At 37.8% G+C, this 215,868-nt stretch overlaps 6 protein-coding genes and 1 pseudogene across 9 annotated transcripts; 3 read left to right on the top strand and 4 right to left on the bottom strand.

Moving 5' to 3' along the window:
- The first annotated feature begins 387 nt into the window (after positions 1-387).
- Positions 388-38,464, top strand: stk39 (serine threonine kinase 39). The gene is made up of 18 exons (XM_033987549.2): positions 388-699; positions 2,699-2,811; positions 5,033-5,141; positions 5,933-6,074; positions 6,312-6,367; positions 6,698-6,807; positions 6,890-6,991; positions 7,680-7,813; positions 7,904-7,952; positions 9,771-9,836; positions 14,832-14,954; positions 15,739-15,768; positions 16,004-16,060; positions 18,069-18,130; positions 28,142-28,194; positions 28,366-28,434; positions 30,136-30,200; positions 35,823-38,464. Exons 1-18 carry the CDS (start codon positions 606-608, stop codon positions 35,895-35,897), a joined length of 1,509 nt encoding a protein of 502 aa, XP_033843440.1. The 5' UTR covers positions 388-605; the 3' UTR covers positions 35,898-38,464.
- A 575-nt stretch (positions 38,465-39,039) lies between these two features.
- On the bottom strand, positions 39,040-100,389 carry b3galt1b (UDP-Gal:betaGlcNAc beta 1,3-galactosyltransferase, polypeptide 1b). Its single transcript, XM_055230833.1, has 3 exons — positions 100,337-100,389; positions 69,715-69,824; positions 39,040-41,628 (listed from the first exon to the last, which is right to left on the bottom strand). Exon 3 carries the CDS (start codon positions 41,411-41,413, stop codon positions 40,427-40,429), a length of 987 nt encoding a protein of 328 aa, XP_055086808.1. The 5' UTR covers positions 41,414-41,628; positions 69,715-69,824; positions 100,337-100,389; the 3' UTR covers positions 39,040-40,426.
- Positions 100,390-101,284: 895 nt separating this feature from the next.
- Positions 101,285-115,821, bottom strand: xirp2b (xin actin binding repeat containing 2b). 3 transcript variants are annotated; one of them, XM_033986851.2, is made up of 9 exons: positions 115,680-115,821; positions 114,001-114,154; positions 113,214-113,342; positions 112,671-112,754; positions 112,524-112,581; positions 112,361-112,449; positions 103,091-112,208; positions 102,582-102,712; positions 101,285-102,495 (listed from the first exon to the last, which is right to left on the bottom strand). In XM_033986851.2, the coding sequence occupies exons 2-8, from the start codon at positions 114,043-114,045 to the stop codon at positions 102,621-102,623; spliced, it is 9,615 nt and encodes a 3,204-aa protein (XP_033842742.1). In that variant the 5' UTR covers positions 114,046-114,154; positions 115,680-115,821; the 3' UTR covers positions 101,285-102,495; positions 102,582-102,620. The 3 variants fall into 3 exon arrangements, with proteins under 3 accessions (XP_033842742.1, XP_055086805.1, XP_055086806.1); XM_055230830.1 differs by lacking the exon at positions 113,214-113,342; XM_055230831.1 differs by lacking the exons at positions 113,214-113,342; positions 114,001-114,154 and having other exon boundaries at positions 115,680-115,807.
- Positions 115,822-132,596: 16,775 nt separating this feature from the next.
- csrnp3 (cysteine-serine-rich nuclear protein 3) lies at positions 132,597-169,684 on the top strand. 2 transcript variants are annotated; one of them, XM_055230832.1, is made up of 5 exons: positions 132,597-132,752; positions 157,958-158,138; positions 164,923-165,182; positions 166,156-166,452; positions 168,546-169,684. In XM_055230832.1, exons 2-5 carry the CDS (start codon positions 157,982-157,984, stop codon positions 169,596-169,598), a joined length of 1,767 nt encoding a protein of 588 aa, XP_055086807.1. In that variant the 5' UTR covers positions 132,597-132,752; positions 157,958-157,981; the 3' UTR covers positions 169,599-169,684. The 2 variants fall into 2 exon arrangements, with proteins under 2 accessions (XP_055086807.1, XP_033842854.1); XM_033986963.2 differs by lacking the exon at positions 132,597-132,752 and adding an exon at positions 150,276-150,309.
- Positions 169,685-173,240: 3,556 nt separating this feature from the next.
- On the bottom strand, positions 173,241-193,865 carry galnt3 (UDP-N-acetyl-alpha-D-galactosamine:polypeptide N-acetylgalactosaminyltransferase 3 (GalNAc-T3)). Its single transcript, XM_033987341.2, has 12 exons — positions 193,733-193,865; positions 193,124-193,401; positions 191,068-191,610; positions 188,362-188,534; positions 184,912-185,061; positions 183,473-183,707; positions 182,575-182,692; positions 181,476-181,676; positions 177,881-178,012; positions 177,066-177,167; positions 175,656-175,811; positions 173,241-173,966 (listed from the first exon to the last, which is right to left on the bottom strand). The coding sequence occupies exons 3-12, from the start codon at positions 191,565-191,567 to the stop codon at positions 173,853-173,855; spliced, it is 1,881 nt and encodes a 626-aa protein (XP_033843232.1). The 5' UTR covers positions 191,568-191,610; positions 193,124-193,401; positions 193,733-193,865; the 3' UTR covers positions 173,241-173,852.
- Positions 193,866-194,710: 845 nt separating this feature from the next.
- ttc21b (tetratricopeptide repeat domain 21B) lies at positions 194,711-212,622 on the bottom strand. Its single transcript, XM_033987429.2, has 29 exons — positions 212,546-212,622; positions 212,200-212,326; positions 211,725-211,835; positions 211,477-211,643; positions 211,265-211,387; positions 209,856-210,013; positions 209,268-209,352; positions 209,091-209,189; positions 208,305-208,497; positions 207,444-207,541; positions 207,165-207,365; positions 206,652-206,781; positions 206,421-206,578; positions 205,714-205,938; positions 204,618-204,856; positions 204,370-204,442; positions 203,935-204,045; positions 203,705-203,843; positions 201,977-202,083; positions 200,369-200,557; positions 199,663-199,773; positions 199,483-199,564; positions 199,006-199,156; positions 198,758-198,919; positions 197,839-198,034; positions 197,231-197,455; positions 195,429-195,549; positions 195,263-195,330; positions 194,711-195,163 (listed from the first exon to the last, which is right to left on the bottom strand). The coding sequence occupies exons 1-29, from the start codon at positions 212,567-212,569 to the stop codon at positions 195,086-195,088; spliced, it is 3,951 nt and encodes a 1,316-aa protein (XP_033843320.1). The 5' UTR covers positions 212,570-212,622; the 3' UTR covers positions 194,711-195,085.
- On the top strand, positions 207,673-207,790 carry LOC117389889 (5S ribosomal RNA; annotated as a pseudogene).
- Positions 212,623-215,868: the final 3,246 nt, after the last annotated feature.

Here is a 215,868-nt window from a genome sequence, read left to right as displayed (position 1 = left end):
CAAATTAAAACCTTTCAGCTCTTAACTTTGCATTTCGGCTGTTATTTTTGTAGTGTTGGTTTAAACCATAAGATTTGCAACAACATAGGCAACAAACTAGTACTACTGGGCTACAACTAAGGCTACGACTACGCCTGCTGCTACTGAAGGTGAAGGTTAAACTGAAGGTAAAACTTAACAGCGGCTAAAAAGATACCAGTTATTTAATTAAAATCTTTTCAAAAGTAGCCTAGACAAAGGTTTTTTACTTTCGATGCCTCTGTAGACTCCATAACTATATAGCAAACACAGACTAAATAAAAGTATAAAATAACCCACAGTGAAAAAGCCCAGTCAGACTGTGCGTATCATCAGTGAGCCACAGTCACGCTGGTCCTTTAAGCGCACGAGGCTCTGTGCAGAGCGGAGGCGCGTGCGGATGTGCGCGTCTGCGCGAGCTGCGTGTGCACCGTTATTTTCCGGGTTGTTCTCGCAGACAGCGGCAGTGCTGTGCGGCAGCTGACACTTGTGCTCCGGACTCGGGAGGAGGAGAGGTCACATCGGACAGACTCTCCGTGCCTCCGGCCGCCTCACGCTGCTAACACGCTCAGCGGCATCACACCATCATGGCGGATCAAGGCGAATCTCCAGCCGCTGTCCCCCCGCTGACAACCGGCTGGCCAATTACCAGGGAGTCGTACGAGCTGCAGGAAGTCATAGGTTAGTATCCGCGGTGTGTCGGAGCGTGTAGCGGCTGGAGACAGGTTATCAGCTGGCACTGACGACCAGGGCCTACCGGCGTTTTCACCCAGCGGAGCTATGCGGATGTGACAAGCACATATCCAAAGTACCGGAGCTGTAGCAGATGTGGGGAGCGTGGTGACGAAGCAACTCGGGGCTCTAATGTCATCTCTGCCCTGTCTGAGGCGGGGATGGCTGCCTCTGTGAGAGCCCAGCTGAGCCTGGCTCTGCGCCCGCTCAGAGCTCCTGATGGCACACGTGTGGGACCAGGACTGTTAGCCGAGCCTGCACTGACATTTTGGACACGTTGTTACTGTTTCATCACGATGTTACATAGCCTATAGCTATAACGGTCAGGGTTAGTATATGGATTGTTTTGGCAGTGGCCTACTTGAATGTAGTCTAATACAGGCCTACTGCCAGTAAAACCCCTCTTTGGAGAAGCAAGCAACAAATATAGGAACTAAAATATGTAAAACTCATCATGTGGTCAGCCATTTCAGTAGACAAGAGTAGAGAAAGTAGAAAGTGCTTACAAACTAGCTCAACAAAGTAGTGGAGCCTTATTCCTGCCATAACTGTATAATACATCTGACATCACCACACTGAACATTGATAATGGACAGTGTATCTCAGTGGTCTTGAGTACAGTATTTTTGACAGGGGCTTACACAGAGCAGACGACCTGCCCTATCGCTCTGATACAGCTGTTTGCCTCTGGAGGAGATAATCACACATGGCTCAGCTGCTGCATTTGTGTTTTTAGTTTCTCTTATCTGTTTTTGACACTACCTCAGAGGTGCAAACTGGGCTATTCCAATGTGGGTGGTAACACTCTAACCAGTCACTTTGCACAGTCGTGTTTTGACATTTTCATTTCATTCATTTCTTTCTGTTTTTTTTCTTCTTTTTTTTTCTTTGTATGTTGGTTCGTTTAATTGTCAAGTTGCATTCAAAGTTTCACTTTTCTCAGTCAAATGATATGACAGTTGCAGCGTGGTTAGAATGGAAACAGCATGATTACTAAATATGTATCTAGGGTAATGACTTTACTTTATCTCATGTTAATATGATGATTCCTTTTTAGCCTAATCTAGAGTGAACTTTGAACACCAATCACATCTATCAGAAACACTTAACTCATAATGAACAAATAGTTTAGCTTAGTAATTACTTAACCCTAACTCCTAACCCCTTAATTAGATCATTACTAAGCCTGAAATCGTTCTTAATAATCTATTTGTTATTAATTAAGTCTTTGTTCATGCTTTATTAAGGCTAATTAAGATGTAGTTAGTATAAAATGGTAGCAATCTATCCTATTACCATGCTGTTTGTGCCAGTACAATACCTCTTTTTTGGTACTGGTTCTTGAGTGGTACTTTTTGGTCCATTCCTGTATTAATCACCATCTAGAATGACAGAAGTACACTGCTCATAGTTCATATAATGCCAATAATAGTAGTAGGTTTTATGGTGACACTGCCTTATAACTTTTTATAGTACACACCCAGGACCCACTTAATGTCAAATTTTGTTATTAAAAAAGCTCTAGATTTTGATCCTTATTATAGTAATACAAATGTAGCCAGATAAACACACATTCCAGGGCTGCAAGATTAACCGCAACCAAATTGAAAATCACAGCTTGAATGGACGTCATTAGCAAATCGCAAAGGCTACATTTTTTTTGAAGTACCATGATTTTCTCCACAAACAACAAAATATCTTATTCTACATAAAAACTGCTAAACCTGTAGTTTAGACCTGTACTAACATGTTCTGATTATGATAAATAATTATAAATGATTAGTTTGCAATGCTTGTCAGAGCGAATCACAATTAGGTTTTCGAAAAGAAATCATTCAGCCCTAATCTTAACCCTGCACCTCCAGACAGTAAAAGTTGAATTGTGTGTAAAATCTCCTATTGCTTTTGTTTATTATTTCACATTTTGGGTTGTGTTCTTGCCTTGTAGGGAGCGGGGCTACAGCTGTGGTGCAGGCTGCCCTCTGTACACCCAGGCAGGAGAGAGTGGCCATCAAGAGGATCAACCTGGAGAAGTGCCAGACCAGCATGGACGAGCTGCTGGTGAGACAAATAACCAAACTAATAAGGGCTGTGTTTTCAAGTCTCAGTCCTCAGCTGCTACTATAGGGGGTGGTTTGAAGTGTGACCCAAACACATTCACCCAACACCACACTCTCCCATTTACCGTTGCACTCTGCTGAACCTACAGTGCAGTGTGGAGGGTCAATACAGACGAGATATGTCTCTTATTTTTTGTCCTTTTTAGAATACAACCCAGCTTTGCAACCTGTCATGCTTATGTTTTTAAAAAGAGTAAACAAAGATATACCTAATTTTAAAAGTGCACTATGTAACCTTTCGGGTGGAGGGTTCACCGCCTCCTTGTTTCCATAGAGATGTTATTGCTTTGCTTAGAATATTTCACACTATGGAAATAAACTTATCTATCTTGCATTTACTCAATTACAGGTGTTTTATTACTCTAAAATACCTTGAGTGATAGAAATGTTTAATGCAATACTGTGTAATATTCCAAGCAACACGTCACCACAAATAACCAGGTGGTGGACCCTCTACCAAAAAAAGTGGCACTGTGCTCCTTTAAGTTAACAACATTAAGCTCCTGACGACTATTTCACCCGAATCAAAAAACTCGTTACAGGCGTTAAACACATTTTTGTTCACGTCAGATTCATTTGCCTTTAAAGGATGGATTCTTTTCTTTTTATTAGCTCAGTAACACTTTATGATCCATATTTGATCCCTGTAACACCTAAATGTCTTATTTCTGTCATAAAGTCAATGTATTTCATACTCCAGAAATCACCAAAAGTGAAATATCTTTTGCTTCATGCAGATTTTTTGCCAATGCCTCCCCCCAATGCAAAATGCTTTCAACCACTTACCATATAAGGTTAAATTACGTCATCATTCAAAAATTATGCCAAGATACTAATCCAGAAAATATGTAACAATGAGATATTGAATGCTTGAGGGCAGGTTGAAAAATAGTTATTATAATGAAAGTCAATGGGGATTTCCATGCACTGCTGACCATATAAGGTAAAATGATGTCATCATCCAAACAGTATGTCAGAAAACTACTTTGAAGCTGGATGTTTCAGAAAATATATAGAGCTTGGGCATTGCATGCTTTACACTTAGAACAATGGCAGGTTGAAAAATAGTGATTATAATGGAAGTCAGTGGGTCATTTTTGTGCACAAGCTCCCACAAAGGAGAAGTATTTTCACTAATATAAATTAGCATTGGTTAAAATATAAAAACTGTTGTGAAAATGTTATCACTCTGCCAAAAATCTGCCCATTTGCATCAAAAATGAAGAAGTTATGCAAGAAACAAAAGTCAAAGTGTCATAGAGGGTTAAACCTTTTATTTTTCAATTGATAATTGATTGTTAATGATGTGACAAAGGTATAGTCACTTGCTAGCTTCCCTTGACAATAAACAGTATAGTTACCTATAGTTACCTTTACTAAAAAGGACATAGACTGTACAGGGGATAATACCAACTATAATAGTTATAGTCACTGATTATGAAAAAAAACATAACATATCATAAAGCTAGGTATTTCTTTGGTGCTGTTAAATGCAACCCAAATGGGGTTTTTTTTTGTTTTTTTTGCATTGATAAGAATTTTATTATCTCAAAATATACAAAATTACAAATGTACATTTATGATCAGTTATGGCAACAAGATATAATTTTAAATAATCCTTATGTAGTGAAAAACGTACATAACTTCTAACTTTCTATTACCAGTTATAAGCCATGCACTGTGTCTTACCCCATTGTGTTACACTGACAGTAGACAGACAGGAAGTGTAAAAGACAGGAGCAATGATTCAAGTCAGGAATCGAAGTGGTTGGGGCCTCAGACACAGTGTGTATTGACTGATTATAGAGAATGTATGTTTGTATGTCCATTGTATTCCTGCGCAGGATATTACAAATGAGGGTCAAAGAGCAGCGCATTGATTTTAGCTTGAGCAAAATGTATTCAATAAACATCTGTTTTTGCAAATTCTCTAGCAGATATAGGTTTGGTGGTAATTCTCTACAAATATGAGTGCCTACTCCTGGTTTATGTAGTGCTCGTAGATATAAGCAGGTATAATACATGTGGTTGTATTATAAGCGTTACTTAGTTCGGTTAACATGGAGTTTGATTCTTGGTTTAAAATATGTGTCCATGCTGTCAGTATTTTTATAAACAGTTGCTCAAATTGTAAAATGTTTGTTTTTTTTCTTTTTCAACAGAAAGAAATCCAAGCTATGAGCCAATGCAGCCACCCTAATATAGTCACGTATTACACCTCATTTGTCGTGAAGGATGAACTTTGGTTAGTTATGAAACTTCTAAGTGGAGGTGAGTACTAATACAAATATACTGAAGGCAAAACACAGTATAGTGCTCCCCAGTAGTGCATTACAAATGGATACCTTACCTTATATTAGACTGCATATCCTATGGCATCTAATCACATTTTGTTTATCTTTGTTAATGGAGACATGTAAAACAAAATGGACTTTAAAAGGCACTGTACCTGGTGTTTACCATCATAGTAAAGCTAACGACAACTAGCATGCTAACCACACTCCCTGATTATTGGACAATAAATCCCTTTATAATTAAATGCAGGCAGTTCACGGCAGACTTAGGTTGACCTCAAGAGCTGCTTATATAACATAAGAGTACTAGGGCAAAACAGATTTTGCTCAAATAAACAGAACCTTTAAGAGTTCATAAACATGTTGAAAATGTTTCCCTTCAAAATTTGTATTTAGAGCAATTCATGCATGTTTGTTTTTTTCTTTATTCTCCTGTATTGCGGGACAATCACATCTTTCACAGTGGACTTGTTTTGTTTTCGATCAATATTTATTTAAAGTGTCCAAAATATATAACATAATGATTCACGAGTGTCATATATTCTAACTTTATAGCAGACAAAGGTATAATATGTCTTCTTTAATATGTATTGGTCTTCCTGTCCTATGATAGTTTATAAAATGTAACAATCCAGTAAAGCCTGTAAAAAAATGCATCTCTTGTTTTGCAGTCTGTTGCTGTTGTACTGTAATAATTTTACTCATAAATTTATTTTTTACAATGAGTTTGGTAAAGATTTTTGTATGTTTTTTTTGCTTGTCTTCCAGGATCCATGTTGGACATAATCAAGCACATTAACAAAAACGAAGAAGGCTCGAACCGATCTTTAGACGAGCCCATTATTGCCGCAATATTAAAAGAAGTTCTGGAAGCTCTGGATTACTTGCACAGAAACGGACAGATCCACAGGTAAACTCCTCTAAAAAAATATTATTCAACACATTTTTTCATTGCTTTTTCAACCGTTGGCAACAAGTCTGTATTGGCGATTGGAGTTATTGATGTGTAGTGCCTGTATGAAGGTCAGTGAGCCGGGCCAAAGTGGGACGAACCCCCGTGGGCACAGCTCCAGCTTGTAGTGGGCGGAAGAATCAATGCGCTCCACATGTTATCTGACTGTGTGTGCTTTATGTCTTTATTTCACAGAGATGTCAAAGCTGGAAACATCCTACTAGGAGAGGACGGCTCTGTTCAAATAGCAGGTGTGGAGAATTATGACGCTTTACTAAATTGTTTTCAAGTCTACTCTCACACAGTTACAAGAAGTGTATTATCCAACACTGCTGCACCTAATTTTAAATGTCCAAATATACACAGGTTGTAAAATGTGTTAATGTTAATAATAAAATATAATAAATTATATAAATAATAAAAACAATTAATCAACTGCTCTTGACATTTATGAGGTAATGGTAATAAAATGTTAACAATCTAAAATAAAAAAAAATGAAATGAAAAACAGACATTGCAATCTAAAAAAACTTGCAAATGATTATTGATTTTTAAAAAAGCATTATAATGTTCTTGTTTAGATTTTGGTGTCAGTGCGTTCCTAGCTGCAGGGGGAGATATGACAAGGCATAAAGTAAGAAAAACATTTGTGGGCACGCCGTGTTGGATGGCACCAGAGGTCATGGAGCAGGTATGTAAAGTTGTGTTTTTTATATTCAAGAGAGTTGAACGACTTCATAAACAATGTCTTCTGTGTGCTTTTGTATGTGTAGGTACGAGGCTATGATTTTAAAGCTGATATTTGGAGTTTTGGAATCACAGCCATAGAGTTAGCAACAGGTTCTGCACCTTATCATCGCTACCCTCCCATGAAGGTAAGTCTACTGAATATATTTTGCGTTGGCCTAAACTGGGTCACGCCAGAATGATATATGTAGCACTCTGAAGTGACTAGATTTATCAATCTGGGATGGCTCTTGCTGAAAGTGAACAGGAAAAGGAGGAACGTCATGGTAAATATTTGAATCTGATTAGTCAAAAGGTCACTGCAGCAGAACAGGCCGACAAATGAGTCATTTGTTAAGTGCAATTGAGAGAAAAGCCTCTTTCCCAAATGCTCACAGTGCTTACATTTTTTAGATTTTTAAAACACAAAATAGTTTGTATATCTGCAAAAATAGTCTTAAGTATGTCCATTTGCATCTCCATGTTTGTTTTGGTTGTTTGGGCGTTTCTTCTTTGACTTCTGCCCAAACTACAATGCTGTCCTGTGATTGGTCTGAACCACTGGTGGCCCAAGTCTGAAGCCTGATTGCAACAATGGGAGCCAGGGCCAGATGGATTTTTTAAGAGTTTGAACAAATATCATGAGAATTCATCTTGCTGGCCAGGTTAGCTCTAGCTAGAATGAATGAATACTAAAAACATCATAAAACAACTAATGACTTTTGTATTTTGTAATAAAATTATAATTATAGATTGTTTTTACCAACCAAAAGGATTTTTTTTTTCATATTGTTTAACCCTATTTTTTATTTTAATTTTAATCAAATTGTATTCCAGGTTCTAATGCTGACACTGCAGAACGACCCTCCTACTCTAGAGACTGGTGTGGAGGACAAAGAATTGGTGAAGAAGTACGGCAAATCCTTTAGGAAACTTATCTCCATGTGCCTTCAGAAAGATCCTGCCAAAAGGTGAGAGATCATGTGACATTGTGGCACTGTTCAGATCAATACAAAGGTTTCACTTAATATTCACCATGCTCCGTCTGCCTCTGTGCACAGGCCGACATCTGCAGAGCTACTCAAGTGCAAATTCTTCCAAAAGGCCAAGGTATTCCTCTTATCTCACTCACACTGCATTTCAAAGTGTTTTAGGGCTGTGTTAGGGCAGATTGTGTGATTGACTGTGATTATTAGACCCAACGATTACAAAAATGACGTAATCTAAACTGTGTTCCAGGCTTACGTCAGTGAGTTAATCCATGGTTTGAGCTATCTAAAATGTGTTCATAATCCCCTTTTTGTGCTAGATGTGTCTTCTACTTTCATTTAAGACTTTCTTCTTTTGTTTTTTTCATTTAATCATGCTGTGCAACTTGCAAAAATTGGGGTTTTCAATTATGATTAAAACAATTATTATAATATTTTTCCATAATTGAGTAGCACTGTAATTAAGCTGTTATATAAAAAAGTTAGTTGCTAAAATACTGTGGTACTTTATGTGTTGCCTTAAGGAAAACAAAAAAAAGTTTTCCATCTTGGTTAAGTTAATTTAATGTTAACATCATATAATCAGTGGTGGATGAAGTACTCAGTTTTGTTACTTAAGTAAAAGCACAGATACCGAGGTAAAAAGTTACTCAAATAAAAGTATCACATGAAAAAATATACTTAAGTATTAACGTACCTATTTAAAAACTTACTTTAAGAGTAAAAAGTGAAAGTATTTCACACAGATTTTATACAGATTTTGGTCAACAGTAGTAATACGAATCAATTTCTTAATTTTTCTTATAAATATTGTGTATTTATTGTTGTTTGCTTTGTTGTTGTTGTTTGAACTCAAAACAGACATGGTTTAAAATAACCTCACAAATCATATGAAAAGTACTTTTTATTTTTCAGTTCTGTTAAAAAAAATGTAGTGGAATAGAAAGTACAGATACTGCTCTCAAATGTAGTGAAGTAAAAGTAAGTAAAAAATATCCACTGTAAAATGTACTTAAGTATAGATACATAAACATTCTACTTAAGTACAGTACAGTACACCTTGTTACCTTCCACCACTGCATATAATACAATATTTATTACACACAACAAATATCAAAGGCGTTCTTGTTGACTTGCCTGCATATAGCTACCTGGGCCTTAGCTTGAACATGACGTATAATGGGAAATGAAAACAGTCCCCAGACAGTTAATGGTGGTTTAATTAATTTTGAGAACATCACACACAATCCACAAAGGACAACAAGCCACAAAATATATAGATACTTTCTTTCTTTTGTTTATCTCTATTTATACAGGGGAAAGCCCAATGAGAGCACTTGGACTCTCTTTTTCATGGGCGCCCTGTTTAAAATACAATACAAGCAAAAAAACAAACAAAACAAGTATACAAATCCACATAAAAAAATCAAAACAGGTGTGTGTATAAGTTTTTTTTTTCCAGATTATTAAATTGCAGTTGTATCACTAAAATATCCAGTTTTGCTTTTCCTTGGAATCCATGTTTTACTAATATTTACTGGCCACTTTATAAGTTTTTCATTTTCAAAGAATCTGCCATTTTTTTATTTTTGAATTTTTCCCTTTTTAGCTATTCGATCTTGAATTTTTTTAGTAATTTATTTTCTTGGTCTCAGTTACTCTGATCGGACAATTATCTCAGTCCACAAATATGCCTTATACACATTCTGAAGTCACATGCAGTTGGTACTGTATTTAGTCAACCAAGAAATCATCGTTTCAAACCTAGCTACTATTAAGGAGCAGAATGAAGCCGCGCTGAAATCTTAGTGTCAACAGTACCATAATAAGTCATTCATTTCAGGCCTGCTTCACGTAATACGATTTGCCTCTTCCTCTAACCTTGATTCAATATTCCATTGTTTAACCACCCTCTGACTTGCATTTTCGTCTGCTGCAGAACAAAGAATATCTGGTGGAAAAGCTTTTGAGTCGAGCACCAAAGATATCCCAGAGGTCTAAGAAGGTACGTATATGTGTCCTCAGTCGTAAAAAAACATGCTCCTATTGACTAAACATGACCAGAATGTTGCATTTACTGTCAACACGGACATTCCACTTTCACCACCTCAAACACACTGTGGTGGAGACATAGGGGCCACATTAACCACTGTCATAGTAATGTTAACTATTCCACTTGTTCAGAGAAGGATGTGCATTTTCTGCTTATATTTTGGTCGTATTTAAAGGTGCACTATGTCACTTTTTTTGGCAGATGGCCTACCACCCACTTGTTGTCACATGGTGATGTTGTTGCTTTTATATTTTATATTTTTACCTTAAACCTGATTTATTCCCATAAATGTGAGCAATTGTCTTGTCTCAGATATATTGTATCTGCTCTTGAGGTCAAAATATGTTGATAGTCTGCTGTCTGCATCTAATTATAAATGATTTATCGTCCCATAATCAGGAAGTGCACATTAGCATCTTAGTTAGCTTTATATTATTTACAAAATTCCAAATTTGTATCACTGCACAACATTTAAACTAGTTTTTTCCCCCACATTTTTAAGACAATAAACACCAGGTACTGTACAGCGCCTTGCATTTATTCATCTACAGATTTTAAGGGTCAAAAATAACAAACCAGTTACCAGTTACTTGGCCTGGTGACGTCTCCATGGAGATAGAAAAATATAACAACTCACCACAGAGACAAGCAGATTACAGACCTTAAAGTTACATAGTACATCATTAACTGAATACTAGTTGTTGCAGTTGTAGTAGTTGTAGTAGTTGTAGTAGTTGTTGCAGTTGTAGTAGTTGTAGTAGTTGTTGCAGTTGTAGTAGTTGTAGTAGTTGTTGCAGTTGTAGTAGTTGTAGTAGTTGTAGTAGTTGTTGTATACTGTGAAACAAGGACTAGAGGTGGAAATTTCCTGAAATTGTCCTGATACTTAGAAGCACATGGAGGGCATAGTGGAGGACAGCATGGTGGGTGTCGTGTGTGACGTTAACATTACGCACAAACAGCAGTATGTCAATAGAGAGAGATGTAACAGGAGAAGCAATTGATTTGTTGGTAGATCTTGTTATTTATGCACGTTAAGGTATGTGGATGGAGGTAGATGTCTGTATTGCTACATGTCACTATGTTCAATGTTAACAGACTAGACAAGGCAGAAATTATTTAGGCAGCCATACTGATAAAAATATGTTGGTTTAAATTGACTATTATAAAATATAAAGCATGTTGTAGCTACTACTCAACTTTCATTTTAAACGTGAGATTAGGCATGCAAAATGCTAACAAATTTTGAAGGGCGATATAGATGATAAACGATAATATTGAAACCAAACCATAAAGTAGAATTATTCACAAAAAAGTATTGTAAATGTACAATATTCTTAACTATTGTTGAGCTGTATAAATGGATAACAGAATGCAGCACTTAAGTAATTAGTTTGTCAAATTTTAGTTCATAATTCAACCTTGTACAATTCAAATCTTATCATACAGAAAAAAAAAAAAAAAAAAAATTCTCACTACTACGAAGAAAAAGTACCTACGATAAATATTGATCCCCCAAAATGATTGTTCCATTTATAATATATTGAATGATAAGTCCATATAGTAAATATTGTGACAGGCGTACAAATCTATTTACTTAAAATGTAGTTTGTTATTTGCTATTTTTATTAGATTTAAAATGTACAAAAACTCTGAATCTTTCTTCCTTTCTTTTGCTATGTTAAACAGTAATAGCAGCATTGAATTATTGCACATAAAAAATCCTTCATTTTTTTATTTTTTTACTGTCACCATATATCCATTGTCCATTAATATTGTATGTTTTTACATTTATTTTGTTACATTCTTAGTGCTACATGTAATTGAGATACCAATAACAACCACATAACCAAAGCATGTTGAAACTTGAAACACAATTTTAGAACAAATGAAAACAGAAGTTCAATCATATTATAATATAGTCTTATACTAGTTCTGATATAAAACTATTCAGGAAACTATTCAGGAAACACACACACACATTTAGTACTGCATCCAGCTAGGTAAAGCTTTCTTCAATCCTGTCTTTCCTTACTGTAACCAGAGCCAGTGTCCTTGTCATTTTGTGCTGATTCTCCCTACGGCACTGTCTGCATTCTGCGCTCAGCAAATACACCGCAGAGGGCCTTAGCTGGACAGTGGTAGCATTTCATCTCCGCAGGCTCTGACCTTTTGGATGTGAGGGAGGGGGCGGTGGGGGCTCACTTTGAGAATATATGGGCCACTCCTGCTCACCTCTTTGTACTGTGCCCTCTGTGACCTCTTCTCCGCTCTCATCCTCTCCTGTGGGTGAGTTTTAGCTGCGAGACACTTATGTAAGCCAGAAAAGCCATTCCTGCTGCAGGGGAGAGGAGTTGTACAGGTTCAGTCATGATTTTAAAATATATTTGTAACCTCGGAAGTGAGTTGACAGAATTGAAAACATGTGATGCGTTTGATTAGTGTGTTAAGTAAAAACAACAGCGTTAATATACTTTCTGACGCAGTAAATTAAATTGTCTGGTGGAGAGTACTCCATCTGCTTGTCTCTATGGAGAGCTCATTTTTTTGCCTGGAATAGTCCACAGTATGGCACTAAACTGAGCTATCTTGCTTTGTCAGTTTCATTTTCAGTTACAGGTGTTTTTATGGCTAAAGACATACATTTAAAACATTCATTCTTACTGTGAGTGGGGCATTTTTACACATATTTAAATTTGTCCTTTTGATACCACCTGGAGATAAATATGTTTAATTCGAGTACATGCATAGTGCACCTTTATATTTAAACACAATATAAATGCATTTTGTCAGTTGCGTATTAGATTAAATAGAGTAAACCAGGACCAAAAAGATAAAATCAGCACTAAATAAAAACTTGTATGAAAAATCTTGCTTTTTAATTTCAAGTCCCAACAAAAAGCCCGTATGACCTGTATAAGTCTGTATAAAACTGTTCTGCTTCAGGTGATAATGAACTGTTTCACAAAGGAATTTGAACAAATCCAATCCTCTTTATTTACACTGCACATTTATAAACATACAGCAGTTTCCAAAGTGCTGCACAGTGGTTGCTATGACGAGAAATAATTAACTTTTTGTATCCTCTAAAATGTCCAGCAGAGGGCACTGTAACACACTACAACTCAAAAGCAAACCTCTGTAACGTCAATAGGTGCTGAGGGATCCATTGGAGGACATGAACTGTGCTTATTGAACTATTACATCATAAGAGAGGGAGAAAGAACAAGAGTCAAAAAAAAAATTGAGTAGAGCTCTGGACCGGATCCCACAGTTGGTCTGAAAAAATGCATTGTAATCACAACAAATCAATCGTGTCGTTGGCAGTGATGAATTGATGTTCCTTCAAAGATAATTACAGACGTCACAGCAGTAATAAAGGATTGCATTAGGTAACTTTTCTACTGGTGGGTCTGCCAAATGTTTGTTTTCATAGAGATGTTTTTGTTTTGCCTGAAATGTATGGCATTGTACTATGTCCCACAAGACAGATCAATACAATCCTGTTAAATGTCAGATCTGTGGAGAGGCAACTCTGTTCACCGTAAGAATCCATGTTTTTGTAGGTAATTTTTAGTATTGCAAACATTTGTAAGTAAAAAAAATGCCAAGTACACAAGTTTAATGCCATACTGTGAAGCATTCCTGGCAAAGCAATAATATCTCCATGGAGACAAGCAGGTTTCCATGGAGATATCATTATATACCCTCCACCAGAAAAGTTACATAGTGCACCTTTAAAGTTTTATGTATTGCCTTTAATAATTTATTGGTGTTTTGTGTATTATTCTGCTAAACAGGCAAATCTCTGTGGAAGTATTTATTGAAATCTATAATTTTAAGAACATAGTAAAATCCTATAGGCTAATACAGGCTGTCATTGGTCAAACAGCTCTTGATAATTTGGTTTGTACAGTAATTACATTTAAGCCAAGTATAAAAAGCCTAATTGTGCGATATGAGTGAGTGTTCCTGTGTGTTTTGCTTAAGGAGCAGAGCCACGGTTCTGGTCCTGGTTTGGGCACTAATCCTCACCACACTGGAAGGGTAGAGTTGTGTTCTGAGTATACAGCTGTAGTAATATTGTAGTAACATTGTAGTAACATCGTAGTAACATTGTAGTAATGCGTGCTTTGTGTGTGTGCTCACTGTGCTGTTGTCATTACACTCAAATAATGGCTTAAATAGTTCTATAACTATTTTGCCATAAAGCTTTAGCATTAGCATAAGCGCTTAACATTGACATACTAAAGCTGATATGCTAATTAGCCTATCAGTGGCTTTCACTAGTGTGTTTAACTGTGTGGATGTGAGGTTCAGAAGATTTTATTATTTTTATTTATTTTTTTTATTTTTTATTTTTTTTGCATTGTGCTGAAACTAGGTATTTTAGACCTATTTAGTTATATTGTTTAATCTAATAACATTCTAATAAAGTTATATTATTTAATCTGATATATTTAGTCGCTAATAGCCTAGTATTTAAGTGTATAATTTTATTGGCAATTTCATAGTTTCTTTTTAAAATGTTTTCTGTAAGTAATACATTTGTCAAGCAATAGAACATTTTTCCTACAAGAGATTTCTGCAGCATAAAATGAAGTGTATATGTTTAATAGCATGTAGAAAATAATAAAATGCATTTAATAAAGGTAAATAAACACAAAATATACTATATAGGCAGCCAAATTAGCACTTAGCTTAACAGTATTTAGCATATAATAGCATCAAATAAACTAGTATACCATTTAGAATAGCCCAGCATGGTATGACAAAACAAAGAGTACATTTAAACGAAATAGGCTACTAGTAACACTAACCTAACCTGTTATTATGCTATTGCTAAACTAGCTAACATACAAAGTGAAATTGCTTCTGTTAGTTAAATAAAGCACAATGAATGACACTGACATGTCTCAGTTTAGTGTTGTAATATTGTTTTGTTTTCAGGTGAGGAGGGTCCCTGGCTCCAGTGGACACCTACACAAGACTGAGGACGGGGACTGGGAGTGGAGCGATGACGAGTTAGACGAACGCAGCGAGGAGGGGAAGGCTGCTGTCAACCAGGGAAGAGTGAGTAGAACGAAGCCAAACCAAAGTTATTTGTAGGTCTACCCTCCTCCTCTGCCCCTGTCAGTCCATCCCTGTGTTTGGACAAAGATGGAAGAAGACAATTATCACTTTGGATCTATGATATAAAGAAAGATGTAGCAGGGGTGTTCACCAGTGACCTTACACTGAGTTTACAATGAGCTTCAGTCAACCATGTAATATACTTAACAAGTGCCACGTCAAAACACTACAGAAAAGTACAAGGAATCACAGAGTAACCCACAGTTCAATATGTCATAAATGGCTCACAATAATAATAATAATACTAATAATATCACAGTTTGGACGATACTGTGATAATTTATATATCACTATTTTGTAATCATACATTTTTGATTGCATTTAGAAACTGTTTTTCAAATCAACTTTTTAACAAATTCACTTTTTAACAAATATTTTTCTGATTTAAATGTCACTGTGATCATTACAACGTGGCCTATTCAAGTAATCATAGGATCTTGTTTAGCTGTGTTTTTTTTTTAACTGGCATGCTTTTATTAGTATTATTTTGTAATAAGCTGAACCTGATCTTTTTTGGGGATATTTTTAGAATTTTTTGCATAATTATTTCTCTGTGGATAACAAAAAGAAAAGTCTTAAGAGATTTTTCACTCTGATTAAATATACACACCTATACTTAACAGATAAAGACACAAAGACATTTATTTTCTCCAAATTATTTTTAGGCAAATGTTGCATATACCCTGTTAACACTAAAGGTACTTGTGTTGTGATTTCTCTCTAGTCACGAAGGGTCAGAGAGGAAGCCAAAGACGTAAGTTAGCTATATCGCTCGTGTACCAATCAATCCTCAATTTCACTTTCATTTCATTCTTATTTTTCCATATCTTTTTTTCGACACAATCAGTTCATCGTTCCCCCATATTTTCTTCTGGGTATTTTTTTCCACTCCACTTCTTTTTCTTATCCATTCATTTGTGATCACTGACGATATCTGTCCTGGACGTAATCGCATTTGCACAATTACGCCTGTCATTTTGTTCTACCAGAGTGAGGAGAACGCAAACAATGTCCCCATCGAAGGCTTGTCTCTGCAGCATCCCCAGGTGAGGGACCCATTTGGGGGATAACTGTGGACTCTGATGGCGCACTAATTATCTTGTTCCTGTGTTATCGAGCGTCTAGTCCCGCTCACTCATTTGTGTGTATGGGGCTGCTATGCTTGGCTGTCTGTCTCCTCAGTAGTAATAACTCAAAGCAAATAACGATCAGTGTTAGTTCAGTTGTTAGCTTGCTCTATCCATTTTACTAGCTTATTGCAGTCTCAAATGGAAGCCAATGTTAAAGAACCTGTACCCAATTTTTTTCCACATGTATTTGGGCAAAACTCATCTCTCCCCAGTACAGATATATTGTATAAACAACTCTTGAAGCCAAAATATGTCTGCTGTGTTTGCTGTCTGTGTCAAATTATACACGTTTTATTGTCAGATAATGGGACTTGGATAATAAGAAATGCACGTTAGGTTATTTACAGTGACAGAATTTCACTCTGGTCTCTGAAAGTTGTGAAAAGTGCTTATAAACTCATCATTGTAAGTAATAAGGATGTTCAGAATGCATAAGGTAAGTGAGGATTAACTTTGGACCACTGTAAACTGTTTAAAATGAACTAGTTCTGTTTTTCAACGCGGTAAAAATCTGGTACAGCCTCTTTAATTTGGCAAGTCTTATAGTTCCTGTCAAAAAATTAAATATGGTAGACAATAAAGGTTATTTGTAAGCTCTAATAGTTGCTATTCAAAAAGTAAATTTGTTTTAGTCTACTAATTAAAGTGTTCTCCTCTTCGCCCTGTTCATTCCCACCATCATTTTCCTTGTTTTGACATTTAAAGCCGCATTGGCCAAAACCTTCCTGGAACCAGTTCAGCTCTGCAAAATGTCATTATAGGCTAAATGACAGTAAATGACAGAATAGAAGTAAATATGGACAAGGCGAGAATTAAACCAGGGCAGAAGTGGATCAAACCAGGACCAACCCAAGACATGTGAACGCAGCAATAGTGCATCAAGTTAATGTTAAAGTAAATTTAACATCAACTTCCAGCATCGAGTTTAGCTTTAGACCATTCAAACTCTGCAATTATATCTCACTGAACATTGCAAGTTAATTTCTAAAATAGTTTTTGTTTTTCACACATTTTTTTTCTGTCCAGCTGGATCAGATATTGAGAATTTTGGCACTGTTTTTTGATTGTTTACAAGCCAAAAAGACCAATGGAAATTCCTGTGAGGCAAAACACAAAGATATTGTCTACGGCCAAAGCTTGAAGAAATATTAATGGCAACACTAAAACTAACAGTGTATGCAATATGGGTTAGTAATTCAACTTCGATTAAGAGCTTAAATGGATGAGAATATAGACTGGATAACAAAAGAATTGGCCAATCACAGACAAGAATTAACAACTATATTTACGTTGGCTTATTTAAATGCACATATAGCATAAAAAGAGAATATTTCAGTTAATGCAATACCATATATATAAAGCCACACTGTAACTTTTCTGGTGGAAGGTACACCATGTTGTATGCATGGATTGGATTGCCTGAAATGTTCCACAGCATGGCATTAAAGTTATGTTTCTCCATGAAGACCAGCAGGTAGTATAGCTTTAAAAGTGAAACATTAAGATTAACTACACATCTTGAGTCGGACTTAATAACTATTTAATTAACGTTAGGAATTAGGGTTAGAGTATTAATTAAGTAATTACTAAAGCTTAATACAAGTTCATTTCAGTCCTCATGGTTATGATGGCTAATTAAGGTATTATAAAGTGTTGTCAAATAAATATCTAAAACAACTCTGAGAACACTGTGTAATAGTTATAGCATCAAGTATGTTTCAGTCTACTTTTGTGGGGGTGTAAACACAAAAAGAGCTGTTTTTCTGAATAGTCAGAGGTCACCGGGTGCACAAAACTTTGGCCAGTGCAGCTTTACCATCATCATTACTGCTTATCTGCACACTGGCAAGGCAAACTGCAGAGCCTATACAAACCAAGGTCACTAACGTTTTCTCTCCTCTCCTACATCCCGTATCTCTCACAGGTAGAACCATACAACCACGCATCCAACAACCAAGGAGCGCTCAACATGGTCCTCCGGCTAAGGTAAAATGCCAGCACATTCCTCTTCTACTTAATCTGCCCATTCACAGCACGTTGTAAGCTCAAATATTGATTGATAGCTCCCTCTACTGCCAATTGTCCTTAACTAGAATAAAACGGCATCGCTTTGACACATAGAAAGAAGATAGAGCAGGTATCGATACTAAAAAAGTCACATTCACAGGACAGAATAGCTTTAGAGTGATCTTAAGCTGTATCAGGACAAGCATAACGCCACATAGTCTAGTATACGCCCATGTACCACTATAGAACCTACCTGGAGGACTGAGGGATTACACAGATATAAGACCACATGGTGATATAAAAGAAAGTAAGTGCTATTGCCTAAAGAAAGAGTATTTTATGTATATTTGTCATTGTGGTATCTGCATCAGTATTGACTAGAATCAAGTCTATTCCTTAATATTGAAATTTCTGCACTGTGACACTAGTATTTGTCCTAAAAGTATGATTTTATGTGAGATGCCTTGGGAGATATTTGGCATCACAGTGCGTTCCCTCGCTCTGTGTCTTTTAGCTGGGATCCACAAGGAGGATGTTACGCTGCATTAGCTTTTTGGCTGCAGGCCGTATATACTGGTCATAACAGTTTATTCTGCTCTGGACATCATAGGATTAATATAGTGGTGTTGTGAAGATACTACTAGGGCTAGAAAAATGTGGGAAAAAATAGTTACTTAAAAAATACTGTGATTTTTCTGGCAAGCATTGCGGTTAGATTTGTGATTTATGTTTTAATTATAGGATTCTGTTCAACGTTCACATTTTAAACACGTCCAGAAGAATTGACAAACAAACACAAGAATCACATTTCAGAACATGTTTTTACAGATCAAAACTACAGGGTTTAGCAGTTTTTATGCAGAATGACACAGGATGTTTCGTCGGTTTGTGTGGAGGAAGTGAAAGGTACTTGAAAAATTGCAGCCTTTGTTATTCACTAATTGCGTCTATTCAGATTGTGATTCTGATTTGTTTGCAGCCCTTGGAGATACTATAATTTCCTATATATATTCCTATAACTCAACTTATACTGATCAGGCAAAATTTTCTATAATTGTTTTGTTTGTTTTATTACTTATAAACATTTCTTACATTTTTATTTACCGTTACAAGTGTTATATCTTCAATTATAAGATATTTATTAGTTGATACCATATATAGATCTAAAAAACTACTACAGCTTCAATTGATACTACTACTCCTCCTCCTCCTACTACTACTACTACTACTACTACTACTACTACTACTACTGCTACAACTACTTCCATTTCACCATATTCAATAGCTGTTAGGTCTTAAAGGTGGTTTTGTTTCACCACTTTAAGGTCTCAAGGTCCTCGCTAACCCTTTCATTAGTCAGGAGGGATTACCGTGACCTTCTCTTATCTCATCAGCTTTTTTCTACACGCTAACTTTGTTCTTGTCTGGAGCTCTTAATACCCGTAGGGCTTTGTAAATGTGATCTATACTCTATGGTTACACGGTCTCATAGATGGGCCATAGCTGTATAATAACACATAATTGGAGCTGGCTTTTAAAAAACTATCAAAATACACCAAGGTTAGCATTATTTCTTGTTTACCTAATTCATCCAAAAAAGTCGGTGGTGGAGGGTGCAGTACTTTCTTGTTGCCGTGGAGATGTTATTGCTTTACTTGGAATATTCTGCAGTATAACATTAAACTGATATATCTCACATTTATTCAACTATGGGTGTTTTTATTGCAGAAAAACTTGAAAAATACCGTAAATTTCGGATTATAAGCCGCTACTTTTTTTCCACGCTTTGAACCCTGCGGCTTTTACAGCAGTGCGGCTTATATATGGAATTTTACTGGATAACGACCCCTGGGGGGCGCTCTCTAGCTGTAAACGTAAAAGTGAGACAGACGTGGGGAAAGATTCTGCTCTGAAGAATTCACTAGTTTTGATTTTGAACGATCATTTTGCGCATCATGAAATGGATATGATGCAGTTTTTAAGATAAAGAAACAGAAAGGAAACAGAGCAGGGGTCGGCCTTTTACACGCAAAGAGCCATTTGGACCCACTTTCCACATAAAATAAAACACTGGGAGCCGCAAATACTTTTTGACATCTAAAATGAAGATAACACTGTATAATAACAATAATGTAACGGAATAATGTAGGTTTTACTTTCACGGACAAGCCTTCTACACGTGGCAGATAAATATGGCAAAAACAACTTAAGTGCATTAAAAAAATACAACTCACCAAACCGCTGCATCATGCATCGCGCTGATTATGTGATTATGTCTACTCTACTCCGCAGTTTCTTTAAAAAAACAACAACAAAAAAACTCGTAGCGTATCGTTTAATCCCAGGTGCTTATTCTCCATGTGCCAAAGCAGTTTTGAAGGTTTCATTGCCTTATTTGCTTTTCCCGTATGTTACGCAGAGCGGACTCTGTGCGCGTGAGTCACCTGCAGCGACAAACCCAGATTTTAAGTAGGCATTGTCTGTTAAATTTATCTTTCTTTTTCTTGGAGGTCGTAGTCTCTTCTTCTGGCTCCTCAGTTGTCCTTTTCCCCTTTGTTAAAAAGATCTCCAAAGACTTTTGTTTTGGCTCATTTTCACTCGCTTGTGGGTCTACTTTAATGCGTCGTGTCTGATGTGTTAAACGTGATACGTCACCGCGGAGACAAGAGCAGATAATAAACTTGCTACTACATCAAATAGATTTCTGTGGCGATTTCCAGCAGGATTTTCATGATACATCTACGGACGAGCTTATTAGTGTGTCATTAGGGACGGGCCAAAGTTGCTCCTGACCCCTGTGCGCACAACGTCTCAAAATCAGGGCTCTTTACGCAGGACTGAGCTGTGTCTGTGTTAGTTCCCAAGCCACGCAGAGCCGCAGTATGAGGCGGAAAGAGGCGCATGCGGCTCCGGAGCCGCGAGTTGCCGACCCCTGAAATAGAGCCACTGCACGTAAGCTCGACATCAATGAATCCAACTTGGTCAATGTAAAAAGACGACAAAAGTTTTCAGAGGAAATAAAAGCAGATTTTCCGTGTTGGTGCAGCTTTATTTTCTAAACCTGCAGATGTGTTCATCCCGTGTTGTTGTCGTGTTGGTGCCAATTTTCAGGCACAGTTTAAAAAAAAGCGTGTCGGTGCACCGTCTTTCTGTGTAAATATCTCATGTTACAATATGAAAACCTGCGGCTTTTATTCAGGTGCGGCTTATATATGTACAAAATTGATTTTCTCTTCAAATTTAGCTGGTGCGGCTTATATCAAGGTGCGCTCTGTAGTCCGAAATTTACGGTATGTATTCTTACTGAGCGGGAAGCCTTGACTTGCAACTTTGTGGTCTCACGAGCTTCTCTGCGCAGATGTACATAAGTTAAATGCCATACTGTAAAAAATCCAAGCAAAAAAACTAACATTTCTATGGAGACAGTGACATATTACACGTAGTTATTTTGAATTCTGGCCTTGTTCAGTTCATTTCAATCTGTTGACAGTGGTTCACATGATAGAGTGGCCTTGGGTTAGCTGGAAGATTGGTGGTTCAATTCTAGTCGTTTTGTCCGTGATCATGACACTTCACCCATTTTGCACAAGTATTAATATAGTAATTGGCTGGAGAGGCTGCTGTTTGGCAATCATAGCAGCAACTGTATTCGGTAAGCTCATGAGTGTGTGGAGCGAATGTAAATTACAATGTGACTTTGAGTGCTCTGTTTAAAAAAACATTGTTGATATGTTCATATTTTGTTTTCAAATTTTAAACAAATTTCTCAAATAATAATAATTTGCCTTGATATTTTTGTCTGAAAATGTTTAAATTAGATTCGAGAGTCCAAAAAAGCAACAGCAAGTTCATCTCCTCTTTTAATTAATGAGGGAATTAGCGCCAATCTGCATGTGTTATGGTAATACGAGGCTTCTCAGTATTCCAGACAGCATTCGGGCTATGATTGGGTCTTTGTCAACATTTTGCCTGGAAGTTATTCAATTTTTTTTTCCCTCACAAAGTCACCGAGGTCTCTAAGGGTGCCATTGTCAGCAGTTTTAAAGGGGGAAACTTCAGACTTTTATAATAACACGCCCAGTTGTTGGCGCGTCACCGCTGCTTCGACAGGCAAAGAGGGACCAATGTAAATGAGATTGATTCATTGAGCTGCGAAGAGGAGAGGTCACGTTTGATGTGCTTTTCTGTGTTAATTCAAATCAAAGGAGTGTGGGCTGCATGCATAGCTGACTCTGGTAAGAAAGATTAGTGTTGATTGGGGTTGGCCAATAGATGTCACCAGTGAGAAAAAGGTTGTACATATGCAATACTGGGGGGAAGAAAGTGAATTGTTGTTGTCTATTGAGTGTAGCGGAGTAGGGTATAGAAATAGATGTCAGAAGTTTAGCAAGATTTGGCCTGGTTAAGACACAAGACAAGACATTTCACCCACATTGTTGAATATGAATGCAGGGTGTGCACAAATGTTGATGCTGGTTTGAGTGACTTGGATTGGCAGCCTCACTTCTGTAAGCTTATCCCAGGGCAGCTGTGGCTAGAATAGTAGCTCACCACCACAGAGCATGGAATGAATGATGCATAAAATTGTGAAGCGACTTTGAGTGCCTGGAAAAGCGTTATATATTAGACTGACGCATTATTATTTTAAATAAATTGTACCATTTACTGGAAACTAGGGATATAACACTATATAAAAAATAACATTACAATTTATCGCGCCCCACAATCTTTTTAGGAGTTGTGTACTATTGCTAATCTTCTGCTTCATGCTACTACAACTAAATAATATATTTCGGCCTAGGAGCTTGCAGTCCAATATGTTTTAACTAGAGCTGGCAACTTTACATTTTTATCCCTACCAATACCTAAACAATACCTGGTTTATGCTACTAGGACCTGAATTTGGTATTCTCTTTTAATCAATACCTTCAATCATGAAACAGAATGACGTTTTAAAGTCCATCAAAGACAAATTCTGACCCAATAAGCAAAAAAATAAAATAAAATAAAAATAAATTAAAAAATCACAGAAGTACCTCTCAATAGCATCTAGATCTAGTTCTGTTAGTCACCATATAATTAGTAAATGGCGTATCCCAGTTTGTACAGTGTAGGGATGCGACAACAATACAGTTTTCTCACTTTGATAGGTATCTGAATATATGTTTTAAGCCTCATGGGACCAAAACACATATTTCCTTTATTGTTTTTATGGTAATTATTAATAAACATAACATTTTATTCCATTACACCATCTCGTCTCTGTTCAAATATAGCAGAGTTAGCAGTGGATCATTTATTCTGCTTCAGTTGAGGACATAGAAGAAGTGCTTTTTAATGAAGTCTGCTCTGCGCACTTCACCTGACATGAATAAAAGCCTAGTCACTCTCACAATAATAGTTTGAGCTTTCATACCAGACTCATTTAAAGTGTGCGTCACTTGACAGACAATTCTTAAAGGCGGACTATTGGTGAGAGTCTGCCACCTCCTGATCTCTATAATGATATTGTTGCTTTGCCCAAAGATTTCCACAGTATGGCATTAAACTTATCTCCATGAGGTCACACCACGCCAGGTTGCGGGTCTGATATGTGGAGTGGACAGGTGAATCCACTCCCACGAAGAATAAGTTATTAAAGTTTAAAGGGGGTAGTACACTTCTCTGGGGTATTACCTGCTAACACATTATATACAGTATTTAAATCATCACGTTAGCTTTTATCATTTTGACAATGCTATTCATAGAAAACAACTTATTAAAATGTTTAACAAGTTTCAGTTCTTTCCAATTGAGTCCTTTCTCCCTTTGCTCCCCACGTTAAGTCACTCCTCCTTCAGAGCACTATCACTATCCGCTAATGAAACTACTGCATATCACATCAGTTTTGTAATAGTACTGCATTGTTCGTTCCTGCTTTTGCACAAGCTTGTACTGCTAAACACAAGCAGGTTTAGAACAGTGCCTGGGAGCAGTCGCTAGATTACTCAAACTTGCATGGATAGTGTCTCTTCAGGTATGTTTTTGAACCCTAACCCATTGTAGAAAGCAAAACGTCTATTTTGAATAATACCCCCTAGGTTTAATGCCATAAAGTGGAACATTCAAACAAAGTATTCATTTCTCCATGGACACAAGCAGGTGGCAGACCCTTCACCAGAAAAGCTACTTAATGCACCTTCAATAATTGTAATGATATTGTACAGGTGAACATTAGCCAATAGTATCTGGCATGAGCACATTTCCCATTCACATTCCGTTACATGTTTATTGCAGAGGGATAGAGTTAATAACCTGCCTTATATTTTATTATATTTGATTGGAACACCTGGGGCAAACTAGAATGCATTTTCAACCTCTCGTACTTACACTGCAAAACACAAACCAACCATATTCCGTACATCACCGCAATGTCAGATAAGATTTCTCAGGAGAGTGTGTGTTGCTTGTTAGATGTATACAGAGTGTGATTTTGAAGTGTTCTGACAGGATGCCCTCCGAGTGGTAGTCAGGCAGACTTTGGGCTTGGATCTTTTGGACAGGGTTGCGCTGATCCATGTTGCATATTTGGCACTGACCCCAGACTCTCCTCCTCCTGCCTCTGGGGCCAGACGTGTTTAGATCCATCTGCCACTCTCAAATCCTCAAACCAGTTCAAACGAAATGAATCAAATACAGCACATGTAGGATTGTATTTGTAATTTGATTCTAGTCAGCAAATTGAGTGAATGCAAATAAAACTAAATATATGATTTTTTTGTAATGCTCAAGCTACAAATACACCAAATAGTACATTGATTGAATGAGTCACCACCTATAAATATCTTGGGTTTTGGCTTGAAGAAAACTAATCTTTTAAAAAACATATCTCTGAATAATGCAACAGTTTAATCAAAATTATAATTTTATTACAGAAACAAATCTTGTATCCCATTGAAATACATAAGATAAATTGTTCAAGTAACCTTTTTGTACTGCATCCTGGAGATATAATACACATGCAGACTTTCTACTTTGAAGCCTTTAGATCCACTCTTTCACTTATCCCTTCATTTCATAACAGGTGATGAATTTAAAACCCATCACTGCACACTCTACGAAAAAGTAAATTGGCCATTGCCATCTGTTAGACGAGAACAACACTGTATAAAATATATTTATAAGGAACTACTTCATAGACCGCCTGAATCTCTCACTTGCTTGTTGAACATTGATGTTGGAACATTTAATACAAGATCGCATGATTGAAGTCTAAGCACTGGTCGCACCAGAACTGAAATGGGAAAAAAGGGATTTTGGCTGTTTTGTTTCCCATAAATGGAATATATTTCAAGGCCAAGTAAAATTGGATACTTTGCTGCCACAAATGCAATTTAATAATCTGGTAACAAACTGTTATACTCACACCTGCACCTGTTTTTAATGTTTTAAATGGACTTACTTATTGGATGCACTTAATTTGTTGCCTCAGGTTGCCTCAGTTGTTTGTTATTTTTCTGTATTTGAATCGGACGCCCATGAAAAGGAGAGTCTGAAAATTAGAGTGCTCTCATTGGACTCTCCCTGTATAAATATAGATAAATTAAATTAAAATATCTATGTAATCCTTCAGTCGTCCCGGTATGTTTCATAGTGGTCCATGAGCATGTACTAGTCTATGTGTCTTATACTTATTCTGATACACCTAAAGATCATTGTAAAGCTTTTCAGGAAAGGTTCATTTCTGTCCTGTGAATGTGACTTTTTAAATATTGATACCTGTTCAAATGAGTATCTAGTTTCAATACTAGTACCTGTATCGATTAGTATCTGATAATCTATATTTTTGACAACCCTAGTACTTAACCACATGCAAAACCTGATACTAAACTGAGACTGAACTTGGAACTAAACCTGGACAAGACAAGTGCAGCTCCAGGATTAGAACAGGACATAACAAAGTCCACATTAAGACTGAACTGGGATCAAACCAGGACGAATGTGAAGTAAACATACCCTATATATGGGGTAACTGTGGCTCAGTGATAGCTCATACCAAGTTCCGTTGTTGTGTTCTCAGGCAAGACACCCACATAAAGTTGTATAAAAGTGTGAGTGTTGGTGGTGGCCCATTCCACAGATCAGCAGCCACGCTTCTGTCAGTCTACTCCAGGGCAGCTGTGGCTTTAATGATATGAAATGAATGAGTAATGACTACAGTATAGCGCTTTGTGAGGCTTCGGCAAGTTTGTTAAGTGCATTATTAATATTATATGTGATGTCAGTGGCTAGGCAGAGAAGATAATCAGATGGCTTTTCATTTAAGCTGTCGGGGTGTCCTTCGGCAAGACACTTAACCTACTTTGCCTCTTTTATCTGTGTAAAATCATGAGAGGTTCATTGACGTAAAGTGCTTTGAGTTTCCAGTGGAGTTACAAAACAATATTATGAAAACAATTCGACTGAATATAGTATGATATGAAAAAGATCAGCCTATGGGTCAACTTGCTCGACACGGTAAATATGTCGAGCAAATATGGCTTAGACTTTGTGGCATCAAATAAGTCCTACATAATACTTTTTGAGAAATACCAAACGTGCTTTACATTTTAGTTGTCTATAAAAAATAACAACATACATTTTTATTAGTATATTTTTATTCCAGTGTTGTTATCATTGCATGTGGCAGAATATTTTTCAATAAAAAACAGTTCAGCTGTGTGTGTAAGCTTGTTAAACCTCCAATGAGCCTAAGCGAATTCAATACCACCATAGATTATATTATTGCTTTTGTGTTTCTCTGTATCTATTCGGACCACAGTTACTATAAGCTACATATACAGTGCATCACATTTATTTATATATGAGTCAGTTGAATTATTTAAACAGTCTATAATAAACCCTATACAGTATTCACACCAGGGCGCAGAGTGCTGTGCATGCATCATTATGTAAATAGATAAAATTGTGTTCCCCGCAGCGAGACATATGAGATATTGAACTGTAATGTAATACTAGAGTTAGCATGAATGGAAACTTTGATTCTAAGCTCCAAGATACTATGGTCTTAAGAATATAAATAAAACTATGTCCACATATCCTATTCACATTCTTATAGAGCACTGCATGCGCCTATAGTTAGTAAGGCCAACATTCTATATAGGTAAGTGTTGCAATGTCAGCGACTTCAAACTGGGCTATTTTTCATCCCTGTAATCTGTCCATATGTTTTCACTTTGCGCGGGAGCTACAATTTATAAACTTTTTGCAATTTCAATTCAGTCTCATGCATTTTTCTGCCTGATTTAGCTGTCAGCGAAGTTGTCAAAGCACAATTGGATATAGAGCACCAATCTCCCAAAGTCCATGAACTACATTTTTTCCCATGTGTTTGAGCTAAATTTGTCTTGCCCCAGTACTGATATATTGTATAAGCAGCTCTTAATTTCAAATTAAGTCTGCTGCCTGCTCCCTGCAACTAATTATAAAGAGTTTTATTGTTTGATCTACATGCTAGTTGTTGTTAGCTTTACCATAACTGGAAAACTGTATCTGAAAGTTGTGAAAAACACCTTTAAACTCATTGCGGTGAATAATAAAGATATTCGAGAATCTGATCATGCTGTAAGACAGTAAAAATCAGGTACAGTGCCTTTAAAGTGGGACTAAACACATAAACTCCGCCCAAAACCACAACACAAATAGAGATGCTAAACTGGGCAGTACCTGGAGGACTAAAAGGAGGAGTAGGGGGGAGGAGGGATATGAGGGACAGTGTGGTTGGTCAAACAAGTAAGCACACTTCAAACTCTGCCCCCTACAGCCAGGTGTTTGTAATTAGAAACACCTGGCTGTAATCAGGGCAGCCCTGTGTGATGTCATATAGTGCTTGAAATTGCCAAAAAAGTGACTAGGAACAGTAGATAATGTTATTCAAACACCGTATACACAGTTGAGTAGCAAAAAGTGGATTCAGTGTTTGGTTCCAATTTTTCTCATTTTTTTTTTCAGGAACTCCAAAAAGGAATTGAATGACATCCGTTTTGAGTTCACTCCTGGCCGAGGTAAGCGCATGTCCTGGAATGATCTAATTGTATGTTTTGTTTTGTGCTAGCGTCCTGCTCTTTTGCAAGTAATGGGTAGTGACACTGCAGTATCTAATCCAATATCTAACACAATTACGCCTAAGTGAACACAGCCAAGCCAGTATTTGTCATGTTGTTTTCCTCCATCAGACACAGCGGAGGGCGTTTCACAAGAGCTGGTGTCCGCAGGCCTGGTCAACGGGCAAGATGTGCTAGTAGGTGAGTACAGTAACAAGCTACCTAAACACATTCAGTTACTGTATAGCTGAAATTTCATATTATTTATTATACATTAGTGTTTTTATTATATTGACCTGATTTAAATATTATAGCGTTCTGATGTAACGAAACACATCTTTTCTGGTTTGTTTATTTTCTGAACACAAGGGCTATTGTAGGCTGTAACCCACGCCAAAACAAGAGCAAAACAACAGCGGTCTCCAAAACAGACCAGCAAATGACAAACTGAACTTTCAGATCAACTTGTCGGCATAGTAACCAAATGTCACGTTTAAAAGCAGTTACATAAACAGCTACAAGAATAACTAAAGACATCAGCTCTGAACTGAAAACAAAATATCAGATCATTACAGTATTATTCAAGTTTTAAAGGTGCATTATGTAACTTTTCTGGTGGACGGTCTGGCACTCACTTGTCTCCATGGAGATTTCAGTGGAGACAAGTAGGTGATGCCACAAAGCCAAGTAAAAGTTAAGATCTGTGTAGAGATGAATCACAGTGTTTTTTTGAGAAAACACCTGTAATTTAATAAATGTAAGATAGATAAGTTTAATGCTATGCTGTGGAACATTCCAACCAATGCAATAACATCTTCACTGAGACAAGTAGTTACCAGAAAAGATACAAATTACTCTTACTATTACAAGTGTCATGGTTAATTAAAACACAGACATCAAGCGGCAAAGTTGCTAAGCTACGTAATGGTGGTCACTGAAATAATCAATAAATCAATTCAAATCTGGTAAAGGCCTCTCAGATTACAATTAGCTGACTTATTATGCAGCGTTATTGAAACAATGTTTGCACAAATGTACCAAAACACAACTCCAGGCGTGTTTTAAAGACGGTTGTGTAATCAATCAAGATGCATTCATTATCATCTTCAAGTAAAAGCATGTTTTTAGAGTTCAGACTTTGGAAAAAATGGCAGTGATTAAAAGTTTTAAGACTCATTAAAATCAAATGAAAAAATAAATAAATAAATATATATATATATATATATATATATATATATATATAATATATATATATATATATATATATATATATATATATATATATATATATATATATATATACATACATACATACACACACCCCCCCCACACACACACACACATATAGATATATAGATAGATATGGAGAGAGAGAGAGAAAGCAATAAGAGAAAGATTATTTTGATAAATTTTTGGTCAAAACAGCCAGACATCATTTTAGTTGAGAACATAATTAGCCAGCTGCTTAATAGCAGCTACTTTCATTACATAGTTAAGCCCTATGAAGTATGAAGCAGTTACAGTTTTCCTGAAATGTATAAGGAAATTAAACAAAGTGATCCAACAACTCAACCAGTTGTTTAAGTTGTTTGCTCAGTTCATATACTTATTATGTTAAATAGACATTTGGGAGCTTTCGACTATGCTATAATGTTGTTCCCTCATTAAAAACATGCCTGAAGAGGTTTTATCTGTCATCCATGCATGACTTGAGTAATCTTTTGATCTTTCCTGGCTTTTCGAACCCTCCGTAACATTGTCATATTGAATGTAGTTTGTCATTACTACCCCTGTCCAGCTCACCTCCACGTCACCTCTGACCCCTCCCTCACCCTTTTTCGGTGTTTGTGGAAAACAGAGGAGTGATGTGCCAGTGACGTTATGTTTTTGTTCCCTCTCCAGTTGCTTCTAACCTTCAGAGGATTGTGGACGACCCGGCTACCTACAAAGTGTTGACCTTTAAACTGGTGAGTACCCGGCTGATGGATAGTACCCCCTGATGGAGCTCTGGGGTGACAGTGGCATCCCATAAACAGCGGTGGTGAGAGGTGAAGTGAGGAATGAGAGCGGGGGACTTGTTAAAAGCCATGTAGACAGACAGGAGCTTAGGCACAGTCAAGCAACAGCCCCTGCAATGGTGACGACAGAGTTATTCTTGGATGTCACGTATGTAAAGAGAAAGTGCACACGACATATTAGACTGCACAACTCAGATTTTGACCAAGTTTTCTCTAGTTTGAGCATTTTGGGGAAGTGTATAATTTTACTTCCTGGCTGCAGGCAACAGATATGAAATGCATGCTTTAATTTTCTAAAATGCTGATTCATTTAAGTTAATCTTGCAACCCGGACATTGTTACTACATTAGCAGTTAATAAAGCAATGTTCGAGCTTGACTTTCTGCTTTTGTGTACATATTAGCTCTGTGTACACATTAGCAACTTTAGCATAACAGAGCATAACAAACCATTTATAACTACAGAGGCTCAACAGCTGTACAGGAAAAGGTTCACTGTACAATCAATATTTTGACTGTCAGGTTTTCAGTTTTCACCAGCCATGTTGCATTTTCTAACTCTCTGAAGTTTTCTCCGACTTTCCGAGTAGAAATTCCAAGATTGCAGGCTTTCCAGTTGTTATGCATAAGATGGAACTTGGAACTATCCAACCATACCAATAAGTCATAAAAAAAACATGAAAACCTGTCATGTGAAAACAGTATCAAATGTTTCAAGCTTCATAGTCATATTTTTCAAATGCACATATTTATTGTGGATTCCAATAACTCATGAATTAACTACTAACATACAAACCAATATTGACATTTACTTGCTATTCTTGGTTGAGGGAATTCAATCTCTTGGTTATTTCCAGTTGAGTGAGTGGATCATTCACTTCAGTTAATATTGACATCATTCTCAGACAGAGCTGGGACTTTAAGCACAAATACTAGATAAAATATGTCTTTCAATTTATATTTTAGTTTGGTAATAGATATAGTCTTTTATTAAATTTATGAGTAGTTTCAAAATAGTTTATGGTAGCTGGGAACCGGAGATGGTAAGAGGAATATTTTCATTTCGATAATGGGTTCCTGGCTTCGGAAAATTGTAATAAGCCCTGCTCTGAAATGCTTCTATCCAGTTTTCTCATCACAAAGTTATAAGCAGACAATGTTGCAGATCAGTAGATATATTTACATGCACATACAAAATCTGATCAGGTGAGTAATCTGATTTTTTTCTGACTGTTCACACCGGTGCAGGTTTTGAGATGTGATGTTTTGAATGTGACAAAGACAGAAATGAAGAGAACATGTTTTTTTTTTAAATTAACTGTACTTAATCTTCTAAATATAACAGTTACTCTAAAAATCCATTGATTAGCTGACACATGTCCTCAGGTGTAAACATGTAAAAACACACACCAAAATAATATCTTAAGTAGAGATGCACCGATCCAGCCTTTGTTTTGTTTCAGTGCCAGTTTCGATACTATAGTTCTAAGTATCTGTAATACTCAATATAAACTGATATAACTGGAGAGACTGAAAATATTATTTATTTATTTTAAATAAAACTAAAATAAGACACAACTGATCCAAATGTGTTAAATATTTATGTTTTTTAGTCCTCAAGTTACTACAGGACAACAGTAAAAGCGCAAACACTATGAGACTTTCTGGGTCAAGCAGAGCCAGTAAATTCTCTTATTTGTTCAGATTGCAGATTGGCAGCCTCGCTTCCATCAGTCTGCCCCAGGGCAGTTGGTGATAGAATAGCAGCTTACCACCACCAAGTGTGGAGTGAATGAATAATGCACGAAATTCTACAGCAACTTCGAGCTTCTGGAAAGGTGCTATACAAGAATAATGGATTATTATTATTACTATGTCAGTTCATATGCCAAACCAGGATATTGGCTGAACCAGTATTTGGAAGCCGATATCTGATCCAGCAATTTTTTCAGTATTGGCTCCTATATCTGATACCAGTATCGGATCAGTGCATCCCTTTGAACTGCGCTGTCTTATTTTTCTTGTTATGTGAATTTTATTGGCCCACAATACACACTATAGTTCATAATATTGCCATAACCAGCCTTTACTAACATTTTTTTTCTTATGCACATTATTCATGTATATCACACTCCACTTTCTATGGGAAAAATATTTATATTAGCAGTTGGCACAGAGCTCTGTATAAACACCATATGTGCAGCAGAGCATGGGTCATCTCTCTGCCTCCTCAGCACCTCATGGACAGTTGGGGTTAGCGCACGGAGCTACTGTGGATGTATTCATTTACATATGTTAGCCTGTTAGCTCGGCAGGTGCTATATAATACTCCCTGCCCGTTTAAAGACTTATGAGAACGCACTGAATAATTAGACCTGTCAGGAAAGCGTTTATTATGATTTCATGCAGTCATTTTATGGAGCGGGTGGTGGGTGGGGGGTGGGGGTGCAGCTGGAGGACTAAATTGATCAGGGGGTCGGCGTAGAATCGTGAGTGCACAGAACAGGTTTTTTCGATGGGAGAGATGTTATGTCTCTATCTAGTGGAGCGCACGGGTTTGCTTAGCAATCAAATGTTTATGAATAGTTTATATCAGCTCCTCTATATTCTCTTTGAAGGTTGTGCTTGGAATATAAATATATGATGTGTGAGATACAGAAGCTAGAAAATTAGCAGTACATTTTGTAGTTATTGGCGCCATATAAATTGACTTGTTGTGGTGTAGTCAGTTTTTATGATTGTAGTACCATGTTATAATCCAGATTATGATGACTATTCACGGGTTTCACTTTCATAGGTCACGTTCTGAGGACTTTTCACAATTCAAAAGATTGGATATGTAGTTTTGTTAATTCCCATGGCAGCAGTCCTACTTTTTCATCATTCTAAAGCCTACAGATATGTATTAGTTGAATTACTTTTGCTCAGTAAAAATTTATACTATTTTGCTTTGAACTGTTAATTCCTAAGGCTGCAATGTATCAGTCTAAACTTAACCACTCAACCAAAAAACTTAATCTTGACCATTTCCTTAATCCTAGCTTTACCCTTAACCTGTTTCTTAAATTAAAAAATTACTTTGTGCCTAAACTTCACCATTTCGAATGACCCCTTTTTGGACACTGAAGTTTTCGGCACTTGGTTTAGTCCTGGTTTGAGCCGAGTTTAGTCCTTATGTAGACGTGGTTTAGTCCTGCCTTGGTCTAGTCCAGGTTTAATTCTCGGTCTCGTTCTAGCGTTGTGTTTGAATGCAGCCTTATAGACATCTTACATGACATTACTTACATTCAATTTTGGTAGTAGTGGAAGTCTGCTCCTGCTAACCTCCTTTCACACAGATTCTTACTTGGGTGAAGTGTCTTGTACAAAATTAGTTGGAGCTGGGATCAAACCACCAAACTTTGCAGTTAAAAACTGACCACTCCACCTCAGCCAGATTAATTCATTTTGCAGAAGGAGTTAATAGTTTGGCGATAGGTTTAGTTGAAAAATAAACATAGTATATATCAACATCTTTTTAACATTTCACAGCAGAATGGGCGAAGAGAAGTTTGAAAAGCGAGACTATAAATACATCTGACATTTTGATTCTTCCAACTCATATTTGTCTTAATGTTATGTGCTTCACTGGCAAACAACATTTTGTCTGAGAAAAAAAGTTGCTCTAACATTCACTTGAAAAACTTTAACTATATTTGAATGTGTTGTTGATGTTTTTGCTGCTGGCGGTAGACTATAAGCAACAGTATAGTTTCTCCGATGATCTCGTGTCATTGTAGCGTAGCTGTGGATACAAAACAACCCTGTGTCCTGAAATCACAAAGTCACTTCCTCTGTGTGTATCTGGTGTGCTGTCTCTGGATGTGTTGTGATTGGATTGAGGATGAATTGAATTTGAGGAGACGTATGGCGGCCTGTTCACCCTGTCTCTGTCTATATTTCTCTAACTCCCACTCTTTGTCTCCCACTCTCTCATCTCTCACCTTTCTCTCTATCCCCCTCTCTCTTGCCTGCCTCACTCTCTCACACACATCTGTCTCTCCCGTTCCTCTTACTCTTCCTCCCTCTTATCTCTTTCATTCCTTCGCTTTCTTTCTCTCTCCCTATCTTCTATATTTCTCCCACTCTGTCACCTCTCTTTCTAAACTTTCTCTCTTTCCCTCCCTCTCACCTGTCTTTTTCACTCATTTCTCTCGTTCTCACCTGTCTCTCCTTCTCCCTCTCATCTCTGTCATCTCTCTTCCTCACCTATGTCCCTCTCATCTGTCTCTCCATGCCCCCTCCTCCCTCTCCCACTCCCTCATCTCTCACCTTTCTCTCTATCCCCTTCTTTCTTGCCTGCTTCGCTCTCTCACACACATCTGCCTCTCTCCCGTTCCTTTTTCTCTCCCTCCCTTTATCTCTCTCATTCCTTCCCTCTCACCTGTATTTCTCCCCCTCTGTCACCTCTCTTTCTAAACTTTCTCTTTCCCTCCCTCTCTCACCTGGCTTTCTCGATCATTTCTCTTTCTCACCTGTCTCTCCTCTCTCTCATCTCCCTCTTCCTCACCTATTTCTTTCTCATCTATCTCTCCATGCCCCCTCCTCCCTCTCCCACTCTCTCACCTTTCTCCTCCCTCCCCCCCTCTCTCTTGCCTGCCTCACTCTCTCACACACATCTGTCTCTCTCCGGTCCCTCTTTCGCTCCCTCCATTTATCTCTTTCATTCCTTTGCTTTCGTTCTCTCTCCCTCTGCTGTATTTCTCCCCCGCTGTCTCCTCTCTTTCTAAACTTTCTCTCTTTCCCTCCCTCTCACCTGTCTTTCTCACTCATTTCTCTCATTCTCACCTGTCTCTCCTTCTCCCTCTCATCTCTGTCATCTCTCTCTTCCTTACCTATGTCCCTCTCATCTGTCTCTCTATGCCCCCTCCTCCCTCTCCCACTCCCTCATCTCTCACCTTTCTCTCTATCACCTTCTTTCTTGCCTGCTTCGCTCTCTCACACACATCTGCCTCTCTCCCGTTCCTTTTTCTCTCCCTCCCTTTATCTCTCTCATTCCTTCCCTCTCACCTGTATTTCTCCCCCTCTGTCACCTCTCTTTCTAAACTTTCTCTTTCCCTCCCTCTCTCACCTGGCTTTCTCGATCATTTCTCTTTCTCACCTGTCTCTCCTCTCTCTCATCTCCCTCTTCCTCACCTATTTCTTTCTCATCTATCTCTCCATGCCCCCTCCTCCCTCTCCCACTCTCTCACCTTTCTCCTCCCTCCCCCCCTCTCTCTTGCCTGCCTCACTCTCTCACACACATCTGTCTCTCTCCGGTCCCTCTTTCGCTCCCTCCATTTATCTCTTTCATTCCTTTGCTTTCGTTCTCTCTCCCTCTGCTGTATTTCTCCCCCGCTGTCTCCTCTCTTTCTAAACTTTCTCTCTTTCCCTCCCTCTCACCTGTCTTTCTCGCTCATTTCTCTCGTTGTCACCTGTCTCTCCTCTCTCTCATCTCTGTCATCTCCCTCTCCCTAACCTATGTCCCTCTCATCTGTCTCTCCACGCCCCCTCCTCCCTTTCCCGCTCTCTCCCTCCCTCTCTTCTTTCTCAGGTGTCTGGCTGCGATGACACGGAGACTCCAGATGAGGTCAAGCTGATCGGCTTCGCCCAGCTGAGTGTTAGCTGATGGCTGCTGGACGAGCGGAGCAGGTGGGACGCAGGGACCACACCGATCAGGGCAGAGGGACATTCCACTACTGCACCTCCTCCTCAGCTTTAGTCACTCAAGATTTCAGTCATTCTAGCAACGTCAGGGGGGAGAGTTGCGTATCTGTACTAGTGTTGTTACGATATTAGAATTTAAAGGAATAGACTCGTTACTCAATACCGACAATGATAATAAAAAATACTCTTCCTTTAGACAATAGTGCTACTCTTCAACGTAAATAAAACTGCAATTCTCTAATGGATATTGGCTTGGTGCTTGGTGAGTAATAAGACCAGTGACTTCATAGTTGTTTTTCTTCAACATTTCTTCGAGCAAATGTCAGCACTGCAAGCTAAGTGTTGCCTTTTGTGTATAATAAAACAATTAAAAATATTAAATTACCTCCCCTGGGCTTTGGGCTGAGTTCACATGCAGTTATTTCACATAGCCTCATGAATAGCCTCTGTGGGGGGAATTATGAAAAGAATGTTTCTAAGAATTTATTTAAAATTTTATACTGAGCCCACGAAACAAGCACAACTCATAACCAAGCTCAAGGCAAACGTCCAAAAGGTTACCACTAAGAATGTAAAAGTTTAAAGAATTTTAGCACTCGGTTACATTTGCATAGTAATACTTTTATTTCACTTTTACTCTTACTTGAGTCATATTTTTATTAAAGTAACAGTACTCTTACTTGAATATATTTTAAACAGGCTGTACTGATGTGCACTTAAAAGCCAAGTTGTAATATTAAAAAAAAAATTAAATATTTCAAATCTGATTTTGCTTAAACTTTCCTAACTTGTAAAAGAAAAAGACTTGATGAGGGAGAACTGACTCATAATGATAAAGATACACAAGTACAACATCAATACACAACTCTTATTCCTAAATGTTTTGCTAGAATGACACAATAATCTTCCACTTGCCCCAAAAGCCGCACTGCACCAAACCGTTTCCCCATGCACTGTTCCTAAATGACCCTTGACCTTTGACCCTTTTCCAACATTCCACCGCCAGCACACGTTGCGGATCAGAACGACCCACCGGAAAACTCAGGTGTGAAGGACCACCGTTCACTTGTAGCTTTTTGAATGTTGTACCATTATATTTTTGTTACCTCTTCATAAAATCCATTATTTATTCATAATAAATGAGACACAATTTTCGTTTTACTGATTTGGTTTTCCCACACTGAATTTGCTTTGACACACATCGCATCGACCCGTTTATACATGATGTTTCACCTGAGGTCAGAATGTAATCTCCGGTCATTAAAAACAAAAGCACATTTATTACACAACGAATGTCTTGTAAAAATGATAAAATTCTAGCCACAATTTTTTCAAAAGAAGGGAATTATTTATTATTATTAGTTTGAATGTGCAGTCAAATTGAGACCCGGAAGCTACTGTGTATAATTTGCTGCCGTGGACAGTGTTAAAAATGCTAGAGGTGCCTTGTTCATTTTCTGTGCCTAAGAATGTAGCTAGTGACAATGTATGAAAAAAGCCTATAGAATTCCATGTTAGAAATGTATTACCGCAGCACTGACACCATTCAAGAAATGTAAAACCAAGCTACAATGCACTTTTGGGTTGACGGGCTAATTGCCTTTAGCTCGTTAGCACAGGTTAGCGTGTTTGCTTATGTCTTCAGATGAATTAAGATCATACTCACATAGAGCACACAGAGAACATATACTACTACTATCCCTGATACAACTACTAGTCAACAAACTGTACTGTACGCCAATGCCTCTGAAGCATAGACTGTATATATAAATGGACATAGCTAACCTACTAACTGTTGCATTCCAAATAGGAAGTGAGCATGGACTCGCTTCCGGCTCCATCGACTCTGGCTCCAATTTACTTTCTATTGAAAAACTGTTGCCCTTCTCTCCATAACTGCTGCTGTGAAACTCATGACTTTGGTTGTAAAAAGTTAGTATTAAACATTAATAACAGACAAATCCGGTACCTTCTTTCCCCGAGGTTGCTTCCATTAGTGTTAGCAACAGGTTTGATTGATAGTGTTGTTAAGCACCTGCTCCCTGCTAAATCAGAGGTGCAGACGTGAAGGGGCATTACCTTCAACAACCTCACTCCGGATTGGCTCTTTAGTTTCTATGATACTCAGTCAGAATTCCAAATATGGAACTCAACTCCAAATTTACCCCTGTAACCGCTCCAGCCTCGATGAGCTTCATTTGACCAGAGCCGAACGCTGTGTGTGACGTCGCACTAGTCCACTTCTTTATACAGTCTATGGTCTGAAGACAAAACCAAAAGACAACTAAGAAGTGTGTCATCGAGCCATTTTGTTTGTCCCAAAACAAGTTTAGTAGCTCAATATTGTTTTATTGAAGTAATATATACCGATAATAACTTCTGCTAAATTCTTTATTTTATGATATAATTTATTGTGTTTCCTATGTACAGTACGTGTATCATTTCAGCATATTATTACCTCTGTCCTCTGTAATCAGCTGATGTCAAATTTCCAACAAAGAGCAACACATAAAGAATTGCTATTTCAAACTGTGTTGCGTTTTCTTTTTTGTTTACCCTTTATGGTTGATATTTTTCTTATTGAGAGAACACAAAATTCTGACCATACCAACTTGTAAGTTTCATTATATATAATATAATAAGAATTAATGGGGCAGTTTCAAAATGTGTGAGCAAAAATAAATGCATAAGAGTAGAATAAATAAAAATAAATATAATATATAATAATAAAATAAAAAAACAACAATTTGGCCATCAGACATTAAATTACCTAGATATGAACTAGGGAGTCCTTCAATGCTCTTATCTAGAGCATTTACAATTTACTTAAACAGATGAGTCAGTGGTGTCTTTGCAGCTGTTTCCTGTGCTGACATCCCGTGATCTAAAGCAGCGCTAAAACGATTTCCGTTTAACAACATTCATTCACAAGTCACAACTCAGAACATCTTAAGCTGATACATCTATGTGCAGATGTAACTATAGAGCCGTGGTATACATAGTGAAAAATCCTTTTTGTGACATATATTCGGTTTCAAATAAACAATCAAACCATTTGCAGATGTTTTACTTTAATTATTCAAGTATTCTTTAATATAAAAACATACAATATACAGTGACAGCCCCGTGTGGAATAGATGTTTTCACAGTAAATGTCACATTAGCTTTAGCTTTAAAATAAAACTACAAAATCCATGAAACAAAAGAACAAATACTGTCACATTTGTGAATGACTCAAATGTCCACCATGTTGTCAGCAGTGTTGGTACGTGTGAGGTTACATCCAGGTAGATTAAATATCATGGACAGACTCTGGACATTATAGTGAGACATACATACCTAAACCTCAGTGCAGCTGTAGTCATGAAAAAAGTAAGAAATAACCCAATGCAAACAGTGTTTTTTAAAAAGGCATTTAAATGATATGTAAACAAAATACAGGCAGATTCATGATGCAACTCACTGAGGGCAGGAGGAGGAATGCACAAAGGAAACAGTGGGAAAGTAGATGTGTTATTTTTATTGTTAGAGATATCTGATTCCAAGAGACTTTCTTTATAAAAAAGTGAACGTATCTTCAAAGTGATTCTAATATGCATTTGTTTTACTCTGCAATGGAATTGTATTAACATAAAGTGCTAACCTGGCATGATGTTCTCAATATTGGCCATTAAACGATCTTATAATAAATAACTTCATTGTCTTACTTGAAACTGATGAACTTGATATTGATGCACATCTATTTGTGGTGTACATAATCTTACTCTTTATAATTTATCCAGTCCATGTCAGCAATTACTATCTCTCTGGGTCATTTACTTGTTGGCCTTGATATTACTGCTTATGCTGCACAAGCTGAAAGTATCATTCTTCAAGAAAAGATTTTAGACCTGAGGTCTTTTAGTTTGTTGATTCTAAGCTAAACAACATTAATGTAAAGCACTCCAGAAGATCTTGTTTTCATTGTTGGGGTGAGCTTAAAATTCCAACATCAATAAAAGGGATGCACCAATATATTGTTTAGCCCAGAAAGTCTCAAAATGTTAGATTTTTTAATTTATTTTATTTTTTATTAGTTAATCAGGTATCGACAGATACTTAGAGCATCGTAATCAGTTTCAAAACTGAAAAAGCTGGATTGGTGTGTCCCAGGCTCATACTGTGTTATTGACAATGTAAATAAAATCGTATAAACCATGTGTATTCATATAGTACTCCATACTGTCTGTACAACACAGGAAGTTGATGGAATCAGTGACTGCAGAGCTGTGGGTTTGGTGTCTGGCTCAAGGGCACTTCAATAGGCAACATAAATCAGAAGGCAGGATTGGAATGACAACACCATGTCGTCTACATGGCCTCACATGTTTTCAACAATCATAATGCATCACATTAAACAGAGAATGAATGTGGACAACACTGTCCTGAAGACACAGCAGCAGCCCTCTGTACAATGTTCAGTGACTAAAGAAAAGGCAAAGGGACCCAGTCCTAGCAGCGCAGATGCTTCTTGCTGGACATGTCGTTCCAGATGCGGTGCATCTCCTCTGGGGAGATCTGGTGCACGGTGATGACGCGGCGGTAGCGGCACAGGCTGTAGGCCATCTTCCAGTGGTTGAAGCCACTGTTCTGGTAGGGGTGGATGTTGAGTTTGCGCAGACACAAGCCCACGTACACGTCCTCAAGGTGCAGTAGCCTTGTGTGAAGGGACGTCTTATAGATGAGCTCGGCCACATCTGCAGAGAACACATATCCGGTGCCCGAGCAGAAGGGGGGGTACCGACTGTCCGGGTACAGGTCACGCGGCATGTACCACTTACTGCGCATGTCCCGGATGGGCCCCCCATTTATCACATAGCCTGTAAAGTACCTCCTGCGGGGCTTAGTGTTGGGCTTGAGCAGTTTGTGGATGAGGTTGTCCATATTAACAAAGATGTCACTGTCCGTCTTCATCACATACTGGGCCTTAGGGCAAAAAGTGGCCACCCAGCGCATGCCCATGATGGTCTTCAGAGTCAGGTTGTGGTACGAGTCGATGAAGTTCTCCACCACTATGTCGTGGAAGATCTGGCTCTCCTGCTCCACCATCTGGTTGAGCACGTCGTCAGTGTTCCTGCCCAGGAGGAAGATGGTGAGGATGTGGATGTCTCCATAGGTGCTCTCGTCACCCCAGGTCTCCCTGATGGCCTGCCGAGCATCAAACTCCTTATGAGTGGTGCTGATGAGGATGACCAGGAAGGGGCTGACGCTCTCACACTTCTTGGGCTCATTGATGACAAACTCAAAGGAGTGCGGGTTGAGAGAGCGTGAGCGGATGTTGGTGAAGGTGAAGTTTTTGGGTGTTTTGACAGTCTTGCGTATGGGTATGGACATGTGTCCTTCATAGGAGGACGTAGGCCGAGAGATACTGAGGTACCACAGTGCACTGGCCCAGCACACCACTGTCAGCAGGTACAAGCATGACACTTTGGAAGGCATTATGCTGCATTTGGGATGGTGGAGAGGTATACAATCTTGTCAGGCCTCTCTTCCATTAGAGCAGCTCTACTGAGCCCCACAGCCAGGAGCTGCTTCTGCACACGCCCAAACATGAACTGTCAGGGATGGAGGGCTGGAGGGAGAAGTGGGTCTTTCTCTCTTATGCTGTTTGGGCTTCAAACTCCTCCTGATGGCACTTGCTGCTCTATTTACATCTGAAAGAGATACACAAAAGGAAATAGCACATTAATATTATGAACTTATATTTTATAGTCCTGTGATTGGATTTAATGATGAATAACTCCAACACGAGCATAGCCATTTCACACAATTGAAACTCCACTTTGTGCATAACAAAATATGTAACAAATCAAGATGGATATTGTTTACACTGAGACACTTAGATTAAGTGCCCCATCATCATGTATGTTATAATGTAATGTCTTTAACGTCTCCTCCATTCATCTGTTTGAGACCAGAGAGCAGTGTGTGCCCAAAAACACTTGACTTGATTATGCCCAACAAATGCAGCTGTAATCAAATTATATTAGCACCATAAATATCCCACAGTCGTGCACAGCCTCTGCAGAGGACTAACTTGTGCAGAGAAAATCACAAGTCATCAGATTTCAGACACATCTCCAGGTCTGTGAAACATTCTACTCCAATGGGGGACAATTTGTGTTCCATAACGGTGCATATTAAAGTCACACTCTGGACTTCCATTCGTCTGAGACAGTGACTACCCCATGAGGAGATTCCAAACCTGCGCCACTGTTCTGTTCTAGTGGGTGGATTATATTAAAATGCTGGGACGTTGCCATGGAGCTGCAGCCCCTCTGATGAGAAGACAGTGTTGGTATAAAACGCCCAAAACAAGTGAGTTATTGAGTGTGTATGTCATGATCCGCACCGTCTGTTCCACGTTTTACCTCCTGTCCTGCTCCTTCCCTCCCTCACCTGCCGGAGCGGGGCTGAGCTCCTGGCTCCTCCTTCGCGCACCTGCAGCTCATCAGCGCAATTACCTCCACCTGCTGCGTAGCATAAGAGGAGCTGGGACCAGACACTCGGCGCGAGATCATCTGCGTTTCTTCACCGTGTTCTGTGCCGTCGTTCCATTGTTCCTGCATTCCTGCGTTTCTTCACCCTGTTCTGTGCCGTCGTTCCTTTGTTCCTGCATTCCTGCGTTTCTTCACCCTGTTCTGTGCCGTCGTTCCTTTGTTCCTGCATTCCTGCGTTTCTTCACCCTGTTCTGTGCCGTCGTTCCTTCGTTCCTGCATTCCTGCATTACTGCATTCCTGCGTTGCTTCATCCTGTTCGAGGCCAGAGTGTCCGCATGTCTACATTCCTGCTCCCGCTCATTCCTGCTCCTGCCTCCGCACCCCAGCTCCGGTACAGTCCACCCTTTGTCTTCACCTCCTTATCTCGTCCTGGACTCCGGCTTGCTCCACGACTCCTGCTCCGGCCCCGGTATTGTTCAACTCCTGGTCTTCACCCTCTTGTCTTGCCCCGGACCCTGGCTCACACCCCGCTCCTAGTTCCTTGCTGGGTTGATGAACTCTTGTTAATTATTTCACAATCTGTAAAATAAACACTGCAAGTCTGCACTCTTTGGTCCGCTATACCCACCGTTACGACAGTGTAGTGCCAAGGCAAACTCTGATTTTGCAGAAGCCTTTGACATGGCAGAGAAGTGTGTGCTCTTGTATTACATCAACTACAACAAAGCTACTAATAACTTGTGTTGAGCATCATTTTCTATATTGAACTGAGCTGCTTCAGACTTATGACCATGCAAACTAATATTTTAGTAATTACAGTAATTTATGTCACTTCTGTTGCATGCACTTTACAAAACAAAATAATACTGAACTTGACTATAGTAAAAAATAATTGTACATATACTGTTTTAATTATTTGTATCACTGGAAAAGCACTTGAAATTGCATATATGTAGTACACTCTGTAGTTTCATGAACAGTAATATTAACTAAGGATATTTACACATGGCAGGAAAAGCTACAGGGCCAGTTATAAATTATATATGTATGTGTATGTATGGATGAATAAAACTTGATTACTACTTGATTTGTAAATGATCTAATCCATGTGCACTTAACCCACATGTGAACACAGATAAAACAGACTGTGTAATATCTTCACTTTACTGACTCACTGTAAACAGCTTACGACTGAACTGAGTTGCTTCTGCACCAAGCCTCTAGTTATTCTGAATAATCAAAATAAGTCTGCTGTACACTGTCTGCATCTAATTATGAAGTGTCGCTTGTTTATTGTCCGAGTGTCAGGAAGTGCACGCTAGTCGTAGCATTACAAAAGGCAGGATGCTCGGGACGCATAAGGTAAGTGAGGAATAACTTTCAGAGCACTACAAACAATTTAACACAAACTAGTTTTTCAGACAGTAAAAATCAAATATTTTTAGGCTTACTTATACGGGCTATTACTAATTCATTTACAACATGCACTTCTATCCATAGATTTCAGAGTGATGGAAAATAAGCATCGTAGCCTTTGCCATAGCATTAAAAATATCAATAAGGAGGCAAAGTACTGGAAATATCATCAATCAAAACATTTCCAAATTTGCTGTTTTGACAATTCTTATATTACTTTTCATTCTACACTATACAAAACTTCAAAATTGCCCCCTCTCCTCCCCTCACTCTTTCACTCCTGCAAACCTTTACCAGCTCCAGTCTTTTTGAAGCGCTCAATGAAAAAGTGAGAGCGGGTGGGCGGCTTCACAGCGGCATGACCATGATGCATCACTTCTCCCTCTTCAAAAGCCTGGCCCAGACAGCACACACCAAACAGAAACGACACACGCAGACCCCAAAACCCTTTCTCCGCCTGCTCCTTTACCTCCTCCTGAAAAGAAAACATGAGCCAGCGTTTGTTATGAATCAGATATAACTCAATGGGAATCCGACAGCTGGTCTACTCCACTGTTGGTCTTAGTTTGTGTGTTGTGACATGGTTGTAAATTGCTTTTCTGTTTTCTCGATATCAAACACATTTCTCCACTCCATTGAAACTCCAATCGCAGATCTCATCTCAAATAAAATTGCAGTCTGTGATACCGAATTTACAGAAGCAAACTTCAATTCACTCGCCTATGCAGTTTGAAGAGCAAGGACATACGTAACAAAGCAAAATGTAGTCATATAACGTTTGATTTCAAAATCTACTGCTTCTGATGATTTTTGAAAAGGAAATCTACTCAGGAGTATTGATAGTAATTGATACAGATATACTACTTCTACAGCAAATATTACTACTACTACTACTACAAATAATTTCTACTAATAATAATTCTACTACAACTACCACAACTAATTCTAATTCTACTACTATTATTAATAATAACGATGCATTTGTCTTATATAGGGATTTTCCAGAGCTGCCCCGGGGTAGACGGACAGAAGAGAGGCTGCCAATCTGCGCCATTGCCCCCTCTGACAACCACATTCATACTAAGTCATGTGAGTGAAGTGTCTGTCACCGGCGCCCCACTGTGGCACCTGGGGTTCAAAGCAGTGTCCCATCCAAGTACTAACCAGGACCAACCCTGCTTAGCTTCTGAGATCAGACTTTGACAACGAATTTTCCTGAAAAGATAAAGCTGCTGTGTGCCCGCGCGATTCATTAGCACAAAACAAATTGAACACTGCCGAGTACACAGACTAGACACAATTGAAAGTTTAATACAAACATATTTTCGTTAATTAAAACATCAGAAAGCAAAACTGTTATGTAGAAATACTAGTTTAATTACAACCAATCTCAAGTGTAATTGAAAGTAACAGCTGCACATTTAGTCACTTGCTTATATAAATTAACTTTTGAAGCTTTAAACCAAGAAATCCTTTAGCTACCTCTTCAAAGCTACATCACAAGCACTTCGGTTACACAGGTTTAATTCACTGCTTTGACTGAAATGTTGCACAATATAGCTGCAGCATTAAACTGAACTTACATTTTCTTTCAATTACATGTCATTTTATCACTCAAAATTACCTTGAAACCTTGTGCTGTCAGTGGGGTCGCCTCTCCATAGATCTGAACTGTAATTTGACCTGGATTATCCTTGGAAATAGATACATTTGAAGCCAGACAAAGACGGGTAAGAGTGAAAGATGATTATTCAATACATTTTTGTCAAGAAGTTATGTCTTTATGGAAAAAATACATATCGATATACAGTTTACGCTTGGGAAAACAGTGAAAAAGTGACTCAAGCTTTCACCAATCAGCTTGTAGATCTGTTGTTGGAAGTCTGGTCATATTATTCTGTATAAAAATAAAAAAAATAATTAACCTTCGCATGGAGCATGAATCAGGATAGTAGCTGAAGCAAAAACATCTGAATACCTCTGTCACTGCAAGGCCATTTTATATTACATCTTCATTCGACCAATTCCTGTCTGAAATGAGGAGCCAGGTGCAGCTTCTTCTCCTCATTTCTCCCATCTTAAGAATAGCCTTTAGCTTTGGGCAGATTTATGACCATTGTACCAAATAAGCAGCTTCAGAAACACATATATAGTCATTATACAACTCAATCATGATTTATATGTAGTCCGCGGTGAGGTAAATTAGATCAAACACGAGCATTTACAAGATGACACTGGTAAAGAAAAGACGTATTATTGTCACCGTCGGTATAGTTAGCGTAAATGTTTTGATGTATGACCTTGAGCGTGCCTAAAGACAGCTCTCTAAAGTGTTTTTCCAATGGTTGGCGTGTCTGGGCTAATAGGCTGTGGGATGCAATGAACTGCTGCATACGTTTATAGTGGGAAAAATGGGAACTTAACATATAAAATCGATGCATTAAATTGAATATTGATTGTTAATAATTATAAGGTTGAGTTGTAATTGCAAACTTTAAAACTGTTAAATTTAGTCCTGGTTTAATTCTTACTGAGTCTAGGCTTAGTACTTGACTTTGGGGGATTTTTAGCTCTTTGAACGATCAAGCCATACAAGGCAAATTTGAGGTTTGGACACATGTACAAAGGAGGGATAATGAGTATATCGGCTAGAAGGTTGCAGGATGCCTCGAGAAAAAGAAAAAAAAATAGATGTAGTGAAAGAGGTCGTGAAGTGAGTTGGTCCAAGAGAAGAGGATAAAGAGGAGAGGGTCAGATTGGTGCAGAGAATTAGCCTAGCGTGTTGACAAAGATAGTTAAACAGATGGTCGTACAGCTTTAAATCCTCCAGTGTGTAAACTTCGCTCATTCATTGTCCTTGGAATAAACCCAGACTGTCAGGGTAGATTTATTGTGCCATTAACACCATTTTATCACATTTACTTTAAGTCTTAACTATCAGACAGCTAACAAACCCAATGTAAACTCCAACTGACAATTTAACAAGGAAAATAGGACAGATAAATGAGTGAAGTGTGGTTAATCTCTAACCTTGCATAGCAAATTGAGTCTTACGATACTTGTGAATTCACAAACTCAAGAGTATCCATCTTGGCAGGCTCCTACTGGTGCGATAGGCCCTGCCCGCTGTTTGTGGACCAGTCACAGAGCAGCACTGAGGTTTGCACGAAAGCCAGAGGCGAAGCGCCAAAGCAAACCAAAACAAACATGATGACGCCAACAGACATACTCCACTCTTATTTTAGTGAAAATACAAACTATTTTGCTGCAGAAGGTAGGTGCTTTGTGCATTTCTGGACAAGGAAGATGACTGTGCTTTTCTTGAAACTGGATGCAACAAAAGTTACATTTTTTGGCTTTTTCTGCTGTTGTGGTGCTTCGACCAGTCAGATATCCATTGTCACGTTATGCATTTTCCCAATCGCTTTCAGTGAGAGCTGTGCTAGATTGATAAATATGTACATTCAATTCACTTTGCTACACTAAACTTTTCAAAACTGATTGTGAAGAAGAGGAGATGGAGAGGATGACGTGACAGGGGGTTCTGCTGCTGCGGTGGAGATCAAGCCGATGAGGTACTTGAACTGACAAAATAAACGAGGGGAAAGAGAGTGTATAGAAATAGGTTGAGAAATATTTTTTTTCTTTTCTTCCTTCCCTCCATAAAACAGCAGAAGGCAATTTTCAGTCTCAGAGAAGATTGTAATTACATTTTCCCAAAAATAACAACGCCTCAATTGTCTCTACCGATCATCATTTTCAAATGTAATTTTCCGCAAACCTACTTCATTCAACTCAACTCTACAATAAACAAAGTTATGCATAAAAAAACACAATTATGAAAATGCATATTAATGAACAATTGTGAGTGTGGGTTTTCTAGTATAATTGCTGCCCTTTCGCTCGTCGTCACTCACCGCGTTCAGAAGCGCAGAAAAACATCACGCATCTGCCCGGCTTTGTGTGTTTTGTTTTTTATTAGCGGTTGAAGATACAGAAGCCAGAGTAGACAAAAGAGAGTTTGTGCAAGATGCAAGCACAAACAAAGATCTCACAGTGAATATATGAGGCTGTTTGCAGAGAGGAGAGCTGATTACAATAGCACCAGCATAACAAGCAAATATACTGAAAGGGGAGTTCAGAACAATTGTGCAATACATTTCTACCAACAATGTCTATTCAAACAACTAATTAATTTTGTGTGTATACTTGTTAAGCCAAGAGTAATTTATTTTGCAGTTAAAAGTGAAGTAACTGACTTAAATTTTGGGAATAAAGAGCACATTTTGTTGATCGCAAACCCGGAACAAAGAGTTGTGATACCGAGAGCTGATTGGTTGTGCGTTGGCGGCCCATCATGCTTCACTCGCCTGTTTGAGATAGTCGTTCATAAGCTGTGCACATGCTCAAAAAATCATGCATGTGAATCCTAGTGATGTGTCAAATGGTCTGTGAGAGCTAGGTATGAGATAGATTTGAAAATGGAATGACGCAGCTTTAACTGTGATTAAATGTCAACAACAGCCCGAGTAAAACCATACACATCTAAGAATGTACGACGCAAAAAAATATAAGGAAAGAAAGAAAGTCAAAACTAGTCACATATGTCGGGCAACTATCATAGTAATCTACAGGCCCATCAATAGAAATTTGGGGGCCTGGAGCAAAAAGATGCACATGGGACACCTTTTAATATAAATTCATGGGAGGAGGGTCCAACTCTGGGCCCCTAAGACTCTGGGGACAACAGAGCCCTTTGTCCCCCCCTGTCAACTCCCCTGGTAAACTATAATGTGAATAAAATTAGCCATCACAAAAAAATGTAACATACAGTTCTTTGTAGTGTTAGTATCGCCTAATTTTGAGACGATCGCAACATTTTTTACAATAAATCTTCACATGACATCCATAGTCATGTAGGAGGTAAATATGCTAACTTCTACGGTGCGATTATGCTTTTGGGCAAGGCACGTCACCCACCACGCCTCTATAAATGTGTTTGTATCATTCGTTGGTCATAGAGTTGTCACATGTCTCACCATGCCGCGCTGGGTCAACTGCGGCTTTCAATATAACTCAACAGTCCCACGTATTTGGAAATTAGACTGCATTATACAAATTTACATAGTTGACGCTCTGGGCCTTTTCGAAATGATGTTGCGCTGTTACGGAGAGACAAACAACGGGCTGAATCTATACAGGGCAATTAAAGAGTGAGGCTACATTAGGCACAACAGAACTTTTGACGTATTGGGGAAGTGTCAGGGCTGATGCTCAAAGATAACTCAATCTCACAAGACTCATGAGCTCAGCGGAATGAGAGAGAATCAACATACTCAGGTTTTAGTCAGTTAACCAATCCTGAACTTATTTGAACCAGGTCAATTTACTTAAAGCCAACAAGCAGGATTATACATTTTGATGACTGTAGAATTTGTGGGCATAAAAAAAGCGTCATAAGAAAAGATACGTAAAAATATATATGTTTAAAAATGACAAAAACAAAAAAATGTATGTAGCTATGTTTTTTGTATTTTTTTATTGTCCCCATAGAAAAATTCGTCCTCTCTTTTGTAACGTCACAATACTAAAATTTTAAACCCGACTCAAGAAATAGACTCGACTCTTAATATCAATTCGACATTTACAATGAAAAACATTCTTTATTTAGACTCTACAACATTAAATCATAGCACTTTCTTTTACACTACCATGCGCATGTCGTCTTATATTTGTGTAATCTCTATCGTCCATGTATTTCCCACAGTGGTCCCTGGGCGTATACTCGTCTAAATGGTCTTATACTTGTTCTGATACAGCTCAATATCATTCTAAAGTAACTGCAGTACATTGAATCTGTTGAGCTCAGTTTGTTTACCATCTAGGTTACTTTAGATGTAGAATTTTACCTATTGTACATGTTTTGTGTTAGGCCTGCCAACACGCTTTTGTTTCCAAGCATAGTTTCCAAGTCTGCTTATTTATAGTGACTGACTTTGTGCTTCTTTTTTGGAAAGTTGTTCGCAAACTTTGGAAGTTACGAGTTGTGCATTTTAGCCCCCGAGATGCAACTTCACATCACCAAATAGAGGTTATTTTTTATCTTTCTGGTGCATCTCGTAAAAAAAAATCCTAATAATTCCTAAAATATGGGCTGGTAATGTTTTAAAGTTGTCCGTGATGTTAAATATGTACATCTACTTCTGTACTATCTCTCTTTCTGTACTATCTCTCTTTCTTTTTTGGGATTATAAGATTATTTTTATGAAGTAGAGGTCACTTGTTTTGGCGAGTTTTCCAAAACAATATGACATGCTCTTTTACTGAGAAGGCGCAATAATTTTTATCGATCAAAAGAAGAATTTGTGATGATTTTTTGTGATGAGCTAGTTTTAACACCTGCGATAAACTCTCAGTTCTATGGCTTCAGTATACCAGCGCACTGCTTATGTCAGTTTAGTAGAACAGCAAATACATTACAATCTTAAAACGTGCTACTACAAGTCATGAGAAGATTTTATATGTTTTATTATAATCACAGCTTTTCACAGTTCAAAAAAATTGCAAAATGTGTAATTAATATGTAAAAAAATAAAAAGTCTTGCAGCTCTTACATAACCAAGGTCACACTGGGCGTCAATCAATTCAAGAGACGCCTGTATCCCTATATGGACATTTAATACAATGTTCTAAAAATACTCTATTGTCAATTATAGACGTATCTTTTGAGCTCAGTCACACTTCCTCTATACTGAACCTCCTGGGGGTATTTCCAATAGACTTCTTACATAACCATAAAGGCCAACAAATACTGTTGTGAACATGATCCTCGCAACAATTAATCCTCAAACAAATAGTCAGAGTAATAATGTGGTTCCTAAGAGACAGGCGGAATAAATCAAATCCCACACACTCATTTGTACAGGAATATTTCACTAGTATTTCACAGATACAGCACAAGCACGCTAGGAAATGGACTTTAAAAAAAACATATTATGCAAAATCGTTTATACGCTTTGATATAATAGTGTTCCCTCATCATTGGTGTATTCAAAGTTGTATTTTGATTGATTCAGTCATGGGAAAAAAAAGGAGAAATTTTCTGTGCACCTCAAATCCATGACAGGATTTGAGGTGCACAGAAAATTTCTCCTTTTTTTCCCACCTACACCCCTATCTCCACCCATATCCCCATACTTTTTTGAAATTATTTGAAAAATGGCCAATCGGAGTTATACACATACAGCTCAAAAATGTTTAAAAGTCTTCAAAAATAAACATGAACAAATCTGCTATCACCTGTGGACTTGAAAACTGTGCAGAGTTTTACCTGTGATGCAACAATCCTGGGAAATAGGAATAGAAACAAATGATTTTTGAAAACAACGTGAATGAAGCAGTTTTGCATAATGTGTCCTTTAAAGGTACTCTATGCAACTTTTCTCAAGGATGGTTACGGTACCACCCGCTCGTCTCGGTGGAGATGTTGGTGCTTTGCCAGAAATGTTCCACAGTGTAACATCAAATATATCAATCTCCACGTAGACAAACAGGTGGAGTCACAGGCCAAGAAGATACAGATCAGATCTCAAGCAATAAAAAAAACAAAAAAACAAAAACATGTTATAAGATGCAAGAAGACATGTTTAATGCTACACTGTGGAACTTTCCAAGCAATGCAATATCATCTCCATAGAGACAAGCAGGTGACAGGTCCTCCACCAGAAAAGTTACAAAGTTCACCTTGTATTTTTATGATGTTGTTAAGTAATTATTCAGATTTTTTGTTGATATTGAGTTAATATTTATGCTATTTTTAAATATAAAAATCAGCATCTTAAAATGAGGAAATACATGAACCTTAAATTTGATTCATCTTTATTACACGTTTATTTACACTGCAACAAAGTGCAGTTTAGCATCTAACCGTACATGCCATGAAGAACAGAAACACTATCGGGAATTCAACCCCCAACTGTCAGTTTTATGCACAAACTTTTACCTAAAATAAATTGCATATTATTTTTAATCGTCCTCTACTAAAAAAAAACCCAAGTCACTTCCTCTTTCAGTCCTCACCTCGGGGACAATTTGCCCCCTTCGACCAGCATTTGTTGCAGAGGTAGCAGAGTTTCTGGTCCTCCGCAGCAGCACGTAGGCACATCAGACAGGGACTTGGCCTGACTCCAGCCCCATGCCAGCACTATTTCTCCCCGAACAGATGCTGCCCAGCCCGGCCTCTCTCTGTTCCTGCCCCCAGTGTCGCAGATTCAATGAAACACTTCACCTTGGCTCCAAAACACGACGCAGCATACCTGTTATACTGCCAGTTTCATTCAACTTCTGGTTTGAGCTTTCGAAGTCTTTTAATAGAGTTCTGATGGCTCGTAACAAACAAGACAGGTGAAATTGGGCATCGTTGTAGATTTAAATTGTGTACAATCTCATTTCATCTTTATGGTTTATTGGTAATTGTTTAATGCAGCATGAAGTACAATTATACTTTACACTAGATGCTGTACCTCATTTTTAGTTTCTTAAAATTGTGAAAAAGACAAGTAGTTCATTTTAAACAGTTTGGAGCGGTCCAAACTTATTCCTCACTTTTACACTGCAAATGCCCTAATTATTCACTAGAATGAGCTTTTCACAACTTCCAGAGGATATAGGACTTTTTTCTGAATGGGAAAAAGTCCTCAAAATGTTGCATATAACAGAAAGTGAAAACTCATGAGTAGCTACTTTTTTGCTGCGGATAAATGAAAGTAGTGTCCAAACTTTTCACAAATGGGAATGAAAATGTTAAATTACCAATGCTGAGTCTGACTGTTTATCCATGATAGTCTGATAGTAGGACATTCTAACAACAGCCATAACTTTTTTCAAGCTTGTCAAGGTAAGGGAATGTTTTTATTTTAGCAAAGATTTTTACATTTGTCCAGCTAAGTGTTTCGCCATATATAACTTCAAATATAAAACTTATTTTTGCAGAAAGATACTCAGCTCTAATTTTAAGGAAACACAAACTTACACCGTTGAAACCAGGAGGTAACTAGTGCACAGCAGAGTAAAACATTTTAAAGGAAGGTAAAAGAAGAGATGGTTAGCCTCATTGTGCATGAAATTGAGCACTGAATATTTAAATGAGTTTGGTGAATGAGAATGAACTTTTAAATCACAGAGGAGCACTTATTTGAGTGCATCTGAATGAAAATTAAGCTAAAACTTCTTGTAGGGCTGAAAATGTACCAAAAGTACCTACAAATAAATACTCCTATGCAGAATAAGACAATATTTGTGATTAATCCTACAGCGTTGGGGATGTTTTTGATTAAGATTCTTAACATACAGGGTCAAAATCGATTTAGCACAAAAAAAAAAAAAAAAAAAAAAACACAACAAAAAAAACAAACAAACCAATCATCAATAATTCATACCATCCACTTGAACGTTAACCTTTTGTCTTTATTCCCTAATGAACTCTTGCTAGTCTAACCAAACAACCGGACTACACAACCAGCTTCACAAAAAGGTCAACTTTCTTTGGTGAAAACACATCCGATCTCCGCACAGCTGGATGTCTGTGAAGTCTCCCTACATGCTAACTGTTGCATACCGCTACGCTCATGGAAATTTAATGGCGCGGCAGCTTGCGGTCCACCATGGCAACCATAAATACTCTTCCACTCTTAATTTATAAAGCAGGGCGGAGAATGAAAACGCATTACACGATTTATTAGAGGTAGTTGATTCAATCCCACCTCTGTGCAGGAGAATGCTACAGTTCATTAGCATGGCTCTACTGCGCTTTGTGATTGCGACATTAATCACGATAACTGTTTTCCAAATGTACACTGGATGATCCCTGCCCAGAAACCGGCAAATGGACGATAGAATGGTTCTGGCCTTGGCTATAGTACAGAGGCAGAGTCTGGCTGCTTCACATCCATCTGTAGTGGTGATATAAGGTCAACAAAACAACTCAACGGAAAAGCAAACCATGTGTCTATTGGGGAAAATAGAAATGGGATGAGGTCTAATAAAGTGGCTATTTTCGTTTGGAGTATCTTGGCTTGGAGGTAGGTTTGGAGAAAGAAAAAAGAAATATTAGGTAGAAAATGTGATGCCAATTGCAATGTAAGATAATATGCCAATAATATTTAATTCAGATAGGGGACAGCTAAAAGGAATATTGTTAAAATGCTTTCTGTTGTAACGCAGTGACTTCTTTGGTCTAGTCAATAATAGAAATGTTCACGTTCCTTGGTGCATTTACCATTTGGATATTTTATGGAAAGGTTCAATGCAATCAATAGGGAAAACTGGCTGTTCCGATCTGGGAGCACCGCATTATCATATTCTGGAAGATAAAACAAACCAAAATGTCTGAGTTGATACTTTTCACACAGACCTCTCCCAAGGCAATGCAGCAATGAAAAATATCTGGATTATTGGATCAAGAAATGCAAATAAAAGAGTAAAAGACCATACTTGTGGAGGCAGAAAATTCTTGTAATAAACATATAGATCAAACTGTGCTCACAGCCTATTCAAATATAAAAATGACACTTCCCCAGCATGCTAAATTGAGGCATTAAATTCAAGAGATATCGGAGCAGAGGATCAATGCTGATTCATTTATTCAAACTTTATTTACAAAGCTTTTTAAACACATTCGCTCACAGTCATTACAAACAATCCCACGTGCCCTTCCATCCAACCCCCCCCCCCCCCCCCCACACCTGCCGACCTCACATAATCATACAACCCACACACAGACAAAGGCACAAGCACAGCCTCACATCAGGCTACAGATGAACATGAACATAACACTACCTGCTTTACAAAATATAACACATTTGATTAATTCAGGTGTTGCGGCCACATATCGTCATATCGAAATTGCAGTACCTTTACCAGTGTACTGTAGACTTCTGCTGTCTATACACATCACAAGCAAACTTTTGAGAGCATACTGCAGATATTCATTGCACAAACCTTTTTACAACAATGGCAAATCTATATAGCCTCTAGTTATGTCTGATTTTTGACATGATTTGGTAGCAACAGAATTAAGAACAATTACTACAGACTATAGTAAAATAAAATGGAAGAAAATATCAAAATACTCATAGTCTTGACATTTTGTACGTCACAATAAAATAATATGCACTTGAAAGATAACTCTCATTGTTTTGCTGCCCGAACACAAACTCATCCCCCACTGTTTAATTTCACACTGAGGAGACAAAAGGCAAACAAAATAGCCACCTGCTCAAATGCAAATCAAAACAGCTCATTTTGTAGCTGAAAATCACCACCACAGCGCATGCATAAATTCATATTGTCATTTTTGTGAGCTTATAACTACAATATACTTCATTTTAAGAGGCTGGGTGTACTAGTTGGACTGAATTCTAGTCGGCTATAGTGAGGTCTAGGTGTGGTGTTAAATGTGCCCATGTGATGGATGGAACAGACAGCGGCGTCACAGTCTGTCAGTCACTCGCTCAGGTAGACTCACAGAATACAGCCTCCTCGGACCATATCCTCGTCCACAGCAGCTCTCCTCTCAAATATATGGACTCTACACTGTGTGGGAGCTGCAGTCATCAGAGAACTAGGGTGGAGAGAAACTGTCGACAAAAAACATCATTCTTCTTTCATCTGTTTAATTTGTGTTATCCTCTATTTTTTTATTTGTTTTTTTTTTGTTTTTGCATTTAAGGTGCACCAAGTAACTGGAGGTCTGTCATGTGCTTAATTGTCACCATGGTGTTGTATTTGCTTTGCCTATGATGTTCCACAATATGGCATGAAACTTGTTTACCTTGGATTTATCCAGTTATAGGTGTTTTAATTGATAAATAACACTTTAAGGAGGGGGAAATACAGGGCATATTCATTGCTAACAGCTTTGTTTTTGATGCTATGAGTTCCCCCTCTTTTTACTCTCCACCTTCTGCCATCAAAACACAATCAGCCTGCATCCTGCTAAGGACACTACTGCACATCAAATCAGGTTTGTGAAGTTGTAGTGTCTTGTTTTGTAACATGCTGCTGTATATTTATGGAAAATGGTGCAGAAGCATGTGTGGCATACACTTGAGGGTTGAGTCAGAATTGTACTGTTAACCATGACGCAGGATCGATTGCAAGAGTACTCAAACATGCATGAATGACATAAAACCTCTTCAGGCATGTTCTAACATGGGAGAAACCTCCAAAGAGTCAATTTTACATAATACTCCTCTTTACAAATGCATTCTTGGTCGTTACAGATCAGAGATCTGACCTGTAACTTGTCCTGGTGGCACCACCTGTTTGTGTCCATGGAGTTACAATAATCTCAACATTACAAAAATGCAAGTCAAGTATACAATTTGAATTCAGATTTGTTTTGGGAGAAAACCTGTATTTTTTTCCCCTCCTGCCAATGTCTGTTAAGAAAATAATAATTGAAAACTGGAGTTGTTTTGGCTCATAATTACATGGGTCTAAAACATCTTGTACAATTCAGCTGAACTTACTTTGACAAAATAATTGTTACAATATTCAAAAATACATATTTTATCTTTTCAGAACACAAAATGAACAAAGCCAAGGACAATATTGACAAAAATCTCAGTATGTTTTTGAAGTATCTTGATAATCCGAAGATATTTTGGCACTTGAAATATGTTGAAATGCATCTTTAAAAATGTTAGTTGAGTTTTAAATACCAGGCAAATGACTGTAAAATTGCTCACTAAAGTGCATAAATATTACATTATACTCTTGTTTTGTTTTTTTAATAAAATCAGCTTTCCTGCAGCATTTTCAGATATTTTTTCTTTCCATAATAAAATTCAAATTCTCAGTATTATCAAGAATATATAGGAGCACATGCACTTGGATGATGAAAAAAATAATCAGTTTGTACACATTCATATCAAGTGCTTTACAGAATAAGAGAGATTTCAATACAAACAAATCAAAACATAAATAATCATACATTTTACAAAAGAGAAGAATGCAGACCTTTCACTCGCAGCTAAACAGAACTGTTTTGAGCCTGGATTTAAACATTGTCAAAGTAGAGGCCTGTCTCACATCTTCAGGAAGACTTCCAATTTTTAGCAGCATAAAACTAAACGGCTGATTCCCCATGTTTAGTCCTGACTCTGGGCATCAGCAGGAGGCCAGTCCCTGAAGTCCCCAGAGTGTGAGATGGTTCATATGGAACTAACATGTGGGAGATGTACTTTGGTGCTAGGCCATGGAGAGACTTGTTCACAAGAAGAGCTGCTTTAAAGTCTATGAGCCACAGGAGCCAGTGCAGAGACCTGAGCACAGGGCTTATATGCTCGTACTTTCTGGTTCCAGGCACAATTTTATACGGGGAAGAGTTCAGCACAGTTGATGCCAGAACTCTTGATCATGCTTTTTTCGGTGTGAGGGGAGCCATCTTAATTTCTGATCTGACGATGTTTTCTACATGGTTGGGAGGGGCCATGGGTGACAGTGGGGAGGAGAAGCAGAGTGAAGAGTGCCTCAGGGAGTAGATGTAGCAAAGGGGACCAAAGGCTGGTCTGTGGGCAGAAGAGGTGATGGGGGGGGGGGGGGGGGGGGCTGCTGCTGGGTCTGAAATCTCTGCCGGGGGTGTCACAGACAGGTCCAAGGCCTGTGACGAGGGCCCTAGGGGAAGTGACACTGGTGATGAATCATTCGCTGAGGACGGTGGTGCTGCTGACTCGCTTAGCTGGGGGACGTGGTTGTGGTAGCTGTGGTGCTGCTGGTGGTGCTGACACATTGGCTCGGTCTCTGGCTGGCAGAGCAGGAATGCTTCTTTTATTCTTCTTTTCTCTCACTGGCTCCAGGCCGGTGCTTCAGAGCGTGGAGGAGGTTATCCGTCAGCACTCTCACTCCACCTCTGCTTAGGTGCGGGCCATTTCCCTTGAAAAGGTCCTCTCATTTCCAGAATAGAACAAAGTTTTCATCTTCCTTCTGTCTACGTTAAGAAGAGGTTCACTGATGAATGTCTTAACCTCCACTTTATCAAGCTCCTCAAAAAACTTGTGAAATCCCTTTTCAAAACTTCGGTCTGTTCCATTGGTGTCAACTGTACCCCCGTGCACAATCAGCTGTTTAACTCCTCGGTGTGTTGGCAAAACTTTTGGCAGAAGTTTTGTAATCTAAGAAACAATGTAACTGGGATAGGAGCATGTTTGGATTAATCTGTGGCTCACACCTCTAATCGAATCATATCCTAGCAGCAGTGTATCTCTAACCTTGATGTTTGGCACAGATCACCTGTCTGCCTGCACTCTCTTGCCAGATTTAATGCTCTTGTTTTGTGACAAATATCCATTTTCTGTTTATATGTTAACATCAATCTGTGACAGTGGTAAAAATGTATTTGTAAGCTGTATTTTGGATAATGTACCAATATTAGCATTGTCTTTTGTCACTGGCTGCAATGGCATTTTAGCATGGCATTTTGATCTTTACAAAGTTTTGGAAAAGCCAGTGACACTCAGGTTTAAGTTGAAAATATTTTTTTTCACCCTCTTCTCTGAAAATAACTGTGTGCGCTTAACACTGGAACTCCTTTTTCTGATTCTAAAGCAAATATCCGTGCTTGTAGCTCATTAATTTGTTGATGATAGTTTCAGGAAAAAAATGTAAAAATGGTTTTGGTTTACTTAAAAGAAAATCATAACTAGACAGATGCACTGAAAGAGGTCAAATGATTATAAAACAAAGTAAAGGAGAAAGCAGCAGATTGCATCTGCACTCTTCAGAATCTAAAATAGCTCAAATTTTGTCCTACAAAGCTGAAGACCAAATACATACACTTTTCCTTTGTGTGCTCATTCACGCCTCTATTATCTCCACTAATGATAGCATATCTATAGTACGACTGTCTCTGGCTGAGTGAGCATCCGAGAGTGCCTATACCACCTGACAATAGCACCTTAATGAGAGTCCGCTTTCTCTATGGCGCCCCCATTCAACCGTGTCATATCAGCGCGTGGCCAGGCTTCTTATTAGAGGGACAGATGTGACTCGGGCCTGACCTATTTGAAGATTTTTTTTTTGCCCATCGCGAGCCGTGAGCGATGCAGCCAGTCTCAATAAAGAGCCCAAATGCAAAGTACCCTCCATAACCAATCGGCAGGAGTCCTATGGCTTGAATGCGCGATAATATACTTGTGGTGAAAAGAGGCTAGCGAGCGGAGCATAACAGGGGCTGATAAAAATGACTGCTAGCGAAAGAAGTCGTCAAAATGTCAAGGCGAGATGGAAGGCCTGGCCATTTGCGGTAAACATGAATATTGCATTCTAAAACAGAAATAAACAAGATAATCAGCCAACTGAAAAGTATCGAAGTATAAGCAAAAACAGTATGTGGTGTGGATTTTACACGTATATCGTACATTGATCTGGTGGGTTTAGCAACAGCTCTCAATGCTTAAATTCATGTTTTTAAAGGTGTTATTGGAGCATTTCGGATAGAGGGTATAGAGGATAGATAGATGTTATTGCTTTGCCTGGATTGTTTCAAAGTGTCATTAAATGTATCGATCTCCATGAAGTCAAGCGTGGTGCAATTAGGTCAAGTTAAAGGTCAGATCTGTAAAAAGCTGTCTACATTCTCACTGTGAATGAGGTCTCATTCACAGTGAGAATGTAGACAGCTTTTTCAATTTTTCATTTTTGAGCAATAAAAACACCTGTAATCAAATGAATGCTTGAAATATACAGACAAAGCAATTACATTTCCATGGAGACAAGCTGGTGGCAGACCCAAACCAGAAAAATTGCCTTTAAATTATGACCAAAAAAAAAAAAAACATTGCAAGAAAAAACTATACAGATGAAATCAAAGGTCATAGTTTACAGTAAGGTTAATGCAGCTACAAATTATTATTAGCTGAACAGGTTCATGTAGGTGGATGTATACAGATCAGCCATGCATTTTCTACTGACATGTACTGAGAAGAAGTCAACATTTTGTATTGCCTCTAACTTTCTTGCAGTGACTTCCTAAAACTCCACCGTAAAAGCATATAGAGGGAGTGAGAAAACAAAATCGATTTCATGACACATGCCCCTGTTGAGTTATATCTGGCAACATTTCAACAGAAAACAGCTTTCCGGGTAAGAATAATTGCCAAGGTTAGATGGAAAGAACATGAATCACTGGAACATGGAGCTAAATAACATCAGATGTTATTCAGAGGCCTTCAGATCCACTCATGAAAAGAAATGTATGTAGGAATGTCCCTGTCTTTAATAAACGCAACATTAAGTTAATTGTATAGACAGCTCTACTGATGTGGTACAGTGTAATTTTGTAACATTTCACTTAGTGGCAAATAGTTACCACAGGCAGCAGGACTTTACCATGTGGGACTTTTCTGTGTGTTTCTGTGTTCTCCCAGAGGTACTCTTAGAAGTACTTTGCACAGTACTCTAATACTTTAGCTAGGTACTTCATACTCAAGGTCAGAAGTGTGTCTACGTACTGCACTGCTGTTTCTGATAGTACGTCTAAGTCGTGATAAAGTCATGGTTTCCCAGGTCGTATTAACAAATGAGTCAAATGCAGAGTTACGCTGATATGGCACACACTAATATATTTTATGACCAATTTAATTTTCACCTCATTTTAAAACTAAAATACAAAAGCTATACTTAAGTTACATACTATTTTCTAGTGTGGGTTCAGTCACCTGCTTGTCTCCACACAGATATTACTGTTTTGCCTGGAATGTTCCACACTATGGCATTACACTTATCTGTCTTGCATTTATTCAGCTGCAGATGTTTAATTACTAAATAATACTTTAAACTACCCACATTGCCACAGATCTGGCATGTAACTGGGCATAGTACTGTCACCGTGGAGATAAACAAGTTCAAAATGATACTGTGGAACATTCTAGGCAAAGATTGCATCAGACATATTTTGACATGAGCCAGGACATTGAATAGACACCACATAAGCACATCATAGAGTTGGCGATATACATTATTTTGTATCATTATACCATCCCTAATTATACTGCAATAAACGGTATTATCACCTGTCTCAACTAACTAAATCAAATCTGTCACATTTAGATTTTTCTTTAACAGCACATACACATGTATAAAACGGATAAAATAATGTGCATTTATTAAGGACAATCCAAATCTAGCTGATCTAAATGCAAAATACATAATTAATTGACCAATAAGCCTCACGTCTCTGTCCCTTTCACTCACACGCACCTTACTGCTCCTGCCCCCTGCCACCACTGCTCTACTTTTTGCCTTTTTTACTATTTTAAACTACAATTCATGAGTAAATGTGTGAAACTATGACAGTAAAGAACATTGGAGGTTGTGTCAGCCTCTAATGTCAGCAAATACACACATACTCATTAAATCAAATACAGTGGGATCCTGTGGCTGGACTCCCCTGACTGCATGATCACATTATAACTGAAACTGAGTGCGCACGTGTCCTGGCGAATGGATATATAATTGGTTTGAGCAAAGGAAAACATTCCACTTCTCTCTGTATTTAGGCAGTTTATGACTTTCTTTCACTCACCTGTTAGTCCTGTCCAAGCGACTCCTCCTCTGTTCTTCATAGACATGAAGAAAATAACATCTAAACAGTACATCCAAAGTGAGTGTGTATCAGTGACACACAAGTTCAGAAATTCAGGATATGTCCACATCCTGAGTCCAGCTCCACATTGATCCATACGTCCTGCACATTGCACATTTTCAAAAGTGATATTCTTTTTTCTTTTAGACAGCGCTGTTTGTGCCCTAACAGTTGTTTTGAGGTAGAGGGAGCCATGCGCTGCTGTCATGGTGGTCAGTTCAAGCACACAGCTCAACTTTTCTGTTGCTTAATGTTTTCAGCTTTTACGGACTAGTTATTTAGTCAAATTAAAAGAAAGCTATTTTAACAGCAAAATAGAGGTTTAATATCTGTCAAATGGCTGAAAATATATATTTAATAATATAATATAAACCAGATTTCAGAGGGGATTTTTTTTTTAAAACAGACAGTAATGAAGGTGACGTTACTTCAATACCACGGCAAATTATGTTATTGTCATATCGCCCAACTCTATCACATCATAAAAATCTATCTTAAATTGAATGGAGTTTTTGACATGTTCAGACATTACAGAATACAATTTTCCAACTGCATAAATAACTTCAGCGCAACGCCTTCAAAACAATCCAAAAGTTTTATTCTAAATCCTATAGAACAACAAACCCAGCAGCTTAGATGTGCAGAATGTAGAGTTGTGTGGCTGACATCCAGTGGGAATGCATTCAAAATCCTCTCCATCTCCTTCTTATCCTCTGTGACGCTGCTCCAGCTGTCCCTACATCCAAATATACAAGTATGTATTACACATATGAACTGAGGAATACATGACTTTAAAGTGGGCCTGAACACCTAAACTCCATCCGCAACCACATTTCAAACAGAGCTGCTGAACTGGGTGGTGCTAATGGACTAAAGAGAAAGCAGGAGGGAGCAGCGTGAGAGAACAGTGTGATTGGTCTAACATTTATCTTGTTTGCACTAAAGTTGTCAGAAAGGGAGTCGGGACAGTAGATAATGCTATTAAATCACCATATGCACAGTTTAGAAGAGAAAAAAGTGGATTTAATGTTTAATGCCACCACCTGCATGACTAACCACTCGCAATGTTCAAGTCTGAGCTGCTAATGAAGAAACAGTCCCTTGAGACATGAGCTGTAATCAGTGTAATGTCAAGAGTGGTGATTTTTTTTTCAATTACCAGTAGCTTTTCTAATAGAGCACATTAGTCTGGTAGCTACAAAACCTCCAGAAGCTAAGAAAAAAAAGCTTTTTTGTCCAATAATCAGGAAGAGCGCGTTAGCATTCTAATTGTTGTTAGCATTACCGTGATGGAAAAACTCTGCTTTGGCCTCTGAAACTTGTGAAAAGCACTTATAAACTCATCATGGTGAATAATTAGGATGCTCAGAATGCATAAGGTAACTGAGGACCACTGCAAACTGTTTAAACTGAGCTATTTTTATCTTTGTGCATTACTTTTTTAGATACTACGATAAGATTTTAGATGTAGAGGGTCGAATAACTTACTTCAGTGACTCTGGAATACTAACTTACTGTGTTTTGTCATTTATTTACTTACTGAATCCTGGTGTAATTCTGCTTTAGGGTTGTAGTGTCAGTTGCATAAATTAGTTTCAATATTGTTGCTTGTCTTATAATCTATCTAATATTATATTTTTGTCGCCAATATCACACTTCAAAATGTGATATCGTGACAGGCCTATGGGAGAACACTGGGAATACAGGGGGCAGCAGTAGCTCTAGAGCAAATTTGCCTAGTATGAAAGTGGTGCGGGCATTGGTATTGGTGTTTGGAGGGGTCGAGGGTGCGGAATGACACCCTCACTTCTGTCAGGCTTCCCCAGGACACATGTGGTTACAGTAGTAGTTGACCACCACGAATGAATAATGCATTGTAAAGTGCCATATATGAAGGTCCTGAAAGGTGTTATATAAATCCAGTGCATTATCAATAATCTAATGTGGCCAAACAAATCTAATGTATGAATTATGAATTAGTCAACTACTTATAACTGGTTCTATCGATTACCTCTTCTAAAATGCATGTTTGGTCCCGCACTGAACTAAGTAAACCAAACCAAACATATTCTTGGGTGTGGGTGAGCCGAGGCCGGTAAATGCATGGAATATGAAGCTACGTATTGACATATTGATAGACTAAAAGCTTCTACGGCATAGGCAGAAGCGACCGGAAGCTATTAGGTCGGAGCGTTAAAAGGGATTGGAAGATTTCTCGGGGAGTTAATGTAAATAGCCAGCATGACCCCTTCTCTGCTGTAATAACACGGGCTATAGCGATGAATGATTATGCAGGAGATTGTGGTGTTTAGTCTCATTATCTGGCAGGCTGGGCTCCATGTCAAACCCACACTCCGCTGTCTGAATAGCATTAGCCTGCGTCTGCTTTACGGACCTATGCTAATGAGATGCTAACTGGGAAGCACCTGCATGTCTCCGGACTATAAACCATTATAGATTACATAAAGAAGAAGAATGTAGTTTGTAGTTTTGTTAGTAAAAATAGGAACAGGAATGCACAATTAGTACTAGAGACACCATTTTTCTTTTATCTAGTAACACTTTTAACACTTTTATTCAGTTATTATGCAATAAAACCTTATTGCATAATCTTATTTATCTTATCTTATTTATTTTGTATAATAATTCACTGTGACCGGACATTTTTTTGCCCCAGTACAGATAAGAAACTCTGCCCCAGTACTGTGCCCCAGTCCAGATAAGCAACTCTTAAAATTAATTAAAATATGTCTGCTGCATGCTGTCTGGATCCAATTATATAGTGTTTGATAATCAGGACGTGAGCGTTAGCATGCTTTACTATGATGGTAAAACTAACAACAACAAAAAACTGGTCTGGAATTTGTAAAAACATGAATATTATATTACATAATTAGGAGTTCAGGAATAACTTCACTGCAAACCATTTACAATTAACTATTTCTGTTTTTCATGTTTTAAGACAGTGATGGGGTCTTTAATGACAATCCCTGGATAGGAATTTATAAAGATAATAATAATAATAATAATAATAATAATAATAATAATAATAATAATAATAATAATAATAATAATAATAATAATAATAATAATAATAATAAAATGCCTATCCTTAGAACTGTTTTCCTAAAGTGAGCTTTAAACTAAAAAATATATAACAGAAGAAATATATGAATCTGGTATTTGCTAGACAGACAGACCAAGAAATAAAGAACATACTCATAATGTAATATCTGAAACAAAATGAGGTTGTTTCATTACAAGACTCTGTGCAATGTTATTATGAAAGATCATATACAGCAATAAAGAAAATACATATTACTTTATGGCTGTTTTTGCAAAGGCTTTAAAGTATTCACCTCCTTTCAGATACTATTTTTGTTTCGTCTGTCCCCGCTACTCCTTTAGGCTACCTCTACTCCCCGAACTCCCAAATGCGCTGTCATGAAATATGTATTCACTTTCAATATGTCTGCATCAACGGCCACAGGAGAGGTGAGGGAATAGTCCGCTCTGCTCGTCAAAGCCCAACCATCTGTCATGGTTTTCAATATCTCGCAAACCTGCACCTTAAAAATCAATCAGTAAATGACAACTACAACTACTTATTAGCAAATACATTAAAGAGGCTGTACCATTTATTATAAAGTAAAATGAATCTTGCCCCAGTATAGATATGTTTTAAAAGCTGTTCTTTAAGGGTCGAAATGAGATGTGGTTTGCTGTCTGCATTTAATAATTAGAGATCGACCGATATGGGGTTTTTCATGGCCGATGCTGATAACGATTGCTTACAATCCAGAGCAACGGATAGCCAATAAGCTCTGCCGATATTCTTGGGCTGATATATAGGGCCAGTTTTCATTATTTTCCCCAAATTGTGCCATTTTAACTTACTAAAAACTCACCAACAGCCCATTTTTCACTACAAACATAGAAGACAGTTGCTTCAGAAGTTATATCTTTGCACTTAAGTATTCAAATAAAGCTCTATGGGTATTTTTAGACGGCAGATCTCCCAAAACTAAATATCAGCCTGTGGTGGAGATTTGCAAACAATTTAAAATGAATTTGTTCTGTTAGCAAGTAAACGGAAGATTTAACACGATCGTCCAACACATTTTAAAGATATTTTTGAGTGCGAAAGGTGAAACACTTTGCGCACCAGTAGAATAATTTATCAGTGTTAAAATATGCAAAATAATATGTGCTAGGTTAATGCGTTTTTCCTTGCACTTATTCGGGTATAAAAAGCTGTATTGAGAGATAGTCTGAAATCATTAATAAAGTGCTGATTATAAGTAGATGGAATAAACTGCTGCTCATTTTAACACTGCCAAATTTGACGTTTCTACTGAACTCTACCGAACTTTTGTACATAGCAGTTTTTAAAATGCTCAAGCTAAGTTAAATTTAAATATAAATACTCGATCTTTGTAGCGTTACCTTGAAAATGGGAAAACTTGCCATAAAAAGACGCTTGTTCAAACTGTCTTCATTCACTATGGAGGCGAATTAAAGCCAACGCATGCAATCAGTGGAAAAAACGTACTGTGACACAAGGAAGACATGCAGACTGTATCCAAAGAGATGTGTAGCAATGCCTGTATATAGACTGTATATATAAATGGACATAGCTAACCTGCTGTGTTCCAAATAGGAAGTGATCATGGGCGTACTTCTGGCTCCAATTCAGTTTACATCACCCCTCTCTTCATAACTGCTGCTCTCAGCCTCATCATTTTGTTTTTAAAATGTTCTGATTGACCCGCTTTACATGATCCTGGTCATTTTAATTTATTTATTTTCTTGCTATTGTGTCCGTAACTCAATATATGAACATTAATAAGCGACATATCAGCTGCCTTCTTTCCCCGAGGTCGCTCCCCCTAGTGTTAGCAACAGGTTTGATTGACAGTATTGCTCAGCGCTCGATTCCTGCCAAACCGTTGGTGCAAGCAGGAATTAACACTGCTGGTACCTACAACAACGTCATTCCTGATTGGCTCTTTGGTTATTATGATACTCGAGGTCTTAGGTCAGAATTCCTAATATGGAGCTCCAAATTCGCCCCTATAACTGAAATCCTCGACGACCTTTGCCCTTAGTCCACTTTACACCATCTATGCTGCCTGAGGATCAGACCCACAACCTTATCAGATTTAAAAATCCTACCTTCTCAAACCAAACCAAAAACAATTGATTATTTGACTGCGTTCTGTCTATAAATAGCAATAATCAATTTCTATAGAGTCATAGCAATACATTACTTTCATGACTGTGGGACTAGCTTTGCCAATAAAACCTGCTCAACCTGCTTTTCTCCATGGAAATGTTATTGCTTTGCCTGGAATATTTCACAGTATGGCATTAAACTTACTAATCTTACCTTTATTTAATTGCAGGTGTTTTTATTGCTTGTAAAATCCTTGGAAAATATGCATTCTTACCGAGTGGGCTTTGTAGTCCACAGTTCTGACCCGTAACTTGGCCTGGTGACGTAAGCTGCTTGTTTGATCTATCTAATTATGGAGAAACATGTACGTTTAACATGTTTAATGTCATACTGTGGAACATTCCAGGCAAAGCAAACTCATGTCGTCAGTGACAAGGAGCAAATCTGTCAAACTCTCTGCTCAACTAGGACAATATTTAAGCGTAAATACAGTCTACGGATATTTAGTTAATGTCTCTCCTGCTTTTCACCCCTCTTTCGTGATGCATACCGGCACTCAACTATTTGTCAAATCTTCAGATACCACCTAAGTTCACAGAAACTAAAATGATTATAACTATCAATCTATTTCAGTGTCTTTTATCCATCTGAGCAGTATTCATGGCCACTGCTCAATGACAGTTACAGAAGCAGAAAATGATGAATGGGGAGAGTGGTGAAGGAGGACGTGGCCTTTGAGATACAAGCCTTCAGCTGCTATTCAAATCCACAGGAAGCAAATGCAGTATATCTGGCAGTAACATATTTATGTTGCCACTCAAGTCAGACTGCCTTGTACAAGTAAACCATTTTTAACAATTTCTACATAATATGTTTTCCCCACTGAGGTATTTTTTACGTGCAGCCATAGAGAATGCAGATTTTCAGAGCACTGTAGTTCTGATAGTGGTAAGTAAAGAATATTAAAGTGAAAATAGTAACGTAAAAACAAAGCATATATAAACAGATTTTACAGAAAGCTAACAGCTGTTCACATGCACATTTTCAAGCACATTTTGACCTCTGCAAGGATGTATAGAGAATTTCCATCTGCTAACTCCTACAGTGCAAGCATTTTGATGAAGTTCACAATATATGTTTAAGCAATAGATTTTAGTCTGAAAGAAGTAGCATGACAAAACTGCAAATGGCAACTATGTACAGTGCGTATACCACATGTATACTGTGAGTAATTGGACTGGACAACACGCACACTGCAAAAACACAATATAGGGTCGTAAGATTAAGTCAACCAAAATCACAATTTGAATGAACCATAAACCAGGAACAGGCTGCTGAAGGTCATGCACCGCTGGTTTAGTAATGCTGTGTATCAAACTTGTTGCTAACGCTAGTGGGATCGACCTTGGGAAAAGAAGATGCCTGATCTGTCTGTTTATGTTCATATCCTGATTTATAAACACAATAGCAAGTGACAAGGCTCACTGCAGCACGTACAGAAGGGTGACAGTTTTTTAATGTAAAGTGAATTGGAGTCAGAGTTGAGCGGGGGAGCATGCCCATGCCCACTTTCTGTTTGGAATGTGGCAGCTAGAAGGTTACCTATGTCCATTAATATATACAGTCTATGGAATGAACAATTAGAAAATCGCAAAAGATGTAAAAGATGGTCCCTCGTTTATCGTGGGGGTTACGTTCTAAAAATAACCCGCAATAGGTGAAATCTGTGAAGTAGTCAGCTTTATTTTTTACAATTATTATATATGTTTTAAGGCTGTAAAACCCCTCACCACACACTTTATACACTTTTCTCAGACAGGTATTAAAATTTTCTCACATTTCTCTCTTGTTTGAACACTTTCGTTTAAAAACCTTCGTAGGCGCCTTTGTCGGTGCAGAACATTTCATCGACATTGGGGGCACTTCAGAGTCACACTGCGATCCAACATTTATGTAAATTTGTCTAAACACATTCTGTACTGTACAGGAGACACGGCACGGAGGAGACTGACAATGGTCTACAGTCCCTTAACCAATCAGGACACAGAACACAATGCACGTTCATACACTGTAAAAAAAAAAAAAGCATCCAAAATTGCACCAAAAAAATGTGCAAAACAGCGAGGTTGGGAAAGGTGAACCAAAATATAGTGAGGAACAATTGTAAATTTTAAAGTACCACAATTTCCTCCACAAACAACAATATAGCCTGCTTGAGTATACAACATCAGCCACAAACTTTATAATTCACTGGTCGGAGCTAGAAACTACACAGCTAAGGCAACATGCTAAACAATAATATACATAATTTCAGCTTAATGGTATGTTTATCCGTAGAGATGGGACAAGATCTTATTACCGCAAGCTCACATATGATAAAAAACATATAGATTCAAAAAAACAGTCCTATAATAACAGCAAAAATATTCAATAAAAATAAATCAAGATAATGCAAAGTCAAAATTACATCGATTGCATAATAAAAATGCATTATAAACTCTGCCACACTCTTATCTTGTCACATTCTTGTGGATCCAATCTCGTGTCTTGAGGAAACAGTGTCTCGTCCCACCCCTATTTATCAGTTAACTTCATCTACTAGTAATATTCGATCTGTGATTTAAAATTTGAACGTGAATTGATTCAGTCATAGTCTCAAGAAAACCAAAAGCTAATATTTACTGTCAAAACTCAATATTGTCATAATTGTTATAAAATGCATGCTGCTTTTCTGTTTACGTCACACATGGGAGTAAACCTTATTTATGTGGATGCTTGAAATACGTGAGGAAAATATGCACCCGATTCAAGTGTGGAAATCTATATCCATCACAGCAGGAGAATGTGAATGGTCCACACTTTTCAGAAAGGGGAAACTACAAAGGAGCTGCCAAGACGAATTGCACTCAGAAACCCAACAAACTTCTATTCATCAAATGCCAAAGCTTCAGGTGCAGGGAAGAAGCGGTTTGAATGTTGGATATGGGTTGTATATTGCAGTTTGAAAATTCAATGACTCAGGGGTGACATATGGACAGTAAAATAGTTTGTTTTTGTGAATTACCGTTTCGTTTAGAGCAGTTGGAGTGTCAGTTGGAGAGAATGTGCTGCCCAGGAACGGATAAGGATTTCCGGCAGAACAGTTTCGTGCTACACCCTCTAGAGACGCTGGGGCTGTGAAAGAGAGTAAGAGAGGGGAGAGAACGAAAAAGAGAGAGGGGAGAGAGAGAACATATGGCGGATTAATATAATATTCACTCTAATCTCTAAAGACTGCTCAATGGACGTCATCCAACTACGTCAAGATAACAATTGATAGAGAGAATAAAAAATCTAAAACAATTCAAGTCAAGATTAAACTATTTCTGTTTTTGTGTAATAAAACTTCTCAACATTAAAAAAGTCCACAGTTGTAAAGTATACTCATAAAATCTAAAATGTAATGGGAAATCACTACATGATCTACAAGTGCTTGAGATGCCAAGAAACTGTAAGTAAAAGGAAATGAAAAATATTACAGAAATCTATTGTGCTTTATTTAAAAGATTAAGTCAGACATGGAAGACCAAATTTGGTTTTGCTCTAGCACAGATAAATTGTAAAACTAGCTCTGGGGTCAAAATGAGACCGCTGTGTGCTGTCTGCAACCAATTATAAAGCATTTATTGTATGAGAATCAGGAATTGCGATGTTGGCATACTAATTGTTTTTAATTTTAGAATGAAAACTTCGCTCCAGCTTCAGAAAGTTATGAAAAGTGCTTGTGACTGTTCACAATAGTAAAGTGAGGAATAACAGTTTTTTTTTTTTTTAAAGAACACATATTATACTAAATCAACTTTTTTAGCTCTTGGATACTTTTCCTTGGTGTAAAGGGTCTGTATTAACTCAGACAAGCTCAATTTAAACCATCCAGTAGCTGCAAAGATATCTTTATATAGTTTTATACACCTTTCAATTAAGGTTTAGATACATCCTATTGGTTTTCAGTGACTTTTTACAGTTTCTCAATCTGTTTTGTCACTAAATTTCAGAGGAAATTGTGGACAATATATAAATGTAATATTGCTTACTTTCTTACAATGGTGTAAAATGTTCTGTTTTCCATGCAGCAGTGGCCATATATCATCCCACTCTGGGTAAAATAGAACACTGATGCAATCACATTATTTGACTTCCTGATCTAAAGAACGATCCCTGTGCCTCTGCACCTGTTCTTCATGCAACAGAACAGAAACCAACAAAATCTCCATACAAGGCGATGCAAGTTCAGTACCTTCCATTTAATTGCTCTCCGAGTCCGCCATCTTGTTTTTGGTTTATAGTCCAAGCTCAACATGTGCACAAGAAAGTGCGCCAGTTGCAGAGCCTCTGAGAACTACTTGGATAACTTTTATTTTTCAGGAAATGTGCCTACAAACATGCTCAAGATGCTTTTTGTATGTGCCAACCAATTCAAAGAGGAATGCTTCTCAAATCTGCTCCAATATAGTGAAGGATTTGCTGAACGGTTCCATTTAATAGAGGGATCATTTCCTTCTATCTATCCAATTGATGAGGTTAATCAAAAATTACACCATTGAAAATAATGACAAATAGTGCACATATAGAGGCAGAGAGAAGCTCCAAAGTTTTGATCGTGATCTGTTGATCATTTGATTTTTGGCACAGCCCTACGAGTAAGTCATTGGCCCATTTATCACAAATACTCAGAGTGAACCAACCTATAGTCGTATACCTCCTGCACAGGTACTGAAATGTATTTATGGAACAAAGTTTTTTCTACTTTCAAAATACAGCAATGCACCAAGTAGATCTGTTCATACTCATTACTCACTCTAGCTAGCTTGGTCCAATATTGTGAGAGTATTAGCAGTTAAAAAATCTACTACAACTACAACACACTTCATCATATGTTAACTAAAGGTTAGAGGGTTAAATTTGTTAATCATTGCAAATTGTATCGCTGAGACATACAACGAACAATTTGGCAAGAAAGTTCGCTGCGAATTAAAAATAACTGCGGCAGACTTGGGACAATGGGAAGGCGCCAGTTCTGTGCGGATTTTAATTAATGCCTCGTTTGGAATGTGTCCAAATGAGAAGTCTGTTTCCATACAGATCCTTTAGTCAATACAGTCTGCTCATCTAGAAGAACTGGTCCGCTGAGGATTCTAGCAAGTGTGGAGGGAATTTGCATATTTAAACTTAGTGTCCAGACAGAATGACCAAAGAGAGCATGACTAACTCAGTACTACAAATTCTGAAAATATTTATCCTTGTCAAAATAATGGTGTAGTCAAGCAAAGATAGGACAATGTACAATTCATTATAGTTAAATATTACCTTTGTGCTTTGTGTAGGTTTAGACTAGATTTTGACTTGACTGTATAGCATGAAGAAGAGGTGAAGAGAGGGAGAGACATTCAGAAAATTGTCTGACCCAGAAATTCACACAACATTCTCACAACACAGTGGCCAGCAGAGAGCCTGGAATATGTGCTGCAGCTCAGACCATTGAATACTGACCAGCACTTGATAAACATGAACCTTGAACCATAGAGTTTGCAAGGTCAATTGTTTGTACATTAAACTGGGAAAGCTTTTTTTTTGTAATAATCTTTTATTTTACTTGGTCTGTATGTGCAGCCATTTGCTACCTCTTCAAATGCATTCACAGAAAACAAATTGAAAAGCAAGAGCAGACTCCTCCTTACTAATACCTCTGGGAACTAGGGGCAGTGATGGTGCAACCCCCTGCTGGAGGGTCAGGAAACTGCAAGAAAGCCCACTGTTTGCTGAATCTACCCTGAGCAAAATTAGATCTATTCCAAAAAATTCTAAAATTACACATTTTGTATCTAAATACACTTATATTTGTACTTTACTTACTTTACTTTACTTTATTGAATATGCTCTTTTGTGGAGGACTTTTGGCAAAAGAACAGAGAAAAAGACAACCCCGGACTGGTTTAAGAGGAAGAAACAGCAACGTGGATCCCTAAAAGTTTGAAGTTTGCTGGAGTTACAACCTGGATTTGTTGTACAGGTCGTGTTTGTTTAAAACTAATGCATCAGGACTAGTTGTCCTTGTTTAGGTGGTGAGAAAAGACGGCCGCGGGACAGGACCACGTGACCCCTCTCTCACAGCGGTGGATTTGGTTTCATCTGAGCAGGACAACATTGCGGTGAGTAAAACTGATGAAGTTACAGGGTGTCGTTCTCGTTTATGGGCTGGTCACAGATGTGCGTAAAGACGTCAGGTGCTGCTTGTGATGTTGTAGAGCAGATTGTGCTGTTGGACATCAGGACATGGATGTATTGGGTTCAGGGAGGTTGCAGATGTGATCAGCAGTGACACACAAATGAGGACAGTGCAGTCAGATTGAGTAAGACCAGGCTACGTGTTCCTACCATAACACTCTTCTGTAACCCTAACCCACTATGCTGATATTTACTTTAACATACGCCCCACTGACCACCATCAAATGTGTGGGGACATTGTTTCTGCGTGACATTATTTCCACATGTAGAGGGCGAGTTTCATAATTTTAGTCTTAGTCTGATGCCTGCTTGCTTGTCGTGCATGTGGCTGAACATGGACCAAATTATATTTTGTGCCTTCACTTTATATTTGTGATGTATTTTTGTGTTGGTGACAAAGGCTGAAAGTCTATTAAGTAAGTGCGCTATTAATGCATGTAAAATGTGCATTCCTTGAAAAACAAACAAACACAAAAACACACTCTGCACCCCTCATCTGTTGGTTTCCTGATAAAACTACTTTTATAGTGTGCCTTCCCTACAGCTGTGAACATGTACACCCCAGGAGCATGCCCAGGTGAAAAACAACAGTGTCTTTGAACATGGCAGCTTTATTCTGAGGGCCTATGGGGTGTTATAGTACAGCAGAGCCCTGAGCCACTGCACTGCCCAATGGGACCACGGGACATTTGATCAGCTGTGACAGGAAGGCGACTCTCTGATGATGAAGGGGGACCCTGCCAAAAGAACCGCTACCTGAACTGCTGCAAGCCATGCTTTTATTCTGGTGTAAAAGCAAAATTCAAAGAGTCAGTGGCATCAGATGAGTTTTACTATAAGATGAAATAGACATAAAGACATAAAGCAAGAAACTGTGAAAAGCAACTTATCCTTTAGCTTTGCCTGGGATCCAGAATACACAATTCTTCAATACTTTATGAAGATCTGAGTCTGGTCACCAGTGAATCTCCCCGTTTTCAGATAGATGTGATTGACTGGTGGATTAGCCAACTAAGGACACGCATGGTCCCCCTCTATCAAAACAAATACCCCTCAGAGGAAAAAAGATTATAAGGAATTCTCACAAGGAACTGAAAAACATTGTGGATTTCTTTAGAATTAATGAGCAAAGCACAAAACTCTGTTAATCTGAGATGAGAGAAATGTGATTTTGTTTGTAAATTTTAGGTGACCAATGAGCTCCTTTCACATGCATCACTGAAAAAAATGAATTTCACTGCATGATTATGTTTTGTGGGCTTGAGACGATAAAGGGCGTGGGGATCAGACTGATACTTATCTGTACACAAAATACAGAGATATCATTCTTGATTTTCAAGTAAAGTAAAAAAAAAAACAGAAGTCCTTTGTTTAGGTAAAATGGTCATGCCAATGCATTTCGACACACAAGCGGTCTTTTCTGGGGCAAACATAAATTAAAAAAGCCCGCCAGAGTCCTTAAATACAAGAACATAGTCACGTGAGGTGGTCATGTGAGGTCAAGAGACCACGCCATCACAAAACACACATAAATACAATACATTACTGCAAAATGATGACCACGGAGAGGAGAAATATACAAGAGAGGACCAATGTAGAAATAGCTAAGTAAAGGACACTTACTGGCCACTCGTACTTGTGTCTGACCATATGACCATCAGTGTGTAAACTAACACAGGTTGGTACCCACACATTAATTGCAAGCAACTCATCAAATTCATATTGGTACATACACAGTACAAAAGGACACCATCTGAAGAGAATGGTGTCAATATCCTCTTTCTGACCTGGGAATTTGTTGCTTGCAGGTTTCAATCCAAAAGATTTCCCTTTGAGACAAAGTTTTTAGTCTGTCCCCACCCCTGATAGTTTTGGGGATGACCTCTAAGGCTGTGACTTTAAGACTTTAAGGTTGATGTTGCAGCCCAAAGATTTGAAATGTTATGTGTTAACATAAAGTGCTATTGGGTAATTGGGGTTTTGTGTCCGGATGGCATTTGTGTTCAGAAAACTGGTCTCTTAATCTCCTTTTAGTTAATCCAACACAGCACACAAACAGCCACGACTGCAGTCCAAGCGATATACTACATGGGTGGAGTTGCAGTCTGCAAAATGACAGCAATGAAATGTCCTTATACCATGAGAATCTTTGAATGTGGTTGCCTGGGTTGATGTGGCGGCAGTAGCTGCAGGAGCCACATTGAAATGCCCTTGGGCAGAGGAAAGAATGCTTGTTTTTTTGGCCAGGTAGGACTGTCAGGGTAGGAGCTCTCCTCACTGTGAAAAAATATATGTTATGTGATAAGTTGTAGCCTTTGTACAGAAAGCCATGAGGCTAATTTACACTTGGCCACTTTAGAATATTAAGCAACATTTCCAAAACATTTCAAATCTTACTAATAACTATTTCTTTGTAGAATCATAAATGTATCAGAATGATTTGACCAATTCTGTCTCAAAACATAAAGGCATGAACAGATTTAAATCAAATGGCTAACTAACAAAGCAGACACAAGCCTGGTAGCCAAATTAACAAGCTAACAAAAAGGGTAAACACAACCTAATCAAATCTAATGAAGCATACAACAGGTTGCTATTGATAAAGAAATACACTCACTTCACTCAGTCAAAAGTTCCTTCCTTTCCTTCCGTCCTTTAGCTAGGCTAATTGCAGTCTGAAAATGTGCATCCATTCCACATGTTTGTCTTTATACTCTGCATTAGCCTAATTATGTATCCATCAGAGGCATATGCATTTTCATAATTGTATTCTGTGAAGTTACATAAAACAGCAAAAACGTTTCTTCAGCCCATGTCTTACGTTACACCGTGCATTGTAGTCTGAACTAAAATCCACATTCACAGGACAGAAATGAACCTTTCCTTAATAGCTTCAGAATGATGTTGAGTTGCACACTAGTACAGACCAATGGACAACAATGGGACATATCTGGACGACTGAAGGATTACACAGATATAACACCACATGGTAATATAAAAGAAAGTACTTTTATTTAATGCTGAAAATCAAATTACATAAAAAAATAAGTATTGAAATCAGGTTTGGAATTTTAATATCATGTCACCACTAACTGTGAAAAAAAATGCAGCTATGTTTACCTTGTGCCAAGAGTACCATTAGTAAGTGTCTCAAAGGCAGCAGAACATGACTTCTATTAACACATAATGAAATGGAAGGTGAGCTTGTGCTGTCTTAATGCAGTTAAAATCAGTGTTGCAGACTAGCAGTGCTTTTTGGTGTTTTGTTGAAGCTAAGTAGCCCGGGTGGCAGGTGGCTCAGGTAATTCTAACACTATATTGAGGTGCTATTAAAGAGACAGAAGGTAAATTGGTCTGTTGGGGACCCAAGGTGTGTTTCTTCCAAGCAATATGTATAAGACTGATACAGGGAAGTTTGGGTAAGCAATTTTTGCATGACTTACATAAATCTGCTACATTTAATGGACCTCCTCAACTTTTGCCTCAAATTAGGGGTGGGTAATATGACTAATCTAAAATATCTAAAATCAAATAAAGATCTGACCCTGACCATATGGTAATCCAGTGTCAGTGTCATTTCTATTTTTTTTGGTCATGACAGGCATACTAAACCAATTGCGGTGAGATGTCAACTTTCAGAAGACACTTCTTTTATAAGCCTATATTCAAAGCAGAATAAATCGTAGAAGGTGGATATAAATTGTGATCAAATAAAGCTGTGATATTACTTTTTGTCATAATGCCAAACCATGGAATTTCTTTCTCACTGTCGCTTACCTCAAGCCTGTCAACATTAGAAATTATGATTGATAATCATTATTATTCAGATCACAATATTATAGAAAAAAATGACTGAGAATCGTCAGGTGTAAAAATAAGTAATTTCACTTCAATTTAAACTGCAAAAAGAGCAGATGTTAAATGCCTTTTTTATGTCACAAAATTGTTACTTTTCCATTGAGAAAGTTTTATTTGATAAAGCTAGTAATGTAATAGATGAGAGGTAATCCATTAGAAATTGATGGAGAGACTTTGTTGCTGCCCAACACGCCAGAAGCTTAATGGGCAGTAAGTAAGTACTCCATTAGAAATAAAGGATTTCACTTCACCGCATGCAATAATCGTGAAAAATTGCTAAATCGTGATATTTCTTCTCACAAAAATGGAAACGCATTTGATACCATGACATTCTGCAGCACAATAAATTAAAATAATTTGGGCTCAGTAGATTTGGGCTCATCTTATTGTCAATATTCCTGTTTTTGGGTTTGAAAAGTAAACATTTTAGATCATCAGACGCAGTTGGCAAAAATCGACAAACTCCTCCAGATAGACGTATTTGAAGGAGTTCGTCGATTTTTGCAGTTTTATGATACATTATGGGGGCAAAGTTCTGCAAAATAAAGTTGTACATGTTGCCAGTTAACTAACAACAACCCAATTCCAAATTTCTTTTTGTTGTGTTTATGGACTGCTACTTTTGTGCCCAAAATCCATCAAATCTCAGCAGTAGTTCTCGGGGATTGCGGTCTTCCTCTCAATCATGTCCTGTGGAGTGTAATGAGCTGTTGATTCAGTTGAAAACACACAAATTTCTAACTCTTTTGTCAGGTTCAACAACAACCTCAATGCTATGGAAACCTTTAAACAAGTCTCAAAATATGTCTAAATATTAACTCGTTTTGTATTACAACTTCATGTTCTGCACAGCAAGTATACATCTGTCTTGAGTGCTCTTTCAGACAAGGGCAATTTTCTGTAGTTTGCCACCATTACTGGAGATGGGAACAGACAAGTTGCAATTGGCTGTACAAGTTAATGCACACATGTCCTTCAAACACAATTACACGGTCACTGAAGAGCTAGCTATTTTGCTTATGTCTTTTTCTGTATTTTATACGGTTGCTTTGTTTTTTTATTCTTGTTAATGCACAGCCGCAAGACATCCAGGGAATTAAAACTCTATATTATTATCACTTCTCCCTTTGATGCACGGTTTGCCTGTGACCAAACATAAGCAGAGTACCATATTGTTAGGAGCTGTTGTCAGGGCTTGTTCCGGTGTACGTGGACTTCCTAATCACGGCTGACAGGGACACGCTGGAGAGAAAGGTTAATCACTCTGTCCCAGCGCTCAAAGACCCAAATCCTGTGTGTGCTCTGCTCTTTGTATTCCACAAGTGTACTTCATCTGCTGCTGTTATTGCAGGACAAAGGACAAAGAGATGAGATGTGTTTTTGCTGTAATGTGAGATCAGCGGGTAATTCTAAGAAGGCTTACTTTTTTAAGACAAAAGATTTTTTTTAGAAAATCACATCACAACAAGAAACAAAAGGTGATTTTGTCAACACTGAACTTGGGACCAGGTCTGCATTGATGGCATGACAAAAAGGTCTCAAGTTTTATCCCTGATGCTGGTGGCCTCGCTGTGACTTGGTGCAGTAATTAAAACCTGCAGAATATAGGCTTACTTTCCGGTAACGCTTTACAATAGGCTTTTACATCTAGTTTTTTATGTGCACAAAACAATTAACTTGAAGACATAGCAGAAATTGAGGACAAAATTAAGTATCACTTCACTTCAAGGACTAAACCAGGACTAAATTTGGACTATACAGGGTCAGAAACATTTCTGAGTACCACAATATAAGAAGTGCTGTTCTATAGCTACCATGAAATCTAACAACGCTGTTTTATCCTTTTAAACTAAAGCAGTACAAAATACAGAGCAGGGTTTGATCAAAGATGACGCTGTTGTGAACAAGAGTGAAATCTGAGTGCTTTTGTTAAGGGCCCTCTCTTTCCTCACCACTGAACTAAATCTGAGAAATCCATCTGTAACCAGGCTTTCCACTCCATGCACACAGACCTGAGTGATGGTAAGCCAGCTTTGACAGCACACTGAGAGGAAATGTATTGCTATGTACATTTATTTGCATCTTTCCGCACTGACACCAAATGGAAAAGCCATTTTGCAGAATGTGTTGGTTCTTGTTGTTTTGACAGCTTTTAGCATGTGCTAACCTTTACAGTTTTACATATGAATGTGTTGAAAATGTTAAAATATGATCTGTCAAAAAATGTCAGTGTCATAGCTTTCATAATTGTTTCTAAATGTTTGGACCATAATTGGACCAAACCATAATTGCCTTTTGCCAACTTATGTCACGCTGGGCAGTCAGTGCAGATATCTGGACATGGGGGCAGTCAGCAGCAGGATCAATCGAAGAGCTTTCCAAGCTTAAAATCACTTCAAAACAGAGGCTTGTTACTGATAATTTGGGTTGTTAATGTGTTATTCCCTTTGAAGTTTATATTTGTTTACAGCGCTTCTAAAAAAAAAAAAAAAAAAAAAAACTTTGACCAATATGGTGTCAGGGCACATGTCTGGCAAAAAAACATTATTGAACATTTTCTCTCTGTTATACAATTAGTAACATAAAACCGAAACCTTAAATGCATTACAATGATGGCAAAACTCTGCTCTGACCTCTGAAAGTTGCGAAAAAGCGCTTATAAACTCATCGAGGTGAATAATTAGGATGGTATAAATGTGTTAATAAAGTTAGGAATAACTTTGGGCCTTTAGAAACCTTAAAATGAACTAGTTATGTTTTTAACATTTACAGTAAACAGTAAGTACAACACCCAGTCTAGTTTTCTTGAGTCCAGCAGGGTGGCACTGGCAAACCCAGAGACCTGACACATCATCGATAAAAGTACATGTTGTGAGCCTTACAAAATCAATGTGCCTGACCTCTCTGTGTGCAGTCTCCCTGGGTTCTCTATGTGTGCTCTGACTTCTATTGTGCAAAGTTTTGCTGCTTGTAAAAGTAAACAACAACATGGTCAGAGGGCACACTATTGATATGACTAGTACAGCGGCTGAAAAGCAAGGAAAAAAGTTACAAAGAAAAGAGTTAGAAATGTAGTTTGTATGCCATGGATGGTCTGTGGGCTCTGTAGTAAAAGTAATCTTAAAGTTTAACAGCACCAACATTTATAATAGGGTTGCAAGATTAACCACAACTGCATTAAAATTCCTTGACAGACCCCACCTGCTAGACTTTAGACCTCTAAAAACGGATTTGAAAAATGTAGTTTAGCAGTTCATCCATCATATACGCTATTTTCTGATCTATGTTTTAATGTTGTTTCCTCATCAAAAACAGACCTGGAGTTGAGTCTTGTTTCATTCACACATGTTTAACAAACCCTGCATATTTAAGCTGTGTTCTTCTCTCAAACATAAAACCCCATCTTGTGATGTCATGTGGTAATACAGGAAGTGCTCCACTGTGTTTTTAAACTCTATACAGCTGCACTACAATCTTTTGGATGATTTCAGCCCTGGAATTTCAGATCGCCACTGAACTAAAGCTAAAAGGAGCTGTTAACTTGAAAACTATCACTACATAACATCACAAAGTGGAACCTAATAAGCATTAGTCAAATATGTGTGAATGAAACAAAACACAGCTCCTGGTATGTTTTAGAGGAGGCAACAGCATTATAACTTAATAAATTCACTGTAATCAATTTTATGTGATATAGGACCTTTAAAGAGGACATATTGTGCTTGTGTTTGCTGTTTAGTTACAATCTATGACACCCATGGATTATTATGTTAGAATTTTGATGTTTTAAATCGCAAAATTGAACGAGAACGGCTTAACAAAAGAAACAAGTTTAACTATTAATCGAAAAAGTGTTCAATTCACTCGCTCTGACCTCACCTAGGACCAGACCGCTAAAGCCAGTCGAGGCCGATGCGCTCTGGTGCATAGAGCTAAATGCAGCGCTCATAACTTTTTGCCTGAGGTTCAGAATACACACTTCTTCAATACTTCCAGAAGATGTGAGTCTGGTCACTAGTGAATCTCCCCATTTTCAGATGGTCGTGATTTACAGGTGGATTGGCCAATCGAGGAAACGCATCGTCCATCCATATCGGAAAGAACAAAGGAAAAAAAAAAATATGACAGGGCTGAAAAATATTGTGGATTTCTGCAGAATCACTGAACGAAGCACTAAACTATGTTAATCTCAGATGAGAAAAACTTGATTTTATTTGCAAATTATAGGTAATCAATGTAGCTGTAGAAACACCTGGCTGTAATCAGGGTAGTGCTGTGTGATGTCACCAACAACTGGAAATTGCAGAAGCCACTGAAGGAAGCATGAAGATTTGGGGATTTTTGACAAGCTGCAAATTTACCTAGTTAGCACAAAAGAATTGTAGATAATGCTATTAGCACACCATATACACAGTTTAGTAGCAAAAATGTGGATTTGGTGTTTAGTTCTACTGTAATATTAGATTCTCCTTGTTTCCTTGTATTTTTACATTGTAGACTCTCATTAAATGCATCAAAACTATGAATGAGCATGTGGAATGTAGTAAACAAAACCTGTGAAATTATTCCAAACACGCTTTAGTTGGCTGGTTCTTCAAAATAGCCTGTACCCTTTGCTTTGATCACAGCTTTGTGCACCCTTAGCATTTCACTAATGAACCATGACAAGGCACAGCTGTGAAGTGAAAACCATTTTAGGCGACTTCATCATGAATCTCGTTGAAAAAAGGCAGAGGGTTTGCACTGCTGTCAACAAAGCAAAGAGTGGCTACTTTGAGGAATCTGAATCTAAAATATAATACATATTTAGAGTTATTTAACATGTTTTGATGGGTTCAGTATGTACCTACACTGCAGAAAGTAGGAAAAAGAAAGACAAAACATTGAATGACGTGGTGTGTCCAGACTTTTTACTGACAGTGTACGTGGCAGAAAAAGTACTGCTGACACATTTGTACTTAAAGGTAAAAGTACACGTTGGCAGGATTTTAGATCACCCTTTTATACAAAACAGTATAAAACTGAGTTTAGTCATTTTAAACCACAATCCATATATTTTCTGAGACCTGGCTAATGAGAGCAGGAGGTGCAGTGCTGTTCTGTGTGTTTGTCAGTTTATAAAGGAGCAGAGTCAATGCTGCATTAGGACAATTGGAACTTGTACAGTACTCTGTAAGTATGATTTAAAATGTAACTCATTACAATTATATGCTAGAATTATGGGCTGCTCATTTACAAATACAAGTAAAGGTTTCAAAATCTACTCCAAAAAAGTACAATTACCCCCCAAAAAATCTACTCAGTCACAGTAATGGGAGTATTCATAATTAGCGAATTTCCACCCCTGTTTTTTAATGTGTGTATATATATATATGTGTGTGTGTGTGGGGTGTGTGGGGGTGTGTGTGTGTGTGTGTGTATATATATATATATATATATATATATATATATATATATATATATATATATATATATATATATATATATATATATATATATATATATATATATATTTTAAGAATCCCATGCGTTTCAGAAAATGCTTGTAGCGATCTAGACTACAGTTTTTTGTAGCATAAGACCCCACAACAAGCAGGAAAATGTAGACATTTAGTCTCTTCATCACTCAGGGCATTCCAATGCAGGACATTCCCCTCAAGGCCCTTATGAAGCTGGCTTACGGCAACCAGGCCCTGTACAACCAGGCCCTGGAGAACCAGACCCTAGACAAACAGTACCTGGACAACCAGGACTTGGAAAACCAGGCCCTGAAGAACAATGCCCTGGACAACCAGGCTATGAACATCCAGACTCTGCAGCATCTTGCTGTGAAGCCCTTCATCAATGAGGGCATTATAATGCAGCGTATTCTCTTCAAGGTCTTTATGAAGCAGGCTCACGACAATGAGGTTTGTGTGCAGGTCCTTCAGTCACAGCCTGGGACTTCAGCCTGGACAACCCTAGACAGCATATTTTTAAATGTGCTGTCAGCACATTAAAAATATCATTCAAAATCTATGCAGATAGATTTTGTACAGTCATTCAATCATGTGTAAATGCAAAGAGGGTAGCTATATACAGAAATTCAAAATGAATTCCTCAAACTCCTCCTCTTAATATAATGCGGGACTGTAAGTAGACACTGTGTGGCAGAGTGTGCTTCTGTCTGTAGATGGGAGCGCAGCTGCTGACTCAGGTGAATCTGACCTTCTCTGTCCTCTGAGAGACAACAGGCCTGGAATAGCAACCTGACCTCCACGTGAAACACATGGGTCATTGTGCACAACTGGTGACAGAGTACCAGATTAGAATATAGTGAAAGGAAATATCTTGAACGGTATCTTTGAAATATAATGAATAATTAGGATGCTGCATGTATTAGGAAAGAGTGGAGAGCTGAAAACAACACAGAATGAACAGTGTTTTTTTATATTTTTAAGAATTTTTAAGCAAAACAAGTACAATACAGTGCATTTAAGTGCTTTGGCAACAGAATATAACTTTCATGGAAGTCTAGTAAAAATGAGAAAACTGCATTTCAGCACATTTTACGAACAGAAAAATGGCAGAAACCCTACGGCTCTTTAAACACAGGTCTATGGCATTGGCTGCAGTCTCCACCAGTCCACACAAGCCCTGCTTCAGTAATTGGTGTGGGCTTTGGAGAGGACTATCACTTCCCCTGTGCGGTACGGGCTAAGTGTCACCTTCGCAGGACGTCCTGGAGCTGTGGTCCTCGGAGGAAGGAGATCGCATCCACCTCATCCTGCTTCGAAAGATAATGGCCCCGGCTCAGGAATAACAAGCTTTGGTCACCTTTTACTCAGTTTGAATGTCAACAAGCAATAGCAACTAGCTGTGCTTATATACACTTCAAAATACACGAGGCTAATAACAAGCCTTGAGTATCAATTAATCGATTTAACGGGGGGCGGCACTGGCAGAAGCTTTCAAAATCTTGTGCAGCAGGTCAGCCAAACAAAATATCTCTCAGTGTTGAAGATGTAAGCCTTTACTCTCAAAAGTCAAAATATTTGTACTACTCCAGATTACTCACTCCATGCATCAATCGATTTATACACTAGAAGACTAAAGAACTACAACTTATAAAGTATTTAGCACTTTAAGTTACTCTGTGTATGAATTGGGATATAGAAATAAACCTATTTTGGCTTTTGAAATACCACCAGGACTAGACATGAACTAAATATGGACCAACCAGGCTTGAAAGTGGACTAAAGCTGAACTAAATAAGAAATAATTAGGACAAGTATAGACCTTAGTACCATTATGTATTCTTTTATCACAGATTTAGAAATGGTCAATTTATCTAGATCATTATCTCACTGCAGCTTTATGTGCAAATTATTACAATTGCCCAATGTATTTTCTTTACTGGCAATTTAAAGAATAGGTTTGTAATTGAAATTCAGCAAATCTGAAATAAAAGGCACATTTAACAAACATTCTCCTTGCTCTGCTGAACAGCTACAAAATGAGATGGCAAATGCTATGCCAGTAAATAGTTCAAGTCACGCTCTGTTGGCTTTGTTGATTTTTCGCTTTAGCATACAAGTCCATAACTGTGCAACTTTAAAAATAAGTGTAGCACAGAAAATATGCATCCTTTGTGAGGGTTATGCATTTTTAACTCTCTTGACTGGCATGTGAAGTCTTAAAAGGAATCCAGCAATTGTTTCAGAGCGCAAAACAATCTTTAAACAACTCCATGACTTTGGGTTTATACCAGAGGGGAATCATCAGGGGCTTCTAGGCATTCAAAGAAGGCCCAAACATTTCTGCATTTTTTAAGACTATATTTCTATCAAACGTTTCATAAATAACAAGAACCAGTCAGATTCTGTCTTTGCAGCTGATTGACAGGCAGAAAGCAGCCCTAGTGCAAAGGCCTGTCACGACTTATCGTTCGATATATGTTAAACAGAACAATCATTTTTTGGCATTTCGGTTATTTTTCAACAATATGATACGATTTGAGCTGCATAAGTTTGAATTATGAACTTCTATGGCTCATTATAGATACAAAAACTACTTAAGTGTTGCATTCTGTTATTTATGTTTGGCTTGGTTTCAATATTATCATTTATCGTCTATATTTACTTCAGCACTATATCGCACTTTAAAATGTGTTATCGTGACAGGCCCACTAGTCCATTGGTTTAATCCTGTCTACACCTTCTCGCAGGGGAATGACTGGAGCGGCTACCAGCTGGCGCCTCACCGTTTTGCTTCTATTAAAAGTTTACTGATGACTAGCTTGGTCTGCGTTTCACTTTTGGAGAAGTTTAAGACCAAAAAGAAATAATGAGTTTGGGTTTTACATTGGGACTAGCAATGGGATTTATTTTCAGAGAGGGGCAGTATGTGTTTGCTATGTACAACCAGGCTACTAGCAAAGGATTTACAAACACTCGGACCCAAGCTCAGACCTCACAGAAAGGAAAAACATGTGTCATTACAGATGTGTTCAGTTGCTTGTTCTGATTAGGTGTGTGCGCTCGTGTGGTTGTATCGATCAGCTGAAGGTTTGTGATGGTGAAGTGTGTGGAGACGATCGACGCATTTCACTCTCACTACTCATGTTTTTATGCATTTAAGCATTTAGTCAGTGCGGTTTAACTTCTAATAACAGTGCTTGTGGTTGGTTCAAATCATGTGTCTGCAGTTAGTCCTGACTCATATACAACTGTGTATGGCCTCTTTGGTATTTTTACTGATAATTGGCTGAAGGTCTAGGTCCAAAGGGCACGATTCGCCACTGGTTCATACTAACAATAAACCACATTTCAGAATATAGTGCGTATGTGGAGGTGAGATGAAAATAACCCAATTACACAAACATAAAATACAGAAATGGTATCATGATTTGTCCACTGCCTCGCCTTTTCTGATCTAAACTGCGTGTTTGCGTCTTAAGATGATTTAAATATAGCTTCAAGATAGATGTGAGTAATTTCCCTTATGAATTTGTTTTATCAAGGAGAGTGGAATTACTTACTGCAATGTAATTAACCATCCAACGCTTGTTTCAACATGAAATTTTTTTCTCTACCGCAAAGGCCTAGTGGCAACTTTGTATAGAGTTTCATTTTAGCAGGTATAGCATTACCACATTCAAACTTATCTGTCGAACTCAAATATCACATGTTAAAGGTGCATTGTGCAACTGGCAGAGGATATGCCATCTGCCTCTCTCCACTGGCAAGAGACTAGGTTAAGTTACAAGTTAGATCTGCAATACACACCTTCACATAATTTAATGAATGCAACAAAAAGTTTCATGTAAGGCAGCGTCCATCAGTAATCTGACCAGAACTGAAGAAGTGGCTTGGATGAGCATCAAAACGTCTTCACTCCTACAATTTTGGATCCGGTTGACAGATTTGATTATTTCTTTTTACACATATCCAAGCCTGTACACAATACCTTTAGGGAAATAAATACTCCACTGCTTTGAATTAACACAATACAGACAATGGGACATCTTGCAATTAAAAGACAAAAATATTTTAATCTAGATTTAAATACAAATATGAATTCCCTTGACTTCAACAGTTTACAATATGCAAACAAATAAAACATGTTCTTTCCACCCTTTTTTCCATTGCACACACACACTAAGTAGAGCTAATGTCTGATACAGTCTAGTGCTGGGCTGTGTGACGTGTTACTTTGGAGCAGAGGTGTCTCTGTATCAGGGCTCACAGTTGTCCCTGTCAGTGTTCGGGCTGCATTATGCATGAGATCGCACACTGTTAACTCCTATGTGCACATTATCATCTTGTAGAGATGCTGCCAGTCAAACCAACTGCACACATACACAACAGCTTAAGAAATGCCTCAATATAGACAGAAGTGTTTCGTTTTAGATGCTGGACAATGTACATTCATCAGTGCTTTCCACTATTTATGTTTCAGTACTAGAGATAGAAATCAACAATGTTTTTTTTTTTTTTTCATGGCCATTGTCAATACTGATTGTTTCGAACCCAGATCAACCGAAGGCCGATAAGCTCTACTGATATGTTTTACTACAAACTGGATAAGAGAGCAGTGTAGCTACATTTTGTACACTCTCCTTTGTTTTTGTAGTAAAGTGTTCAAATCAAACTATATGCATATTCTTTAGGCAGCTGGTTGGCACAAACAAAATATTGGCCGGTCTCTCTTAGTCATCGACAGCCGATAGTCGATATGCTAATAAGTGCAAATATCAATTCAACGTATTGGTTGTTATATAGGCCTGTCACAATTAATACTATTTTCACTTATCGTTCAGTACGAAAGCTGGAACAATATATTTTGGGGCTCAGTATTTATCGTGAGTACAATTCCTTTCTTTCTTTCTTAATTTTTATTTATACAGGGGAACCAATGAGAGCACTTGGGGTCTCTTTTTCATGGGCACCCTGTTTAAAATGCAATACAAGCAGAAAAAAATAACAAAACACTGCAATAATGGGGAATTTTTGTTGTAGTGTTATGCGATTTGACCTGTAGAGGCTTCATTCTACTAGCTCAGGCCTTTAAACAATACCGTTTAGTAAAAAATGGTTCCTGGGATTATCATGCTTTGTTGTTATGGTGTCAGTGATGTAAAGTAGTTTCAATATTATTGTTTCTCTCCAGTAATATATCATGCTTCAAAATATGTTATCGTGATAGGCCTACTATTCAATATCCATTTTCAATTTCAATATGACACTAAAGAATGTGGCCAATACTGAGTACAAGACACAGCCAGACCTGTACAAAGATGCTAAGCTACAGAGCACATGGTTAATTAAGCAGAATAAACAAAGTCTGTGTAAACCTGTTTGCCAAAGATCTGCTTCAATTTGAAAGAGAAAATCTTAACAAGATGTAACACAAATACATACACTCAGACATGCTCTCAGAAAAATACTGTAGTTGGCTATGGTACTTGTTGGTGAATCGGTCGACTTATTGACAGACTGGAAAGAAACTAGGGCGGAACGATTTGGGAAAAAGATCTAATTGTGATTTTTTTCTGACAAGCATTGCTATTGGAGTCGTGGTTTATGTTGGAACAGGATTCTATTCAAAGTTCACATTTATAACTTTGAGAATTGACAAAAATAAATATTAACTGACAAACAATTACAAGAATCACATGTATTTCAGAACATGTTTGTCCAGATCCAAAGTACAGGGTTAGAAGTTTTCATGCGGAATAAGACAAGATATTTTATTGTTTGTGGAGGAGCTTGTACTTCAAAAACTGCAGCCTTTGTAATTTTCTAATTGCGTCTATTCAAATTGTGATTTCAATTAGATTTGGAAAAAAGAAACCCATATGTATAAAAATTTTATATTCACAAATTGTTTTTGTTCCTGTGTCCTCCATCTTAATTACTATTTGCCTTGTGTAATTTGTTGTGTAAGTCTTTCTCTGCCAGTCACACACAAACAGATGAAGCACTGGCTGATTCATATAAGTGTACACTGCAGTGGGGCTTACAAATGTTGCACTACAGTGAGTCTTACAACTGTTACACGGATGAACTAAACAAACAAATCTTAGCTTTGGCTACTTAACTTTTCCTTCTTGGCCACATGGATTAACAATGGACTCTGGCCCGACAGACTTGCACTGAGCCTACAGCCTGTCCATCCATGGGAGTGAATCTCTCCTTCACTGTGGTTTTCCTCAAGGATTCTTTTTTTCCAACTGAGTTTTTTGGAGTTTTTCTTTGCTAAGAAGAAGGGTAGGCTATCTATTTGCTTGTTTCTGTGAATGTTGGCTGTTGTCATTTTGGGCTATACAAAAATAAACTTAATTAAATTAGGTGACAGTCCGGTCTTGGGTGGGGGTGATGAGCTCTGCCAGGGGTCTGGATAATACCATCTGGGAAATCCAGGTCAGCCGGGGTCGACCATATGGACGCTGACAGTCCCTGAGAGGTGGACGTGAGCTTGACTCATCGTCCAGATTAGTAACTTTGTGCTCCACCAGACTCTTTGATATAGATAATGTCCATTTAGGAAAGGTTAATTTTTGTTAGATTTTTGTATAGTTCATGTCTGTGGTGAGAATCATGTAAATCCAGCAAAGTTCTGGAGGACAGTAAGATCCCTCTCACAATGTAGTATTTATACATTAGCAGTCTGATTTTTTCTTTAAACCTTTCAGTTACATGGAGGTCTTAAATGCACTCCACTCCAAACCCAAAGAAAGTCCACAGGAGGATACAAATTGTTGTATTTCATTGAATTACAGAAAACAAATTTCTCAAGCAACCTTTCTTTTTGTACTGGATTATGGAGATATAATATACATGCAGACTTTAGCCTCTACCTTGAAATCTTTAGATACACTCTTTCATTCAGCCCTTTGTTTCATAACAGGTGATGAATTTAAAACCCATCACTGTGAACTCTATGAAAAAGAGTTGAAAAAGTTTGGCAATCTCTATCTGTCAGAAGAGAACGACACTGTATGAAATGTATTTATTTATTTAGACTACTTCATTAACTGCCTGAATATCTCACTGAATATCTCACAGCATATTCACCCAGTGCTGTGCTGTTTTAACTTGGATATGTTTTTTTAATGTATCTGGGACCATGTTATTTTAAATTTAAGTCCAAATAATATCAAAACGCTCAGTATTGGCCTCTTTTTTCTAATATCTACTTTGGAATGTTTTTTAACCTTTTGAAGTCCTGTAACTGTCCTGTGTACTCTGCTGCTCCTAACCCTAACCCTAGCCTAAATAAGGAAAGCAGAGTGCTGGTGTCCGGCCAGATCAATGTCTACAGCACAGAACACACCAAACAAGAAAGAGAACGTGAACTACATCCAAATTTACAAATTAAATACACTTTGTACAAACTTTATTTTAATCAGATTACTTATAGTAGAAGTTTTTACCAGTTGTTGCTTTGATAGTTGGATAGTGAAACCTTTATTGGACCCGTTCATGAAACTGTTTAATACCTAAATACACTCATGATGGTGAAAAACATGTAAACTGAAGTGACATGAGCTAAATAACAATCTAATTTAACACAGTTGTGGTCCGCACTCCTGCTTTTGAATAAATATGTATTTTATTTCACAAACAGGGAGTCTCTGCACATTCTTCTCTTGAGCTCCTCAGGGCTCACAGTCCTGCACGGCACAGCTGTGAGGAGATGAAACACATCCAATGAGTGAGGTTCTGCGCTCTCAAACGGAGACAATTCAGTGGCGTGGCACAGCGGAGCGGAGCTGCATGATGTGGAATCAGCCCATTAGTCTTGCTTCAGTCGTGATGACCAGATCTGTCTGGTAATCAGATTCCTATTTAGTCCTTCATTAGTCCTGGTTCAGTTCTGGTTCAGTTCTGGTTCAGTTCTGGTGCAGTCTTACTTCAAACCATCTCACAGATGAACTAAACATGTGGGATGTTAATATCTCTGTAGTTTGCAAAGTATTCAAAGTAAACATAATTGATGTGTGTAGTAAACTCTACGCACTGCCGCTGATCAGTCCAAGTACCTATTTCATTATTTATTTAGCATCACTCTCGGTTTGAAGAATTTAGCGGCCCGTTTCTCCGTGATCTGACTCTATGTGTTTGTATGTGCTGAGAGGGAGAGAGGGAGACCAAAAGGCGAGTGCAGTGACTCAAAGACTGGAGTGGGGTTCTTTGATCTTGTGTTTTTGACTGATACATATGACCTTCGTTAACGCGTGACAAAAAAATGAATTGCGATGAATTATTTTTTGACACAATTAACGTACCCAGCCATCAGGTGACGCAATCAGGCCAAGATATCATGTCATATCTGTGTAAAGACAACCTGCCTTACAATTTGAATTTTCAAGGTATTTGATAATAATAAAAATAACTGCAAGTTTAATGCCATACTGTGGAAAATTCCATGCAAACTAATAACTTCTCCGTGAAAATTAGCCAGTGGCGGATCCCCCCCACCAGAAAAGTTGCATAGTGCGCCTTCAAATTCACACATAGCCTATCCTTTTGGAGTCTTTATGGTTATTATTATTATAGACTCTGTAGTAAAGTGTTCACAAAACATATCCTTGACCGCACAGAGTTTTCCTCATAGCGTATACTGTTGCTTTAGCACAATCCCTGGAGAGCAATTTGTTTCCCCGGTATAAACAAGTGATGGAAAACGCGCAGGACTGTGAAGCTGTGTACACTTTTCACAGACCGTTTACGTTCTCAAAACAGCAGGCCAGCTACGCAAGAAGCTGACTTTAAAACACTTGCAAATTTGAATAAAAGTGCAAAAAATTATAACTGTCAAGGCTAAGTCCCGGTAGATCGCAGCAGTGTAAAACCAGCTTTCAAACTTCTGCCTTTCAGTTTGATACCCTCATCTTCTGTTGCAGTCTGTAGAACATGTCCAAGGCCATTTTAGTCAGTGCAATAAAAAGTATTCGGTTGGTCGGTTGCTCACTGGGGAAATCAAGGCCAACTTCAACGGGGCGCACTTCAAACCCATTGCTCTAATAAGGCAGCCAAACCAGGTCCGGCGTGCTATATGAGCATACCCACAATAACCCTGTCATCATAGAGCGGATAGACTTAGCTTTGTTTTGGATCGAGGGATGTTAGTGTTCAACAAGAGATTAAACATGACCACCTATTCAAGTCATGCCGTGTTACCTGTGTTTTAGGTGCAAACTTTCTGATATATGTCATTTAATGTAGGAAAATTAGGGATGGGTCGATATGGGTTTTTTGAGCCAATGCAGCTATCCCATACCGATGACCGATATTTGCTGATACTGATATTAAGCTTTTAAAATCCTCTGCAGGGACCAAATTCATGTTAAGCTATAGTGAAATTTACACATTAACTTTTAATTTTTGTACTTTTATCGGACCAATACGATATCTGTGAAACTCCTCTCATATCGTCAATAACCAATAAACCATCTCCAAGAAAAGTTGAAAACAGCTTGTGTATGAGTCTGAATTATGGAAAATACACGCTGACCTTAAGGTACAGTCAAAGTCAAAAATATCAGTTTTAAATTTTGGAGTAAACAAAGTGTCAGTCTATAAATGATTGCTGATATTACAGACTGCACATCTGGTAACCAAAGCTAAGTTGCTAATGTGATTCTTTGATAAATGAACCTCTATTGTTCATTGTCAAACTGGCGAAACTTTTGTGATAAAATGGCATTCATTATAATGACAGAATTGAGTAACAAAGTTATCAACTCAGCAGGAACTGATATTTGCCATCTAAATTGTTGATAGCTTTTACAGAATTTGCAGAGCAATAGTGTGCGGTGACTTTTATGGGTAGGCAAGCAGAGTTGGGGTGGACATCAATATTTACTCTATAACAATTAATAACACCACTTTTTATAAAAACTACATTTCAAATTAGTATATTTATTTTTACTGACAATAGTACTGAAGTTCACTACTTCAGTACTATTGTTATCTATGTAGCTAATTATTAGTATGGAACTAGAAATCCTGAGCTCTACACATATGTAACGTACTACACATAACGTACATTCATGAAGAGATATTAACAATGTGCCACAAACGTTACCTCTCACAGGTGCAAATCAAAACCAAGTCTTTTCTGAAGAAATATTCTGTATTTCCCAGAAGCAGGAGCAGGTCCAGAACAGTTACATTTTCCTCCACACACGTGTAATAGTCCCTTTATTCCACTAATGCTGTTGCTTCATAAACAGACGGGCTCCTCTCCAGCCACTGTCAGCCCACTGCTCTGTCCAGATCCTCCATTTTACACAAACTAGAAAACTAGAAGCTAAAAGCAGGTTATTTCAGTCATTTGTGTTGAAAGCTGATGCTGCTGTTGTCATCTCCTGCTGCACATGCACACTCCTCCTCAGATGTCCAATTCCCATAGATCTATAATATGGGTTTCTTCAGCGGTGTTTGAGCCGGCTGTGGTCCTCAGTACGTATGCACAAGCCTATAAAACAACTGGCTAGTCTCTCCGGTCGTAAAAGCATGTAGAGTGTGACATGCTAAACATAACTCAGCATTACATCACTGTAGCTGTAGCTAGTATGATTTTTTTTTTTTTTTTATCTTCTCATTGCTCATTCATCCTCCCTTTGGAGATGGCCAACAGCTGCACTGTATACCTCTGCTATATGTTCCTATCATGTTTTCTTAAAGATGTAGCTTCAGCAGTTAATATTTCACATGTCCAGTCTAGGCAGACAAAGGCGCCTCAATGACAAATTTGTCTGATGTAATGTTTTATCCTCTGTGCCAAGAACTTGTTTAAATTCATGTATACGCCCATTTGTCTGTCTAAACCTATAAAGGCCTATAGTGATGGTCTCTCATGTCTGGTTTATGTGAGATTTGTGAAGTGGAGAACCTGGGGCTGAATTATTTTACTCAAAATCACATACTATTAACTACTCAATGCAATTTATAGCCTTCTTTTGCATAGTTATAACAACAAGCTAAAGCATTAAAAAACAAGACTGTCTGGAGGCAAAAGCTGTTTTTTGTGTAGGAGTTGGATATCTGCATAACATTATAATAATCATATAATAGTCAGTGTATAAAAAGGATTGGTCTATTTTTCATCAGAACAGAATACATAACCAGTAAGTATAGGACGTGATGCCAAATGTCTGAATTATGTAAGACTATCATGACCTATAAAAGCTCTTCAAACCAATTCTGGACTTGTTCCAAAAGGCTGGAAGCATTATTCTGGTACAGAGAGCCTGGATAACAACCTGGGTCATGGTATAATAAGGTTTGCACGAAACTCTCTTCCTCCGAGCTCAAAAAGTCAAACTGACCATGCAGGTGGTTACAGGCTAATAATGTGCTCTGAGTGAATCAGTAGGAATCAGTATTTAGGGAGATAGAAATTTTTTTTTTTTTTGAGCTGTTATAATTGTTGTTTATTCATTGTTTTACCTACTTGAAGTGGTATTTAACTTGATTCATGCATGTTTGAGTACTGAAAACGTCATTGTTCTGATCAACCCCCATTTTCACTGCCACTGGTACACACCCACTGCTCTGTACTTAGTTAGTTATCCAATTTAACTTTTTTAATTGATGATACATGTGATCCAGCAGTGTTGTGCAGCCATTTTGATGCAAATTTTAAAAAAGGTCTGCTGCTTTCTAGCGTGATCAGCATCTATCCAACGGAGGGGCCGACATTATGGTCCAGCAGAGCGGTACCTAACTGGGCTGGCATTTTTTTTATCAGCTTACGTTTTTCTTTTATGAAGTCCTTTTAAATCGATATTTAGATCAATATTGCAGTTTAAAAGAATGATCCACAGGTGTCATAGATTATAACTGTATAGCTGACAAAAGCACATTTATGTCTTCTTTAAGTGTAATGATTTTGCAGGATACCATTGGTCATATGCTCAGCCAAACATCATCATTGTTTGTTAGTCTCTATAATGGCATCCGCTTGGCAGCCTTGTCTACCGTCTAATTTGATTCACCACATTACAATGCCACAATTGACTCAGGCCTGGTCATCATCATTTTGGCTGCATAGTTGGGTATTGGTCAGGGGAACACTTTTTTCTTTTCAAAATACAATGAGAAATAAATTGCTTTGTTTCCCCTTCCCAAACGTATGATCTTCAAAGATTTGTTTTGACAATTCAAACATTTTAAAGCAATTTCAGGCTGTCTCGATATCCTGCAATTGTGTTTCTGCCTGTTGTAATCAATCAAATATCTGTAACGCTTGCCAGTATAGCCAGTTATAGTTGTTATTATAGAAGAAAAAAGAAAATAATTCACAGGTGGTGGAATAAGGCACTTAACTAGTCTAATATGTCATCGCTTCTGACATTATTGTAAAACGTAATTACAAGACAGCCATAATTACAAGACTCTAAGAAATACAAAAAAATCAATGTGACCTACATGATCACTCCAAAAAACACATTTCATTACTGTGGGGCTGTAGTAAATCATTACTATTGGAAACTTAGCGCAGAAGGAAACTGAAAGGTGAAATTAACAACAGACGCACATTATAAATAAATCACTCAAATAATGGAAAGTTTAATCAAGTCTTGCCTCGCTCCATCAATTTGTGTGATTAGAGGAGAATAACAACTTTTTATTATTGTTTGAAACTGGCTTTTTTATTCACTGTGGCATCTCTTATGGGAAAATTATCATACTCACTATTTTCAATGGGACTAAATGTTGCTGTAATGAGCTGGAGGTAGTGTGTGAGGTGAGGCAATCTGACAGTCCCTGCTTAGACCCAGCCCTGAATAAGAGGAAGTAACATATTTTCCCGACTATAAGTTGCACTTTTTTCATAGTTTGGCTGGGGGTGTGACTTATACTCAGAAATGACTTATATTTGAAATTATTAAAATATATAATTTCACATCTTTGTTATTGTCACACTGACAACCACGCGAGGGCACTCTAAGATTGTGTACCAGTGTCTATTACTACTGTACCATTGAAAATTAAAAATTTCAACATTACAGTAATTTAAAAGACATTTGAAAAAGACTGAACAAAAATTCCCTCTATAGAAAAATCATATTCTGCTGAGTCTGATAACAGCCACACAGAAGAGGAAGTGGCGCTTCATCTACCTCTGGAGTTGGTGGAGTTGTTCAGAAGCGACACAGAGGATGAAGAATTCAATGAATTTATTGACTTGGAGTGACATCATGAGTTTGATAAACTTGTTAGCTTGTTTTTTAAGCTTTAGTTATCTGATTAACTATTACTATCTTATGTTAACATACCAGACACATATTCAGTTTGTTGTCTATGCTTCATGTGGCTGAATAAATAAAAATGTGTTACGTTAGTGCGCTGTACTGCTGTTCAGCTTGTTGTTCTCTATTTTATTCGTATTATTATGACTTGCCTTTAAATATAAAATGTCTATTCTTGTTCTCTGATTTTGTAAAATAAATGTAGCCAAAAAATGCAACTTATACTCCGGAGCAACAAATAGTCCGGAAAATATGGTAAATGGATAAATGGACTTTTGCACCTTTCAATGCAATGTCAATTGTTGATATTTGCATGGTTTTTCCATGAATAGCTGTACTACCTTTCATACGGTATATTAGAAAATGTATTGCTCAATGTAATTTATTGGATTTAATCCAAAATCTCTAATAACATATAGCTGGGATACTGTTATAATGGGAAAGGCAGCTAATATAAATGTCAACCAATTTACTGATGCAAATTCATACACACATATATAGGCTGTACAGTGGTGAAATATCTTGCCCAAGGACATAACATCAACACTAGTTGGAGTTGGGATTGAAACACCAAACAGTCACCATGTATTTAATTGAATATGAAACAAAGCAATATCACTTCACTTCTCACTCTAGAGTTGAACAATTAATTTTCCATAACCTTATAACTACTTTAAATAAATCCTACCATAATGTGTAATGCTTTTATTCCAGGCAGACATAAGTTTACCCATGGCTCAGAGTAGCATGGCTGAGTGCCTGTCTGAGTGGGGCCTGGTGAATAGCATGAGGCTCGGCTGTAATCTCATGAGGTCCTTCAAATCACACAAAAAGAAATATCACAATTTTGGTGCCAACCGATAATCTGAGAAAAGGAGAGGTTTAATCATCATTTCAGAAGAATCTGAGACAATCTGTCAGCAGAACAGCTCTTGGTGTTTCAAAGTGGTGCAAGCCAGAAAGGAGCTTTTTATATAGAACTTCTTTTCCATGGGATAACCAATATTTAACAACAATAGCTGTGTGTTTCTGATAATGACGGTGCTGGTGTAGTCTATTATTACATCTGTGTGAAATAGATTGACTAAAATCCATGTGTATAGGAACAATAGGCTATTTGCCACGACACCTTTCTTGGGAAAAATGCCTTATCATACCACTTTTTCACAGTCTTTTGGCTTATTTTAATAAGACTCTTTTTCACGTGACAACTCTGAGGAAAGCCGCTAGTGAGCAGTCAAAACTGTCAGGTATGAAATCAAACTAAACCTTGGTCTGGAAAAAAGAATCCTTAATCCATAAATTAATGGAAGACCAGATGATCCTCATTGGACTAGTCTTTAGTCTTGTTAATATTGGGGTTTATTAACTGTAAATATGATGATGATTCAATGATTTCTTTCTTCACTGAGACTGCAGAAGATAAAAACTACAATCATATCATGCGAAATTGTACATTAATCACAATTATTATCATTTCATTCTGCTGGCAGGTAACCATTAACCCCGGAGCAGAAAACTCAAGTGGCTTGCAAGTGGACACAGAAAATACTGCTCAGTGCACTCTACTACAGAGAGTGTAAGGATTTTTAGAGACAGATAGAAAAGTTCAAATGCGTAAAAGTGTTGTTCTCACATTCAGATTTTCAGACTTCAAATTTAGGATGTACCAAAGTTGACATGTCTACTTCAAACACAATCCAGCATTAGAATATTGTGAGATAATCTATGAAATACATAAGTCTTAAATCTGTTTGGCTTGTGGCTAAAAAGAGGTCTATGGAGCTCAACAGTGACCGCCCACTATTTGGTTCCGTAAGTAAATTTCCCAAGCATTTTTCCCCTAGACTTTCAAAAATAAAAATAAAGTTTGAAAGCTCCCTCATCTATGTGGCAGCTAATGACTACAAGGCCACATGATCCAGAATGATATCTCTCTGTACTTCTTAAACAAAGGGATATCAGTCTGATCCCCACTCCCTCTGTTGTGCCTCAAGCCAGAACCAAACATGATCAAGCAATCATATTTGGTTTTTTTTTCAGTGATGCATGTGAAACGAAGGAGTTCATTTGTCCCCTATGATTTACAAACAAAATCGCATTTCCCTCACCTCAGCTTAACAAATTTAGTGCTTTACTCATTGACATTCCAGAAATCTATGATGTTTTTCAGTTCCCTGGGATATTTTTCCTTTCTTTTTTCCTCTGAAGTAGCCGTATTTGTTTTGATACGAACAGACCATGTGTGTCCTGATTGGCTAATCCACCTGCCAATCACATCCACCTGAGTTTGTGGAGATTCAGTAGTGAACAGACTCAAGTGTGTATTCTGAATCCTTGGCATATTTTATGGGCTATGTTATTAAAACATGTTGCTGAATTTTAGGTTTTAAATGTAATTGTTGGTCTGACAACAACAGTGTTATGGATATTAGGTACCATATAGCTGGTTAGCCTCTGTTGTGTCTTTAAAATTCCATGGGAAAAATTTATGGGAAATGTACCTTCGGATATACAGCAGGCTTCGAAATGGCATTCTTAAGCTCCATATATGAGAAAAAATGCAACATACCCATTAACTAATATCAGTGCGAACAACTGAGACCAAACAACAGTCCTTTTGCCTCATTCAACTGGTCTCCATAGCACAGCACAATCTGACTAAGCAAAGCAAAGCACAGCCATACTAGCCTGGAGTTAGCCTGCGGATTAGGGCTGCAGACGTTGGACTAATTACACCTTGCAGGAATGTGATTAGTGGAGCAGTCCTAGTAAGCAGGTCACAGGCAAAGGCGTGGGTGAGCTAAATGCTCCGTGGCAGAGTAAACTCAACCAAATGCCAATACCAGTAATCTCAACAGCTAAACATGGGCCAGATGGATATATAACAGGAACCATGACATGAGGGGAAAGAGAAGAAAGATTATCATTGGATAAGGATCTAAATGTTCTTTGCAGCAGAGTCTGTCCCTTGGTATGAGATGGCTTCCTGACTTCCTGACTTTTGACTTCTGTGTTTCATTTCCATGTATTTGTTTCTTGTACTACCACATCAAGGTCTGGTCAGGTTTGTAAAAATAACAAAATATCAACAATTTCTGTGAATATGTCTTCATTATGCAGCCAAGTAAACAAGGTAACCTACAAGAATAAACTTTTTGTCCAAACAGTTTCTATGACAACATTTGGCACATCAGACTGAGAGTTTTAATATTAAACATACAGCACTGCTTCACAAAACATCATCTATTATTGAAATTATATTGTTATGAAAACAATGCCACACACTGCTTCTGCCTGTTGGATCCGTCAATGGAATGAAGACAAGAATGATTTATGATTTGATATAAGCTTTGTTATAAGCTATGCATGAAAGGAATGACAGTATATCTTAATTAGCGTTGTGTAATTAATCAGATTTCGCCTGTAATAGTGGTTTCAATTATTACTCTATTCCATTACAAACATGTCATAATTGAAAATACAATTAGTTACCTTCTGCTCAGAATGGTATAAGCACTCGTTCTGCCACTCACAACCTGGAGCAAGAACACTTTTGTAATCTAAATTTTTAAACAAAAGTGTCACCAAAATATAAATATAATTGGATTTATTATACTTTCTTGACAGATTAATTTTTTACAGGAAGTAATCGTATGAAATTCAAATTCAAATAATTATGACTGTATGATTTTTGCCATAATGAAACAGCCCTGGCCCTAATTAGCATATTATTCACCACACCCATTCTTAATACTGGGAGTTCTTATGAGTAGCCTATACATAATGAGTAAACGTATTAAACGTGAAGCAAGTACCTAATTTGTGAATTTTGTTCACCGACAATGGTAATAAAACTGATTCTGAGACACACAATAGGTTACTTCTGTGTGCTGCTAATAAAATGGTTTAGTGGAGTTAAGCTATATGATATTTTAGCCTGCTGGTAGTAGCCACTAGCCTTAGCCAAAGATTTCATTTCTAATAACACATAAAAGCCCAATGAAAACTGCCTTCATATTGCCTCTAGACAAGAAGAATAGCCTCTCAGCTGGGGTACACTTAATGAGTTTTAAACAATCTAAAAATCCACTAGGCTTTAGATGCTTTATATCATTTTAATAACTACCCAATTAACATTAAGCTACTTTATTTTTAGCATTTTTTCCCGCCTTTCAGTCTCGTGCTGTCACTGCGCGTGCCCCCTCTGGTAAACACATTTTCTAACAAGACCCAGGTAAAACTAAAAACGGCAAAACTATGAATAAAACATCACGTAAAGAGGTAAGTCCACGTGAAATAGAGGAAATACCCGCACAAATTTCGTGTAAAATGATCAATGTCCTCGGTTTGTTACACAGAGAACTTATTTCAGTACATTTAACGTCCACCTAGCTAGTTGCGGAGACCGTCGCATTCGCATTAGCATAGTTCAGCTCAGCAAGGAATACAGGGGCTTTAACTTTTCTTTATCTAGTGCAACTCGCCAACTGCACCGTCCTACGCCCCTGGACAACCACGTACTGCATTCCGGACCTGTACAACCAGAGACTACTGCAAATTCAGCGTTGGCTAAGCGAGGATGGAGAAGCCAAGTGGCCGTTTCATTAACGGCTCACACGGGGACCAGCCGAGTGGACGGGGGGTAAGCTCAAACCTCCCAAATGTGCTATGATCGGACTATCGAGGTAAGATGTGCCATGTGTAAGAGTCTTTTTTAATCACAGTAAAACCTTTAAATCTATAACATCGTATGAAATCCAGATAACCGATTAAACAATGTTTTTTTTAGGTAAAGGAAATAAAAAACAATGCCTACCTTCGTGTCTCCATCCCACACAGACTTGTGGTCCTGATGATACGGTACTGCCTGCTCCCGCATCCTGAAGCACTGTTATTCGACTGGGGGACAGCCCCATGGTTGGGCTACTGCGCTGACGTAGACAGACCCGACCAATCACGAGGTAATCCGACGTACACTTTGCCAATCCGCTCAAAGGGAGAAAGTGAGCACTGCACAAAGGCTGTATTAGCAAGGTAGATTGACGTTGTGAGAGAATTTAAATGACCAAGTCCAGCATTAGTGATTTATGAAAAAATAATAAAATAAAACCTAGCTTACTACTACTATTCTTTTTAATATAAACCATATGAACCAGATATTCTGTGTTCTTAATAAAGATTGAAATGAATACTGTCTAGGATTATCATAAAAAAACACAACCAAACCTGTAGTATATTTCTTACAGTTGAGCTCAGCTGTTTTGTCCCTGTCACACTCCAATTTCATTATGTGGTTAGACTAATGCAGTCCTTCTTTTTATAGGGGTTTAATTTCAACAGTAAAACTCGTGGAGGTCCAAATAGAGGAGTAAAGAGAGGACAGGCAACCACATTTGGCTATTAGAAACTGTTACTAAAAACATCTTTACAGCTTGTTCTACCCAGAGCTCTTAATATCTGTGAAGCACTCTTACTGTGGTTTTAGCTTTAAATCCACTCAAGGGTGGGGATAACTTCAGAAGATTACACTGACTGTATGTTACTGTATGCTGAGTTGACCAAATGGTTACCAAACTTTTGAATGTGTACCTTTTTTAATATTAGAATATTTCTGAAAATGTGGACCAGCTGTTAAGATTTCATTCTTGCTATTCTCTTTTGAGGTAGTATTTTAGATTTAATTTCAAATACATACATACTGTATTTCAAACTTTCAAACATTATCATCTACAATGCATGCATTTCATGCATTAAAAAACACTCAAACTCTTTTAATACATTTTATTGCCCTTAGATCAGCAATATGTGAACCAGCCTGACAGCATCACAGAATCAGGAACTTGTACAAACAGTCTAGTCTAAAAAATACATTTTTTCATTTAAAAAGTTGTTGTTCAATATAGGATATAAATGTCCAAAACAAACAAAATTACCAATTTATCACTTAAAGTATATACTTTCAATATTATATATAATATAATTCCAAGATCCTTTTAGAAGCCTGCACACCAGGTGCTATAAAAGAAAAGAAAATATTAAGCCCTGACAAAATAATACAACTGCACAGTCACCAGACTGGCCTCATTTCTATAAAATGAAATAACTATGACTTTATTTGTATAAAGATTAACAAATGCAGAAATGGGAAATAGTAGGATTGTGAATTCCAAAAATTATTCAAGTAAATCTTATTCCACCTACTGTGAACTGCAGCTTCATTTGCTTTGAGCTAATTACTTGCATTTTCTGCAGTAATAGGGAAAGTAATATAAATTAATTATGACTGAAGAACAAATCATATACAACTAGGATTGACATTTGTAGATTGTTCATTTTTACAGCCAACTTTTTTACAACTTTTCACACGTCCACTTTCACATCTATCCTACTTACTATTCAACCTGCTTCTCACTCCCACACCATTTACAAGTATATACAAAGATCCTTCCACATCCTTACAACGTTCCCATCTATGTTTCCTTTGAACTCACTTGACTATATACCATCATCAAAACACCGTACTTTACAATTCATATTTGCATCATTTGTTTTGTCATGGGTTTATTTGACTATAAAAAAAAAAAAAAACTTCACAAGACACTTCTAGGAACAGCTTTTCTGTGTTGTAATGTGGGTGACTCTGGGGCATTGTCTGGTGGGGGCCATTGTGGTTTAGTTAACTGAATGTCATCTTCTATTTTAAAAGATTTCTTTGGGTGGTCTTCCTGAGGGGGCCAAACAACAGATATTTTATTGCCCTGCGGTTTATTTTGATCTAGATTTTCATAACTGCGTGTTTTGTGCTTGTCTACTGAGCTTAGGCTGCCTGTTGAATATCTCCATTCATCCGAGGGGATAGGTCCACCAGAAGATTCCTGTACAAGTCCATTGTCATAATTCCCTTTGGATTTCAGAAGTTGTTTGTAATGATGTAAACAGTAGAAGTGTCCGTGGAGTGATACATAATTTCCCACACTAAAAAGAAAAGAAAAAACATTATTTTACTTAATACAAATTCAGTTGTTGTAATTCTATATGTCTTAAAAGTGTGCCAAAATTACCTCAATCTATTCCTACAGTGCTCACAGCGGAAACAGGATTTATGGTACTTTTTTTTGTCTACTATCAGGGCGTCCATCGGATAAGCTCTCCTCCGGCAAACCGTGCAAAGCTCTGACTTCGGAACTCGAGTCTGTGTAAAAAACACTTTAATTATTAATTAAGTCTTTTATTTATCATCCCCTGTTCCAAACATGATGTAGATGCAAAAAAATCACAATTTATAACTAGAATCAAAAGTATATTTGCAAGTCACACATATGACACAAAATTAAAGTCTACTTAAAAATGGCCTCCCATGCGTTTCTGAATTGGGAATTGGAAGTAATTTTTGTCACATTATAGACTATCAATAAATATGTTATCATTCCGCTGTAATGCGTTGCGTTTCGCTGTAATTGCGTTAATGCGTTAATGACATATCACAACTTAGGCATTAGAATAATATCCATACATAAACCAAGGCCATTAGTTCACGTCCATGCCAGTCTGACACATGCTGGACATTTACCAGTATGTTCCGACAGAACTTGTGAGGTCTCAGAAGAAACGGTGTAGCCAAGACTCTTGAAAACTGTCTCACTCTCTGTCCATGTTTTGTGGAAATTTCTCAGCAGGTTCTCAGTGGCTTCCTCATCATATGTTTCTGTTCGCCTCGCCGCCTTTCGTTTAACTGCATCAGCATAGGAGAAAGGCACCTGCTGGGTACTCTCTGAGTGCTGTGTGACAGATGTCAGTGTTCCAGTGACCTTGTTACCAAGTTCATCCACATTTGAGAAATTTTCTGTAAATGTTTTAGTTTCAGTAAATCCCGATGGCTCAGCTGGCACAGTTTCCACTTGATTCTTTCGAAGAGGTAGGGGGCTGCTCTGTTCTGCGGTTGGCTTTTTTTCGTGAGGGCTTTTCCTGTTTGAAGTGTCTGTTGCGGTTTCCATCAGCCTTGACACAGACTCCTCCTGCTCCTTTTTCTCATCTTTGAATAAGAAACTTTGCTCACCCAGTTCAAAAACATTTTTAATAGCCTGAATGTCAAAATTTGGCATTTCCTGTTCTGCCTTGTTTTTGTCAGTGTTATCAGCATCATTGTGAAGCCTCTCAGCAAGAAGAATAGGCTCTTTTTTATCTGCATATGCTTTCTCATCCTGGGATTCAAATTTGTTTACAAGACTTGAAAGGTCCGCCTGGGGAAGCTCAATTTGTTCTTTTTCTTTAACCTCGACCACACACTCCTCTTCCATATCAGGCCCTAAACGCTCAGGAATAGAAATTGGCTCTTTACGCACATAGGTTTTATTCATTTCTGCCTTTTGAGCCTCTTCAAAAAACTCCATCTTTTCTCGAACCGACGCAAAGGTCAACTCAGAGATCTCCTCATCTTCTGGGTCAGGTAGGTGAGTGCCAGCTGCACTACAGATATCACTCAAAAGCATTTCCTCAATTTGTTTTGTTAAATCTTTTTCCTCAGTTGTGAATGTTTTAGTTTCCATAGCCTGACTCTCAATTTTGATTTGCCGATGAAAAGATGCAGGGGATTCTACAATCTCAGATTTCTTTTCTGTTATTTGGGATGTTAATATTGGTGGCGGGGTTACGCCACGCGAGAGCTTGGCTGTTGTGTCTTTTAGTCTGGCAAGATTTTCCGCTCTGTCAAAGGTGGGAGAAGGTGTGATTCTTGTTAGACGAGATGTTGGAGTGTCAGACCTGCGTGGAGGTGGTGTTGGAGGTGTGAGTGGCCTGTGCTGTGGAGTTGGAGAAGGGGTGACTCTCTGTGGAGAGGCAGTTCTCTGTGTTGATTCTATAGTAATAAATGTTGGTGATGGTGGCCGCATTCTCAGTGATGGTGAGGGTGCTCGAAGGTCCAAAGATTTACATTGAGTTACATCCTCTTTTCTTTTCTCAGTCCTAGTTGTTATTTGGGTTTCAATTTTAGAGGAGCCTATACTAATTTTAGATATTCTCTGTGATGCTCCACTTGAGGCAAGTTTTTCAGAAACCAGCTCACATTCATGCTTTTCCATTGCCTCATTATCATCCAGTTTCATAAGATAACTCTCAGCTATTATTTTTACATGAGAAAGTAAATCTGTAGTATCACCTTTATTCACAGATTGCTCCAGTTCAGATTTTCTTTCAGGGCCAATGAGCCAATCAGGGACTGTAGCAAGTAAAGTTTTCACAGATTTGATGTTACACGTTTCTTTTTGCAGCTCTGTTAGATGACACATTAACATTTGAAGCTGCTCCTGCCGTGATTTCACCACTCCTGTTGCAGACTTCAGTGCTTCATTTTGTTCAGCCTTGTTTGCAATAGTAATTGGGACAACTTTGCTCTCTTCTGGGGATTCCTTTGTGCTCGACTCCAAAACTGGCATTTCTTGTTTCTTTTCAGGTTCTTTAACTTGACTTTGGATAAATTTTTGCTCTTTCCTTAATGCAGTGGAAACGTTTTCCTTTACTTCAATTTTTTCTCGTTGTACACTTGTGTGAACCTGAGAAATGGTTATACTTTCCTGAATTTGTGTAGATTTTTTGCTCTCTGCAACGTCCGCTTTTGATTCAATGCAAACATCTTTAGTCTGAACTGCCGGCACTGCACTTCTGGACTTTTTGGACTTCTTTTTCTTCTTTGGTGGAGTTTGAGTTTCTGAAGGAGTAGTTATGGAGGCAATATTGCTAGAGGCTGGAACTGGAGAGGCGTTAACTTTATTCTCCTCCAGCTTTTGTTGAGATTCACTGGCAACTTTTACCTCAACTTTTTTCACTGCCATGCTGCTCTCAACATGAGAGACATTCTGTTTATTATTCTCTTTTGTTGTTGTATCTATTTGTTTTTCTTGCTTGATGGGCTTTTTGACCTTTTGTTGACTTTTTCCTGATTTTCCATCTAATGCATTATCTGTCTGTTGTGGTTGATCCTTCTCTTGGCCTTTAGTTGGAGATTTATCAGTTTTCTTTTTCTTGTCGAGTTGAGGGGAAGAAATTACTCTATGAGTTTTATCTGAAATATCTTTTTTAGTGTTTTTGGTCTGAGCTGTGTCTGTTAATTCAGGTTCTGTTTTACTTGCTATCTGTTTTCCAGCTGTTTGTGACTGACTAGAATCAACCTTCTGTATAGTTGCAAAAGTCTCAGTTTTAACCGATTCTTTCTGACATGTGACCTTTGTTTTTTGGCTAGTATCCATCTTTCCCTCTGTAATTTGCTTCTGTTTTGTATCAGCTCTGACAGCCTCAGTTGAGGAAATAGAAACTGCTTTCTGTGTTGATGTGGTGTGTTTCTGTTGCTTAACAACAGAAACTGATGATGTCTTCTGAACAGACACAACCTTCGAACTCTCATTAGATACACTTTGCTGTTTTGCAGAAGACATAATCATGTTTGTTACATTTTTCTCATTGCCTGCAGTGCTTTTTGTATCTGTAATGACTACCTGCTTTGCTGATTCGTGAGATCTTTCATTACTTTCCTTTGTAATATCTGATGCATTTTTCCTAACCACCTCTGCATCAGTTGTAGAATGTGGCTCAATAACAGTTGTTATTAAATCAGGTGTGTAACATGGAGGAGGAGTTGGTGTGGTTGGAGGTGTACTATCCTCCCGTAGCCGGCGAAATTTATCTTCAGCTTGCATTAGTGGTGTGTTAAATTTACTCATCTTACCTCTCATGAAAGGCGGAGGGGATGGAGGTGGTGTGAATCTTACAGGAATAATAACTTTCTTTAATGGTTGTGGTGATTCTGACAGTGGAGGAATTTCAGCGTGAATTGTTTTTGTTGTTGATGATTGGCTTGTCTCAACAGTTTTTCCCGAAGTCACTGCTACTTGTTGTGTTTTGCTGACTTCAACTTTAGGTTCAAGTTTTGGGACTGGATGGACAATAGGGCCTTTAACCTTTTTCACTGACATCTTCTTGGCTTTTCCTGGGGAAGGTGGTGCTGGCATGCTCTCCAGTTCCTGTTGAGATGGGGGAGGTGGGAGGAAGTCCTGTTCGGATGGAAGTAGGGGTGGCGGAGGAGGCAGGTGATCAATGTCAGACTCAACAGCTGGTGAAGGTGGAGGTGGAAGGAGGTCAGCCTCAACCATGGGCGGGGGTGGAGGGGGAAGGGGCAGATCAGGCTCTGGTGTTTTTGATTGCAAGATGTAGACATCTGTTTTTACTCTGGTTTTATCCAATTTGATCATTCCCTTGGAGGAAGAATTCAAATTTCGGAACTCTGTCTTTACAGTTTTAATGCCGTGATTTTGCTGTATAGTTTTATGTTCAACTGAAACTGATTTTGTTGTTTGACTTGTGTTAGCAGTTTTAATCTTTTGTACATTTCTCTGTGCATCAGTGCTGAGATTTTTAACTGGAGGGCTCTGCTTCACTCGCACTCTGCGGTATTGTACTTTAGGTGTTTCGCGCTGGGCATTTTCCATCAATGACTTTATAGTGCCTTTGACGTCACCTTTCAACACCTCTTCCTTTTCCATCTGGTTCTGCTCTTCCTGTGACTCATATAGAGATTTAATAGACATTTTGACATCTCCCTTAATTTCTTCTTCAATGCTTGCTCTCCTCTGCATTCTTGGAGAACTTGGGGCCTCCATAAAAAGTTGAATTGTTCCCCTCACATCTCCCTGCACATCAATTTCTTGTTGGCAGATTCTCTTTTCAGAAGATGCATCTTGTAGATTTTGCATTGCCAAATGAATGTCACCTCTTACTATTTCCTCCTTCTCAAACTCCTTTACCGCTTGCTTTGCCCGTTCGAGAGACTTTAGAGTGGCCTTGACATCACCAGCAACCAAATCATCAACAACAGGTTCAACTTTGCTGGTTGTGGACCTCTCCAGCGATCTTAGAGCTCCTCTAATGTTACCTGGAACAATGTCTGGCTTCTCCACTTCTTTTTGGCGCCTCTGAGCCCTCTCAAGGCAGCGCAGAGTTTTAGGTATGTTGCCTTTCACTACTTCCTCTTTCTCTACAACAATGGTTTGATGTGCTGACTCAGACAATGAGTTCAAAGCAGCTCTTAAATCACCTTTGACTATTTCTTCTTTTTGTAGTTTTTCTAATGAGAAGCTTGGTTCCGACATGAAAACCTTAACTGTATTGTGAACATCTCCAGGTATAACATCCTCTACAGTCCGTTCAATATTTACATGGCTTTGATTGAGGATACGCTTTGTTCCCTTGATATCACCCCCAATAATCTGCTCTTTTTCCGCTTTGTCAGAAGAAGTCTCGTCAGGGCCTGAATGGAGCTGTTTAAGGTAGTCAAGAGCCCCTGACTCGATGCATGTGGAGTAAAAGTTGACATTTCCCTTCTCAATGTCATCTACCTTTATCTTGACAGACTCATCTAGGCCATCTGGGTTGGACAATCTTTGGAGAGCACTTCTTATATCTCCTCTAACAATATCCTCTTTCTCAACAGAGGCAGAGTCCTGTTTATTCAATAGGGAGTATAATGTCATTTGTACATCTCCCTTTTCATCTTCCTGGATTAGTATTCCATGCTTTGCTGATCCACCCTTTTGGAAAAGGTTGTTTATTGCTTCTTGAATGTCACCGCGTAAAATTTCCTCTTTTTCTACACTAGTCTGCTTCTCTTGGCTGAATAATTGTTGCACAGTTGAACTAATATTCCCCATCTCCTGTGAGTCTATCACCACTTGGCGCTCACTTTTTTGTTGTTGATTCAACAGGTTCATCATGATTGTCTGCAAATCTCCCCTGATGATGTCTTCACGTTGAATTTCAGGAGCCTGTTGATTCATCAGCTGGTACTTAGCCATCCTAACATCACCTATTTCGTCGGCTTCAATCAGTATTCCTTTGGATCTAACCATCTTTTGACTATAAAGTTCAGCAAGGGTTCCTTTAATGCTTTTACCCATTATTTCAGTCTTTTCTACTTTTGACTCATTAAAGTCATCAAATGGTGTAGTTTCAAAGAGCCACGTTGTAGTCCTTACATCAGCTTTGGGGATTTCTTCATGAATTATAGTGGTTTCAGTAGTTTCATCAACTTCTTTAATATGATCAAGAGGGTTTTTCTCAAAGAGCCACACAGATTGCTTAACATCTCCCTTGGCAATATCTTCCATTTTAACAGTTTCAATGAGATTTTCTGCACTCATACTTTTTATTTTGTCAATAGATTGGGTTTCAAATCTCCATTTTGCCGTTCTTACATCACCTTTTTGTATTTCACTCACATTAACTGTTTTGACAGATGTCTCTGATGAGTTATCAGACTCAAATCGATGTTTATTCATTCTTACATTTCCACCTTGAATATCATCCACTGTTCTTAGTAAAGCTTTCCTTTCTTCACTGATCCTATCAAGAGGTTGTGTTTCAAATTTCCACTTGGCAGATGTGACATCCCCTTTTTGAACATCTTGTTGTGTGACAGACTTTATTATATACACTTCATCTGTGTCCTTTATGGCATCCAAAGGCTTTGTTTCAAATAACCACCTGGTTCCAACCACATCCCCACTTTTGACCTCTTCACTTGTAACTGTGGTGACCTCATGGTAATGGCCTTCCTTGTCCTTGATGGCATAAAGAGGCTGAGTTTCAAACATCATGGTATAGTTTCTCACATCACCCTTTTCTTCTTCGTCACAGACAATTTTTCGCTTTTTAATTTCCTCAGTCTCACTGTCTGAAACTTCATGAATTTTATCCAAGGAGCATGTTTCAAAAATAAAGCGACCCTGATTAACATTGCCTCCTTGTATGTCATAAACTGTGCGGTTACTAATGTGTTCTTCCTCATTGTCATGTATCATATCTATTGATTGGTTTTCAAAAAGCCACCTGCAGTTCACCACATTTCCTTTTTGGATATCCTCAGTCTGAACCCTCTTCAACTTTTGCCTGGCTTCGTCTGAGGTAGAGGTCATTATGTCAGATGTTTGATTTTCAAATATGTATTTCATCCTTGAGACATCCCCTGATGCAATGTCAATCTCGGTAATGCGTTTAAAGGAGTTAGCCTCCTCCCCTGTTAGGTTTTCAAGATTCTCAGTCTCAAATAGAAAACAGGCTGTTCTAACGTCTTTCCCTGTAATTTCCTCTTGATCCACAGTGCGTGTTTTCATAAATGTCTCTGTCTCATCGTGGATGGTATCAAGTGCTTGGGTCTCAAAAAGCCATGTGCATGTTTTTACGTCTCCTCTTGGCACAGTTTCACATTCACTTTTTTGGTCTGCTCTCTCATACAGGATATCCATGGGCTTTGTCTCAAATAACCACTTACATGTCTTCACATCCCCTTTCATGACATCATTTTTTTCTATGGATACAACTGTCTCTTCATCCTCGATATTGCTGAAGTATTTGATTGCGTCCAGTGGCTGTGTTTCAAAAAGCCATTTTGCAGTTTTAACATCACCTGACTCAATTTCTTGCTTGGAAATCCCCTTGATAATTTGGTATGTACTGATACTTTCATCAAATTGGTCTATCGGGCGTGTTTCAAACATCCATTTGCATGTTGTTACATCTCCTTTAACAACTTCTTCTCGTCGCACTGTTTTTACCTCATGAAAATGTCCCGAGCTGTCCTGCATGGCATAAAGAGGAGTTGATTCAAATAATGTTTTATTTGATTTCACAGATCCAGATTTGACCCCTTCAATTAATATCCTTTGTGATTCATCAATCCTTTGGTTTATTTCAGTACTTTCAAAAATGTTTTTGTAGTTTGACACATCTACTTTATCAATTTCCTCCATGTCAATTGTACGAACAACCTCTTTCTTTTCCTCTCTAATTTGTTCCAATGGTTGGCTCTCAAACCTCCATTTCTGATGGCGCACATCACCTTTTTCTTCCTCAAGAGGCACCGATTTTTTCAGTTTTCCAACCTCAGCAAGTTCCTTTATCTCCTCTGTTGGACCTGTTTCAAAATAATGTCTTGCTGATTTCACATTACCAGCAATAATTTCCTCTTTTGTTAAGGGGCGACTATTTGAATCATCCTTTAAACGATCCATTGGCTGCGTCTCAAAAACCCAACAGTTCTTGCGTACATCGGCCCTATAACTTGTTCCATCCTCCTGTGTCAGGTCATTTTCAACATTTACAGTGCGAGTAACCTCTTTTCTCACCTCTCCTATGTGCTCTAGAGGCTGGCTCTCAAATCGCCACTTTTGGTGTCTCACATCCCCCTTTTCTTCTTCATTCAGTATTCGCTTTTTCAGTTTTCCCACCTCCGCACAATTTTTTCTAGCTACTTGGGGGCTGCTTTCAAAAAAGTTTCTTGCAGATTTGACATTACCACCAATAATATCTTCAATTGTCTGGGGTTTAGCATTGGCATCATCTTTCAGAGTATCCATAGGCTGTGTTTCAAAAACCATGCAATGCTTGCGCACATCCGCTCCAATTATTTCTTTCTTCTCTAGTTTTGAGCTTTCCCGGTCAGTGAGAGAACTGAGCGTTTTTATTTCAAATAACCACCTTCCCCAGTCGCCCTTATTGCTGTCCTCCATTGAAAGACTGCACACCAGTTTGAAAGTAGAGCATTCTGTGTTGGTCAGGTCTAGTGGCTGGGTGTCAAAAAGCCATCGCGAGGCAATGGAGTTTTCCATTTCTGTCTCAATTTTGCGTACAGATTTTATTTCTAAAATCTCACTGGCTTGTCCCATGATGACACACTTGAACTGTGTGTCAAACGTGCTGGTGATAGTTTTCATGTCTCCATTAATTTCTTCCAATACTGACCTTAATATGAGTAGGTGGCTCTCATCGATTGTCTCAGTGTGCCCTAAGGTTTGCATATACTTGTTATCAATCATGTAAATAGTGGAATCTCCATCCTCCTCGGTGAATACAATTTCTTTTGTTAAATCCTCTTCCTTTCGCCTCTTGTTTAGGCTGTCCATGGTCTCTGTTTCAAATAACCATGCTGCAGCTCGCACATCTCCTTTGTCCAATTTATTCACTTTATTTTTATATTCAGATTTATCCATGGGCTTTTTCTCAAACATCCAAGCAGTGCGTCTGACATCTTTTCCAAGAATGACTTCCTGTTGACTTATCTTTCTGTTGTCTTCATCCTCATCTGGAGATTCATCCCTGATGGTGTCCAGGGGTTTATTTTCAAACATCCAGCGCATTGACTGTACATCACCTGGCAGAATCTCTTCCCATTCACCCTCTTCTTCTTGGTTAATTTCCTCACCATCTTCTTCATGGGAGAACTCTTGGTTTTGTACCTGAACAGTTTCACTTTCACTGATGTCAGTGAAGCGCTCCTTCTCAATGTTTTTCCGAACCTCGGGATGAATGTGCTTGTAGAGGCGTTTGAGCTCACTCTTGCTCCTCTGTTTGAAGTAAGCCTCTCTGCTGATGGGGCACTTGGAAGGTTGTACTGGTTCTTCAGGCTCTGGACCATAATGGCATACTGTCATATCGTGATTCTCTGGTGGCATTTGCAATAAGTCTGGAGGTGGGGGTGGGAGATAGTCGGAGTCTTCAGCTGGTGGGGGTGGAAAATCATCATAATCCATCATTGCTGCTCCAGTGTCCTCCAATGCTGCTGTAGTTGTTTCAAACACTCCACTGGACAATGTGTTGTTTTGTGTCATGTTTGAAGCCCACTTAGACCGATTGATATCACGGGTAATCTTTTGAAAGACAAAGAAAATTCATATTTCTAGATGAATCTGTATAAATACACTTCATATCCCAGTAATACAGTATACAACTTAAATATACAATTATTTTAGACTTTATAAAATCTAATGGAAATGTGTGAATTTATATATTTATAATGTACCTTTACTGGTTTGTGGGGTGCGGCCTCCTCTATTGTTTTCTCAAAGTGATCTCTCAGCTCTTTGGTTGTGTATCTTGGAAATTCTTCATCTAGATGTTAACAAGGACAGTTAAGTAAATGACAGGATGAAACTGTTAAACTAAATATAGATTTCATTACTTACCTGTCTCATTTTCGTGGTTTTCATAACTGGAAGCCAAGGTACTGCCACTGTAAGAGACCTGTATTTAGAGATCGAGACAAAAAGATTTAGTTCATTAATTAGTCCCAAAGTTGGCAATATAATAACACACACAGAATGAGACAATACCATATTTTCGTGGTTGTGATTTAGTTGACTGCCTGGGAGGACCTGCCTGCTGCTTGACACCGTCACTTCAGAGTTAGACATTTCCTGTGATGAGGCAGACAGCAGGTTTCAAACACTGTTGACAAATGTGCACGCCGCATGCACACTCTGGCACATCTACACTGATTAGTCCAATTGTCCCACTAGGGCTCCTCCTGGCCATAGTCTGATGTGAGTTTACTACAATTAATTATTCCTTCTGTTCCTAAAATAAAATTCACAACAAAATCACATGCAGAGAAGATGCAGGACGACATTCCTTATCACAATTTAAAATGAGTATCACAGATGGGGCAAGAAGGATCAAAATTATTTCAAGCCGTTCTCTTTTCTGTTACAGCAAACTGTAAATGATTAAATCTTTGTTTACAATGAAAAAGGCAACAAGATTTTTCTTGTCATGATGGTGATGAAAGCACATGCCACACAAGATGCATCAGATATATTTTACAAATTCTGCAAATTCTCAATAACCCTAGTGCAATATATAATATAATATAATACCTGTACTGTTCTGTGTTGAAAATGAAACTGTGTAACACTGTGTGATGATGCAATTTCTTGAGTTTCAAATTGTCTTCTCACACTGGCTATTCCCCCAGGCAGGGAACAGACCTCTGATTCCTCCATGACCTAATGAAGCAGGAAATACCATTAGTGGCCTCCACTTCTTCATAACCTGGAATCAAACTGATGTATAAAAGGGCTCTTCTGTTTAGTTGGCATGAAGCACATGCACCTTGGAAATGCCATCTAACTGATGCTGTATGCACTTCATGTCCTTGCTCTTCATAGAAAAGCACATTTTTACTGCACATAGTGGTATAATAAACCATTAAATGAGGCTTTTAAAATAATAGGTAATGTCATTACCCAGTACACTGTCTTGTTTGAAGTACAGTATGTCTTACATCTTTTTCTATTTTTACATACACTCTATATGTATCCCAACCTTCTGACTATCATTTGTCAAACTGCAAAGCTGTCATCCCTCTACTCATACAACATACACTGCAACAATGGTGGCACCGGGAACTCTATATTTTACACTAACTCTTGACACATGCAGTTTGAGTGCAGTTGCTGTGACACTACAAGACTATTAATTTCTAAATCCTGCCAAAGCCCATAGACTCCACACAGTTTGGGTCCTAGTTGAAAACAGCATCTCCATTTTTCATCAGCGTAACAATTTATGTGCATAGGCAGAAGTTTAGATATCCATCCACTATTTCAGCATAAGCACTTTAGCTACAATAGCTGCAGTAGCTGTCAGTTCCATGCTCAGTACCCCGCTGGTGTTGTCTGCTCGCTTGGAGACAGCTGCTTGGTACATGGCCACACAGTTGGTCAGTGGGACGACCTTTGAGTTTTCAGAGTGAATCCGGTTCCTCTGGTTACGTTTCTTTCTTTTTTTGCCCTGGTGAGACTTTTGCTGCCAGCAGCTATGTGACATAGACAATGAAAGTATGACTCATACACTTGTATTGATGAACAGCAGTGTACTACAAGACTACTTGATTTAACTGTCCCCATATACCGGTAGTGGTTTTGTACTATATAATCTAGACAAAGGGTCAGAATAATGGTGCTTTACCTCTATAGTATTGTAAATATATTTGAAGAATATTACATTTGTATCTGTTTCAGAATGCCGCTATATTTGGCAGTGCAGTCAGTGGTTTACAGTTTTCATGACATGTATAGTATGTGAATCTGCCACTGCTGTCATCACGGCTTGACAGAAAATAATTATAGCCCTGTTTGTAAAACATGGTTTAGAAACAGAAAAGGCAATTTTATCAATATACTGTCTTCAATCAACTTATCTAATAAAAATATATTTCCAAAATATATTAATATCACATTAAAAATGTAGTCACTTCAGTGCACAATAGAGAGAAATTGTATCTTTTGGTACCCCCTCATTGCCAGAGTTTAGCTTGAAGTGGATTGGAACTATGGCTTTCTCCTGAAGTTCACTGTGGTAAGGGCTTCCCCCTGTTGATTCAGAAAAGGTATGGCAGGCTCTACTGACTAAGCCTCAATGAGACTCGTACCTATAACATAGGTTTTCCATGTTGACCATGTTCATAATTTGTTCAAAAACAATATAATAGCAATAACAATGTAAAATACACAATGTAAAAACCTTTGAGTAAAACACTATATCCAGCCTGTTGTTGATTTATTATTATTAATCCTTTATTTATATAGGTTAACCTCTTGAGACTTAATATCTTATTTTCAAGAGAGACCTTTTAACCATTAAGCAATTTACATTTACACAATAACAAAACAGTAACATTAAATTACAATATATACAAATTCAGCTTAATTCAAACACTGAAGGAAAGAACTAGACTGATGCTTGAAGCAATAGCCATGCATTAGAGAGAATCTAACATATTTTAGTTTATTTTTTATCTATACTTTTCCTTTTTTTTCCATCGGTAGGTCTCTCATAAAAGACCTAATTTTAAAAAACCCAAAATCTGTCAACAGTGTGAGGTGATATCTCATGACACGTTCCATTGAGGTGCAAGCTCAAATAACAAGAAAGTGAAGTAATCTAGGCGCCATGTTCATGCAAAAATAAATCACACCTATTTTAAACTGAACCTCGAAGGGTCGTGTTTCTTCATGAAATGTAGTTAACTAAGAAGGTCGGGCTTTGCATTTGATGAACTAGGTTATTATGGTTTATAGGTTAGCCACACAGTTTTTTCGCACTTCTGATGTTGAATACGGTGGATTTATTCTAAAAATACTTGTTAAATTATTGTACAATGTTCCTTTTGCCTTGTTATCGAATCTTTAGTGAGCATTTTATGTCACTTTGATGCGCAAGTCACGTGATGTATAATAGTATGTATAATGTCAATGATTTCACATTAAGCGCATTAACACTTTCTTATGACTTTGGAAATAATCCAGCCGATACAGCTCAAAAGTGGTATAATAACCTACCGGTTCAGTAGATAAGCGATGATAAAAGTTCAGTAGAATCCCACACTGTGGCCACTGCACCCCCGGCCTGCCGGGTCTATCCAAACCAATAGCAAATCCCAGTCAGTCGTGGAGACCAGCTCCTATGTTTTCACCTCTGTCCAAAGAGCAGACAGTGACAGCTGATTTTATTTTAGACCCTCCGCCCACTTTCAGAGGAAAGGTCTGGTCTGGGGGGGGGAGTTAGGCCTCTGTGCCTCTTATGACAAGTCCCCAAAAAATCTATATGGATACACTTCCTGTAACTCTCACAGGCCCTGGTGTACTAATAAATCAGGTCAGCCAGGTTTCATCATCACAGTTTCTATCATGGTGGCTGCACTCTACAACAGCTGTTACTGCCTGTCATGATATGCCCAATCATGACCACACATCCACAACAAACTGGAGAATCCCATTATCTCTTGCTCCTCGCAATCTCCCTACAGTGCAAAGTGAATGGCAAACAGGTGCAAATTCTGGTGACAGTAAATGATAATGAGAAGCACCGGCCATGCAGTGTGCTCTGCAGTTGATCTGAAACAGGGTTAGTGATGTAATGCTCTTTGTTAAGGGGCGGGGGTCAAAAGGGCCATAAATACGAGACACCCCTAAGTGTGGCAGCGCTAGCCAGCTCATGCCGTAGGCCGGCAGGAGACTGCGGCGCCAGCCTGACTTTGGTATGAGGTGGACTTGCTCCGGTGTGGTCGCTTAGACATGGCTACAGGCATCTTCCAGTGTAACCCATACCAACATATGAGCAAATGGCCAGAGAATCCAGAATTCTCATCAGAATGTATGGGATTCTTTTACTGTACTTGTAATAAAATGTGATTTGCTTGTCAGATTTTGCTTGTCATACTATAGTTGTTATCAATTCCTACTTCTTACTCCTACATTTTCTTTATTTTTTATGCATTACCATTGTTTTGTTAAAAGCACCCATTAAGAAAAATACCATATATCGCAATCATATCAAAATTTGAATGGTTCCAGTTAGCAAATTGCAAAGAGAGCGATTATTTATATATTATAAAACTAAATATAATCTAATAACAAACATGTAATAAACAAGTTCTGAAATGTAAGCGGTTTTTGTATTACGGTAGTTTGCAGTGTTTAAAATGTGAAATTACAATGCTTGTCTAAAAGATTGCAATTAAATATCTTTCCAAAACTCGTCAGCGTAAAACATAGTTAAAGCTGTTTAAATTCATCATCAGGCCATAAAATTATCTTAAATCTATAAAAAACAATCGTATAATGTGTTTATGGCTGTAGAATGGTTTTGTTGGGTTTTTTTTCAAATTCTTGTTTTTACAGACAACAGCTTATGAAATGTAATCACAATGTCTTATTAATTCTAGCCCTTTTTGCAAGAGTATTAAAATGACAGGACAGTATTGCGAGATCTCATGTTCTTTTCATGAATCTCTCCTTTGTTCAGCGCCTGTGATCCGTAGCACAGTTAAGCCACACACAGGACAAAGAGGCAAGAAGAGGGGGGAAATGCCATTCTTTTTGTCTCACTGGACCACACAGACAATTGGAGGTGTTCATCATCATTTGTTTTCCTTTTTGAGGAATTGGAGTACATAATGGCAGAACAAAAAATTGGTCCCCTTCGATTGTAAATGTTATCAGCGGTTATTACAGCCATGATATCCATCTGTGACTCTTTGTTATAATAATAAATTCCACCGTCATATATCAAATGCAGTAAAAGGTAATATGAGTTTAGTTTTGCAGTAATCTCTGTGTGATCTCTACCTCTTCTGTTATTAAATACGACTCTAAGATGGATGGCTTTTTAAATTACAGCAGTTAATGTAATTATGACAAAGAAGAGAAATGTCACGCTGGCTGATTGACATTTGTCTGCTAAGTGTTGCCGTCGTCACAAAACAAATGTGATTGCAGTATCATAAACACCATTTTGGGGCATGATAATGAGATAATGCTCTATAATTATATTGTAGCGTGATTGAAAATGAGCACAGTAATTCTAAATGCATGTAATATGGTGACAGCTATATTCAGAATTCAAAATGCAGTATTGCTTGAAATTGGTCTCGACAAAATCTTTCACAACTGATGCCACTGTTAGTGTCATGTCAGTTTTTAATGTTATTTTAAATTCCTTCGACAAGCCCAATTCACAGAAAATGATGCAGCATCCACAATGCTGTCCATGAGTTGGGCCACATTACCTAATATAACAGATCCTTGCTTTTTTAAATGAAATGAGGAAAAAAAAGATAAAGTAATATTATTATACCATACACTGCTTAGCCAAAAAAAAGTCGCCCCCTGGATTTAACTAAGCAAATAGTCCAAGCCTTCTCCAGTTGGTCAGGTCTAGGTTCAGCAACAGTCTGTGCTCAAAGAATGAGGTCAACTGACTGCCTGAATACACTGAATGACCAGGTTATTCCATTAATGAATGAATGAATTAATGATTTTTTCTTCCCTGATGGCACGGGCATAGATGACAATCTAGATGACAATGCCAGGATTCATCGGGCTCAGATTGTGAAAGAGTGGTTCAGGAGCATGAGACATCATTTTCACACATGGATTGTCCACCACAGAGTCCAGACCTTAACCTAATTGAGAATCTTTAGGATGTGCTGGAGAAGGCTTTATGCAGCGGTCAGACTCTAAGGTCATCAATGCAAGACCATGGTGAAAAATGTATGCAACACTGGATGGAAATAAATCTTGTGACATTGCAGAAGCTTATTGAAAGAAATGTTACAGCAAATGCGTGCCATAATCAAACCAAAAGAGGTCCAACGAAATATGTGTATGCGACCTTTTTTTTTAGTGGCAACTTTTTTTTTTGGCCAGGCAGTGTATTACTGTTACTGTCAGTGGTTTTCAGATTATAGAGCGTGATGATGTCATTCTCTCAGAAGGGGAGCAAGGGTCAGTTTTTCTAATTATTGCATTTCACTTTGCCAAGAAATATCAAAAAAGTAAATGCAAAAATGTTGAACCTGATAATTTCTATTAGTGACAAGACCCAAGAACTCAATATATTGCAACAAAAATTGCCATTTTAATTATAGCAATTTTAGTCGGCCCCCATCTATATTAAATATTACTGACTTAAAGAATGTTGTGATATCATTCGAAACCCAGCTATTTGGATTTAACACTATATATATATATTTCCCAAAATATTGTATAGCTGTAGGACAAAGGCAGGGCATGTCACTAGTTTACTCTCACTCAAGCATAATCCATGTTTGAAATAAGGAAAAATAACAGAAAGTTGTGCTGAAATCTTGCCAGCAGTGTTTTCATTTTGATGCTCTCCCCTGTTGAGATTGGTGTATAGTTCACATCAGTGAGCACCGCATGCCGACCACACAGAGATAACGCCACGGGACGCATGACAATGAGGCACATCCACACCACATGCCATTACAAGAAGCTGAGGATCATGGGAGCAAAGCATTTATCAAATATATTTTTATATGCAAATGGGTTTTGGGTAGAAATGGGTTCAAACATTTGTGTTGTAGAATGTAGACAGAGTAAAATGATGTTTATTGGGGAGAATTGTCTGCATTTTGATAACTGGTTGAAAAGGTTGTGGATTGTCTAATCAATGTCAATCACTACATGCTTAGAGGCAGATCATTCAGCTTTGTGTTCTTCCTTTTTCCTAAAGTGCAGCAACATTGATAGCTGTTGTTGCCTGTTAGCTTCTAGATGAGCTAAAATCAAGATATTTATTACATTATTTTCAGTAGTTTTGATCACTGATGTATTAACTTCATGAACCCAGAAGCCCACCCAACAAGCCGAGTTTCAGGAAGTACATTTATTAAATTTTTACCATAGATGTTCCTCAAAAAATAAATATTATGATTCTAAAGGCATGAGGGAAGCTAACCACCTATATGGAAAATGAAACTGCTTTTATGATCTAATTCAACTTAACACATCTTAACACCTTTACATCCTTTTGGTTGTTGACAGATTTGAAGAATGTAAATTGAATCCCAGCAGGCTTAGAGGATGATGTCAGGTGGGCTAAGTATTTTAAGACATGGCATGATGAGGCATCTCCAGCCTCTGTCTCCGTGCAGTACTGTGCCGTCATGTCGAACAGCAGACATCTTGAATACATACTTTGCTAAAAGGAGAAATGCCAGCCAGTCTGTATCCACCTGATGTGTCGAGAAAAAATGTGGGACCGAAGCCAAAGTATTACAACTAGGCAATATGACAACAAAAAAAAAAAAAATATATATATATATATACACATACATACACACACATATATATATATATATATATATATATATATATATATATATATATATATATATATATATATATATATATATATATATATATATATATATAGCCAAAAGTGTCCCTCCTGTGCCCTGCAGCCTGGGCATCACTGTAGTGTCAAAGGGGAACCAGGTGAACTCTAGACAACAGGAAAGGCTTATCTTAGCTTCACTCTCACTCCACTCTCTTGTTTCAGTCGGTGAAAAAATGGGCCATTCTCTCAAAGTATTTCCTCTAAAAGGTCTCAAAGTATCTCCTCTGGAAGGTCTTCTACCACATTTGTTGCCACATTTGGTGTGAAAATCCCTTAGCATCTCAAAGGTCCTTAGCTAGCTAAGCCTGAATCTTTCTTAATAAACTATTATTTAAGTCTTTGCCCTGTATTAAGGCTAAAAGGCTAAGAATAAAGTGCTACCATAATCATTTTTAAAACTCATATTGACAATTTTCAATTAGATTTTATTTTCTTATCGGAAACCCATAAAATTGCTTTCAGTATTAATTTCCTTAACATAAACAACAGAGACATTTGATCTTTTCATCTAACACAAACAAGAGCCAGAGTGTGAACTTTGCTCTAAACCATATTCTGTACTGACAGAGAATTGGCTGACCTCTCCATTCAAACGCCCCAACCATATCATTGAGGATTAACTAACTGAAGCGTAATTGTGATAAAATTGTATCAATAGCAAAGCCCTAAAAATATATTATATTTTAATTTTTTGATACATACTGTATATATCTTTACAGAAGGTTTGACGGTGCAGTTAATTCATCAAAAGGACACATTTTTCAGAAGTGCAGATCTAAAAATGCTGTGATTGGAGAAACAGTACTAGTGGACATAGACAAACAAATAGTAGCAAAATTGTTCATTATCTGTGAAGCTATTATAATTGACAAGCCAGGTCTCTTGTGGTCCACTGACAACATTACTGGATCTAATTTAAAACAGGCAGGCTGCAAAAAAGTCCACCCACATACCTCCCGCCCGCTCTGTATTGACTGTCCGTCACTTTTGCTTTGAAAGAGAAAATGTGAAATGCACAAACAGCCAAGCGGAGCAACATTTTAGGCTCCAAACATCATTACATCATGGTCTATTTTGTTGTAAATGTCACACCTGCAGTTTTACACCCTTGTATTCTGCAGAAAAATGCACGACATGGCTGAGGGAGGCTTGCCTAATGGTGACTGATTAAGTGTCAGAGATAATATTATGCATACTTTTAGTTTTATGTATGCAAATGCTTCCTGGTGCTAGCAGAAGCACAGCTGTGGGGAGGATATACTTCTTAGCTGCTAATCGACGCCACAGGGCTGAGAAAATCCCCTCCTTTGGTTTAGAAATTGTTTGCAAATTAAAGTAGCGCCCGAAGGTTTATCTCCCACCGCCTCTTTAGAAAATTAAGCAGAGGACTTCCTAAATCAACCTCCCCTTAGAAATATGAAGCAAAGAATCATCTAAAAAAAAAGCTTAGGGCAACTTTGAAACACTTTATGAGCTTGAAATCCAATTTGAGCACATGAGAAAATGCTAAACTGGTGTCAGAGGCACAAAGCTGTAAACACACATCCATCGAATCAAAGGATGTCTTTAAAATATCTTTGCTTGCTTTCAAATTGACACTATGATCTCATCTCAAATCTACTCTTAAAATAATGCAGGTGCTGTTGCTTGGGGCATAAATAGGGAGAATCTTAGCAAGCTGTCAAACCAAAACCGCTATTTTGGATGTTTTAGTGCGGCAGAGATGAGATGATCAATTTGGACTCCCAACTAGTTTACAGTGTTTAGAGGGTCGTTAAATCTTTAGACTATGTTTGTCACTGATATATTTAGTGTGGGTGTCGGGGCAGTAGCTTCAGACGAAAGGTGCTTTCCAACACTATGCAAGTATTAATATCCACACAAACATTCAAAATGAAATATTAATCTTGACAAGTTCAGACAATAAATACTATCTTTCTGCATACTGAGACACATGCACTTTTAAACCTGGAACCATACAGTTCATCCATTATTTGCACTCACTATGATAATAAAAGCTAGGCAGTATCAGTTTTTATAACAGTATGTTTTAAACTACAAATTAAGGCAATAAGAAGAATGTTTTGTTTTTTTAAATTAGAAAACATGGAATACATTCTTGGGCATAACCTTTAGTTATACATTTTTAACATATTGTAGCCCGATGTTACAGACCCTATATTAGTCGCTGATTATTTAATATCTTGGCAATTATTTTAGACTACTCATTTTGGGTGAGCTGCAATTATATTATATTTTGATATAATAATAAAAAGGCTACCATCACCCCTTTTTTTCTCAAACTATAAATCCCAACTGGTCTGATGAGCACCTGTTTTATATGTCTACTATATCTGATCCAGTGCAGCACTCTGCAGATTAAAGACTCTGCTTCAGTCAAAAAATAGATTAAAATAAAGGCAATTACTTCATTACATGTGTTTAAAATATGCACCATTGCTGTGAAAGTAATTATCTCTTCACAGACCCAACTTGTAACTTTTCTAGTGAAGAAACTACCTGTTTATCTCTTTGGAGACAAGCTTTCTTTGCTTGGGACATTCCATAATAGCATAAAACTGATCTATCTCTGTGTAGTCATGCAGGTGGCGTGTCCACTACCAGGAATGCACTGTGCTGCTTTCATTATTTTTGCAGATAAAAATAAAGGAAAAAAGTCGTATATGACTTCACAGTTTGCCAGATCTGTCCCTGCAGACCCTGCTAACTTGTTATTGTTCTTTGTGCAGAGACTGAGTAAGTTGTGAGGGTGAACACCTTGACTCTCCAAAGGCAGAGGGATTTCTCAAAAGCGCAAATCTCTCCCGTCCAGCTGTCCAGAGCTGGCCTCTAACATAAACCTTGTTGTAGATTTTGATGGACTGTTTGGAAGTGTCTTATTTGAGGTTCTCTTACAAACAAAAGATGTCTCATTTATATTCACTTTTCTTCTTTCGTTCTTCTATGTTTCATGCTTAATTAGCATTTTTATGATTCCTTCGTGTGCTTCTTCTTTACGCACTTTCTGTCATTGCCTATCTCCAAGCTCAAAAATACATTTTATCAAAACATGTCAAAAAACATGTCTAAAGATGAAAAAGGATCCAGACGCTCTTATTTTTACTATGTCTTTGAAGTTCATTGCATTATGTTTTTCTGTGGATGGAGCTGTTACCTCATTTCACTCTGCATATATTTGTATATGTATATATTTTTTGTCGACTGTCATAAATGAAAACTTCACAGGCATCCTCTACAGATTCAATCACACCCGACACAGGAGACTGCAGCTGGTTACACGGAATAGCTTGAAAAGAGTGTGTACATGCACTGTGTTCAGCAATTACATTTTTCACCTTTGAACTCCAGCAAATTTTAATCTCTGAGTGGGCAATTTATGTGAGTTAATTTGCTTTGTCCACATAGACATCAGAATTTCAAAAGCTCCATGGTGATCTGTCATTTCTTTGAACTGTTAATGAAAAGATTAAAAGCCCTGTCATTCTGAAAGAACTGAAAGAAGTTTCTCACTCAATTGTTGCACATAATGAGTTCAATTTACTCTTTGAATAGAAGTACTATGTTTAACAAGTATGTATTACCAAGGCAACAAGAACCTGAGAAAAATGTCATTCTTGAATGGTCCAAAATGGGTCTAATTCCCACAGTAAAGTTTTGAGTTTGTGCCCCAACTTTAAACATACCTGGATCGTATCCCAAAAATGTGGTATGACTTGGGTCAAAGAAACCTAACTCTGTTTACCCTAACTCCTAGAGCCCCTCGTTTCAGGTAACACAATCCTACACAGTTTATCTTCAATTGGGTTACTGTAACTTTACCCTGAAAATGTCATGATTTATGGCTCTTGTCCAACATGCAACTCTGCACTTAAGTCAAATTCCACATCACTTCATGATGGACAATATTTGTAACTGAACATAAAATATGCATCCTAACACAGCCATAGGTTTAACTTTATGAATATACTCTCTGTGCTCTGCACTCGTGTGTGTAAAGATGGTCCTGCCTCTGCACTGCTCAAGGTTGACATGTGACTGGAATGCATCAAGGCATTTTAAATATTTCAATAGATTTATCCCACCAATCAGATTTCAGTGCAGTGACCTCTATCTATGCACCAAAGAAAGTCTATAATAACTCACTATATATTGAGGATGTTCCTACCTCTTATAAACCATACTTCAAGACATTGATTTTCTTTTGGAGGTTGATTAAGTCCATCTTAAAGACATAAAAACCAGCATGTCCTACTTGTAATTTATGAAGCCTTAAGCCTAAGTCTAAATGAGACCCCAAGGAAAGACTTTTGCTCTAAATATAGCACTTTGTTACACATAGTTTGTTTTCTGAGAAACCTATAAAACAAAGACACTAATGGCTTGAAACTGGGTCAGTGGAACAGAGGAACATGTTTAAAATGCCCCTTCATCATTAATCAGGTCTACAGCAAATTGACTGCGTACTGTACCTCTGTTATTCATCCACATACTGCTATAATATGTTTAACCGTATATTGAAACTTTGGACTGAAAAATTGCTCAAACAAAAAAATAGTTTCTGCTAGAGTGATTTAGCATCAACTCCTTAACAAAAAATAAAAAAAAGAAAAAATTATATTCTTAAACCATGTATTAACAAATACAATAGTAAACACCAAAATAATCCATAACAAATTACACTAATCTGCATGTCTTGCACAACAAAGCATTGACCAAACAATACCAAGGCTCAGTCCATTAGCAAAAAGCACACACCTCCAAGGCATTCATAGCAACAGGACATATATATTTAGCCACTGCTTGTCCTATGACATAGTGATGCCTGACATCCAATCTCCGGCACCAAAAGCCACGACGGAAACTCAAAAAGAGCCTAAAAATAACTGTCTCAAGTGACAAAAGACTGCGTGCAGTTACTCAAAGACAGACGACCTACATAACATTAACACCATCAAATATTTTATCTTGTCAAAAATTGTAATAGTTATGGATCAATATTCCATTAGTTTAACAGTTTTCTTTAAGTAGGGCTTGAGGTTGACACACGATTTGGAAATGTCTTGTAAAGGTGAACATTCTCCGTCAGTTCATGTCTCCATCTTAGTCGGGACACGTGCTTTTTCACTTGTCAACCTTTGCCCACTTCACGTCACTTCCTAACTTGTTTACTCACCTCTTTCTCATTCTGCTGCCTCCTTCTGTTACTACAACCTGTCCTCCACTAAGTCACTTCTGATGGGAAGTCCATGCCCCCCTTCATATTTCACATGTATCATATGCATTAGATGAATCAGTGTTAAATATCATCACTACTAGAAGCTTCTTTAGCTTATGACAGATGTGATCTTTCATGGCCGATGGTTTTAGAAAATCAACGCAGTTTATGTGTCACATTTCAACCTTTCAAAAATTGTTAGTCTTTCTTGTGTGTCTGATGTCTCACTGTTTACAGTTATATGCAGCCCTCGTGGCGTATTTGTATTTTTGCTGTGAAGAAATGGTGCATAGCTGCTTAGCTTCGTCCCATTAAAATGTGTTTTGTGTTTCAGTTATCAAACCAGTACAATAATCACCATCATGTACGTAAGTGTGTTCTTCCACATTTCTGCAATTCATAAAAAATGCTGTCTTTTTTAGGAATTTAACATATACATTTTGGCCACTATGGTATACTATATTATCTATATCTTAACTTCTGAAAGTGTATGCCAGAGATGCTGAATAGTTGTGCAGAAGTAAAAAGTATACAACTGATATTAAGTGATTTATTGAGAAAAGCTCAAGCATCCACTTGGTATATGCTTTATAGAAAGTTTGTCGTAAACAGTATTGATGTTAAACCACTTTGGCCCAGGTTAATTAATATGGGCATTATCATCAGCCACTCTAATGGACATTTACACATGTGGTCCACCAGCTGTATCCAGCATCACATTATGAAAAAGCATGTCTTTGGGACACATTTTCTCTTTAATCAGTATCTGTGTGCCCATAGTGACTTTAGTTTGATTGAACTGTTTACTAAACACAAGTGCCATTATGCAAAATGCACCACACCAGATTAATCTTTGCCGATGTAAGAGCATCTCCTGCAGTGTAAGCATATTAAATCATAACTTATACCAGAAACACATCACACGGCAGTGACTTTTGTGTTATTAATAGGCTGTGAATTTCACAGGGTTAGTCTCATCAGTGTTTTGTGATGCTGTTTAATATTACACTATTATAGATACATTTACATATAATGTGATTATCTTCACCTTGATTTCAGGAGAGTAATCCAGAGAGCTGAGGCTGAAGTCATCAGAGTCAATAACATTATCTACAGTATAGCTATTCGTCTGATGGCTGGCTTAACTGATATATACGCTGTTATTCCAAGATTCTTCAAAACAGGACAGTGCTTATTCTTGTATGGAGCTATCAGCCACCTTGTGGTAGAAAGCGTCATTGCAACACTACCCAAGTTCATATGACCTGTTGTCGGAAATTAAAACCAACTGAGAACTTTACCTTACACCACCTTTGGAGCAAGTCACCCTGTTCTGTTGTTCATAAGACATAGTGATCACTTTGTACACATTGCATTGGCTGCAATCTGACCCTAAGTCACAGTGTTTGGAGGAAAATAAGTGTTTTGTTTTTTGTTTTTTTGTTTTGTTTTGTTTTAAACCACTCAGACAAAAACTAAAACAAATATACTCTCAGACTCAGATAAATTGCCAGATCTTTTTTGAACAAAACTTTTCAGTCCTACATTGAGGTTTAATAGTAGCAGAATGCTCAGCATAATCATAAAGGATATGTGGCTCCAGAATGCAAAAAAAATGTGAGTGTTAATTTTGAGTCTCTACTATGAATAATGACACTGACAAATTCACTACACAACCATAAGTGAAAATGCTGTTCCCCGCAGTGAATGAGCATTTACTCTCAGCCTGCACTCATTTATTACAGTCGTCATGGAGACCTGTCATTCAAATTCATCACTGGTACTGGAGTGTGACATGATTGGCTGCCACACAGGGCTAATCATGCATTTCTGCTCTGTGCCAGACTGTCTCCCTCCATCAGGATCATTCATGTTAGACGGATTCTCTCATTGTTCTTCCAACTGTGTAAATGAATGTGAACAATGAGATGATCAGAGTTTGGACTGTGTTCGCTGTAGCTCATACAAGAAGCCCCTTGTGACGTTCATTGCTATTGTATTTGATTAGTATAATTGAGTCTATTTAGTTCCAAATGTAGAGTTGAAATTGTGTCCTTATAAAACATCGCAAAACTTTGCTTTGTACCAAATATGTGAAAGTAATTGGTGAACCATGAAAATATTGTGACATTAGAGAAAAAGTTAAAGTCCAAAAAAGGTGATAGTATATTGGATCATAAGGCAATCCAAAATACCTTAATCCTTAATTCAGACAGGGCTTTTGTGGTTGCTAATTAAACATGAACTGTTACACCTTGCTCCATCTGTGAACATGCTAATGACTAATATACAGTAATAGCTTTTTTACAGAACAACATCCATCTTCCGAACCTGCATGCAAAATAAAGCCAGGTTTTAAAAAAAAAAACCTTCCCCACCACAATAGTACACCACATTCACAAACAAAGGGTAACACGTTAGTTTGGGTACCACATATTAATAGCTAACTAAGTGGTTATTAATGTGCAAGTCTGATTATTTTGTTAATATTTATAAAATACTTATTAATGCCTATTTATAATGAAAAAATGTAAGTGCATATGACAGGTTAAACTGCTCATTTCACCAAAGCGTAACAGTATAATCATTTATAACTTCACTTCCTGGTTGGATGTGAGTCTGTTGCTTCATTGTTCACATTACCTGTGTGGACTCAGTAAACTCTTCTGACTTTATGTTTCAGTCTCTTGGTCTTTGACACTTACAATAGAAACGAACATTCTTACATTATTCTTATTCTAATGATAGTAATGTCTTCTTATTGTCTAGCAATAACTCCACATTCCTTTATTCCATGTAACTCCCCTCCTTTCTAATCATCAAACACACGGCCTGTACTTATCTTTATTCAGATTTAACAGTTTCATGTCGCACTGTTGTAGATGAGGTAAACCAGTACGAACATTTGAATGTGTATTGCGCAGCGGACTCCATTTTCTTCTCTTTTTTGCGTAGTTGCAGTGAATGATGGGATATAGAAGTGCGTGAAGTGTGCACTGATGCACACTTCGGTTACATCTGATCTCCATGGAAACGGTGGAAAGGGCAGGGCAGGTTTGTGGGCGCATTCAGTCGGGTGCGTTGAAATGGGACAGCCCTTGTCGTGCCGGAAATTACGTAACTGCCCTTCGACGCACACTTCCACTGGTGATTCTAAGGCCATTTTGGCAAATTGAGACACGGCCGTAGAGGTAATTCCATAATTTATAACCATAATGGAAAAAGGGCAAGAATTTCTAAATTACACAATAGTTATGATTAGACTAATACAAATAAATTGCAACACTTTTATTTTGTGTTCTTTGCGTGTAAATTGTTCCTGGATTTTGGAAGTAATTTTCAGTGTTGATGACATAGACATAGATATTCTGTTTTTGAACTCACCAATACTTTCTGTATCTTTGTATTTGTCTTTTCAACTTTTTTCCACAAACTACCACTTAACTGATGTACAACTATGGCAAATATTTACCTCAGGTACTACTCCAACATATGAAGTAATACTTAAAAACACATCAAAACCTGTCACATGCACTTAAATGACTTAATACTAACAAATATGTAATTCACCACTATGTATGCCTTTTACTACTAGTTAGGCATTAGTACGTGGTCCCTAAACTCAAGTATTACCAAACATAGGTGTAAATGTAACATATAGGTATACTCACATGTAAGGCAGAATTTGTATAAACCTCTCTCCTGTCCTCGCAGTAGAAAGGAGAGTTTAATTCCAGATGTGTCTAAAGTCTGCCTTTTTCAGACGGGCTCATCGATCGGCTGCCCAGGCTCACAGGGAGACGTGTTGCTAGTCACTGCTACGCCCGACCATCTCTTGATTGAATTTCCACTGTGGTGCAACGCTATCACCAGGTATTCTGACCGCAGGAGGGGGGAGGACACAGGTCAGTGCTCTCGGCAGGGTTCCACTTTCTATGGGCTCCGGGCAGACACAGAATTGACAGGCTCTGCACAAAAGCTCTCTAATGCACGTGTAGAGGGAGCAGTGCACTTAATGATTCTGATAGCCTACTGCACAGTAAGGGCAGAGGCCTGGTACGCGCAACCACATAATTACACCTCTTTGGGATAAAGGTGTACACATGGATGATTTCTATCCGTGGGTTTCAGAATGATGCCAAATAGGGACTGTTGCCATAGCGATTTGAATCATTCTTAAACAACTATTTGTTTATTATGAATTAAGTCTTTGTTCATGCTTTATTAATACTTTATTAAGGTGTTGTTATTTTAAAGTGTTACCGTCATACTCCCAGATGGCAGACAAGAGCCAGGTTTCCCCATTGATTACATGGTATAGAGAAAATTAAGAAATATCTAAAAAGTAAATTCACTGTTGTTAAACCTGATCATTTCTATTAGTGACTAGACCTTATAACTCACTATATTTCAACACATTTGTATTTAAACAGTATTCAGCAACACCTAATGACTATACTTTATTAAGTTATAGTAAAGCATAAACAAAGACCTAATTTATAATGAACAAATAGTTTATTAAGAATGATTCAGGCATAGGAACTGCTTAATTTGTAGCCTAAATCGTATTCCCTTAATTAAATAGTTACTAAGCCTTAACCACTATTTTGTTCATTAAGAATTCATGCTTTAAGGCTAATTAAAGTGTGTTTATAAAGTGGTTACCAAGTATTCATTTTAGCCGCTGCACCAGTTCTGTATTATTAAATATTATTGATCTATAAACTGTATAAACTAAAATGTAGTGAACGCGAGTTGTGTTTATGGCAGATCCCTGATGGAGTGCACTGAATGAAGGACACCGGATATCCACGGTTAACCTGAGAGGAATGCATAATTCAGAGCAGCTACAGCCCAGTGTCATGTGCGCTCTGCTGTTTTATCTCCTCACAGCCATCTGGTTACACAGACAAGCGCCACTTTCCTCCAAAGCAAAACCTAGACACAAAACATGAATATACGGCTCAGTATGGTCAATTATGCAACATGCTACATCTTGTTCTTGCGCAAATGTTAAATAAATTACTTATGGAATAGGAGTGATATAGATTTAGAAGAATCAAAATGAAGCTGGCTTGTGCAGAACCTGCCTTGAAAATGACATCTTCAAGTTCAGGGGTAAATTCTTAAAGGTCCTATATTACGCAAAATTTACTTTTGTGAACCAGGACATGTTAATGTTGTTACTCCATCCAAAACATACTTAAGATGTGTTTTGTTTCATTCACACATATCTGAGTAATCCTTTAGTCTGTCTACATCTCCCAAACTCAGAATGTTCTGTTTCACTTTATGATGTCAAGAAGCAGTAGTTAGTTAACAGCTATCTTTTACCTTTTGTTTAGTAGGGATTGGCAATTTCTGGTTTTAAATAATCCAAATGATTCTAGTGAAAGTATATGGAGTTTTAAAAGAAACACTTCTTCTATTACCACATGACATCACAAGGTCGAACAGAGTGTTTTCTGTTAGAGACAAGAACTCTAAAAAAGAAGCCAAAAAATTCAGGATTTGCATGTTAAACATGTGTAAATAAACACAACACCAGGTATGTTTGATGAGGAACAACATTAAAACATGGATAAAAAATAGCATAACATGGGCCCTTTTAGCTACAAAAACATTGATAACATATTTAGTCTTGTGTCTTGCAAAGGATCTTCAGTAACAAATACAAATTTTAACTGCACCTGCTTACACAGAAACATAACTGCCTTATTACAATTACTTTTTTTGTGAATGGGAGTTTATTGGTTTTGGAAATGTATGATATATATGTATGTTTACTTGCAAGGAACTCTACCAGGACCTTTTAGATTTTGCAAACATTATAGCAGATGGAGGAAGGTCTGTGTATCATTGGAGGAGGACAAGCAGAGAGTCAGCATTATGCATACTGACTAATATTTGTCCTTCTTTGTGCTGATGAAACACAAGCCTTGCATAATATATTAGTGTCTTAGTCTATTATAAATGTTTGTGTATTTTCTCTAGTGCATTTGCCTCATCCCATTTATTCGGCTGCTTTTGTTACCCGCAATGAAAGTGTCACCTTGACTTTAGGCCATTTCCATGCACAATGAGTAGTGTGTCTCTGCCTGCACAATGTAAACCCAGTTAGTGCATTACCTTAGTGCTCGCCTGACACTTTCTGTTTGTAGTGTGTCTGTTTTTTTTAAACGTGCCTTTCCTAAAGCATTGTCAACATCAAGAGTAATCATCAGTGCGCCCTCTACTGGTGTTTATGGAGTTTGCAGACTCAGCCACAGCCAGCTGCTTCCCAACCACAGAACAGTTACAAGGTAATGTGACACCCCCAGGGAATGCACCTTCCAGTCGAGATTATTTGTTGCTGAGCTGGCAGTGGAAGTCTGAGTGCTTTCTGTTCAGTGTTGCAGCAATTATTTCACAGCCTACACACAGAACATCCAGTTAGGACAATGCCAGCGGGCTGTTATCACATTCCACTGTCTGTTACAGTTATAGATATGTAATCAGTGCATCCTGTTCAAGTATTTCAATTCAACTTGCATATTGCACATAATAGCTGTTTTAGCTACACAACTTATTTGAGATAATTGTAAAATATTCTATATATGCTATATTTGAAATGATGGTTACCAACCGTTGATCAAAAGCAAAACGAAAATTGCTGTCAAAGGGAATGAAACTGTCAAAAATCAGATATGCGCAGTGTACCTTTGCGACCGCAAGATGGCGTACGTAGCTGGGGTAAAAATTAAATCCCTTCCCCGCTGTAGATCCTTTTAGTTGGTGCTTAGCATAACCCCAGTAACCCCAGTCTGTTAAACAGGGGCAAGAGTTTGCCAAGACAGTTAATTATTTTACAAGTCTCTTAATGGCATTGGCTTGACTGAGTTATATTGATGTTATGGAGCAGTTATAATACAAAGTCATCAGTGAAAGAGAATAATAGACTACTGTTGAACCTAGGAGGAACACAAACATTGACTTGAAAATACAGTGGACCCGACCGTCATTTCGTAATGGATCTTGCGACTTGAAAATGTGTTTGTTGACCGTTTTATAATGTCACCTGTGAATTTATAATGTATTGTCCATAAAAGCTAGTTCCAGTAGCCTAATGATTCTGTGAACACATCCATAGCACATGACGGTACAGCGCTGTGTGCGCGCTGCGGCTCGACCGTCCTTTACCAAGCCACGATTGGCCAGAGCGAGTCACGTTGTCCGTGGAGCTGTCAGTCCGATGCTGCACCATTGTTCCCTCGGCAGCGCTCAGCAGCCGGAAGGAGGGCTGCATCTGGGGTTCGTGTATGCGACAATTGTACCGGCTACTGTTGAAAACGCAACTGACCGGGATTTGGGTTTTAACGAAACTGCACTGACCGATCCTCTGCGTTGACAGCTACGCGTAAATGCGTAAAAGGGAAGAAAGTCCTTAGAGAGAGGGGCGTTATTCACTGGATGCAAGATAGTAACGAAATGAAAGGTGAGTAAAACCAATCTTTTACATATGTCTGTTTAATTACACATATATCTATTATAAGATACAATAACATGAGCTGCAACAGTGTCAAACATTCTGTATAGCTAACAATGGAACAAAATGTGTGCTCCATTTGTCTGAACTCTTCTGGGCCACTCTTGTAAGTCTAACTATAGGCTCATTAACATTAATATACTATGAAAATTTAACTACTTCGACATTCATTTAAACTGTCGCATTATGTTATGTCACCATGTGTCTTTAATAGCATATGAGAAAGATGCTACTTTTTAAATCCCCCTGTACCTTTGTCATTATAGAAAACACATGCCCATGTGCAGTGTGCCTCCAGTCATTGTATTGCATTGAGACCAAATGGCTCTTCAAACCTTAAGCCATTCACAATACTGGGACAGCAGTGAGTGGGGGACCCTGCTGAGAATCAAGCAAAGGAAGCAGAGTCTGTTCCCCCTGCTGCTTTCCCCAGGGGGATACCACCACTAACCCCCCTTTCACCCCAGCCCGCACCACCTCCTCCACCTCTCCCCGGCTATGAAAGGCAAAGAGAGGCTCACAAAGAGATTAAGATAAATCCCTGTCAATCACTCAGGCGTCAATGTCAGGACGGTGAAGTTTACATCATGTTTACAGACAAAAACTTCAAAATATACTTGCAGTTCTACAAGCAGTGTGAGCCGTCTTTCTCAACAGTGCTGTCTTGTGTGATCATTTTGCCCTCACTTTTTTATTCAAGCTTTAGTAAATAATCTCTTTTATTTTCACAGAACAGAAGCGGCGTGTTGCGGTTTTGTAATATTTCTTTCTAAAGGTAAGCCCTACTTCATCTCGTTTACCCATACTGCCAGTCTTTTCTCACATTAGCATATTGAGTTTGTGCCCGTGAGACGTTCAAAGCTCACACAACTGTTGCCACATGTGCCACAAAAGACCCTCTGATAACGAGATAGGATGTGATATTGAGGCAGACAATAGTGTTGAGTCAATAGAAGACAGCTGGGTTATTCACACTGGAGATACATCTAATTGTTCACTAGTAATATATTTTTGCGTGCCTGTGTAATCCCTCAGTCGTCCAGGTATGATCCATAGTAAAAAAAAAAAGTTAATGTTATTACATTGTAGGGCTGTATGCCTTTAGTTGTTTAGACCATTAATTGGTCAATGGAGTCTTGGTTGAACAAAATCTGTATTAGTCTACTAATAATTGTATTTATATTAGAAAGATTTATATGGGACAACAGCAAAAAGGAGAAGATAGTGAGTGTGTTAGTTGAAGATTTGGAATTTTTGTATTATATGCAAAAAGACAGATTAGACAGATTAAATGTTACAATACAAATAGTTTGTACATACATTCCTTGTAGTTTTTCTGCATAGATAGTTGATTTTACATGAACTCTTGTGCAGTTGTGAGTGCAGTTTATGTTAGATACTGGAATAATTGATCTGCGAGACATGTCTTAAATCGACCAAAATTTTCCTTAATCGACTACAGCCCTATTTATATTGTAAAGTTGTATTTTATTGTAAAATACAAGTTTTCAGGTTTGTGTAAATTAGATTGCAGTACAAGCTGGGAAAATGCATGAAGAAATAAGAGGAGTACTTAGTTTTTTGTTTTTTTGGTTGTTTAAGTAGATGACAAAGCAGTTATATATTAAGTTGCCATGTGAAAATCTTGAGCATATCCATTGGTAATACAAGAGTGTTTATCACCAATTTGGTTTGCACTGTTTGTTGTAGGTTATTGCTGTTTTTGTATTAGGACCTCTGCGTCATATGAAAACAGCTGAAATACACATTGGAGAATAGTTGTTTTAAAAGTCTTTGGTGGAAAATAATGATCTGTTGTTGCTGACTTTCTCAAAGCTTCATGGTGAGTAAACATGCCCTGTGAGGCTTGTTCAGTAGAATCACAGTATTGGCACAATTTGGCATTTGGCATTAAGTAGTTCCTATACATTTGTCAGTGTTGTACATCTATTCAGGAACAAATTATTTTTGAAATATTTGTTGAAGTTGGACAGATTGGCACAAAGTCCAGTTTGTTTTGATTTATTTGTATGTGATTTTAATGTCTTTCTTATTCTGTAAAGCACTTTGAATTACTTTGTGTAGGAATTGTGCTATACAAATAAACTTGCCTTGCCTTTGTAATATCACATTATTGTACTATTATCTATCATATAAAGATGTCCATTTTGCAGTTGCTGTCATGGTGTTCATTTTCCTTAAGTTATCTTATTATCCTAACCCGGTTTTATTTTGGAATTTCTGTAACCCTGTGTTTGAGTTTTACTTCCCGTCATATTTATTGCCCCGCCCTAATGTGTTTCACCTGTGCCTTGTTCCTCTGTGTGTGCATATATCCTATGCCTTTTATTGGTCCATTGTGTCATTTACTATAAGTTTCCATTTTCATTGTTAAAGTTTACATTAAGGAACACTTCCAATCCTCCATTTTTGGGCCCTCGCCATGTTTTAAATGTGACAGTTGCAATATTTGTGAATGTTGTATTCTATGCACACAATGTGTTTATTCAATTTTAACTCCTTGTTTCAGGAGACAGTCTGTACTAGAATGAATGCCCATGTCAGTTTAAAGAACACATGACTAAAGCAGTATGTTCTGTGTACAGATTTAGCAATGGCTTTTTGTTGCATAATATATAGTCAAACATGATTGGGATTACATAGTCACTTCTGTATTCGAAAAGATGTTTTAATTGCTTTGTGTGCTTGTGCTTACAGATAGCGTATTTATGTTTCAGACAATTTTACTGTTCAAGTAGCTAGCCAACAATATATTTCACCATAGTAATTGCATCGTTCAACGTGGCCAGAGTTCAGACTATGACCCTGCAGCCATAGACAGAGATGCCTTAGTATACATTTGACAACCGTTAACATATAATTTCTAATTTAGAAATATAAATGTTATCACCATCTTGCACAGCTGCCTTTATTCCACGTCCTCCTTCTCCCTTTGTTAAGAAAAAATGAGCCTTTGCCGTGCATGCAATCACACAGGCATTGCCATCTTTGTGATCGAGATCTGAAAGGTGAAGGGGGTGGGTGGTGCGTGTGTGTGTTTGGGTAGTGGGCCTCTCCTTGTACCACTATATTTTTCCCTCCTCGATCCATCTGCTTTCTCAATTTATCGGCTCGCCATTCTCAGAGGAGCCGAATTTAATTAGTACATGTGGCTGGGAGTATGAGGACATTGAAACATTAAGTAGATGTATTTACTTGTGAAAAGCTGCACCATTAAGACGGTACTGATTTGAATAAGTGATTCAGGCATGCTGCTATTACATACTGTAGCGCAGATGGCTAAAGCTTGATAACAGTGAACGCCGACTCCATAAAAGATTCACGGAGAAGGTGTTATGGCTTAATGGCGGTAAGCAGAGTCCCTGCAGGAGTCCAGTGTGGGTGACTTGTCAGAGAGGAAAAAGGTTCACAATCAATTTTATATCCTTTTATGTGGAACAACAAGAGTTCACGGTTTGACGCCAGATCTGGGGGAGGCATTTAGAATTATTGACAAAGGGTTAAGAGTTACCACGTTTGATGGTGTATCAGACTGGCCTTGGATTATGCATCTGACAATTTCTTTAAGTGATAAACCACTCAGTGCTTTTTCATTTGATCATTTATTGACTTTGATTTTGTCTTTAGTTATTATCTTATAGACCTTTTTAGTGATATACAAAATTGACCATGAATTGGATTTATGGAACAAGCTAAAAGCAATAGATTTTATTGATCTAATTAATTAACTTTTAGCCCCAATGTTGAAATAAGTAATTATATTTCCCAGGCTGGCAATCAAAATTCTTTTGTGACCTTGCTAAGAAGAGAGACAAACCTATGCTATTAATAGTTTTGTGTATTTGCTATTTATTTATTTATTGCAGAAATATGTAGTAGATACATGTCTTACTGTAATGTAAATTGTTTGCATGCTTGAGGCTCTGAATATTTTGGACAGGTACTGAACATATGGCTGCTTGCAATGTTTTGTCTTCAAGTCAGCTATCCATCTGCCCAAAACTGCAATTAACAGTGTTACATGCAGCAAAGGAATACAGTATATAATTATTCTCTCATCTGCCAGAGACTGCGGATTAAATTAATATGTTGTTTTTTAAAAATAACTTTGACTTACCATTCAGTTTTAGTTGTTTATAATGTAAAATTCTAGTAGTAGGTAGTTACTACTTAGTACTTTTGCTTAGGAAGGTGAATATCATTTTCCTTGCATCACAAAACAGCTTAAATTCCATGCATATTTGCCGTGAATACCCACTGTACACATTTTAATTGATGCTTCTCATTCCGAGCTACAAATTAAAAACACAACATCAATCCGTTTTACAGTAGGAGTGTAGTGTGAACTAATATCAACCTTTTAGATTAGAGCCCGGCTTTGTGCATCCCAGCGGGGTTCATGGTTCCAGTTTAGTAGCTTTTGATGTGACTACTTTTTGTTTTTTCCCAGTCCTTTTCTGGCTGAGCTCTGGGCTTACACGGTCAGGACACGGCTCTCTTGGGATGTTGCCATGACACCTTTTTGGAATCTTTTGTCTGGCGCCAGCTAATTAAGAGTTAGGAAGAAAGACATATTTTCCTGCCTTAATGAGTTGTATTTATCAGCGCACTGCGTGTCATTACATAGATGCTTTTGTGAAGGCGGGACAATTGTTAGCTTAAGTATTATGGCTTTATAATAACCTTCTCCCTTTAAGAATGGACATCTACATTCAAATACAAAATGGGATTCTTCTCTGCTGTTGTAAGGATGAAAGCTAAAATTAACCATAGTGACACTGATTGCACAGCTTATCACTAAAATAATCTCTGTCTCTCCCTTTGAAAGTGAAAAACAAAAGACAGATAAATGAAGGGTAGCAACAGTTATTTGTACATGATAGGATAGACTGGCATTCTTACTTTTGCAGTTCAATTCAGGATTTTAATTGAATGTCATGCCTCAACAAAAAGTACAAAGATACAGATCGAACAAGTAATAATGACCTTGCTATATAACCTTACTAAACAATACTTTTCAGGACCTGACTGCTGAAAAGTCTCTAATCCTCTTCATCTGTGCTCCCTGAATAAGTTTCCACTGAAATAAGAATATTAACCAAGCATACAGAGCCTATTTTTTCTGAATATCAAATTGTTTCCTTTTCAGTTAGTTAGTTTTTTGTTTTTTTGTGTGTTTGTTTGTTTTTTGTTTTCTTTCAAGTAATTTTTAGTGCCCTGTGTTTTCTTATCGGTCAATCCAATTTGATCTGTGCTAATCTGTGTGGAAAATCAATTTAAAAGCAAACTAACTAACTAGAATATTTTTTTGGGACTGGATTTGAACGTGATAGTGAATGTTGTGGCAATGGATGTTTTTCTTGGATAAAATATACATTGTTGACAGATAAATGATTTGTGGTTAAGAATGTATTGATGAGCTAAAACTGTAGAAAAGCCTTGGTTTAAGATAATATATTTAAAGGTTTAGTTTTATATGTTTTTACTTCAACCCCCCTTTCCCCTTTTTTAAACTTAATTATCACATTTTAGATAATGTGTTCCAAAGAAATATTTAAATAAATAATTTATTTTCTTTTTCACAAAAAAGACATGTTAATATTTCTCTATATATTTAGTAGGAGCACCCATAAACATCAGCAACAGATGCTGCTTGAAACCACAGACTATATCCAAAGTTAATACCTCAAAAATATAATGTTACTTAAAACAATTCTACAAAAAACAAAAACAAAACACTACTTATTTATTTTGGAGAGTGAATCCCATTATTATTTTTATTTAATTCAGTTTTTTATGCTCAAGAGCCATTGTATTTTTTACTCCTGGTGGTGTTTTACTGCCCCCGAGAGATGCCAATGAGCTGCACAGACCGAGGTGTAACACTAAATCTTCTCCTCTCATATACATACATATAACCATGATGAAGGTGAAAATGAAGATCATATCACCTGCCACATTACACATGCTAAGTCTTGATTAAATTGCATGACAGAAAATCATCTTCACAGAGCTCATTATTTGTGTCATAGACGTGAAGTGGATTTTTGCCTGGATGCTCTTTGACTTATGTGTACACAATCCCTACCTTGCCAACCATATCAATTAATTTCCATTGGAAGAATATTGCTTTCTTATAACTGCAGACGCACACTGACTTGGCCTACTTTACAGAATTTCTCGGATAACTGTTGCAAGCGTTTTGCATATGAAAACACTCTGAGATCTTAACACGATACTCTCTATATATAAATGATAAGGCTTGTCTGCCGAATATGAACCCCAACCCACTGCTTTCCCAGCCTGCGTGTGAGATGAAAGCAGCCCCTGTCTGTATGAAATACCTTGGCAGCTCTGTTTCTGCCTGTGAACCGGCTTTTGCGAACTTTCAGGTGGCATGGGAAAATATCGTCATAAATAAAATATAACAGCGTGAATAATTTAGGTAACCATTGTGATTGACATGGGGCCCAGAGTACCTGATTATGCCCCTGCTCTGTGTGACTTGAATTACAGAGAATCAAAACATTAGTCTGAAGGAGGACTTAGTGTTTGCACTTGTCGGCTATAGGCTGCGTTTTGATCGCTACTCTTTTTAACAAAGCTCTTAAATTAGCTGCCTTAAGGATTCCACTTCATCTTGATAAAGTGCGTTCACCTGAACAGCTGGGATAATATGAGCTCTAAAAACACATTCATCAGGTCCTGAGAGTGTAAGCAAGTGAATGGAATACAATATATTTTTTTACCAGAGAATTTCCACAATGTCTGTTTTATGGGATTATGAACCATAGTTTATAAACACAGACAAATGGGTAAGTATTAATACACAAACGTTTATAATTATGATATAAGTCTTATAATATATATACATGTATACTTATTTTTAGTTGTTGTAATGGCATTGTGGCAGTGTATTGTGCATGTAATTTGCATTTGTCTAATACTGCAAACAAATACAACTGTTTAGAACTGCCATTTATAAATGAAATGTCATATGTTCCTCCTTTGGTAAAACTGAAAAAAATGATTGTTGTCCATTAACAGATTAACAGTGTACAATCTTACAAATTTACCAACAAATTTCAAAATGCAAAATTATGACCAGAATCTGAAAACAACAATATATAAATAAAAAATTAAATAAAATATAATAATTTATCATGTGTGACTAATTTAAGATTGTCTATTGCCTTGGAGGGTTTGAATTAAAGCATAGCATCTTCCTATACGATTACATACTAGCCAACATGTACCTGAGGACATGCAGACCGCGTGTTGTGTTTAGCCCACGGCCCTTGCGTTTGACATGTGCCTAATCAGGAGGCATGCTTCCTCTATTGTTCTGTGAAGAGGAGGAGCGGATCAATGGTTTCCAGCCCCGGTCTAAAGCAACAGCAGAAGCAGCAGGCATGGGCAGGCTGCGGCTGTCCTTCGTGTGCTGAGTGCAGAGCAGACCCCCCAGCCCCCCACCCTCAACACCCCCAATCTTCCCTCCGACCCCCCTTCACACCCCCCACCCTCGTTTTCATCCGTCTGCAGCCTCGGGGCCAGTGTGAGTTAACATAGTGTACAGAGCACATGTGAACGGCTCGTTTGCATAAATCTGTAGATGTCGCTACATGGCCTTAACTGGATTCCTTTGTGTTTAATTGTGCCAGTTTTTTTTTTTTAGTTTTTTTTTTTACCACATACATATGTGTGGTTCAGACAAAGCTGCAGGAGAGTGCGGATACAATGGATGTTGTTGTCAAATTTGGTGGAGAAATGCTGTCATCACCAAGCAGGGAGGATTCATTTGATTGTTCAACATGGGTGCAGACACAATATATCGCAATACAAACAAAATTGTAATTTGAGTTGGTGCAGTTATAAAATCCCAAGGCTGCAGTTATTTAGATGATAGAATGTCCTCTGCAAGGAACAGAATATTCTGTTTTTACGTAGAAAAATCTTGCATCTGTCGTTTACACCTACAAATGTTCTGACATGCATTCATATTATGTTGGAGATTGAGAAATTGTAGTTCAGAAAATGTATGTCCCTAGAGATGAAGCTAAATAGATTCAATTGTGTACATTGTGCCATCGATTGCGTGATATTAACAATTTGATGGTGCAATTTCCCTTTATCTGTTGAAGTACTGTCTACTGAGATATTGCGCATGGGGTTAACAAGTTGTTTAAAGCCAATGATTTTGATTGTTGTTTTTCTGTTTGATAGAGAATGACAAAGACTATACTATGTGGATTGACACATGTTGCTGTTTCCTTCTGCATATGGTTGTAAACTAAAGGTGACCCCATAAATTGGTTTCTGTAAATGCCTCTACATGACATTAGGAATCCTTTGTGTTTTCCTGTGCGGCTTTCATTCAAACTTGATGGTAGCTGTAGTGGATGACTAAATTTCATGAAAACATTTTTTTGTTTTGTTTTTAATTGAGAAATGTACATTGACATTTGATTGAAGGGATTTAACACAAAACCCTGTATATTTAGACTGAGCTTTTCTCTCAAACAGAAAACACTCTGATTCACCTTGTGATGTCATGTGTAATACAGGAAGTTTTTAAAACTCCATACACCTTCACTAAAATCATTTGGATGATTTGAGCCCTGGAATTGCCCATCTCTACTGAATTAAAGGTAAAAGGTGTTTACTTGAAAACTATCATTTCGTGACATCATAAGGTGGAACAAAGCATCGTGCTTTGGAGATGTAGACAGACTAAAAATAAAGGGTTACTCAAACATGCATTAATGAAACAAAACACAACTCCGGGTGTTTTTTGAGGAGCTAACATTATAACACGGCTTAAATCTCACACGAATCAATGTTCCTTAATATAGGACCTTTAAATATTATAGTTAGTGTATTATTTATGAGGTTGTCAGTTATGCCTTATTAATTCTAAATGCTTTGGTATCAAATGTATTTATATGAACATAAGGCATGTTATAATTCCTAGCACAGTAAAATATGTGTATTCAAATATATATAGCGGTTTTCACAACTTTGATAGATATTTTGCCAATTGTAGTGCACGACTGGCAACAGATTTCTCTCCTATATCTCTGCTTTAGGGACGTTGCCAAAGACATTTTTTCACCTATTATTGTCATTACTGAATTATGTATTAATAGAAAATACACAGAACAAAAACAGCTATAAATCGTCACAATCTCATTTCTTTGTGCAGTCACCATGGTTCCAAATTGACACATGGAAGCAAATGACTGTCATTTCCTAGTAGTGGGCAGAAGTGAGTGTGTGACCTCTTAAAAACACTGGCCTTTTCCAGTTTAATTTAAGAAGCACTGTACCAAACCGTGGGCGAACGTAAGCGCGCACTGTTTGGGATCCTCCATTGACATCATCTGTGTGTGTGTAATCATGCAGGCCACAGCAGCTCCTCAGGGGAGTCCAGCTGAGACCTGGCCTCTCTCTTCCCCCTCCCTCCCTCCCTCCCTCCCCATCTTTTTTTCTCTTTCCTTCTCGCACTCCGGCTGCATTACCGCCGTCTCTCTGTATCTCTCTGCCTGCACTCTCTCTTCTCTTAGCCTTACTTCTCCCCTCCGCCTCTATCTCTCATTCCCTCTCTCCCCTCCCATGCTCTCTCTTCTCTCCCTCTCTCTCACTCCCCTGCAATCTATCCACCCTCTCTCTCTCTCTGTTTCTCCTCCTGCACGCTCCCCTTGCTGTCCCCCCCGCCTCTATCTCTTCCCACCCCCCCTCCCATGCTCTCTCTCTCTCCTTCTCTTTCCACTTCTGCTCTCAACCCCCCCTCTTTTTCTCTCCCTCTCCCATCTTGAATTCCCTCCCTTTTTTCACTTCTACTTTTCCATCCTGCACACTCTCTCTTTCTCTCCCTCCCACTCTCTTTCCCCCGTCTCTCCCTTTCCCCTCTTGTGTTCTTTTCATCCCTCTCTCTTTTTCATTCTACCTTTCTTTTTCTCTGCCTTTCTCTCTCCCTCTCTCCCCTCCTGCACTCGTATCTCTCTCTTTCTCTATCCCCCTGTTTCTCCTCATCTTCCCTATTTCTCTCTTCTCCTGTGCTTTTTCTTCCTCTGTCTCTCCACCTACCCCCCCTACCCCCCGACCTCCTCCCTTGCTCTCTCCTTCCCTCCTCTCTCTCTCCCCCCCCCCCCCCCTCCTCCTGTACACTCTCTTCTCTCAGGCTCAAGGTTGCCGTTTATGGCGTGTGCGACACCAGTGATGGATGAGTTCGAACACAGTCTCAGTCTGGCTCTGATTCTTTTGTGCTTTTCAGGGATTTGTTAGGGCTGCAGCTCAGTATATTTCAAAGTTATCACAATATTGCACTGAACTGTTTCTATCACCTATCATCTCCAGTTGTATATTTCTGAGATTGCCTTTTTTTTATGTCAAAATAATCCTCTTCTTTAAAAACTATATTCAGAATTACACCATTATTGTGCGTATTGTGTAGACTCCAGAACTGATATTAGTGTTTTTGCATGGTCTTGAATGGATTTCTTTGTCTGTATTTGTGAGATACTGTAGTGAATGTTTAGTGCTTTAGGGCTGTGCAATTAATTACATTTTAATTGATCAGCGAATCCTCTCTCAGTAAAAGCATGTGGTTTGGAGCAGAGTTCAGGCTTTGAAGGAAGAAATTTGACTCTTTTTTGTATTAAATAAGACCTATTGTGCTTGTGTCTGCTATATAGTTATAATCTATGACACCCATGGATAATTATGTTATAATTTGCACATTTCGCAGTAAACGTTATCACAACAAAGAGCAGTGTAGCTGTCGGCCCCTCCTATGAATAGCTGCAGATCACACTAGCGAGTAGCAGATTTTTTTTCTCATTTGTACCAAAATGACTATGTGAAGCTGCCGAATCGTACGCATATCATTGATTAAGAAAATTAAATTGAAGAACGAAGTAAGTACAGAGCAGTGGGTGTATGCCAGTGGTGGTGAAACGGGAGTTGATCGGCAATGTGGCTTCTTGAAAATAAGGGATTAAAGATTGCTCAAACATACACAAATCACCCCAAAAACAACTTCAAGAGAATAAATGAGAAGGAGAAACAACTATAACATGGTTAAAAGCTCTGGAAAGTCAATTTTGCAGAATAGGTCTGCTTTAATGGTACTGATTCCAATTAAGTAAATAGAGAAAAGCATGTTTTCCTGATGAGACAGAATGAAATCAAATAAAACAATTTGATCAATCAATGTGATGAAAAGAAAAGGTGATAATTTTTTGGTCATATCGCCCAGTCCTAGTGCAATCTATGTATGTAAAATGATGATTTGCCATCCTTCTATATAGAGATTTTGTTATTAACAACATGTAAAATAATTAATTATTTGGAGCTTCAAATAAATTGTGTTTAATGGTTTGCCTTAAAACATACCTATTATGCTAAATTTAGTTTTTAGAGCTTTTAGCTTGTTATAGCTGTTTCCAGTTCTCATTTACTGTCTCAAAGTTATTTTTGTTCTTTAATCACTCATTTTCAAGACGTCATATTGCAGATCAGTCCCTGTTTTCACTGCCACCGGCATACGCCCTCTGTTCTCTACTTACTTAGGTATTCAATTTTATTTTCTTAAGTGATGATAAACTTAGGATTCAGCAGTGGCGTGTAGTCATTTTGGTACAAATGAAAAAAAAAAAATCCGCTACTCGCTAGCGTGATCTGTGGCTATCCATGGAAGGGGCCAACGGCTCCACGACACTTTGTTGTGATGGCGCTTACAGTGACGTCAGCTCTCAGTGCGCACCACAGTCTTCTAATGCAGAAGTCGGTGGATTTTGTTGCTTTAATTAAGTTGTTTTAAAAGAATATTGTTATCTAAAATTAATATTGTAAATTACAACATAATGATCCCTGGGTGTCATAGATGATAAATATATAGCAGACACAAGCGCAGTAGGTCTTCTATAATACATACAATATATAGAATATATGGAAATTAAAGTTATTTGCTTTTAGTGTTTGATTCTGCTTAGTGCGGCTTATCTATGATTTCACAGATTTTATTTAGTGTGAATCAGCCTTAAAGATATGTTTGTTCAGTAAAATAAGTCAAATGCAGTTGTATTTGTCTACTATCAGCTGGTTCTACTGAAGTACACCCCACAATTCACACTAAAAGGGGAAAAAAACCCTCAAATTAGAAAAGCCAGAATGAATAGAACGATCTGCCAAGCCATCTGGGCTTCTGAATGTGCGCTTCAATGCAGTGGAAACATTAGTAGTCTGTCATGAGAACAGCCATATTGAATGGCATTGGCGATTGGCAGAATCAAATGAGACATTTACTATGAAATATGTCACCAAGTCTTACCATCAGTCACCAACACTTACATATGATTAGCATTATAGCCATATGCAGCTCCCAAACCTAACATTTTTCTGAATAGAGATTATATCATATCTAAGGTTTCAATAGAAATCCTTCATACAAATGAGAATACGAGATATTCGAATCTTCAGAACTATTTTGCTCTATTCAGTCTATAAAGGCCGAGCAATGTGCCAAAAAAAGTTATCTTTCTTAAAATCATGATTTGCAATTGTATTTCATAATGTTTAATAACATATAAACAATACAAACTTCCTAAACATAAATAATACACACTTTTAATAATAGCAATTTAACCAAAAATGCTAAAATTACTTCATTCAAAATCAAACCACATGCTTTTACAAACAGAGGGTTGGCTGTAAACCTCTTGATTCAAAAATACCCAAATATATCATTGATAATTAGAAATTCATCTTTATCTTGATTAAAACTGAATTTGATCAAGATTGAGCACAGGAAATCTTTCAAAATAATCACCTTTTAAATTTCCACTATTTCATTTTCACTCTATAAAAAGATCTGTTCCTGACCTTGAGAAAGTTGACTTCTATTGGACCAGTTTCTCTCAAATTCTCTGGACTTTCCTAGCTCTTTAAATACGTGGGCGTTTTTGTTCGTACTAGTTCTGTTCGGATCTGCTTTCTCTGCCTGTTTATTGCTAGACATTTGATACTCAGTGCCACCGTGTCACTTGGCAAAGCTTAACTGTGTTTTTTTAAATGCTGCAACTGCAAGAAGAAATATGGCCTGTTTTTATGTTCTCCCATCTTCGATTGTAAAGGTTTAACTGCATTTCCGTGATATTCGGCAACCTGTGTGGCATTTATGTTGTTGAGTAATAAGGTGGATAAAGGCTATCGTGATTGTCATAAAACATATTAATGGGGTCAGTGATTTTTTCCTAAGTTCATTAAGCTGACTGACAGGTTAAGAGGCAGTGGTTGCACCGAGATAAAACAGGACATAGAGCAGTAGCATGTTGATGTAATTGGTTTGGCGTGCCTGCATTTGTGAAGTGATTAGGAGAATGACAAATTTGGTTCTATTCAGTGCAGTGCAGTGTAGGCAGAGCGCAATACAATTAGATGGAGACTGACTGACTACAATGTGTGCTGTCAGTGAGTGAGTAGAAAGCATTAGCTACTTTTATCTTAAGCTAGTTCGCCTTCTTCTTTTAATGCTATTTTGTATCTTATATGGTACTGGTTTGTTTTTGTCTTTGAAAATCTTCTACTGCAATGCACATTGGGTTGATTGAGCTGTGAAATGTGCTTTTTTGTTGGGTTTCAGATGACATCACAACATCCTATAAGCCAATAATATTTCATACAGATAGGGGTCTGTTCAAATGAACATTGTTAAAATGTTAAAATGCAGTTTTTTGTTGTCACAACAAGTTTGAGGGTCTAGTCAAAGAAATGACGTCATCACTTTCCAAAATCTGAAAAACACCAATAAATAAAATTGCCTTACCTAGATGCTACTAAACTACTTAAGTCAGTAACTAAACTAGATACTAATTTGTGCAGGTGTCGAGATTAATAATGTTGTTCTTTTTCAGAAGTATGACCACAGGTTAAATTGTTTTTGTGGTATTGCAATTGCTTCAGATGCCAAGAAGCTACTTGCTATTTGACTTTAGGTTAAGGTATAATTGATTATTTCTTGTAGGTAAATTTGTCTTATGTATTTGACCCATCCTTCAATGCTGCTGCGGCAACCTGGGACTAGCAGGCTATGGATTTTCAATATGTTACAAATGATGTTGTTTAGCGTAACAATGTAAATGGAAGGAATGCATTTCTTCAATTGAAAAGTCAAACTGAGTGTAAACAATGACAATTCTCCCAGAATAGCTTTGCCTGTTATTTGGAGCATGCTCAGAATAGATAGACCCCAATTAACCTGTGAATAGAACTTCAGTGATCTTTACAAAATGCTTTGACAGAACCTGCGTGACATCAAGGTCAATAACACTTGCTTATTTGATATAAACAAATAGATTTTGTTAGCAAAATTACAGCACGGAAATTGGTTTAATGTGTTCCTGTCACCAGGTCTTTCCTTTCAGTTGAATTTCAATGTGCCCACACAAACAGAATCAACATAGCAGTGTTGTTTATGCCTTCCTGGATTGAAATAAGGACGCCTCCTGTGAGTGAGAGCTAATATAGGTCAGTGGTGTCTCTGGTGCAGTGGTGTAAAAATGTCAAATGTCTCCTCCTCTACATTTCTCTATTTGCATTTTTACGTAATGGAGCGGCGTGTTTGTGAGATGCAATATGAATCATTAAAGCAGTGAGGATGAGTCAATGATCTGTGATTGGAACACACACAATCATTTTGCCTGTTACCTTCAGCCATGTTCTGGAAGCTTTGATTATGCTGAATTAAATGAACACTTCCCTTTATCTCCAAAAAGGCTTTCTTGTCATGATATTGAGCTGCTCTCTGTTAATTAAAACTATGGTGGTATGGTGCCCCAAGTCACATTTCTGGTGAGGGGGTTCACCACCTGCTTATCTCCATGGAGATGTCATTGCTTTACTTGGAATGTTCCACAGTATGGCATCAATACTGGCTCGTTTCTACAAAAATAACTCCATGTATTTGGGCAGAACAATTTTGAAAACAAATATCTACTTGCGATTTTTCTGATAAGCATTGCGAGTTGTGATTTATGTTTTAATAATGGGATTCTCTTCAAAGTTCACATTTTCAACAGATCTAGGAGAATTGACATAAAAACTGAAATATGAACTGACAAACTAATGCAAGAATCACATGTATGTCAGAACATTTGTACAGGGTTGTGGAGGAAATTATGGCATTTCAAAAACTGCAGCCTTTGCGATTTGCTAATTGCATCCATTTGATTTAGATTTGACTGTGATCAATGGAGCACTATCATGTATTTAATACACTGTATGTGTAGAATACATTCATTAAGACAATAACTGTACTTTACTCATATAGCATCATGTACTTTTGACTTAAGGGAAATATGTGTATACGCATTATAATATAGAACAAAAATATTTATCTTTACCCAGCTTGATTGTCAAGTCCAAAGCGAACTTGATTAGATTAAATTAATTGAAATTCAGTATTTCTTTTGTACTTGCTTTGATGACTAGGTAAAAACATAATTCTTATCTGTGAGTATCAGAAATACGCTGTGTAGGAGTTATTACAGTGTGTGTATATAGCCCTGCAGGACAGTGAGAATGCAGCGTTTGGGGGATGCGACAGGGCTGGAGCAGTGCAGTGCTGCTGGGCTGGGTTCACTGAGGACACTCCGAGGTGGGGTTCTGTGACACTTGCGGCTGGGACTGATGAGAAAACAAGTGGATGAATAGGCTTGTAAATAATTGGCTTTATTTCTGCCTGAAGAGTTTTCCCTGTACTGCATTGCACATGTTGTTTGTAGTGCAGTGCAGGCTGGCTCTAAAACCCGTGGGCTTTAGGCTCTTCTGTACAAGGAAGTGCAGGACCTAATGTTGACTCGCGGTCTAATTGAGTGTGAGTATGACATCACACCGCCCTCCCTGCACAGTTCCCACAAACCCAAAACTGTAACCCACATTTTATTCAACAGCATCATATTCTTACTAAGAATTCACTCTCCCTGTCATTTAGCCTGCAATATGTTTTTTTCTGTTTGCCAGTGTTGTAACACATACGGCACAATGTCACCTTACTAATACAAGGCCTAAAATGGAACAATAATGCTGCCTTTTACTGTCAGCTTTGTTGCAGAAGTTTGAATTTGCTGTTCAAATTCATGTTTCCCTTTATCTTCAAAAAGTAATTACTGGTAGATTGAACTGGCACTAACTAATTGTTTTAGTCAAAAGTAGATGCTTTAAAGCTACCATGTGCAAGTATTATTAGAATTTATTATTATTAGATTTATTTCACCAGTAGTTTCACCAGTATTTTTTCATCTGGCTGTTGTTTAAACTCACCTGTGCTCTCTGGTCTTCCTTTGTCAGGCCAAACCTGTCAGAATGCAGTAACATAGAGAGCCTATAGTGGTGTTTTGTGAGAATACAACAAGGGGGGGGGTTGGCCAGTCTAATTACAGGTGCTTTAAAGATTCACTAACTTGTTCCACAGTATGGCTTTAAACTTATCTGTTTCCATATAGACGAGGTCCCACCAGGCCAAGATCATGTCCAGAAATTTGCACTGAAATTAAGAGTATATCCAGTAGGTATGGTTGGTTGACTTTACCTAATTCTGTTATGGTAAATATTTGTATTTGTATTGTATTGGTACAAACCATTGTTATGTTTTGGGGGCTTTTGGAGTTGGCTGCGATATTCACTATTTCATTCATTGTAAGATGCTACTAATTTTTACTCCTAGTTTATCTCCTAGTTCAACACTAAGAGAACATCACATCATGATCCTCTAATGCCATACTGTAAATTGGCTGCATTTCATTTGCATTCAGGAGCAATTGCACTACATTCTTTGCATTCACTTGAAGATCTATAAAGAGAGGCACGTTATAGCATGGGGAATTCAACCCACAACCTCCTACCACCTGAAATAACAACACTGTAAAAAATCTGACCTCAATAATGCTATTGGTCTCAGATGTTTCTATTAAATTTTCCCATGCACCCCTCCCCCTCCCCTGGCTGTTCTATTCCCCTCTGTATCCTAGCCCTCATCTGTTACCCCCCGGTTCACCCACATTCATCAGGCCTGTACATTTCCTCCCCTCCCTCCTCTCCTCCTCCTCCCCAGCTCGCCGCGCTCTGTAAAAATATCTGCAGACTCTCTCCATCTCTCCATGCTCTTTCTCTCTCCCTCTCTCTCTCTCCCACCCATGTGATCTGTGAGGCAGGCTCGGCTCGGGCTCCAGTCAGCCTTCTGCTTCTTTGCCGGCTGCCACTAATGAGCCTTTGTGTGGCCTAAAAGAACCAAGAGTTTACCGGCATACGGAAGCGACATTACACCTAACCTTTTCCTCCCACGGCGCCTGACAATCTCCAGCGTTACTAAAAGTCAACGGCTTGGAGCGGGAGCTGAGACCTTTTGGTTTGTCATGATCTGTTTCTTTTTTTTTAATGGTTTGGTGCTGCGTTGAGAAGAGGTGAAGGGTGTCACCGGTGGACGCAGGTCAGTGGGCACTTGTAAGTGGAGAGTGAGTGGTGATGGGGTGGACGATTGGTCATGACTGGATACAGATGCCACGGCTGCACTCCGAATGGGTTTGGTCACCTGTGTTGTGTCATCTGTTCAGTCTGATGGAGTAACCTTGTAACACAGAGCTGTGAGGAGTGAGCATTGTGACTAAATTATGTCTAATTAACTAAGTGTTGTTAATTATAGCCACCAAAATCATTTAAATATTTTTGCTAACTGGATTTGTTGGTGGAGTATACTGAAATAGGGATGAATTATTTGTGGAAAATGTCTAAATGTTTTTTGTTTTTTTTTCTGATTGCAATTAGATTTACGATTTATATTTTGATAATAGGATACTGTTCATTCACATTTTAAACACATCCAGGAAGAATCACATGTATTTCAGAACATGTTGTAGCAGTTTTTATGGAGAATAAGACACAACATTTGTATTGTTTGTGAAGGAAATGATGGTACTTAAAAAAATGTTAGCCTTTGCTAATTGCATCCATTCAAATTGCGATTTTGATTTGGTTTCTTTTATGAGTTTTAACAACAATGGTGGGTACATTTAACATGTACAAATATATGTACGCACTTCTCAGTAGTGTTTCCCCTGCTTAGTACACATTTCCATCATTTCAACATAAAATACAAAACACAAATGGAACAAAAGGGAGTGACCACTATTTATGCTAATCTATTTCTTACATTCTCAGAATAAAATTGGGCCTTTTTTAGATTTGTATATTCAACCTACTTTTCCCAATAAGACACAAACTAATCCTGTTTGTTATTTACAAATAGTGTCATCCATTTTATAAATATATTTCCCACCATGCTGTCGATTTTGATTTGATTTCAATTAATCTTGCAGCCCAAAGAGAAGTAAAGTAGTAAAGAATTCACCACTGCAAGAAGGTTGAAAAGAAATTATTGATTCCATTTCTTTCTTGGTTGCATTCCATATAGTAGGTCCAACTGTAATGGGTTGTTGGAGTTTTGAGTGCTTTTACTGTCAAAAGAAAGTACTGGGGTAATTGTCTAAGTCTTATAACATTTTACAAGGCACTATGATGTATAGGAAGACCAAATGATTTACAATATCAAATGTTCATGTTACAGTTATTGAGACAAGAAAAAATATGATTTCACCATTATTCATGATTATTGGCAGCAAAATGTGACATCCATATTCCTTTATGTGACAAGTTTTATTAAATCAAAGGTTCTGAATGAAAGTTAATGTGACATAGACAGATAAAAAGCACTTAACATTTTTTAGAGTAGATTTAATTGAAATCACTTACCTTTGCTTCTTACAATGATATTGTGACCCAAATAATCAAGATTATCAATTGACCAAATAACCTTTATAAGAACTATAAAAATAGTGCTGTAACCTATTGAATTAATTTACAAATCTACAAAATGTTCTGTAGACATGATAGTAAAGCCAATACATGTATGTTCTAGTGTGATTCAGTGGAATCATAAATCACCTTACTTAATTGTAATTGCTGTTACCGTGACAACTTTCAGAATCCTGTACGCCTACAGAAATCTCACAACATTAGCTATAGGACTATATACTGGCATATGTATTCTTTGTTGCATACTGCAGCTCATTAACATAATGACCCACTTTTTGATCCCAAACCACCAGTTGAGAATGGTTACACTATACAACCAGGAGTCAAGGAGTCTGGAGTCCATGTCCATGGCTGACACTCAAACCACCCTGATTTGATGAATATGATTTGTCCATATTTATGAAAGGGCTTTGCTTGATTAAGAAACCCCTCTTTTTCACATGGAGAAGCACTGTGATATGGGGAAAGCACTACTTGTGAGAGTACATTATAATCTCCATGGAAACCACTTTTGGTATCAAAGCGTAGTGCAGCATCAGCTGAGGGCTAGGCATACAAATAGGCTCCCAACAATGGTGTCTAATTAGGACCCGGGCTCAGAAATGGACTGAAATTGCACAGGTCATTTCTGGTGGAAATTTGCTTGGCTGTCCGCCAACAAATAGAAAACATATTCATATTTGTGTTATCTCTACAAATGAATAAACTATTTCAGAAATTTGAATTGATAATTTATTCTAAAATTCAAGTATGCAAAAATATACTAGTAATTCAGTTGAAATAGCAGAATAAACTAGTGTAGATTGTTTTGTATCATCAAAGCATTTAGATTGATTGATTGATTGATTGAATGTATTGAGGATAAAATATATTTCTCACACTTTTTATTGAAATAGTTGTTTTAACATAATCTCAATATCACTTAATACTTCTGATACCATCATCATTTGAAAATAGCAATGCCATCATTTTTCACTACAAGTATTGCATCCAGTCATTCTTAGGGTGACCAGACCTCCCTGTGTCCCGTGTCCCAATAGATTTATCCAAATCCCCCCAGCAGTAAAGGGACCAATGTATTATAATTTGTGTAGCCAAAATACAAGAAAAGCGTGCTTGAAAATGACCATAAGGCAAAAATAAATACACCAACAGGAGTCCCTCAGATTATGACTGACTTACTTGCTCTTTTCACAATTTAATTATACCAACCATCCCAACCCGGGTGTGATCCAGTTTTTAATTTTGAAAATCTGGTCACTGTAGTCATTCTAGAAAAATATTGAATAGCTAGAATAATTATCATGTACCGGTAATCTTATGGCCTATGGTTGGTATGAATGTGCAAGGTACATGCCCATGTTTAGCAATCAATAATGTCTCAATCAATAACCACTTACTAGTTATATGAAAGTAGCTGTATAAAATGTGTTGAATTTGTCTTCAGTTGCAAGCTCATTCAACTATAAAAAGACATAAAGTTATCAGATACTCTCTATTGCTGTTTTGCGTCCAAACCCTCTCTTCTCCATTTCTAGCCAGACGCCTCACATTCCTCAGTTGTAGGTTATAGTTGTTGAATCTGGATACGGCCCAAAAGCTGGCGGTGCCGTGTCAGCACAGTGCAGCCAGCCCCTGGGAACAATGACCCTCTGGGCTGGCTCTGCTATAGCTGCACTCACACACACACACACACACACACACACACACACACACACATATACTACTACCTCTCTGTGTCTCTGCGGCCGCATTTGCATCTGTAATGATTTGATAGCAGAGAGGCAGATGAATGGAAACTCCCCCACAAGCTGCTCTGGCTGATACACAGAGCGGGGCTGGCTGAAGAAGCAGGCTTGTCTATTCTCATTCCAGCTTCCAAGAGAGGCAGCAGTCAGGGAAAAGCTGCCAGTCATAGCTGTGTAGTGGAAGCACTGTGCCGGGTTTATTTAAAATGAGATAAGAGATTTGTATTAAGACGAAAAACAATCAACGATGCAGTGTTTTGTTAGATTGAAGTTTGTTTGAATTACAGTATATCAATTGTATGCCCCACTGATTATATGGATTATGTAATGTCAAGTATGGGCTTTGTGAGGAACATATTGGGCATAACATTGTTACAGGACTTGTAGGATTTTGTAATCATCTTAATGCTCATAATTGTTTTTGATTATTTTTAATTGATAATAAAAAATAAATAAAAATACAAATCTCCCTGAATAGTTTAAGAATGGCATTGATCTATATCAGATCTAGTATAAGAAAAAGTATAGAAAAGTATTTTCTATTAAAAATTACACAATTGTCTAAAAAATATGTCTTTTATGATCACTGTGATATCAAGTATTATGCCTTATCCTCAGTCTTAAAATTTAGTTTTTATATTGTGAGACCAATTAGTTTTCCCAATTGCATATGAAGAACATTTGGGATGCACCGATCCAATTCTGCCATCAGATATCGGCACCCGGTTTGACATATATATTAATGTAATAAGACTATTTAGTGGTTGTAGTTGACCCAGAAAGTCTCATAAGTGATTGGTTTAGTGTTATTTTATTTTAGTTTAAAGGACAAAAACAATAGTTATTATTAGTATTGTTGTTCTCTGCATTAGTATCTTTTGATATTGAGTATCTGCAGATACTTAAAACAGTGGTATTGGAATTGGTATGGGAACTGGAAAAACTGGAGGGGTATGTCCCTATTTGACATAACAAGCTTGGTATTGCAACAGGGCTTGTAGGAATTTTAAATCATCTTGGTGCCCTCAATCTTGGCAATTGATTTCTTCTCTTATCCAAAGAAGAAAAGGCAAAACAAAAACATATGGTTTAATACAGGGAGTTACTGTGCTAAAAACAGAACATCCCAAGCTGCTAGTGAATTTTATTACTTTATCAAACAAGTGATAATGTAGTCTCTGCATGTAAAATAGAAAGGCAGCAGGTTTTATGTGGGCTAATAAATGTCTCTTTATGACTCATTAAGTTTTACATAAATTAAATGATACATTTTATGATATTCTTTGTAAAGGTTGCTTTTGTTACAATATTTCACCATTCAAGTAATGTCGTGATGACCTTGAAATATGATGGTACGACCAAAAGAGACAACAACACTATAAAACTGTAGCATAATTTACTGTAGCTGTTGATATAGAGGTAAAGTATGAAAGTAAAGTATACACTATTCTTGGTAGAGCAGACTAATCCAGTGAATTTAAATGAGTTTTTCAAATTATCAATGATAAGCTTAGGGCTTTTTAAATTGAGAGGTCTACAACCAATCTTTGGTCAGTAAGCATGTTGTTAGGAGCAGTCTTTCAGTTAAAGACATTTCTATGGATTATTTATTTTTTTGATCAGTGCAAGGGAGAAAGATTTTATTTATTTATTTATTTTTTTTTTTGCCATATTGCAAAACCTTTCTTTGTATCATCACAGTATGTGGTATTTATGAAGAAGAAGTTTAATGATAGGTACTGTTACGGAAATCTTTACTTACAGTGTTTTACCTAATTTGTACTTTGTCTGGGCTTAGGCTGGTGTATGAGATGGGTACTGCAGACCTCTTGGTTCTTAAATCTTCTTGGTTCTTCTAGGGTTAAACTATATCTTATCCATTTGACCTCGAGATCCAAAACATTGTGCTCTGCTGTCCACTGTATGATGAGCAGTAGACACCACAATAGATGTCACCTGTTCATCTTATGTCACAAGAAGTGTTTGGCTTTCTGCTCCTTTAATGGGTCTATTTCTGGTTCATGTAATTCTTATCTGTGTGATATAAATATGCTGTATGTACTGATAATGACACATCTTAGGGTGAGATGACGCTCCGTCAGGGACAGGTAGCTCTTTCTTTAGTGTGCACAATTGTTTTAATAAATCAGACTCTTTGATTCAAGACAACTTCTCAGTTCATTTTATTCTTTAATTGTTTGCTTATAGAAATTCCACAACAGTACACAAGTCCTGAAGGGTACAGTTCAGGATGGGATCAAGAGCGTGAATCTTTTTGTGGCAGGCGACTTCCAAATCATAATCTGTTCGTCCTAATTAGATTGAGAATTAAAAAGATTCTAGATATTTTATTCCAGCAATTATCGTTTTTGACCCAAATTGTGTAAATTGATTTTACCTCAACGGAGCATGAGCAGTGAAATTCTATCATTTTTTAAATCCTAGCATTTTGAAACAATTTGATTCTTTTGATGTGAAAAGCTCTCACACTATCTGGCATTGTACTGTAGCAGTTCAAAGGCAAAGCGAGTGGTGCAAATATTGAAAGTGACACAGCGGTAGCGTCGGCCGTCCCCATAGCGCTCTCTCATACTCTGCTCATTAGTTTTAGTGTAGTTGACTGATGAGCTTGTCCTTGTTTGTTTGTCTAATTGCGGCCTCAGTTAATAACCCCACCAATTGACACCAGAGTGCTCCGTACCACTTCCATCACAAAAGCTCAGACTGAAGAGCATAAGCACCAATATTTAACTGCACCTGTGAAGCTACCATAACAAAAAGACATATCTCATTTAGAAGCATGCACTATTGTCCGGGCTGAATACAATTTCTGAACAAAGAACATTGGCACCGTGTTTATAATCCCTTTCTGATCATTATTGAATCCCTCCATTTGAGTTGCAGATTTGTGTCACTTCAAAGCGCACCACTGTCTGTTTTGAAGCAATATTCTGAGTTATTATTCCAAAGTGACGCGTGTATGTGATGTTTTCTTACTGTTGGACAGATGTTCAAATACAAACTTCAGCGGTAGTGGTGCACAGAACATTGACAGTTCTTTTAATTGAAATCAAATCCAAATTCACTCGAATGCTCATTTGGATTTACATGCTCAGATGTATTCTGCATGATAATGATATTTCTTGCGATAGTTTTGAAAGTTTCATCTAAAATACATGTCTGTGTTTGTATTGACTGTGATGGATTGTATACCTTGTAGTGTTGTCACGATACAAACATTTCAAACTTGATTTTGATACTAAGGTATAGACTTGATACTCTATACTGATTCCATGATGATAATTAAAAACGCTCTCTCTTTAGGCAATAGAGTGTGACTTTCAGCACTAAATAATAGTACTTTATTTTATGTGGTGTTATGTCTATGTAATCCTTCAATCCTTGTCCAGATATGTTCCATAGTGGTCCATGGGCGTATACTAGTCTATGTACTTCTATTGTGTTTCTATTGTTCTTATACACCTCAAGATCATTCTAAAGCTATTCAGGAAAAGATCTTTTCTGTCCTGCGAATGTGACTTTTTTTTAGTAACGATACTTGCTCAAATGAGCATGTGATTTCAATACAAATATTAATATCAATTAATATTAGATATTTTTAATACTTTTGACAACCCTAATACCTTGGCATTATTTTTGCACTTTTGCACTGTGAATTTTGCAAGAAATCGTAGCTATACTAATCATATATTTAACTATAACAGTATAGTATGGGGCTACAGTTGACTAGTTATGATAAGGAATTATGTGTTGATGGCTATTCTTCTTGATGGATAACATCAACAACAACGACAACAACAACAGAATATAGACATTAGAAAATGCATTATTATTAAATGAATGTTTTATAAGTATAGGTTTGACCTCTTCTTTCTCTCTTCTTTCTTTGGTCTTTCTTTTTGGAGGATTTTGCTTTACTTCTTTTATTGTTGTAAGCAGCAATTACTTAATGCGTCGAGGTTTGTTGACACTGCATAGCTTTAATACAAATGTATAAAAATAAAAATAATATCTGAGTTCAATTTAAAATCACATTCTCCTTACAGTTTTTATTGATAATTTATATCTCAGCTTATCATAATACTATATTTCAGTATGTAATTAACCTTGGTCTGTGCGAGTACAAACCATCCATTGCTTCATTCTTTATGTTCACAATCAAATACAAAAGAATATTCTATAGTTATAAGTGTATCGACTTCCTGTGAAGCAGTTGTAGTGTGTAATTAGCAGCTTCTTCCTTCCATCTCATCCGCGTTGTGCAAAGGTGATCAATCGCCCAGGGAGCGAGTGTGCATATGTGTCTGTGTATATATGTGTGGGGGTGTGTGTGTGTGTGTGTGTGTGTGTGTGTGTGTGTGTGTGTGTGTGCACTCTAGCGTACAGGGAGGGGTGGTCTGGGGCCCCTGGCTAATTGAGTGTGTGCAGGATTATGACGGCCCTTGAAGTGGATGTGAAATAATGTGCGCTGTCTGCCTCTCTGCTCTGCTCGCCCAGGTACATGTGGAGCTGTGCGGGGCCATGAGCGGAATACTGAAGAGGAAATTTGAGGAGGTGGAGGCGGCAGCGGTGGCGTCTCCGTGCTCGTCCGCGCGTGAGTCCGATGATGAGGTGTCCTGCAGTGAAAGCGGGGACAGCAGCGACAGCGTCAACCCCGCAGCCTCGGGCCCATTCACACGTCAGTATACTACCGTTTACATCCAGAGATTAACCAGTGTGAACTAATTACAACCACTTTCTTTCATTAAGCCATTTAACTGGACTTCTGTCTTTGTCTATTATAGATAGTCTTATAATCGTAATGAAATGTGTATTTTTAATATGTGTTCACCTGCCCAGGGACTGCAGATGGAAAGTAGCAGTAGCTAAATCTGGTACAAATCATCTCTTCTTTTGTAAGGTTAATGAATCTGTACATGGTCCCTGACAAATAAAGAATAAATAAAGAAAAAAAATACAGTATGAATGTCAAAAGTACTGCTCTAGACGTATGCAGGCTCAATTGTTTTTGTTTAATTAAAGGAAGTGTATGTCATATTTTGATTTTAAAATTTCATAAACCTGACCCTGTCCCCAGCCAGCAGGTAGAAATTTTCAAATCAAATAGCTTTTACTGAAAACAATTCTAATGTTGATTTATTCTTAATTATAAAAACATTGAACATGATAGTCAAGCTGTTTGTTATAATTTGGTGTCTCTCATTTGGGTTGCCAGATTCATTGCTGAAATCCAGTTGGTTTAAACCTAAAAGGACTCTCTGTGATCTTAATGCTCACTACCTTAACCCCAGCACCTGCAGCCAATCATTAATCAGTCTTTATACTGCTGCAGTACAAGAGTCCATATTGGCTTTATTTCCACCTCACCCACTTGTGCTTCTAAATGCTACTAAACCGCACGTTCTTTGTGGTGGTACTTCCAGTTAAGCAGAGAATTTGGGAAAAGTTTTACCACTAAAATATGATACAAAGTAGCTTTATATGTATGAAATGTTTAATGTTCATATGCACCAACAAGTCAACGATGCACCAATTCTCTGGGAGGCTTTAAAATGGCTCTGTAGTCCATGTAGAACTTATTTACTGTCAAGATCGGCTGCTCCATGCAAAATAATACAACCCGAATGGCAATGGCGGTGCCCACTGCAACTTCCGGAATAAGGTGAATACTGACAAAGGGGAAGACATGTATGTGTCCTCAGGATTAGCCACTGGCAGCCTTGGTTGAGGTGTGATTGTAATACATTTTTTTAAAACTCTCAAGAGCACAGGCCACATACAGTCACTTTAAGGAGTATACCTATAAACACTTCTTGAGTACAAATTAAGAGATTGTTTTCAAGAAATCTTGCATGATCTTATGTGCTATAGAATCTAGTCCATTTCCTTATTAGCATACATTCAGGTCTGCCTTATCTGTATAGCAAGGAGGAGCCTCCTAATAGTAATTACTTCACTAATTAAATTAACTTAATAGGTTGAACAAAATTAAACTACTGAATGTATTTAGTATCAGAGTTACATGTTGTTGTTCTTATCTCTGTATACTACGCTGTGTCAGTATTAGAACAGTTATATTTCCATTTGGATTTCTTGAGTATCATTGATTGTATGTTACAGTCATGCCTAATTTTCCTTATGACACCACTACTTGAAAAAGTTATACTATATCTTTTATACTTTTCAAATCTCACTTTTTGATAGTTTTATATTTTACATTCATAGTTGCGTCTTGCAGTATACTAAAAACATAGTTACACTTATTCCACTTCCTGCTCTTAACCTGAACACCATTCCGTATGCCACAGTAGTTGCCTATTAAACCACATTATCTGGGTGTGTTATTGCGATTAGGTGCAATCTCTGGCCACAGTCGGAGTGAGACGTTTACATGCACATCGAGACTCCAGTTGCATGTAACCTCCCTGACAGAATGATGAATCTCCTCATTTCATCTCAGGGAAAACAAATCCGGGGCTCTTTGTAATCAAGACAGCAATAACGCCCTTGCTCTCCACCTGACTCGCATCCGGTATTGTGGAAGTCGAGCGGCTGCCTGTGTTCGGAACAGAGAGGAGCGGGCCAGGAGTGATGGGCCTTTTATAAAGCAGCACTGTCTGTCATTAGGAACTGCATTAGAGTGGCGAGCAGACTGAATAGAAGAGGTGAGGGAGAGGAGAGAGAGGCCGACTTGTATAATGTAGCATGGGGAGGAGAAAGGAGCTGCTAATCGGCTCAGAGAAAAGACCTGCTCTATAATGTGTGTAAATCTGTAAGAAAGCATACAGTAATGTAAATTTTAATTATATTTGAGGATAGCTGTCATCACTCGACAAAGAATGTTTACATGTCGTTGAAAGTAGAGACTTTTATCATATATGAAATGGTAAGATTCTGTCATATAAAAGCAGAGACAACTAACTACATGCCCTATGGTTCTTTGTTTCAGTGCAGACAAATTGCAAAATGCGGTTTAACACTTTATGTCAATTTATAATATGTCAAGGCTATAGTGTGTTAAGTCTATACGTGTCATGACAATTACAATATCGATTTAAATATATGAAAGATTTAAATATATGAAAGATGGAACAATATATTTTGGGGCTCAATATTTATCATGGGTATATTTTTAGCAATATTGGGGAGATGTTTTTGTTACTTTTGTTGTAATACGATAAGATTTGAGCTGCTGAGGGGTAAAACAGTTACTTCTCTGAGTAATTATTGCTTAATTATGCTATTTATTTGCTGCAGCACATGTCTTTTAATGATATTGTCTACTGAAAATTGGTTCATTGGGATTATCTTGCTGTATTTTTACTGCGTCAGTGGCATACAGTAGTTTCAATATCATCGTTTTTCACAATATTTCTCTATCACAATATATCGTACCTCAGAATGTGTTATCGTGACAAGTCCAACATTAAATTGTCTCTCAATGCCTCCTCAATGTAGTAAACATCAAGTTGGTACAGTGTCAATATATGTTTGAAAACTGAACAGGACAGTGCACATTAATGAACATTTTTGTCAGTGCGCTAGTTTTAGTTCATGTTCAGTTATAATCCTTTGGCCAAGTGTAGCCTGTTAGCAACAGAGATACAGAAAACACATATGCACAATACTTAAAAAGAGTAAGATAAATATAGATAAATGTTAATTAGTGCATAAAAGTCATCCACACATTATCTCATCACATGCAGAAGTGACAGAAAGTAGCATACATTAATAACATTGTTGAGTTGTTGGTTGACGACATTTATCTCTAATTCAAGTTTATTTATATAGCACATTTATAAAACATGGTCCACGTAAAAGTCACAAGTGAAAATACAGTACAAGTACAAATAACGCCATGCATAGGAAAAGTAACTATAGATGCTAACATGTCTATACTATTGAACAATGTTAAATAGTAAATTGTCACATTTTTATATGGTACTTTTCCACTTTCAAGGCATTCAAAGTGTTTTATAATAATATTTTTTACACTATGAGTCACTATGTCACGCCTATTCTGAAAAAAACAACAACAAAACACCAGCTCAGTGTCTATGTCCAGTGTTGCCTTTTGGGAATGACGACATTAAAAACAAAAACATGTTACACATCTGACAAGTGACTGACTCCTGCTCTTTGTTTGTGCCATTGCTGCTGCTTTCAAGGGCTTTTAAGGGCTCTTCAAGACACCTGCCAAATGTAAGGCCAAGCTGACAACGTAAACCTGTACCATGGTGTTTTTCTTAATTTTAATTATTATCATGGCAACACAGTTATAGACAGCCTATGGATCTCAGAGTCTTACCAGTTGATTCAATATGTGGACTTAAACATTTCTGTTATCTGCCTTGTTTAGTGAGTTTGCTTTTCTAGCCTAGAGGTGTGAATCAATTTTTTACCATTTCAAGATATTGGCTATGTTTATATACTGTGTGTTTCCCTGTATAGCTCCTATAGTGATAAAAACTGAATTGTAGTCTGACCCTGCGATGTAGTGCAGTGTTTTAAATGTTTATTAGGCAGTGAGGGTTGCTGTTTGTCCTATTTATTTATTTTGCTACATCTTTTTATGTGCTCTTAACAAATTGAATCATTGTTTTTTTCTTCTCATCTTGTCCCTTTTCAAAAGCTAATCATTTGATTATCTTTAGTGATGTACAACTACACTGCATGACTTAGCATATAAATCTTATCTGGTGTGATTGTTTTAGAAAGAACTGAAACCATATATCGTTTACAAGGTTAATGGTATGGATTTTATAATGCTGTTTTGTTTTTAATTGCAGCCTGGCAGTTTTCCAACCTGAACCATTAGCGACCTTAAATGGACAGTGACTGGTTCATCCTTAAGTGCTGAGTGCCGTACCAGTACACAGTGTAATCCTAGGGGGATTTTTAAAAGCTTCTCAATGTTTCCCACTGGTTTATACCAAGGCTATAGTGGCATAAGCGATACATATTTAAATCCTTTTATTTAATACAATATTTCCGTGTATAAATGTCACTTATTGACTCTGCTGAACAAAAAAGCTTTGATTACAGATAAAAAATGGTTACTTCTATATTCTTCTATATGATAACACAAGCATAAAGTATAATTTGTTTTAACATTTTTTTGCTCAGCTAGTTTTTAGACTATGGGAAGGGGCACCGTAATCTCCTCTAATAATGGGAAACACTGCGTCTAGTCCGCGCACATTTAGCTTAGACGACATTAGCAGCCAGAGATGCAAACTGAGTCATATTTGTGAGTGTTGATGCTCTAATATTAGCAGTAATGGGCTTGTTATGTGTCAGCGTGAATGACGTGCGCTCAGCTGACGAGACCCCCCCCCCACTTCCTCCCTCTTCCCCTGCGTGGAGTGGATTTTGGAGGGCAGGCGTAGGGTGCCGGGTCCCTAAAGGAGGAGGGTGGCCCGGGTGTCATTCACAGCTGCTAGGGGAGAGGAGAGGTCAGGGAGGGGGAGTCCGCATGGTTAAGTGGCTGTCTGCTGTTATGAATGGAGAGACTATGGTGCAGAATTACATGGCGTTGTTGTTTTAATGCGATAATGATATGGTCTGGCAATTATAATCAGAATTGTCGTCAGTAATCAAAGTAATATATTCGTAATTGCACAATTGTTACTGATTAGCAGAAGACGTGCACATTGTTTTATTTTTTATTCTTTATTAAGCTGAACAATGGCAAAATAGATAAAAGAAGGTAAAGTAAAAGGTTTTTCAAAGCGGCATCGTGTTGATATTTCCAGTGGTGGATGCTCTACCTGACTCTATGGAGAAGGAAAGTTAAAGCAAACCTATGTCGCCATTCTGAGGAACAGTCCAGCCAAAGTAGTAACATCTCTATGGAAACAAGCAGCAATATGCCAAGTTATTGGTCAGATCAGCAGAGAGGCAAGCCCACTGTCAGTAAGACCAATAAGGCTGCTTGTTATTGAAGCTTTTTAAGGTAATAAAACACGGGTAATGAAATAAACGCTTTTATTTTAACCTTTCTTCTTGGTTGAAATATTACATGATGGGGCTTTGAATATGGGCATTTCAAAATATGTTGTTGAAAAAAGAGGTGATTTCAATAGGAGATTTTCATAATATCTGCAAATATAGTTACAGTTGTTTATAAGTTCAATTTTCCGCCTGTTTTATTATGATTATTATTGTTTGCTAATGGTTTGACTGGGTTTATATGGTTGATGTAATCGGGAGTATATTTTTGTAGCTTGTTCATTGGACATTTGTGGTCACTTCTCTTCACACAATTGGACTCAATATTTTTTCCATGCTCTTTTATTGAACCATTTTGCCAGAACAAGCTACCCTGTAAATGTACCCTGTATTTTTAGTCAGGCAGAACAAATACAATCTGTAGTGGAAAATTGTTCGGTTTTATTGTTTTAAAAGCTCATAATGTTAAAACCCAAGCTGCAATGACAATACCGTAAAACCAGCAGCTAATAAAATGCCCTTTCTGTCTAAGGGAGAGGGAGTCTGTCTGGTGCTGGGGTGAACTGTGGCGCTACTCGGATGTGTAGAGACGATTATTTATGCCCCAGTATCGCTCCCTCCATCTCAGCCCCCCTCGCGAACCCCCCTCTCCTCCCACCTCACTCTTCTCTTCTTAAAAAGACACGCCGAAACACAGAATGATGAAATAGTTCCCGGGAAAGCTGCAGTCAGACGGGCTGAGATGTGGAGTAGCACTGTGGATGCATCCAGAGAAAGAATGTGCAATATATGAGGCATTTCAGGACAGCACTTCCTCATTGGAATAGATAAGTACCAGAATTTTGAAACCGTGAAAGCCAAGCGGATTTCTGTAAGGAGGTTGAGAATGTTGGAATTGCTGTTGAAAAGTGGAAAAATATACATTCGATATTTATAAAGTAAATGCTGACCCATGCCTTACTGTTGAATGTTCATTTTCATTTTAAATCATTAGTTATATTTTAATATTCTAGTGAAATGGTTAGATTTAAGTTTATTTTGTTTTTATTACTTTAAACTCATGTATTCTTTACAAACTTATGCTTTGGTGAAATACCATAAATATAGTAATCCTGATTACTATAGTTATTTTATTATTCCATTAATGGGCTTCAATGTCCTGTTAAAGGTGACATTTTGAGGACTTTTGACCATTCAACTTGTTCATTAATTGTTAATTCTCGGACGTCACTGTTGTATTTTCATCACCATGAAACCCATGGATAGCAAGGTGTTCCTGAAAAGAGCTGAACCAGGTCTAAAATGCGACTGCTCCATGGCTGCAGTAGTTCTAAACAAGGACTAACCCAAAGCAGACAAAAATAGAGATGAAATTGTAAAAATAAAAATATTACAATTGAAGTAGAACCTCCTTACCACAAATTAAGAGCCACTGCTTTAAACAAAAGATCTCATACATGGTGAGTCCCTCCTCCTCCCACGCACTCACTCACATGTGTTGTTCTCTACAGCTGGCTCCATCCTGAAGCGGGAGAAGCGTCTGAGGAACAGGCGTGTGCAGTTTGAGAATGTCACCGTGTACTACTTCAGTCGGCGCCAGGGCTTCACCAGCGTGCCCAGTCAAGGGGGCAGCACCCTGGGCATGTCCAGCCGCCACAGCTGGATCCGACAATACTCTCTGGGGGAGTTTGCTCTGGAGCAGGAGAGGATCCACCGAGACATGCTACGAGACCATCTCAAAGAGGAGAAGCTTAACTCTATAAAGCTCAAGGTGGATCTGCTTTGTAATTTTAATTTTATTCTATTTTAATTATGAACATGCTTTTTTCTATCAGTGAAAAATCTGTTACTTTGAGAATTGAGGTTCTGAGATAACAAGGCTATGTTGCAAATACAACCTTGCCATATTTTTTATTATACAAAGTTAAATTAAAAATTGATATGTAGCAGGAGAAACGTCAAGGCTGAAGGGTATTGATGAAAATGATAAAATTCATCAAAATGCCATTTACACTTTACACACATTACATTTTCTTTATGTTTTCATAGTGATAAGAAGCTGCATAATTCTGCATATTGTCAATTTTCACAATATCAACTGTCAATAGCTGCATTCATATTAATTCAAATCTCATACATAAATGAATACATTAACTGGCAGATGCCAAATGAGGATGAAAAATGAAATCAGTGAGATGGAATTAAAGGAACTGTGTGTGTGGTCTGCACTGTTGAAAATGCAGTTACAGCTGAACCTGGGTTCCCAGTGCCTTAACCTGCAGATAGAGGACACAGACAAGTTTGTCTCTTTCTCAGTTTATGGACCGACCTCATGTGAAAGATCAGAACATTCAGGATTCACTCACTGAGCTTCAGAGGCTGCACTAGCACTGATCATGTCCCGTGCTTTTGTAATATAGTTATTAATAAATCAGTATTACAATTATTATCAGTTAAACCTAAATTCAATACCTACCTGCCTTTAATTTATTTAATAGTATTAGTACTAATAATTTTAGTAATAGTACTAAAAACTGAGTAGAAGTTATTACTTTTGTAACAATATATTTTCACATTGTATAAGCTGCCAATGTCTGTGAGAAATCTAATCATTCAGTAATATACTGTAGAAAAGTTACTGCACGTAAAATGTTTTATTTAAGTCAGAGGATAACCTGATTTTGATTTTGTTTTATGGTCTTTCAAAATCCTAAACCACTACATGTGTGATATTTCCCTTTCAGCTGACAAAGAACGGCACAGTGGAGTCAGAGGAGGCCAACTCTCTCACGGCCGAGGACATTTCGGACGATGACATTGACCTGGACAACACAGAGGTGGACGAGTACTTCTTCTTGCAGCCACTGACCACTAAGAAGCGTCGTGCCCTGCTGCGTTCATCCGGGGTCAAAAAGATCGACGTGGAAGAGAAACATGAGCTCAGGGCCATCCGGGTGTCACGCGAGGACTGTGGCTGTGACTGCCGCCTCTTCTGTGACCCTGAGACCTGTGCGTGCAGCCTCGCGGGGATCAAGTGCCAGGTACGGGCTGTACGGGGGGAGACTGCAGTTCAAATGAAATATACTCAATACATATTGTGACTAGAACATGTTCGTCACACAAAATAATACATATTTAGATTTATGCATTACTTATCAAACATTTGGACACACACCCTCATTTAATGTTTTTTTCTTTATGTTTACTACTTTCTACATGTTATATACATGTTATACATATATAGGCATCAAATGTATGATGTAAGATGTATAGAATTATGTAGCAAAGAAAAAGAAATGAAAATACCTATTTTTTTTAGATTTTATATTCAAATCCTCAAAGTAGCGACCCTTTGCTTTGTTGACAGCCTTCTCTGCTGAAATGGTTTTCATTTCACAGGTGTGCCTTGTCAGGGTCTCAAGAAATCCCAAAAGTGAAAAGCACCGTCTTAGCAAATGGAGGCTATTTTTTTTTACCTAAAAAAAAGTTTTGAATTATTTTGAGTTTATTATTAGTTTGCTATATTCCATCTGTTCATTCATAGTTTTGATGCCTTCAGTGAAAATCTATGGTGTAATGGAAATAAAGAAGAAAAATAAATGAAAATGTGCGTCCAAACTTTTGACTGGTGGTGTATGTATTGTTCATTTTGAAGTGGAATGAATATTGATGGCTTCATAGCATAACTGCAAAAGTTTTTTGCCAGATTGAGTTTTTTGTCCCATTCTACTCTCCAGATCCCGCTGCATCTGTAGATCCATCCTCGGTCAATCAGAAATTTTTTCACAGCCAAAAAAAACACGAGCCACCTCAGTCATTTTTGGTTTTCCTGACTACTTTGAAAAAATACTTTGACAATTCTGCTATGAGGCTAACAAGTCGCTGTCAAGTATAGTCAAAGTTAAAGCACCACTGCATAATATGTGTGTGTGTGTGGGTGTGTGTGTGTGTGTGTGTGTAATATTTTCTTTTATTCCAATTTGGGTATTTTATTTCACAAAAAAACCTTCGTACAGAACTGATATGTAATTTGCCCTGGTGGCAGCTATGTCATCTACTTGTCTCCATAGAGACACAGGGAGATGTTGTTGCTATGTCTGGGATGCCTGGGATTATGACTTTAACTTATCCTTCTTCACAAAGTGACACAGGCAGTATACAATATGAATGATGGTTAAAACAGTCAGCCTCATCAAAATAAAAAATAAATGTGACTTTGTGTGAACTAACATGGGACAAAATGTCTGAATTAAACTATTGAAATTATTACATCTTTTCCACTTTTGCTAATGATCTGCAATGAATGAAAAAGCTGTGATTAAAAAATCTAGTCATGAAATAAGCAATAGCCTTGATTAGACTTGAAGCAAGAGAAATTAAATAATTCATTCAGAATATTTATTTGTTCTTAGTTTAAAGTCAGAGCTCGCTGCATCTGTCGCTGAAATGAACTGAGTGAAAATGCAAATGTGTCAAGGCGTCAAGGTAATGGACAAATATCTGTGAGACAGAAGGAGGTTCACTGTAAATTCAAGTAAAACACAGTGATTTTAAACCTGTTTCTCCAGGTGTTCGCACAAACTAGATGAAGGGATACTGTATGATGTATGACAGTGGCGTAACCAGGTTTCACTGGAGATGTAGCAACACACCATATTGGTATAGTAATGTGGTTAGTCTAATAATAATCATAAACTGTTCATTAGCAATTAGATTCCAGTTATGAAATTCAGTTTTAGATCATTTCTAAAAAGAAGACATAATAAATCACAGTAATGGATTATGAGGAAGATATTACTCTGACTAAACTCGCTAGAGCTAGTAAGCTTTACTTGCCAAAACAATGTATATTTGACTTAAGTTATATTTTACTTCAAATACTGAGAAAAAATGAGTCAACCAGGGTTTTGTCCTCAACTTATATCACTTATATCGAAATAAATATGTCTAAATTATGGGATAGAGATTTATCCAGGGCTTACCAATGCTAAACCAAGACAAAATAAGGACAACCAATCTCCATTCACATAATTATGAACGTGACAGCAGTAATCTGGGAAAGAAGTTGTATTTTTCTTTTCTATCTAAAGTAAAACAGTTGAAGCCTTAACAATAACTCGTGTGTTGTGTCCAGGTGGATCGCATGTCCTTCCCCTGCGGCTGCACCAAAGAGGGCTGCAGCAACTCCACCGGCCGCGTGGAATTCAACCCCATCCGCGTGCGCACTCACTTCCTGCACACCATAATGAAGCTGGAGCTGGAGAAGAGCCGCGAGCAACAGCAGCAGCTGGCCACGCCCACCAACGGTTTCCACGGTGACGGCAACAACGGCAACAACACTCTCCTCCAATCGCAGCACCGGTTGGAGTACACTTTATCTGACACGGTCCCCCCTCCCGCTGCCATGCATCTCCAAGCGACGACGGACGACATGGACGAAGCCATCGACGAAGAGGATGACGAAGATGAGGATGATGAAGAGGAGGATGAGGAAGAAGAGGAGAACGATGAAGATGAAAGTAGCAGCGTTTGTAGCGGACTTTCCGACTCGAGTACGCAAAGTTTAGCCAACAGTGACTCTGAGGAGGAAGACGAGGATGACGAAGATGAGCAAAAGACTGAAAACTTTGAGGAAGACTTATCCAACCAAACTAGCGTCGCACCGCTAACTTCTGTTCTATGTTACAATGACGAAAACCACATTAACGGGAATTCATATTTGATAAACTCTTCTTCAAACGAGTACTATCAGCTAGCAAACGCAATTCCCAACAGCCAAAGTAGCAGCCAAGTTAGCGAACCTTACGGAGAAGCATTTGCGGATCAAGCTAGCAACGCGACGCAATTCAACATGGCCGCCGAACAGTACACAAACTTTGCAAATCAAACAGAAGAGCGGTATTCGACCAACCAGTGTTACAGCCTCACTAACGGGACTCACACAACGGAGCTAACCAATTACGTGCCAGATCAAGAAAAGGAAATAAAGAATGGTTTCGTAGAGCAGACCGACAATACAAATCATTTCTACCTTAACAATAATAGCCAGAGTTCCTATAGCACGACTTGTTTAGCATCAGAGCAAACCCAGAAAGAGTGTAATGGGCATTCAGATCTAACCCTGCTCACAAACACTTCTCCGAGCCTCCCTTTACCAGAGCAATGTCCAGAAGTCACAGCCATTTAAGAGCTCTTTGTGGTCAGTTTACATTAAGTGGTATTTAAAGCAGATGCGTCATGGCCTTTTCACATCGCCATACCTTAAAATGAAGGTAGGTTTGTTAGGTTAACCCAAGCCGATTTTTGACAATGAACTGATGTGATGAATGCATTTTATCTTCAGTTATCTCACTAAAAGAACTGTATGTAGCCTGCGCTCTTAATGTTTGTTTTTAAGTACTACAATCACAGCTGAACCTGAGTTGCCAGAGCCTACACATATTAACTTTTATCATCCTCAGTACATGGACAGGCCTCATGTGAAAGCTCAGAACCTCCAGAATTCACTCACTGAGCTACAGACGCTGCACTAGCACTGATTCATGATTAGCTTCAGGTGCTGGGGCTTAGATAGTGACCGTTCAGATCAGACAGAGTCCTTTTAGGTTTAAACCAATGGGATTTCAGCGCTGGCAGCCCAACTGAGAGACTCATGTGAGGCTCATTCTGCTTCTGATTAGATAATCATCTCTGGAACTGAAACACCAAATTATAACTAAGAACTTGGCGATCATGTCCAGTGTTTTTGTAGTTAAGAATAAACCAGCATTATAATTGTTATCAGAAAAAGCTGTATTTGATTTGAACATGTTTACCTCGTATCTGGGGACACAGACAGGTCAAGTTTATGAAATTTCAAAAACAAAATCTTACATACAGTTCCTTTAAACAGATTTTAGCTTTGGAATTTTAGGACAACACAGTGATAACTTGGAAGAGATATTAGCTGGTAGTATAACCCACTAACCAGAAGGTAGCTGGTTCAAATCCAGCTCAAAAGGCACCCCTGCTGAGTATTTGAACAAAAAATGACATTGCCTGAATTTCTGGATAAGCAGTCAAGAGATTCACCAACTGTTCTTACCCCTGTTGCCAGGTGACCATACCAGAGACGAAGATAGCATGTTCAGCTACTGTATGTCGCCTTTCACAAGAATCATCACAAACCAAATGTTTCTTACTTACGACCACCAACATTAAACCAATGGATTATTTGAATGTAATGCTTCTCTCAGCTGAAATTTACCGATCATTATTTATTCACTATTTATTATATCAGAATGTTGCACAGACCTCCAGTTCTATGTGTATTTACCGTATAAGTTGTCAAAAATACGCTTTGGTTAAAAACACACACGCCTCTTATTAAAGCAATGGACCACTCTGATCATATGTATATACAAAGCCATAGATTCAAACCCAATAATTTAAACTTCTGAGGCTTCTCCACATTCACTCAAAAGAAGACATCATTTCGTGCAATGTATCTTGTAATTTCAAATGTAAGGTTCTAGTTTGAGACAGATATTGTACTGTAAATGGAACTTTTCTATGTACTGTAAGTGTCAAATGTGCAAAAAAAATAACGTTGGTTTATTTATTGTTAGGGAAATACGTGAATAATTCTATATTGTAAATGTTTTGATAAGCATGCCATTTGGGAGACCTCACAGACATTTGGGGGGAATCGCCATTGTTTTCTATGATAATGTGTTGTAACTATTTCTTTTTTTGCTTTTCGGGTTTTGGAAAAGCATGACATGGCCTGGAATATCTTTGGATGTATTAAGAGCTTTGGGTGGGAAAATTTGGTGCCACTACAAATGAAGTACTTGGACTTGGAAGCACTGATCCAACACAGGGATATTATTAAAGCAGCACTTTGACGTAGCTCCAAAAGTCGTAAAAAACAACAAAAAACGTTTGATATGAATTGTAATTAATCATCGGCAAGTTGACCTGAAATTGCCGATAATATTAGTATTTTTTAGATCTGATTTTTACGGTTGATTCATGAAGATGTTTATGTATGTGGATCTGTGCAGTGCAATAGAAAGTGCATTAGATTTTAAATTGTCAGACTAAACTTTTAAACAGCATCTTCTAAATACGCCACCGCTGAGGAATAAGGGTAAATACATGCTTAATGTTGACAATCAAATGTTATCGTTGAACATCATCAGTTACAATAATGAATTTTGAAATACGGTGGCCCTGAGGAATATGTCACAAAAAAGAAAGACAGAAAATACAAGCAAAGATAAATGGCAAAGGACATAATAAAAGAGAAGTACTAAAGGCATTTAAAAATCAGGAAACACAATAATGTTCATGTTTTGTAATTATTGTTTTGTGACTTGTCCCTCCAGGGCCACCGTACATGATCCTAAAAAGCCATTATTGATGTCAGAAGTGAAAAGGGAACACTTTACCAAATGTGTAAATAGCATTATCACAGATTTGATCACTTAATTGGGCAATAATGTTAGTTTTTACATTAGGAAACAACTGTGTACAATGTTCTACCTGAAAAGAGAAGACATTGAAAAGGTGATATCATTTTGACAGAAGAATCAGTCACTGCGGTTCAGTAAGAACGCAGTGCTCTCAGGCGTTTGGCAGTACCTACATGGCTCAGTGCGTAAGATTGTGCCAAAGTATACAGTGTGAGAAGACACAGGGATACGGCAGCACTGCATCCAAGAATCCTGTGTTCAGTTCATTTCCACTATTTATGAGGACTAATATATTCAAATGTGTATTTATTGTGGTTTACTAAAGGTCTGTACGCTTCGCTATCTTCGAGTTGTCTTTTGTTCTATGCTGGTCGTGAGTTGTAAAGCTTCATGTGCCTGATTTATGTATTTCTATTTGGACTTCTGTGAAATGCAAGCATTTTGCACAATGGTACAGTTTTTTTAAGTGTTCGGTTTTGACTCGACTCCATTGTTTCATTTTTACCATGTTTTGGAAATAAATTGGATGAAAACTTTGCTCTGAATGAGTTTTGTGTGATTCATCCTCATTCATAAGCCACATCAGAGCAGGAAGATTATCTCTTTGTGTGAATTAGCCTCCAGCTCAGCTCTGGTCAAAGAATTAAGATGATGCGCACTCTGGTGGTTACTACAGGATATTGCAGAAGATTATTTATAGAAACAGGTTTTATTTTCAGTCAAGGCTTGATCGTAAAAGTAACCTAAGCCCCCAGAATTTATTTTGTCCTGCTTAATACCAAATTTAATATACAATAATAATAAAAAAATGTGTGTATCCATGTAAACAATTTTTAGTTTTAAGCCAAATTGTATTATATTATTGTATAAGTTTATAAAGCCAAGAGTAGGGCTGCAGGATTAAAAGAAATTGAATTTGAATGGACACAATAAGGCTGCAATTTTTGAATTTTCACAACAAAATATCTTGTCTCATTCTGAATAAAAAGTTTGGATCAGAACAAACTCTGAAATATAATTCTTGTATTAGTTTGTTCACATTCAGTTCATATTTCAGTCTTTGACAATTTTCCTGGATGCGAATGTGAACTTTGGACAGAATCCCATTATTAAAACATAAAAAGCAAATCTAATCACAACGTTGTCAGAAAAACTGCAATTAGATCTTTTCCCCACATCGTTCAGCCGTATCCAGGACTGTGTTGCTATGAATTAATCTGTTTGCCAACAACTTTTGAATAAGCCTCTGTGGTTAAAGTTAAGTCCTATTTGCAACTTACATCAATCAGAACATTTGATTTTTGTGTCTGGATAGTACCGGTAACTTCATTTTCCTAGTTTAAAATGCACACACAAAAAGAAAAAGTTCACTAACCAGCTGCTTTTAATGAAAACAGACATCCAAACACCACATACAAAATAACAATTCATATTTGACAAGCATTCCCACATCCATCAGAACACTAGCGCCTGCACCAGGAATCAGCAGAGGTGCCCCCTGCATTGCATTAAGGCCCCTTCAGTAGACTTATTATAGGCACACTTTTAGATGGCACAGTTTGAGTATAAAAATGGTCCCAATATCCATAAAAATGCGTATTTTTCACACACCTGGCTGCAGGAACGGAGTATAAGGGGTGCATACCTGTTTAGACCAATCACACTGCTCCTTATCCCTGCCCCCAGACCTCCTTTTCACTCACTCTTTTGTTTAGTCCTCCAGGTACTGCCCAGATTAGCAGTTCTATTTAAAATGTGGTTGTGGGTGAAGTTTAGGTGTTAAGTCCCAGTTTAAATCTTCTTGTATCCAAAAACACCATTACAGGCACATTAGGTAAAGTTCATTTTCTGTCCTCCATGCACCAGTAGTTTTGCTCTATGTATAAAAATAAGTTAAGAGTGGTCTTCAATCTAAAAAAAACAAAAAAAACAAAACACCAAACACATCTGCATTTACAAAAACAGCTTTTCCTTATTGTGGTGGTTCAAATGAATATCCATTGTTGGAATCGGTCGTCTGGATTACAAGGTGTGAGCGACGGGTGCTCGTGTCGCGCACTCAGACACAGTTTGAGGCCGGGGAGGAAGAACAACTGATTCTGTGGGAGACATAAACATTGTTAATTACATTTTTTAACAAGATAATGGAATGTTTAAGAGAGAAGGAGAAGAATAATAATGTTCTAGATAGTCTATTGCTAAAAATAATAATGGAGGGCATTTTTATTTATGGTTTTTTTGTTTGTTTGTTTTTTCATTTAGTTTTAGTTTTAACACTTGGAATCAGGCCATAGGTTGGTCTTATAATACCTACCTATTGCTGCCAGTAGAGGGGGTTAAAAATATGAGCAGAATGGCTATTGCATCACTGTACAGACAATGTAAAGGTTGAATTGACCCAAACGAGTCCCATGAGTTTGGACTTAACTGTATCTTGGTAAACTGGATTGGTTTGCAGAAGTAGATATCAAGTAAATGTAACTGCATAAATGTAACTTGACGAAATTGCAGTTTTTCATTATTATTTTTCACTTTATTATTACTATATAATTAGTTTGAATGTTTTAACTTGAGTAAAAGTTTTGTTCACTTGTGTCAAAAGCGGTTGACAATATGAAATGATTTGAACAGTGTGTTGAACATGTGTAAATGAAACAAAATACAACTTCAGGTATGTTTTTGATGAGGAAACAACAAAGCATAGATCAGAAAAGAGCGTATTATCGGCCTTTTAACCCTATTGTGTCGCTGATGGGCTCACAGCTGTGGACTTTCCATTAACATAACTCCGCAACCAATTGTGCTCTCATGTAAATTCAAACAGCATCTCAAAGCAGAAGCATGAGGCTCTTTAAATATGTTACTTATTTGACCAAAGATTACAAGCTCATAACTCATTTAGTGGACATTCGAAAAAATATGACCAAAATCAATGTCTTAGCTGCATAAACGCCTGACTTTTGTTTATAAGAAGAGCTGTAAAAACCTAACCCTAAGTACAATCTGCACAATCTCTTGTATAAATGTTGATTATTGTTCATATATGTAATTTAAAGTGTTTCAGAGCTGGCCAGATAGCTTTTTCATTGTTTGCTTGCATAAAAGTTACTCAAAAGTGCATTCGTTTTTATATTTTTCTTGTATTTAACCTGGTATTACACACCTATTTGATGCATCAATGGAAAAATAAGGATGGATTTGTAAAATAGAGGTGGGTGTGTGAAAAAGGGCAAAAGTACATGTTGATACTTCCTTTAACATGATTTTTATGGCTAAAAAAAGAAAAAAGTCTAGGCGCACTACAATGGTCTATAATGTGCTCAGTCCTTAAAGGGTTCATGAAAAACATTCCTTTCACACTTTCATTTTGATTATTTCAATGCTCATAATGAACTTTTTTAGTTAGGAGCACAAACTAAAAATGTATGAGCCCAAAACTCTTTCAGATATGATTTAGTTTTTTTCATTTTTGTGTCTACCCTTTTAAAATCTTGTAACAGCTGAATTATTTAATATTTTGTCTGATGATATTAACTAATAACTCAAAAATCCAATTAAAAATACATTTTACATCCAAACTGTTACTCAATACTAAAGTACATTTCCCAAATACCTTTTCATTTTTCTTTAACTTAAGTAAGAGTAACTTTACCTTAAAATAATAGTACTTTAATCCAATTTGGCTGCTCCACTCACCTCTACTCGTTATACACGCATGAATAAAACAAATGCTAATATGTTTCACTATTAAACACGTCTTTTATGAGTATTATGAGTAAAACTGGGACCTGTCTGAGCTCCCACTTCTGCTGTAGTCCCACGGCTGTGTCCCGGCCCTTGTACTGGCACTCCTCCAGCTTGAGCGTGCCCCCGTCTGCCCCGTGCAGACACAGCTCCTTCTGGATATTGTGCCGGATCTCGTGGTGGGTGGAGTACTCGAAATACTGCAGTAAGAAAGACACAAGGAAAGGGAATTTACAGGTGGACACATTCTGATGATTGATGTTTTTTTATGTTACAGTAAAATCCTCGAAAGAAAGAACCAAGGATGGACCTGACGCTTTAGTCCTATACAGTGATTTTCCAACAGTTACAAGGTGTGAAGTGTCTTGCCCGTGGACACAACAGTACGCATATGATTAGCAACGTCAACAATATAACGTAACAAATTGTGTTTTAGCAAATGCGTCGTCAACCAGTTCCCACGTAACCCCATATACACGCTGACATCAAAACCCCACAAAACCCCTTAAAGCTACGACACTTGATTTATGCTGAAAATCACACAGCGCTCAAGGAAGTACTGTGCAACTGAATATTTCCTGCGGTCCAGACAACCTCAAAGTTTACATTATACAAGAAGAGAGGAACAAATGGTGGGAACTGCCCATTTGAACCAATCAGGAATCCTTATAAGATCCCAGCCAATTTTGCACCGTTTAAAGTTATAATCCCACTAAATGGCAGTCGCAATGTCACCGTAAAGAGATGAAGGTTTCGTACCAGATTTTTTATTTTAAACGGTATGCAGTGGTACAAAGTTATTCCTCATTTACCTTATACATTCACCGCAAAGAGTTTATAAACGTTTTTCACAACTTTCAGAGATCAGAGTGGAGTTTTGCCATCCTCGTCACGATAAAACTAACAAATGAGGTCAATAAATCTGTACAAGTTTTGCTCAAATGCATGAAAAAAATCAGGTTCAGAGCTTGTGAAAATGTTATTCATTCGCAAATAGTGTCATTCACAATCTAGATTAATAGTCCGCCATCATAAAGATCATAAATTCATTTTCAATCCAGTATTACGGCTTCTAAAACGTTCCCCTACCAAGTACAATCATCTTAATAATAATCAGAGCAATTAATTATAAAGGTGGATTTTTAAGGGGGCAGCAATCAAACTAAAATTGCCGTTTGAATGTACGGAAATCGCAAAGGCTGCAATTTTTCATGTGCTGTAAAGTTCTTCCACAAACAATAAAACTTGTCCTGTCTTATTCTCTATAGAAAAAAAGTGTTTAACATGTATTTAGAGCTGTACAAACACGTTTTGAAATGTAATTCTTGTATTAATTTGTCAGTTCTTATTGCATTTTTTGTTAAGTCGTCAACAAAAAACTTTACAATGATTGTCCGAAACTAGGTCTGAACAATTTAGGGAAAATATTTGTGATTTTTCTAACTATTTCTGACCTGATTTCCTCCGAGTCCGTGGCAGGGGTACATGATCAGCTGTTTGCCACCCTCGTTGTTCTCCCCGGCATCCAGGCACGTCTCCTTGCGCACATTTTTCACCTACACAGAACAGGCAGAAACATTTAAAAGACAGGAAAGCGAAAGTAAAAAAGAAAAACATCCACTGCAAGCTGTCCAAACACATCAGCTCTCCAGAGGGCTTTTGTGGTGCGGGGCTGGAGCAGGAGGAGCGGCGGCTCGTAAGGTGAAGTTTGACCAGAAATGTTTAAAACTTAAAATTTAGTCAGGTAAATCCTTTTAGTTTTAGTCTCATTTTAGGCGACGAAATTGTCAAGCTAATTTTGTTGACTAAATCCATAACCGTTTTAGTATCAGAACATATATATTTTTACATTTTACTTGTACGTGGTTCCTTCATGGGACAAGTACAGACTAGTGTGTCATGAAACTACAATTTTAAACTTGATTTTGATACTAAGGAAGAGACTCAATACTCGATACCAATTTCAATACCATATAAAAAAACAAAACAAACATTAAATAATAGTACTTTCTTTATATTACCATCTGTGTAATATGTATGTTCCATAGTGCCCCATGGACGTATACTAGTCTACGCGGTATTACACATATCCAATTTTAGCCAGTTTTAGTAGATTAAAAATGCGTAATTTTAGCAGCTACTTTTAATCTTTAAATAAAAACGTGATCAAAAGTAAAAATAGAGTTTGTCAGCAAAAGTGTGACATTGCCGACACTGTTTTAGTCGATGAAATGAACTCTGGTAGAAGAGTTTATGGTTTATGGCGTACCGAGCCGAAGCGCAGAGGGTGGAGGTCGGGCATGAAGACCTCAGGGAAGACGTTCTGAAGATACCAGGAGAAGCTCTTGCACTGCAGCTGCTGTCGGAGCTCCACGCGCTGAGAGATGTCGCCGAAAGCACTCTAGGGAAAAGAAAATAATCAAGGGTTGAGAAATTGAAAATGGGTTGGTGGAAGATTTTTTTTTTATTACACTGCCTGCACAAAAAGAAAAAAAGTCACCAAAAAACCTCTGCACAAAGCCTTCTCCAGCACATCCCAAAGATTCTCAATGGGGCTACAATTTGAGCCCGATGAATCCTGGCATTGTCGTTTTGGAATTTGCCCGTGACATCAGGGAAGAAAAAATCCATTAATAACCTGGTCATTCAGTATATTCATGTGTCAGCTGACCTCATTTTTTGAACACAGACTGTTGCTGAACCTAGACCTGACCAACTGGAGGAAGCTCGTACCCATTTGCTTAGTTAAATCAAGGTGACGACTTTTTTTTTTGGCCAGGCAGTGTATTAAGGATCAAATTGCATTTTTTGAGATTAGATCAGCAATTTATGTTTTGCTAAAGTTCACATTTTAAACCAGAAAAATTGACAAAAAGACAAATTAACTGACAAAAACTAGCCCAAGAATCACATTTCAGACAATATTAGAGAAAGTGATGATGACACGGAGGCAAGAGTCTGATTTCCCTATTGACGACATTGTACTTTGCCATGAAATATCCAAACGGTAAATTCCTTAAAGTAGAATCTCATCATTTCTACGACTGATTGCACCCTAGAGCTCAATATGTTGCAACAGAAATCTGCATTTTGATAATATTCATGTTAGCATCCCCACATCTGTAATAAAACTGACCTAAAAACCCAGCAATAGGCAGTTATTAGTACAGTATATTTAAATATTAAGACATTAGCATTGTATTTAGAGTAATGTATATTGACTTTTGACTTTAAATTGCATGTTGATTACCTTAATAACTCTTATTCATCATTTTGGCCTGAGTACCATTTGATACATTGAGTTTATACAGTACGTCATACGCATTATTCTGTCAATATTTACGGACACTTAAGAATTATTTTGAATTTATGGAAAAAAGTAATGCGGCTACAAGTTCTCTGCTCACTAACTCCTTTGTGGCCAGTGGTGGGCGCATGGACAGGGGTGAGGCAGTTCATAAAAGGTTAAAACACTAGGAGCAGATCTATTAAATACTGTGTGCCTCATGTCTATAACAACTATAACAAGTATGAAAACATTATATCTAAGGCTACATGTGTGTAACTTTTATATTTGTGTGATGGTGCCACTACAGGGCTGCAATAAAGAAGGAAAGGATTAAATATTACTGTAGTTATTGATGTGATTGTGTATATGATTAGATATATGTGATGTATATATGATTGGACTTGTCAACTTTTCATTATGAACCTAATTCTTGCCAGACGCATGACCTTTTTTATTTTATTTTTTTAACCACCGTCTAGTCCGTATAAAACAGAACAGCAGTGACTTGTCCCTGTGCAGATCTAAAGGGTTCCTGTCCACTCCTCGCCCTGATTAGGACGAGCACTTACAGTAATGACGCGGCGGCGGGCTACATTAGCTCGCTGATAGCAGGAGCCTGTGTGTGAGTGAGGTACAGGCCTGAGGGAGCGCACTTTTATGACACCCACGGGACCCGCTCCTCCTCCTCCACTTTAACCATTTAACATCTAGGAAAACTATTAGCCTATGGTGGAGCTTTGGAGTGGGGATCTAGCCTCGTTTGCTGCTGGGAAAATTGTCACTCTGCTACTTAGAAAATGAGCAGTTTGCACAATTTGTACTTTGTGGGAACCAAGGTCAGATAAGATAAAGGCTTGATAAAGGAAAATGCTACAATGACAAAAAACATCAACCATGACTTTTCTACATGCGTGGTTTATTGTTAAAAAGAAAAAAAAAACATATTTAAAGATAATACAAATTTCAAAAACTATTTTAAATTCCATATTATCATGTTGCCCTAGCCCTCTGAGCTAGCCAACATAAGCTACTCAAATAAAGGTCAAATTAAAAGGATGTTGTTGCGGAAAACAGCCTTTTCCTCTCGTGTTCGTTAGTTTCTGCTTTGATAAAGACCACACTTGAAACAAAAGTAAAGTCCAGAGAATTTACTTAATCAAATACTTGAGCGATACTTGTATAAGGAGTGTGTGTTGACCTTCCCCTGCAAAGACTGCATGTTTACACTTATACAGTAACTTATATACATATGCTATAGTGGGGGGTACCATGGTTTAGACTTGGCACCTCTCCGTTGGCGCACAGGTCGGCCAGGTCCTATCAGACTGTGACGAGTGTCCTTCTGGGGTGTGTCTGTGTAACAAGTCATGACATCATCCCTATCAGTAGTTCTTGTCCTGTTTAGTTAGTTTTTAGATAGAATAGAGTATCATGTATTGTCTTGGCGTGTATCTGAGTCTCACAGCTGTGATCACTGTCCTTATCTTCACATGACCTCGCTACAATGAGGTAGTGGTTATACAAAATGACTAGTACAGTTATTTATCCTAACGATGTATGCTGACTGTTAGTTCAAACCTAAAATGAAAAGGGTACGATTTTAAAGACAATTTTAAAAAGTTAATTAAAGTACATAAAACATAAAGTCCCAGTAAACTCATTGCTAGCATATTCTCTAGCATAACATCACTTTTCAGTAAAAAATTGGTAAATGCTGTGTTTTTAAATAGTTCCAACAGTTCTTTTTTGTGCCAACTTACTTGGCAAAAAAAACAGGGCAGAGATTTTATTTTGTATATCCTCCATACCCTGGATAATTTTTGCACGTTGGCCTAAACTTTGCCAGTCTAAAGTAATAAACATATAGCCTTCCTGTAGTCTATGAGTCCATTTGTTTCCTTTTGGGGTTTGGTTGCATTTTGTAAAGTGAAATAGAAATAAAACAATGCAGGTGTTTTATTGCAAATTTCAAATAAGGCTGCACGATTAATCCCTATTGAAATTTGAATGGACGCAATTTCACATAATTTCCAACAACAACAACAAAATATTCTCTCTTATTCTACATACATTTTATATCTTAATTTAGAACTGCACAAACATGTTCTGAAATGTGATTCTTGGATTAGTTTCTCAGGTCATATTTCACTCTTTTTGTCAAACTTTGAATAATTACTTGACTAATCATTTTATGTAAGACTTGGATGTTAAGACAACAGGAGAAAAGAGACGTTAGTGAGTCAGTAAGTCCTCTGAAGATTTGTTGTATTTAGTATGTATATATACAAAGGTAGATTCAACTAGATTCACAAGTTCAATCTGTGTTTATTTAAATACATTGTTTCCTAGTACTTTTTTCTGCATGAACTCCTCCTGCAGGTGTGGTCTTGTGAGTGCAACTTGGCTTTTGACAGCTTTTGCCACGCCCTGTTTCTAGTCAGCTAATCGATCAGCAGGACACATCTTTAGTCGACCAAGAATTTCTTTCGTTGCCTGCAGCCCTAATCGTATTATTAAAACACAAATCCCAAATCCTTCATACCTAGTTCTAAGTGTGTATTCACAGTACACTCACCTCTTTGGCTATCTGGGCTGCTTGCTGGTTGCGGCGGTAAAAGATCTCCTTGTATCCGTCCATCCAGACCTCGGCGAGACGGACCTGGTTGCGGGCGATGACCTTTGTGCCTTTGGGGAAGGTGTGAGGGCTCTTAGTGCGGAACACGTGACCGACCACAGAGCAGGGGATGATCTCCAGCTGACCGCCACACTGCCACACCTGCAGGCCAAAACAAAAACAATCGGTAAGTGGCTGCTTTTAAAGATAAATTGTATAAGCAGCTCTTCAGATCAAAATGACGTTGCATTATCTACATCTAATTTCAAAGGGTAAAACACTGTCTGACGATCAGGAAGTGCATGGCAAGCTAGTTGTTAACTTTAATGTGATGCTAACACTCCGCTCTCCCCTCTGAAAGTCGTGAAGCAAAAACTAGTGGTAATATTTGATAACTAAGAAATAATAAAGAGCAGCAGGAGGTTTAAATGTGTAAAAATATCAATCATTGGCAAGTAACTGGACTTATTCACTTCAACAGGACACTCAATGCTGTAACCTCCATCTTCTCAGTCCAACTTTACGTTAAACAGTATTACTATTCCTAAGTCATCATACTTTTGAGGAAAAGAAGGAGGAAAATGTACAGATATCCAAAGTGTTAAAGAAATTGCACTGCTGCTGTACTAAGGGCTCTCACTGCCAGCTCAGACCTTTTATCTTGGCCTACGTCAGAGTCAGAGCTTGGTCCCATACTGATCTTCAACTCGCAGACTATTACAATTCTATAACCCTAATCAATAGTAATAGTATAGTGGCAGTACTTCATACTTTACTAGATACTATTCTCAGATATTAGAAAACATTAACTCTATGCTATAATACCAAGTAGTACCAAGTAATACTGGTAGTACAGAATTGGCAACAGCTGTACAGCTAGAACTCATGCTAGTAGAAGTAGTAATAGTGCTACTGGTAACAGTGGCAATTGTATTATAATATTAGTAGCCATAGCCAAGTTCTACTAGCTATAGTAGAAATAGTATTAATTGTAGAAATACAATGTTTTGAGCCATAACAGACTGAATGGCAAATAGTTTTTTTTACAGCAACGCCTTACCCTGAATGACATCTCAATATTCTCTCCGCCCCAGATCTCCATTTGCTCGTCGTAACTCCCAATGTGGTAGAAGTATTCTTTGGAGATGGAGAAGAGCCCTCCAGCAAAAGTGGGAGTCCTTAGATTCACAACAGATCCATGGTTTTGAATTAGTGGTGGGCAATAATAATAATAATACTTATGTTTTACATTTAAGTCAGCTGTGTATTATCTACATTTAATTATAAAAGAAGTGCATGACTAGCATGCTAGTTGTCAACTACTATGACAGCCTCTGAAAACCACTCAAACATTTTTCATGTAAAAAAAAAAAAAAAATCAGGTACAGTGCCTTTAACCACAAAAGTGCAGAAATATCACTTTATGTTAGTGCCACATGAAACATTTCACACTCTGAGCACCAGCAGGAGGACGGTCCCTGAGGTCCTCAGAGTCAGGACTTAACATGGAGAATCAGCATTTCAGTTTTATGCAGCTAAAACCTGGAACAGTCTCCCTGAAGATGTGAAACAGGCCTCTACTTTGACAATGTTTAAATCCAGGCTCAAAACAGTTCTGTTTAGCTGTGCATATGACTGCAAGGTTTTTATTCTGCACTTTTCTCCTTTAATGTTAATTTTATGATGATTATTTGTGATTATTTATGTTTTGATTTGTGTGATTTTAATGTCTTTCTGATTCTGTAAAGCACTTTGAACCTACCTTGTTTCTGATCTGTGCTATACAAATAAACCTGCCTTGCCTTATACCCTTGTTGGGGAGGTTACACTATGTATCGCTGTCTCTTTTTTACTTTTTTACAATTGCGACATCATTCATTTTCCAACATATTTCCCACCTCCATTTTGAATACTTCTGTTTTATATTACAGATCATATACATTTACATCCTCCCCCACCTGATTGGATAGGTCTCATCCTTTCTCCTCCTCTTTTCGTGGTCGGGAAGACTCTCCCAGCCAAAGGACAGGCTCCAGTCAAAGTTTCCCCGGTTGTGGTTCTGTCCGTACGGAGAAGGCTTCATGAACTCAAAGGTGTTCAGATCTATGGTGGTGATGTCCGGAGACACCACCGCAGTGGAGTTCTGTGCTATCCTGGCCAGAAGAGGCTCCAACCAGCCGTGGAAGCATTCACCTGCACACACAGACACACACAGACACACACCGACACACACACAGACACACACAGACACACACAGACACACACAGACACACACAGACACACACAGACACACCCCGACACACACAGACACACATAGACACACACAGACACACACAGATTGGGTTTCTATGCTTTTTGGAGATATTACATTGACTTTTCTAATGACCGATCCCAATCTTAAAGTGCATATTACAGCTTTTCATGTTCTTTTGATGTTTCTTTAGATTTTTTCACTGATTTAACAACACAAAGGTGCCATTTATTTTAATTTGTCTAATCATAATTAGTGCAAATTAGACCACCTTTGGCCTTGTTAACATTATGGTTGCTAGGTTACAGTTATGGACTCACCTCTATGTATGTCACATCTGCAGCCCACGACCAACCAGGAAGTAAAATTATAATCTTCACCGTAACAACTAGACAAAATACTGTATTGAAATCTTAAATATAATGATGTTAAACAAGTTTTAGAGAAATGCACGGTCTCAACTGTCATTTGCACTTTAGCCACAGACACTACGTTGCCAAACCTTAATCCATTTCAACCCACATCTGAACTTTTAATCCTGTTCTTGATCTAATAATAAAGGACTTACAGATTTTAGTTCTCAGAATGTAATGAATACTCGCCCACTCGTTTAACATGCTGGACTGTGACAAACGCATGAGAAGACATATTTTAAAAGTACAATCTGTATAAGTGTGAAGGTTTCTTTTGGATGGCCCTCGTCTTTCAGGGCTCACCGCAGTTAATAAATTATTCAGGTCGCAGCGATTATGTGGGAAAGTAGTGGACAAATTTTCATTATTTGAGCAAAACTACTAGTAAGAATGTATGTTTTAGAAGGTCTTTGTGAGCAATAAAAACATTAGGAGTTTAATAAATGCAAGATAGATATGTTTAAGTATAGCGTGGAACATTTTTTCGCAAAGCAATAACACCTCCATGGAGACCAGCATGAAAAATACTTTGACAATGTTTAAATCCAGGCGCAAAATGGGTGTGTTTATATATATATACCGCTCAACAGTATTCTGACACACCTATTTAGCATACATTTAACCAAGTATGGCATCTCAGCTAAAAGGTAAAATAACTAAGACCTTGAGTTTGTGTGCCCATGGGCGTGTCTGAGTTAACGTCAGTCACCTTGTGTTGTGTATGTAAACTTACAGTGAGCGTCCAAAAAGGTGAGCGTGTCTCCCGTGGCAACAGAGGCTCCCAGTAGTCGAGCGGTGATCAAACCCTTCCTCTCCTTCTGCCGCACCACTCGCACGATGTTCAGCTGCTTTAGATAGTCGTCCAGGCGGTCCTTTAATATATCTGCAAATACAAAACACACAAAATGTTAAAAAGGTGCTGTACCTGATTTTTACTCTCTTAAAAACGTAAAAAAAAAAAAAAAAAAATGGTCCAAAGTTATCTTTTGCATTACGGGCATCCCAGTTGTTCACAGTGAGTTTATGAGCAACTTTCAGAAACCAGAGTAGAGTTTTGCAGTAACGGTGAAGATACTAGCATGCTAACGTGCACACAGCATACATATTTAAACCTCAAGAGCTGTTTATACAATATAGCTTTACTTGTGCAAGACAAATTCTGCTCAAATACATGGGAAAAAAGCTGGTTCAGGGCCTTGAGGCATTTCAACAGCTTTTACCACACTAAAGTTTGTAAGTATGTATGTATGAAGCTAAAAACAACGGTGAAGGTTTAAGGATAATAAGGAGTTGGTTCATGGCTCACAATTTACTGATTTATCCATGGAAGTGATGAAAAATTTGCACTGTTGCCATGGCAATTAACAATTCAAAACAAAATATCCCATCTTTTCAGTGGTCAAATCCAAAACCAGGAAGCTTAAACGGTAGTGGCAAGCATGAAATTTGATCTCTGAAGAAGGAGACAGACTACATACGCAGGAATACTATAATGTGCATAAACCAAATACAATCACAATATCACATTTTAGTGTTATAATCATTTTGAACAGAAACATTAAAACTGAAATCCCAATGATTGACACCGTGACCAAACAACAATGAAATACGTAATTTTCTTCTTTATGAAATCAAACTCTCAGTTTACATCAGATTCACTTTTTCAATTCAGACTTTCATCCACAGTCATCTTTCTGGAAGTCAACTTACCATAATAAGCCTTTAAAGCATAAAGTTTAAAACAGGTCACGTTACTGGTCAGATTTGGGGAGAGGCAAGCCCGCTCACAGTAAGAATGCATGGAGAATATCAAATATTAATACAAAACAAAAACTGCTCCTGGTATGTTTTACATTAAGAAAGAACAACAACAAAAGTCAAAGAAGTCGGTTTCGCATATGCCTTTTATAAACATATCATCTTGTATTAAATAAACAATAGCTGATCCAGAGCGGGACAATTGTCTGCAGCTTGAGAGACAATGGGAAAGTTATCCATGAGTTTAGTGCCAGAGGAGATGAGGCAGCGTCTCCCATAGCCTCTCTCTGCTCTGGGATACCACACCTGTTTACATTAACTAAAGTGATCCGCTGCTCTGAGAAACAGCTAGAATTCCACTGGCTTCCTGTCCACTTTCCCACCCAGAGCCCACACTGAAACTGGACACAGTTAAAAGCTTAAAGTGCATATGGCAGGTTAGACTACTCACTTCATTTCATTCATAATTTCATTTAAAAAGTCTGTACACATTTTTTTTCCATGTAAAAAAAAATAATAATCTTGCCCCAGTAGATATTTGACCTCAAGAGCTGCTTACACAACACAAGACCTCTGTGTCCTGTCTGCATTGAATTATAAAATGCTTTATTGTGCGGTAATCAGGAAGTGCGCTGCTAGCATGCTAAGTGTTACTAAATTAACCGTGGTAAATTCTGCTCTGATCTGTGAAAGAGAAAAGCACTTATAAACGCATCAATTTAGGATGTCTGTAATGCATTAGGTAAGCGAGGAATAACTTTGGACCAGTGCAAACCGTTTAAAATGAACTGTTCTGTCTTTCATGTTTTTAAGGTGCCTTTAATATTTTACCATCATCATTATAACATCTATTTTCTTTTTTATTTTGATGAGGTTTGATGAAGTTTCCATAATTGTTGAATCTTTGGTGTTGATGACATAGATGCTTCCTGTATTTTTGGACTTTTTTTCCACAAGCTGTCACTTTATTTACCAAATTTACCACAGGTACTATCCCACTAAACCCAAGTAATAAATAGAAAAACATTAAAACCTGTCAAAGGCACTTTGAGTAGGCCCAAATTTTCAAGTCAAAACACTATTGTAATACTGGTACTTCAGTCTTTCCCGTATATGTGGTGAAGGTAACATGCGTCATTAATAAAAGCTTTGTCAATATTTATGTTAGACAATTATTATCTGGAGTGTGGGAGGAAAGTCTTTTCACTTGGCCATGATAATCTTTGATTAAAACAACAACAAAGCAATGAACACTTCATTTTTATAGCAGCTTCAATAATACACTAACTGTATAAACCTATCATTTCAAATACACTAAGGTGTTTCTTTGCTTAGAAAGTGCCACAGTATGGCATTAAACTTCTATCTCTATATATGATGCCATCAGGCCAGTTACCAGTCAGATCTGTGAAGAGGCGAGCCTGTTCACAGTGAGAAGGCATGCTTTGAAGGCACTTTTGGGAAATAAAAACACCTGTAAAAAAGTCATATGGTGGAACATTCCAGGCAGAGCAAACAACATATCCAAGAAGACAAGCAGGTGGCATATCACTCTCCATCCTAAAAGTTACATGCGGCACCTTTAATGTGATACTGTAGTCATTTTTGAATTGTAAGTTTTGCCTGTTGAGAGCTATAAAATGTGTATGCTTTAACGAATATATCTAGGCATATTGTTCTTGGATTTATTTAGTACACGTTTTGCATTGCATATGACTTTTAAAGAAGATAATTAGCACATTTTAAATAGCAATATCCATCTAAAAATAATAATAATTAAAAAAAACAAAACAAAAAAACAACAACTATGTGACACTGCCGAATCCTATGTGTCTTACTGATTAAGAAATTAAAATTAGAGAACAAAGTAAGTACAGAGCAGTGGATGTATGCTGGTGGTGTTGAAAACAGAGATTGATTGGCAATATGGTGTCTTGAAAATAAATGATTGAAGATTGCTCAAACATGCATGAATCACTCCAAAAACAACTTTGTGAGGGTAAATGAGAAGGGGAAACAACTACCAAATGTTTAAAAGCTCTGGAAAGTCGATTTTGCATAATAGGTCTGCTTTAATAATTAAAAATATAGTAATATAGGCAGCCATTAATACAACGTAATGAGTTAAATATGTAATATAATACTAAAAATTATAGTTTTATACTTAAATGTTATCAGATTTGTAACTCCCACATTTTAAAACAAACATCTCCCATTTCTATTAAACTATCAAACACTTTCCTTCAAATACAAAATTCTTTCCACTTTAACCAAAGCAATTATTCCGAGTACGGCTAGTATTCCTCTGGCTCCCTGTCCTAACCCACTTCAGAGCCTTTCCTTTGCTTTCTCAAACGACGCTTACATTGAAACTGGACCTCATATTAAGTACAGTGGGAGGTGAACCGGGCCTAGTCTTACTTACCGTCCACACTGGCGTCATCCACTAGAATGACCTCTTTGAGCAGAATGGCCGGAGATGTGTGCAGGACACTGTATACGGTTCTTAACAGGGTGCTCCAGGCTTCATTGTGGAAGACGATGATAACGCTGGTAGTGGGTAAGGGAGGGCATCGTTTGAAAGTCTGTTCGATGCATCTGAAATGAGACAGAAACAAGGAGGTGATTGTGCTATGTGAGTCCGAGGTGGCACAGCAGTTGGGTCATTACATCCGCGCTGCATCCCAAGTGGGGTGTCTGATTCAGGGATCTTTGGAAATAAAAGGTAATTTAATATAATAGGTTGAGTTCTACATTTTGACATCATAATATAACAAAATTAACTTGAACAGCAAAAAAAGAAAGAAAAAACAAAAAACAACTGGACACAAATGTTTAACCTTGGAATTTTTGTGAAAGGAGCACCATGTAACTTTCTTAGGTGAGAGTTCTGTCACCACCTCCATGTAGAGGTTATTCATTTATCAATAACATTGATTTCTTACTTGGAGCAGGGTCGCCCTTCTACAGATCTGACCTGTAACTTGCCCTGGTGGCGTTATCAGTTTCACCATGGTGCACGTGTTGAAGCCAACAGAAAAGTTACATTATGCACATTTAAGGACTGGGTTAATACATTTGCATATTTATTTGAATAAATCATATCACCACTTTTTGACATTGGACAAAAGAAACACCATAGTTTGTTTATGTTGGAGGAGACGACATTCAACATATGGCAGTTTTTGTTTTCTGAGGATAAGCCACGCAGGACATAACATCTGAATTCTGATTGTTTAAAACGTTCAGGTCAAATTCTATGATAGAATTCTTGGCTCGACTCTAACTCAAATTAAACTATTGACTCTGTACAAAGTATGGAGTATATATACCACAACCTCCTACACAATTCAGTATGCAGCGATGCTTTCTATCAAGTCCTGTACGAAGGGTCCGGTGACATGTATTTGGACAAGCATGTAGCGTGATTAGCCAAACAATTGTGGGCTTGTTTCTGCAGTAACCGCAGAAACCAGGCAGATGTGCTTGAATAAAGAGGAGGAATGATGCATCGCTTGAGTTTTGGGACAGAAAAACCCTAAAAAGGAGTCTGAAGGGTTGCACATCAGGTTTAAATTGTAGATCTACCACTCATCTGGATTGTGTCTGGGATGCACTGAGTATGAAATAAGATAATAATTACCACTAGAGGGGGTAGTTATGTCACTGTCTAAATGTTAAAGGCCCCATATTACGCCACTTTCTGATCTATTTTATAATGTAGTTTCCTCATCAAAAACATACACAAAGTTGTTTTTATTTCATTCACACATAATACATAAACCCTGCATATTTCTCTCAAACAGAGAACACCCTGTTCCACCTTGTGATGTCATGTGTGCCAACTCAGAAAGTGCTCCATTGTGTTTTTAAACTCCATACATCTTCACTAGAATCAACTGGATAATTTCATCCCTGGAAGAGCCAATCTCTACCGAACAAAAGGTAAAAGAGCTGTACAACCGAAAACTACTGCTTCATGACATCACAAGGCGGAACAGAGCATTGAGGTTTGGAGATGTAAACAGATTAATAATAAAGGGTTACACAAACATGTGTGAATGAAGCAAAACACAACTTAAGGTATGATTTCAAGGACATAACAACATTCTAACATTGCTTAAAGCTCACAAGAGTCCATTTTGTGTAACATAGGACCTTGAAGATGTGTAAAAGTAGAAAGGATAAAAGTAATGAATGATTTATGAAACTGTTGGGCCATTAATTAGCTGATCTAACACAGAAACTGGACAAACAAAAAATTACATCTACAAAGTAATACAAAAACACTGTAAACTACAATAACTGACAAAGCCTGTCGAAATGCTAAGAGTGCCACAGTCACCCCCAGTTATTTATCCAAATGAGGAACAATAAAATAAACCAGCTAACCAGTTGCAATCTGTTGTGTTGTGGTCAAAGACTATTGTAAACAAACCAGTCAAAATGGGTTGGGTACATGTTCTACAATTTGATGTCATAATTTCAGATGAAGAGCAAGGAAATGTACAACTCTATGGGAGATTTGCTGTTTTTGAAAGCAATATTTAAACTTCCACAAATGTTGAACCTAATTCATTTGTTAGGGATGGGCTCCACAAACTTGCCATACTTGGCCTTTCAACGTCCTTTCAAATAAAGTTTCAATACAGTGAACATAGCCAGTTTTTGTTAACATTTTAGAGATATTAATCATACACCAGCTCAACAAATCTGCAATCTGACAAATAAACAGCAACTCCATCCCAATTCTGACCTGTCCTAAAGCCCAATTTTGGATTATGGGGATTCTCGAATGTTATGATGTAAACGCAACCTATTGGTGGTTTTCTGATCATAGAATATAGTGTTATAGTCCCAGATGGGGGGCTTTTTGTTATAATACCTAAAACGTCAATTCACAAATATTGAACCTGAGCATTTCTATTGTAACTGGACCCAAAATCCTGCTATATTACAAAAATCAGCCCCATCTGTATTACCTATTATTGGCCTTTAGAATGTAATTAGAAGGTAATGTCATCTGAAATTAAACTGTTAATTGCTATAGTAACTGACACCATTTTTTTTTATAATTCTGGACCCCCGGATAGCTTAAGTGTAGAAAAAACAACCACAAAACCCCACATACTCAGGTGGTCTTGTATCTGCTCCTAGGTCCCTGCTCAGAGATATCCTGTCACTTGCGAACAGGTTAAAACAGTGCTTCTCCTCCCCCTTCTCCTTCTCCTTCTGCTCCTCTGGGCTGAGCTGGTCCGTGTGGAATGGTTTCCCCGCTGCTCCTGGCGCCAGCGGGTTCTGTGGGGGGCGCTCAAGAGCCGGCCTCAGCTCAGATGCAGTGTAATGTCCAGGCAGACACGACCCACTGTCCCCTGCCTCCTGTTGCTGTCTCACTGGAGCTTTGATCTGCATTTTGGGCATAGCGTCCCGGAAGTTATTGACCGCGCCCATAACCATCCCCAGCATCGAGTCCCGCTTTTCGACCATGTCCTGTAGCCAAGGGTCATCCTGACTGCCCGGGCCCCCTACCTCCCACTGGATGAAGAAGAGGAAGGTGATGAAGAGGAGGGCGACGATGGCCAGCTTGAGCGGGTGTAGCCGTCTCCGCAGCATTCGGCGCAGGGAGGTCATGATGGAAGAGAGAACAGGGGGCTGGACTCAAGTGGGGAGTCAGCTACAATGAAGGAATGAATGAAAGTGCATTAGGACGAGCATTAAGACTATGGCATAATACAAACATAAATAATACATGAAATTATTAGCGCTGTACAGTATGTCATGTATCATACTAGCACAACCATGGACAAGTAAAGAAATTCTCAACTAAAGACAAATCCTATGTATTGATTATCAACTAAAAGGAGGCGTGACATGATACTTGCAAAAGCTCTCAAAATGATCCAGAAAAACATTTAGGTATAGAAAGAAGTACTAGTAAACACCATCTTCATAAGTGAAAAGTCAGATTAAACCATCAGTGTCCTGTCACTTCCCAAACTCCAGCCAACTCTCTCCATGTATTGTTATTGTGCAGATTAAAATAAGAGACCATCGACCAATTTAACTAAATAACTAGGCTCTACAATCCTACATACTGGCATGAAGATTTCATCATTTTGTATTGACCTTGACCCGCCCACTTTTCATGTGTGGTGGCATTTCCAGTCAAGTGAGAATTCCATTCATTTCAATTGAGAATTTGGGAAAAAATATGATATAAAGTAGGTTGATTTGTGTAAAACGTTCTATGTTCATGTGACCAACCTGTCAACAACGCACAGATTCTCTGGGAGGCTTTAAAATGGCTCTGCAGTCCATATAAAACTTATTTGCTGTCAAGACCAATAATAATACAACCTGGCACAGCCCATGGCAACTTCTGGTGAACAGAAAACTACTGACGACTGAAGTCACAAGATGTAAGGGTTGGCCAGTTGTCAAAGTGTTGTTGGGGCTTTGGCACACTGAATCCATTGATCACATTAATGTGGTATCATTGTAGTTTATTACTTTGTTCAGGATTTTCCTCAGTTTCTTTCAGTTCAGTTAACTTTATAAATATTTTGGTGCCAATTTTTATGAAATATTTTAGCCCCGAACCTATTTTTTCTTGGCCAAACTGTCAATCAGTCACAGGTTTTTTCATTATGGAGTACAATAAATAGATAGGCCTTGTAAAATATGTGACTAATTTAGAAAAAGGCTACATGACTCCATTATAAAACACAAAATAAAATCCACATGTTCAACTACTAGGCTATAATACTAATTATACTAAAGTTTGAACAGAAATTATAATATTTTGTGAATTTATATTGCAGTAGTGATTTGGGGAATCTTGTTTCTAATTATAATAATTCATTATACATTTGGAGCATGAGTTAAACAAATTCTGTAGTTACATAATCGCAGCATGAAGTTGGGGTCTTGGGATAAGACTTAAGATTTAAAAAATAAAAATTAAAAAAATACGTTTTTTGCTTTTATACATCTGTCAACGCAACAAATCAATGCCCTCAGAACTCAGACCACATTTGTCATACCAAAGTAGTTATAGTGCTACGTCAGCCTAAAGTGCCATAAAACCACCTATGGTCCACTCTCTTTACGCACAGTCCACATTTCAGCCTTCTTAACAGGCAGATCATGCAATTCCTTCACAGAAAAAAAAAATCAAAAGTACGTACCATGAGTCGCCCAACTACTGCCAAACTAGTAAAAATGTCCTGGTAAAATCCACAGGAGGTCATCCATTCCGGACTGCCCCGTTTCTGCTCTGTGGCTGTGAATCCTGACTGGACTTGTCTTTGGGGCGAAAAAAGATTTGTTCAAAGCACCAGCAGCGACCCAACCAAACTTCCGTCTCGTTGTATCCAGGTGCGCTCCTTAGCTCTCAGGTAGACTTGGGGAGGAGACATGGTAAAGCGCATGCGCAAGGCAGAGATCCGCGTGGCCAGATCCATACCTGAAACGAGAGAAGACAGTTGTACCACGTCAGGTCGCTCAAACATCCACTGTCACATGTTCTTGTTTGATTTGGTTCAACTGTGGTGGCGAACTTTTACGCACGGCCACGTCGCTGCACAGGCTGGATAAGCAGACTAGTTGCTCCGCGGAGGTGTTTCTATCCCACAAAGGATGTCATTAATCGCATTGGTTCAACTAGTCATTCACTGGGGCAGTTGCCGGGTAACAAATCACGAAGGAACGCGCGCGTAATTCTTGTCAAACCAACCTTCGAAAATAGACACTCGATACGTTTGGCAAAAAAACATAAGCACAAAGGCAAAACTCACCAAAACCTAAACCCAAAGTCTTCAATTCGTGTCTGTTGGATGTCCTGGAAGGTTAGGTCGCTTAGCACATCTAGAGGCAGCTCGCGGTGGTGGTGCCATTTGAAGCGGCGTCTGTTCCCCCAGCGCATGCACTTCCTACCCTCAGCGGGCATCCCACTTTTATTGTGTCCATTAAAATGTTCACAGCGTCCTGCTTTTCCCCCCGCCCGGTATGTTAGTGTTTGTCTATGTGGCAAAGGATTTAGAAAGTAAGGCGTAACAGACGTAACAAGAAAGAGAAGGTGGGCAGAGGAACTAAGAATTTTGCGCAAGTACTAAAATGACACAGAAAGTTAAAAGTGTAAAGTACATCTGGTTTATCTTTGAGCATTGGTTGCAGTCAGCTAGTACAAAACAGGTATAATTCTGTGATAATGCATAAAATGTAATACATAAATAAATGAATAATGTAAAACACAGTCTGTTAAAGGTGCACTATAACTTTTTGCTACTTATTCCAGGAAGATGATATTGCTTTACCAGGAATGTTTTCAAATACCTTGTAAAACCTGCACTGATGAATGGTGTTGCCCCTTCACAGATCTGACCTGTAACATGGCCTGGTTGGCGCCACCTGTTTGTCTCCATGAAGATAGATAACTTTTATGCCACACTGTGAAACATTCCAGGCAACACAATTACATCTCCATGGAGAAAAGCGTGTGAAGTATGTGATTATTATACTCCCTCTGCTGCATAGCTACAGGAGTGAACCATTTTTTAAAGGTGCACATTGTAACTTTTTTTTGTGGGGAATCCATCAGCTATTCATCTCCATAGAAATGCCATTGCTTTGCCTGGAATGTTCCACAGTATAATGGCAGTAAACGTGTATCTTGCATTTATTTATTTAGAGGTGATTTTGTTAGCTTGGAAAACAAAAATAGTGCAACTGAGGAAGAATGAAGTAAGTGGCTTTGAGTAAAAGAGCAGTCTTTGTGGTAGTTGTAGTTTTAATCTTTTGCACAAGAGGGACAACACAGAAGGAACAACAGTCGCTCAGTGAAGCCCAGAGTGGGGCGCTCCCAGACTAGAAATTTATCCATGGGCTTTGGAATTATTAAAAATTAAGACCATTGCCATAGTAATTAACAATTCCAAACACATTAAATCATTTGTATGCTCCACAGCCCTCAACATGGCAACAGAGACAATTAAAATAGGTTTATAATAATATTGATCAAACTGGACATACAAGACACAACAAGAGGATTGAAGTTTACACATGAGACCAAACAGTAAAAACAAAATATAAAACATTTTTCTTTTGAACACATTTGGATTCCAGCACACTCGTCCTTTCAGTTCCCCCTGTTACGGCCGGAGGGCAGTTCTCGCTTTGTCCAAGATATCCTTCCTTATTCTTGGGTAATTTGGGTGAGCAGCCAGAACCTACAAAAAAAAAAAAAAAAAAAAAAAAAGGATTAAAAGAAACTCTATTCATTTTTTTTTTTTTTTTTTTTTTACCAAGAAATATCAAAAATAACTTACCTTATGACACACATCTATTGCATCAACATGTCTCTTTGCTTTCAGGTAGTTAAAAGCCAGCTTGTATCCTAAATGAAAAGAATAAAAATAGTAAATGAAATAGTGAAATAGTATCCGCGGGCACGTGTATACATATCTGTTCCACTTTGAAATGTGATTTGCATACCAATGGTCGGATTAGTGCAATTTCCATATTTCCACGCATGTTCATAGTTGAGCGCAGCATCACAGAACGACTGCTCCTTTTCCATGATGTAGCCCAGATACTCATAGGCCTTACAGCAAGACTGAAAATACAACACACCAGAACTGCATATGGCAAAGTACAGTGTAAAAGGTAGTTATGATTAGGAATCTATTACACTGGACCCACAAAAATTTACAATCACCTTTATGACACATATATTCTACACTCTTCATTGCACAAACTTGGAACAATATTTATACTAGAATTGAGCGGAACCCTTAAAATACTGAGACTACAGTATATTCCATCAGCCCATGACCAACTGTTGAGTCATGACGGTCTGACGCTACATTTATGCTACAGAGTATATTTAACTCTTGTATCAACAGTATGTTAATGTAAATATACGTTTGAGTATGGTAGGTTGGTGGTTTAGGAATGAAGTTATCAAATTAATATATAACTATGTATTATTCCTGTTTTTGTCTCCAAATTAAGGATGTGATGACAAAATTGTATTGGTAAAACTAGTTCTATAAAAATTTTATGAAAACTATTTAATATTAGCAATTTTACCCATTTTATTTCAACTGTATTGACTTAAATTTTCCAACAATCTGATATTAAGTTAATGCCTTGCCTTAGCGTTCAATAGTGCCTGAATATGCATCTAGTGTATCGGCTCAACCCTTTTAATTGGAAAGGTATCCTGAATTGACATTGTATGGAATATAAAACAAGTTGCTTGTATACTTTATTGGAATAACTAATATCACATTTAGGCCAATAATATTTAACACAGTTGGGGGCAGCTGAAATGAAAATGCAGATTTTTGTTGAGATACAGTCTGTTCGTACGGCTAGTCAGTCATAGAAATTAGGGCGACAGTAGCTCAGTTGGTAGAGTTTTTCCACTGATGCACAGGTTGGCGGTGCGATTCCAGCTCCCACAGATGAATGCTGTTGTTGTGTCCTTGGGCAAGACACTTAACAACCTCACCCCAGTGTTCGTGTACACTGGTGTATGAATGTGTACTTGAGTAGTTCTTTGATGTAAAGTGGTTTGAGTGCCTTGAAGGTGGAAAAGTGCTGTATAAAAATGCAACCATTGACCACTGATCAGGTTCAACATTTGTGATTTTACCTTTTGAATATTTCATGGCAAAGTGCAGTATAATCAAAAGAAAAAACTTGCCCCCGATCTGGGATTATGACATCACATTGTACAATCAGAAAACCAGTCATTTGAGCTTTGAACCTTTGTACTGGACAGGTGAAATGTGCCGGGGCTAATTTAGAAAATGTAAAATGAGAGAACGATGGACAATACTCTTACCTGAGTAACTTTTAAAACAGACTGAACTTTTCAGAGTACGTTTTTTGCAACATACTTTTATTCCTACTTAATAGTATTATATTTTTTATTGAAGTCATCTTATTGAGTAAAAAGTTTGGATTACTCTTCCCACTGTGAGTAAGTCTACAAGTGACAAAAACTTCATGCTCATTGAAGTTTCACTGATCCTTCAGCTATATTTAGTTTCTAATTTCTTTGAAAATAGATTTTGTACATTATTTAATGTTTTGTCCTTCCAATTACATTAACTTCAGATTAAAATCATATGTTACGTCCTGACAGTTGCTCTTACTTGAGTAGTAGTTTTCCCGGTTGTTTTTGTACTTGACAAATATTATCTTGAAGTAATGTAACTTGAGTAAAATTTTGGCTACTCTACCCACCTCTGACAATACTGCATGTACAGTACACAGATTAGTCTAACCTTGTTGTGGTGCAGGCATCTCTTGAGCAGCTCTGTGGCCATGTCGTACTTCCCTGAGTGGATGTAGATATCGGCCAGCAGGAGCCAGCTCTTCTCAAACTCGTCTGCGTCCTCTACGTTCCAGCTCATCTTGGAGATGCGTTTGAGCTGTGTCCTCGCTCGGGGTGTCTGTTTGAGCATCATGTAGGCTGTGGCCATGGCGAGTAGCGCAGGCACATGGTCTTTCTGAATGATAGAAAACATAAGGGAAAGGCTATTTAATAATTTGAATGAAAATTGACACTCAAATGTATTATGAAATTTCTCAGAATATTGAAGATTTACATGAAAAAATATTATTTTTCACCATCAAAGACAAATGCAAAAGAATGTTTCAATAAAATTAACGATTTCTTATGATAAAACAAAAGCACCTGGTTAATAATGGTTAACCAGGTACTTTTGTACAAAAAGTAATCGCTATACACCTATTTATGACTAACCTCTCCTATGTATAAAATTGAAGGAATTATAGAGGGTGTGAAAACTTACTGAAGCCACTACATACTGTGCTGCTATTTCTCCAGTGTTTACACAGAGACCAGCAGAACCTCTGCCCTGTGACCCACCTCATTGTTTGCGATCTCGGTGAATACGTTGAGGGCCTTCTCCACGTTGGCCTTCTGTTTGGTGGCTAACAGACAGTAGTTCTCCAGGATGCGGAGCTGCAGGTGTCCTCCTGCAGTCTGAGGCTTCAGCTCCTTCAGCAGCTTCTCCGCCGTCCGTACCGCCAGCTGCTCTGACTCCTGCTTCTCTGTGGAGTTGCTAAAAACATGCATGCAAATATTTAAGTCTAAATTGTGCATTTCTATTATATGGAGAAAGTTTGTTTACACTACACTTGATACAGTGCAACTACCTCAAAGTAACTCAATGTTTAACAACCTGTAATATAACATAAACATGTTATAATGTTAACAATGCTCAGTGTATTCAACAATACACAATAACATCATTACACACTACTTTTGAGTTAGTGTAACAGCCTGTAATAACATGCAAATACAACCTACTGTCAGTTACATTGTACTTAAAGCAACACTAACTTTTTTGGAGGTGGCATATCACCTGCATGATTCCATGGAAATGGAAAGTTAAAACTTTACTTAGAAAGATTCTCCAAGGAGGTGGAGATATTTTATGGCATACTATCGAAGATTATAGCCAAAGGAACATTTCCATGGAAACAAAAAGGAGGCCAAATAAAAGTCAGGTTTGTGGAGATTCAATCCTGCTCACAGTAAGGACACATTTTTTGTTTTTCAGTGGAATAAAACATGCTTTTATTTTAGTATATTTCTGGCAAAAGAGTTATGCAGTGGGGCTTTATTGAGGTAGGTAAAATTTACAAGTGTAGCCTAACAAAGTATTACCAAGGCACTGCATTTAAATTTATGAATATGGTCCAAAGTTGCCAAGTGATCAGGATTTTAAAACAACTTGGAGGTAAAAGAAAAAAAAAAAATCAGGACAAAATCTACTGCCTACCCCATCTCTCCATCCAGGTTCTCGAACACCTCTCCCCCCATGGTGTCATTGTCGGGGTTGAGGCAGATCTCGATCATGTTGTAGGCTGCATTCCGACCCCAGTCGCTGTCCTTGCGTGCCTTGTTAAAGTGTCTCAGAGCGTCATTAGACTCGCCCGTATACCTGCACACCACAATAAGTCACAGAGCGTTAAACAGGAACCAGATGGCACCAGAGGAGCAGGGTCCAGCGGGGTCCGGCCGGCTCACCACAGATAGAGGCCTTTGCAGTAGTTGAAGCCCGGGTCTAGCTTGGTCCTAGGGGAGTGTTTTTCAGCCAACTGCAGAAATCGGGGGATCTCCTCCAGTTTGCCAGCTCGCCTCAACAGGTCTACCAGATGGAACAGAGCCAGGTAGTTGTCTGAAAAAGTACAAGGACAAAGAGACTAGATGATAAGGCAGAACTACAAGTTTTTAGAAATTGCATTTGAAAGAAAAAATATATTAATATAATCAGTCTTATTTAGTCCTGGTTACATTCTGGGTTCCCTATTCTTGTTGCAATTGCACTGGTGGAAATTCCAACCAACGCAACATCTCATTCCATTTTATGTGTTTTGGAAGTACTTTTTGGCAAGTTAATACCATACTGTGGAACATTCCAGGCAAAGCAACAACATGAGGCAGCCTTTAAGATAAACCTTCTTGAAAGAAAATGTATAGTTCATTTAAAACACTTGGTTATACCCGGCTTGCGCTCCAGAAGTTGCCTATAGTGAAAGACAGCCTTTTCATAATCCTCCTTCCTGGACATGAGGTTCGCCATCATCTGTGGAGACAGTCACAGCACAAATGAGTCACTTGAGTTATTGAGTCCAGTCAGGGGCACGGGTGAATAGAATAACAGCTCATATAGATGTGATGTACCAGGGTTGCGTCTTCATTGAACTGGTCATTCATCAAAATAACACTGCACTGCTCCTGGCACGCGTCCACCTCATCCAGGGTCAGGTACAAGCGAGCCAGCTCCAGCATCACCTACAACAAAGAGGCCATTCATCAAGAGTCACATGGAAAAATGTCAGTCTTTTTCAAAGAAGTAAAGGAAGAATAGATCTTTTTATAACATATAGGAAGATAATCTTGCAGTAATTAACTTTTAACTGAATATTTCCGAGTATATGGAACAGTTAACGTATGTAGCGTTTGCATTGTAAGTACCATGGGAATTAAAAAAGGCTCAAGTAGGAACATACATTTAATGAAAAATCACATTCTTTTATTTACGCATATGCTTGCATGGAACAAATCTTCATCTAAAAATAAAAAAATTCTATAAAGAGACAGACTATTTTGTTCTTTGCAGAGGACATTCTATTTATCTGTCTAACCAATTTGATAACTGAACCAAGATTTCAATATATTGTGTAGCACACCACTCAAAGTAACACCTACAAACCTAACCACCATTCAGGATCAGTATTCAGATGTGACAATATTTTCGGGCACCTTTTAGTACCAGATTAGTCACTCTCCAAATCTTCCTCTGCCCACACACACAGTATAGTATAAACACAAGACTTAATGTGTGGCGCAGCTGCAAGGAGGCCATAGAGCGAACCCTTTCACTGACCTTGCGATCGGTCTCACAATACACAAGCGCCTCTTTGTAGAACTTGACAGCGCGCTCGTAGCCTCGTTGGCTGCTGTAGTACTTGGCGATCTCGGAGCAGATCTCGGCGGCGAGCTGTTTCTGCACAGGGATGGCATCCGGCTGCTCCATCTGAACGCGCTTCAGCACTTTGGCTTGGACGTCACGGGCCTGGGCAGAGGAAAGGGTATGGTTTGGTTGTATTTTTATAATCTTTATTTCAATCTACACTACCAGTCAAAAGTTTGGACACACCACCTCATTCAGTGTTTTCTTTTTTCCTTTATGATTACTACTTTCTACATTTTATATACATACAGATCAAATATAGGATGTATGATGTGAAAGATAGAAGTTAAATAAGTCAACGATTTGAACATTTGAATAGAATTATTTTTGTTTTACAGTAGCCACCCTTTGCTTTGTCGACAGTGATACAAATGCTTGGTCTTTTCTAAATGAGTTAAATGATAATATGATGATGATATGATAAATGAATGAATGAATATGATAATTCACAGCTGTGATGAATCAGGGTCAAGGAATACCATGAGTGTAAAGTAGTGATCAAAGGGTGGCCATTTTTAAAACCAGTTAAACAAGCTGAATTATTTTGAGTTTATTTTTTCATTGAGAATCTACAAATGTAAATAATCATCGAGAAGTAACATAAATGAAAAAGTGTGTCTGAACCTTTGTCATGTCATGGTCACAGCAAAGAGAAAGTGGTACTGAGATGAATACAATCTGTACAGGCTGCGTCTGAGATTGACTCATATATTCGAAATGGGGTGGGAAGAAGTAAGACTTATTTTATTACTTTTAAAAATAAAATTATGCTAACACTTTATAATAACTACACCAAATTAGCCGTAAAGAAACACTGCATCACTTCCTGGAGGTAGCCAAAAAAATAAAAAAACAATAAAAATAATAAAAATAATGGTAATACTAATACCAATACTAACAATTAAAATCATACTTTGGAAAATTGATAGCTATGTTTTATGCAATAGTGCAGAATATAAAATCCAACAACCAGAATAAAAATAATAATTAATTAATAATATTTAATTATAAATTAAATTTAAAAAAGAAACAAAATAATTTGTTAAGAATGATTTAGGCTTATTAATTGGTAACCTGTCTCCTAAACCTAACTCCTTAATTAAGTAGTTACTAAGCCTGGATCACTCTAAATAATCAATTTGTTCATTATGAATTGAGCCTTTCTTGCTTTATTAAGACTTTTCTTGCTTTATTACAGCTAATTAAGGTGTAATTTTTCTGTGTTTTATGTGTTACAAAAATATTTATTCTTTTTTACACAGTAATAAAAATACAACAAAACAGAACAAAAAAACAACAAAACAATGTAAAATTAACATGTCAACAAATACATTCTTCACATTAAGAACAAACAGAAACTGAAATCCCATTGTTTTCTCCCACCCCAACATCTAACAAGCAAAATTGTCAATGACTGAGGTTCCTTCCACTTTTTCTAAATGAGCTGGCCGCATGTCACCAGTTCAGTATTTATTTAGGTTGCATTTATTTTTGTGTTTGGTAAACAAGGAAGTGACTAACCTTCTGCAAGGAAAGCAAAGCGTCTTCGTTCTCACCCACTTTATTTTGAATCTTGGCTAAAAGGACAAGGTAGCGGCAGTCATCTGAAAGTCCAGCGAGATCATTCACTGGGGAAGGAATACATTTTAGAACAGAAAATTTAAGTAAATGGAAAAAAACAACAACACATATTTAAAGCTGCAATAAGTAACTTTTCTGATGGAGGGTATGCCACCAGCTTGTCTCCATTAAGATGTTATTGCTCTGCTACAATATGGCATTAATCTTATCTGTATCCATAGAGACAATCAGATGATGTCACTAGGCCAGTTTACATGTCAGATCTGAGGAGGGGCAACCCTCCAAGAAAGCGTGTTTTTGAAGAATAAAACACTGGATAAATGCTCGATAGATAGCTTTAATACCACAGTCACCAGAAAAGTCACCAGTTAAGTTAGTGCACCTTGTTTCCTTATTTTAAAAAGATATCAGTATATTAGTTCCAATTTCTAGACAAATTAAAGTACCAGAGAGTTAACCAGAGGTTAGAAAGTTAGAATCATGTTTCATATTTGTTAGTTATGCACAATATGGACAAAAGACATGGTAATATTGGTCATAGTAGCATTAGTAACACTGATGGTGACTCTACACATACCGGTAATTTTTGTAATTTAAAAGTAATTAAATTTAGAATAGATAAATTTTTATTTTTATTTTGCTGGAATCTAGATCTCCTAGCACGTCTAACTTGTACTGTTTGACATTATACACTATCCCACAGTGAATGCTTTAATCTCTATCAAGTGCAGCCTGCGTGGAAGTCAGATGAGTTTGAAAATGAGTCATCAAACATCCGTGTGCTCTTATGACTCCACCTGCTTTTCAAACAGGTTCTGTACATGTATTATGCTGTACTGTATACCATTTATTCATGTGATTAAAATGGTTTCCTTATCAACAGTAATTTGAGTGCTTTGTCTCACTTATCCATGTTTTAAGTCATATTGCATAAAACCTCACTGAATACACTGTATTTCTGATTATTTAGGTGCTGAACAACTGACTAAAATTTGTTATAGTAGCTATAATTTAGCTTCATTTAAAGGAACTGTATGTAGCCTTCATTCTTACATTTAAAAAAGGTATTACAATCACAACTGAACCTGGGTTTCCAGTGTTTTAACCTGGCCATGGCTCATGTGAAAGCTCAGAACCTGCAGAATTCACTCACTGAGCTGCAGAGGCTGCACTGGCACTGATTAATAATTAGCCAGTCATTAATCAGTGCCAGTGCTGGGGTTTATGTAGTGAGGATTTAGATCAGAGAGACAAAGAAACGAACTGGATTTCAACACTGAAACTGGCACCCCAAATGAGAGACTCATGTAAGGCGTATTCTGCTTTCTGACTGGATAATCATCTTGAGAAGCAAAACAACACATTATAAATCACCATTGTTATCATTAAAAGCTATATTTGAATTTTTTAAAATCCCAATCCTACATATGGTTCCTTTAATCAGCTTTTTTGTGACAAAGATTGGAAACCAGACGCAAAGTAAATCCAGCATATTTTAAGTTAGTTTTTTTGTTCCTTAATATGCATCGCCGCATCCAAATAAATTAATAAATGAGATGGTGTACACATCTGTAATATGTAAAAAAGAAAAAAATACATACAAATTAGTAAATGGTCGCATTTTTATATAATGCTTTTCCACCTTCAAGGCACTCAAGCCTTTTCTACCTGGTTCATGATCCAGAGCTTCTTGCACCACCTTCTTACAGCGTTCGTACTGCTTCATCTTCATCAGCAGCTCGGCTAGATCGTATCGAAGGAAGTTTTGCTGGCCACTCTTCAGGGCTGCCTCGTAGTAGTTTATAGCCTGTGTGGAGAAAGGCCAGGATTTAATTATTGAATTATGTTATTATTCAAGTTATCTGACCTGGACCTGTAAACAAAGCAGCAAGACAAACCTTAAAGTAGTTGTGGGTCTTGAACAAAGCCTTGCCAATTTTACTGGCCAGAGCCCCATCTTTGGGGTTTTTCTTCAGAGCTTGTTCGTAGATCTCTATGGCCTTTTCTGGCTGGAAATGAAACATGTTACAATAAGTGGTTTTAGTACAGCAGCATATTATCATTCAGTATTTCCACAAATGACTGGATAAAGAACTTACTAACAGACCTAATAAAATTACTCCTACTATAAACAACTAGTGTGCGTTAGTTTCAGTGTAGATAGCTCCATTCTTCAGGCAGATATAAGGCAGTGACTTAACAGAACCCTGTCAGAACTGAAGAGGCGAAAAAACATAATATATGTGTCCAAAAGTAAAGTTTTTGTGTATTGTTTTTGAGTAAAACTGTGACAAGGTTAGTTATTCTTTAGTAGCAATGATTTTTCCACTTACTTCTTGGATGTTCATGTAGGCGTCACCCAATAGGAGGTATGTGTGGGGACTGGGCAGCTTATCCACAATTTCCCTTAAAAATATAAATATATAAAATTAGTATGGAGCCAATATTGATAATATTAAAACCACAATGTGTGTGTAAAGAGGGAGTATTACATTTCTATGGGGCATTAATTGTTAACACATAATATTTTTAGCCCACTATGTTACCAGTTATTGTTTTGAAAATGCCATATTTCCCAAACCTGTAGCAGCTAGCATAGAGCCGCTTCTCCCTCCTGTGGTTGAGATAGATGTCAGCCATCTTCTCCTTGGCCTGGATGTAGTAGGGCTGTTCGGGGGTGATGTTCCGGAGCATGCTCAGGGCCAGCTCTGTGTCTCCTCTCAGCAGGGCCAGGTCTGCATTGGCTATAGTCACACGTAGCTCTTCTGGAGTCCCCGAGAAGGAAATGATAGCATCCTGCATCACTTTAGCTGCCTCATGCTGAAATATGACACTCCAGTTAAGAAGGTGAGGGCAACAGTCATAAGATGATTCATGACTGCTGTTCAGTCAGAAAAGTCAGTCTTTTTATTAGGAAATGGCTTAGTGAGTAATACATAATACACTTCAAAGGCAATGCAGTGCAATGCATTCATGACAATTTTGGATATGGATGTTTTGTTTTTTTTACTGACATTGTTTCTTTGTACTTTTTTTTTATATGATATTCTAAAACTATACTGTATTTATAATAATTTATAAGATGTATTTGGCATAACCACTGCAATGACTGTAATATTGCTGTATCTTATGGAAAATAGTGTTAATGAATTTTTACTATTTTAAGTGCTCAATTATGAATTGGATAGTTGTATAGTGATAGCGTGAAGTAGCTTGCACTTTATGGGATGCTCCAAACGCAATTTCGTTGTTCTTCTGTGACAATGACTACAAATAAATTGAATTGAATTGAATTGCGCTAAATCTGTTGCAGAGCATTTTTCCTCTTTGAGATCAATGTAATCTAATCTAGTAATAACATGAAATGGGGAGAGAGAGGGTAAAGACATTCGGCATCATGTGGGTTGCATTTTTTGACTATTTATTAGCTTTATTTAACAGAGACAGTCTCTGTCTCTTTCTGTAAATGAACCAGAGAGGCTATTTTTCATCTATCATCCTTGGACAGATGGTAAAATGATCACCCTAAAAACTATATATATAAAAACTGACATCATTCTGTTTTAATTCCCATTCATCATGCTGTTCAAACACCCCATTTGTATAGATTGTATAGATTGATTTCTTTTAGTAAATGCTTGGTTGACTAGTACTACAAAAGAAATTATTACTGGTACCTGTTCCCCATTTAGCCACAGCGCCTCGGCTAACTCCAAGAACACAGAGACACAATCAGCAGCGCTCAGTTCTGTCTTCTTACTCCTGGATTTGGAGGAGGAGCCCACTCTCCGCACTCCGGGAAGACTCATGGCCATCTGTAAAGTCTGGATAGCCTCGGTCAGCTCACCCATCTTCTTCTGTGCTTGAGCCTTGATCAGGTGGAACAGAGGGTTTTCTCTGATCTAGGACAGGGAGAATAGATGGAATTTGTCACATAACATCAATGAAACAACCATAATGTACAATTGTTTCTTGTAAGGACAATCTTTATCAGTATGGGTAAGAAGAACTTGGTGTGAGAAGTTTGAGCCACTAATCTAACTTAAGTACTACCAAAGAAAAGTTTTGGCCCTCCAAGAACCACCAGACCTAAATCAAGTATAATCTAATCTAAACCAGGTCTAAAAGGGGATTACATCACTTCCACTGTAGTTCTAAACAAGAAATTATCCAAAGGAGGGCCAAAAATGGATAAAATGAATGAATGAATGAAATGAAGCAACTCCACATACTGAAGAGCTGGCCAAGTACCACCTAAGGACGTCGCGTACCACTACCACAATTTGACAAACACTGAGTTAGATAGATCTTGGGGTCCAAAATGCTCACTAATAACAGCAACCAATTTCAGGACCTATTTCCCAAACATATGTTTGTAACTTGCCTCAAAGTTGTGGCTTAAGCAGAGTTCCAGAGATTGTGAACACGAGGTGAAGTTCCCCTGTACCAGATGAATTTGTGCCATCAACAAATGAGCATCGGCGAAGGACGGACACTGCTGCAGACAGTGGTTCAGACTGCTCTGAGCCGCCTCAAAGTCACCTAAGCAGACAATGGAAAATATGTCTTACCTAAAAAGAGATACAAATGTACATGTTTTGTCTGTTGAACTAACCAGATTGATATTTGACTTTGGCCATCAGATAGAGTCCCTGGAGCAGCCCGGGCACGACCTTCACCACAGTGTCCAGGAGAGTGGCACAGCGTTGCAGCTGAGGACAGGGGGGCTGGCCCGGTGCAGGGGGCTGAAACAATTACAAAGCACATTTTTACAGGCCTGCTGCAGAAAACAGTATAACAGGCATGAAACACATTGCAGCATTTGGGACTATTTAAACCAGCTCTGATCGCAAAATGTGCATTCATTTTCACACTGGATTGTTTATTAGGGACACAAGTTCTATTGCAAAACAATTTTAATCAACCAAACATGGCATAAACTGCCCTTTTTGTCCTCTCAAGGCAGAACTACTGTATTTCAAACTATCTTTGTAAGTGTTCATGGACAAAATCGGGCCCAGAACATAAGCAAAGCGAAAAAGTGACCTTGTCAAATATTTAAGGAAAGGAAAAAATACAAAACAATGTCTAACTATTGCTATATCCAGTAAACAGATACTCATAGTACCTTAGCAGGACACAGTGCAAGATACTCTTTGACAATGTCCAGGAGAAAGTCAGGATTGAGCTTCTCAAAGTAGTCCACTCCCAGAGGCAGGCCCTGCAGAGTGGACAGGTGAGTGTCCACAGCCTCGTTCAGCAGAGACAGCACTTCCTCTGGGGGGCGCCGCTTCTTCACCGCTAGCACGGCGCGCAGGTACAGCAGCTCCTACAGGGAGTGGACAGGAGGATGTTTGATCAGCTCAACAGCAGGGGTTGGGAAATAGATAAAGGAGTAAGAATGTACCCCTGTTTTCCCGATGGACTGTTGAATCTCAGTCAGAAATTCCAACTGCTGCTCTGCATCCTGAAGGTGTCCCTCAACAAGCTGGCAATGGATTACACCTACGGAATAAAAATCAAATAAAGACAGAGATATTAAAAACAGATTGATTTGAACAGGGAATATTATAAGAATACCAGTGCTCTGATGTTGCAGTTACAGTACACTTTGTCCACCAGAAACAACCAGTCACAGTTGTGGCCAAATTTCCTTGTCAATTTCTGATCTCGTGAGATCTCAGAAGCTAAGCAAGGCTGAGGCTGGTTAGTACTTGGATGAGAGATCACTGGGAATTCCAGGTGCCACAGTAGGGCACTAGTGGCAAAACTCTTGTTGTGTCCTTAGGCAAGACACTTCACCCACATGGCCAAGTATGAAAGTGCACAGATTGCCAGCCTCGCTCATGTCAGTCTCCTCCAGGGCAGCTGTTGCTACAGTAATAGCTTACCACCGAGTGTGGAGTGAATGAATAATGCACAAAAATGTAAATGACTTTAAGCGTCTGTTATAAGACTAATAAATTATTATAACAAAGACTTTAACTATAATAATAATAATAATAGTCAAAACTAAATCTATGAGAGAATATATTGAACACATTTAAGCTTCTGGGCCAAAGAGACATGGTATTAAATAGCCTAAACCATGCTGTGTTCTGTCTCAGTGCAGCTACCAGGTAGAAATTATCATTATTAAATATTCTTTATTTTTTGAATATGGTTGCTATTTTAGAAATATTATAGCACAAATGCAGTAACAATTTTAGGGTATAAGTAGCTTAATATAAGCTTTTGGCTATTACATCTCTATTACATGTTGAGGTACCTGTCAAAGCGGCCACACTGGTCTCATCCAGACTCATGGCGTTCTTGTACCACTTGTTGGCCTCCTTGGTCTTTCCCTGGAGTAACATTTGGTAGCCCATCTCTGTGGCAAAGTCTGCATTTCCTGAGCCCATGGAGAAGGCCTTCTCCACCATCTTGAATGTCTGCTCCAGTATCTTCTCGTTACGGCCACACTATAACAAAGGTAACATACTAAGTGATGAATGCTTAGAATATATTGAATAAGGATACATTTTATTTGAATATAGTTGTGGCTGTCGGTCATCAGGCAGCAGTGAACATTGTTAAGGAGTTTAGAATGGTCTTCACACACATCAGAACATGTATTATAAGGACATTGTAATATAAAAGAAAAAATATATAATTGTGTGTTGGAAATTAGTGTTGTCTAATAAATGTGTTTTTAATTGTCATTGTGGTAGTGGAATTGGCATAGAGTGTTTTCCTTCGTAAAATTGACTTTTAGTATTGTGACAACAACATGACTATTATTTAGGTAACTTACAATAAAAGTCTTGTTTCTTGAATATTATCCAAACTGAAAACGTGATCATGTCTAATAATCAACATCATAAGAATACAATTTTAAGACAGTTTTTTTTTTTTTTATTCAAGATGGAAGTACAAATATGGAGATTTGTTTTAAGAGAAGTCAGCTAAATGCTAAATTAATGTAATACTACATAAGATATCAAATGTAAACCTAACTTGACAGATTCTTCCTAACCAACCAAAGCCAGCACTGAACTAATACTGAATGACTTACAAGGCGCGCAAAGGCTAGCGACATCCTGTAGAAGAGCTCTGAGTTCCGTGGTTCCAGAAATGCCAGACTGGTGATGAGGTTAGAGAGCAATTTCAAAGACTGAGGACAGACATGGAAAACCAAATTACAAATTCTCCAAAATATAAATAATTCTTTCTAGATTATTAAAAAAATTACCTCGGAAATATCCCCATCCCTGCACAGCGAATGTAAAACCAGCATCCTTAGCGCCTCTGGGTTATTTTTATCCGTCTGTAAAAGCCTGAAACATGACTCAAGTTCCTGTTAAAGTAGTCCATCTTGTTACTTTTCAATGAGCTTGGATTTCTTTGATTGGTAGTAATGGAATCCTTAATACAGCTCCACGAGTGTGTTAAGCTTCTAGTCTAATAGCATTACCAACCAAAATGAATTATGTTTTGACATCTCAAATCCTCATGTGGTCAGGCCAACAACTACCCTGTTTGTATAACTAGAATAATTGCTCTCAGGAAGGCTTAGGAAACTAGTGAGTAGGGAATCCTTAAATTGTAGAAGCTTTTGTTTGCCTGGCTTTTTAGATGCGGGATAAAGCTGGGTGAGTTAGCATAAACAAAAGATTAGTTGCTAGGGTCTGGTGTTAGCTGGCTAGATTTGCTCAACATGGCTTAGCACAACCATGGTGATGCATTCAAAAGTTAGATATTTGGGTAACTTTGATTTTCAGTTCTTAAAAAACATTTAGAAGTTAAAGTAAAACTATATCAGTCGAATCAGAAAGTTTACCTATGTGCTGCGTCAACAGTCTGCTCCCAATCCTGTAGGCTTAGCAACAGTTTCATCTTCTTGGTCAGGGCAGGTAGGAACTTTGGATAATTGACAATAACTTGGTTGACCATTTCTAATGATCCGGAGTAGTTCTGGCGGTATTCAAAGTACTGGGCCTGCAATACGTGAGACAAGTTAAGAAGTTTATCATCACTATACTCTTAAATATTTGGATTCTATACAAAGTTTGTTATTCTAATGCGTGAATATAGGTAATAAATGGCTACATTCATATTTAAGCTATTAAGATTCCAATTTAGTCCTAATGTAGGCTTGTTTTGGTCCTGTTCTAATTCTGGTGTCGTCATGGTCTAGTCCAGGTTTAGCTCTTCTTTAGACCCACTTTTGTGTAAAACGTGAATAATTGTACTAATAAAAGATTAACCTATACTAACATTGACTCAAACTTATAAAGCACAAATTTACATAATATTTAGGGGTCTTAACATTACATTTACATATAATATAGTAATTTATTAGTAAGTGTGTAAAAATAATGTCTTGGTGCTATGTGATGCTATGCTAAATGGGGGGATACGAGAACTATTTCTGCTTATGGTAGTAAGTTAAAATTTAAATTGGTATTGTTTCTTTAAAGGGGCACCATGAAGGTTGTCTTCATGGAGATAATATTGTTTTGACTGGAATGTTCCACAGTATGGAAATAGGGAATTTTTCTATCTTGCATCAATTAGAGATAGAATAATTGATCAAAAATACATAGGCTTTGTGCACAGACGTGCCTGGCAACCTCACTGTGTCACTACTTCTTGTCCAATTGCAGGTCTATAACATTTCTGCCAATTCACGCTAAAATGCATGAATATTTAAAGATCAGGCAGTGGACAGGGAGCTGCATGTTAATGATGACATGTTAAAAACTACACAAATAAAAGACTTCACCAGAGGACATGTATGTGTTTAGAAAGGGGGATGTTTGTGTTTCAATGCTAATGCTAATTATGAGGCAGAATAAATATTAAAACAACCCCACAAACTGAAGTACAGTATTCCAGATATAAAAATAACTAGATAGTTTTTATTTTAATTAATTCAAATTTTAATAGACTGTTTATTTTATGTTTTCCAATTTTAATAAAAGTGACTGTTAGTTTTGAGATACAGTGAGCTAGTTAGCCTATTGTGAGGGGGGTCATCTTTCTAAAGATCTGACCTGTAATTTGGCCTGATGGTTTCACCTGTTTATGGAGATTGAAATTTAATGCTATACTAAGAAACATTTAGAGAAGGCATTAATATCTCCACATACACAAGCAGTTGCAAACCCTTCACTAGAAAAGTAACATAGTCCACCTTTTGTAATTGGTAAATGTTTAGGGTTTAAGCAAGAGAATTCCCCCTCTTACCTTCCCCATTAACCCAAAAACATCTGGCTTCTCCTTCAGTCCCTCATCAAAGTACTTCCCGGCCTTTCTAGCATATGCATCTCTACCAGATGTCAGTTCGATCCACCCTTTTAGGATGACCCCCTGTAAAAACACACACAGTATAAATATAAATGTGAATATAAATATAAAACATCAAATATATAACTTTTTATTACAATCACTAGTCTTACCTCTTTGGAGCCATTTGAAATCTTGATCATTCTCTCCACATACTCCCTTGCTTTGTCGTTTCGGCCCAACAGCCAAAGAAACATGCCAGCATAATATAGGCTTTTGGAGGAGGCACTTTTACGATCCTCTTTCACCTTGGCATCCAGTTCTTGAATGACTTCTCGGTCTGTAATTATTGGAATATTTGCCATTAGAAAACCATTATCAACATATCAAAAGTGATAATATTTTACATAGGATGTAATACCTGGGTTGGTCTTCTTTTTCTCAGCGTAGACAAGAGCCATGAGAGAACAGAGAGACACATCCCCGCTGTCTCGGATTGTGTCAAGCTTTATCATAGCATCATGAATTTGATCTAGGAATATTGTTACACTAGATTGATTTCACAAACATTTGAAGCACACTTCTATACTATCATTTTAATTATCAAGATTATTATATGTTGGCCTTGCTCACAGTCAGAATGCATGTTTTCAACTATTTTTGAGCAATAAAATCACATAACTGAATAAATGCATACATAGACAAGTTCAGGCATTTCAGGCAAAGCAATAACATTTCCATGGAGAAAAGCAGGTGGCAGGGCCTCCACCAGAAAAGTTACACCTTTAATATTTATATTGGAAATATATATAATCTGTTAAGTTATAACTTATTACATAGCTACTTCCTATATGCAATTATTGAAGTTGAGTGTTTCTTACTTGTTGATGGCTTACCTTGCATTACAACAGCATATGCATGGAAGAACGTATAAATGGGATCACTGAACTTCCTCTGAGCTGCTGCTGCGGCGTTCGCAGCTTGATTGAAGTATTTTTCATAGCAGTAATGTCGAATTAAAGACTAAAAAGAGGAAAAAAGGAAATATTAGTTAGAAAAATGTTTCGGGTAGCCTACCGACAGCAGTGACATCTCATTTTACTATACTATGATAAATGTAAAAGGTAAGAAAAGGATATATCATGGGCAAAAACAACACAAGTCAGTCCTTGCAGTTGTAGGGCTAAAGTAAATACCAGAGCAAAATGCATTGATGCGTCGTTAGCAAACATGCTAGCTTACCAGTGTTGTCTCTTCTTCCTCCATGTTGAATCAACAGATTATTTTAATAAGATAGTCCCCAAACAATGCTTGAAATGTCCTGTTTACATGGGGGTGTATTCAGAAGAATGTTATTTTAGCGGTTAACCCCTGGCTATCTTGCTGCTCTGTAGCGTTGCCTGGTAACTTGGTAACCGCCACATATAATTTTCTCATGAGTTACCCTTATGAGGCATATTACCATCCAAAACGACTAATTTGAAAGAGATAACATCAACTCACATACAAATAATCGCAATAGCATATTAACTATATGTTAATATGTTAGGTGTGTTCTTATTAATCCGCAAAATTGAAAAATTCCGCCTTGCAGACAGATATGAGGATTTACTCGTTCAATCTGTTGTACTTTACCGTTAGCGTCCCTAGAGGGCGCACTCAGCCTACAGTTGAACCACTTAAGTGACCAACGAGTTCTTCAAGTATCTATTTCACTATAAATATGGTTATTTGTGAAATAAAAATTATGACAGAAAACATATGGAATTTTGTTCCAAATCAATTACAAACCAGACGCCAGATCTGATTTGGAGATACATTTTTTAAAGCCTATAAACTAGACCTGTGTACCAGGCCTATATTAGGTTTTGACAATGTATCAAAATGATGAATGACCTCATAATGACCTGATCTAGTCTTACCAAGATAAAATAAATAAATAAATAAAAATACAAAATACATACATAAAACATGGCTAAATAAAGCTGCTAACCAATGTTACCAACCTACTTTGAATATATGAAAATGATGAACTGTGGTTTGGCTTTCATTCGCAGAACCAAGATTAAAATACATTGTGCTCTTTCTAGGCTTGTAGTGCAACTGGTGTGGCTTTTATCAACTTTGCAAGTATACACTATAGGTAGACCTATAATGTTGTGGAAAAATCTATGCAACACTTGACCACACATGGATGGGAAAGGATAGGTTTATACATACTGTCATCTGTGTTATTATGTTAAATTCAACAGATATAATTATGCAAAGGGTCAATTGCAGTCAATGTACATGACCCTGGTTCTGTGACATGGGGAGGTCAGGGGGTGGGACAGGCTAGGGTCGCAGGCTGGCTCTTATGTAAGAATACATTGACTATTAAACATGAAGCCTAATGTCTACTGTCCGCAGAGGTGCTGGTGTGTGCAGCTTGGAGCATGGGTTCCACTGTTCCATGAGAGACCTTTCCACAGCTCGTCAGATACTATTAAGCACCAACTGTGGCACATAATCATTACTGTGCAGCAGCCATCAATGCAAGAGTAAATCAGGTTCCTATTGAGCTCTGGACATGTGCAGCCATGGGAAATGTCTGCTGTGAGCTCACAGCTTTAAAGCTTATTAGTATGCCTAAAGATTAATTATATTGTAATTAATAAAAGTGATTGTCACTTTCTGAATGAAAAAGCAATGAAAATACAAAAGTCATATTCAATGAACACTAAGAAAAATGAATTCTGGCATTATCACCTACTCAGAGAGTGATGAATACTGCATGTCCTGTAGCACTTACAAAGAAGGCATGTTGAAAACCTATTAGAGCAAAGATTGTGGAATATGTACCCTCTGGGATGCTCGGCTCTAGTGTTGTAATGGCTGTATCCATTGCGGTTTGTACCGACCATTATTGATCAAAGAGCTATGCTCTGGCTAATGAACTCCCTCATTTCTCTTTCCATAGGCTATATGTTGAACAACAGAAAAATACTTGATAAAGAAATGTTCATCTTAATACCATGTGTGACTAAAATTATCCTTAGTTGATCTAAATTAGAATACTAGTACATCATATGATTGTATTTGCAGTGAGTGGAGTGTGTAACATGTGATGTATCTGTGCGGGTCTATTAGCACATGAGGAAGGTGGAACTCACCACTACCTGTAATGGGATTTTCTCGCCATCTTCAGCAAATAAAATTACAGAGCAGTTATGGACACCATTCTCAGATTTCGAACTCAACTGTTTTCTCCCCTTTGCCTCTTGACACGACTGGAAAAGCCCCACTCCAAATAGACCACTACACTGCACTATTATGTCTCCATACAGAGTATTGACTGAAAGTCCAAGCCTTCTTCTAGCTTCTATAAGTCAGCTATCTAAACCTGGGCTGTCACATTAGGACTCTATTTAATAATTAAAATATTCCACTGTCTTTAAACTTTTTCTGAAAACCTCTAAGCGTTCACAGAAACCACAATAGTGGATTTCTAATAGGTTGTGATTTTTCGTTATTAGGATTAGTATACCATTAGTATACTTGTGGTTATTAATGACATCTTTATTCTTCCGACTTTCATTGAAATGTGTTATTACAGAGTCCTGCATGCATAGACTGAAAGCATTTCCCATGTGAATGATGTCATCCAAACATTCAGTTTTATGTTAAAATATCAACGTTCTAAACCAGGGATCTCAAACTCAAATTATCTGGGGGCCGCAGGAGGCAGAGTCTGGGTGAAGATGGGCCACATCAGGTATCCCCAAAAAAAGCTTTGTTAAAATTTTCTCATAAGTCATCGCTGTTTTCAACATACATGAGGAAATATGCCAATTCTTGTGGATCCTATGAATATACATCGTTATTTGTTGAATCTTTTGTGACATGTCATGGCGCGAATGACACATGTGTTGGTCATGCCACACTAACATTCATACTGTCCTGCGGGCCACAAAATATCATCTCACGGGCCACAATTGGCCCCCGGGCCGCGGGTTTGAGACCCCTGTTCTAAACCATGACATGCTTCACATCACATAAACAGGGCCGTAGTATGGAAAAACAACAGTAGACTCTAAATGTGAGAAGAAATGAACCAAACCAAATCCAACTGAAGAAATGTAAACAGAGAGCAGCATCCGAAGGATTCAGTCACATCTCAGATATTGACATGATAAGAGTGAGGTACTGTCTTTAGCACTGACCACACTTTACACCAGTTGGTTGTCCTCTACCACCTGGGACCAGCGCAGCACAGCAGTGTGAGGAGTCAGACACTATACTGTAGTCACATACATGAACAAAGGAAACACATAAGTCTGTCTGAACCAAGTACAGCAGGGAAAGGTTAATTACAGCTCAGAAGGACATTTTGTTGATATCTTCCCAAAACAAGTTGTGTTAGTGGTAAGGTGAGGTAACTTAAAGGGCATGTACCTGATTTTTTCCATCTATTTGAGCAAAAGAAGTTTTGACAGTACAGATAAGTACAAAGAATTTCTAGACAGTACAGATATATGGTATAAGCAGCTCTTGAGGTCAAAATAAGTCCACAACATATTGTCTGC

Source organism: Periophthalmus magnuspinnatus, chromosome 21 (assembly GCF_009829125.3).
Source record: "Periophthalmus magnuspinnatus isolate fPerMag1 chromosome 21, fPerMag1.2.pri, whole genome shotgun sequence".
Taxonomy (NCBI): Eukaryota; Metazoa; Chordata; class Actinopteri; order Gobiiformes; family Gobiidae; genus Periophthalmus; species Periophthalmus magnuspinnatus.
Note: the sequence above shows the minus strand (reverse complement) of the source record. Positions and strands in the feature narration are given on the sequence as shown.

Bases quoted from the DNA above. Each gene is read 5' to 3' on its own strand.
- stk39 (XM_033987549.2), top strand. From the start codon at position 606: ATGGCGGATCAAGGCGAATCTCCAGCCGCTGTCCCCCCGCTGACAACC. The intron at 2,812-5,032 runs GTGAGACAAATA...CTTTTTCAACAG, and splicing joins CCAGCATGGACGAGCTGCTG to AAAGAAATCCAAGCTATGAG. The intron at 7,953-9,770 runs GTATTCCTCTTA...CGTCTGCTGCAG, and splicing joins AATTCTTCCAAAAGGCCAAG to AACAAAGAATATCTGGTGGA.
- b3galt1b (XM_055230833.1), bottom strand. From the start codon at position 41,413: ATGCCTTCCAAAGTGTCATGCTTGTACCTGCTGACAGTGGTGTGCTGG.
- xirp2b (XM_033986851.2), bottom strand. From the start codon at position 114,045: ATGTACCAAGCAGCTGTCTCCAAGCGAGCAGACAACACCAGCGGG. The intron at 112,755-113,213 runs GTATTATATTAT...GCCTCATCACAG, and splicing joins TTCAACACAGAACAGTACAG to GAAATGTCTAACTCTGAAGT. The intron at 112,450-112,523 runs GTAAGTAATGAA...GTTAACATCTAG, and splicing joins AAACCACGAAAATGAGACAG to ATGAAGAATTTCCAAGATAC.
- csrnp3 (XM_055230832.1), top strand. From the start codon at position 157,982: ATGAGCGGAATACTGAAGAGGAAATTTGAGGAGGTGGAGGCGGCAGCG. The intron at 165,183-166,155 runs GTGGATCTGCTT...TTTCCCTTTCAG, and splicing joins TTAACTCTATAAAGCTCAAG to CTGACAAAGAACGGCACAGT. The intron at 166,453-168,545 runs GTACGGGCTGTA...TGTTGTGTCCAG, and splicing joins TCGCGGGGATCAAGTGCCAG to GTGGATCGCATGTCCTTCCC.
- galnt3 (XM_033987341.2), bottom strand. From the start codon at position 191,567: ATGACCTCCCTGCGCCGAATGCTGCGGAGACGGCTACACCCGCTCAAG. The intron at 188,535-191,067 runs GTATGTGGGGTT...GTCTCATTTCAG, and splicing joins GCAGATACAAGACCACCTGA to ATGCATCGAACAGACTTTCA. The intron at 183,708-184,911 runs GTAAGTTTACAT...CTGTGTGTGCAG, and splicing joins CACCTTTTTGGACGCTCACT to GTGAATGCTTCCACGGCTGG.
- ttc21b (XM_033987429.2), bottom strand. From the start codon at position 212,569: ATGGAGGAAGAAGAGACAACACTG. The intron at 208,498-209,090 runs GTAAGTCATTCA...CCTTTGTTATAG, and splicing joins CGCTAGCCTTTGCGCGCCTT to TGTGGCCGTAACGAGAAGAT. The intron at 199,774-200,368 runs GTCAGTGAAAGG...TCTTTGTTGTAG, and splicing joins ATTGTGAGACCGATCGCAAG to GTGATGCTGGAGCTGGCTCG.